General features: G+C 55.1%; 5 protein-coding genes across 5 annotated transcripts; 4 read left to right on the forward strand and 1 right to left on the reverse strand.

Annotated features, from left to right (window-relative positions):
- Window positions 1-15,230: 15,230 nt before the first annotated feature.
- On the forward strand, window positions 15,231-15,443 carry LOC131839501 (mitochondrial ribosome and complex I assembly factor AltMIEF1). The gene has a single exon (XM_059187031.1). It carries the CDS (start codon window positions 15,231-15,233, stop codon window positions 15,441-15,443), a length of 213 nt encoding a protein of 70 aa, XP_059043014.1.
- Window positions 15,444-21,115: 5,672 nt separating this feature from the next.
- On the forward strand, window positions 21,116-27,129 carry MIEF1 (mitochondrial elongation factor 1). The gene is made up of 4 exons (XM_059187027.1): window positions 21,116-21,259; window positions 22,182-22,359; window positions 22,572-22,834; window positions 23,618-27,129. Exons 1-4 carry the CDS (start codon window positions 21,116-21,118, stop codon window positions 24,422-24,424), a joined length of 1,392 nt encoding a protein of 463 aa, XP_059043010.1. The 3' UTR covers window positions 24,425-27,129.
- Window positions 27,130-30,395: 3,266 nt separating this feature from the next.
- On the forward strand, window positions 30,396-32,470 carry ATF4 (activating transcription factor 4). The gene is made up of 3 exons (XM_059187028.1): window positions 30,396-30,534; window positions 31,149-31,466; window positions 31,561-32,470. The coding sequence occupies exons 2-3, from the start codon at window positions 31,241-31,243 to the stop codon at window positions 32,388-32,390; spliced, it is 1,056 nt and encodes a 351-aa protein (XP_059043011.1). The 5' UTR covers window positions 30,396-30,534; window positions 31,149-31,240; the 3' UTR covers window positions 32,391-32,470.
- A 5,250-nt stretch (window positions 32,471-37,720) lies between these two features.
- Window positions 37,721-41,065, reverse strand: RPS19BP1 (ribosomal protein S19 binding protein 1). Its single transcript, XM_059187030.1, has 4 exons — window positions 40,914-41,065; window positions 40,619-40,747; window positions 38,568-38,665; window positions 37,721-38,200 (listed from the first exon to the last, which is right to left on the reverse strand). The coding sequence occupies exons 1-4, from the start codon at window positions 40,963-40,965 to the stop codon at window positions 38,066-38,068; spliced, it is 414 nt and encodes a 137-aa protein (XP_059043013.1). The 5' UTR covers window positions 40,966-41,065; the 3' UTR covers window positions 37,721-38,065.
- Window positions 41,066-64,785: 23,720 nt separating this feature from the next.
- On the forward strand, window positions 64,786-179,176 carry CACNA1I (calcium voltage-gated channel subunit alpha1 I). The gene is made up of 37 exons (XM_059187032.1): window positions 64,786-64,937; window positions 74,646-74,901; window positions 94,996-95,108; window positions 96,856-96,989; window positions 112,600-112,697; window positions 126,473-126,632; window positions 133,536-133,851; window positions 135,748-135,840; window positions 139,098-139,410; window positions 141,876-142,297; window positions 149,281-149,432; window positions 150,100-150,285; window positions 150,600-150,717; window positions 151,106-151,261; window positions 151,708-151,801; window positions 153,005-153,207; window positions 153,844-154,314; window positions 154,585-154,685; window positions 155,371-155,494; window positions 155,744-155,812; window positions 156,370-156,554; window positions 157,003-157,129; window positions 158,835-158,960; window positions 161,316-161,405; window positions 161,997-162,189; window positions 162,817-162,968; window positions 164,658-164,767; window positions 165,405-165,538; window positions 166,642-166,712; window positions 169,345-169,423; window positions 170,128-170,249; window positions 170,673-171,011; window positions 171,234-171,380; window positions 171,777-171,899; window positions 172,293-172,458; window positions 173,649-173,848; window positions 174,815-179,176. The coding sequence occupies exons 2-37, from the start codon at window positions 74,667-74,669 to the stop codon at window positions 175,448-175,450; spliced, it is 6,558 nt and encodes a 2,185-aa protein (XP_059043015.1). The 5' UTR covers window positions 64,786-64,937; window positions 74,646-74,666; the 3' UTR covers window positions 175,451-179,176.
- The last annotated feature ends 40,112 nt before the right edge of the window (window positions 179,177-219,288 follow it).

The raw sequence follows: 219,288 nt of genomic DNA on the forward strand, positions 1-219,288 counted from the left end.
GAGAGGCAGGCAGAGAGAGAGGAGGGAGCAGGCTCCCTGCTGAGCAGAGAACCCGATGCGGGGCCCCATCCCAGGACCCCGGGATCATGACCTGAGCTGAAGGCAGAGGCTTTAACCCACTGAGCCGCCCAGGTGCTCCAGAAAGTGCACTCCTTTAAATTGCATAATTGTTTAAGTTTTAAGTCTTCGTTTACTCTCCCAAATATTTATTGCTTCTACACAAACCATCCTGAAATCTAACAGATAAAATAGCCATTTATTTGCTGACAGTTCCATAGTTTGATTCTGGCTCCACTGAATGGCTGGGTTCTCCTGCCCAGTGGCACGTGGCTGTCCACTGCAAGGACCCACCCACCCGCTGGCGTCTGACCTGGATATCCGGATGACAAAGGAAAGGATACAGCACAAAAAGAACGAGGCTGTCAGCCAGGCAGCGATTGCACAGGAGAGGAGAGGGACAGGAACACAGACAGGCAGGTGAGACTCTAGAAAGGACCTCCCGTCACCGCTGAGGTCTCCCGCCAAAAAAACATGGCTTGAACCTAATCTCAAGGAAGAATCACATAAACTCAAGTTGAGGGACAATTCACCCCCAACCTGACTTCTCCCGTGCTCTTGATTTCCCGTAACCCCGTCCTTCTGCAGAAAAAGTCCAACCCTACGTCAGTACCACAAATCACCTTTCAAACACCTATCCTCGGGCGCCTGGGTGGCTCAGTGGGTTAAGCCGCTGCCTTCGGCTCAGGTCATGATCTCAGGGTCCTGGGATCGAGTCCCGCATCGGGCTCTCTGCTCAGCAGGGAGCCTGCTTCCTTCTCTCTCTCTCTGCCTGCCTCTCAGTGTACTTGTAATTTCTCTCTGTCAAATAAATAAATAAAATCTTTAAAAAAAAAAAAAAAAAAACACCTATCCTAGACTGCTGACAGCTTCTAGAGACAAATCATCAACAGGGGCACAAGTCATTGCCACCGTGGCCTCGGCATGTGGCCTGGTTGTTCCTATCATCCCAGCCCACCATCACGTTGTGTGAGCCCAGCCAAGACCAGGAGAGCTTCCCCGCCAAGTTCAGCCTGAACATTAATGAAGTCTCATGAGCTCAATTGCTTTGGCTGTTGGGATGGTGTGTTACACAGCCTAATTGTGACCACAAGATAACTGATAGTTTGCTTTCAATTAATGACAGGAAAGCCAACCCAAATGAATAGAGCAGAAAAGAAATTGATTGACTTACTAACAGGTTAGTTTAGTAACAGTAAAGGCTTCAGGTCCAGCTTGAGGTGGAGCTCAGTGTCGCATCGTCATCCGGCTCTCTGCTCAGCTCAGCTCAGCTCTACTTCCGGTCTCATGTTCCTGTCACAAGACAGCCATAATCCTCATGCGTACAAGATGGCTGCAGCAGCTCCAGACCTCACAGCATCTCATCTTGTGTACTTAGCACAGAAGAAACAGAGCTCCTCGGGGCACCTGGGTGGCTTAGTGGGTTAAAGCCTCTGCCTTCGGCTCAGGTCATGATCCCAGATCGAGCCCCGCATCGGGCTCTTTGCTCAGCAGGGAGCCTGCTTCCCCCTCTCTCTGCCTGCCTCTCTGCCTACTTGTGATCTCTGTCTGTCAAATAAATAAATAAAATCTTTAACAAATAAAAATTTAAAAAGAATAAAAGAAAAGAAACTTTTTCTTTTCTTTTCTCCGGAAAATCCTGGGCCTGCATCTCAGTGACTTAGATAGTCATGCAATCATCTCTGGACCAACTGGTGAGACTGTGGGGGGGGGGGGATGGGTAGAATACACTGATTAGCTTAGATCTTCCAGAGGAAGGAGGATACCCCAAGGAAACGCGGGGTGCCGAGGTCATCATCGATACCTCAAGTGCCCCCATCAGGTCTTTCCCCAGCCCTTGCTCAAGTCCTTCCCCGGAATGCTCATCTGCGAGATGAAGATCATGGGACAGGCCTCCCTAGTGGTTGTGAGTGTGCTCAGAACTTGGAGCAGAGCCCAGAGCTTCAGGAGAGCCTCAGAAGTGTGAGCCATCATCGTCATGACCAAGGCCTCACCCTCCATTCGCTCACGTGGTGCGTCTGACGCAGGGACAGGCATCCCTTCTCTGCACTCCCTCAGCCTCTCTGGCTTCCTCTTCCCCCTTTCTGATGTTCCTTCCTGGGATCCTTTAGCCCTCTGTACCCCTTTAATAAGGGGGCTCCCCAGTTCTTAATCCTGGGCCCACTGCTCTGCTCTTCATGATTCTCGCCCAGGTGCCATTGGCTCAGTCTCTCCAGGGACTCCTCCCCACTGGGCATCCAGCCCATGGATTCAAAAGCTTGTTGGATTAGTCCTCAAGGTGTCAAGGTCACCTGAAACACCATGAGACCAAATGAGTTCAGCTTTCCCCCCACCCCCACCAAGGCTGTTCTCCCTGTTCTGTAGTCTCCATCCCGCTGATGGTGTCTCATCTCTCCATGCGCCAGCCAGAAATCTGGGTGTCATCCTTGCAATTCTCCCTAATAGTAGCTACCATTTATTTAGTGCCTACGGTGTGCCAGAGACCCTGTTGGGACCCTGTTAGGTCCAAATCCCAGATCCCCACTTGCTAATCACCTGACCCTGGATATGTTCCTTAGACTTAAGCCCTCCTTTCAGCATCTGTAAAGCAGAGATGATGACTCCTACCTCCAAGCATCGAGTGGGTTAAACGGTGCATGTAGATCAAAGCACAGAGCTGGGCATGCAGTGGGCACTCAATGCTGGCTGCCGTGGACATTTGCAGGCGCTCTTCTTGGCATTTCTTCCTACCAGAATTTCTTTTCTTTCTTTCTTTTTTTTTTTTTTAAAGATTTTATTTATTTATTTGAGAGAGAGACAGGGAGAGAGAGCATGAGCGAGGAGAAGGTCAGAGGAAGAAGCAGACTCCCCATGGAGCTGGGAGCCCGATGCGGGACTCGATCCCAGGACTCTGGGATCATGACCTGAGCCGAAGGCAGTCATCCAATCAACTGAGCCACCCAGGCGTCCCCTACCAGAATTTCTTAATCATGCATTTTGGTGGGACTGACGCACGTACACAAATGTGCACACTCACAGATGCACGCATCCAGCTCCTGAGGGAGCCCTGAATGGCTACGCCTGTTGGTACAGCCACTGCCTGGTCAGGGTGATTACTTTAGGGATGGATAAGTGACCTGATCTGGGTAAGTGATACAGAAGTAAAAATGGCTGGAAGCTGCTGGGAAAGGAGTTCTTTTCTTCCAAGAATGATGGGAAAAGAGCACCCACTACCGGAAACAAGAGGGAGGAGCCTATAGCTTACAGCATTGGCTACTGGGTAGAGCCTCACCCAAAACCCACAGTTGGGACTTCTCAATTACATGAGCCCATAAATTCCCTTTGTGAGAGACACTTTGAGCTGGGTTTTCTGCTACTTAAACCAAAAGCCTTCTAACTCCTCTAAAGAAAACATTCCTGAGTTAATGCGCACTATTTTCTTGGCCCAGAACCTTCTGCCGCCATTTTGTACCTAATCCTTACCAGGAGGCCTTGCTGGGAAGGCCCCCACCTCTGCTTCCCCATGCCCAGGTTAGGTGCTGACCCTCTGGGCTCTCATGATGCCTCCAATGTCTGCAGCGCTGCCCTTACCACACGGTTTCAGGATCGTCTGTCTTTGTCTCCCACACTTGGGAGCCAACAGTTCCCAGCCCAACTCAAAAGCTATGCAATGAATGCTGCCAGTTAAGGAGAGGCACTGGGATTTGAACCCAGGACCGTCTCCTATGCTGTCTAATGGCCCCCACTTCCCAAATACCCTGCTCCCTGAATGTCCCACTCTGCCTGGCCAAACACTGGGCTGCTGTCGCATATAATCTCCCTGCCCACCTAGGGCAGTAGGGATTCTACTACCCAAACTTCATCCTCTGTAAGGCCTTGCCCACAGGATTAGCTGCCCCCCACCCCTGCCCCCAGCTCAGTTACTGGCCCAGCCCGGCCAAGACTTGCCCCTCCTGTTGAGTCTCACACTGCTGCAGTCCCCATGGCATAATGAGAACCTTTGGTGTGTCCTGCTGGGCAGCCTTTCTGAGGACCCAGCATGCCTCACACCAGGCCCGTTTGGATGCTCTGCCTTCTAGAGATTCACATGGGACAAGGCCAGGTCCTCGTCCATGTGACTGCCCATCACAAAGTCAAAAATAACTGTCTCCATCCCCTGATTTGCTCTGCCAGTTGGTCCACAGCTGTCCAGGAAGAGGACTTCTAGACGGTTTCACCATTTGGTTCTACCAAGAGTGGCCAGGGTCTAGGGAGCAGGTTGGTGGTGGAAAGAAAACACAACATTCTTGAGATTTGTAGGAGTCAGAGAATTTCCTGACTCAGCCAGTCCAGCCTATTGTGACGTCCTGAGGCAGAGGCTCCGAAGGGGGGCACTCATTCTATAAAGCTCTCAAAGGGTCCCCTTGAGCACCAGCATTTAAGATAATCTGATGAAGATGCTTAGAAGCGATTTTGGTTTTGCAAATTAAATTCATCTCTCGGGAAGCTCCCAGGCTAATGTGGTTAGGCGCGTGACCCCACTCTAGGACAATTAGTCTTTTTGGTCTGACACCCTCAGTTCCCCATCTCTCCCCCTCCATTCCTCTTGCCACTACCTACCTTTCAACTTAACCCTGTGCTCACTCACTCACTGTGCACCATGACGGGCCCCAGGGAAGATACAGAAATGAAGACACATTTTCTGCCCTCTTGGAGCTCAAAATCAATTGTGAGTAATTGATTGTGGGTTTCTTGACCTCAGCACTAGCGACAATGTGGCCAGATCATTCTGTGCTGAGGGGCTGTCCTGCGCATCGCAGGGGGTTAGAAGCGTCCTTGCCCCTACTCGCTAGATGAATCCACTCCCCCAAGTGTGACAACCAAACATTTCCCCAGATATTGTTACATGTCCCCAGGAGGATAAAAGCATTCCTGTGGTTAAGGACAACTACAGGAGGCGTATACAACCATTGAGCACCTACTGTATACATGCCAGGCACTTTACATACATTACTTCATGTAGTCTAAATGTAAATCTAAATCGAAATAACGGGTCTTCCCCCTTACCAGCCTGCAAAATTGTGGGGGTGGTGAGGCTAGGAATGGGGGAGATTAAGGGTGTAAGTAAATGGCTCAAGGGCAGACAGCTCCCAGTATTAGCTTGGACCAGGGCCTCTGCCACTCTTCTCACGGTGCCGTGCTGCCTCCTAGTGGGGGAGTTAGGAATGGCCAAAACCAGCACTGCGGATTTGAGGCAGTGTGGACAAGTACATGACCCAAAATGGAAAGATGGACATATCTAATTAGAATCACAGAAAATCGGGGTGCTGGGTGGCTCAGTGGGTTAAAGCCTCTGCCTTCGGCTCAGGTCATGATCTCACGGTCCTGGGATCGAGCCCCACATCGAGCTCTCTGCTCAGCAGGGAGTCTGCTCCTCCCCACCTCTCTCTGCCTGCCTCTCTGCCTACTTGTGACCTCTGTCTGTCAAATAAATAAATAAAATCTTTTAAAAAAAAATCACAGAAAATCACAAAGAAAAAAGAAAACCCAAACTAGGAAAAATACACAAGGGCGAAGGCAATGCTAGGGGCGTGTGCAAGTGTTGAAGGCCTGCAGAGCAAACGGGTTCCTGCTCTTCTCCCCTTTTGCGGCCAAGGAGATGAAGATTCCAGAGCTCGCACAGGAGGGGGCGGAGACTGGAGGACAAACACCTCTGGAGCATCTGCTGCCAACACTGCGTCTTCCTCACCAGTGTGTCCCCCAGCACTCTGCCCTCCGGGCAGGGCTCACCAAATCCCACTGAACTGTCCTGATGCAGTGCACCCATAACAACTCACCCCTCCTCTGGCGGCTGTCTCCCAGATCCCACTTGTGTTAATAGTAGATGCTAACACATCCCCAGTTGGGCCCCAAAGACCCCTGCACTCTAGCAGACCGGAGTCAGGGTTCCTCTGTCCCCCTCTGAGTCCCCAAGCACAGAGGCCCACCGTTCTGCATCAATGGGAGGCTTTGCCAGCCAGTGTCATCAACACCCGTGGAAGTTACTAAGCACAGACCAGGATGGTTCTGTGCTATGCCTCCCTGATCTGTTAAGAGGGGCCTCAGGCCTGCTTGTTGCTGCACGTTCTTCCAGCGGATAGACGTTACCTCCTCTGCCCATCTGATATGAGAAGGTTGTGAGAATGTCCTTCCCATTAGGGAGCCTTCTTTAGAGAGGGTCCCTCCCCTACTCAAGCCTGTCCCGGGTTGTGGGACTGCAGAGACCCCTGGGGGAGTAAAGGCTCTTTTGCCGAGCAGGAGGACATTGGGGGGTCAAGTTCTAAAACTCAAAGGACCAAGAGCATGTACAAACATTACAACTCATCTTCCAAACTGCGATCAGGGGCATCCAACGCTCTGTGCGTCATCTGGGATATATCTTAATTACTATGTTGCCATACACCCCAGACTCTAAACTGGAAATGTACATTGCTCTCCTTCTTCTCCCTCTCCCTGGCAAATCCATCCTCAAGGCAGGGCCACTGCCAGCCCATGCAGGCTTCTGTGCAAATTGGGAAAGGCATCCCTTCCCCCAAGACATTTTATTTCCACCTGTTGTTAAACTGCCGTCATGTACTGATTTCATTAGAACAAGACAATTCACTGCCTTCTTCCCAATGTCATAGGAAACCTACAACTCCACAAGGTCTATGATGTGAAAGGCGCCCCTTGGATGTGGTGCCCTTGTGCAGTGTGTAACATGAACCACCACACCCCGCAGCCTTGCCTGCACCTTGTAGATCTGACCCACTCCCAACTTTAAAATAATCTATGGCTCCCCATCACCTACAATGCCAGGTCAAAGTTCTTGATGTAGCTCCAGGGAGTCTTGCTATCTTTTTACGCTTCCTTGTCCCACCTCCTTGGACTGGGGTAGAAGCCTTACTCAAAGGCCGCCCAAGCTACCTATAGGCTCAGCAGCACTATTCATGACCTGGCTTGGTTTGAAGAGGTGAGCTTGGCCAATCAGAGGAAGCAGGTGCAGAGAGAAGCAGCCATGAGATCACCCTCCAGTAACTGGCTCTGGTCATACTTAGGACAACCCAACCAAGTTGGTCTCAGCAGAGCTCTGACCCACAACTCACAGAAGCCCCATCAGAGCTGTGACTTGGAGGAGGTCACACTGACCCAGGAGTCAGCAGATTTGAAGTGGTCATGAAAATGGGGTCCTCAAATACACACAGGAATTTAGCATACGATATAGATGACACTGGAGGAAAGAAAAATTATTTCGTAAATATCTGACAGCCATTGAGAAGGCAGACTACAATCCGTACCTCACTCCTTATCCTAGAGTCAATTCCAGGTGCATACACCAAAGATAGAAAAAAAATTTTAGAAATACAATTCGGCCAGTCTCTTCTCCCTCTAGGTGTCTGTGCAGGGGTGAGTGTGTGTATGCACCCTGGGGCCAGCAGGGAGGGGCTGAACTGGAAAAACTCTCAAGCGTCTAACAGCTGTGACCTTCATGAGGTCTAAGGCCTCTGCAGACTCAGCAGACCACAGGAGCCCAAGGAGCAACGTTATGTAAACGATAGAGCACCCGTGGATGAGACAATAGGGTTTGGTGGGGATTGGGATGAACTGGGGAGTTCAAACCCTGTCCAAAGGTGGCGGCTGCTCCTTCGCATAAGTAGGGAACCCGGTGCTGCCAGATCATCAAGTATTTGAGCAAACCTGGAAAGCTGTCTTTTCTACTTATCTGGGTCTTGCAAAGTTCTTTGTGGAGCGAGAGCAATTCTTGGTCCAGTCCAGCATGTCGGCCTCCAGTTTGCCCCTGGAGGTGGCAGAGGCTGTCATCAGCCTGAGTGCTGCCGACTCATCTGTGAAGTGGGTACACTGCTCTCCGGCCCTCTCGGGACCGTGGTAGGGCTCAGTGGGTATAAATAAAGGACGGAAAGGGACACTGACATTCACTAAGCGACTGCTCCGGGCAGGGCACTGGCTCAGCCTCGCCACCCTTCTCCTGGGTTCTCAAACTCACAGAGGGGGCACCCTGGGCAGAGGAGGAGCTGGGATCTGGGCTCCAAGCCTGTGCATCTACCAGCCCAGGCCCCCCCTCCTGCACCTGCCAGAGCGGGGGTATTTGGTGAATGAGCTTCTATTCCCCATGCCCTGTTCAGCACCCTCTGGCACAGCATGGGCAGCAAAGCTTTCACAGGCTAATGGGGGAACCTCATGCTTGTCTAGGGATATCAGATTTTAGTCTGGTGAAGACAGGATCAATGGCCTCTGATGAGAGCAAACTCCATGAGGAGGGAGTTGGCAGTCTCTGAGAGTGATTTCTAGGTCCCCAACCAGCTCACATCCTGGAGCTTCGCTGATCCGGCTACAGCCAACTCTTACACTACTCCAACCACCCAGGTGAAAGAGTCTCAGTTTTATAAGGCATCTTCCTGGGCAGAGTAAAGGGGATGAGACTGGTAAGACCCTGGTCACAGGGACTCATACTCTCTGCCTTCTGTCGGGAAGCCTGGGACTCCCCTGTGTGCCCCTTCCTTTCCCTCCCCCTGCTCCCTGGGTGAGGAGTGTAGGTGATTATACTCCCTTGAGGGCTCACTCTCTGGGCCTCCCTGCCCTCCTGCAGCTGGAATGCTGGAGCACCCGCTCCCACCCCACCCCACCCCACCCGCTTTTCCTCCCTCCAGCTGGCCTCACCTTTCACCCTTTCCTCTCCCAGCAATGTCACTGTCTTCCTTCCTACCTTCCCATTTACTCCTTGCCCCCTGTGCTCTCACTTAAGGAATATACTCTGGGACCAGCCCCTAACCGGGCAAGGCTGGTCTCAGACTGGCTGGAGTACTGGCCTCCGTGGCTGCGGCAGCATCCTCCTCTCCCCAAGCTTCTAGGACACCCCGTCCTTCTGCCGTGTTCTCTCTGCTTCCTCGGACTTAGACATCAGCATTCCCAGGTCTCCCCCTCTGCCCCCGTCATGTCCTCCTCTTCCTCCACACCTGGCCCCAGTGACTTCCTCTATCCCAGGAATTGTTCAACCCCCGGAGCAGAGCTCAGATCCTAGTCCTGCCATTTATGGCTCTTGGAGGTCCTGGCTCCTTGGACGTACCTGGGGAAGTGACAGTCTTATCCCCACACAGCTGAGCTGAGGGTCAGGCAAGAGCTGGTACACAAGCAGCTGTGCTCATTCCTACTATCTGCTGATGGCGCTCTCAAGGGGCACTGTGGTGGTCTGGGGACAGATCTCCTGCAGGTCTCAGCCCATCAATCTACTCCCTGTAAAGAGACCAGTCAGCTCTCTCCCCCAGACGAAGTCTGAGCCTAGCACGAACTTCCCCCTTGCTGTTGGCTCAGGCTTCCTGCCTGTGGCCTGCTGGGCCCTGCCCTCCTCCAGTCTCATCTTGGACTCTCCTTCCTGTGTTCTCTGGCTCTCGTTATTTGAACTCTGCAATCGGCAGAGACCCCCCCACCTTGGGACCACTCCTGCCCCCATACCATCACCTGAACTCCCTAAGGCCTCAGCCGTAGTTTTATTTCTCATTACAGATACATCCTTACTACATACCCAGATATACTCGGCTTCACTCTCCCTCCATCTTAGCATGAGTTGATTTCAAGGTCAGCTTGCTTAGGTACCTTAATTAATCCCCATTTAAACCAAGACACAGAGCAGTTGAGAACCTTGCTGAAAGTTTCCCAGCTGTCAGGTAGCAGAGTGGGGATTCAAACCCACGACTGACCTCAGACTAAGGGTGCCGGCATAACAGCCTGAAGCACACCTGGCTGGCTATTACATTCTCCCCGGGGAAACCTCAGCATGCTCGCTGTCCAGCATTTTTTTTTTTAAGATTTTATTTATTTATTTGTCAGATAGAAATCACAAATAGGCAGAGAGGCAGGCAGAGAGAAAGGGAAGCAGGCTCCCTGCTGAGCAGAGATTTCCCAATGTGGGGCTCCATCCCAGGACCCTGAGATCATGACCTGAGCCGAAGGCAGAGGCTTTAACCCACTGAGCCACCCAGGCGCCCCTCGCTGTCCAGCTTTGGGTCTCATCCCTTTACCTCCCTTCCCAGTTGGTGCCCACCCAGCCCTGCTTCTGCACTGGGTCACAGGATCTTCTGGTTCCCACAGCATCTGCGAAGGCTCCTCTCTGAGCACCTGTCTGTGCACCTGTCAGCCTCCCCTCTTGACCCTGGCCCTCTTTTTTTTTTTTTTTTTTTTTAAAGATTTTATTTATTTATTTGACAGAGAGAAATTACAAGTAGATGGAGAGGCAGGCAGAGAGAGAGAGAGAGGGAAGCAGGCTCCCTGCTGAGCAGAGAACCCGATGCGGGACTCGATCTCAGGACCCTGAGATCATGACCTGAGCCGAAGGTAGCGGCTTAACCCGCTGAGCCACCCAGGCGCCCGACCCTGGCCCTCTTGAGGACAGGAACTGCCTGTCCTGCTTTCACCCTCTGGGGCCCAGACCCTTGACCACAGAGGCTTTCTAGGACCAGAGGGCCACAGCTTGAGACTTGCCCGAGTTTCTGACCTGGAACTGATATCCTATTTTTCCAAAATCTGTTTGTGGGCCAATATTCCCTTGTCCCTATCCATGCACAAGACAGAGACAGACAGACAGACACACCTCATAATACAAGCCTCCACTTACTGTGTGCTCACCCAGTGTCAGGCTCCCGATGACCCCTTGCACACCTTCTCACATTTAATCCTCAACAGCCCAAGGAGACAGTCCTTTTATCTCCATCTCCAGGTCACAGATGAGGAAACCAAGGCACAAGAAGCTTAAATCACTTGCCCCATGCCCACCACCACCCCACTGCCTTGTTCAAATTCAACTGGAATGGACTGGCCTGAGTCAGGAAAATGGTCCCTCTCCCCTAGGCCCTGTCTTTCTGGAAAACATTCATTCATTCATTCGTTCGTTCATTCATTCCATAATGAAAAATCTGCCACTGGTGTGAGTCACTGCTCTGGTGAACGAGGACTTCCCACTCACCCTCCATCCATGACCCCGTAAGACACCACAGCCAACATCCACATGTACGACTGGGTTATGTCAAAGCTGCAGTATTCGAGAGATCCCAGAGGGCCCCTTGTCCCATCAACCTGGTGGGGCCCTGACATTTGGATCAGTGCTCCTTGCAAGCGTCTCGGGCCTACAAAGTCACCATGGATTCGTGGGGGTGCCAGATGCCTGCCTCACTGCCCTCCCCCATTGTCATGGGAGCGCTGGGAGCAGGAGTGAGTGTTGTGAGTCTGGAAGTAAAGTTTAGGGAGAGCTGACCTGAAAGGCAAGGGAGCCTCTCCCCTTCCCTCCTAAAAATAATATTCTATAGAGCGGGAGGGTCAGAAGGTCACCGGGTCTTCCAGCTGGAACTGTCACCAATTAGAATTATTTGGATCACAAACTCATTTTTTTATTGAGCAAAGTAGGGCAGCCGGAAGGGTAGAAGGAACACATGTTTTGGGGTAAGACAGACATGAGTTCTACTGTGAGCTTCTCAGTTGCCTAGCTCAGTGTCAGAGAAATGAGCAAACCCCTCTGAGTCCTGGATTTCCCATCTATAAAATGGGGATAAAGATGCCTACCAAGCAGGACCGCTGGGATTAGATATAATACAATGTTTGTAAAGCATTCATTCCCAATGTCTGGCACATAAGAGGTGTTTCACAAAGGCACTATAAGTGCCGGGGACTGCCACACTGTGAGTGTGAGGGGAGAGAATTGTTGAATTTCATCCTGGTCTCCCTATGCCAAGCTGGCTCCGGGGGATCTAGACCCTAGCCTAAGAGCCTCAACTCCACACCACCATTGCTCCTAAGTCTTAAGCCTCCCTCCTTGAGGCCCACAACTGGATCCTTCCTTTCCCAGAAAGGAGGGGTTCACCACCTCTCCAGTGCTGCCGGGTTCTCTATAACACAAGGTAGTCTCCCCTCATCTGAGTGGAGGACCTGAGGTCCCTGGAAAACAGCCGTCTGCTAGCAATTTGGAATGCTTGGAATATGCTCCTAACTAAGCTGACAGAGGGAGGCAGCCGGGTAGCTGCTCACGCGGAACCCCAAAGCCACAGTGACCCTTCTCTCTCATACACCACATGAGCAGTGGCTCTCCCTCCAAAGACTTCCCGGATCTGACCACCTCTTCCCTCCACTGCGGCCTCCCTGGTTTGAACCCCTGTCCTGTCCCCCCGGGGGGCTTCTGTCACAGCTTTCTGACCAATCTCTCTGCTTTAGCCCTTGATGCCTTTAGTCCTCCTCCAGCCAGTCTGATCCTGTGGCAATGGCACTCAGGGACTCTGCCCGAAGATGGACTTGAAAGTGAAGAAAGCGCCTGCTTCTCCTGAAGCAGAAGCCATAGCAAAGGCTGTGAAGGCCAAAAAGGCAGCACTGAATGGTGTTCACAGCCACAGGGAAATGGGAAGTTCCACATGTCACCCGTCCATGTAAGACAGCCGCCCCTGCCTGCTGGCCCACCACACTCCCTTCACCCCAGCCTCTCACACAGCGGCGGTCCTCCCAGCTGGTCTCACCTCCGGGGTCAGCCCTGGCTAGAAGACAGGACTTCATCTTTCCTTCCTGCAACACCTGTGGCAGTGCCTGGCCCATTAGAGACGCCTGACAAGGATTTGTTGCAGAAATCAATGGAAGTGGCCAGGAAACTGCTCCCTAAGTACCCACCAGCTCCTCTAGATACTTTTCAATTCTCCTGAGTCCCAGGCTGAGGTTAGGGAACTTGGCAAATGGCAGTCCTTAAGTGGTGGGGCTGGAACTGGGAGTCCCCCGGGCTGTACTCCAAACCTTCCTTGCCTGGCCGCACTGGGCACCATGGAGATGCCGTGGGGAGGGACGTAAGGATTCCGTAAGACACGGGTCCTGCCCTCGAATCTAGTGAAGAGAAGCAAATGGATAAATTAAATAACAGCCCTCGGCACAAAACTGGTGCCAATAAATACATTTTGCCCTTGAAGGGTTTCGGAACCTCCGCCCCGAACGGCCCTCGCGAGCCTGTCCTTGGTGACGTCACGCACGGAGGCGGGACGGAACCCGCCTGAGGGGGCGTGGCCCGGTGAGGCTCTAGGCCCCGCCCCGAGAGAGGTCTCGGCCGGGAAGAACGGAAGTCCTCCCGCCTCCGCCCGCCCCCACGCTCTCTTCAGTCCCTCCCCTCAACTCCGTGCGCAAGGTCGTGTCCCGGAAGTGAAGGGGCCATGTTGGTGGGTGACCCCGGGAGAGGTACCGGGCGAGAGGCGAATTCCGAGGAGTGGTAGCGCGCGCAGTCCGCGGGTGAGTGAGGGGAGGAGCGGGGCCAGGGGCCCGGGGCTCGGCGAGCCTCCGCTCGGGACCGCGGCCGGCGCCCCCCAACCTGGCCACCGGGTGTCTCGCCCCAGACCGCTCAGGTTTTCCCCTGGGAGGCCGCTCTGTGGCCCCGCCCCAGCCTCCGCAGGCCTCCCGGGGCTCGCGAGCCGGCCTGCCCTAGCCGGGGGTCTCCCCATCCCGCCTCGGCCTGGCCCCCCAGGGTAGGGGCAGGAACTGGGAACCGGCCAGGGCACAGTCGCCCAATTGCCGAGCGACCTTGTAGTAACAGCCTTCGCGTGACAGTCGCCTCAAACCTCATAAAGCACTTTTTCTAAGGATTTTCTGGATTCATGTCTCCCACTCCGGGGGGCCCTTGGGGCTGAGGGGAGCTCTTCTACAGTTGAGGCAAAAAGGACGGGGACGGTGGCTTGCTCAGGCTCGCGCAGGAAGTTAGTGAGGCCAGACACTGATGGCTGACCGACTTTGGGCCCAAAGTTCAGATCAGATACCTCCTCATTCAGTCTCATTTCTTTATATCTGAAATAGAGGTGATCATTTTTTCCACATAGGGACGTTAATTCTTTCATCCAGAGTATTTTGGGGGGGGGGCTTATATGTGCTGGGAGAGTTTGTAGAGCACCTGTGCTTTACATGGTATTGCCCGAGCAAATGGTAACTATCCTTACAGCGGCAGGCAGAGTTGGGGTCAGGAGTGCACCCTCCTTTCCAGTTGTGTGCCTGTGGGCAAGTTACTTCCCTCTGGGAGCTTCAATTTCCTCCACTTAAAATGGGGATAATGACACTGGGTTTGTTGATAGAACAAGGGTGTGACATTCTGTGGGATGTGCCTGGAACTCGGGTGGTATGTAGTGATCAGTAAGTGTTCGTTGTCATTGTTGGGAGCCCTGACCACCTCATAGGTTCCTTAATTTAAACGTGGTGATGAATGACAAGGCATTTTATAAATGACACTGTACCTGTGTGAAGATTCATTACTGAAAGGAGATGGTGGCGGTTTTTGTGTAACTAAATGTAATATTTATTGAGTACTTACAAACCAGGCTAGGCCCCACTAGAAATAAATAACACTGATCCAGTATGTGCCAAACACTATTCTAAAGATTTTTTATTTATTATTTGACACAGAGAGAGAGATCACAAGTAGGCAGAGAGAGAGAGGAAAGCAGGCTCTCTGCTGAGCAGAGAGCCCGATGCGGGGCTCGATCCCAGGACCCTGAGATCATGACCTGAGCCGAAGGCAGAGGCTTAACCCACTGAGCCACCCAGGCACTCCATGCCAAGCACTATTCTAAACACATTTACATACATAACTCACTTAATTCTCATAACAACCATCTGGGCAGAATACAGTCGTAATCCTCATTTTGCAAATTTAGAACTGAGGTGAGCACAGAGAGGTTAAGAAACTTGCCCAAGGTAATCCTTTCACGAGTGGTGGTGCCAGAATTCAAGTTTGGCTGAGATCCCTTGCCTTCAGCCACTCTGGACCACCCCTTGTGGTGAAGTTCTATTATAGAGGCTTTCCGTGCATTATCTCATGCTGTTCTCAAAATAACCCAGAGTGGAAGGTACATACTCTTTAACATAGTACCATTTCCATTTTACAACTGAGGAAGCTGGTGCTCAAAAGGGTTAAGTACTTTGTCCAAAGTCCTATGGCCGGTAAATGGCAGAACCAAAATTGAAGCCCTAGCCCTTCAGCATAACCTGTACTTTCCCAGAAGAGGGGATTGAGAGGCTGGGGTTTACTCCTCGACCTGTCACTAAGTCATAGTGGCCCAGATTAAGAAATCCTGAATTTTAGATAGTGTCTGTAACCCCTTCCATAATCAATTCTGATTCTAGGCTTCTATTTTTTCCCTTCTGCTTATAGCTTGACGCCCACCCCCTACCTGTCCCCCATGGCCCCATGGAGCCGAGAGGCGGTGCTCAGTCTCTACCGGGCCCTGCTGCGCCAGGGTCGAGAGCTTCGCTACACTGATCGAGACTTCTACCTTGCCTACATCCGCCGTGAGTTCCGGAAAAATCAGAAGCTAGAGGATCCTGAGGCCCGGGAGAGGCAGCTGGAAAAGGGCCTGGTCTTCCTCCACAGCAAATTGGGGGGGATTATTTAGGATCCCCTCCTTTTCCCTCTCATTCTAATTCTAAGGGAAAGAGGACAAAGGTGTCTTCCATAGACACTCCTGCTCTTTCCCATCCCTACCTCACAGATGCAGTAAGAAGCCTCAGGTAGGTAGACACTTACTCTTTTTTTTGTTTTGTTTAATATTTTATTTATTTGACAGAGATCACAAGTAGGCAGAGAGGCAGGCAGAGAGAGAGAAGGAAGCAGGCTCTCCACGGAGCAGAGAGCCTGATGTGGGGCTCAGTCCCAGGACTCTGGGATCATGACCTGAGCTGAAGGCAGAGGCTTTGACCCACTGAGACACCTGAGCACCTGACACTTACTCTTACAGGTTTCTTTCTTTCTTCCCCCCCTTTTTTTTTGGATGCAAAGGACCAGGAAAGTCACTTTTCAGTGACCATAGTCACTAGAAATCAGTAGAGGAAATACAGATGTTAACAGAAGTAGGTTTCTTAATTGAGAAAAAATAGGCTGTGAGTTTCAGGCCCCACCAGAACAGAATTATTACTGCCATTTTATTTCATGGAATATTTGACATATGAAAATTTTAGAAAAGATACTAGTTAAAACTATTGGAGCTCAGTTCTAGGCTGGCTCATTCTCCAGTGGGTTCAGTTACCTCGTGGGTCAGATCATACTCCCCAGACATAACTGGGTTCTGTTACAGTCTAGAAAGTAAGTATAGTGTGTCGACTTCGAAGGACCGTGTCTGGGTTTAAAACCTGGCACAGCTGCTAATAGCTGGGATTTAGGGCAAATCACTAGACTTTTCTAGGCCTCCATTTCCTCATTTGTAAAATGGAGAGAATGGTACCTTTATCCAGTTATTTTGAGAATTAAATGAGACCATGCACACAGCACTTGGAATGGTGCATAGTAGGAGGTTTGTGAGCCCTGTTTACTCCTGATAGCATGTTACCAAGAAGTCCCCCTCTAACCTAATGAGTATATTTAATTCAACAGCTTTTCCAGAGGGCCTTCTGTGGTCCTGGCATTCTGGCAGGCTCTGGGATAAAGAGAAATGATATGGTCCATCCAAGGACTCGGTCTAAGGTGGAGATCCACAGGAAGTAATCGCAGTGGGAGCAGCTGTGTACTAGAGGGTCATCTAAAGAGTTTGGAGGTGGGGTGAGGACAGGATTCTGCCTGAAGTAGGGTGGTAGGAGGACCATAGGTGGCCATAGCGAAGGGGATGTTTGAGGACTGCCTCAGATGAGAAAGAAAAGCTTGCCAGGCAGATGGGCAGGAATAAGCAGATATGCCCGTGGAAATGGCATTTGGTAGTCCTGAAACCTGAGTCTGCTGTGGCTCGAAGGGCAGACCTGTACGGCAAGTGGCCAGAGTGGAGGCTGGGCCAAGTCAGCGAGGATGCTGATTCCCCTGTTGAAGAGATGGCGACATCTGAGGAGAGGGGGACCGTCACAGCTTTGGGAAGCAGGGGACGGGCACGGAAGAGGGATTGTGGCCATGAAGACATTGGTGAGAGGTGCTAGAGGCAGTAGATCTGTCCAGATGACATGGAGTGAAGGGAGGGGGTGGGGTGGCTGCCCGTAAGTATGTGTGCACAGCAGTGGGGCTTGGTGACCAGTTGGCTGAGACTAGAGGAGGAGACAGGAAAAGGAAGACTAGCTGAGGTGGCAGGCGTGCCAGCTGGGGGAGGGTGCTGTGTTTGATCGAGAGGGAAAGTGGGCGGGCGGGGGGGGAGCGGGGAGCCTTACTTAAGGGCTTTTGGTTCGCCTCAGCCACTTGGGTTGCCAGGCAGACTGGCCTTCAGCGGTGGGGGCCGGGGGAGGGCTGATGCCCATGGGAGCCTTCCTGCACAAGGAGGGGTAGCAGATCCGGCAGGGAACTCATGAGTTACTGAATCTTTGTGTTCTTAATCTAGTTTGACTGTGAGTTGGGTTACAAATCGCCATCACCATCTCCTCAAAAAAACCAAAAATAACCCCATAGGGTTAATAGCTCAGTGGTCCAATGAACACGTACTGTGTATCAAACACTGTTGGCCCTGGGCATGTGGCAGTGAGTGTGCCAGAATGTGCCTCCAAGAAGTGTGTTGTCTCCTGGTTAGTAGAGAGGAGATGTGAGCGGGTGGGGCTACAGGCCACTTGGGACTCCTTAAACTACTTCTCCCCAAGCAGCAGGAGCTCCAGGTTCCAATCTTGGCTGCACAGCTTACTGACCCCATAAACTTGGGCCAGTTACTTCCCCTCTGCCTCGGTTTTGTCATCCATAAGTTGGCAAGAACGCTGTGACTGACCTGCTGGTATGAGGAGATGTGTAAAATGCCCGGCCTGGGGTGCATGCACACTTGGTGCATGTTCGCTGGCCTCGCGTGTACTCCTGCCGGGCAGGTTTAAGTCCTGTGACTTTCTCAAGTAAAATAAGTTGAGATTTTCATAGTTCTGGGAACGGCTGGGCCACCGTGACTCGTCCTCCCCACTACATGGGGGTGATGACTATTGCTATTCCCATTTTTGTATCTGGGTAGACAGGTTCAAAACCTGCCTGAACTGGTGGCAGTGCTGAGACTCTCCGTCCCCAGCCCTGCCTGCCATGTTGGTGTTCCTTCTCCTCTGTCATTATCCTTTTTAAAAAAATACTTTGACCCTGTTTTAGTGTACAGCTCAGCAATGTTAAGACTGTTCATAGTGTTGTGTCACAGAGCTCCGGAATTTTCCGTCTTGTAGAACTGAAACTCTGTACCCATGAAACAACAGTGCTCCTTCTTAATCGCACTGAGGAGCCGGGCTCCCCCTCCTTGCCAGGTGGATTTCTGTGTCCTAATCAGCAAGCTAGCGCAGCAGAACCTGAGTGGACGAGGTACAGTGGATAAGCAGTTGGAGCTGGAACAGGCTAGTCTTATTTATTTATTTATTCTAAAGATTTTATTTATTTATTTGACAGAGCTCACAAGCAGGCAGAGAGGCAGGCAGAGAGAGAGGGGGATGCAGGCTCCCTGTTGAGCAGAGAGCCTGACACGGGGCTTGATGCCAGGAACCTGAGGTCATGACCTGAGCTGAAGGCAGAGGCTTAACCCACGGAGCCACCCAGGCACCCCACAAGTTAGTTTTAGAACAAGAACTTCTAGGGATATCTGGGTGGGTCAGTTGGTTAAGTCTTCATCTTCAGCTCAGGTCATGATCCCAGGGTCCTGGGATTGAATCCCACATCAGGCTCCTTGCTCAGTGGGGAGTCTGCTTCTCCCTCCTCTTCTGCCAGCACCCACTTGTGCTTGTGTGCGTGTGCACGTGCTCTCTCTCTCTCTCTCTCTGACAAATAAATAAAATCTATTAAAAAAAAAACAAAAAGAACCAGAACTTTTATCTTCCTGTTGAAGCTCATGGAAGCACTCTCCTCTCCTGGGTCATGAAGTGTTGACATCACCTGGGCCTTGGATGGTGGGAGCACATTGCCCTAGAGGAGAAAAAGCCTTCTCTCAAGCCTACACAACTTCATATTTTTGGTCTCAAGCCCAGCTTAGCATCAGTGCGTTTTAGAGGTCATCTTTAGCTCCATCTCTAAAGAAAAAGTGTAACTCAGATGGTCTGGATTGCTGCCTGGCTTCTGGAAGTTGACCTTTTGTCCTGTTCATAGAAATCATAAAAGACTTAATGATAGTCAGTATCTGTGGAGTACTTTTACAGTTTATAAAGTGCTCGCATATAGTATTTTTGTAGATGTTTTTTCCTCACTACAACCTTGTGATTCAGGCCATGCAGGCATAATTATCCCCTTTTCATTTTTGAGAGAGGAAGTAACTTATGGAAGTCACCAGCTAATAAGTCAGGGCTCAAAGACAAATACTTATCCACCAGATTTCCGGCTCAAAAACTCAGGCTCTTTTCTGTTAAGCCACATCACTGCCTTGTTCTTACTGGTCATCACATGGGCCCAGGACTGCATGGCCCAGGGAGGCTGCTTCTGGCTTTTGCTTGCTGGGAGGATGTCTCCTGGTCCTGCTGCCTCACATTCAAGGAGGTGCCTGCATCCGGGGGTTCTCTCTCTGACAGATACATCAGTGAAGGTTCTTTTGTTGTTTTAAAAAAATAAAACAGTGGTCGTTTGTTACATGTGGGGAGCTGTGTAAAGTTCTACTTTGTCCTGTGGCCCCTTACTCAATGGCTACTAGGGAGGATGAGTAGCATTCTCGCCTGACCTCACCTGTAACATAGTTGAACTCTTGCCCCTGGCCTTTCTTGCTCTTTGTATATTATGAAATGGGAACCTCTTTGAGCAGGCCAAGTAGTCTCCCATTACGTCCCTAAATCAGAAACTTCTACTGACTGTAAGAGGTAGAGAACAGTGCCACTGAGGTTGTGAACTCTAGTTAGGGAAAAATATTTTTGGATTTGACAGTGACTCTCCCTTGATAACTTAATTGCTGGAATAAGGAGAGTCAGAAATCTTTCTTTCTTGGGGAGGGGAAGGATAGAGGCAAAGGGCAGGACATGTGAAGCCGGCAGTGCGCGGTTGCAGCTGTGTGGAAGGTTACTTACACTGGAAAATGCCCCCCGGTATCCTGTCTGTCTCTCCTTCCATTCTGGGTGTGCTGGGACCCAGGCTGGTGTACAGCTGGTTTTCTCTGCGTAACCCCTGGTGAGCTGGCCTTGGGAGGCAGGGGAGAGCAGCAGTGGTGGGAGCAGTACTCAGATCTGAACCACATGGCCATCCTTTATCTGCGTGCGGCCCAGGGTTCTAACTTGCTGGGAATCGGGCTTATTTGGGGGCGTGGGGAACTTCGTCAGGATGACTCCATTGTTGCTGGGGAGCATGTGCGTGCGCCCCTTGCTTGAGCGCTGGATGAGAGGCCAGCCTCTTCAGTATGGAGCCCATGAACTCCCTTTTAGGGGAATCACATCTTTAGTTCATTTTCCAAGTGCATTTGGGCAGATGGGTTTTTTTTTCCCCTGAGTTAACGGCCAGGTTAACGGCATTTATTCTCAGTGTCACAGTGCCGGCCTCACATGAGCTGCTTGTAGCCCCCTGAATACTTTCCCCAAGAAGTGGATAAATGTAATATGATGTGGTAGAAAAAGCATCGTACTGGGAGCTGGGAGGCCTGAGTTGTGGAGGTGGCTCTGCCATTCCCTGTCACTGGGACCTCTGGCACATCACCTCCCTATGTGTGGAGTGACAGCATGGGACTGGACGAGCATCTTCTGTCTTAATCTAGTAGATGAGGCCTTCTCACACCTCACCTTATAGGAGGTAGTAGCCAAAGGATCTAAACACGGTCTACATTATACTGATGGGACGGGAGAGGGTTGAATTGCATGTCGGGTACTTCACGCTAATATAAGGAAGGATTAAGGTGCCTCATTAGCGCAGTAGGTAGCACGTCAGTCTCATAATATAAGGAAGGATTAACAGTGAGCTAAGGCTTTCTAGTTCTATCCTCTCCGTAGATTGGTGGAGAGGTTTTTTGGCACAATTAGCGTGATGCTTTCTTCCCCCTTGCATGCAGCTACCTCCTGGGACATGGTATTTCTGTCTTGACCTTAGAGCCTGCAGTGCTATAGGCAGAAGGATTTGGGTTGCTGGAATTCACAGAACACGCTGTACTTGTTGGGAGCTGGCCTCATGGTGGAGACGGGGAGGGATGGCTCTCGAGGTCCCAGGCACTGATGGCTGTGTTCTGCCTTTGTCCTCAGGTGCGCAATGGCAGGCTCTGGTGAGCGCAAAGGCAAGAAGGATGACAATGGCATTGGCACGGCCATTGATTTTGTGCTTTCCAATGCCCGGCTGGTGCTGGGGGTGGGCGGAGCGGCCATGCTGGGCATTGCCACGCTGGCAGTTAAGCGGGTAAGTGCGTGCGGCCGGGGCTGGGGCAGGAGAGGGGGTGAGGCTGTCTCTGCGGACTGGAGCTGACCTGGAACGAGACTCCAGTCCTGCCCCTGGGAGTGTGAGCTGGTCAGGTGGCATTATAAGGTGAGCCTTTAGGAGAGTTCACTAGGTCCGCTTCTGGGACTCTGTCCTAGAGAAATCGCTGGCAGTACAAATAAGTCTATCCCAGTGAGGAAAAAATGGCAAATAACCAAAATGCCCTTCCTTAATTACCTTATTTAAAATGGCAGCACTCCCACCACATATACACTTCCTACTTCCCTTTCCTACTTTATCTTTCTTCATATTTATCTCTGTGTGCAACTTCACATTTAACTTGTTAATTAGGTCCTACCTGTATCCCTTCACTGGACTGGAAACTTCGTGAGGACAGGGTTGGGTCTCTTTGGTTTACTGCTTTATTCCACACTTAGAACAATGCCTGGCACACAGTAGCCACTTGGTATCTAGTAAATAAGTGAATCTGCGTTCAGCGTTATGGTAAGTTCATAAGGCACCATGTTGTATCGTCAGAAAAAGTATCATAATGTTGAACACTGATTCATTTTTAGTGGCATGGGGGAAATGATAAAAGTGATGAGTGAAAAAAATCCAGTTCCAGAAGTATATGTAGAGTCAGATCCTAATTATATAAATGTATGTTTCCAGAAAGAACTAAACCAAAATATCAACAGTTGCCTCTGTGTTGTGACATTATGGTAGATTGATTTCTTATTTGTATCATTTAGTATTTCCCAAGATTTTCCACGTGGAGCCAAGTATTCCATAATCTAGGATAAAACAGTCATTGGAAAACAGTAGTAGAACTCCCGAGGGCAGAGCTGCTGGGAAGAAGGGAAACGGGCAGGAAGCTACCTCTGCGGGTCCTCTCCTCTTTCAGATGTATGATCGGGCCATCAGTGCCCCCACTAGCCCCACCCGCCTGAGCCATTCAGGGAAAAGAAGCTGGGAAGAACCGAACTGGATGGGCTCCCCCCGGTTGCTGAATAAGGACATGAAGACAGGCCTGAGCCGGTCCCTGCAGACCCTTCCCACAGACTCCTCGGTCTTTGACACGGGTGAGGAAAAGGCTGTTACCCCTCTGGGACTTCTCTCTGGGCTCCCAGTACTACATCTGCCTTCAGCAAGTGTTTCTCGAGCACATGTGTGCCAGGCTCTGTGCTAGCACTTGCCTTTGGTGCCAGGTCCCTCCTCCTTTCCCGGGGCCGAGGCAGCTGTGGTCTAAGAAGCATGGGAAGAGCTCACATGCCTCTCTCTCTTGCCTTGGCAGATACATTCTGCCCACCCCGGCCCAAGCCATTGGCCAGGAAGGGCCAGGTAGACTTGAAGAAGTCACGACTCCGCATGTCCCTGCAGGAGAAACTTCTTACTTACTACCGGAACCGGGCAGCCATCCCTGCTGGTGAGCAGGCTCGGGCCAAGCAAGCTGCTGTGGACATATGTGCTGAGCTTCGGAGCTTCCTGCGGGCCAAGTTGCCTGACATGCCGCTTCGGGACATGTACCTGAGTGGCAGCCTCTATGATGACCTGCAGGTAACAGGGTGGTTCCCACGAAGGGCAGGGCTGGGTGCCGACCAGGATGCTTCTCTAGAGTGTCGTTGGTACTGAAGATCAGCGTCCCAGGCTTGCCAGAAAGACTAAGGTCTTCCTGCTTCTGCATTCTGCCCACTGCAGTAGCACCTGTTGGGTCTTCTTAACCCTTTCTTGTTCTTTTTTCTTGTTCTGACAGACACGTTTTTTTGTTTTGTTTAAGATATTTATTCATTTAGGGACACCTGGGTGGCTCAGTTGGTTAAGCTGCTGCCTTTGGCTCAGGTCATGATCCCAGGGTCCCGCATCAGGCTCCTTGCTCAGCGGGAAGCCTGCTTCTCTGACTGCCACTCTGTCTACTTGTGCATGCGTTCTCTCTCTCTCTCTCTCTCTCTGACAAATAAATAAAATCTTAAAAAAAAAAAAGATATTTATTCATTTAACAGAGAGAGAGAGGGCGTGCGTGCACGTGCAGGCAGAGGGAGAGGGAGAAGTAGGCTCCCTGCTGAGCAGAGCACCCGAGAGCCCTTTGAGTAGAGGGCCGGATCCCAGAACCCAAGGATCATGACCCGAGCTGAAGGCAAACACAACCGACAGAGCCACTGAGGCGCCCCTGACAGATGTGGTTTAAATCCTCACTCTGTTTGAATTGGTAATGGTGACATGAACGAATTCATAGTTTCCTTTATTGTTGGGGGCAAATTAGATGGTGGAACCCGTGTTCCGGGATGCTTGTCTCTCGAGCAGATTAAGTCCCTCAAAAGTTTTTTAATTCTGCCTGAACAGGTGGTGACAGCAGACCACATCCAGCTCATCGTGCCCCTCGTGCTGGAGCAGAACCTGTGGTCATGTATACCCGGTGAGGACACCATCATGAACGTCCCTGGCTTCTACCTGGTCCGTCGTGAGAACCCAGAGTATTTTCCTCGTGGTAGCAGTTACTGGGACCGCTGTGTCGTAGGCGGCTACCTCTCCCCAAAGACAGTGGCAGACACGTTTGAGAAGGTCGTGGCTGGCTCCATCAACTGGCCAGCCATAGGGTCCCTCTTGGACTATGTGATCCGACCAGCACCACCCCCAGAAGCCCTGACTTTGGAAGTGCAGTATGAGCGTGACAAGCATCTTGTCATTGACTTCCTGCCATCAGTGACCCTTGGCGATACTGTCTTGGTAGCCAGACCACACCGGCTGGCGCAGTACGACAACCTTTGGCGGCTGAGCCTGCGACCGGCAGAGACGGCACGCCTGCGGGCTTTGGACCAGGCCGACTCGGGCTGCCGATCTCTGTGCCTCAAGATCCTCAAGGCCATATGCAAGTCCACTCCGGCTCTGGGCCACCTCACTGCCAGCCAGCTAACCAACGTCATCCTCCACTTGGCCCAGGAGGAGGCTGACTGGTCTCCAGAGATGCTGGCCGACCGGTTCTTACAGGCCCTGAGGGGGCTTATCAGCTACTTGGAGGCGGGAGTCCTGCCCAGTGCCCTAAACCCCAAGGTGAACTTATTTGCAGAGCTCACTCCCGAAGAAATAGATGAGTTGGGATATACTCTCTACTGCTCGTTGTCTGAGCCGGAGGTGCTGCTGCAGACGTAAGGGCAGGTGAAGGCCAGAGTGGGCGTCAGGTGGTCAGACCCTGGCTTCTCCGTTAGAAACGTGGCTGCAGAGTTGGTGCCTCACAGGGTCCCTAGGTGCCTCCTATCTTGCTGGTCATCGCCCGGTCACTTCATGCTGATCAGAATGCCATCTCCTTGTCTTCTGTTTTCTCACCGGACCCTTTCTATTTTTGTTACCAAACACTGTGCTCCTACTCCTCCCCTCCCCCTGCTCCAGGCTCATTTATCTGGAATGAATTGAGAAGGCAGAGCACTGGCCTGAGCTGGTGTCTAGCATTGTGGCCCAGGTTTTCTGTCCCTGTCTGCCCTGCCCTTTGGCCTCTTTGTTTTCAGTGTCTTCTCTGTTTTCCTCTTGTTCACGCCTTCTGTTTTGCTCCTTCCCCGGGAGCCTATCTGCCTAGTCAAGATGTTGCCTTTTCGTTGAATGTCAGGGCAGAGTTCTGATGGCGCTTTCCAAGCTGAGCTCTGCAGACTGAGTGCTCAGACAGTATTTAGAATTTCTGGGGGTAAAGCTAGCGAAAGAGCTGGCCTTTGACCCAGGTTCCTGGAGACTCAGCCCGTTTCCTCCGCCTCCTGACCAGCTCCAATTCCTGAGTGCTGAAAAGGTCTCATGGGAACACAGTTACTGACCGGCACAGGAGTGAGGTCAGTCTAAATGGGGTGCAGAGGGTGTGTGTGCGCCCCGTGTCTGGTCCAGATCCGAGCTGCTGTGCGAGAAGCCGGGGGATGACAGGGAGGGAAGGGGCTGTCGGGACAGCACAGGTGCCGTGCACAGGTGCTGTTGGTTGGCCCCTTCCTTGCCTTATTGCCAATCAGAATGAGGCCTTCAAGGACATAGCCTTTGCAGTAGAGGTGGAAGAGAGGTTGACAGGCGGCAAACACCTGCTGAAAAGTCCAGTCACCAGTGGAAGTGTGGCCACCCTGTTTCTTCCCCTAGAGGCCCTGCCTTTTCAGGACGTTGCCTTAGCGCGGGAACAGGCCCACAGCCAGCCCTTCATTCCCCACTGTCTGCCATGGGAAAATGAGGGGACGTTGTCTGAACTCTCCAGGCACCGCCAGAGGCCAGAGGGCAAGCAGACATGCGCTGACCTCTTTCCCATCCTGTCTCACCCCGCACCTGGGGGACTGGTGCTACCCAGGAAGAGCGTGCGTGGATAAGACACACAGGAGAGGGAGGCGGGGCTTCCTGCGCTCCCTCTGGTTTCCGCTGCTAAAACCGCGCTGAGCAACGTCACAAGTATCCTGAGGGTGGGGAGGAGGGTCTCACCTGGTCAGTGCAGCTTCTTTTTTTGCGCTTTCTTCCTGTTCTGGCAAGAAGCCAATAATAATTCTGTTTCTGATCTGCCTATCCAGTATTTTGTTCTCCCATCAAGTTTTATTTTTCTCTCTTCTTACTACCTCTCCATCAGTGAGATTCCAGTGACGCTCTCCGCAGCTGTCTCATTCCTTCCCAATGACAGCAGCATGAACTGACTCTCTAAATAGCACTGAAACCTCAGCTACCTTTCAGATTTAGGGTAGAGATTCCTGTCCCCTTTTGTCATCAATTAGGAGGTTGTGAACTAGGGTTAACGTTAGCTACGTTTGGAAAATTTTCCTGTTTCTCTCTTAGATCTGCAGCGGTTCCTTAAAGTGGCTCAGTTGCCATTTGTATGAAGCTATTCAGAGAGAATGAAAAATACAAATCCCAGAACCTTGAGAGTGATTCTCCATCCTGGCTGTTCATCAGAATCAAGTTAGAGTTTAAAGAAAATCTCTTGTGCCTGACTGTTACCCTGGGTGACTGGCAGAGAGGGTATAGGGAAGGCCCTGGCATTGATGGCTCCTGTGTACCCGTCTGGTATCCATTAGAGGGAAGGGAGAGGGGAGGTTTCAAAAGCACGGGTGAGTCTTCACTGAAGTAAAGGATTTGGTTTTCCTAATGTATTATAGGACCCAGTTTTCCCAAGCTGACATCTCTGACCAAATTCCATATAAAATACTAGAAGGAGAGCTGAAAAAAAACGGTTTTAAAGACAAAGTCCCCAGTTATCAAAGCCAAGTGTAATTGTGATTTGGTTTTATCTCCTTTCTTAAAGAGCATCTTTCTAAAGGCATCTCTGTCTCTTAACTATGTTTCACAAAACCAAAAACTGTAACTTTCCCATTTCACAAGCAAGAACCACCCAGAAGTCCTCAGAACTAGAAGCAGTGGGAGTTCTTGGCCCTGGTCCTGGTGGGTTTGTTGACTTGAGGCTGGGCCAGCCCTGCAGCACGTGGAAGGCAGTGCCATGCTTGGAGGCTTGGATGAAAGAGGACAACATTCCGACCAACCCCCACCCCACCCCAGGCTGCTCCACTCTGTCCAGTTTTTTAATCTTTGGGGAAAGATTTTGTGCTTTTCCCTGCCATTCTGCCTTTATATTCAGTAACTCCTACCTTTGCCTGAAGTAATGGCATCTGCTCCTACTTCTCCACCTGGACATTTTTTTTTTTGCACCGTCTGGGTTAGCAAACCATGAGTTAGCCTCATGCTTAAAAAATATACTCATTGTCTTGAAAGCCTAATTAATTCTGAAGTATATGTTGGTTTTTTCTCTGTTGTCCCTTCCTAAAAAAAATGAGTTCAGGATAACCGTATTTTATATGCTTGGTTGTGACTTTTTTTCCCCTCAAATAAATAATCAAAAACTAATGTCTGGAAAAGCTGTGTTGAGGCCTATAGTCTTTCTTCCTGGGTCTCCGCCCCTGGTGGTCACCCTGTTCACACTCCAGATTAGCTGATTTTGCTCCCTTGTACTCCACTCAAGTTGAGAACTCACCTTTTTTTTTTTTTTTTCTTTAAGATTTTATTTGCAGAAGCGTGGGGGGGGCGGTGGTGACAAGGAGATTTCCCACTGAGTGGGGAGCTGGACGTGGGGCTCAATCCCAGGACCCTAAGATCATGACCAAAAGCTTTTTTGTTGTTGTTGTTTTTAAAGTAGGTTCCATGCTCCAGAATGGGGCTCAATGCTGGGCTTGAACTCAGGACCCTGAGGTTAAGAGCCAGCCATTTGACTGACTGAGCCACCCAGGTGCCCCCTGAGAACTCACATGGTTTTGATAAGGAATCAGCTTCAGGATCACAACGTCCTGGAGAGGGCCCAGGAGGAGTTATGCATATAGGCATATAGCCCCCCCCCCCCATGTGTCTTAGTACTTTGCAATGGCACACTTCCTTGATACTGTGACCCTGGCTGAAAACTGCTCACAGGGTTGGTTAACACTCTGCCCTTCCTGCTAAAAATCAAGGCCAAAGAGAATAGTAAGGACACCTAGCACTAGGACTGTCAGGCTATGGCTCTTTTACACACTGTTGATTCTGAGGCTAACTGTCCAGCATGTTTACCTTTTCATTCTGATCACCTTGGAGTCTTTAAATTCTTGGTCCCTGAGGCAGAGTCCACTACTTGCCTTCCAGTCACTTGCCTGCCCTTCAGCAGCAGTGGATGCACTCAGCTGGTAGATCTGGGATCTATCACCAGCCCTGTCCCACCTTTGCTAGGTCCACATGGAAGCAGCTTGGCCCCGAGACCTGGAGAACTGCTATCTTTTTTCTCCTTAGGGAGGAAATAAAGCTGGGGAACATGAGGACCTTGCACCGCATAGAGAGAAAAAAATAAACGTTTCCTTTCCAAGAGCTTTGACTTCTGTGTGTGGTATGAAACATTTTCTTACAGGAATAATCCTGCTTCTTCATTTTCAGCCAGGAGAACCTTTGAAGTGCTTGATCTGGGTCTCCATGATAGAACAAGCTGCCACTGGAGTCAATCATCTGTGGCTCTGAGATGTCAAAACTGGGACAATGTTACTTTCTTTAATTCTCAACCTTCCGCATGGTCGTCCATAAGGAGGCACTGGTAGGTCTCCTGATACAGGAAAAGGAGGACGTACCCCGTGGGTCCTTAGTTACACCATGGAAGACTTGTGTAATGGTTCAGAGATAAAGATCAGACAACTTTGTTATATCCTGACATTTGTGATTCTCCAAGGCAGTAGAGAGACCGTTCTTGTCCCAGGAAGCAGTGTGCTTTGCATGTACCAGTTGTTGCTGGTTTCATCCTCGTCAAGAATAGGCGGCCTCTGAGGAAGCAGGATGATGTAAGGAAGATGTGGAGTGGGGAGTCCACGATCAGAAGACCTGAGTTCTAATAATGGTAATAATAGGCAACTATTAATTGAGCGCTTACCTGCACTTTGCTCAGTGCTTTCCATATATGAGCTTCAGTCTAAGGATGAGGATACTCATTAGCCTCATTTTACAGATGAGGAAACTGGCTCAGCAAGGATAAATTGCTTAACCAAAACACCTCAGCTACTAAATAGAAGAGCCAGGGTTCTTGAGTTTGCCTCAAAAATCTTGTCTTCCAAGGCCTGCCCCATACTGCCTCCACTGGCAACGGTGTGACTCTGGGCCACACACCTAGTCCCACTGGTTCTAAGTTTGGCCACACACCTAGTCCCACTGGTTCTAAGAAATCGTTGGACTACCTAGACTAAATCAAACTAACGAATGGTTTGTAGTTATCAAAGACAGTGTTTCCCCAATTTTTTTGACCTCGCAGCCCTCACAGGTATTTCCATGGCCCGATGAAACACCACAGGGCCCGACTGTGAAGGACACGGGAGAATGATGGCGACCTTTCCTTGGCATCCTTCACAGCTTCCCACTGGAGAGCAAGTTGCAGGCCTTGACCTGAACTGCTGCTTCCAAACGTGAACTTCCGCGAGTGGGCTTGGGTTCTCAAGCTTCTCCCCCATTAGTGCTGTTACGCGGACGCGCTGGGAAGTGGTTATGATACTCCGGGCAGTTACAGAATTGGGAGAGTGACGGCTACCAGTTTAACAAAAAATGTCTTTACGGAACTGCATCTGTATAAACCAAAAGAGGTTGCCCTGTGATAGACTTTATACTCTTAATAGCAAACGTTTAGCAGGCTGGGTATGTAGAAGTACCCAAAATTGGACTAGAGATTATGTATCTTCCCGACTGGACTTGAGAGTTGGCCCCTGACCGTAGGTGCGCCCTGAGCGTTTGAGATCACGACTGAGGTCCTCAGTCCCCTTTCAGCTACTGAAGGGCTTGCATGTGGTGGAAACGCACGCGAAATGCCACTTCCTTTGCCTAGTTTCATCTCGGGCCTGAACTTGGTGCTAATTCGGAGCCTCACGAGAGTGACAGGGATCACAGGGGCCGTGGCCCGACGCCACCGTCTGGGACTACCCGGGCTGAAGGAGCCAGGGCAGTCACGGACGACCACGGATGGGCCGAGTTAAGGAGCTCAGAGAAAAAGAAATTCGCCGAGAAGAGGCTGTAAATGCCAGAGGCTCTCGGCGGGAACCGCACTGGTCGCTCCGCCCCTTCCCGCTCAGACCCGGCCTCCCTCACCGCCCACTTCGGGTCTGAGCCAGTAGAAAATCGAGATATATATGACTCACCATGACTAACCAATCAGCTCGACGCTCGCTCTCCATAAGCATCTCGCGCGATAACCAGGCGGCCTCGGACATCACAATAAAGACCTTCCTTGGGCTGAAAGACTTCTCTCCCCGCCCCCCAAGCTGACACCGGAAACGAGGTGTGTCTGAAGAATCCCTCCGCGTTCTCCGCCCTCAGAGGGAAGAGTGACTCTTTGATCTTAGTAGCCTTGCAAAGTAGTGCGCCTTTTCCCTTTCTTGAGACCTTGAAAATAACTCCTATTCTCTTCACAGCTACGCCCTGGACACAAGAGTCGTGGGTTGGACGCGGTAGGGGCATCGGATAGGATAAAACGAGTGGGTGGGGGCGCGGGTCACGTGACCTCGGCGGAAGGATGTGCAGTGTGCTACGCCCTCATAGACGCAAAGTCTATAAAGGACCCTCGGGCGGCGCGCCGCGGCCATTTCTTTTCCTCCCGCCTTGTTATGTAGATCTTTTTCGCAAGTGCGCGCCTTCCCTCCTCCAATCCCCGCAGGGTCCGCGGCCGCCATGGCGTATTAGAGGCAGCAGTGCCTGCGGCAGCATTGGCCTTTGCAGCGGCGGCAGCAGCACCAGGCTCTGCAGCGGCACCCCCAAGCGGCTTAAGTCATGGCGTGAGTACCGGGACCGGGCCGCCCCGGCCGTGCTCCCCAGGGTCGGCGAGGGCAGTCAGCTCACTTGGGCGCGGCCTGCGGCCGGGCGGCGCCGCGGAGGGGGAAGCGGTTTTACGAGCGCCCGGGACGCGTGACCCGTGTTTGGGTGTCCTTGAGACGCCGACGGTTTTGGGTGGGGAGGCCGCGGCCCGGCGCCGGGTGGGGGGCGGGGAGATGCCCCCGGCGGCCCCGGCTCCTGAACCCGGCGGCGGCTCGTCCGGCGCCCCGCGGAACGTGGCAGGGGCCAAGATGGCGGCGGGGCAGGGCGGTGGTGGCGCGGCGTGAGTCACGGGCGGGCGTGGGCGGGGCCGGGCGGCCCGGGCCGTATTTGGACAGGAGCCGAGCGCGCCTTTCTCTGGCGGCGGCGCGGGGAGGAGCGGCCCAGCCCCGCGGCCGTCCATCTTGTGCGGCCTGAGCGGGCCGCGGGGAGGGTGGACGCTATGGCTTGGGGGCCACATGTGCTGGGTTTTCTCCTAAGTGGGGTTCCAGTTCGGACCCCCTCCCTCCGGGACGGGGAGATGAACTTGTCGGAGCGGCAGAGGTCTAAGCGGACCTGGTTTCTGATTCCTTCTCAGGCTTCTCACGGCATTCAGCAGCAGCGTTGCTGTAACCGACAAAGACATCTTCGAATTAAGCACATTCCTCGATTCCAGTAAAGTCCCGCGACATGGCCGAGATGAGTTTCCTGAGCAGCGAGGTGTTGGTGGGGGACTTGATGTCCCCCTTCGACCAGTCGGGTTTGGGGGCTGAGGAAGGCCTAGGTCTCTTAGACGACTACCTGGAGGTGGCCAAGCACTTCAAACCTCATGGGTTCTCCAGCGACAAGGCTAAGGCGGGCTCCTCCGAATGGCTGGCTGTGGATGGGTTGGTCAGTGCCTCAGACAACGGCAAGGGTGAGTGAGAGGCCTTTGCCCCTGGGGTCTGGTCTGGGGCTGGCTGTGGCAGTGTACATCTGACCTCAATGGTTTTACCTTAAATCTTTTGCAGAGGATGCCTTCTCCGGGACAGATTGGATGGTGGAGAAAATGGATCTGAAGGAGTTTGATTTTGATTCTCTGTTCAGTATAGATGACCTGGAAACCATGCCAGATGAGCTTTTGGCCACGTTGGATGACACGTGTGATCTCTTCGACCCCTTAGTCCAGGAGACAAATAAGGAGCCCCCCCAGACGGTGAACCCAATTGGCCATCTTCCAGAAAGTTTACCCAAAACAGACCAGATTGCCCCCTTTACCTTCCTGCAACCACTTCCTCTCTCCCCAGGGGCGCTGTCCTCCACTCCAGATCATTCCTTTAGTTTAGAGCTGGGCAGTGAAGTGGATATTTCTGAAGGAGATAGAAAGTCAGACTCTACTGCTTACATTACCATGATCCCTCAGTGCATCAAGGAGGAGGATGCCCCCTCAGATAATGATAGCGGCATCTGTATGAGTCCTGAGTCCTATCTGGGGTCCCCACAGCATAGCCCCTCTACCTCCAGGGGCTCTCCAAATAGGAGCTTGCTGTCTCCAGGTTTCCTCTGTGGTTCTGCCCGCCCCAAACCCTATGATCCTCCTGGAGAGAAGACAGCAGCAAAAGTAAAGGTTGAGAAACTAGATAAGAAGCTGAAAAAAATGGAGCAGAACAAGACAGCAGCCACTAGGTACCGCCAGAAGAAGAGGGCAGAGCAGGAGGCCCTCACTGGCGAGTGCAAAGAGCTGGAAAAGAAGAATGAGGCTCTGAAAGAGCGGGCAGAGTCTTTAGCCAAGGAGATCCAGTATCTGAAAGATTTGATAGAAGAGGTCCGAAAGGCAAGGGAGAAGAAAAGGGTCCCCTAGTTGGGGTAGTCAGGAGTGTGTGCTTGTACATAGGCTTGCTCTGAAGCTGTGCTGTAATAAATTATTTTGTAGTGAAAGAACTCGGTGAACAACTGTGTGCCTGCTTTCTTATCTCAATCCACCTTGGCCTGGTGGTTGTGACCAAGGCAAGTGGGGTTGGTTCAAACTTGCCTGGACCATTGGTTAGGACCACTGGTGCTTTTGTAGTACTTTGCATTGGGAGGGAGTTGGGCTTAGGACCCCCACAGGCGCCTGGGTGGGATAGGGGATTTTACCCTGTGGCAGCTGGATGACCAGAAGTAACAGCTGAGGCTGTGGCCTGATGAGCGTTGTGACTGGTGTTTTGAGTACCCAGATAAGGCCCCATCTGGGCACAAGTTGATTAAATTTCACTTCTGGTTTTTATAGTTAAGTAGAGTCCTTCCCAGAACTCCCGTTTTTGCTTGAATGAACTGTAGAGAGTTGGGAGTTCAATACAACTTGAAGTTCCAGGCCAGAGCTGGCTGCAAAGGCTGGCAGGTCTGCCCACAGGGGTGATAACGGGAAGATTCGTCGAAACCCAGCACTTAAGAGAGTAATAAGCCAGTCCCGAGTCCCATCTGGGCAGTCCCCTCTTTGGCCTGTGGGGCTACATCTCCAGGGAGTCAGTGTTCATGTTCATCTGCATAGGGACATGGATGTTGCTCACTGCATGAGGGGGCTGTGTGCACCGCTGGGCAGTGCTGTAAGCCGCCTAGGTGTGCGCTTCCAGCCCCTGCGGTAATCGGTGGGGCATATGCTCAGCGGGAAATAGGTGCAGGAAGAATTCAAAGGCTCTTGACCCATTTCGCCCTGTGAGTATTTCAAAGGTTTTTGACAGATCACAAGTAGGCTGGGGGATGCTGCGGGGGAAGGAGGCTCCTTGCTGAGTAGAGAGCCTGATGTGGGGCCTGAACCCAGAACACTTGAGATCATGACCTGAGCCCAAAGGCAGAGGCTGAACCCACTGAGCCATCCTTTGAAAAATGTGGAAATGGCCTATGAGGGTCTGCAAGGGAAGCAGAGGCCAGTGATTCCGACCTTCCCAATGCCCAGCATGAAGTGACATGAAGTGACTGTGGCAGGCCTGGTTTTGGAATACAAAGCTGTGACCCAGTTCTCCTTAGGCACTGGAGGGAGTGGGGGTCCTGCCCTGAGATTGTAGAAATCCTCACAGGGCCATGGGCCTCTTCTACATCTTGCTCAGCAGAGCCCGCCCATCCAGGTACTGAAATTACTGCAGACAAGGTCCCCCACCTCTAAATGGCTTTAGAGCTGAGGATGGGGATTTACTGGTGGGGAAAACAGCACCCACTCAGCTACATGCATTAATGTTGGGGGGAACGAAGTACAATTCAATGTACTTTATTTTTGATTAAAGATTTTATGTGACCGAGATCACAAGTAGGCAGAAAGGCAGGCACAGGGAGGGGAGGAAGCAGGCTCCCCACTGAGCAGAGAGCACGATGCGGGGCTCTGTCCCAGGACCCTGAGATCATGACCTGAGCGGAAGGCAGAACCTTTACCTACTGAGCCACCCAGGTTCCCCCAAAGTACTTAAAAAAAAAAAAAAAAAAAAAAGACTTTTAATTCATCACAATGTGGGACTCAACCCTAAGATCAAGAGTCCCAACAGATGCCCCCCAAATGCTTTTTTCATAAGGATCACCTCATCCCCATTTTACAGATGGAACTACAGCTTGGAGAGGTTGGGTAACCTGCACACTGCCAGGTGGGTTCAGACCCAGGCACTCTGACTCCTGAGTGCACACTTGGTGTGGCTCCCAAATTCCTTATGGGCAGGACCGTAGGGGGACCCTAGACTGTCGGCAGAGCTGGAGGTCTGGAAAAAACACGTGTGGGTGCTAATTTGTGTTCAGCGATCAATACAAATGTGGAGGCTTCAGATCACATCAGTTCCCCATGTGGCTCATACCTGATGGTTTGGGCGAGGAGCTGGGGGAGAGGGGAGCCTACAGCCACTGTCGAAGGCCCGCACACCAGCACGACTGCCATCTGCGACTTCTGCTCCATTCCTCACTTCAGTTGTGACCTTAGTTTTTTTTTAATCTAAGATAGTAAATAAAAATTCTACAACCACAAACACTGCTTCCTTCTGTTTACCCCCAACAGTGTCTTATGCTTTGCACAATGGGCAGCTGCCAGAGCCTGGGGCATGTGGAGGACATGGAGAGTTGAGAGGAGGCTAGAGAGACTATGATCCTGGAAGTGACCCAGCCACCTTGGCACATCTGGTGCCAGCGGGACCCTCTGCCCTTGGGGCAGGCTCTTGGAGACAGTGGCCTGCTCTTCCATTTGACAGATGGGAAACCTTTCCCTGGGGTGTCCTGAAGGGCAGTGCTGGCTGGAGGCCAAGGGCCAGGATGCTGGGCTCTGCACCTTCCCAGGCCCTGGGGATAAGGACTCCCCGAACCCAAAAGGCAGGGATGGGATGGGCAGCAAAAGTCCCTGTAGAGTGTGTGGCCTCAGACCACACAGCCTTTACCCTCCTTCACTGTGCTCCAGCCACTCCAACCTTTCTGCTCTCTAAGCTCATTCCTGCCTCAGGGCCTTTGCAATTGTTCCCTCTGCCTGCAAGATTTTTCCAGGGATCCTTTCCTGTCATGTAGATAACCACAAAGGCCTTCCAAGAGGACTCCGCTAATGTCCCAGCCTCTCTGCTTTATAGTTTCTATTTTTACATACTTATCTCTAGTTGAAACTACACGCACACATGTTTATTTTCTCCTTCCCGTTCCTCAGTGACCATGTAAGCAAGCTCTTTGATGGCAAAAATCTTGCTGTCTTGTTGGTTCCCGAACTTCCGACCTAGAACAGTGCGTGGCAAGTAATAATAATCACAACTAATAAATACTTAGATTCTGAAGCACGGCTCCAAGTGCTTTCCAGTTAGTAGCTCATAATCCAAAATGGGAGTGGTCAGGAAGCTCTTATGACTGCACCTGTTAACAAGACAAGCCTGCAGCTGGATGCTGGCCCAGGGGCAGCTGGTATAGACCATGACAGAGGCCTTGCTCAGCACGTGGGCTCTCACACAGGGAATGAGACTGAGCTCCAGGCCCACTACTGTGTGGCCCGGTTAGGACTCCATCAGCCCCAGGGCTGGGTTCTACCCCTGCTGCAGGGTGGGGAAAGGGCTGCTCGTGGTTCAGCCCGGAGCCCTCTGCTGCCCTCACCTGGGGGCTGGATCCTGGAGCCGCTCGGCTCTCTGCACTGCACGCCTCTTTTAACACCCCAGGATGAGGCTGTATGTCCTTGGAGATCAGGAACAGACTTTCATGTTTCTCTGCAACTATTCACGAGCACCCGCCGCAGGCTAGACGTCGTTCTGGGTGCTGAGGGTTCAGTGGTGAGGAAAACAAGACAAAAATCTCAGCTCTCATTCTGGCAAGGGAGGCGGCCAGGAAGACATCTGACAGGACATGGCAGTGGGTGTGCTGATTGCAGGGGTGAGGGGTGGATCTGCCCATTTAAGATGGGTGTTTAGGGAGACCCTCTCTGGGAGGCAAAGCCGGCAGGAGGGGAGGGAGTGAGCCCGCAGTGCCTGTGGCCTTGTAGCTGTGATGGGACTCGAAAGCCTGTGTGTGACTTGGGGAGTCCCCGGAGCAGGCGTGCTACTTTGACTGCTATTTGAAGAGGGTTCCTGCAGGGGGGCAGGCAAAGAGGAGCGGGCTGGGCTCAGCACAGGTGAGTGAGGAGAGCTAGTCAGGGCCTGGGTAGATTCTAACAGCCAAGCAAGTCAGGCCCTGATGGGGAGTGTATAAGGGGGAACAGAATGGTGGCTGAGCGACTAGAAGGATGGAGTTTCCATTTCTTGAGATGGAGGAAATGAAGCAAGAACAGGGTTTTCATTTCAACCCTTAAGCAAATGAGCCACCCATGTGCCCCTGTCCAGGGTGACCACTGAAAATAGGCCCTCGAGTCCTACTCTGATGTACTGGGCCAGAATCTCAGGAGTGAGCACTAACTTTGGTTACTCAAGGGGAGCACGGACACCCATGCCACCAGCGCTATGCAGCACAAATGGGACGGAAGAGCTACTGGAAAGCCCAGCAGCAGAGAAGTGCCAGGACCCCAGCTCACACACCTGCAAACTCCCTACCCGGGAGCGAGGCCGGTCACTCTACATCCGGAAAGGGATACCTGTAGGTGATCAGGGCACAGTAGGCATGTCCTTGCTAGAAAGGGGCCCTGAGCTCCAGGCCTGGTCAGCCCCTTTCCAGTGAGGTGAGCAAGAGGGCGCCCGCATAGCCCAGCCAGCTTCTCACTGAGCGGCTGAGATGGAGGGTCGGAGTCTCTGAGCATATCCAAGTTTGCCTCTCTCCCCGCAAGGGTCACGAAAGCTCAGCAGGCAGGAGCAAGAATGAAAGAAATAGATTACCAGCCTTCCCTTCTTTGGAAGAAACCCATCCGAGGCAGGCAGGTGCGTACAGGTCTGGTCACAGTCCCTCCTCCCCTGCCCGGATGGCCGGCCTGCTTCCTGCTGCTGGGATGGAGCCTGCCTACAGACAGGACAGGCTCCAACTCTGCCTCAGCCAGCTTCCCTGCTGTCTGCACCTAGAACAGAAAGCTAACAGCCAGGAGCAGACCCTGGGAGCAGTGGGCGGACTGTGGCGCTCTCTCCCCTCTGGCCAGAAGGGCTCACTGTGGGGTTGGCAGAATGGGGCTCCCCAGCGGGTCCAACCAAAGGGGGGTTACCATACATGGGGAACAGAGGGTTGGATGGAGCTGCCCACAGCCATCCAGGGCCCTCTTCTCCACCGGGAAGAACAGGCTCCTGGACTTCCAGAACTCAATGTCTCCTCTACATCGAACACCCATCTGGCAACACATCCACTCGCTCACCATGCACCCGTCGCTGGCGCATGCCTGCTGTAAAGGGGCCAGCCCGCCCTCTCCTGGTGCCGCAGCCTGACCCCAGCCCCAGCTCCCAGCCCGGGCACATACCTGAGTGTGAAACCCTGTTTCCTGAGGTCACCTCCTGAGCTGCCCCCCAACAACAGCACAAGCCTTGGGCACCAGGGCAGCCGCACCCCCACTTTCTGAACCCTGAGTCGGCTGCCCTGGAACCAGCAGATATACTTCGTCTCCAGGGCTGCCTTGTTGGGTGCGGCCGCCTCCTTCAGGGCAGGAGGGCTCCTTTTAGGCCATCATCAAGAATGCCAGCTGCCCTGGGGCTGGGCAGGAGGCCTGACCCAGAGCCCTAAGAACCACGGGGGACGGTGAAAGGTCCCTTGGTGCCAGAGGAGAGGGGAGACACCCCATAAGGCAGATCACAGTATACACACTGCTCTTGGGTTTACATTTATTAGAACCCTGAAGCTGGCCTGGCGGCCTTCCCACTCCTAGCGGTGTGGCCCCAAGGGCCTAAGAACTGGCCTTTCCAGAGCGAACAGCCCAGAGGCCCTACTTGGGGCAAAGCAAACAAAGAAGTCAGAAATGTCTTCTAGCAGGTAGATGGCTCTTCCTGAGCCTGCAGATGTCAGCTCTGGTCTGAGAGCATCTCTGCCCCAGGGCTTCCAGCTCCCCAGCTCCTTGCCAGCCACCCCCCTCTGGCTCCCAGGGCTAGTAGAGGCCGCAAGGTCAGAAGAAGAGACTGGGCCTGAGTGCCTTTCTCACTGTGTCCTCCTGGGAGCCTAGCTGCCGAAGTATTCCTGCTGGAACTTCTGGAAGTCTTCCTCAGTGAACACAGTGCCCTCAGCCTTCTTCTTCTTCTTCGTCTTGGCTACAGGCCGGTCACAGGCCTTGCGGCCCCGGTTCTGCCGCACAATCTGGAGATGGGGGTGTGTGTGTATGTGTCAGGATCCCTGGTGGTGTCTTCTGGCACCTGAAGGACTGACCCTTGGAGCTGCACAGCCTAGCAGAGTTGCATGCTACCCACCACTCACCTGGCCCTCAACCGTCCCAGGAGGCAGGGCGTACTTTTTCCACTTAACAGAGGAACAAACTGAGGCCCACAAGGGTCACAGAGGAGTAAGGCCAGGCCCGGCCTCCCAATAGCCCTGCTCTGTTCTTTGCCGTCCAGAGGGGTGACCCAACCTCTGCTTTGTGCTTAGGGCAGAGACTCCCATGGGTCTCAGATACAGCCCCGGCTCCTCCCACCCGGTTTCTGCCCCGGAGCCCACCCCGCTGACAAACCTGCTGGGTGACTGACTCTGCCACGGTACTTCTTGCACTGGTCATGAACTTCAGGTTTACTCCGAGGTAGCCTCGACACTCTCGCTTCTGGAACTCAGCTGTGGATGGCAGGCACGGGGGCATCATTTCAGAGGAACTCCCTGGAAGCCACTAGGCCCCCTTCCTGACAGCCCTGCGTCAGGATAACTGGTTAACTCCAGCACCCTGCGCTCTTTTCTGTCAAATAACTTTCCCTTCGATCCTACTGAAAGCCTCCTCCACCCCGCCCTCCGCTCCCAGATGCTCAAGTGACTTAAGCAACAAACAAGTCTTACTGCATGGCAGACCCTGTGCAATGTGCGGGACAAAGAGCAGAAAACAGAGCAAAAATTCCCACCCCGTGGAGCTTACACTCCACAGCAAGGACACATGGTAAATGAGAGAAACAGTATTTTAGAGAGTGATGCATTTTATGAAGAAAAACACCACAGTAGAGAGAAATGAGGAATGCCAGGGGTGAAGGGCTGCAATTCTCATAGGAGGGTCTGAGCGGGCCTCAGTGCAGACGTTTTAGCAAACACTCATGGGAGAGAGTGTGGATGCTGGGGAAGGGCATTCTAAGTAGAGGGAACAGCCAGTGCAAAGAACCTGAAGTAGTGCAGTTAATATGTCTGGAGAACAGCAAATGGCTAGAATGGCGAGGGGAGAGCAGTAGGACGTGAAGATGGAGACGGGACAGACCACGTGGGGCTTCATGAGGTAGCAAGTCTGATGGAAGCCACTGGAGGGTGTGAGGCCGGGAGAGACCGGTCCCACTTACCGCTTCACAGGATCACTCTGGCTGCTGTGGGGCGAACAACATTACCGGGTGGGGGAGTGGAGGTGAAGAGTTTTTGAAATTATCCAAGCAAGAAATGATGAGGTTCACACCGAGGTGGCCCCAGAGTCCCCTCATCGTCCGTTAGACAGCATGATGGGATGTGGGGACAAGGGATGGGACGCAGGAGGTGACCCCTGGCCCCCCATGCTCCTGTTTCACATCTAACACCGCTGCTGCTTACACGCACCTCACTTTTCTGCCTCCTCATTCTTGCTCACGCCGTTTCCTGCCTGGAATTCATAGTTCTTTCAACAAATACCCAAACACCTTTTATGTACCAGGCTCTGGGTACATGTTCAGAGACACGCTAGGAGCTCACTGAGCCCTGCCACATGTCAAAAGACCCCGCCGTCCAGCCCACACCTGTCCCTCCTGTTACATGGCACCCTATGTCCCAAGATGCTCTCCTAGACACTGGGCTGTTCCTGTGTCTCCCTCTTCCTCCATCCCTGCAGCCAATTCACCGCTGAAGCCCAGCGACGCTCCCTCTCTTCACATCTTCCCCCTGAAGCATCATGGCTGCCCAGGCCACAGTGTCTCCCACCCGAACCGAGTAGGTGACAGCAAATCTCCACAGACACGCTGCCTGGTTTCCACCTGTGCCATCTGGACCAGTGCCTGTTTCTGTATCTGACAAATGGGGGTCATGGCAGTACCGACCTCACAGGGTCGCATGAGGAACCAAAGAGGGAACATTTATGTATGCAGGGTTTAGAACAGCACCAGGCACGCAGAACATTCACGGCTTGCTAAGCGATCCATCTCTGGTCTTGTCCACTATGTCACCTTTCCCAGTCCAGGTGCCACAGCAACGAGCTTCTACCTACCTCCGCATGAGCTATCTTCTCTAGAGCGCTCGTCCCCTGGCTCAGTCTTACACTTCCTTCAGTTATGGGCTTAAATGCCACTTCAGCAGGGCACTCTGATTTGGTTTATTTTAAGGCCGTCCCAGAGCACGCCAGTCTTACTCCACAGGCCTCATCACACTTAGCAATTACTCTCCGCATCCGAAACGCTTTGGTGCTTTTCTTCCCACTGAGGGCCGGGACCAGGAGTTTCGTCCAGCCCCGTACTCCCAGGACCCGGCTCCGCGTCCGGCGCACACCTGCTATTCCAGAAACGCCCAGCCACCCCTTCAAGCTCAGCCTCCAGCGCCCCCTCCTCCAGGGTGTCGCCCCCTTCCCGAGCTCACCGAGCGCGGACTTAGGCACCTTTCCCTTGGCCGAGTTCCGCAGTTTCTGGGCCTGGGTTGCCTTTGCCTTCCGGGTCCGCTTCGCCGGGGCCCCGGTCGGCTTGGCCGGGCCTGCCGCGGCCCGGGGGGCTGTAGGGGAAGGGAGAGAGGAACGGACCGGGTCGGAGGGCGCGCAGGGTCTCCATGCCCCCAAGGCCAAGCCCGGCTTGGATAGTCCCATAACCTCTGGAATCTTCCCCGCCGCCCCTTCCGACCCTCTGCCCGCGCTGCGCGTCCCCGGCCAGGACCTCCTCACCCTCCGGCGCCCCCAGCAACTCCAAGCCGCGCCGCAGCAGGGCGGCCGACATGACCGTGTTTGGTTCCGCCCACACACCACGCTACTTCCGCCTTGGCCGCCCTCGTCGTCTCGACAGAAACCCGAGCGGGAACAGAAGGTTCCGGGATGACCGGGCGGAAGTGCCCGCCTGCCTAAGGACGCATGCGTTTGGGGTCGCCACTTTACTACGGAGGGAAATAGGGGCGGGGACTGGAGGCGGGGCCAACCTGCAGAAGGACACACTTGCTGTCCAATCCTAAGAAGACCACGCCTTCTTCCAGAAGCTGTCCTTGACCAGCCGTGGGTGGTTGCTCGGCTTTCACGAGTCCCGAAGCTTCGTACTGGGTGAGGCGGGAGACAGAGCGGAGTGTTCAAGTACGAAGCGTTTCGGTAAAGGGAATTGTAGAATCGGGTTCTTTTTCACATACATCGACCAAAGCAACGTATAGCGCAGGTGGAGTGTGGCATGAGAATCCCGCTTTTCTTCCATTATGTCAGATATGAGAGACATTTGAAAAAAAAAAAAAAAAAAAAAAAAAAAAAAGCAAAACCGTATCAGTGTTTTCCCGCTCTTTTGTTTGTCTTGGAAAATATAGCCATTTTCATTAGAAATATTCATTCAATATAGAGCAGGCAAGCAGAGCATGTCTGACAACGTCACTGGGCCGCAGGGCCCGCCACGGCCCTTTATAACATGCAGTGGGTTTGCTATTGTTTTGAAAAATGAATCAATAAATACAATGTATTAACTTACTAAATTTTAAAAATTAAAAACTTCTCAGTTTTAGTTTCCCATAGAGTAAATACCAGGAGGTAGTTACGCACCGTAAAGCTCTTTGGGATCGTGAACTTGTTTAAGTGTGTCAAGAGTTTCTCAGACCGGGGCGCCTGGGTGGCTCTGTCGGTTAGGTGATGCCTTCGGCTCAGGTCATGATCCCAGCGTCTGGGGATGGAGCCCCGCAACCGGGCTCCCTGCTCGTTGGGAAGCCTGTTTTCCCTCTCCCACTCCCCCTGCTAGTGTTCCTGCTCTTGCTGTCAAACAAACAATTAAATAAAATCTTAAAAAAAAACCAAAAACTTTCTCAGACCAGAAAGTTTGAGAACTTCTGGGCTTGAAATTACTCTTCTTACAGTGGGGAGGAATCCTGCCCTGTTCACAGCTCCACCTGCAGCTCCTAGCCCCATACCTGGAATGCAGAAGGCACTCGACAGATGAGTGGTGAATGTCAGGAAATATGATTTGAGGGCCTTTTGTATGCCTGGCACTGTGGAGAGGGTCATGGAGATGACATTGCTGGATGAACCTCACTGTCTAACCTCCACGAGCTAGTGGGGCCTTACCTAAACAGTGGGGGAGAACACCTAAACAGAAGGCAGTAATAGAATACACCATGTTAAGGTACTGTTTGCATTTGTTAACTCATCTACCCCCCTACCATCCATAACTCTGGGGTAGGAGCAACCCCCACCCCTCCCCACCCCCGGTCCCGACCCCATTTTACAGATGAGGAAACAGTAGCACAGAGCCAAGGAGCCTGTCCAGGTCACACATGTTGGTGTTGGTACTGGGAATCAAGACACAGAGCCTGAGTGTGTGTGTGTGTGTGTGTGTGTGTGCGCTCTGCCTCGCAGGAGAATAGTGGGGCGGTGCTGGGGCGATGCTGGGGTCGGGGGGTGGCTGACAAGCCCACAGGAGCAAGAGATCTCTGGAGAAAAGGAGCCATTCTTGTGGGAGGGGAGAGTCCCAGGGAGGAGGACCCCTTAGCTAAGGCATCATATTCTCTGGGAGTGGCTCCAGAGGGGTGACCAGGGAAGGGTGGGTATTTTTTGTTGTTGTTTTTAAAGATGTTATTTATTTGAAAGAGTGAGCGAGAGCAAGTGAGAGAATGTGAGAGCAAGAGTGGGGTGAGGGACAGAGGGACAAGCAGACTCCCTGCTGAGCAGGGAGCCTAATGCGGGCTCAATCCCAGAACTCTGGGATCATGACCTGAGCAGAAGTCATCGCCTAACTGACTGAATTTGTCTTGAGGACTGTGGGGGGTCATGGAACACAGTTACATTGTCAGACATGCTCTTTTTGTCTGCTTCTAAAATAGCCAGAGTGTTTTCTTTTCTTTTCTTTCTTTTTTTTTTTTTTTAAAGATTTTATTTATTTGACAGAGAGAGATCACAAGTAGGCAGAGAGGCAGGCAGAGAGAGAAAGGGGGAAGCAGGCTCTCCGCAGAGCAGAGAGCCCGATGCGGGGCTCGATCCCAGGACTCTGGGATTATTATGACCTGAGCCGAAGGCAGAGGCTTTAACCCACTGAGCCATACAGGCGCCCCGCCAGAGTGTTTTCTTAAGATGTTTATTGTTTATTGTCTACCCCCCCACCACACCCCGCTACAAGGGTAGGAATCTTGGTTTTGTTCATGGTTATATCTCTACTTCCAGGAACATATAGTAAACACTCAATAAATGTTCAAATCGGTTGGATTTATACAAACTGAACATCAGTTGAGTTTGGGATGCCTGTGGGAGGCTAGGTAGAGATGTACAGGTGATTGTAGGATGTGTAAGTCTGTCTCTCAGGAGGGCAAAGGACCAAGCTCTATGTATTCCCTTCCTCCTCTCCATCGCGGATGGTCAGCACATGGTCCCCAGGGTGTAGGAGTTCTCTGTCTTCCAGTGTCCCAGCGAACAGGGACAAGCTGTCACGGTCGGATTCCTGTAGCGTCCTCAGGTCAACCCGCTGCTTCCTCCGCGGACTCTGGAGGGGGACTGGCGGCTCCTTTAGCCACTAGGTGGCGCCGCAGGACAGCTTTCGTGCACAGCGCGCCTCCGGGATCCTAGTTGGGATTTCGGGGTAGGAGTGTGGGGTCGGGGCACCCTTTGGCCTCAACTGGCTCTTTGCAGCCAGCACCGTGTGGCCACGACCTCTTGCCGCCTCTATCTTGGGACCTTCCAAGACCGGGCTAGACTAACCCCTCCTGGTCCTGCTGAGGTCGAGCAAACAGGCTGGGCTGGGCGGGGGCGGGGCTGGAGGGGGAGGAGGAGGAGGAGCCCCCGCCCTGAAAAGGGGTGTGAACGGCAACAGGTGGGCACTCACTGTGGGGAAGGCTCCAGGGACCCTAGCCAGTCCCTTAACAGAGCTTCATTTTCCTCATCTGCCAAATTGGGTTTAGCTCCCTAATCTGGTGAAAGTGAGGAGCTGGTAAAATTAATACTGGTAAAGCATCCAGAACAGGGACTGGACGGTAAGCCCCCAGCGACTATTTGGGATGAGGTGCACGCCCATTCTGGGCAGGAAGGATGCGCCCAGGAGACTGCCCACTTACCCCATCTCTGCCTCCTTCTTGGAACTGGCTTCACCTCACCAGGTCTCAGGGGGACCAGAGACTCAGGGCGGCACGGTGTTCTGCAAGGTCACACAGCATTTCAAGAGCAGGGGCAGGACTAGAACCCAGGTCTCCCAGTCCTGAGCAAGAGTGTGTAAGTACATATGAGTGTGGGGGGTGTGGGCTCATGCAAGTGTGCAAGTGTGTGTGTGTTGTGTCAGGGAGTGGGAAGGGGGGGCACCGGGCACCCTGTGCTTTGCTTTTGCTTCTCTCTCTCCATCTTTCTTCTGTCTCTGTGTGTCTCTGTCTCCTTGTCCTTGTCTCTGGCTCTTGTCCTTCCCTCTGTTCCTCCGTCCTCCCTTCTCTGTCCCTGAATCCTCTCTCTTTCCATCTCTCCCATGGTCACCCCCCAGCCCCCAAGCTCCTGGCCTCTCTCCACCTTCAAATTGAAAACCCAAATTGGAATTTCCAATTGCCTTTTCTGAGTGGTGATTGCTAGTCTCCGCGCGTCCAGCCCTCCCTTGTCTGTGCCCACGGCCCTGAGTTATTGCTGAGTCCCCTCGCTCTCGCCTCCGCCTCTGACTCCTGCCCTCTGTGGCTTTGAAGTGTGTTTACCTGAGAGCTCCAGAAAGAATCCATTTCTGCCCTGTTGGTTCTCAGCTGTTGTGTATGCATGGGGGGTGGCGTTGGGGGGATCCTTTCAGGCTCTGGGCTCCCCTGTCCCTCTAGGGGTCTCTTGGGCTTTCTTTTCTAAAAGGTAATGGTTTGTGTGTCATGTTTCGTTCCCTCCTGACCACGCTGTCACCAGGCAGTCACTCCTCAGTTTTCCCAGATCAAGGACAGAGCTGGGGGAGAGAGAGCATCCTCAGGGGTCCCAGGCTGACACAGACACTCTAGGTTCCACAGACTGGGCTCACATGTCTGTGTGCCCACAAGCAAGTCACCTTCCTCCTCTGGGCCTGTTTTCCTCCTCTGTGAACTGGGCTTCGAGAAGTATTGTCCGGCCTTCCTCCCAAGGATGAGGACGGGGCTGGGCCAGAGCTTCCTGATTCTCGGGTCCTGAGGTCTGGGGGCAGCTTGGATTCTGGAGCTGGGCTGTGCAGGTTCAAATTCTGGCTTTCCCCCTCACTAGCTGTGTGACCTTGGGTAAGTCACACGACCTCTCTCTGCTTCGGTTTCTTCATCTGTGAGTCAAATATAGTAATAGCCCCTCCCTCCTGCAGAGGCTTACCATAAGGATTGAGTGCAAAGAGCTTAGAAAGGAAAACTGAGCACAGAGTAATTGCCGTATGTTTGTAAACAAGTGATGGCCATAGGTGTCTGCAGTGTGCCTGGGGACCCGTGCCCGCATCCGTGTGTGTGACCTATGCAGGCATGTAGCCACAGGACCTCTGTGCTCTTGCGATCAGCGCATGGGAAGTTTGGGGCTACTGAGATAGGGCTCAGGAGCCTGGAATTGGCAGGCGTGCCTTCCGAATCAGCCTTGGGCACTTCTCAGCATGTGGCCTGGGGAGGCTATGTCACCTCTCTGAGCTTTGTGGGATTTTGGGGTATGGGTGGTGCCTCCCTCCAGGTCTGTTGGAGGGTGCAGGGAGAGGCTGGGTGGAAAGCTCAGCACGGGGCAGGACACTCGATCATGTGTTCACCCAACAAACATCTGCTGAGCCTACACCCTGGCATTGGGCAGGGAGGTGGTTCCAGGGGAAGGAGGGGCGGGGCGATGCTCTCTCCCATTACACACTTAGCACATGCCCCTTGAGGGTCTCTGTGTATGACCCCAGGGTTTTCAGGGTTCCAAGCAGTTGCCCAGATGCAGGAGCCGAGGCAGAGGTAGAGTGGATTCTTTTTGATGATTGAGAAGATGAAATTGTTGGCATGACCGATTTTGAGAACTTAGTAGGTACACAGGAAGAAGCTGCTGGAAATCCTCCATGGAGATCCAAAATCCAATGGCGAGAGTCTGGGTGGGGGTCAGAGTTCAGGTCTGTTTCATATTAGGCTTGATCCTGACCCACCAAACACAGCTCTGCCACTAAGTTGCTATGTGACCTTGGCACATCCTTCCCCACTTGGATCTCAGTCCCTCTGGGGCAAGGTAGGAAGGGGCCCCCAGCCCTGTCAGGTCCCTAAGGCCACTGAGACGTGAGGAAGTTACAGGAAGAGGAAGGGTGAGCTTGGAAGACTCAGGGGAAGACTTGAGTGGTCCTCAGAAAGCCATTGCCTCTTCCCCGGCCAGGGGGGATCTCCCTAGCAGTAGCAGGGTCCGATGGTGAGGAGGTCCCAGATGCAGAGTGGATGGATCCCAGACTCTGGGGCGTTGGCCTCACTGTGAGACCTTGAATAAGTCCCTTCTCTGCTGGGCGGAGTGGTGGAAACAGGCCCCAGGAGAGCAGAGCGTCAGGGCAGGGCTGGGCAGGGGGGTTGGTTTTGGGCTCCCAAGGAGAAGGGCAGGGTTCTGTCCCTTCAAGCCTCAGCTTTTTAATTCCAATTACAACTCCATTAAAATGCAAATTTACAACGGAAGCTGGATGGGTAGCCCTGTTGTCATGACAACTGGAGTCTGGGGGTGGGGAGAGGGGAACCGATCTCCATCGCCAGATCCTTCCTGACCGAGCTGGGGGCCCCCTGCTCACCCTGTCAACTCAGCATCTCACCCACAGCTTGGCGGTGGCGTCTGTTACCTTGAGGCTTGGTCTTCAGGGAAGAGGAGCTGGGTAACTGCACAAATCATTTTCCCTTCTTGGCCTCAGTTTCCTCATCGGTGGACTGGGTATAACATTATAGGCTTCTCTTTCTGGGCCATCCTGGGGACTCTGTAAGTTACTGTGTAGGAGGGGTGCCTGGTTGGCTTGGTGGGTCAGGCGTCTGCCTTCGGCTCAGGTCATGATCCCTGTTCGGGGGTCTGCATCAGGCTCCCTGTTCAGCGGGGAACCTGGTTCTCCTTTCTCTGCCATTCCCCCTGCTTGTGCACTCTCGTGCTGTCTCTGGCAAATAAATAAATAAATAAACTCTTTTTGAAAAAGTTAGTGTGTAGGACATCAGGGAAGAGGGAGCTGCAGAGGTCCTTGATGAAGGGACCAGACCCTTCCTGGTGTTGCTCACGATGTGTCCTACCCTGGAGTTCTAGCATCTGCCCTATCCGGGCTCAAGGAGCATAAAGATGGCCTGGGAGTGGCCTTGAAGTGCCCTGTAGGCTCGGTTCTTAGGGCTGATGCTTCCCTGATGCTAATTCTGTCATCATATGACTTGATGCTCTTCCTTTCATGCTAGAATGATATGGACACCTAAAAACCGAGGAGTGTGCGTGGATCTTTCTGTCCTGATTGATTCTGAAAATAATAGACGTTAAAGAAGGAAAGGGAAAAGAGAGTTGATAAAAGAAGTGGGAAGGGATGACTATACAGAGAAAGAAGTGATTTCTCTTTTTGCCTCTGCCGCTAAGAAGCTCGGACTGAAATGTAGGATTACTGTGTTGCTGCGATAAATGCTACCGGTTACATCATTGTCTTACATCACTATATTATTCAACGGTCATAAACGTTCGTTTTAACTTTCCAATACATTTAGCTCCCTTGTGTTCCCTAAATTATGTCTGATCTCTTATTTTACTTTTTAAGAAATCCTCTTTAGAAAGAGCTGGGAATTATAAATTATAAATGAACAATGATGACAGAAAGAATGAGCGTGGATTGTTCTGGGCGAACCTTTCAGTCCTGAAACCTCTGGGTCATTGTGGCCTTGTGCTAAGTGCCAGGAGGGGAAGAGTGGGGGCTGGAGGGCGTGGCTGTGAAGGGCTGATGATTGATTCTGAGTTCTTCACAGCAGGCTGGGGATAGCCCAATCCCAGCAAGAACAGGGGTGGGGCTGAATGGGACGGTCTTGGAGACACCTGTTATTGAACAAGATGGGAAATCAGTTTCCAGAAGAGGCCAGAGAATGTGCATTAATTCCCTCACTGCTCAAGACAGGCTCCTGCTCTGTGTTTACACCATCTCTCCTCCCTCTACCGCAACTTCCTTTGCTATTAGGTGGGGCAGAACGCAGTGTCCACTGATGGAATGTTGATGGGGGGAGGATGCCACTCTGGGCCTGGTCTGTCTCTTGAAAGCTCACCCTGTAATCTCCAGCTCCTTTTTCTTGCTACCATGACCCGGGTGCAATGTACGGCGGATGGCAGGCCACCATGCAGTTGGACGATGGCACATATAAGCGATAAACTCTTGTTCTGATGAAGCTCTGAGATGTTGGGATCTATTTGTCATGGCAGCATGGTTTATGGTACCCTGACGGAAACACCTCCCAGTTCCCCTCCTGAGAGTCCCCCAGGACATCCCAGGAGGATGGGCTGGGGCTCTGGGATGACCTGGGACATCCCTTGTTGATGTAGGAAGGATGTTGGGGTTCGGAGCCAATGACCACAAAAGAATTCCCGAGACGTCTTTGATGCAAAAAGGTGGTTTTATAAAAGCCTGGGGACAGGACCCGTGGGCGAAAAGAGCTGCACTGAGGTCATGAGGAGCGGCCCATTATATACTCTCAAGTTGGGAGGAGGTTAGAGATAGTGGACGTCTCTAAGGAATTTTGGAAGCAAGGTTTCCAGGACCTTGAGGGGCGAGCTGTTGTTAGGAAAAGGTCATTTATTACCATCTAATGAAACCTCAGTCATGAGACCCTTCAGACGTAGATTAGTGGATGTTAGGCTTGGGGGATGATTGCCGACATGTATCTTGGGGAGCAGAGACAAAGGAATTTTCCGAAGGAATTTTTACATGTTAAAGTAGACTTATAGGATCCTGGAGGTCAGGGTAGGATCGCCTTCTGCTCTTAGTAAAGTTTTAACATTGAGGCAGCTGAGTTCCTAGAGGAAGGTCACTCTGCCTGTTTCAAGGACTTATCAGTGAGTGGGATGTAATGTAGTTAGGAAATCTAATTTTTCTTTTGCCTTTTTCCCCACATCATTGTGAACCCCAGTCCCCTGAGCGTTCAGGCTTAAAGACTGCAGAGGACCATGGAGCCTGGGTCTTGGATCCTCTACTTCCCCGGCCAGGATCTTGAGGCCTATGGGTGTATTAAGTGTCCAGCCAGGCTCCTCCTCAACCAGAAAGGAGGAAACCTGAGGGTCCCAAAATGGCTTGGGGGGTGCATAGAGAGGAATGGGGGTCAGAGACTGGGGCTTTCATCACGCTCCCACATGTCCTTGCTGGCAGTCTACAGTCAGCTTCCTTTGAGCTTCCTTTGCCAACCCAGAGAAAGCATGGAAAGGTCTGGATGTGTTCACTGCACACTGGTGGAGTTGAGGGTGCAGGGGACAGGGGCTGGGCAGGTGTGGGGACTTCTATGGACCTCAGAGTCCCTAACTGGGTATGTCCTAAGAGGCCACATCTAGTTGAAGAGCCCTGGACCAAGTCAGGAGGCAGCCAGAGGGGATCCCAGGATGTCAGAGGGAGAAGTAAAGTTAGAAATTGCCCTCAAGAGGGGCCAGCTCCTTCCTTCACATCCCATAGTTCCATCCCTACTGTTAAGTAGTCTGGTGGGAAGATGGGCCAACAGTGCCTCTTGTGTTGGTGTGATGAGAGCCGGCAGGCAGGTCGGGGAGGAGGGGAGGGAGGAGGAAGTCTGTGGGAGGACTTCGGTCTCCCAGGGCAGGACTGGCTGCATATTTGTAGAGCCCGGGGTGAAATAAAAATGAGGGGCCCCTTGTTCAGAAGTTATTAAGACAGTGAAGGCTGAGCATTAAACCGAGGATGCAGCCTTTCAGGGGATGTGTATGTGGGGGGGACCCTGTGTGACTGCAGCGGTCACACCCCACTGCTGCTGTCCTGCCCCAGGGCATGGAGAGCCTTGAGTGTCTGCTTGGCTACACATCCCCACCACACCCCAGTTAATATGGCAGTGGCCAGCACAGTCTGTGGGCCCACGCGATCTGCTTCAGAGCCGGCTGGGACCAGGGGCTGGAGACTCACCCTGCTTGTGCCTCAGTTTCCTCATCTGCAAAATGGAAAGGATAATAGCAATAATAGATAATAACTCACCTTCAGGGGTTGTTGTGAGGATTCTGTGGGCTGATGCAACTGTTATCTGGTGGTGGCTATTTAAATTATTGTCCCCTCCCCTGCCCCTCCATGCTGCTTTTCTCTGCAGTGCTTAGAGAGAGAGAGCATGAGTGGGGAGTGGGGGCAGTAGAGGTAGGGGCAGACCCCTCAGCTAGCAACTGAGCCCTATGAAGGACTCAATCCCAGGATCCCAGAACCCTGGCATCATGACCAGGGCTGAAGGCAGATGCCCAGACCTACTGAGCAGGCAGGCATCCCTTACGTCTTATTCTTGTTTGCTGTCTGTCTTCTCAATCACAGTATAGGGACTGCAGACCTTCTCTATGTCTTGTTCTCACTATAGCTGCAGAACCTCCAATGGTTTCTGGCACATAGTAGATGCATGACAGATGTTTGTTGAATGAACGAATGAATGAATGAATGAATGAATGAATTTCAAGCCATTTGTCTAGACAAAAAAATTGTTGACCCCCTGTGAGGTGCCAGGGATCTTCAGGGAATTCAGCCTGAGTGAGGTTCGAGGCACAAAGCAGGGGAACAGGGGGCAGGGTGTGTGAGGGGGGTAGAGCCTGGAGGGGCACGTCGGGAAGCAGTTGCAAGGTGGCCACAGACACCAGGACCGGAAGAGGGGCAGAAAGGCTTGGTTGGGAGGTTGGTTGTGTGGCTGTAACCATCACAGGGAGCTCACTCTCTAGTGGGAAGCCTGTTCCCTGGCAGGATAGCCCTCAGATTCGGGAAGTTCTCTCTGAAGCTGAGGTGAAGGCTACCCCTGGCGCCCACAGTGTCTGCCAGCTTCCGTGCTCAAGTTCATGTCCCTGGAATTGCCCTGAGGGGAGGCACCACTTGGTCTGAGGACAGTGCACCTTGGCAGCCTTGCTCCAAGAGGGAGTCCTAGAGTGGCCCTGGCTCAACCCAGCCAGAAACTGGGGAGCCATTCTCCCCTTTTTCTTCACCCCACATGGGAGGAGTCATTTGTCCCGTAGATTGATTGATTGATTGATTGATTGATTTAAAGATATTATTTATTTATTTGACAGAGAGAGATAGCCAGAGAGGGAAACAAGCATGGGGCGGGGTGGGGGGGAGTTGGAGAGGGAGAAGCAGGCTCTGTGCTGAGCAGGAAGCCAGCCGCTGAGATCATGACCTGAGCCAAGGCAGACTCCCAAAGATTGAGCTACCCAGGCACCCTATCCTGTAGATTTGAATTTCTTTTTTTTTTTTAAAGATTTTACTTATTTATCAAAGAGAGAGAGGGGGAGAGAGTGAGCACAGGCAGACAGAATGGCAGGCAGAGGCAGAGGGAGAAGCAGGCTCTCTGCTGAGCAAGGAGCCCGATGTGGGACTCGATCCCAGGACGCTGGGATCATGACCTGAGCCGAAGGCAGCTGCTTAACCAACTGAGCCACCCAGGCGTCCCTAGATTTGAATTTCTAAATCACCCTCCAGGGGTACCTGGGTGGCTCAGTTGGTTAAGCACCTGGGATGGAGCCCCGCATTGGGTTCCCGCCTCAGACTAGAGTCTGCTTCCCTCTACCTCTCCCCCCTGGTTGTGCACACTCTCTCACTTGCTATACCTCAAGTAAATAAATAAAATCTTAAAAAAAAAATTTGCACTCCAGATTCTCCCATCTCTCCACCCCAGGACCATGCTCCCAGCTCAGATTACCAGCCCCTCCCAACACCACCTCCTCTCTGCCACCAGGCTTGCCTCCTTGAGATATCTCCTTGGGGCAGGAGTTGCTGGGAGGCGCATTTGGGGAGCAGACCCAAATAGAACAGACCCAAATAGAGGGACCAGGTGTTGGTCCACATGGCCTTTGCAGCACCTGCTGCCTCATCTGCCTGCCTTTGAGTTGGTAACACCCCTTCTGCCCCATACAAAGTAGTGGTGCTTGGAGCCCCATGGCTTCTGTACAGACAGTCCTGGAGGGGGGGTGGGCTATGCTGTGACCCCACCATAGGTCTGCTCCCAGGATCACTCCTTCTGCCTCAGACCTCCCTCTCTCCCTCTCTCTCTGACAAATAAATAAAATCTTTTAAAAAAAGGGCATGACTCTGGAGCTAGCTGCCAGGATTCAAGTCCTGGCTCCCCCACCTATGGGCTATATGACCTTGGACAAATTACTTAAACTCTCTGTGCCTTAGTTTCCTTATCATATTGTTGTACTTAATGATAACGCCAATCCTGTAGGTTATTGTGAGGGTTAAATGAACACATTCTGAGTGCTTGATGAATGTAGTTATCATGTTTTTGGTGCCCATGGCATTTACAGAGCAGTTTTCCAGTTAACATCTGGTCCTCACACTTGATCCGTGACACAGGTGTCAGACCCATTTGAGAAATGTGGAAAATGAAATACCCACCAACTCAGTGCAGTAGAGAGGCTGGGACTTGGGGGTCAGAACTGGCTGTGAGTTCAAGCCTGGTCCTTTCCTATGTGTCTTGAAGGGGAGTGCCCTCCCCTTTTTTTTTTTAAAGATTTTATTTATTTATTTGACAGAGAGAGATCACAAGTAGGCAGAGAGGCAGGCAGGGAGAGAGAGAGATGAGGAAGCAGGCTCCCTGCCGAGCAGAGAGCCCGATGTGGGACTCGATCCCAGGACCCCGAGATCATGACCCGAGCCGAAGGCAGCGGCCCAACCCACTGAGCCACCCAGGTGCCCACCTTTTTGATTTGTTTCCTGATCTTTAGAATCAGGGTTATAAGCCTTAGTTTGCAGGATTTTGAGAACCTACCACTTTCTAGCTGCGGGACCTTTAGCAGGTTACTTGCCTCTCAGTGCTTCAGTCTCCCCATCAGGAAAATGGGTCTAAAGCTTTTGGAAAAGTTAAATGAGTTAATATGTGGAAGTGCTTAGAATAGCGCCTAGCACATAATAAAGATTCTGTGTTTGCTACGATTATTATGATTATTATTCATTGAGGGAATCTGCACATGAGTACAAGATTTCCTAAGCATTTCCAGGAGGTTTATCCTGGAGTGTCAGCATCTTGGATTAGACACCCCATGGGATTCCTTGTCAGAGATGTGTGTGTGTGTGTGTGTGTGTGTGTGTGTGTGTGTGTTAGAGACCCCTGTGGGAATTGGGCTTGTAGGCAGGTACTTCAAGCCAAGAAGCTAGGAAGACCACTGTTGAGTCCTGGTTATGGCTTTTACCTACCTTGTGGCCTTGGGCAAGTTACTTCCTCTCCTTTGAGCCCTTGCTTCCTCTTTTGCAAAAAAAAAAAAAAAAAAAAAAAAAAGCAGATGGTAAAACTGTGAGGTTAAAGTTAAGTCAGATAAAGTGTCTGACAAAACCCTCAAAAAGTGATCACAGTAATTATGGTGGTCCAATGCATTGCATGGCAATCTACAACCAATTCCTTGTCTATGTGGATGAGGACTGACTTTTAAAATTCCAGGACGGGGCTTTCCCCTCTGTACCTTGGTCCCTCCTCCAGCTGCCTCCCGGACCTCTGCTTAGCACCCTGCTTGTCCCAAAGCCCAAGTCTGGTGGAGGGATTCCATGCAGGGGAAGTAGGAGGTACACTCCGTTTCAAAGGAAAATGGGACCATGGCTTCTCCTTCTTCCTTCTCCAAAACAGGAAAGGAAATCCTCTCTCCCTCTTGGGAACTACTGAGCATTTCCTCAGACTCCAGCTCAAAGCTCCTCAGAGACCCAAATGAATTAAAGATGTAATTAAATTAGGAATCGTTCATTATTCGAAGGCTGGGAGCCTCTGGCAGGTGGAGTGGTGGAGAAAGGGAGGTGGGGCCATCTTTCTGCCAGGGCCCAAAGATTCTCTCCTGAGGGATGTGTGTGGCCAAGCTGGGGCCTGGAGGCCTGGGTGAGAGAGCTAGCCTCTTCCCTGCATGTTCCCACTCAGAAGGAGCTCCCCACAGTCTCAGGCAACCTCAGGATGCCCATGATATCTTCAGACAACCTAGCACAGATCCCTCCCCACATTGTCTCATTTTGCAGCCTCAATTTTCTCATCTGTGCAATGAGGCAAATGGGAAGGGAAGATGGCATTAAATTGTCTTTAAGGTTGCCTTAGGTAGTAAGTTTCTACTTAAGAAATTGGAGACCCCTCCCTTTGAACACACTCCCTATGACACACTCCTTGCTCATAGATTAACTGAAGCATTGGAGGGCAGGTGTGTGCCAGGGAACTAGGCTCCTGAGCCCGGCATGTGATGGGGAAAGAGAGGGTTAGAGCTCTTCTACATTCCCAGAGGAAAACAAAGATTTTGAAATTGTCAGAAATGTGATGAAGCTGTGAGGAGTCCATGAAACAGCTACGTACCCTGGGAAACGAGTCACGGCTGTTTGTTCTGACAGTGTGAAAACTCACAGCCTTTTCACCAAGATGGGTCATAAAAACACAGGAAAACTAGAAGTGCTTTGGTTCAACTCTGCTGAGATGTTACTCCCAGCCTGCCCCATTTCCGCCCTCTGGCCTGGATTTGTTTGTGCGTGTCAACACTTGCCCAGCTTTGCAGACATCTCACTCCGCTTTGGTTCCTCGATTTGTCAGCCATCTTCACTCCCAGTGTTCTTGGTCACTGCGGTTATTTGAGAATGACGTCAAAGAAGAAATTGTGCGCGCTCTCTCTCTGAAAACCTCTGGCTAGGGCCACCTCTATTACAGTCCCTCTTCTTAGTCTCCTTCTTCCCTATCCTATCCCCCACCCCCTCCCCCTCCAACCCTACTGGACTGCTGGGAGAGGACTGGGTAGGAGCCTACACTCTCCAGTCTGGGGAGAGGCGATGGGAGGTTCAGCACCGCGGACAGCGACACAGGATCTGCTTAGTAGGAGGTGACTTGACTCTTCAGGCTTCAGGGCTGGGCGGCCTCTAATGCTACTGACTCAGGAGGTGGGGTGCAGGGAGCCTGGTTTGGGAGCTGATGTTGTCACAGTTGCTCTCTCCAGGGCCAGAGGTTATTTTTCCAATGGAACTCTCTCCTTTGTTCCCAAGACTCTTGACTATCCCATTCCCCATCTTCCCCCAGCACAAACACCCAGTTCCATTTCTTCCTTGCTCAGCAGGCCTTGGCTGTGTTCTGTCTCCCTCCCAGCCTCACGCTCTCATCTCCAGTCCCCTGCCTGCCCCTGGGCACTCAGCCCCACCACCCTAGGCCCTCACCCCTGGCTACTGGGGGAGTTCCTTGCCTGGCAGTCCCAGGAAGATCTGCTGTGGCTTATCTACTTATCTGCTGTGTCACCTTGGGCAAGTGTTCCCACCGATCCCACCTAACCTCCTGGCTTCAGAAAGGGGGCGTTGAGACCATGTCATTTCTGAGCTTGGAGCCAAACCCCATGGTCAGCTCTCGGCAGCCACTGCCCTGGTGGAGAGAGCTGAGGCAAGGGCAGGATGTGTGCGGAGTGCTGCAGGAGGACACAGACAGGGCCCAGTGGGCTGGACAGAGGGAGAGACAGGGTCTCCAAGGGTGTTTGTGTGTGTGCTGGGGAGGGGAGGCGAGGGTGGAGGGAGAATGCAGAGGAGCTGCTGGACTAGAACAGAAGAACCCCTTAGCCTGTATATTTAGCTCATCGAGGTATATAAACAGAAACCTGGAGCGGACTCAATGCTCCCCCCCAAGCGTGAGTCATCAGTGCTGCTGCAGCTAAACTTAGGCTCCAATCACAGGCTCCCTCCCCTCTCCCCTCTCCCCCTTCCCCTCCCCTCTCCCCCTCCCCCTCCCCCTCTTCTCTCCCCACTCCCCTCTCCCTCCCCTTCCTCACAGCATCCCCTTACTGCCTCCTTATCTCCTAGTCTCTTCTCCCCACCTCTCCCCTCCCACCTTTCTCCCTAAATCTCTGCTCCTGGATGCTTTCAACTCCATCCCTCCCTGATCTGCCCTTCCCCTTGCATGCTCTCTCTCTTTTCCTTGACCCCCCCCCCATTTTTAGTCTTCCCTTTTTCTTTTTCCTCTCTCTCATACTTCAATATGTCTTTCCCTCTTGCTGAATGCATTTGGGAAAGGGTATTTTTGCTCTTGCATTTGTCTTTGTTTGAACCGAGTAATAATAACATGCATGTGTCTGTGTGTACTTGAGAGGGGGTGTGCATGTGTCTGTGTGAATTTGTGTCTTGGTGAGAGGGTGTATTTAGCAAAAATTATATCTGTTTGGGTGTACGTGTGAGGGTGTCTGTGGTGTTTGTGAGTCTGTGTGAATGTGTCAGTGTGTGTGTGTGTTAGTGCACACATGGGAGTGTGAGAATTGTGTATCAGTGTCTCTGTGTGTTTCTTCCCTTTTGAGGGAAGGGCAGCTGTGTCCCAGAAGTAAATGCTGGGGGTTAAGCAGTGGAGAACCCCTCCCCCAGTTTCCTCTGGGGGTTTGTGGTGCTGGAGGATCTCTGGCCCTTACAGACTGAGAGCGAGGCAGCCTCAGGCTGTAAGCTATCCATGGACCCAGGCTTAGCTTTGGGGCCCTGCCACTTTCTGCTGTGTGACCTTGGGCCAGTCTCTTGGCCTCTCTGTGTCTTGCTTCTGTGTCTGCCAGAGGAATGTGATGAGCCTGCTTACCTCTCCAGGCTGGGGGCAGGTAGCAAGAGCATTCATGGGTGTAGAGGTGCAGAAGGACGATGGGGAGGACAGGCTGGTCCCTGGGATACCCAAGGCCTCTGTGGTAGGTGTATGCTTTTCTGCCTCAGAGAGGCTCATGCTGCCTCTCCAGACATTCAGGCAGAACTGGAGGCTGGATGCCCCCACTGGAAGTGTCCCCCCATTTTAATCAGTGGATGTCCACTCCCACCTTCGAGACACATCTTCAAAGCTGCTCTCTGCAGGAAACCTCCCCAGGTATCTGTCGAGGTGTGCATCTGCCTCCTCCTTGGGCCTCTCTAATACCCTCACCACGGTCCCTGTTCCTGGGTGTAGCAGGGGATTCCTGGAAAGGATTTACAAAAGGGAACAGTGCATGTACGTGAGCGTGTGTGCCATAGGGATGGTGTAGGAGAGGAAGGATGAGGGGCGGACAGCAGGGGTGCGCTAAGAGCTAAGAGCCCGGCTCTGCTCACCCAGAATGGAGAAGCGTCTGGGCCTCCAGCTGGGTTGCTTCGCTCAGACTTTGCTTTAGGGAGCAAGGAGTAGGCTGAGAAAGCTTCACTCCTTTGGCCCCAGGATGGGTGGGGACTGATGAACGTTGCCCCTCCCAGGGCAGTCTCTACCAGGCAGCCAGGGTGATCTGTCACCGCCTCAAATGACCCCATCATCCTCATTCCCCACCAACCTCCCTTGCTTTATTTTTCTCTATAGGTTGATCATCAACTGATGTCCTGTACAGTTTGTGTATTTACCTTCTGTATTTTCTGATTCACCTTCTCCTATATAAGCTCCATGCGGGCAAGGACTTCATTTTATTCACAGCTGTGCCCCCAGACACACGGTTGGGGCTCAGAAGGAACTGCTGAAGGGGCGCCTGGGTGGCTCAGTGGTCTGACTCTAGATTTTGGCTCAGGTCATGATCTCGGGGTGTGAGATGGAGCCCCGTGCCGAGCTCCTCACACTCAGAGCAGCATCTGCTTGGGATTCTCTCTCCCTCTGCCCATCCTCCAGCTCGCACACACATGCGGTCTCCACCAATAAATAAATAAATAAATAAATAAATAAATAAATAAAATATTTTTTTTAAAAAGGAGCTGTTAATAAAAAAAAAAAAGGAGCTGTTGAAAGAGATGCCCTGCCACACCCTCCTGTATGATAATCATTCATTCATTTATTCATTCGTTTGTTTGTCCTTTCCTTCACTCAGCAGACCTCTGGTACCTACACTATGCCCCCACTCTTTCCAGGGCTCCAAACTTGGCAAGGGCAGAGCAGAGAGACAGGCGATCAAGACTGGGCAGGGGCGTGGCGTGAGGGACCCCTGACTTGACCTGCTGTGATCCCAGAGGAGATGTCTCTGCTGGGCTGGAGGATGGGAGGCTTTCTAGGTGGAGACATTTGATTATGGCTCTACCCCACCTCCCCTCCCCCATCCCAAGACCACTGCCAAAGAGAGGACTGCTAAGGATTATTCTTTAAAACTCAGACTTGGCATTGGCACAGAGCAGGCCTCACGGCTGGAGAACTAGCTCCATGATTCTTAGCTCTGTGATCCTTCCTGGGGGTACGGGGTGTTTGGGAGGGAATTCCAGTTTCAACAAAGATCAAAATCTGAAAAGGACAGCAGCCCTGATGGTGGGATTTCCGGCAATCTGGGAGGCTGAGGGGCTGCTCACCTGCCTCTGGGCCCAGCCAGCGTGCTCCCTAAGATGGCCATCCTGAGCCACCAGGGGTCAGAAAGTTGCAGGGCAGGGGCCAAGGCCAACCTGGGCCAGCTTCTCCAGCCCCAGAGCCAGCTCACGCCCGCACAAACCCACACTCACCTCTCCTTGATGGTGACATTGAATGAAGGTGGCTCCCTGAGGCTGGGCTGCTGGGGTGCCAGCCTTTGTCCAGCCGAAGATAAAAGGAAGAGTTGCCTGTTCTATTATTCTTTGTCCAAGCAGCGGGAGCAGCTGAGAGAGAGGGTGTGAGCACGCGCACATGCGTGAGAGACACACACGCACAGAGCCTGAGGACAGGGATCCAGACAGACAGACAGGGAGTTGCAGAGAGGGGGAAGTGAGAGAGAGGAGTAGGATGGAGAAAGAAAGATGGAGAGAATCAGAGAAAGGAGAAGGGAGAGAAAGAGCCTGGGAGGAAGGGAGCGGCCTGGGCGAACTGAAGAAGGAGAAAGACACCACCGAGGCAGAGGGAAGAAAGCAACGGGCAGGGATGCGGACAGCTGACTGCGCTCCCTGCTTCCTGTCTCTTGCCCCTTGGGCTCCACCACCCCACTGTGCCTGAGCTCAGCTCCCTTCACTTCTCCTGTCCCCTGTTCTGTCTCACGCTTCCACACCTCCCTGATTTGCTGTCTCTGTGTGCCCAGTTCACCCCACCACAGCGCTTGCCTTTCCAAGCTGGTGAATTTTCTGGGAGCCAGGCTTGGGGAACCAGCAGATGCCACCATCCACCCGGGGCCCTTCCTCCTCCTTGGGGGTCCAAGTCCTGGTCCTCTGCCCCTCTGAAACATGCCTCAAACCCGTCTCCTCCCTCCTGTCAGCAATATGGCCCAGGCTAGTGCAGGCCTCATTTTGCAGACTGCAGTCAGCTCAACAAACCTGACCTTGCCACTCCCCGCCCACACTTCCCTCATTCGGACACTTGGCCTGGCCACATGGGACTTCCTCTGGTTCCCACAACAAGCCTTGCTCCTTCATGCCACCGGGCCTTTGCTCCTGCTGTCCCCCCTGCCTGGAATGACCTTCCTGCGATGCTTTGGCAGAAAAACTCTTACCTGCCCACCCCCACCCTCCTTCCAAGCCTTTGCACTGGTGTGTGAAGTCTTCTGCGACCCTCCCACACCAGAAACAATGGTTTCCTCTTCTACTTCACTTAACCTGGGTTGTCTAAACATGGCTGCTCCCCACTGGGCTGGGTTTTGTCATTGCTGTATATCCGACACCTTGCACATAGTACGTGGTCAGTAAAAGTCACTGAGCAATCACCCGGGGTGACTGAAGGCGTGCCGTGGCACCTCTCATGACCTCAAGTTCCTCATCAGTGGAATGGGCCTGGAAATGCCGGCTCAGAACCCGGGCACTCAAGAAATGCATTCAGCAAATATTGAGCACCTACAGGATCCCAGCTCATGCATGTGGATGTTGTGGGGCACCAAGGAGATGATGGGCCACCGGTCAAACACGAGTCAAATGTGACAGGGGCTTCTGGGGTCTCTGTCTGGGGTGGGGGCTTGGGCAGTTCCCTGCTGCAGGTCTTCTGTCTGACATTCGTGCTGGAATAAGCCCACTGCTCCGCCATCCCCACCCTGGCCGGCTGTAGACTGCTGGGGTATCAGCAGCCCTTCCCAGATGCACCCTGACTGGATGCTTCAAGCCCTATCCAGAAGTTTCTAGGGCATCAGAGGCCTTCTTTGGCTGAGAGTCAGGGACCTTTCATCCGCCAAGAACCTGAGGATCCTGCGATCTGTCCCTTTTCCCTGTCTCCAGCCTCCTTCCTGGGCAGACGGGCGAAGGATCTCGTGTCTCTGTCTCCGTCTCTCTCTCTCACACACTCGGACATGGGATCCTGCATCTGCCACTCATTAGCTGAGCGACCCTGGATAATTTACTTAATTTCTCGGGGGTTCTGTTTTTCCCATCTCTAAAATGAGCTTCGCGTTACCTCTCACCCAGAACTGTTGCCAGGGGTCAGTGGGCTAGTGGAGTAAGTAGGCACCTGTCTGTGGGGAGGGAGGCTCCCCCAGCTTCTTACCTGGGTAAGACACCATGACCTCCCCTTTCCTGCCTGGGCAGGCTTCCTAGGACCACAGCCACCCTGGGGGGAGGCTAATGTCCTTCTGGGTCTCTCTGGCTTTGACTTTGCTCTGGGCAGCTTGGTCTAGTTGGGGGATGCACTGGTTAGTCCCCAGGGCTGATCACCCACATCGGTTTGGATCTCGACATCCGCACTAGACACCCACTTGCACTAAACCTGTGTGCGTGTGTTGTTGACTTTTCAGGGGGCTGGCAGGGGGAGGGGAACCAGCCCTCCAGCCCTGCAAGCTGCTCACCCCAGAGTCTTCCAACTCTTTCTGTCTGTCCCCTCCCCCCAATGACCCCGCCTCCTCTATGTTGCAGTCCCTCCTCCTTTTTCCCTTCCCTCTCCCTTTCCCTCTGAACTTCCCTTATTCTCCCTCCCCCAATTCAGCTACCACTCCTCAGCTGGGCTCTTGGGCTCCTGGAACCCATCCTTCTGCATCCAAATTCCCTTCCTCTTTCACCCACAGTCGGTGTTTTTGGGACCTTTCAACACATAATTGTCCTCTGGTTCTGGCACAGGCCCAGCACCCAGTAGATGCTTAATAAAGGCTTTTGGAACGTTGAAGTTCATTTTCTTTCTTTCTTTCTTTCTTTTTAAAAGATTTTATTTATGTATTTGACAGACAGAGATCACAAGCAGGCAGAGAGGCAGGCAGAGAGAGAGGGGGAAGCAGGCTCCCTGCTGAGCAGAGAGCCCGATATGGGGCTCAATCCCAGGACACTGGGATCATGACCTGAGCCGAAGGCAGAGGCTTTAACCCACTGAGCCACCCAGGCGCCCCTGAAGTTCATTTTCTGCCATGGGTTTTCTCCCCACAGGGGCTGCTCCCAGGCCCGGTCCTTGGGTGTTTAGGTTGCTGCTGGGCATGGAGAGAAGTTCCTTCCCGTGGCCCAGGGGGAATGTGCTCTGAGTGGATATAAGGTGACTCACGGGAGGTTATCACCGGCTGGGTCCCTTTCTACTCTGAGAGGTTGGGCCACTCTGCCAGTGTGGAATCCTGGACACTTTCACTCTTAGAATTTTTGAAACTTAGAATTCAGAATTCAAGTTTGGAGCACAGATGCTGGAGCCAGATGCCCTCACTTCAAACCCCCATTCTGCCATTGAAAAGCTGTGTGATCCTGAGCAACTTACCCGACTTCTCTGTGCCAAACCCTCACCAATAAAAGAGGAGTGATGATTTACAAGATTGTGGAAAGGATTAAATGTGTTCATATTTGTCGAGGGCTTAAACCAGGGCCTGGCGCAGATAAATGCTTTGTGTTTGAGAAATAAATCAGTGTGGATTTCGAGGATATCGGCATCTTTGTTTCTGTGTATTTAAGATCTTTGCTCCTGGAAGGGACCTCATCTCATGTCCTGGAACAGGAATTCTTCTCCAGTTTTCTTACACCCCAGCTTGTTTATCTCCCTTCATAGATTCTTCCGACCCTTTTAGCCACTTCAATTGCTGGAAAGTTCTCCTGGAGACCGAAGGGAGCCTGAGCTGCTCTGGGAGTAGGGAGGGAGGCCCTGGTTGGTCTTTAGTCCCTGGGGGAGGGGACAGGGCACCTGGCCCAGCTGTTAGCTCAGGTGGGTGCTTGAAGGGACTCCAGGCTGTGGTCCACCTGCTGTCCTGGCAGGCTCCCGCTCCCAGGGCGAAGCAGGGGTAATGAGTGTGTGTGCTGCTGCAGTCTTCTGCAAATACCAGACACAGTATAAATAGCAATAATGAATAAATGAAGCTCCTGCCTCCAGTCGGGCCTCTGGGAGGGACTGTTGCAGCCTTGCCTCTGGCCGAGACCAGGAGTGGCAATGCGCTCCCCTCATCCCCACTTCTTCTATGACCTTTGGTCCGTCTGTAGCTTCCCTGCACCCAGCCCTATGCGTGTGGGCAAAAGAACCTAGGAATGGACAATGAAGGCGTCAAATATTGTGGGTGGACATAAAGCAGAACTTCTTGCCCGAGTGGAAGCTTAAGAGTGGCTGCAGGGTGTTGGGGGCTGTTAGTCCCTCCAGGACAGGGGAACGCACTAGAATCATGGAGGGAAGCAAATTTCTCCTTCAATTTGAAAGAGAACTCTGAATGATCGGGGTGCTCAGGGAACAAAGCGGCTGCCGGGGGAAGTGGGGAGCTCACTGTCACCCCAGGTAGGCAGGCAGGGGCTGCGTGGCCCCTTTGGAAGGTGGGAGCTGAAGAGACCCAGTCCTGGGAATTCACTGTCTGGCAGCTTCTCAAGGTCCTGCCCAGTCTTTTGCGCTTTATGAAAATGTTGCCAGAGGACAATGGAGAGAAAGTGAGCAATGTTTGTTAGCTTCTCCCTGACTTGCTGTCCAATTGCTGTCTGCTGTCACTCTCCCAGGCCTGGAGCTTTCCACTGGGCACTCAGTGGGTCAGGGCCTGGCGTGTCTGCCCCTGCCACCTTATTTCTTACCTCCGTGCCTTTGCTGTGTCCTTTCTTCCTCCTGGAAGCCATTTCTCCACCCACCACCTCTCCTCTTATCTCAGTCAAAGGAGCGTCCCAGGCTCCGTGTGAGCCTCGTGCCTTTAGGGCAGTTGTCCCTTGAAGACTCCCCATCTGAAGCCCACTCCATTCTGAAATAAGTCCGCCCCACAATGGACACCCTCTGGCCTGCTTACTCCATATTATGAGACACCTCCTAGCCTAGGTGTGCCTACAACACCTTTCGCTGTGGTCTGGTGTCAAAGGTTTGTCTCGTCTCCCTGGACAGATTAAAGGGTAGGAAGTGTTGAATATTTGCTGAGCACCTACTAGGTGCCAGGAATAGTGCCAAGCCCTTTATAGACTGTTCTCATTCTGCGAAGTGTGAACTTTTCTCTCCATTTCACAGATGAGGAAACTGAGGCTCAGACACTTGAAGGGGCTTCCTCAGTCAGGAAGCCACGAGCTGGGATCAAAGCTGAGTGCCCCTTCCTCCACAGCTCTGCCCATCTGCCAGGCCAAGTGGCCCTAGGGCAGGCCTCTGTATCGTCAGTATCAACCCCTGCCCAGCACCAGCCCCATGCAGGACCCCCTTACCCCCCAATTTTCCAAGGAGATGAGGTGGGAATGGAGAGAATGCTGAGTGTCTCTTATATGCTTCAGGCTCCTATGGCCCAGGCTGCCCAGGGGAGGTGGAGGAGCTATGGACATTTGAAGCTGGAGAAAAAAGCCTCTGTTCTACTTGGGAAACCTTTTGGAAGGCTTCCTGGAGGAGGTGACCTTTTAGCCAAGCCCTGAAGATTGGGAAGAAGCACGGATGCATATTAGGAGGAAGGAAGCTGCCTGGACAGATGAGCAGATTTGGAGTCCAGTCGCAGCCTGCTCCACCATTTACTAGCTGTGGCCTCAGCTGGGCAGCGCCTCTCTTGGGCAGTGGGGAACCCCCTTCCCCCAGTCTCACAGTACCTCAGTGAGAATCCAAAGTGCTACGTGGCCAAGGAGGGACACGAGGGTGGTCGGTCAGTAATGGGAGTGGTTCCTCTCCCTTTTTACGCATGACGCAGCCCACTCGATAGGACCCTCCCCCGGTCACGACCCTGAATGATAACGGGGTGGCCCCCAGGCTTGGGGCTTCCTGCCCTCTAGGGAGGAGTGGGGGCTCACCAGCCGCCGCCGTGAGTCTGTCTGTCGCCTCCACGCCTCCCCCCCCTCCAGCGTCCCGCGCCTGCAGCTTTCCCCGAAGACATTTGGTGTCAGTATAAGGACGGCTTTGCCTCGCACGCGGCGCGGCTCGGTCTCGCCGCCGCCGCACGTCCCCGCACCGCCGGGCGCTCCGGCTCCTCCGCAGCCCCTGCCGCGCGCAGACCCCGCGCCTCGAGCCCGCGGCCGGAGGCGCCAGCAGAGCCGAACCCGGCGAGGGACCAGCCCCAACCCCGCGCCGCCGCCGCGCAGTCCTCCCGGCCACTTGCCGGCCGCTCGGTACCCGCAGCGCCCCCGCCCCCGGCCCCAGCTCCGGCCCCGGAGCGCCGCGCTCCCGCCAGCCCGCCGCCCGCCGCCCGCCGCCCGCCGCGCGCTCCAACTCCGGCGCGGTTCGCGGCTCGTCCGCGCCGCCGGCTCCTCGCTGCCCGCCCCAGCCTTGCCGACCCTCCGGCCGCCCGCCGTCTCCTCCCGCCATGGCCCGGGCCCCGGGGCCCGCCGCCCACCGCCCGCCGCCCCGCGCGCCCCAGGGGCTCAGCTGATCCTGAATTGGCGGGGGGTGGGGGTGCGGCTGGCGGGGCCGGGGGTCCCCTCGATTTCCGGCTTCGGGGGGCACGCGGCGTCCCCGCGGCTCTGACCCGGACGACCCCCTGCTGCCCTGCCAAGTCCATGCCAAGGTAGGTGGGGGTGGGGGGGAGGAAGGGAGGGCTCCGCTCCGAGGCCAGTTTCTTAGCGCGTCGGGTGCTTTCTTTACCGAGGCGTTTATTTGTTTATTTCTGGGGACCAGTCTCCCCGCCCCCCCACACGCGTGCCCATCGGGTTGGGCCCCCATCCCGTGCTTTTGGGCAGGTGCCTTGGGGGGGGGGGGGAAGGACGGGAAACTTTGACCGGTCCCTTCTCCAAGGCCACGAAAGTTCTCTCGGTGCCAATGCTGAAGCCGGCTGAGCCAGCGCTGCAGAAATTTATTCAACAAGTCGGGCTGCCGGCTGGGGGGGCCCAGTGTGTGTCTGTCTGTCCCGCGGCCCCTCCATTGCTGCGGCTTTGTGGCCAGCTGGACCAGCGCTGGTGTCAGTGTCCAGAGGGCTGAGCCGGGAGTACTTGCCCAGGGAGAGGAGCGGTAGGGGGATAGAATGGGGGAAGCCCAGGCAGCGGGAACTTTCCTGGAGGCCGAGGTGGTAGTGGGCCCCCTCCTGGGCCAGCCCCTCCGGGGGGTACTCAAGGCTTGGCTGCATGAAGCCAGGCCAGGGGCTGGAGCTGGGACTCTGGGGGGTAAAAGGAATCCTCAGCAGGTTGGGACTGGTTATATAATGAGTGTTTATGATGATTTGGTTTTAATTGTCTCCTAGGTGGTGTGTGGGGGGGATGTGGAGGGCAAAAGGCCTTGGCAGACGGTGGGAAGGCCTGGGGGGGGGCATGGTGCTGGGGGAGGGGGGCTTTTTGGATGGGTTCAGGCGGAGGTAGCAGTCAGTCTATCTGCTTGTGTCTTTCTCCTTTCTGGGGTCCTGGGGGCTCTGAGCTGGGGATGAGACTGGCATGTGGGAAGACCCCCGAGCTACACTGTGGCCGTGCGAGTCTGTGTTCTGGGTCCAGCTGTGTGTGTGTGTGAGAGAGAGAGAGAGAGAGAAAGAGAGAGACAGAAAGCTTGCTTGCGTCTGTGCCCGTATGGTGTGATGGGGTCTGACACGCCATGTCAGGAACCCCTGAGGACGGGAGGGCTCAGGTTGGCCTGAGCCGGGAACCCGTCCATCCTTCTGTCTCACGCCCTGAGGATTCACTCAGCAGATCCCCGCACCACCCAGGAACTGGGGTGCTGGGCCCATCGGGATGTGGGTCCATGGGCTGGGCCCATGGGAAAGGGTCTGGCCGAGCAGTAGGGGCCTGCTTCCTGAGGCTGCGAACCTCAGGCCCTGCCCACACTGTCAGGTTGCCTCTTGGATCAGTATTTCCCCTCGGCCCCACCGACTGGCTTTGGAAACTCTTGTCCACCCTTCAGGGTAAACTTTTTGTTCAGACTGCAGGACCTGGGCTGGGCTGGAGACAGGGTGGGGAGTCTAGCTACCTCCCTGTCCCCTTCCCGCCTCCACCATTAGGGCTGAGCCAGAGGGAGGGGACGCCAGTGGGTGACAGGGTAGGGCGACACAGAGTGGGGACCAATTCTGAGGCTGCAGTCGGGGGAGGAAGAGGAAGAGGGAGGAGCACATCCTGGGGCTTGATGCTGAGCCTGTCTGGCACCAGATTCTCAAGCTCCAGGCACACACGCCCCAGAGGGCCTGGGCACCACACCGAGACCCTGCACTCTCTTCCTGGCCGCTCACAGCAGCCCCGCCTGCCCCCGGCACCCTGAGGGGCAGCCCTGGGGAGGGGCTACAGGCTTGGCAGAAGGCTCCTCCCCGTCCCTCCCCCAACCCCCATTCCAGGTGCTTCTGAGAGGGCATCTTCTAGGCCCACCAGAGGGCACCAAGCAGCATTTCCCGAGTCCCTGAGCCTTGACTCCCCTTGACCTTGGGTGGGGAGGTGGGGACGGAGGTGGCCATGAAAACGGCTTCTCTCTCACCCTCTGTCACCAGCTCCAGACAGACTCCTCCGGAGAGCCCACAGCCAAGCTGGGAGCAGTTTGGGCGATGGCTGGGATTCTAGCTCCTCTGTGCCCCGACCCAGAGCCACAAGGAGCACAGGGCATCGCCACCTGTGACTCTCCCAGTTCCCCTTCCTCATGCCACCCCGGCCCCACTGCCGTCTCCACCACCCACACCCCATGTGGGACTCCCCTAGGCTTCAGCCCTCCCAGGAAAGGCGGCTTCTGGACGCCTCTCGGTTCTCCCCCACCTTGGAAGAGCTCCCGCCCCCAGGCAGCTTCTGAGTTCTTTCCAAGGTAACAAAGCAGGCTCTCGTGGGGCTCCCGGATTCCTGTCTGTCTCCCTCTCCTCCAGCTTGTTCTCTGAGTTCCCCAGCTCCCAGCTCAGGGTGCTCTAACACTATGTCTAGAAAGATGGGATGCCAGGCTGGGTGGGGGGACAGGATCTGCTCTTGCCTCGTGCCCTCAACCCCTGTGCCCACAGTGGAGGGAGCTATGGGTGTACAGGTGGCCTGTCTGTGCTCCATGCTCCACGCTCTGTGGCTCTCTGGAGCTGTGCGTGTGTGGGTCTGTGGGTCTGCAGGCACATGGGGCTGAGGATCTATAGGTCTGTGGGCGTAGGTGTCTGTGGATCTGTGGACGTGTGGATATTGCGATCCATGGGCCAGTAGGTCCGTGGGCCCGTGGATCCTGATATCCAGGAAGATGTAGGCTGAGTCGCTCCCCCTCATGACTGCCAGCCTGGGGAAGGAAGAAAACACATCTGATTTCCTTTTCTCTCTTTTATATTTACTAAGCACCTACTATGTGCCAAGCTCTATTCTGGTTACTGGGGGACACAGCGGTGAACAAAAAGGAGCAGACCAGTTCTGCCCTGTTGGGGCTTCTGTGCCCCTGAGAGGGGGCCTGGGGCTCCCCCCTGCCGGGGGCTGTGTGGGCATCCGGCTACAAGGCCTTGTTTTCTCCTGTGCCCTTGCCAGGGCGAACGGAGCTCCGTTGGGTATGTGGGCAGTGCAGATTGTGGAGGGCTTAAAAGCACCAGGTGTTTGGATGTCCTTGAACAAGTGTGAGGGGTTTGGGGGCTCACTGAGCAGGAGAGGATGAGAGGGAAGTGGTTTCTTCAGGATGGAGCCACAGTCTTTCAGGGCTGGAGCTTTCAGGGCACAGACCCAGTCCTGTCTTCATCTCAGGGGCCCTGCCTCTGCCGGTTCCCCCTCTTCCTGGACTCTGGCCACGGTGGTCTCACGGATCATGCATTTTGAGAGCAGTGTCAGCCTTTTTTCTATCCTTCTTACTGACTGCTGGCCCTGATGAGCAGTGAGGGGCCCAGGCAGTTCTCTGCTGGTCCAGGGACTTACGCCTTCTCCCTGGACCACTCAGCTCTTGTCCCCAGGTGGGAAAGACATGAGCACGTTCACGGTCATGGGCATGGCCCAGGGAGGGAGGGCACTTAGCCTCACAGGGGGACTCAGCTTCTTAAAGGATTTTTGTGAGGCTTAGACGTGTCTCTGCAGTGCCCAGCACGGGGCCTGGTACAGCGAATGGAAGCTGTTTCTCTATCATGAAGGTACTTTCCTGTTCTTTCCCCCTGTCTGCTATCCCTTTGGTGAGGTAGCGAAGGGGTCCCATTCTGCATTTTATACAAGAGGACATGAAGCTTGGGGAGACTGCATGTTGCGGTGAGTACGGGCTGGGACCCGAACCTGGGCCCCGAGGCTCCCAATCCAGTGCTCTCCCTTCCGTGCACAACTTTTCTCCCTCTAGGGACCGCATCCACTCTCATTTTTTAGCTGAAGTAAGACCGAGGGCCCTCATTACTGCAGAATGAGCAAAAAATGATCACCAGCGTCGCCTGCTGGGAAATGTTCAAACACACTGATGGAGATTCAGTTACAGTCTTGCTGGCTGGCACTAGTCGTGAGGCTGAAAGCTGGCAAACAGCGACAATGTCTAGTGACAGGCATGTGGACAGGTACCGGGGCGCAGGTGGGTGGGCTGCAGTGTCCTGTCCACCGCCTGATGGCCCTTCATATGGTAGCATGGATCAAAGCCTTCCAGAGCCGACCCGTAGCTCTTTGACCAAGCAGCCCTTGACCCTGGAAAGATCCCTTAACCTCCCTGGGCCTCAGTTTCCTTACCTGTAAAGTGGAGAGAGCAAAAACACTTTTGTCGTTGGATTGTAACGAGGTGCCTGGCCCACAAGAAGCGCTCCCCTATTAATGTTGGCTGTCACTCTTGGTAGCCATCGCGGGAAGGGGTTCTGATTCCCTTCATTGAACGCTGCAAACCTGCAGGGCTGGCTGTTCGTTTGGGTGACAGAACCAAGATGCCTGCGGTGTATGCAGACCTGGCTGGGCAGACCAGAGCAAGCTTTGCCTCAGGTCATGCATCTGGGGCCATACTTGAGCCACTCATCTTTAGGTTAGGATGCAGTTTCTCTGAAGAGGATCTGAGGGCACTAGTGGACCACATGCACCCTAGATGCTGCAGTCTGACTGAGTTGCCAGCCAGGTGCTGGGGCTCCCAGGCTGCTTCAAGAGACGGCCCCACTGCAGAATTAGGCACATGACCTCCTGCTCTACTCTGGGTTATTTGGTGCCATTCGGGTCCTATCCTTGCAGGGGAACATAGGCAAACTTGAGTATGACTGGGGACAGGTCCCAAAGAGTAGATGAGCTGGAAATATCACGCTGGGAGGGGTTGAGGGATCTGGCAACAAGAGGCCTGGGGCAGACGAGGCTCTGGGGCGGGCGGGCTGTCATCATGCATCTGCAGGGCTGTCGTGCGGAAGAGGGAGCAGACAGAGGGTTCCAGGGGTTCTGGGATGCTGGCTGGAGGATTCTGGGAGGGACGTGTCCCCCAGCCTCACAAAGACTTTCCTGCAGGCTGCCAGATGCAGGCTCTGCCTTGGCATTGTGTGTTTGTGAGTGTGTGTCTATGCGAATCTGACGAGAATGTGAAGGGTGTGTTTGGGTTTGTGTGAGCAGACGCTGTGTGTGTGTGTGTGTGTGTGTGTGTGTGTGCTTGCGTATGTGCGTGTGTGTGCGTCCATGCCCGGCTGTTTACATCTGTGAGTGTGTGAGTGTGTTTGTGGAGGTGGATGTGTGCGTGAGCATGAGTATGCGTGTGAGTGCACGATCTCTGGGCTGACGAGCACATGGTGACCCACTATGCCCCTTTGGGGACCCCGTTCTTTTCAGAGACTCCCCGGGAGTCGAAAACCAGGCACTGTGTCTCTGGGTCTCCAAAGTGGTGGGATTCTGGAATTCCACAGCCAATGGCGCTCACGGGCGTGGGGGACGGTCACAGGCCCACTGTGCATTGGCCTGGTGTCTGGTGGTGCGGCGGGGGGCTGGTGGGTATCACCGCACTCCATCCTCCCGGCAGCCCTGCCACAGCGCAGTCGTCACCCTCCCTTTATAGTCAGAGTCGCCGTGGGCCACTGCTGGGCTGCGTGGGGCGCCGGGGGTAGTGGTGCAGAGCTGGGACGGCACCCCAGGGCTTGGCTTGCAGCCTGGGCTCTGAAATGCCACATTATGGAAGTCCGAGGTTATTGTAGCTAATATGTCGGGCCTCTAAAGTTCTGGGTGATTCTAAGATGCTCTGATTCTGAGATACTTAGATTCTAGTATTCTCGGAACGAATTTGTTGCTTATTCTCCTAGCTGTGACATTAGTTGATATGTGGTTGTTGGTAAAGGAGTAAGCAGGTTGTCTGCTTGTGTTTGCTGGTGAATACACAAACACACACATACGTATATGTGTACACACACACACACACACACACACACACACACACTCACGCACTCGCGCACTCACGCAGGGCCTGGGATATCAAGAGAGGCCTCGTGTCTTTCTCCACCAACCAGGTTCTGAGCTCTGCAGACACAAGGCCTCTCCACACCATACTCCAAGGGCTCTGGAAGATTCTGGGAGGCAGGTTTCCCCACAGACTCTCAGGGTCTTTGTCCACACTGGGGATCTTGTCTGCACCAGCAACTGTGTTGTCACTGGGAATCCAGCTTGGGAGGGAAGGCCCGGTTCCAGGGCACCTTTCCCGATCCCAAGCTGGTGTCTGTGAAGGTTTAGTGCTTAGGCTCGGGAATGGCAGGCCTGAACTGGGACCTTGGTTTTGTCCTATAATAGCTGAGTGACAATGGGCACTGTTGGACTTCTCTGGGCCCCTGTTTCTTTCTTCATAAAGTAGAAATAAGGATGGTTTGTACTTTAGGGGGGTGATGGTAGAAATTGACATATAAGTGCTGCCTAGAAAGCCCTTTGCTTGTTACCTGGCACAGTCAGGCTCAGTCAGAGCCTCTGATGCTGTGATGATGATGGTCATGGTGGTGGTGGTGGTGGTGGTGATGGTGGTGATGGTGGTAGCAGTGATGGTGGTGGTGGTAGTTATGGCAGAGAGAGGGCTGGGGTGCAGCCCCTGGGGATGGCACAGCTGGCCTCATGCATGCTTAGACATCTACCTTCATGAGTTTTAGAGAGCTTTCCTATCCACATGATGTGGGGCCTGCTGACACAGGCAGGAGGAGGCCTGAGCTTTACAGAGGGAAAGACTGAGGCTCCAAGAGGCCAGTGGAGTCAAGAGTGGGGGTGTGTGTTCCCAACACAGTGGGGTTCTGCTCCTGCCCCTGCACTTGCTCACAGAGGCCAGTCCAGTCACCACACCACTGCCTGATGGCCTCATCCTGAGAGTGCTTAGAGGGAGGAGGCTCCAGGATGTGGAGGCAGCTCAGAGTCTGGGGCCAGATGGACCTGAGTTTGAATCCATCCGTGCTGTCACCTAAAGCCAGACCTCTCATCTCTGTGAGCTCCATTTGGAGACAGGTTGGAGCCCAGGGGGCCCAGCTGCCAACCCCTCAAGAGCTTCTAGCCCGAGGCAGCGGGGCAGCTGGGGACAGGAGCAGGGCTTTGGGCACAGGGCAGAGGGAATTTGGACTATGGGGAGCAGGTGAGAGGGTGGCACCCTGAGTGGGCACCGGAGAGCAAGTCAGAGGGTGGAGGCTGGGTGGGCATGGGGAGTGGGTTGGGGGCAGTGGCCTTGGCAATGTGGTCTCTAGGAGTCCCATAGGGAGGCAGGAAAGCTGTGAGGACAAAGGACCACAGCCTTGTGACAGCCTTAAACGGGGCCAAGTGAGGTGAAAAGCAAGTTAGGACGGAGTGGGTAGAGCTGAGAGGGAGGAGGGCGTGGTCTCGTGTGGTTCCAGGGGCTGCGGCAGCTACAGGAAGGGTTTTGGTGGCACCTGGCTGGGCTGCCGTCGGGGCCAAGGTAGGGTCAGGCTTTTCCGCCCCGAAAACATGTCTCAAGTCCATCCCAGGCCAGGCCTGCCCATCCTTCCTACCTCCTTTCGGCCTTCCCAGCCCCACCCCTGCCTGCCCCACCACTCACTCTCCCTTTAGTCCTTAGAGGCCTGGCTTAAAAGCACAGACCAGAGCACACCACTTCCTGCCTAAAACCCTCCTGCGGATTCCTGTTGCACTCGGAATAAAAAGCACACTCCTGCCCGGGCTCTCCGTGGGGCCTGCCAAACACTCCGCTCACCCCCTCCCTGCCCTGGGCTCGGCACACTGGCCTCGTTTTCTCTTCCTTAGATGCACCGAGCTCGTTCCGGCCCCCCAGTCTCTACACATGCTGTTCCTTCTACCTGGAGAGCTCGTCCTACAGATCACGCATGGCTGGTGCCTTCTGCTTCCTATTTTTATCTTTGGTGTCTCTTTCCTTCCACTAGGTGCCTTTCCGCCTCGCTCCCTTGTTTGTTTACTTCCCAGCACATTTTATTAATTTGTCCAATGTGGATTTGTTGAGCCCCTAAAATGTTGCAGGCACGGTTCTAGGCACTGGTGGGGGCGGGGAATGCAGCGGTGAAAGAAGCGGACCACAGTCCCTGCTCTCCTACAGCCGCCTTCCAGGTTGGGCAGACAGGCGCTAAATCATAAAGATATAAATACATAAATTATACGGTGTGTGTGTTGGTGATAAGGGCTCTGGAACCCAGAGGGAGAGAAATTAATTGACTCGTGTGTCTCCCTCCCTTGCTGGAGCGTCAGCCGAAATGGGGGCTGGGGCCAAGCCTGCCTTCTTCACCGGCGGAGCGGCCGGGCTGGCCCCGTGCCTGCACATAGTAGGTGCTCAGGAAATAGTTCCTGGACAAATGAATGCATCATCAGGCCTGGGGACCAGGGCGTGCGGCTGGAGGAGAGGGTGTTCCGGGGAGAGAGGAGTGTGTGAGCACAGGTCTAGAGGAGTCAGCTGGAGCTCTAGGACTGGGGAGGTCCAGTGTGCCCGAAGCAAGGGGCTGGCAGAGGGACGGTGGGCTCAGAGGCAGGCCCTGTGGTGGGCAGGCCCGGAGCCACCCCAGGGAGGGTGTTTTTCAGCCCAGGGGTTGACACGTGGCAGGCCGAGTCGCCTACAAGCTTATGTAATGCCCATGGCTGTTTTTCTGGAACCAAGAGCGAAGCCTGGAGCTTGGGAGAAAACTCTGCCTCCCTGACCAGCAGGGTAAAGTGGCAGGAGGTGCCAACTCCCGCCTGTTGCCCCCGGGAGCCAGAGAAATGTCCAAACGCATCAGCTCTGGGCAGCTCGGCAGCCGCGGGCTGCAGTCCGCTGAGCCCCGGGAGCTCGCGTTCTGTTTCCAACTCCCATTGCCCAGCCCAGCCCTGTCGGGGTCCTAAGCCCTGGGAGACCCCAGTGCGTGGCGATTTGGGGATGGGTGGCCTCTTGGATGAGGTGGGAAGGGGGCAGGCCCTGACAAGTGGCTGTCCTTCCTCCTTCACCGTTGGCTGTCTGTGCAGAGGGGGCCAGGCAAGGTCATGGCCAGCCATCACTGAATCTGGAGGGCCAGTGCTGGGACTCTGGCATCGAAGCGTGCCCTAGCCTTGGTGCGCCACTTCCTTCCCTGGCTCTGTTTCTCCAAGCGCAGGGGAGCGCTCCTGGGGTTGTTGGAATCATTAGAGGAGACCGGAATGTGGAAGTGCCCCCTGTGCTGAAGCCAGGAGCAGCAGTGTAATTTGCAGAGCTCGCTGCCGAATGGAAACGTAGGGGCCCCAGATCTCAAATGATGAAGAATTTCAAGTCCGTGACAGCCAAGCGTTAAACCCAGAACAGGGCCCTTCTGAGCGTGGAGCCCTGGGTGGCCACGCTGGTCACACTCCCAAGAAGCCAGCCCTGGTAGCGTTCTGCCTCTGCTGTTGCTGGACTGTGTGTCTGTCCTGTCTGTTCTCTGGGCCTCAGTTTCTCTAGCTGTAAAGCAAAGAGGTTGGTGTGTAAGGTCCCTGAGTTCTCATCTTTGTGAGGTGGTCGGGGAGATCCCTGAGCTCACTGCCTCGGGGAAGCCTGCCCAGATTCCCTCCTGGCTTGCCCAGCTCCCTTGGTGTCCGGCTCCACAGCCCTCCAACCTCTCCTCTGTTAACACCTGTCGTCCTGGTGATGATGTCTGACTTGATAGTAACTTCCCTGTTTTCTTGCAAATTTTCTTGTCTTCGATGATGTAGTAAATATACAACCACGGTCTCATAAAAACAAATTAAACCCAATTAATATCACAGCTACATTCTAGATAGGTCTTATGCTCACTCTTCATCTCCCCAAACTGAGCCTGCGCGGAGTTGACCAGACTTGCCCCAGGACCCCTCCCTGGAAGTGGATTCCGACTTGGATGCATGGGGGGCCCTCAGCTTGCTCCTAACCGTTGGGGCAGAGTGAGAGCGAGGGGCTATGGGCTGTCTGGGCTGTGTCCCCTTGTGGGGGCAGGTGGGTGCCAGGCAGCCCCAGCCACATGCCACCCTTCTTCCTCCCCCAGGGCTCCTTGCTCGGCGCCGACATGGCTGAGAGCTCCCCACCGCCCTCCTCCTCTGCCGCTGCTGCCCCAGCAGCTGAGCCAGGAGTCACGGAGCAGCCTGGGCCCCAGAGCCCGCCTCCTTCCCCTCCAGGCCTGGAGGAGCACCTGGATGGAGCCGATCCTGAAGTCCCTCACCCGGACCTGGCACCTGTTGCCTTCTTCTGTCTTCGACAGACCACCAGCCCCCGGAACTGGTGCATCAAGATGGTGTGTAACCCATATCCTTTGCGTGGGGGGCAGGGGGCAAGCTGTTCCCTGACTGAGCCCTGCCTGCCACACTGTCCTCTGGTTTGGAGGCCGTGGTGGCAGTGGTCGAGCTCTGATGTGGGGTCTGGGGGAACATGGGGCATGGAGAACCGACTGATGGGGACCTGGTGTCCTGCTGATGTGAACGTCCTTGACGACTGTGGGGGTTGCCGCCTGCAGGGTCCCGTCAGATGAACAGGACATGGGCCGAGCCTGTCTCTGCTACCGGACCCCAGCCCCCCAGCACGAAGTCTGGCCATCCACGCATGCTCCCTCAGTGCTCGCTGGGCACATATTGGCCATGTCAGAGCTGAGCCTCCAGTAATGAGTGGTGTTGGGGAGGGGGTACATTAGGAGCAAAGGCCTGGGGAAGAGAGGAGCCGAGGACAGGTTGTTGTGGCTGGAGTGGAAGAGGGAGAGGGAGGCTAGCGGGGCTGCGTGAGAACCTGGCCTGTGTTCTCAGGGCAAGGCGACCAGGCGAAGTTTGCAGCTGGGATGTGATGCGCAGCCATCAGTGTTTTAGAAGGACCGACGGCTCAGTGCAGTGTGGAAATGGATCGTGGACTGGGCTGAGGGCTGGGGGCTGGTGAGGAGGTGGCTTTGGGACCCAGACATGGTGGCCTCTGGGTTTGGGGGCTTGCCCAGCAGAACAGAGTCTCTGCCAGTGCTCAAGGCTACACAGGGTAGTAACTGAGCCCAGCTCTGGACACCTGGGCTAGCCGGGATGCTGGCTGGGGTGGCGAGGTGGCCCCAGGAAGGCTGGGGGAGGCAGTCATGTGGAGCCCAGGGTGCTGGTCCCTCTGCTGGGGAGGGGACTGGGTGGTTACCTTGGAAACTGGAGGGTCTCTGCTGGAATGGGTGGAGTGTGGGTCTGGGTGCCCTTAGCTGGGTAGAGGGCCAAAAGCCAGGTGTTTCTTCTGTAGAACAGCTAGTTAGAGGGTCTGTTCAATAACTGTTCGCCCAGGTCTCCCCGGCATCAGCCCCGGAATCATGGAGGACAGAGAAGTGTAGCTAGCTGCCCCGCCCTGAGAAGCTGCCAGGAGTGGGGGGCGCAGACATCATCCATGGGAACGGTTTTAGTACAGTATATTGGGGAAACCTTAGGAGCCTGTAGCATGTGAGCTGGGAGGTGGGCAGGCCAGGAAAAGGGGGACCACAGGAGGTCTGAGGGAGAGAAAGGCTCGCCGGAAGACCAGGAACACAATGGAACCACGTCATGGGTACCTTGCCTGCGCGGGACTAGGGTGGATTCTGGCTCTGCCATCTGGGTGCTGTGTGACCTTGGCAAAGTTACTTTACCTCTCTGAGCCTCATATGTCCGGACTGACAAGATCTGGGCTAGGTTGGAGGCAGAAGCATGGCTCAGATGGCCTTGGTCTGGGAGTGTGACTCAGCTTACCCTCTGATAAGCTCTGGCATGTCTGGCTGGGGAGAAGCAGCCCTAAGCTGGTCCTGATGTCTTGGAAGCCCTTGGATAGAGAGCCATCTATCTACGGTAGAGTCCCACCTGCAATAAACTAGATGTGTGACTTTGGGCAGTTTCTTCTCTCTGAGCCTCATAGCCTCTATCTAAAAACAAGGGCCTGGATAAGATGGCCTCCTCCAGCCCTGGGAGCCAGGGGTGCCCTCACCCCTGATCTCAGGCACTCTGGGCCCTGGTCACTGAGCAGCCCATAGACACCCTTCCAGTTTGCCACATTTCTGGTGTGTTGGGGAAACTGAGTCCCTGGGATCCTCTGGCCTTAGTTCTCACCATCCCTTTGGACTCCCCCCCTGCCCCACGGCATGTGGGAGTCTGGGCTTGAGAGCAACCATGGGCCTGGCCCCTGGAGGGGAGGGAAAGGTCTGCTCCTGGACAGAGCTGGGCTTGGTCCTCCTCTGTCTCAGGGAGAGTCCTGCGTCCAAGCGTGTGGAAGCCGCCCAGGGGAGGAGGGCTGCCACATTCAGCCCCCGCCTTCGGGTGGGACTCCCCAACACTGGGAGCTGCTCAGAGCATGTCGGGCTCCCCAGGCCCCGTGACAAAGGCTGCTGAGGCTGGGGCGCAGGTCTCTGTCTGAACTGGCTGCCTCGCTTCCAAGCTCCCTTCTGGACCAGAGATTCAGTGACTCCGGAGTGGAGCGGCTTTGCAAGTCAGGTCTGGGTCTCTCAGCCTGGAAGCTTTTGGGATTGAGTCTCAGGGTTCAGAGTTTGGATATAAGGCTAACTGACAATCAAATTCCAAGCCTCTGTGATTCACAGCCTGTAAAGCTCGGTGTTTCAAAGAGGGCGTGAAGGGGCACCTGAGTGGCTCAGTGGGTTAAAACCTCTGCCTTCGGCTCAGGTCATTGTCTCGGGGTCCTGGGATGGAGCCCCGCATTGGGCTCTCTGCTCAGCGGGGACCCTGCTTCCCCCTCTCTCTCTGCCTCTGCCTGCCTCTCTGCCTACTTGTGATCTCTGTCTGTCAAATAAATAAATAATATCTTATTTTTTTAATATTTTGTTTATTTATTTGAGAGAGAGACAGTGAGAGAGAGCATGAGCGAGGAGAAGGTCAGAGAGAGAAGCAGACTCCCCATGGAGCTGGGAGCCCGATGCAGGACTCGATCCCAGGAATCCAGGATCATGACCTGAGCCGAAGGCAGTCGTCCAACCAACTGAGCCACCCAGGCGTCCCAATAAATAATATCTTAAAAAAAAAAAAAAAAGCCAAAGAGGGCGTGAATCCAGGATCTGGGGGCTGCAATGGTATGTGTTTGGAAGTCCAGGGACCCGAGATTCTAGGCTCTGTGAATAGAATGGTTCATCGTTCAGATTCCATAGTCTGAGTTGGGCTCATGGGAGAGAGGCCAAGGCAGGTTTCTGCAAATGCAGGCCCAGGTGACCTTGGCTGGTGTCAGCAGGGGCCCCTGGATCAGAGACTTGACCGTGGGTATGCTCAGGCCCAGCTTTAGAGTCTTGCTGTGTGTGTGTGTGGGGGGTGTCTTTGATCAGGTGCCGAGGGCTCTAGGATTCTTCCCTGGCCAGAAACCTCCCTTCCCCCACCTCCTTCTTGGGAGGGAGGTCCTGGAAGGAGCAGTGCTCAAGCGAGTGCTCCTCCGTGGGGACACGGCTGGCATTTTGGGCGTGACGGTATTTGTGGTTGGTCCAGACTGTGTTGCATATTACATATTTGGTGTTCTCGGTCCCTAAATCTTAGGAGGTAATGGCCCCTGATCTCTGTGGCAACCACTAATGACCTTTCTCATCTCTAGACTCTACACCATTCCACTTTCCACCAAGAACCCAAAGTTATGATGGATGTGTTGGCATCTGAGTCAGACTTGTGGGAGCAGCTCTCAGGCCCAGCAGGCCCAGGGCCAAGGCAGGGCAGGATGGCAGCGTCTGCTCAGAAGGACTGTCCTGGGTGCTTGAGTCCCTGGGGCGTGAGGAGCCCTGGCTGGGAGCCTCTTGTCCTTTGAAACCTGGTGCTCCCTGATTCGCCTCCTCACCCAGCCCGGAGCTCAACCCTGCGTCGCCACCCGACTCCCCAACTCACCAGAGAGCCAGAAGAGGCTGCCGGGACCTAGCGGGGCTGGCGTGCTGGGAGGGAGGTCCGCACCACCTCCGGCCAGGCCTGGGCCTTGAGCAACGCACCGCCAGCCAGGGCTTCAGCTGGCAAGTCTCCGGGTCTGAAATGTCAGGGGACCGGTCGTGGTTTGACTCATGGGTAGGTGGCAAGTGGAAAATGCTGGCGCCCTGAGTCAGGCAGACCCAGGGGCTCATTCTGCCTTTTATTTGCTGTGTGATCATGGGCCAAGTTTTTTTTTTTTTTTTTTTTTTTTTTAAGATTTTATTTATCTGTTTGAGAAGAAAACAGAGGGGAGAAGAAGGGTAAGAGAAGCGGGGAGGGGCAGAGGGAGAGGCAGACTCCCCGCTGAGCAGGGAGCCCGATGTGGGGCTCCATCCCAGGATCCCGAGGACGCTTCCCATCTGAGCCCCCCAGGCGCCCCCACGGGCCAGTATTTTATCTCTCGAGCCCCATTCTCTCTGCTGCCAGATGGGGGTGGTAGTACCCCCCTCTCAGGAGGGCACTGAAGACCAAGCAGCACACAGGGCGAGTGTGGACATGGGGTTCTGTAGATAGAGACCCCTGGGGTTCTCACTTACACCTGTGCTCCCGGGTGAACGGGGCCTCACGGATAACCGAGCCAACGCTCTGCTCTGGGAGATGCAGTGAGACGGTAGGCATCAGGCCTGTAGAGAGCACATAACGCCTCCGGAGGACATTGTTTCCAGGGAAAATCAGATTCGATCTCCGTTACTTAGGGAAACCTGCGCCAGTTACGCCACCGGTCGTCACGCCTCCATCCACGCGCACGTTGTTGCCAGGTGGCCGCAGCACGACCCATCGGCCGGAAACCTACCTATTTTCTCCCCTGGCTTCGATGCGGGAGCCTTTCTGGGGAGGCAGTCTGGCTGCCTGGGGGAGAAGGGCCCATGCTGGGCTGTCTGTGCCCTGGTTTTCCCGGCTCTGTAATGGACGATTACAGGTGATTGGAGATAACGACTTGCAGCCCGCAGTGTGTTGGCCCAGGGGAGGGGCTCGGGGTGATGATAAGGGCTGGCACTCCTGGCGCTCAGCTCAGCGCTCCGCTGCCTTCACACCTGTAGCCACCCCCCCTAACCCCCGGGGCTGTCCCAGCCCCATTGCACCCACAGGAAAACTGAGGCTCTGAGAGGTTGACTGACTTTTCCCCGCCGCGTCGCACAGCCAGGGTGTAGTAGAGCTGGGATGAAAGCCTCAATGCCTCGGAATCCCCAGTTTCAGCTTGTATCCAGGACACTGCGGACACCTGCTGAGTCTGGAGAAGTGCCACGCTCCATGCTCCATCCGGGGCGGGGAGATTTGCTCCAGGGTTCCAGGAGGCAGTGGGGAGGGTCTCCCTGGGTTCAGCATCTACGTAGGACAGCCACCTCTGCGGCCTGCCTGGGGCCATCCCCTGAGGGGCGTGCAGCCCCTTCCCTTTGGGCTTGCTGCTCCAGGGCTGCTGCCTCCCCCGCGCCAGCCAGTGGGGAGCCAGCACTTCTGCGGCGGGGAGAAGCAGCCACGCGTGGAGGGAAGCCAGTGGGCTGTGAAGGCGCCTCTCTGCTGGGCATGGCTGGGAGGAAGGAGACTCCAGCTGCCAGCGACCTTGGATAGGTCACCACCACCCCGCCCCCTGACCCTCGGTCTCCCCGTCTGCAGGATGGGAGAGTTGGCCGGTGAGGTTGGGAAGGGGCTCGTGGGGGACCCACTTCCGGCCTTCTCAGAAGCATGTCATTGGTGTCTTCGGGAAACCCCCCGGGTGCTGTCTTCCTTGTGGGTGGGCTCCCTTGCTCTGTGCTTGTGGCTGTGGTCCTTGCTCTCATCTGTCCCTCTGGGCCCCTTCTGTCTGCTTCTGGTCCCGTACGTGGCTCCGGCCCTCTGCTTCCTCTTGCTTCGAGGTCCAGCTGGCCAACACTCCCGCCGTGCAGACCCTCTGACCTTGTCGGTCACCAGGCCCACGGTCTCATCATAGCTCAAGCCTTGTGCTATTCAGTCTGGGGGTTCAGCATGTTTGTTGGAGGTGAATGGGCCCTCGTTTATCTCTAGCCATTCACAAGGTCATTTGGCCCAATCATTCGACAGCTATGACCATTTTGTGCAAGGGAAGGTGACTCTGACTCCCCAGGGGGGACATCAGTTGGAAGCCCCTCCAGAGAAGGCTCCTGTCGGGTAGTGATGAGAACTGATGATGGCCCCGGGGCAACTGGCGGGGCCTGGAGAAGGGGGTTCAGGTGCTGGTGTTGGTGCCTTGGGGGTGGTGTTGGGAGAGCGCTTTGGTGACCGCAGCCACTCCACTGTGGCTTGTGTGAGTGTGAACGCAGACCTGCTCCTGGCTTCTCGGCCAAGAGGCCTTTGCCGTTGCTGAACCTCTGTTTGCTCATCTGAGAGGTGGGGCTACAGCAGCGGCTGGGGGAGAATGTCAAGTGTCAAGTGACAATTCCCGGGCCAGCGCTGGCTGGGCTCCTAGGAGGGTTAAGTGGCGAACGGCAGCTGTGGGCACACTGGGGCCGATGGGGGAACTGTGGGGAGCCGCCAAGGGTCCTGAAGGTGGCGGCAGCTGGGCCCCCAGTCTTTGATGATGGTTTGAGAAGCCTGTGGGAGGGAGTGCCTGAAGGGTGGGCAGTGGGAGGAGAAGAAATCCTGGGGAGCCCCAAATGGATTGAAGGAGAAAAGGGGGTGTCGACTGCAGGAGGAAGACCCCCTCCCATCACCCTGTTATGCCTGATGTAGTCACTTGGGCCACCCCCCATCTCTAGACCTGCTTGCTCTCAGTCTTACCACTCCAGACAGGGCGTCTGGCCCCCTAGATCAAGGTCTCTAGGATCTATCCGAGGGTCTTTATCAGGAAGCCCTGTCTTAATCTAACCTCCACCCTTCCTGGGCTGAGCCCATCCCTGTGGCTGGGCTGTTTGGAACATCTGAGTCTTTCCATCTCCTTCTGTCTAAACACACGGCTCTTGGATCTCACCTCAAATGCCCACTGACGAGGTGGGGTGCCCTCCCTCCCCAGCACAATGAAGAGAGCACCCGGGAGCCTGGAGCTGTGCAACATGGGCGGCCTCCTCTGCCCTGGTCCCCGTCTCCCCCGCCTCCACCCTCCCCAGCAGGGGCTCCTGGGGCTCCCTTCGTGGAAGGAGTTTGTTACCCACAGAGCGCGGCGTGCCCAGGAGGGGCTGTTGTCTCCCCCGCCGGCCTGCCTCCTTCCGTTTGTTTACTCATTCTTCCCTCACTCAGAAACCTCCCATGGCTCCCTGTCACCCCCAGAATAGTCTCACTTGGCCTGGATTTGGGTCGTTCTATGGTTCCCGCGACTGCCCCCCCCGCCCCCCCATCCCCTGCCCTAGCTGTCCTCCAGCCACCTTCCAGCATTTTCCCTTCATGCTTTCTGTTCTGAAGCCCAAACGACTGCTGATGTTTCCGGACGTGCCCTCCTCCCCTGCCTTGGCTTCTGCTGGGTCTGCCCCTGCCCCTCGGAAGCCCTCTCCCTGCCTCCATGGCTACCAATCCCCCCGGTCCCCCAGGCCCAGCTGCCTGACCCCCACCTTCAGGGAGTGATCCTGGATCCCCAGCTTCTTCCTCTCTTGACCCTGTGGCTCTTTACCTTACAACTTCCTGCTTCAGGGGACTCGTCCGCACTTGCCTTCGTCTCCTCTCTCTGGCTGAGGCCCCAGAGGGCGCGGAGCTGGACTGTGTGGCCCAATCTGGGCCTGGCGCGGATGGGTTCCTGCCTGGCTTTCCAGTTCCTTCGGTATTTCCCCGCCTGCCTTGGCCTCTCAGGTTCTCTCAGCACCTCCTGTGAGCTGGCAGGGCCGGGACTATGGTAACCCCCATTCTACAGCTGGGGAGACTGAGGGCCAGGAAGGGGGCATGCGTTACCCAGGGGCCCACGTGGAGTCACCAGAAAGCCAGGGCAGACTGGAGCCTAGCATTCTGGACTCTGAGGGCTGTGCTGATGTCTTGCCTGTGGCTGGGGAAGGGGCTCTTTAGGGGAGAGTATCCCTCCTCCTTCGGCCTGGGGCTAATGGGAATGCCCAGATGGGTGGCCAGTGTCGCTGGAAGAAACAGCACATGTCGGAGAAATAGTCTGTTTCCCTCCATCTGGTGGAGAGGAGATTTGTTTTTCTCAGAAGTCAAAGTCAGCATTGAGCCATGCCCTAGGGAGGCTTCTTGGGGCCGGAGTGACTTTTGCACTCTCGACAGGTCAACAGGGTGGGCTTGACAGCCAGTTGGAGGAGTCCGGTTAGGCCAGAGAGGGCCTGATCCTCAGGGCAACCTTTGGTTTCATCACATGGAGATTTCTGTTTGAAGAGAGCTGTAGGTGAAGAAGCTGCCTCTGATCCAGCCTGGGAGCATTGTCGAAGCCTGCCTGGAGGAGGAGGCATTTGGCTTGGGTCTTGCTGCGTGAGTAGGAGTTTTGCAGAAGCACAGTGGCAGGATAGTGTTCCAGGCGGGGAGAATCGTATAGAGAACAGTGAGTTTAGTGTGGCTGGAACAGGGTGAGGCATGTTCCGGATAGCAGGTGTCGAATGGCAGTTGAGGGCTTGTTCTTGACCTTGGGGGCAGTGGGGAGCCATTGAACGGTGTCCAGCAGAGCTGGGATGTGAGTAAATTCCTTTGTTAGAATGATCACTCCTGGAGCAGAATGGAGGATGCTTGAGGGAGAGAGAGGCCTGGAGACCAAGCTGTAGACTTCTGAAGTAAATACTGATTGGCGATTATTGACTGATTGATGGATTGAACAAGTGTTGACTGAAGGGCAGCTTCGGAATCGTCTTGGCCACTATTCTACACTGGAATAGTGTGTCCTCTGCCGTTTAGGCGTGGTGGGTGGAGCCTTGCAATACCAGACCTGGATCCTTGGTTGTGACCCTGAGGAGGCCCTAGCCTGGTGAGCGAGGCAGGGCCAGACCCACATCACACACCTGTGAAGCAAAGTTGGGTACAGGCTGGGTGGAATGACCCTGATGGGGGGTGCTGTGGCCACCGGGAGGATGGAGTGGTCAGTCCGTCCAGACTGGGGATGCCACAGGAGCCTTCCGAATGAAGAAGGAGGCCTCCAAGCCAGGGCAGCAGAGCGTCTGATGGGTGAGAGGTGGGGGAAGGGGAATGGCATCCCCACTGAGGTAAGTGCCTTTTCAAGGGCCCTGGGGTCACCCCGGATGCTGGTAATGGCCTGGCGTGGGGGCTGGGAGAGGAGCGGGGTAGGACTTGAGCAGGGAAGGACAGTTGGGGTCTGGATTTGGAGGACAAAGCCAGAGACTGCACCGGGAGGGCACTGGTGTTCGCTAAGCACCACCTGTGTGCGGGGAGCATTCCATCTTCCCGCAGCTCAGAGCTCTAGGGAGGCCCAGAGAGGTGGAGCGCTAGTCCAGGGCCGCGGTGGCTGAGGGGGGCTTGGGCGGGAGCCCAGGGCGTGCGCAGCCCCGGGAGAGCTGACCGCAAGGCTAGTTGTAATTGATAGTGAGCCGGAGAATTAGGAAGAGGGCCGTCTGGCTAATGAAGTGTCAGCCCCCTCCTGGGGCGTTTAAAACATGATTGGATTTTTATTCGTCCATCCTGCCCAGCTTCTGCGTCTGTGTCAGAAGTCAGCTTTGACCTGCCACCTCCCTCGGACCTCCTCGCCGTCCTGTTGGGAGACAAACAGCCCCGTTTGTTTCTCTCCGAGAGAAATCGATCCGTCTTATTAATCAGCCAGAATGTCTCCCTGCTAATCTCTCTCCAGCTCTCCTGTGGGGCTGCCTTCCGCACTTCTGGCCCCGTCTGCCCTGTGGACCTGTGCTCTGGTCTCCCTCTTCTCTCCCCAAGTTCAAATCCTGATGTGGGTGCTTCCTACTGTGTGGTGCTGAGCACATAGCTCAGCCTCTCTGGACGACAGTTTCTGTCTGTCTGAGAAAGCAGCAGGGGAAGGCTTGGCTAACTGTGAGGGGCTGTAGGAATGGGAGAGTGTGGGGTGCTGGCATGGAGAGGGCCAGGGTGGAGGTGAGGAGAGCGGGTGCCCAAGGTCTGCCCCTGGATTCCCCCCCAGAGAGTGGCAAGAGAGGCTCTCCACCGCACCCCTCCGTTGAATGAGGAGGTGACTGGGGATTGACTGTCCCCCAGGACCTGGTCTGGGCTCCACTAAGTGCAAGCTCCTGAGCTCAGACAGGTCACTCCTCCTCTCTGGGTGTCAGCTGTCTCATCTATAAAATTGTGGGGTGGGGGAAGTTAGGCTATATCAGTGATTTTCACTTGGGATGATTTTGCCCCTAGATTTGGCCATGTCTGGAGGCATTCTTGGTTGTCACGACTTGGGGAGGGTGTTCTATTGGTTTCTAGTGGATAAAGCCCAAATATCCTACAATGCAGGAGACAGCATCTCGTGAAGAGACAGTGTCCCGTGAGGAGACAACGTCCTGTGACAAAGAATTATCACGTCCTAAATGTCAATAGTGCTGAGGCCCAAACCCCTGGCCTAGGTGGTTCCAGGGATCTCTAGAAGTTCTCAAAGTGTGAGCACAGCACGGAGCCCATTGGGGCGAGGAGGGTAGGGACCGAGGCAGGGGGATCTCTGGGGCAGGAAGAAGAGACAATGCTGAATCCCAACCTGAAGGTTTCCTGTGGCCAAATAAACTTGGGTTTGAACCCTTGAGCTGCCATTTATAAGAGCATCACGTTTTCAACGCCTTCCCATACACCTATGCATCCATCTCCCCATTCGCCTGTCCGTCTCTCCATCCGTCTATCCATCCATCCATCCATCCATCCATCCATCTTCCCATCTCTTCATCCATTCATCTGCCCATCAGCCCATCATCCGTCTACCTAACCTTTACATTCATGCATTCATTCCCCCTCCCAGACCATGAACCCATTCATTCATCCAGAGACCCAAGGCCCCACCCCCACGCTCCTGTCTATCCATCTATCAACCCATCCACTCACCCATCCATTCACCTGTGTGGCAGATACTGGTTGATCAGCACACCTGCCCCAGTCTCCCATCCATCCTGCCACCCACATGTTCAATGTCCACTCAAGCCCTCCTCTTATACATTGTCGACAAGGCTTTTTGTACCTGACTTGTTCTCCTCACCTTTTAGGCTGTGGGTTCCATGTTCCATTCATGCCTGTCTCTTCTTTAGGCCATGGCCCTCAGCCCTGCACATAGTAGGTGTGCAGCGAAGCTTTCAGTGACAGGCACCCTAGCAAGCGAGGTGGGAGGTGGAGGGTGTGTGGACAGAGATGAGGCTGACCGAGAGAACTTACACAAGGGGTCTTCAGTGTCAAGCCAAGGAGTTTGGAAATTCCGGAAGGCAGTGGGAGCCATGGAAGGCTTCTGGTTCTGGAGGAACCCTCTGGGTATGATTCAGATCGGGGGTGAGGGAGAACAGCCTGCCTGGGGCCGTGGAGGTACAGAATTGCATCTGGAAGGAAGAGATTTAGGTGGTGAAATGGACAGGTTTCTGAGAGGCACAAGGGGTTCAACCCCCTCTGAGGGGGAGGGAGCCTCTGGAGGGTTCTCCTCTGGACAACATCCAGCATTGGTGGTGGTTGGGGAAGATCATTCACTGGGGTTGAGAAAGCAGAAAACTTGGTGATCTGGGGAGAATAGGACCTACTCTGTTATGATGAATTTGAGGGTCCCAGAGACATCCTAGAAGGTGTCTCTGTTGCTTGACAGTGAATGGGCCCAGGGCTGGGATAGATTTTTGGACCTGGTCCGCTTGCCGACCCTCATACTGGCAGAGTTGGGGCCGTGGGAGTAGGTGTGTGGTTAAGGAGAGGAGAGGGGAGACCAGAGGGTGGGGAGCATTTGAGGGACACAGCCAAGAAGTAGGAGGAGGACCTGCCTAGGTCCTTGTGGTATCCTTGGGGCCCAAGAGGAAGAGAGTTTCTAGAATAAGGATCTTCACCTGGGGTTCTTGAACTTGGATGGGGACAGGTTGCATGTTTGTTTCCATGGGTGTCTCAGTGAAATTGAGCCTTTCTGTTGTGACGGAGGTGAGAGACTGTGGGGTGAGTATGGGCGGCTCCTGTGACTCACTAGTGGTGATCGCCTGTCCTGCTGGGGTGGTTGTGGACTTCCTCGGGGCTCTAAGCTCGCACATATCTGACCAGCTGCTGGCTCTGGCTCTTCGTGTCGATAATGGATCTCGTGTGGTGCTCCATCCCCAGTTTTTTTTTTTTTTTTTTTTTAATGTTTTGACAACTATTTTAACATAACTGGCTTCCTTCCTTTCTAATTCTAGGCATTAAAAAAATGTATGCATTGAAAATGTGATTGCGAGAAGGGGCTCGTGAACTTCCCTGGGGGTCTGGAAAAGCCTCAGAACTGCTTTTGCAGGAGAGTGGGCTGGCCGTGCCCAGGGCTGCTGGCCAGATGGACGAAGAGGAGGGTGCCCGAAGGGCTGTGGCGCTCTGTGGGAGTGTATATGTGGGGCCCCCCCTGTGTGGTCACTGGCAGGCAGGGAGACGTATGGTGGAGGACAGGCCCCCAGGAGACCGAGCAAGAATGTCTGTGTCTCCACCAAGTGTCTGCTTGTGTTTCTGGAGGGCAGGGACTGTGTCTTCTTCATGTGGGGTTCCCAGAGCCATGGTGGGCCAGACCTGGGGGGGGTCTCGGTGAAGGGGTGCAGAGTAAAGGGACAGGGAGTGATGGATGTTAAAAGAGAGAAGAGGGGGGTAGAGGGTGGGAAAAGAGGGTGCAAATCCCTCCAGCACAGAAATCCCTCCTTTGGGTCCTTGATACCTCCAGGTGATGGGGACCTCACTCCTTTCTGAGGCTGCTGGCTCATGGGCAGCTGTTCCAGGTAGAGCTCTGGGCGCAGAGAGGGATGGATACCCTCTGCCCTGAGTCAGCAGAGCCTGGGTTGGTGGTGAGAAACCAGGACCGACCACATTCAGTTTGATAGTTAATATAATGGGGAGGGTGACATCCGAGACATTGTGAGGGCTCGGGGGAGCATCTGTACCTCCTGCCCAGGACTCCAGGAGGGTTTCTGGTGGCACACCTTCTTTGCAGGTGGGCTCTTGAGGCTGGATCAGCCCCCAGCCTGTGGGATCCTGGGCCCCAGCGGGCTGCCCCGCCCTCCCCTTTTCATCAGCGGGGGCTGAAGCCTCCTTGGCTGGAGTTCCCATCCCATGGACCGTCCGCCCTGGGTTTTCTTCCAAGCTGGCAGCCCCTGTTCCCTCGCCTCCCCCACTCCGGCTGTCTGCACTGGGCACCGAGGACTGCTGGGCATCTGGGAATCAGAGACTTTGGCCAAATTCAATGCATTCTCAAATTAAGGGGCCTCTAAGAAGTGGGATTGGGGGCAGGGAATGAAGGGAGTGCTCACTCCCTCATCTGGACCCTCTAAGTGTTCTCAGCCCACCAAGACTCTAGCATAGAAGCAGAACCAGTCCAGCCCAGGCAGGGCTGTGTGTCATGTGGGGAGCTCCCCACTGCTGGAAGCATGTAAGTAGAGAGGTCTAGGACCATCTGCCCAGCAAATCTGTCCACTCTATGGAGGAGCTTTTTGTCCCAACTCAATCCCTGTGTGACCTTTGGCAAACATCTGGACCTTCATTTTTGTGTCTGTGAAGTGGGTGTAACAATGTCTGCCATGCCTAGCTCCTGAGGTTGCTATGGGCATGGGAGGAATGAATCTTTTTTTTTTTGGAGAGGGAGAGAGAGAGTCCAAAGCAGGCTCCATGCCCAATGAGGAGCCCAAGGTGGGGCTCAATCTCGAAGCTTTGAGATCATGACCTGAGCTGAAATCAAAGTTGGACACTTACCTGACCGAACTACCCAGGCGCCCCAGGAGGAACAAATCCTTAAACAAACAGGAGACAGGAGATATGATGGTGGGAGGTTCAAATCCCTCACTAGCTTGGCCTCAGCAAATCAGTCGTTCTCTCCTGTGCAGGGTTGTGATGAAGGCTGACATGGCGACGGGGGTGCGGTCTGTGGCAGTGACCACCCCAGCAGGTGCTTGTTGCCTTTTATTTTTCCTTATAGCAATTGCCCTTCCTTTTTTAAAAAAAGATTTTATTTATTTATTTGACAGGATTTTATTTATTTATTTTATTTATTTATTTGATAGAGAGGCAGGCAGAGAGAGAGAGAGGAGGAAGCAGGCTCCCTGCTGAGCAGAGAGCCCGACGTGGGGCTCGATCCCAGGACCCTGGGATCATGTCCAGAGCCGAAGGCAGAGGGTTAACCCACTGAGCCTCGAAGGTGCCGCCCCCCTCCCCTTTTTAAGTTGGCTTCACACACAGCCTGGAGCCCCACTCGGGGCTCAAACTCATGCCCCTGAGATCAAGACCTGAACTGAGATCAAGGGTTGGGAGCTTAGCTGCTGAGCCACCCAGGCGCCCCTTTGTTGCCCTTTATAATCTTTGTGTCCAGCTCAGGGCATTTTACCGTAGCAATATATTCCAGTGACCACACTCAGGCCAGCAAGAACTTCTCCAAAAGATGGAGAGCGCCCCGGAAGCTCCCTCACGCCCCACCCCAGAAGGGCGCCCCCCCCCCCCCCCCATGTCACCACTGTTCTGAGCTCCATCACTGCCGGGTTTGCTTTGCCTGATTTTCCACACGCTCTTTGCCCTTACCCAGCTTCTGCTCCCCAGCGTTAGGCCTGTGAGCTCCGTCTCTGCCTTTGTGCCTGTCGGTGGTTTGCTCTTTGTCGTGGCTTGGGGATGTTCCATGAATGGCCGTGCCACTGGCTTTCTCAGCTTCGGCATTGCTGACCCATGGGGCTGGAGAATTTTTCCTGTGCATTGTAGGATGTCTGTCAGCGTCTCTGGTCTTCACCCATTAGATGCCAGTGCCCTGCTTCCCCTACTGGGGCGATCAAAAATGTCTCTAGACATGGCCACCTGTCCCCCAGGGGTCAGAATCATTCCTGGTTGAAATTTGCTGCCCGACTCATTCTCCCGATGACGCATACTTGGGCCATTACGGATGCTGTGAGCATTTTGCCACAGGCCTTTGTGTGGACTTCTGTCAGAATTTCTCCAGGGTGCACACCTAGGAGTGGCCCTGCTGGCTCCTAACAGGGGCCTCTGCTTCACTTCAGTAGATGCCGAACAGATTTCCAGAGTGATTTTTGCTCCTAAGACAGGTTAAATGAATCAGTTCATGAATCTAGAGCATAGTTGTCATTCAGAATGGTAGCCACACACCACGGCCGGGCCCTAGGACAAGGACGTGCTCTGGGGACCTCGAGGGCGGGTGTCAGCCTGGTTCATCTCAGAGCCCTGATGCACGGGCCAGGATACAGCAGGTGCTCTGTGGAGGCCTGTGGACTTGGCCTTGGAGAAGCCGTCCTAAGAACTGGGATCTGGAACCTCAGGCCCCAGCCTTTGAGGACGGGAGGCCTGAGCTCCTATCCTGGGACACACTGAGGACCAGTAAGGGAAGGACCCCCATGTCAGGGCTGGCTCACCTTCCCTGCCTCTCTGGTCCAGGATGATGCCGCTTCCAGCCTTTCCTTCCACTTGATTTATTTAGACAACTGAGGTGCACCCTGGGAAATGGATTAGATTTCAGATTTGACAAAAATAAAAACAAATTTGGCTGCCTCAGCCAAACCCAGCGCTCATGCCCCCACCCCCCCTCCCAGAGCCCTCCGAATTACAGAAACTGTGACTGTCATCTGGGCCTACTGGATGGAGGGTGGTGGTCACCATGGTAACCGTGCTGGCCTCCGGCTCTGGCTCCTGGAGAGGACACTGCCCCGAGGGGCCTGCTGGGGCGTCAGGTACTGTCCCTCCAGCCGGTCACTCTTCTCCCCAGGAAGTGGCAGGTTTGAGGAGGCCTTTGGCCTGGTGGGCTTCCCAGGTGACCCTGTCCCTCCAGTTTTCGAGACAGCGGCTGGGACGTGGAGTGGAGTGATGACAGTGGTTCAGCCGGACTTCTCACAGACTGGGGACCTTGAGACCAGCACCCAGCACCCTCCCCCTACAGGCTTGCCCTCCCAGTAGCCCTGCCTCCTAGCCATACGTGTCGTGCTTCCTGACTCCCAGCTCCCCTGTGACCCTGGTCCAATCGAGAGGAGATGATGTGGGTGAGAATTAAAAAGCAAATATTCCACTGAGCACATGCCGGTCGAGGGCCTCTCGTGTTCCAGGCTCCATGTCTGGGGTGGAGGGGGGCAGGGCACAGGGCTGGGATTAGGAGTCAGCGCGGGGTGGGGGAGAGCAGATTCAAATCCCGCCGCTGTCACATGGCAGCTGTGTGACCTTCAACGGCTGTGGCAGGAGCCCTTGGAGCCACAGCTCCTTCTCAACTTCCTCCTCTGTAAGATGGGGATAATGGCAGCACTTGCCAGTTCTAGGGGACTTTGCTGAAGTTTCGAGGGGGCTGCTCAGTGTTGCCTGGCCTGAACTGATTGATTCTTTTTAGAAGGCTGTTAGTGAAGATTCGGCCCTTGGGCGGCAGACACGGGTCCGAGAGGCTGTGATAGCCTCTCATCTTCTTCACTCAAGGTCATGCTAGGTAGTCAGCAGGCAGGGAGAGCAGGGGATTTCAGTCCTCTGCCGGTGACTTGGCTTTCCCCCTGCCAAGCCAAAGGATGGGAAACCCTGGCCCCTGTTATGGGAGAGGCTGACAAAGAGGGCTTTCTGTGCCACCCACTGCATGACGAGCCCTGGGCCCGAGCCCATGGCTGCACAGGCTCTCTGTTTTGGGGCAAGTGCTTGTTGGAGGGTTTAAATGAGATAGTGCAAGCTGTTTGATTGGAAGGTGCTTTGGCAAACAGACATTGCAGCGCACTTGAGAAATGTTTCATCGCTACTGCTGCCCCGGGGCCAGCACACAGCAGGCGCTCAGTATGTGCTCATGGATTCGCTGTTGGGCTCAGAGGGCCATGGGAGGCACGGCCAGCAGAGCAGGGGGAAAGGGTGGGGGCTGGCTGTAGGGGGAGCTGAGGTTTCTGCCGGGGCCGGGGGTGGGGTGTGGTGCCTCTGCAGCCCCCAAGAACCCTTCGTTTCTTTTGAAGGGCTGTGAAGGATGAATAGGAGTTTGCCCCCAGCCGGGGGGTGGGGGTCCGGGAAGGTTTTGTCTGCCAAGGAAGCTTCGTTGGGTGGCCATTGATCTGTTCCCCCATCCCTGTTCCTCTGAGGTGCCCGTGGCTGCCCGTCTTGGGTCAAATCTCCTGGCTAAGCTGAGCCGGTGTGATACCTGCGAGCCTGGACCTTTGGGGAAACATGGGGTTTTGGTGTCTCTTTGAAATCCAGCCTTGGCTCAGGGACCCCCTCTGTTGTCTGAGGGTCCCTTTTGCTCCTGGCTCGCTGTGTTGCAAGGAAGGCTCTCTGTCCCTCAGTTTCCCATCTGCGCAGTGGGGGATTGGAGCAGTTCCTTCCCGCAGACTTTGGTGGGACTGTTCTCTGACGAGGAACTCTGGCAGGGGTGAGGGCCTGGCCAATGAAGCAGGGCAGGTGATGGGGTCCCCGCTGCATGGTCTCAGGCGCTATGTGGTGGCTTTGAGCCTCGCTGTGAGAGGCAGCGGGCGTCATGGAAGACTCTTGGCCCTCGTGGAGCCAGCACTCAAGTCTTGGCCTGCCCTGTTACCTAGAAATCCTGACTGCCCTCTTGGGGCCTCTGTCCTCCCTCAAACGGCCCTGGAACCTCGGAGTTGTGCCAGTGTTATGTTCCTCGCCGCTTATGACTAATGGTGGAAATATGAGGCATGGGGCCAGGCCACGGACTTCCGCAGCCTGGAGACCTTGACTCCCTCTGATAGTCCTCCGTCCCCACGCTGCGGGGTCTGGTTCGGCTGCAAGGAGGGCTGGTGCCTTTGATCCCTGAGCCAGTGGGGAGCATGTCAGGAACCGTGGGCACCAACACCAGCTCTGGCCTGACTTCTGAACCTCCCGGGCTCTTGGAAAGGGCCCAGGTTCCGCCATCTGGGATTTCCCCGAGTGCCTCAGGGCAGGGCTGGGACTGTCCACTTCTGAATGTCTGAGCTGAGCAAGCTAGAGGTGAAAGCACTCCGTCTGCCTCCTCGAGGGACTGTGTGCAGTGGGCGGCAACAGAGGCAGCACCACAGAGTGGCTCTGGGCACCACTGAGTCAGGTCCTTTGGGCCGCTTACTGGCTGTGTGACCTTGGGTAGGTCACTCCAGCTCTCCAGGCCTGTTTCCCCATCTGCCCCCAGTGAGAAGTGATGAGAGCCGGGGCCATGTCCCTAGGGACTTGGCACACAGTAGTCGTGGTTACTGCCAAGTTCATTACTGTGGTACAAGCTAGACCAAGTGGATAGGGAGCACTTCCAGAGAGGAGGCTGAGCCACCACTTTGTGAATGGGGAAAGGTGCTTCAAGGGAAGTTTCAAGAAGAAGGGACAAATGAACAGGGCTGTGAAGGATGAGTAGGAGTTTGCCTGGTAGCGACAGTAGAAGTAGAACAAGTAGACAGTAGAACATGCAAAGGGTATGTTTGGGGACAGCAAGAAGTTCAGAGCATGCCAAGGCCAACGGGTGGAAGGTAAGGCCAGAAGAATTCGCTGAGTTCAGGGTGTGGGCAGCCTTGGGTGTCAGGCTAAGGAGAGCACAAGAGCCATGGAAGGTTTTGGAACTGTGGAAGGGCATAATCAGAGCTGGGCTTCAGGCAGATTAATCTGGCAGTGGCCCAATGGCCCGGGGGCAAGCAAAGCAGGTCCTGGTTCTGAATCTCAGCTCTGTTCTTTTCCAGCGGGTGACCTGGGGCAAATCAGCTTCCCCTTTGTGTCTCAGGCTCCTCGTTTCTCAGTGGGACTCCAACAGCACTCTGAGAATTAACTGAGATGATGCTTGCAAAGTGCTCAGATCGTACTGGACACACAGCACTCGCCTGGTGACCGTGTGGGGCAGATTGGAGGGGCAGAGATCAGAGCTGGAGGCTGGGAGCTTCAGAACAGTGCCCAGGCGAGAGACACTGGGGATGGTCTGAGACCTCAGGGGAGGGAGGGGGAAATCACAGGAAGAGACAGACCATGTATCACAGAGGAGAGCCCTGGCTTGGAGTCCAGCAGGCCTGGGGTGAATCTCAGCTCTGGTACTTCCCAGCGGTGAGACCTAGGCGAGGCCCTTAGTTTCTCTGAGCCTCATTTTCCTCATCTGTACAATGGGCCTGCTGACCTCCATTACCCAGGGTCCCGGTGAGTAAGAAGTGGGGGTTCTGGGCTCCTGGGAGATACCTGCTAAGAGTCCTTTGAACTTGAACCTGTCGGGGAGGGCAGAGGGAGTGGAGGAGGCAGCTGGGAGGAGAGAAAGTGTGGCAGGCAAGGGGAAAAGCAAGGGGGAAGAGGGATGTTCACTGGTAATTAGAACGCTTGAACTTCAGAAAAGTTAATTAATGACGAGGCTGCTGTTCAGAGCAGTCTCGGGCTAGAAGGGGGCCCTGGCAGGGACTGTGCTTAATTACAGGCTATGGCAGGAGAGTGGTGGTGGGGTGGGGGGCGGGGGTAGGAAGGAGCTTGGCTGGGCCAGGAAGGTCTGAAGGAGAGGTAGGAAGGAAGGCAACATCCCAAGGTGAGCGAGGGCCTAGGGATGAGAGGGAGGCCGTTGCCAGGGAAACCAGGTCCATTCTCCGTCAGGCAAGAAGAGGTGTTCAGCCCCAGTGGGTGGGGTCTGGCTAGCGTGGCTACATCCCAGTTTAGAGCAAGGGGCCAGGGTTTTCATTTGGAGTCACACAAGAATCACAGGATATCAGAATGGTCAGGGCCTGTAGAGATTTACTTATTCATGCAACAGACGTTTACGGAGCTCCTACTAGATGCCTGTCGCTGTTAGAGGGATGAATGCAAAACCCTTGTCCCCTTGGAATGGAGGTTCTGGTTGGGGTAAAGACCACAAGCATGCCAACAAGACAACTTTAGACATAACAGTGTCTTAGAGTTCCTGCCTAAAGCTGGTGGCTGCGCGAGACTTTCTGCCTCGCCGGGCCTCTGGAGACTGAGTTTCATTCCTCTTGGTGCAAAAGCCGGTGAGGGCCTAGGCTCAGATATTCCAGAATCTAGTGATGAGTTCTAACCCCTGTCGTGGAAGAAGAGGGAAGGACGGGGGTGTCCAGCGCATCCCAGCCACACTGCACAGGCCATCTGTAGGCGCCAGCCCCAGCCCTGGGGCAGACACGGAGGAGGCATAGGTCAGGGGAGGAGAGAGGTGGTCAGAGTTAATGATGGTCAGAAGGAAGTGTTCAGAGATGGCCAGGCAGGGATAGCCCAGAGATGGCCTGCCAACTGCGCCTCTCTGGATTTCTCATTTCCTGGCCCCAAAGGGAACACTTAGGCTGGGGCAAGGAAATAGGGGAGGGGTCCTCGAGAGCAGGGGCTTGGTAGGATTTGGGTCCTCTGGTGGATCCCACACTGGCAGCCATGTCTGTTGAGAGGTGGCTAGGCTGGGCTTGTCTCCAAGGGTTTTGAAAACTTGGGCATTGACCTACTCAGGGGAGGCATCGGGAAGGCACCAGGGTATGTGCCTGTATTTGTGGTGGGCGGGGCATTATACTCCAGGGAGCATTCAGCCCTCCCTTAGTTACCGTCTTCCTGACTGTTTTGTCCTTGACTCGGTGTGTACATGGTTTGAATGTGTCAGCATGCTGGTGATCCTGCTGAACTGCGTGACACTTGGCATGTACCAGCCCTGCGACGACATGGACTGCCTGTCTGACCGCTGCAAGATCCTGCAGGTGAGGCGGCCCACTCGGCCTGGTTTGCTACGCCCCGCCCACGAGGCCCCGCCCCCACCGGCCTTGCCCCGCCCACTAGCTCGGGGCACCACCTCTCGCCCTACCTTCCATACCCCGCCCCGCCCCGTCCTGTGTGCCATACTCCGCCCCTTCTGCCGTACATTGCCTGCTTGCCCCTGCCCCGCCCTGCCTGCCGCGCTCCTGCCCACCACGTGGCCTGCTCTCGCTCAACAGGCTGGCCTCTTCATCGTTCACAAATGGTCTTACCCATTCCCCTTCTTGATCCTTTCTCCCCTTCATGCCCTCTATATTTTGGAGCCCCTACCCTAGTCTAGGCCCCCATCTTCCCAACCTAGCTCCGAGCTTCCCCAAGCCTTCTCCTGGTCTCCCCAATCCCAGACTAACCATACTGCCCCATGCCACTGGAGTGCCCGTGACCCTGACACTCCTCTGCTCAAAGCCTGCCCTTAGCTCCTGGTGCTCTTGGAATGAAGGCTAAACTCTGTAATTTGCTGTCAGTTCCTGTCAGGAGCCAGCCTCCTGTATCTCTCCTGTTCTCATCTCCCGGACGACCTGCCATGACCCCATGCAGCGCTTGTCTACCCGAGTGCAAGGTGTTAGGGTTATACCCATTTTACAGATGTGTATAAACATCCTCATCCCGTGTCCTGTCCCTGGAAAAGCCAGATTCCTCCTGGGAGGAGTTGCCTTCTGTGTCTTGTGTTTCCATGGGACTCAGCAGTTCTGAGCTGCCTTCAAGCAGCCCAGGGTCTCAGAATCACCCCCTGGGGCACTTGTTAAAGATGCAGACCTGGCCCATCTCAGATCTGCAGAATCAGAATCTCTGGGGTGGTAGTTCCTGGGTCTCAGAGGGTGACAAGCTCCTCATCCAGCCCCAGGCCCCTGAGGAGAGTTAGAACCGATTAGCCTCATTGGGTACCAGGCTGGCTTCCCAACCAGCTGGTGAATTCATCAGGGACTCCTTTCTATGTCCGTGACATCCAGCCTCCCTCCCGGCACACAGGAAGTGGGCCCGTTTGTTGAACTGACCACAGCCCTCGATGATCTGGAAAGAGGAATTCCACCCAGGCCCTGTGCTCAGGAAATACCTACTCCCTTGCGCCTATACTTAGGGATGCATTTGGGGCCTTCTTTCTAAACAGAGGAAGGCAGCCCTAACACCTGCCCACAGGGGCATCAGATCTGTTTTGAGAAAGCTCCTTCCACGTGGGCTTTGGAATCAGACAGACCTGAATGTCAGTTCTGATTCTGCCACTTGTGTTCTGCAATATGTTCTTATGTTCTGGGGCAAGTTGCTTGACCCCTCTGAGTCTGTTTCTGCCCCTAAAATGGGGCTATCCATGGGGTTGCTGTGGGAATTAGGAAAGAGAATGCAGATCGGATATCTAGCCCAGTGCTTGGCCGCTGTTATCAGGGAGAGCCCTTTGCCCTGCCCCCATTAGGGGCCCTTGTCAGTAGACCTGACTTTCAGGAACAAAAGAATGGGCTGTATGACCTTAGGCCTGGTCCTTCCCCTGTCTCTTCATTTGTGAAATGACTCCACTGGACCAGGATCTCTGAGGTTCTCTTCCTGCCCAAGAGGGGATGTCTCCAGGTCTTTTCCATGAAGGACATTTCCTTCATGTCCATGCCTTTGTCCCCACCCCACACTGTGGTTCCAACCCTGTGGTTCTGCTCCAGAGCCTCACACCGTCCCTTGCTTCCTGCCTTCCTCCCGCCCCTGCAGGTCTTTGATGACTTCATCTTCGTCTTCTTTGCCATGGAGATGGTGCTCAAGATGGTGGCCCTGGGCATTTTTGGCAAGAAGTGCTACCTTGGGGACACATGGAATCGGCTGGATTTCTTCATTGTCATGGCAGGGTAGGTAGTGTATATCACAGGTCTTAGCGTCTGGTGCACACCAGACATATGTAATTAATCTGTGGGGCTTCTTGGTGTTTATGAAGAGGCTGCATTGGGTAAGGCCTTCCTGGACTCCTGGCGTGGGAGGAATGAGGGCCCTTTGCTGAATGGCTTAGACAGACAGAACTTCCTCCCCTCTCTGGTAAGACATGTGTCCTCCTGCACTGTCTGCTGATACTGGGTCTGTTTCACACTAACTGTAGGACCTTGAGAAAGAAACGTAACCTGAGCCTCAGTTTCCTCATCTGTAAAATGAGGATAAGTATGGCTCTATCAAAATGAGTACCCAATCAATGTTAACTATTACCCTAAATCACTCAGCAGGTCAGAGACAGCCCCAACTCAGGCACTGTGTGACTCCAAACTGTGGTTATTTCTGTCAAGACACAAACTACAGTCAGAGAGAAGCCAGGTTGCAGGTTAGTCCATTTGGAGCCTCTTGGACCCTGCTTTGTGCCTTGTTCCTGCTTTCCTGGGTCAGACTGGGCTGGTGGCTACTCCTGCATTCATCTAACAGCCAAGGGTCGAATGAGCTCCTTCGAAGCACTGTCCTAGGCATGGGGTAGGAAGAACAGCCAACGCAGAACAGGCCTCGTTCTTCCCAGCTACTGTGCAGGGAGAGACATCCACCAGCTATGGAGGCGAACGTGCCACACACACACAGACAAGAGCTCTAGGAGAAGCTCTGTGGTTTTCTGAGAGCATCTCTGAGACAACATGGTGGCTTGGGGGTTTGAGGACTTTCCTGAGGAGGTGACACACAAGAGCGGGAGGATAAGCAGGTGTTCATCGTGCCCGGTAATGGGTCAACAGGGCAGAACTGAGAGGGGCAAGAGACAGAGAGGGAGAGGGAAAGGCTGGAGGCCTGCGGCTGTGTGCGCGAGTGTGCACGTGTGGGTGTCTGTGACAGTGCGAGTACTCTTGTATGTGTGTCAGTGTGTGTGCGTGTGTGTGTGCTTGCATGCAAGGTGCCCCTGGGACAGGGCAAGGAGGGAAGACAGGCACCCAGCCGAGATGGGAAATCAGTGTATGCTGAAATCCACAGGGATGTTCTGAAATGAAATGATTTGTCCACCAGCGTTTAAAAAAAAACATTACACCTCTGCTCAGCAGGCTTTCCTGAGAACAGAGTTCAACTTCACCGCCACTCTGTCAATTACTTGGACCTTGCTGGAAGCTGTGCTGGGTTCATATGGTTTCTCGTGAACTGTGCCCCTCCCGTGGTCAAGTCTTTCATTCTCCTTCTCATTTTGCTTTGGCTGGAGGCCATCCTTAAGTCGTTTGTTGTTGTTTTAAAGACAAGGTGTTTGGATAGTGTAATTTTTCAGAGTTGTCTCTCCAAACCTACATTCCTTTGATCTTCTTGTGCGAAGGACAGTTTTTGTCTGCTTCACTCTGGAATCATAATTTCTCTCCTCAGAGCCCTGCATGTGGTCCCATTGAAATCCACAAGCTCGAATTGCGGGTGAGTCCAGGACAGGTCTGAATCTTCTTCCTGGCTATTTCCCTGCCAGATCCTTGTAGGGTTTTCTCCTCACCTTCAGAATTCAGACAATTCACTAGGGCAAGTTTAGGTATAGAACTGTTCCCCATGGAGCCTTTTAGAACTGGTATTTTTCTTCACGTCAATATATATATATATATTTCTTTTATTGGCTTTTTGGGTTTTGTCCATTCTTCTCTGCTGCCTGCTGGCAGTCCCATGAAGTGGATATTTCCCTTCTGTATCTGTTCTCTGCATTTACCCTCTTTTCCCTCAAAGGTTTCATCTGTACTAGAGGAGAATTTGTTGACTTGTCTTCTGAGTCACCAACGATGTCCTTTCTTCTAGTTACTGCCCCTCCTGGAATCATTCGTCTCCCCTGTGTCTTGTTAATTCCCAAGATCATTTCTTGTTCCTGGGTTTCTCAGACCCATTCTTGTTTTATGGGTGTGATATTCATTCGACTCTCATCTTATGGATATGAAGTAGGCTTCTTAACAGTCCTTTCCTGACCTTGAAGTCAAAGTATAATCCCCAAAGAGTTAAAAAAAAAAAAATGACCTGCACACAAATCTTAAAAGGCACGTGATTTAGCAGAATTAGGAAAACAGGCACTGGAGAGATAATGTGGGGATGAGAGAGTTAGGGTGGAATCAAAACTGGTTAACGACCTATAGGGTCAAAAAACGATAACTTGGGTTATCTTTTCTGTTGTGCAGAAATCACTTACAAAACTGCAGGTTAATGTGATTTCACAGCAGCCAGACCTTTAATTAACAGTCAATAGTGAACAAAACCAAGGGATATTCCCCCTGATAGTGAAGTAATCTTTAGCTGGGTCTGTTAAGTAGTGCTCCTAAATGACACGGTGAGAAATACTGACCTCCCTGTGCCTTACTTCCAGGTTTTAGGATAATTGTTCTTGACTCCAGCTTGGGGGAAGGCATTTGCTTTGCCGGTTCCACTCAGTGCCTCCTACGAGCACCCCCATCTTGCCCTTTTGACTTGAAGAGTCTCTGTTGCTGAGTTCCCCCCTCTGCGCAATTAAAACACTGAAAGCTGAGCAGAGTGAGGACTGGCAAGGTCTCTGGTATCTTCTCTCAGTCCTTGGGTGGGGTCCATAGGCCAGCATCCCGCTGGGCAGGTGTGGGGTCGGTGGCGGGGTCGGGGGCAGGTAGAGCAAGGGCTGCACACATGCGCAGTCACGGGGGGGGGCATGCTGGGTTTAATGCTCTGCTATGTCACCGTTTTGAAATTCCTTCTAGATTTTGAAGGGGGGCCCTGCATTTACATTTAGCACTGGGTTCCACAAATTATATAGCTGGTCCTGGTTGGGGGGAGGTTCAATGGAGACTTTTTTCCTAGAGTCATGAACACATGTGGGTGACCCAGACCGGTCTTGTTCTCAAGGTCGTCCTTGTCCTTTGTGCCTAGGGATGGTGTGGGTGCGGAGGGCAGGATGGGAAGCCACAACCCGAGGCTCCACAGCCCAGCTCCCCAGTCGCAGCCCCGCTTGGTGCTATAAATGTTAGGTTTCCTGAGTAACAGGCCTGACATCCCAAGGACGTTTTCTTCCTTCCTGCTCCTCCCCTTCCCCAAATTACTGGCTCCTTTTTCAAGCTGTGGAGGAGACAGTCTCCACGCTGGAAGGTTCCTTCGAGGTCAGAGCCTTCACCTCCACATCCAGTCAGCCCCTGCTCGCAGGCTGTCGCTGTGGGGAACTCACCTAGCGGCTGATACCAAATGGGGACAGCCCGATGTGCTAGAAAATTCTTTCTTTCACTGAGCCAAATTTGTCTTCCTGTAGCTCCCATCTGCTGGGAACATTCATTCACTTGTTTGTTTAAAAAAATCAGTATTTATTGAGCACCTACTACATGCCGGGCCTCGGGTTGAACAAGACAGATGCCATTATGATCTCATGGCTTAGAAAACAGATGTAAAACAGAGAATATGATGCTAAGTAAATTCTAAATTGGGCTCAGGGCTGTTGCAAGGAAGTGCAGAGGACCATGATGTTGTGGAACGGGGACCTGATTTACACGGGGGGGTGGTGGATGCCCCCTGAAGAAGAGCGGCCCCGGCGGGGAATAAGAGCTGAACGGGCAGAGGATGAGGGCAGAGTGTCTAAAGGAGGGGGGACGGCCTGCAGAGGGCCCCCAGGGCTGTTCGGGGAAGGCGTGTGAGGGGAATTTGGGAGCCTAAGGATCCTGGGGAGGGTGGGCAGGTGCTAAAAGATGGGGACAGAGAGGGAGGCAGGGGCCTGATAGCAGAGGGGGCCCAGAACCCGCAGGGGAGGTCATCTCTGACAGACTCATGACGTCCTTCAGAATTTGGAAGGCGGTTTCTTTCCTCCTTGAGGCTCCCTCTCATTTTCCTTTTCCTTTCCTTTTTTTTTTTTTTTTTTTAAAGATTTTATTTATCTGAGAGAGAATGAGAGAAAGAGAGCACAAGTAGGGGGAGGGGGAGAGGGGGAGAGAGCGAGAGGAGCAGACCCCCTTCTGGGCAAAGAGCCCAATGCAGGGCTTGAATCCCAGGGCCCTGAGATCATGACCTGAGCTGAAGGCAGATTCTTAACTGACTGAGCCACCCAGACGCCCTCCCTGTCTTCACATGGAATGTCCCCAACACCTGCCACCATTGGTCAGAGGACAGCCGAGGCCACCTCATCTGCTGGGCTCATTTGAGGCTGTCACGGTGCCTGGCCTGGGGTAGGTCCTCAAACTCCCAATGACAGCTCACGGGGCAGAGAGAATGGGCTGTCCTTGTCCCCGTGCCATGTGGTGACCTGTTGAGTGGCTGTGCTCCCTGCCACGCCCTTTGTGTTCACGTTCCAAGCCAGGTCTCTCCTACCCTGGAACTAGACACAGTTGACCTTTTCTTAACCCAAGTACCAAACTTTGCGTGTTTTGCCATTAATCTTCTCTTACAGTGATCCCTTGGAGTCCTGATTCAATCACTCATTACACTTACTTCCTGTGCTTGATCTGCTCAGGAGAGTGAGCCTTGGGGCACCTCGCTAGAGACTCTCTTTCAGTGTTGGACAAACCTCCAGTAAATATGGGTTATGCTTGAACCCACCTCACTATCTTATCTGAACTACACTTTTCTGCTCTTGTCTATTAGGAAGTCATGAAATAGTCAATGGCGTTACTGTTGAACTTGAGATATTCTCTATCTCAAGTCTCTATGTCTCTATCTCTCTCGGTGCATTGTGCTGGTACTTCTACCTCCTCCCCCAACCAAAAACCTGAATGGCCATTGTCATCTGTGGGGAGGGGCCTGGGCACTTCTGTTAAAATCTTCCCCAGGAATTCCAGTGATGATTTTCTTAGGTGAACCAGGGCTGGGGGACTGGGCTGCAGGGACCTTTCCAGAATGAGGCTGAGGCAGAGTCTTGCCAAGGGCACGGCTGGTGAGGACCCCGTCTTGGATGAATGCAGGGAACAGGAGCTGCCTTGAGTCAGAAAGCTCTTGAAAACTTTCAACTGTGATGGCATCCCAGAGAGGGCCTCGGTGTAGGAAAGTGACGAAGCTAAGGGATGACCACAAGCAGACCAGGAATAGGCAACCAACCTCTCCACTCCTCAGACACATGCACAGCCTTGCCCCCCTTCTCAGTGCTCCTCAAAGTTCAAGGAGCAACAGGATCTCTGGGTGGGGGGGAGGTCCATGTTAAAATGCAGGTTCCCGGGCCTCCCACCCCAAGGATCCAGACCCAGGGATCTGGGTATGGAGGACCTAGGAATTTGCATTTTAACCAAACACCCGGCTGGCCCCAGTGCAGGTGCTCTCACTCATTTGACCCTCAAGATGCCCTTGACCGGGAGAGCTTCCAGTGGAGATGACGACTCCCAGTTTTGGGGAAGAAGCGCGAGGAGGGCCCCGTCTCTGGTCTGGGGCCGGGATCTGAGTATTATGACAGATCGTGACAGGCAGACGTACCTCATGAACAGAACTGTGGGGACCCCTGCTAGGAATTTCTTATCATCATTAAAAATATTAACACAGATAGCAGTAATGTCAGTAACTCAGCCCCTCAGCGGGGGAGCGAGAAGGAGGGGCTGCTCTGTGTCCATCAGACCCTGGGAACCTCTTTTCGGGCGCGAGTGAGCACACACAGGGAACAGCTTGCCCATCCTGACTTTTACAGGCTCTGGGGAAACAAAATGTCAATAAGAATTATTCCTCAACCCCAGACTGGAGCTTTCTAAAAAGAGCAGGCAGGCACGTCCCCTCTGCAGTTGCTTGCTGGGAGGTCCTTTTGTCCGAAGTGCCCGTCCGTGGTTCTTTAGAAAGCAAAGGGAATTGAATCTTCCTCGGCTCCATCTGGGGTGTGATAAAAAGTAAGAACATCTACTGTTTGCCGAGTGCGCACTGCGGGGCCAAGCTGGGCATTTGCTGGTTTCATCTTCAGACTGCCTCTGCGAGGGACGGACCGTGGTGAGTTGCATTTCACAGAGGAGGCATGGTAGCAGGGAGAGACCTGCCCACGGTCACGGGCTGGTAAGGGAAAGGGCTGGAAGGTGAACGCAGGGAGCGAGGCTCCAGAGGCTGGAGTTGAGTCCTGGTTTTGTTTAACTTGCTGGGAAGCATTTGGCTGCAAGTAACAGAAGACTCAATCAGCGGTGGCTCGAGGAAATCCTGGGGTGTTTTTTCCAACATAACATGAAGTTCTGAAGCCGATGCGTGCTGATGATGGCTCTGTGATGTGGGGGCTAACGTCTGTGATTTTCCAGGCCTTCCTTTCATGGTCACAAGGTAGCTGCTGAAGCTGTGGGCTTCGTGCCTGCCTCGAAGGAGGGAAGGATGAAAGGAAACAGGGCTGTACCAGTCGTGCCTGTACACTTGGATCAGGAAGACATTTTCTTTCCTAGATCTTTCCTCCGTGCTAGCACACTTGGCCAGAACTGGGTCTTGTGGCCACGTTTAGCTGCAGGGATAGCCAGCAAAATAGAAAACATCATTGAATTTGGCTCCATCAGCCAAGAATTGTTCCCTGGGGCCAGGCAGGATTGGAAGAAGAGAGAGTGCACATTACGTGGGCAACTCTCAGCGTGTGCCACATTCCTCTCCTAGGGCCTGAGTTTCTCTGTCTGCTCTTGGCCAAAGCTGAGGCCCTGTCATGTTACCAAGCCTCACTGGAGCCTCAGGAGCTCTGCCTGGGCTGACAGGGCAAGATGTGTGATCTGTTGAGAAGTCTAAAGTCAAATTCAAGCCATCCAGGCTGTGCAGAGGCCTGTCCCTGCTCACAGACTGGGCTGCGGTTATGGGAGTCAGAGTGTCATCATTGTGGCTGTTTCCAGGAGCCTTTGGAGCTGGCCTCCCTCCGGCATGACTCTGTATGCATCATCTGTGAGTCAGGGAAGCACTCCTTATGTCACCAAGACCTGGGCACCCTCCTGATCTTCCCGTCTTTACATCCTGATTTATCCTGGGCTCTACAGGTCTGTCTGCTCCAAGCACTGGGGCTCTGAGGGCAGGGCTGAGGCTGACTCAACATCCCAGAGTCCCCAGAGCTTGGCTCTGGGCCAGCATGGAGGGGGAGTCTCCATGACTTGTTTGCTTGGAATCTGTTGTGACCAGGTACTGTGGAGCTGCAGGAGAGGGTATCTGGAGCCATTTTCTTCCTTTCCTTTCTTCTCTTCCCTCCCTCCCTCTGTCCATCCCTCCTCCCCTCCCTTCCTTCCTTCCAAGATTTTTTTTTTTTTTTTTAATTCATTTGAGAGTGAGAGAGAGCATGGGAGCGGGACTATGAGCAGGGGGGAGGGTCAGAGGGAGAGGGAGAAGCAGACTTCCGGCTGAGCAGGGAGCCCAGCGCCGGGCTCAGTTCCAGGACCCTGGGATCATGAACTGGGCCCAAGGCAGGTGCTTAACCGACTGAGCCACCCCTGTGTGGAGCCACTTTCTTTTAAGCTGAACTGGCGTTGGGTGGGTGTGGACCTGGGAAGATTCCAGTGGGAACCTTGGGATGGATGTTTTTCTCATTTGCTGTGGAGTAGAGTGGATGAGAGCAATGATAACCACTCGGGTTTGTTTCCATGGAAACAAGATGCTACACGCTATGCGGGCTGAGGGGTAAGTCGCCGGAGATTCCAGGCCACAGGCTGACAAGCCGACACCAGTCAATCATGAATCCGGAAGGCCTCTCTCGGTTACACGGGAAAGGAACCTGCCGATTCTGGTTTAGGGGAGTTTATCATTTCCTTTCCTGAAAGCCGCGAGGTCTCTGGTTTCAGGGCCCATTTGATCCGGAATCCTGGAAGAGATCACTAGACACTGTGCCCTTCCATCTTACAGCTCTGCTCCTTGCTCTGTGCTGACATACATCCCGGCAGCTTTCCTGCCGGGGGGTGCAGGTGGCAGAGGGCAGCCCCGGGCCTCAGAGCCCTCTCTTGGACTCACTGGAAGGGGCCCTTCCCTTTCACAGTCCCTCCAAGGAGTGCGGAACGTAGCTTCCTTGACTTGGATTGGCCGGCATGGGTCATGTGCTCATTCCTGAACCAATCACTGCGGTTGGGATGAGGCTGTGCTCTGATTGGTGATCGCCAGTCCGGGCCCCACCCATGCCACGTGGCCTGAGAGTGGGAAGCGTAGACTTCGCAGAATGCCAGGACTGTTCGCCTGAGAGCTGGGAAGGGAGCTCCGGGTAGGCAGAAATCAGCAAGTTTACCAGAAGTGGTGTTTACTGACGGCGTTGCGCTCCCTTACGTCCACACGATCCCGAGAACTTGGGAGAGGGGGTGCTTAATGCCATGTTGCACATTTGGAAATGGAGGTTCAGAGAGAGCAGCAACCTGCCCCAGGTCACACAGCTTGTAGGGCCCAGATCTGGGATGTGCTCACATAGGGCTGGCCCAGAGCCCATGCTGACTCACAACACGAAGGGTTTTACCTTTTCAGAGGCCAAAATATTCCAGTCCACCTGCCCCTGAGGGCCTGGGCAACTTTACCAGCCCTCAGAGGGCTGCCGGCTGAGTCCTCCGAGGGGGACATTTACCCCCTAAAGTCTGATAGAGCCCAGAGTGTCTGTCTGGCTCCCAGCAGCTATGTCCACTGGTCGTACCCAGAGGAGGGTAGTGTAACGTGCAAAATTTCATGAAGCAGACATCGGGAGGCATATTTGGGACCTATACATAAAAATGACGTCTTATTGTTTATCTGAAATTCTGATTTACCTGGGACTCCTGTATTTGTGTGGCAGCTGTACCTAGAGATGAAGTCACTGGAGTATTGTCGTCCGAGCGGAGGCTTGTGTGGAGAAGATGCGGCTCTCCTGCTGCTGTGGTGCCCTGGGTCCCACCTGCCTGGGGTTTGTGTATGCAGCCTTTCCTTGGACTTTGAGGCCCCAGAACTTTCCCTGACTCTGAACTTGGCCCAAGTTGGTTTCATAATCCCTGTTTTCTGGTTTCATAGGATTTGTGTGAGGGTGTCTGGATGGAAGTGACCTGTAAACCAGAAAGTGCTGGCCAAGGTCAAGGGTTAATGTGATTGCTCCCTAATTCTCTCTTTCCATTATTTCCTCCCTCCTAACCTCCCTCAGTTGCACACCTACTATGCGCTAAATGCGGGGTAGCAATGTGGGCTGGTGGTCTAGTCACCCGCTGGAGCATGCCTGAGTCATCACAGGGCTGCCTCCTGACAGATGATCTGCCATTTCCAGCATCTCAGCTTCCTTTCCATTAGCTACATCTTAAATTACATTTTAAGAAAGCCCCCGTGGGCCCCTTGCAAAGATTGAGGAAACACCCTATTTTTATCAGCAACACACAGAAATCATCTCCTGGGAGGGGTATTTCCTGGAAAGATGTTAAATCTCAGTCATTTTATGTTGCTTCTTGTCAGCTCCAGGCTTTTTTTTTTTTTTTTTTTTTTTTCCTGTTCTTGTCCCTCAAGTTCTGTGTTTGACAAGTTGGCATGGAGAGTCCGTCCTGGGCTGGGACACCTGGGACCTAGCTGGGACTCTGAGCCAGGCCCTGCCCTGGGGAACTGGGACATGACAGAGCACATGTCAGAGCCAGAGGTGCCCTCCTAGAGGACAGCGGGACACAGGGCAGGCGAGCTTAGTTCAGGGGTGGGCCCCTGGGCCTTTCTGGGGCCCCCGGGTAGGTCGGGCAGGTGCAAAGGCAGGTATCCTGGAAAAAGCCCAGGGCACTGTGGGAATGTGGGGTGTGCACGCGCTCCTGGAAGGCAGGGCACGTGGCAGACGGTGCTGGGGTCACGTCAGAGCTTCCGGAGGCCCTTCCTGCTGGGCTTTCTCAGGCAGGAGGTGGGACTCAGGGAGGAGTGCAGGCAGGCACCTGCGATTCGTGGGCAGGTGTGGGCTGAGGCAGGGAATGAGGCCCCCACGAAGGAACTGTCAGCGCTTCTTTGGCTCCTCCTTGGGCCAGGCCCTGTTCTTTTTTTTTTTTTTTTTTTTTTAAGATTTATTTATTTGAGAGAGAGAGGAGAGAGAGAGTGCACACGCACACCTGTGAGAGAGAGTGTGAGAGTGAGAGTGTGTGCAAGTGGGTGGAGGGGCAGAGAGAGAGAGGGAGAGAAACTCAAGCAGACACCCCGCTGACCAGGAGCCCGATGCGGGCCTTGATCTCAGGACGCTGAGATCATGACCTGAGCTGATATCAAGAGTCTGATGCTCAACTGACTGAGCCACCCAGGCACCCCGAGGCCAGGCCCTGTTCTAAGCACTAACTCTATGTAGGAGCCCATAGCATTTTCCCCACAGCCATGGGAGGTCAGTTCAGTGACTTGCCCAGGGCCACATGGTATGCTGGGGTTGGGATCCGGGCTCCATGCTCTAACCACCGGGGAAAACTTCCCCCAGGGGTGCTTGCCTGATTCTAGGCACTGCCGTGTGTGTGTGGGGTTTCCTGGCTACCTGGCCAGCTGAGGCGGGGGTGCTTGGGAGCCAGAAGGCGGCTGGCCTGATGCCTGATGAGGAGGGGGGCGGGCTGCACAGAGCTCCCGAACCCCACGCTCCCTGGCTGTGTGATCTGGCCTCTTTCTGAGTCTCAGCTTCCAAATCTGGCAGTGGGGTCCAGAAGTCCCTCAACGGGAAGGTGTGTCAAGTGCCCGGCACATAGTGCTCAGGAAACCCTTGTGAACCAGCCAGGACCCTTGAGTCAGTGGGAGAAACCAAAGGCAAGTGCGGCCCAAGCCTCAGAGGGACTGTATTGGCTCACAACTGGAGAAAGCAGAGGGCAGATCTGGGATTTGGATGGAGGGAGTGCTCGAACCATATGGCCAGGCTCCTGCTTCTCTCCAGCTCTGGACTCAGCCTTCTTTTGAGTTGGCAGAATTCTTAGGCCACCATGGAGGCAAGATGGCTGTTAGTGCCTAAGGGTTTCCAGGCGGTAGCTTAGCCAGGGAAAGCCCTCTTCCCTGTCACCCCAGCTCAGCAGCCGGGCTGCCCCTCATGGCCCATGGGACCCATGGGGTCTCATGCCCATCCTGAACTAGTCACGGTGGCTGGGGGTTGGTGTCCGCCATGTGACCGGCCTGGGCCTCTCGGGCTCTCTTGGGAGCCAGGGGATCCAGGGGTGGGGGAGGAAGGCCTCTCAGCAGGAATAGGTAGGGCTGTGCCCTGAAGGCCCCGGGGTCTCTCTCCCAGCCCACTCCTGCACCTGAGCCCCTCTCCTCAAGGAGAGCCCTGGAACTGGGTTCAACTACTCTCCTCCTGGGGTGATGTCAGGACAGAAGTGTTCGCTTTAAAGCAAAATTACTTACCTAATTAGGTGCTTGGGAGCTGGCAGGAGGTAGTGGGGGTTTTTGTTGATTTTTTTTTTAGACTTTTAGCACCGAAAACTGTGTGATAAAGTAACTGTGTAATTAGGAATTAATTTCTCACTCCCGTAAGTGATGTCTTACTTGGGGCCCGAGGGAAGTCAGCCCAGTGGTTATTTACCCATAGAGTGACCCCTCTTCACCCTCTCTTTTTTGGAAGGGGGGGTGTCTCCCTAGCTGTCATCCAGGGTGTGGAGGGAAGTAGCTTCTTTCATCACATGTGCTATTCATGCAAAGCAGATCCCTGAGTGCCTACTGTATGCTGTGTGGGGTTGGTGTGGGGGTATGTCTCAGAGGGAGGGGTGGCTGGCCAGCCCTGACCCCCTCTGGTCCCATTCTGAGGCTCACTCCACACAGTCTCTCAGAGCATCCCGATTGTGCCCCCATTGTCCACGCCAGTGACCCGCTCACGAACAGCCCCTCATTGGCTTTTCTCTGTTTCCTTCCCTCCCTTGCCACACTCCTTGGGATCACCTCCAGAGCTCTTGGCTCAGGGTCTGCTCTGGGGGAACCCATGCTAGACAGGAAGTATGAACAGAGTGTGGAATAAGCCAGAGCAGAGAGGGGCTTAGACTTTGTTTTGAGAACAATGGGGAGCCACTGAGGGTTTAAGTCAGGGAGCAATACAGCTAGATTGGAATTTTAGGAGGTTTTAGCTGATTGAAGAAGGGATTGGGGGGAGGAAGCAAGAGACGGGAGAATAGTCAGGAGGCTGCTGTACCTGTCGGAAGAGAGGGATGGTGACCAGACTAGGGCAGGGGTCAGGGAGCTGTGAGCAGACTATCCCAAGTTGGTGCACAGAGTCACCATCAAGACATCATGGTTCCTGTGAGATAGACTTAAACCCGCATTTCCAGCCTTCTAGTTACATGTTCTGCCCATCTTTCTCCATCCTTGTCCAGTATCCCCCTTTCTGTCCTCTTCCCCTCAGAGAAGAACGAGAACTCCTGGATTCTTCACTGTTCACTTACTATGTGTTCTTTATCACTGAATGTGTTTATACCCTGTCTGGTTCCCCCAGAGGAGATGTAGGTGCAATATAACACCCCCAAGTAGAAACATAGAAGAGAGGTATAGAACCTGGCAGAGATGTTTAGGCCAGTGGATTTCCTGGAAGGATCTCTCTTGCTAAGAACTCAGTAACTCATTACCTTTCCTCCTGGACTGGATTGTCAGGAAGCTCAGAGCTAAGATTCCTAACACTACATTCTCCAAGAAATTTCTCCTGGGAGCTTTTCAGTGGACCCCCTGAGGGCTGCAAGTGATGAGGTCTCAGGGACATTTCGGTAGTAGATCGTGAAGGTGTGTTCCCACACTGAAGCCCTGGAGAGTTGGGTCAGGGGGAAGAGAAGAGGCTGGACCAGTGCCTCTCTCTGGGCCTGCCAGGCAATGTGGCTGCTTCAGTCCACCTCAGAGACGGGCACGAGTCTGATCAGCTTCCCACAAGCTGCTTGGGATCTGAGAGGTGCTCAGATCCTAAAACTTCTTGACCCTGGCGAATCATGGGTCTTGGTAACATTCATCTACACCCTGGGGCTCACTCAGAACGCAGGCGCCGGTCCCCTCCCTGTTTTAGAGAAACACAGAGGGAGAGCTTGAGCCTGATTTCTCACCCCGAGGCCAGAATAGCCCGGGTATCTGTAGATGTTTCCAGTTCTTGGTCTCGGCCTGTCCCAGGGCAGGGCTGGGGATGTGGTCTCTGTGGGCAGCCTTGCTTATTGAAGAAGCAAGAAGCAGTGTCCCACAGATTCTTCTTGGGGGGACATGGAGCCCCTGGAGCAGTGTGAGGCAGGGCCAGGGGTCAGGCAGGGTTGGCCGGAGGGCGCCTGCAGTGGGGAGCCCCCAGCGGAGCGTGGGGAATGGTGTGGTGGGTTCGGAGGAATGGGGGGGGGGCGCTCAAATGGGTTACCGCAGGTAAGGAATGAGAACTGGTGGCAGGCAGCAGGCCCTCCGACGCCGTGTGCTGTTTCTGTCTAGCCCTCAGTCTGGGAGGCATCTATTTATTTTTATTGCGCGACTTCGAGACTTGGTGGAGACGGGAACAAATCCTGGGCTGTCACCTGCCAGAGCTCAGCAGGTGTGCCCTGGCGCTCCCGAAACAAAGGATCCTCGTGGGTTCAGTCTGGCAGAGGCTGGGCACCCTCACCCCAGCACCCACAGCCTGGGGAGCCCAGCTGTGTCCAGGGCGGAGTGCTGCCCCTGCTGACAGGATGGAGGGAGCCAGGGCAGGAGGAAGAGGACAGGTGGGGGAGGGGCGTGCGGGAGGAGCGGGCCAGCGTGCTCTCCAGCCCAGGGGTGTGTGTGTGTGTGTGTGTGTGTGTCTGCCTGTGCGTGTGCCCGAATCAGTGTGAGCGCCTGTTTGTGTGCCCGTGTGTGCCGCCCCCACGGTGCCTTCATCACACACGTCTCCCTGGCTGCCTGGAGAGCTCTTTCTACAAAATATGAAAATGACAGTTGGCTCACCCACGCACGGAATCCTCAGAGAGCTCCACTCCCTCCGTGCCCGGGCACCCATCACCCTCTCTCCCCACCCACTGCCCCTGGGCCGGCCTCAGCCTGCAGCACCCTTTCTGCCTGGCCACTGCCCCTACCTCCCCTCTCTCCTCCTCCTCCCCCCTTCCTTCTCCCGCTTCTGCCTCTTCCTCCCCTCCCCCTCCCCCTTCAGCCTCCTTTTCCTCCCCCTCCTCTCCCCCCTCCTCCTCCTCTACCTCCCCTCCTTGGTCCTCCAGGTCCCCATCTCTCTGTTCTAATTCTCTGTCACTTTTTGGGTCACGCCCCCTCTTCTGAATATGGGCTCTGGTAGGAGTGTGTGTGGATGAGGGTGTCCAAGGAGTGAGTGTGTGTGCGTGTACTGACGGTTGTGTGCAGGTGTGTGGCTCTGCGTGCAAGAGAGAGCATGGGAGCCGGAGCCTGTGCCCCAGGAAGCTGGGGGATGGATGGAGGCATTTCAGGCAAAGAAGCTTTCACTCAATTATTCTTCAAGCAGCGGGAGGGGGCGGTGGCTTCCCAACAGTTGGACAGGTTTGCCTGGTGTGTGGGAAAAGCCTTCATTTCCCCGCTGATGGTAGTGACAGGTGGAGCTGGCGGCCGCGCTGGAGCCCCAGGGTGGAGGATGGGGTTGGCGGGGGAGAGGGTGGGAGGGTCTGCTGAGCCGCACCCCGGGTCAGGCTGAGGCTGTAGGCCTAGTAGGGGGAGAGCAGGGACAGGTAGGAACTGAGCAGGACAAGCAGGATCTGATGGAAGCTGGGAAACCACAGAGGGGACCCCAGAGAGCTGCCTGCAGTGGAGATCTGGGAAGACTTCCTGGAGGAGACAAAATTCCTCCAAGGTGTTTCAGGGCCAGTTGCATGTGGTGAGGGAGGGTGGACTTCTTGGTTGAAGTCCTGGAGGAGCAGTAAGGGCTCCAGTGTCATCTCTGCCTTTGGGTCTTTCCCTGGCTGGAGTGGCTACTCCTGAGCGCTGGGGCCAGCTCTGAGTCCTTCTTGGGTCTGTAGCCCCCATACTGGCTTGGTTCATTGCAGACTCTGGTGTGGAAAAACTTCCAGGACTCTAAGGGGCATCACCTCATCCTTAAAGCATGAGAAAGGTTTCAGTGGACAGATGAGATAGAGCATCCCAGGCGGAAGGGACAGAGGGTGCAGAGGCCTGGTGTGGCCGATGCACTGAGCCCATGAGGCCGGAGCCTGGGCGCCTTGCGGAGAGTGTGCCTGGGAGAGCATGGACTTTTCCTGCAAGCCAAGTACGGCGTGCCTGTCGCATCCCCGGAGGTGACACCTGGACTGCTGGGAGCCCGTGGTTGGGCTCAGAGGACTGGAGAGCAGACAGGGAGGGGCAGATGTGCTGTGACCCTGGCTGGGCGACCTGGGACATACGATGTCACCTCTGTCTGGCTCCTCTCCTCGTCTGTGACTTTGGGCATCGAAGCCAGGCTTACTGGGAACCTGGGGGCTGGGGGAGATGTAAGGACTGGGGGCCCGGCTCTAGGCCTCTGCCAGCAGCCAGGACCTGACACTGCGGCTGTGATTTTGCCTTCTGGTCACTGCCTGGGGTCAGCCGCCCCCCCCCCCCTTGGTTCTCCCCTGCTAGCCTTCCCTGCTTCAGAGGCTGCTGGGGAAGCACAAGCACGGGCAAGAGCCACTCGGCAAGTGCTGGGCCGCAGCCGGGATCCTGACCCCGTTCCTTCCTCTCTCCCCCAGGCAGCTATGGGCGCGGATGGACGAGCGTGGGTGGCTAGATGGCTGTGGCCTGGTCCGAGGCCATGTCGCTCCCGCGCCATCCCTCACTGTCCCCCTTTCTCTGCAGGATGGTGGAGTACTCCCTGGACCTCCAGAACATCAACCTGTCGGCCATCCGCACCGTGCGCGTCCTGAGGCCCCTCAAAGCCATCAACCGTGTGCCCAGTGAGTTGGCTCCCCCCGTTGCCCCCTGCCTCGGCAGCCATTCCTGCACTAAGACAAGACTGACCAGCACCTTCCAGCGCCTGGGCTGGGCATGGGGATCCCTCAGTGACTGGACAGATGTAGGTCCTGCTCCCACCAGGCTCCTGGGCCCATTTTTGGGAGGGAGGGAGGTCCTGGTAGCTCTGAGTCCCATAAGAACTGGAGTGGCAGGATTCTGGGGAGTCTGGTTTTTCAGGGACAAGGCTCCTCGTGTGGGGCGGCTCTCAAGGAGGGCACACATGTGAAAAGAAGCTGTTTAGTGTAAGGGAGAGCAGCCCCGGCTTTCGCAGGGGAGGGGAGCCTCAGAGCCCTCACAGTGCCCACTTAGAACTCAAGCTCTGTCCCCCAACCAGGTGCCCGCGCACCCACCCACATCAGGACCCAGCCATCCGTCTGTCTGTCCACCCGCCCAGTGTTGAGAGGTTATGTTATGAGAAGCCCTGGCATCTGTCCATATTCATAATCGTCAGAGCTTTTCCATCTCCGTGATTTTCGTGAGCTTATGATCCCTCCATGACGGAGGCGAGCTGTTCTCATGGAGAACCGAGGTGAAAAAACCGAGACTCAGAGACACCAAGTAACTTGCTCAAGAGGCCTCCTGACTTTCCGGGCAGTGTTCTTTCTAGGACCCTGAGTTTGGAGTACGATGGGGGATGGGGAGGGAGAGAAGGAGGGAGTGCCCAGCTGGCTCCTGACTGGGATTTAGCCCTGTCAGCAAAGGGCAGGAAGTTTCGTGAGCACCTACTACCTCCGGTGTGGCATTTGATGTACTGACGGCTGACTGAATCCTCTGACAACCCTGGTGAGGCTCAGGTCGGTGGCGAGTTGCCCGTGGGGCTGGCCTGACTCTGGGCCGGTGGGGTAGGGCAGCAGAGGCCACACTTAAGGAAGGGTATTTGTGGAGGAGGCTGGGTGGCCCAACCGTAACTTCATTCTGAGATGGGCAGACCGGGCCAAGTACGGAGGGGGTCCCCGGGGCGCACGTACAGGGTCACGTCCCCACCTGTGAATGTTGACATGGCAGGAACCCCCAGGGAGCCCCGAGTGCTACTCTGAAGGTCCTGAGGGAAGGATGGGGAGGCTGGGGTGGGGTAGGGGTGAGTGATGAGGAGCAAAGCTGTGAGGGGAGTGGGGAGAAGCAGCTCAGCACTGTGCCCTTGGTCCCCTCCCACTGCTCTGGGGAGACTTCACTGGGGGCAGGGCGGGGGGGCGGGTTCCCCAGCTTCTCTCTGTGCTTCCCACCCCCACCAATCCTACAAGACTCCTTCTAGATCACCTAGTTCAAAACTGTCTTTAGCCCATAGAAGGGCCACACAGCCGGCACCCTGGCGCCTGGGCGTCTAACCAGTACACTCGCCACAGTGTGTGTCCCCTCCATGACGCCCCCCCACCCTTTCCTGGGGAGCCGGCCACAGGATGGGCTTGCTTCATGGAGCGCCCACAGCTACCCTAGTACATGGAAGCCGCGCGAGAACTACGCGTCAGGGACACACTGAGCAAGGGTGTTGAGCAGCTGTCCTGTGCCAGGGCCACGGGGCTGTCGGTGCTCAGACACAGAGGTGTCCCGGCATCGTGGAGCACGTGGGGCACAACGTGGGGAAGGCGGGGGCCTGGTGGTCCAAGATGGTGTCTGAACAGAGACCCTGTGCAGTCCAGGGACTAACCAGGCCATAGAGTGTTTCAGAAATGCCTGGCAGGAGTGAGGAGCTTGGGTGGGGCAGGCAAGCCAGCCTCAGGGTGGCTCCGGGACTGCAGGTCAGTGATGGCCATGACCGTGACCGGGTGGGGCGGGACTGAGGGAGCAGATGCCCAGAAGGTCCAGGTCTCACCTTGGGGAGTGAGGGGGGAAGCCCAGCGTCTTGTCTGAGCCACCTCAGAGGGAGGGCATGGGAGGGGCCCCGTTTCTCCTGCCTACCCCACCCCCTGGCCCTGGCCTTCCCCATTGTTGTCCCAGAGCAAGCAGGGACAGCTCTCAGGAGGCAGCCCCCCATGGCCACTGAGTCCATGGGCCGGGACCCCTTTCCAGCGGTGTGTGTGCCTGTGCTGGGGGTCACACGCAGGTGTTTGTACATTGTCCTGCATTCTGAACCTCCAGGTCTTGGGAACAGTGACATAAGGGGACATTTGAGAAGAGAAGGTCTGGGGGGGTTTCTGTACATCTCTGTGTGGATGCATGTGAGTCTGAGGGTCTGCATGACCACAGGAGACCACGTGTGTGTACATGCGTGTGCATGTGGCATGTGTGGTGCCTGTGTCTCTCCCTGCCACCCTCCCCCTCCCCAGGACTGAGTGAGGAGCTCATTAGGCGGCTCCTGGCTGTGCAGGTCACTTCCCAGTCCCCAGTACCAGCCTGCCTGGTTCTCCAGAGAATGGCAGCGATGGGCCCTGCGCTCCCGAAGCTTCCAATTTTGGAGGCTGTGTGGCCCGGAGCCCCCCGGGGAGGAGGAGTCCAGGTCCTTCCTCAGGGGCATCCCGCCTGCTAATAGGTGTGACTGGGAGGCTCAGACAGCCAGAGCTGGGGGATGGTTTCCTGCTTGGAGCTGACTGTCCCTCTCAGCTGACAGGAAGAATCTCGCTGCCTCAGAACCTGGCTTGGGGGGTTGTTGGGAGCACAGACCCTCTGGGAGCCAAAATAGACCCAGGACTCCTAGAGCAGGTTGGTTGGTCCATCCCCACCTTTGTGGCAGGGGCCGCTTTGGTCCCTGATGCCACCTCCTCTGCCCAGAGTCACTGAGGAATGGTGGCATGGCGGGGGGCGGGGCACAAGCTCTTACAAGTGTATCCTAGAGAGATTTGGTTGGTTCCCTCCTTTTTTTTCTAGATGTTTCCCTAAAACATTCCAAGTCCTCCTGTTCATTTTCGGAGTTCCTTCTGTCCTGGGACTCCCCCTCTTTTCAACAATATCCTGTAGCTCTCGGTGTTGCCACTAGATGGCAGGCTAGAGACCCAGGCATGGTGAAAGGATGGGCTATTATTAATTGCAAAACCTTGGAGAGTGGGCAGCTCCTTGCAATTGGAAAAATATAGCAATGGCTACAAAGCCTTAGCACGATCAGCCCAGAAGATTTAGTTGGGTTCGCAGGGGATGCAAGATCTGGTTGTTGGCTCTGCCAGGACCCCGCTCTGTGATCCGGGAAGTCCCGTGGTGTCACGGGACCTCACTTTCTCTACTTGCACAAATCAAGAGGAGGACTGGATTCGATGTGTAGTTCTCAACTTTGTGCATAATGGATGGGGCACCCGGGGGTCACAATGTTGTTTACAAACCCTGTAAAATATGTCCCTCCGTGCTACCACGCCGGGCTCTATCCTGGCCATTCAGCCTTTGATGGATAAAGGGAGCACAGCGTGGAGGAGAAGGTGGGGGAGGGAGAGAGGAAGGCACCAGATTGTGAGTCAGGAGGCGGGGTTCTGGCTCCTTGCTGTGGCTTTCATAAGTCACTGTCCGTTTCTGGGCCTTGTTAAGATGGGGCCGATTATCTCTAAAAGTGCCCCATCCTGGCACCGGGCAACTCCAGGCCTGCACCCCCAGTAAGCCCGTGGCATTGCGTTCCAAAGCCCACTGGCCACACTATTTAAATATTAAAGTGCCCTTTGTTTCTCCAGTAAGAAACTAGGGAAGTCACCGCTAGGCTGTGAGCCAGCTGAGTCTGACCTGTGGGCCCACATCTGTAGCTCAGTGACCATCACGCCCCTCAGCCCAGGCTGTGGAGGGGGGTGGGAGGGAGGTCTGGGGAGCTCAGGGGCAGCTGCTGGGGATGCTGGGTCTGGCCCGGGTCACTGCCCGCCCACAGAGTCCCGTCCAGCTCACGGTCCCCGGTGCAGCGATCACCCGCTGCTGTGCAGGGGTGTTTGGGCTGGGCCTGGGATGGTAGGCCCATCCCAGGCCCAGCCCGAGGCAGAGAGGTGGAGGACAAGCTCCCAGGGCAGGGAGGCAAAGCCAACAGAGCTGTGGAAGAAGCCACTGACAGGTCCCAGCTGTGGGACCCGGCCGAACTGAAGCTTTGCTCTACACAGACAGGCCCAGGTTTGAGTCCCAGGGCTCTACTTGCCCGCTGTGGGACCTTGGGCCTCCATGCTCTTCTCCCAGCCCCCATTTCCCCAACAATAAGATGGGGCTGATAAGACCAATTTCTTTACAGTTTTGTAAGAACAAAATGCTGTAACATGCATGAAGGGCTTAGCACGGAGGTGGATGTGCTGTAGATGGTCGGTAGGTGTTAACTGTTGTGAGGAAGGTGCTGGAACATTGAGGACAGAGGGCAGGGGCCTCAGGGCATCCTGGCAGAGGCTGAGTGGGGAGACAGTCCCCAAGCTGGGGACTGGGCAGGGGGGCTGCACAGCAGAGTGGGGTGGGAGCTGAACTCTGAGCATGCTCTGTGGACTGACCAAGAGTGATAAATGGGAGAAATCCATCTAGGGCTTTACGTGGCTGCTTTCTTTGGTTTCCTAACAGCCGTAGGATGGTGGAGCCGCTATGATGCTCACTTTACAGATGGGGAAACTGAGGCACAGAGTGGTTGAATAAATTGCCCCAGGCCACCCAGTTGGCTGGGGGCAGAGGTAGGATTTGAACCTATGCTCCCAAGACCCCAGGGCTTTTGGCTCCTTTCCACCACCCCTTCCTCTCCCTGGAACTTGTAGGCATCCCAGCCAGCCACCCCGTCTGCAGGGCATCAGGAAAGCCCCTGCCCACATCCAGGGTCAAAGCAGAAGTGATGTCGTCAGGACCCTTCCCAAACACCTTTCACTGGCAAAGCATAGAGCTCCTGGGGTACCAGGCGCTGTGTGACCTGACAGGACCAAGTCACGGTGGGAGGCAGGGAGGCACAGTCCTTCTGCACAGAGCATTGCTGCCAGGATTCAAAGCTCGGTCCTATGTTGATTAGCTTTGCAACCCCAGGAATGGTTCCTGTCTTGCTCGGTCCCCTGGGCCTGCACAGTGAGGATGGCACGTAGCATCTCCCATGGGTTTGTCTGCACTGCAGGCACAGAACAGGTGCCCAGCGACCAGCCCCCACCCTGCGTCTCTCATAGAGGGAGGGTCCCAATGTTGGGGCCTCAGAGGGTGGTGTTTAGAGCAGCAGACTGGGGTTTGGACCTGGGATCTTGGCCAGTGGCTCCACCTCTCAGGCCTCAGTTTTCCCATCCCTAAAACGGGCCTCTAGCCCTCCCTTGCTAGACTGTGGGGCTGCAGAGGTCCACACAGCATCCTCTCCTGACAGGTGCCAATACCATACGTTGACTGCATGGGATGCTTATACTCTTGGGATATTGGAATTAGCCTTGGGGAAAGTCACAGAGAATCTTAGACTCATCGAGCCTCAGAATCCCAGATTTTTGTTTTCAGGGGTTCTCAGGGTTCTGGTCTCAGAAGAAGAAGTCTTTGAATGACCTGGTTTTGCAGGCACGTCTTTGATTGCCCATCAGGCCGAGGGGCTCTGGGCTCATGGCTGGCACCTTGTCCCTTATCCCAGGCCTGCTCTGGCCCTTTCTGCCCAAGTTCATGCCCATCTGGGTCGTGGTTAGACCAGTCATGCTGAGGATAGATGAAGAAGGCCCCAGGATTCCTTGTTGGATCCTGCCTTGTGAGGCATCTGTTGGACAGGAAGCTGGGAGTCTCACTTTCAAACGGAGGCAAGTTTACTTGGGCTTTGGGGGCCGCGGTAGCAGGGTCCCACCCCAGGCCATAACTTGGACCTTGGGGCTGACAGTCTTTGGCACCCACAGGGCCTCCCAGAGAAAGGACTGGCAGCCCCCATGGGGAAGGTAGGCAGGGGAGGAGTGTGGGGGCGGAGAGAGGAGGGGCCCAATTTCCCCGGGGCTGCTGCCTCCTCAGAAGAGATGGAGGTAGGTGGGAAAACATCTGGGCCAGACATCTAGTGAGAACCTGACTTGGGAACAAGAGAAGCCAAGTGTGTGGAAGGAAAAGTGCCCGGGGGGTGGGGCGGGGTGAAGGCGTTCTTCCCCTCCCCCACCATCAAGCTCAAGGTCTCTCCCGCTCTACAAATTCCAAAGGAGCAATTCCTGGATGGGATACCAGGTCAAGGGAGGGCACTATGCATTCATTCATTCATTCATTCATTCGTCCACAGTAGCGTCCACTAAGGGGCCATGGAGATTTGGATGCAGCCCCTTCTCAGGCAGATCCTCAAGCCAGGATCTGTGGGCCGGTGGGACCTGTGCTCTAATGGAGGCAGCAGGGGGCTGCGGGGAAGGGCCACTCACATGTCCTTTGAGGAGGTTTTACAAAGAAGGGGTGCCAAGAATGAGTGGGAGTTCTTGGGGCACCAGTGGGTTCAGGGACCTTCCACTGGACTGGAGCTAGGACTGCCCTCTCGTGCGTGAACTCTCCTGGGATGGAGGGTATCGGGGTGCACACTCGTTGTATTGGGGTGCACACTCGTTGGCTGGCATTCATTTCCCCCGAGGCCCCCTCATCAGCCCGCAGGCCCCTCCCCTGCTGGGCTGCAGCCAGCAGCTGTGTCCTCGGCAGCACGGCCGTATGCTGCTTGGCCCGGCGTCCCCGGCGCCCACTGTGCCCCTGATTAGCTGGCGTTGGCAGCAGCAGGCATGGCAGACGGCCTCTCCCGCTCGCTCAGCACCCTCTGCTGACCTAGCCAGACCACGGAGAGGAGGGGAGCCCCTGGGCCGGCCACAGCCTCAGCCCCTCCTGTCCTCAGCCCCGCACCCTTTCTCCCGGCTGCGGGCTGTGCCCCTGGCAGGGGCTGGCGATGGTCCGACTACTTCTGCCTGAGTTAGTCCGGCGGGGTGGCTGCCTAATTGGGGCTGACAGCTGCTGTCTGTAGACAGCACCCCAGACCTCCAAGGGAGATGCCCATCAGGAAGCGTGGCCCTGTCCCTCCCGCTTCAGCTCCCCCACTGCCACCAAGGGCCTCTGGTCCCACTGCCGCCCAGCACAGTGGGGGCTGGTCGAGGGGTCCCCTGTGAAAGCAGGTGAATGGGTTGAACAGCTCCGACAGTTTGCCCCTCTGCCTTCTGTCTCCTGCTGGCATCCGAGTTTAAGTGCCATCTAGAGACTCTCTGTACCCTGAGGACACCCACCTGACACTTCTAGGCCCCACTCCTCTCCCTTAACTCCAGACCCCGCGAGCTTATGAAATGCCTTCACGTCGACATCCACCAGCACTCCAAACGCCACGTGTCCAAACCGAGTCCTGTATCCCTATGACGGTAGCTCCATGGCTCTGGCCTTAGGCTTCTGACCTGGGAGATCCCCCGACTCCTCCTTCCTCCGCCCCCCACCCCTCCATCCCATCAATTGCTTGACCTTCAGAAAGCTCCAGAATTTAGCCATGTCCCCAGCCTCCACTGTCACTGTCATCGGGACCCAGCCAGATGTGGATTATCATCCTGGCAGGTGAGCGATGGCCGGGTGGGGTGGGCTGGGGAGGAACCGATAGACGGGAAGCTCCGGCCCCCGAGAGTCCCGCAGAAGCCCGGCGTCTGGCAGGGAGGACATGGGGAGGGCAAGCGCAGGGCCACATCCCTCGTGGGCTCCCCTCAGTGCTCCCTGTATCCGTCCCAGGGGAAGGCAGGGCTGTCCTCAGGAGGCAGCAACCATAGGGCCGCTGTCACGCCCCTGGCCTTGGAGCCTGCAGGCTAGGGCCCCCGTCCCAAGATGTGTACGAGTGCCGGGGGCGACACCCAGGCGATTGTACCCCGTCCCGCAGGCTGAACGCTTCCAGCTTGGCCCCCCAGAGTCCACGCTGCCCCCACAGCTGGGGTGAACTTTCCAACCATCGTAGGACTGCATCTCCCTTCTGCCCATGACCGTTGGGGGAACAGAGGCCAGAGTCCTCGCCCCTGTGGGGCTATCCAGTGTCCATATCCCCTCCTCCCCTCTCTTCCCTGCAGCCACACTGGCCTCCTGGCTGTTCCCTGAGCGTGCCTGCCTCACCCCCACCGCGGGTCCCGCTCTGGCTGCTCCATCTGCCGGGAGAAATCTTCCCCAGATGTGCGCGCCGCGGATGCCCTCAGCTCCCGTGAGCCTGTGACCTGCATCATCTCGCTGGAGAGGCCTTTCCTGGCCCCTGTTCGTACCTTCATATCGACCATGTCCCTGGCCCAGCCTGGCGTTTCCCATCCCTTTCTCCTTCTGAAAGCTTATGAAAGTTTTCCTAACACTTACCACCCAACAAATAAGGAAAGGGATTATTTATTATGTTTGTGGTTTTCTGTCTCCCCTTACCCCATCTAGAATGTCCCACCTCCGGAGGGCAGGGGACTTGGTCTGCTTATCCATTTGTTTGTTTTAACTGATGCACCCCCTAGAGCCTGGAACAGTGCCCGGCACATAGTAGGTCCTCACTAAATGTTAGTCGAATGGCTCCATCCACCCGTTCATCACTCCTTCTTGGCTGTCCTTTGTGGGGGCCACTTTGTGCCAGACCCTGGGCTGGGTTGGAGGATGCAGAACACCCATGGGGGGGGGAGTCTCATGCTCAGGACACTGTCCATTTTGGGGGGCATGGGTGGAGCCAGGAGTGGATGAAGGCCAAGAGCGTGCAAAGTGCTGTGACGGAGGGGGGGGCAGTGGTGCTCCCATCGGGGGACCAGGCTGGCCGGGGGACCAGAAGAGACACTCACCCAACCACGGTCTAAGAAAGGAAGAAAGACGGCCTTGTGAGTGTGCGTGACGGCTTTCCAGGGGCCGGCAGGGGACCGGCCTGGCTGTGTCCCAACAGCCTGGAGCCCTGCGGCTCTGCGGCCCTGGGGAGGGGACCCAGCACTGACTGCCCGTGGCAGAGGAGGGCCACAGAGGTGGGGCAGAGTGTGCGCAAATGTAAGGAGTAGGGATGATGGGGGAGGGGGGCATCTCCATTCTGGCTGGAACAGCAGGTGTAGGTGTGGCCTGGGGGACACAGGGAGGTGTGGCTGAGCTGGTGGTACTTTTCCTGTGGGGGTGGATGGACTGCTAGCAGCTTCTGCTTTTGTCCCCCTCAGAGGTATCTTGACCCTATGTTTTTCTTGAGTAGCTGGCGGGACTGTCTCCTGTAGACGAGGCCGCCGGGGCCCAGAGGGCAAGCTCTGTGTCAAGGCTGCCCGACCAGAACTGGCACCCGCATATCCTGTCCTGGGTTGGCGCTCTAGGCAAAGTAGAGACAGCACTGGCTGTCCCGGGGACTCTGGGATCCTCTTTCCCTTCTTGGCTGGGGAAACAGGGCCTTCAGCCACACTCAAGGGTTGCTTGGAGCCTATTTCTGGACTCGACCCCAGGCTGAAGGCCTGAGAAGTCACACTAGAAGGCAAAACCCGATAAGCTCACCCTGAGAGATGGCGAGTGAGAGCCTGCAGAAGTGGAGGCAGGATGGCTTCATGACTAACTGGTGGTGGAAACCAGAGAAGACTGCCTGGAGGAGGAGGGCTGGGTGGGGGATAGGTGTGGAGGAACATGGTCTGAGGCAGATGTCTCTGTCTCCTTGTCCCTTGCTCTCCATCTCTGTCCTCTGTCTCCATTTCTTGTTCTCCCTCTCCTCCTTGCTTCCGCCTCCCTTGGCCAGTGCCAGGGGAACCGAGGGCAGAGAGGAACCGGCTGACTTGCCTTAGCTAATTACTTGACTGCGGGCATAAAAGGAGGATTAGCCGGGGTCTCTCGGGGTCCTCCCTGACTCCCTAATCCTGTGGCCCCTTTTCCCTGGCACGGAAACGAGGGATTCATTCTGAGTCCCTAATTAGCTAATTATGCCTTGGCTCAGTGGCCCTGGGACTCCCTAGGCCCAAGGGAGGGCTGTGGAGTGAGCTGGGGCCTGGCTCGGCAGAGGGAGGAGAGGAGGGGGGAATGGGCTGCCATTCAGGGAAGCCAGTCGAGCAGGTTTTGAGGAGCCTTTCAGAATTTCAATATCCTGGAGAACAAGGAAATGTAATTAATTGAGCAACAAAGGCCGGGCCCCAGGGAACAGCCAGGCTGGAACTGAGCGGAGCCACCTGCCTCCTCGCCCTCTTTCTGACCCAGCCTCTTCTCCCGTGGCCGCTGGCCGCCAGCGCTTGCATCCTGCCTCTGTCCCTGCCCCGTCCAAGGGCTCAGCCTGCTCAGAATCTGCCCATGGGCCTTCCAGACCTGTCACCTAGCATAAAGCCTCACGCTCCTTGGACTCCGCTTTGCAGCTGCCCCCAAGCTTGGCCTCTCTGAATGGTCACATACCTTTGTGCCTTTGCCGTGGCTTTGCCAGGCTCAAGTCAGTCCCTCCAGGAAGGTTCCCAGAGCTGCTACCACTCCCCAGGCTTGGTTGTGTTTCCCAACACTGTGTCCTCCCCAACCCCCACTAGACTGCAAGCTCTGAAGGGCTGAGATGTGGAATGTTCGCCTTTGGCTTCCTCCGTACCCAGCACTGTGCTGGGCAGACAACAGCATCTGGAAGTGTTTGATAGGCGAATGAATGATGGGGCCCCAGAAAGGCCTGCAACTGGCTAAGGTCACATTTGTGTGGATTTGGATGGATGGCATGGGTGCTTGACCTGTTTCCTTGCTTCCCTCCCCTGCACACCCTTGGCTACCCCCTTGGGGGTGGGGGTGGGGTATTGAGTCCTCATTCGCCTGTCCTGCTCTCAGCTGGTGGTCGCAGCCTACTAGGTAGCCCCCTGCCTTTCCCCGGAGGAGGCTGACCTAGTTTTGTGGGGAGGGAGGGTGGGGTAGGCATTAATTATTGATTGGAAATCACACCACACAGAGCTTGTGATGCAAATCCCAAATTACCCTCGTTAACAACCACCTTAGCCTCACCCCTGGAATAAGCAAAAATCTGGATAAGGCCCCTGCTTTTCTTGTCACCAGCTTTTCATCCTCCCCTATCCAATCTTCCATTCTTTCCTCATGACCTGTCACATCATTCAGCAAATGTTGGCCAAGTCTTTGTTCTTGGCTAGGGCCCGCTGGGTTCTGAGAGTGCTGACACAGACACAGGCCCTGCTCCCAGGAGCTAACAGCCCAATGGAAGAGGCAGGAGGGCAAACCTAATTATACAGTAGGGCTAGAAGATTGCCTAGTGAATGGGGTCTCCAAGATTGTGCAGTATGCAACCTATACAACTGTCCAAGGCAGCTTAGGCTAGGTCAGAGGTGCTGAGATTGCTCAGAGCAGAAGAGAGGGATGAACTCCACCTGGGAAGGAGTGAGAAAGAACAGGGGAAAGCTTTACAGACAGAAAGTAGAGCTTCAACTGGCCGGTGGTGGCTGAATAGGGATTTGCCAGGCATAAGAGAGAGACATGGAAGGCTGTTCCAGGAGGAATAGCATGAGTAAAAGCATGGAGGTGTGAAATCCTATAGTATATTTAGGAAACTTCAAATAACTTGGTATTGAGAGAGAAATAGGCAAAGGTGAAGGAGAGAGAGAGAGAGAGAAAGCTAGAGAGGTAGGTAGAGTCAGACCTCACAGAATCTTGGAATGTATGCACTCAAGAATGATCTACCAGCTCCTGACCCATGTTGGGGCCACAGATATTCATGTGGACCTTCCCCCAAGAAAAATTCATGTTGTCATACTCACACATTTTGTAGCAATTTCATAAGGTTCATGGACCTCCTGTGGCCCTTCCAGGCTATTGTCAGGAATTACTCCTGTTCTGTCCTGGGCTCTGTTTTCCCTTGGCTGGCTTCAATCACAGGCAGGCGCTTCTTCTTGCTAAGGCAAGAAGGTCCCAGCAGCGGTCCCAGTAGTTCCAGGTGTAACTCTTCCCAGCTTCCAAGCTCTGCAGAAAACGAGCATTTCCCTCCCTGGGTAGTTCCAGCGCAAGTCTCAGGGCTGGCACTCATTGGTCCTGAACGGGGTCACATGCCCATCCTAGACCAACCCCTGGGGCTAGGGGAACAGAATGTGCCAATCTGCCCCTGATTGGTCAGGCCCAGGTCATGTAATCTCCATGGGAGCCCAGCCAAACCACAGGGACTGGAGTGGGGGAGTGGGGCTGTTTTGTTGTTGTTGTTGTTTTGTTTTGTTTGTTTTTTAAAGATTTATGTATTTATTTGAGAGAGCAAGATAGATAGAGAGAATGTGTGCACCAAGCAGCAGGGAGAAGAGGGAGAGGGAGAAAAGCAGACTGCCCACTGAGCAGGGAGCCTGATGTGGGACTCGATCCCAGGACCCAGAGATCATGACCTGAGCCAAAGATAGGTGCTTAATGGATTGAGCCACCCCAGTGCCCCATGGGGCTGGGTCACAGGGCTGGGAATGGATCTGGGTCAAACCGAAGGCAGAGGTGACCCATCTGCCTGGGGTTTGTACTCCTGTGAATTCCTGAGAATCCTGTGGATTCTCCAGTTACTGGGGTGGCTGGATCTTCCTCCATAGAGTCAAGGAGGAGTGGGTGGCATACAGATGGGTAATGAGGTCGTGGTGATGGATGACATCATCCAGACTTGGGAGAGCAGGTCAGTTTCACAGGCGGGGGCTGGGGGTGGGACTGAGCCTGTGGAAGGGAGGAGGGCACGGAGGGTGTGGACAGTGGTGTGGATCAGCCCAGGGCAGGAGGGCAGAAGGGAAGGACAGGGGCGTAGATGTGCAGTGTGGTAAGTGTGTGTGGGGGGGGTGGGGCTGCAGGCTGTGGGGTGGGAGCTCCAGGGTTTGCTGTGATAGGGGTGTGGCCCTGGAGCTGGGGAACCTTTGCAGGGTGGCTGCTGTCTTCTTGGCCTCCTTTGCTGAAAGGCCTCATCTTCCAAGAGAGGAAGTGACTGGCCCAAGTTCACATAGGAAATAGGGCAGTATTTGAACCCGGATCTCTCTAAATCAGAGGTGGCATGCTTTCCACAGGCTTTCTTTTCCTACCTGCCGGGTTTCTGGATATCAGGCCCCTCCAGAATGTAACCAAAACCTTCTGCTCCCTTCCCATACTTGCCTGAAACCCCCCTCATTCACCCTGATTCCCACCCTACCTCCAACACTCACACAAAGCACTCCAGTACTCACACTCTCCACTCCTCTTTCCTCTGGGTTGGCTGGTTCTTTGTAGCTATTCCTCGGGAAGGGAAGTCCTCTTCTGCTCTCTGGCCAGATCTGAGTCCACTGCTGCTGGAATGGCTCTTCTGTATGTTGTCTGGGAGCTATGCCTGGTTCTACCATGAAGTGGGATGGGTCAGTGGAGTGGTTCTGGCTGGAACCAGTGGCTGCCCCAGCGATGAAGGACATTTGGGACACATTCATTAGACACCTACTGTGTTCATCTGGGTGGGTTCTGCACAGAGTGAGATGAGCCAGCCTCAGTCTCAGGCTGCCAGGTAATGGGGGGTTGTGGAGGGAAGGCCAGACTTGGTATCAGGACCCCTGGTTTAAATCCAGACCCTGCTGCTTCCCAGCTGTGTGACTTCAGGCAAGTAGCTTTAGTTCTATGGACCTCTAGTCGCCCCTTCTATAAAATAAGGATAATATCACCAGCCTCACAGATTTGTCATAAAGACTGAAGGAGATCATATTTGTGCATTGCCCAGAAGAGAGTTTGGCACATAAATTGTACTCCATAACTAAATAGCTGCTTATTCATCAGGAATCTGGTGTAAGTGCGGTGGGGCCCAGAGCCATTTCCGTGGCCTCTGGGTGGAAGGGCCGACACCAAAGGGAACGTCTGTTTAATGGCCACTGAGCAGGCTGGGAGCGGTTAGGAGCCCCTGCCCATGTGTCCCCACCTCTCCTCCCTGGGCCCCTCTCACTGTTTCTCTGAGCCTGCTCTTCCTTTCTCCTCTGGGGCCCTCTGCTCCCAAGTCTGACAGTCTCTTCACCCACAGGTATGCGGATCCTGGTGAACCTGCTCCTGGACACGCTGCCCATGCTGGGAAATGTCCTCCTGCTCTGCTTCTTTGTCTTCTTCATCTTCGGCATCATTGGCGTACAGCTCTGGGCGGGCCTGCTGCGTAACCGCTGCTTCCTAGAGGAGAACTTCACCATGTGAGTCTGGCCCCTGCCACCATGGTGGCCGCCAGCCATCTTTGCCTGGGGCGGCAGTGGTTCTGATGTTTGAGGGGTTGGTCTCCTCACTGAGCCCCTGGTCCCAATCCTTATTCCCAGTGGGGCAGAGAAGTCAAAAAATGTGCTCAGGTGTGTCGGTGGTGGGTCTCCTGTGAATGGCTGGGTGCTAAAAGGGGCACAAAAGGCCAGTGAGGCCTCAAAATGGGCATCATAAAGTCCTAGACTAAAATAGGTCCTTCGATGCTAATTCAGCTCCCAGTGACTCTTACTTAGCACACAGTTTGAACTTACTCGGTAACTGGGAATGGGGCCCAGTTGGGGCCCCATGGAAGAATGGACAGAGTGGAAGCTGCCTACCAGGAGGTCAAATAAGAGGGGAATGGACAGTCAAGACCCAAGCAGACATGATGTCGACAGGGAAAAGGGAGACAGAAAACCTCAAAAGCAGACACAGAACTTGGCCCAATGACAGACATTCCTCTCCATGACTGAGTCATCAGGGAAAGGTCATCTCTCAGTCAGCCAATGCCCTGATGAGCAGGTGGGCAGGCTACCCCTCAGGGAGGCGATTGTCAAAGCCATCCAAACAGAAGTCAAACTTCGGCTCTTGGAGCAGCTGTGTTGAGTTGTCCAAGAGATCTGACATCTATGGAATGCCCATGGTGAGGCGTGAGCCATGTCTTGGAGTGTGTGTACCTACACAGATGTGTTTGGACAGGAGTCTACTACCACTTTACTGTGTGTTAGTGTGCTCCTGCCTGGTGCCAGGCCCTGGGGAGACAGAAATAGGGGAGTGTGTTCATTCAGCCTCTCACTCAACAAAAGCACTCAAGTGGCTGCTCTTACCAAGCCCGTGCTTAGTGCAGAGGACCCAGCAGAAGATGGACTTCCTGCCCTGGGGGAGCCGGTCACAGATATGTCCACTGAGTGACTCTTGTGGACTGAGGACGCTGCAGGAGGCATGGGGACACTGCTTGGAGTGGGCTGAGCTTTCTCCCTCCCAGCCTGTCAGTCATGGAGATGAAGTTAAACCAGAGAGCCGGGTGAGGACTGGGGAGGGGCCTGGCTCACCTGCCCATTGCTGGGGGGACTCGTGGGACACCTGGTAGACCAGAGAAGGGGCATCCTTGTGGGAAGGGCCCTGTGGGAGGGTTAATCACTCAGAAGTGTGTCAATCACTCAGGAGAGGTGGGCCCTGAGGCAGCAGGAGAGGGGGGCACCTGCTTCTACTGGTCTGGGCTTCAAAGATGGAGATGTACAGGCATGAGCTCTCAGCTTTGGGAGTTCAGGACATGTCCAGACCCCTCTGTCCCACGTGGATCTTCCCCTAGGTCATTCTGCGGCCACCCCGTTCTCATTATCCCACGGCAGCCCCAGTGTCACACCTGCTGGAGGCTTTCCCTCACCACCCCTCACCGCCCCCACTCCCAGACACCCTATTGCATTATCTGGTTTGATTTCCTCTTGGCACCATCTCTGTGTGAAATCACACTTGTGAGTTTATTTAACTTGGTCATCAAGTGTCTCTAGATTGGTTTATTTAATAGGCTAACGGTGATGAAGTGCCCCAGTGTAACAGGTGTGCCTGAGGTGACGCTGAAATCTGACCCCATGTGGAGACCTGGCAGCTGAGGCCGAGCGTGGGGTACTAAGCTCTAGGGCAAGCCTGACAAAGCCAGAGCTGGAATTCGAACTCAGGTGCCCCCGCCTGCAGAGACCGCTGTGACTGCCCCCGGCGAGTGTGCTCCCAGCGCGCAGAAGCCCCTGCGGAGACCCTAAATGGTCGGTCTGGGGGTTCTTGAGCACAGAATCAAGACAGTATCACCCAGCTAAGAAGTGGCAGAGGCCAGAATGTGGACTGGTGTCCTCTGCAAAGCATCTGGTCCCTTCTTCCAGATTCTGTCTAAGCATTAACATGCACACACACGCCTGTTCCCATTCCAGGCAGGTTTTCAAACAGGGTAGCTGGACGGTGTTTTCACACCAGTGTTTCTTACTCCGCAGAGAAACGATGGTTCATCCAGCCAGTCCCTATTGATGGACCTTGCATGGTTTCCAAGGTGTTGCTCTTGCACACAAGAGTGCATCGGGTACACACGTGATCCGTGTGGACACAGTGATCAATGGCTAGGCTCATAATTACTAACAAAATGTATGTCTGTTTTTTAGATTTTTACTTATTTATTTATTTGACAGACAGAGATCACAAGTGGCAGAGAGGCAGGTAGAGAGAGAGAGAGAAGAGGAAGCAGGCTCCTCGCCGAGCAGAGAGCCTGATGCGGGGCTCGATCCCAGGACCCTGGGATCATGACGTGAGCCAAAGGCAGAGGCTTTAACCCACTGAGCCACCCAGGTGCCCCAATGTGTATCTGTTTTTATACTTTATTGGTTAAGATATAACGCTTTCAGTTGTGGGCACAACTACTAAGTATACAGCTTTATGAAGTTTTCCCTGTAAGGAGGCTCCCTCCTGCCCCTGGCCGGCTCCTATCCCTGTCACCCCAAAGTAGCCACTATTCTGACCTCTATCGCCATAGATTTGTGTTGCCTGTTTTTGACTGACAGTGGAATCATACAGGAAGCCACCTTTTGTGTCTGCCTCTTCGGCGTAGGGTAATGTGTCTTTGAGAGTCACCCACATGCTTGCGGGCGGTAGTTGCTTTGTTTCTCGTTGCTGTGGGTAGATATTGAGCAAATATACAAGTATTTATCTTTTTCATGCCACTGTTGATTTGGGCTGTTTTTTTTTTTGTTTTTTGTTTTTTTTTGGCTCTTATGACTCATGTATATTCTTGGATTTATCTTTGGTGGATAGAGCCATCCTTTTTTTGGGGTAGATACCCAGGAGTGGAATCGTGAAGGGTGCACGTGTGTTCAGCTTGGGTAGATTTTGTTGCATGGGTTTCTGGATTGATTGCACTAAATGTCTGCTGGCAAAGTCGGAGAGTTCCAGGGGCCCGGCATCCTTAGCAACATTTGGTATTGCCCATCCTTTTAATTTTAACTATTCCAGTGAGAGGGCGATGGTATCTTATTGTGGTTTTAATTTGTACTGTCCGTATGTCTAGTGATTAGCACTTTTCATGTACTTATGGGCCATTCGTGCATCTTCTTACATGGTGTCTGTTATGGTCTGTAGCTATTTTTAGATTGGGTTGTCCTTTTATTATATATTTGTAGTGGCTGTATATATATATATATATATATATATATATATATACAATCATATATATAATTGCAGATATTTTATGTGTATATATGATATATTTATAGAAATTATATATTTGGTATATATATACATATTATGTATCTATCTATATATGTATGTATAATATGTGTATTTATATATATATTGCACATATTTTATTCTAGCCTGTTCCATTTTTACTCTCTTAATGGTGTTATTTGGTTTGAAAAGAAGCTCTTAGTTGTAATGATCTGGATTACCAAATTTTTAAAAAGATTTTATTTATTTATTTGAAAGACAGAGATCACAAATAGGCAGAGAGGCAGGCAGGGTAGGGGGGGGAGCAGGCCCCCCGCTGAGCAGAAAGCCTGATGCGGGACTCAATTCCAGGACCCTGAGATCATGACTTGAGCGGAAGGCAGAGGCTTAACCCACTGAGCCACCCAGGTGCCCCCCAGTCATTTTTTTAGTATTGCTTTTTGTGTCCAGTTTAATCTTTTCTTAAGCCAAGGTGATGAAAATATTCTCCGATGTCTTTTCTTAGAAGCTTCGCATTTTATCTTTCACATTTAGGTCTGTATTCCCCCTCAGATAATTTTCAGTAAGCTGTATGGTTGGGGTCAAGATTTCCCCTCTGTAGGCTATTCAGTCGTCCCAGCACCATTGACTAAGAAGTCCGTCCCTGCTCTGCGGAGTCGCAGTGCTGGCTCTCTGACTGTCAGGTGGCCATTTGATGTGGGGTGGGTGTGTACATGTTCATTGTTGATGGATGTTGCCAAATTGCCTTCTAAAAAGTTTGTATCAGCACACACTCCCACCAGCGTGTGCGCATGTCTGTTTATACTCACTCTTTTCCACACTTAGTACTGTTAACACCGATACATTTCCATTTGGATGGGTATAAAGTGATCTCGATGTTATTTTTGTTTGCATTTTCCTATTATTAGCCAAGTGAGCAACTCTTCCTATATAATGATATATTGGTTCCCCCCATTTTTTTTCAAGTACATTGCCATTTTTATTTCTTCTGTGAATTTTTTTTAAAAGATTTTATTTATTTATTTGACATAGAGAGAGAGAGATCACAAGTAGGCAGAGAGAGAGAGGGGGAAGCAGGCTCCCTGCCGAGCAGAAAGCCTGATGCGGGGCTCTATCCCAGGACCCTGGGATCACGACCTGAGCTGAAGGCAGAGGTCTAACCCACTGAGCCACCCAAGCGTCCCTCTTCTGTGAATTTTTTTCTTTGCATTTTTATGTCCTTTCTCCCCTAGTGGTTATTTTTCTTTTTTTTACTGAGTTATAGGTGATTTTAACATGCTGCAGTTATCTTTTTTTTCAAGTTTATTTACCTATTATTATTATTATTATTATTATTATTTTTAGTAATTTCTACACCCAGTGTAGGGCTTGAACTCAAAATCCCAGAATCAAGACTCACCTACTCTTCCAACTGAGCCAGCCAGATGCCCCTTTTGTTTGTGTTATATGTTGCCAGGATTCATCCCAGGGGAATGGCAATCACTGGTTTGTTTTTGTAAATAAAGTTTTATTGGAACGCAGTCATGCCACTTGTTTACCTATTTCCTATGACTTTTTCTCATTACAATGGTGCAGCTGAGTAATTGGCCAGAGACTATCCGATCTGCAAAAAATATTCTCTATCTGGCCCTTTACACAAAAAGCTTGTCTACCTCTGCTTTATCCCAGTTTGTTCCTTTTTTCTTAGTGTGCTCCCTCTTTGTCTCATAGAAATTTTACATTTTGGGATGCCTGGGTGGCTTAGTCACTTAAATGTCTGACACTTGCTTTAGGCTCAGATTATGATTTCAGGGTTGTGAGATCAAGCCCTGTCTCGGATTCCATGTTGTGCATGGAGCCTGCTGAAGATTCTCTCTCTCCCCTACCGCCTCCTCTCCCTCTCTCTAAAAAAAAAAAAAGGAAGAAGAAGAAAGACATTTTGCATTTGTATATAGGACCTTTTGACTTTTTCCTTTGTAGCATTTGGATTTTGTGTATTTTATCCAGAAGGCCTCATATATCTTGAGTTAACAAAAATGTTCCCTGTTCTCTTGTAATACTTCTGCGGTTATGTTTGTTGCATTTATGATTTTTAATCCACCAGAAGTTTATTATTTTAAATTCTGTAATATATTTTACTTAACATAATATATCCAAAAGATTATTATTATTATTTTAAGATTGATTTACTTATTTTAAAGATTTTATTGTATTTATTTATTTGACAGAGAGAGAGAGATCACAAGCAGGTGGAGAGGCAGGCAGAGAGAGAGGAGGAAGCAGGCTCCCTGCTGAACAGAGAGCCTGATGTGGGGCTCGATCCCAGGACCCTGGTATCATGACCTGAGCTGAAGGCAGAGGCTTTAACCCACTGAGCCACCCAGGCACCCCTTGATGTACTTATTTTAAACAGAGAGAGCAGGAGGTGCAAAGGAAGGACAGAGAATCTCAAGCGGACTCCACCCTCAGTAGAGTCTAACATGGGGCTCGATCCCAGGACCCCGAGATCATGGCCTAAGCGAAAATCAACAAAAAGATGTTTAACTGACTGCACCACCCAGGCACCCAAAAGATGATTATTTTCAATGTGCAATCAAGATAAATAATTAATGAGATAATTTACATTCTTTTTTTCTTTTGATACCAAGTCTTCAAGAAGTCTGTTTTTGTATATGGAGTGAGGTAGGGATCTAGCTTTATTATTTTCCAAACAGACAACAATTATCTCAACACCATTTATTGTTTAGTTCTTCCATCCCCCATGGATCTGAAAAGGTGTTTCTGTAATAGATTAAGTTCTGCCTTATGTATGGGTTTGTCCCTGTGCTCTGTGGTGTTCCATGAATCTTTCTGTTCCTGCTGCAGTATCACGCTCCAGTAATAACTGTAGTTGTATTTTGCTCTCTTGTCGGGTCGGACTCCTCTCCTTCTCCTCCTTTTAAAAAAGTGTCTTGGGGCACCTGGGTGGCTCAGTGGGGGGTTAAAAAAGTGTCTTGACTCCTCTCCTGTCCAGATAAATCCTAGAATCACAGGGCCAGGTTCCACAGGAAAAAACAAGTTGGGATTTTGATTGGATTACAGTGGATCATCATTTTGCCCCACAGGATAGGCAGGGCAGTGATTGTTCTCTCTGCCTTACAGATGGGGAAACTGAGGTCTAGGGAGAGAGGAAGTTAACAGTCCAAGGCCACATAGATGGGAAAGGGTGGGGCAAGCAGAGGATCAGCTCCTCATCTCTTGGATCAGTAAAAGTCGGCATCTGTGGATTAAACATGTCCCCTGGGCTGACCAAACAGTGTGTGGGGACTGGGGAGGCTGAAACCCCGTCCTTGCCCAGCAGAGCTACAGCCCCCCAGAGAAGTTGGGTGCTTATGGCCCAGGAGCAATATGCGGGTATATGCAGGGCACAGTCTGGCCACAGAGGACCAAGGACTAGCCCTTAGGGAAGGCTCCCAAGGGGAGGGACCCTGGTGCTGACCACAGTGGGTCAGTGGGAGATTTTTCGACCCGGGGAAAGGAAGGGTGTCCCAGGTGGGGGAACAATGTGGGCAAAGCCTGAAGGTAACGATCGGACCCGTTGGGACAGATCTGACACACTGCATTGCCTCTCCCCTTTCTGCTCCTCCTGGCGGTGACCCCTCCCCTTCTCTCTATTCCCCACCATCCCCTGTGCACAGACAAGGGGATGTGGCCCTGCCCCCCTACTACCAGCCGGAGGAGGATGATGAGATGCCTTTCATCTGCTCCCTTTCGGGGGACAATGGCATCATGGGCTGCCACGAGATCCCCCCGCTCAAGGAGCAGGGCCGCGAGTGCTGCCTGTCCAAGGATGATGTCTATGACTTCGGGGGAGGGCGCCAGGACCTCAACGCCAGCGGGCTCTGTGTCAACTGGAACCGCTACTACAACGTGTGCCGCACGGGCAGCGCCAACCCCCACAAGGGCGCCATCAATTTTGACAACATCGGCTACGCCTGGATCGTCATCTTCCAGGTGAGGCCGCTCAGGCCCGGCGCCCGCACCCCTGCTGGGGGCCCAGGAGACCAGAGTGGGACTGAGGGGTGGAGCGAACAGCTTCCTCAGGCAGGTGGGGCTTCGTGCTGGGGTTTTGTTGAAATCTGCCCCGCTTGCTGGCACAGGGAGCATTAACAAGCCCCGATCACAGACAGAGCAGCTGAGGTTGGAAGGAAAGGAAGCGAGCTATGTGAGGGTCACATGCTCTTTTGTGGAGACTCGGGATTTTAGTCCAGGTCTGGGTGACCCCAAAGCCTGTGTTCTTTGTGGAATCCCAGGTGGCCCAGGGGCAGATGGATCCCAGCAGGGAGGTCTGTTCAGAGAGGGGAGAGGCCAGACTCGCGCCTTGCTCAAGGGGCTGACCAGGCAAGGCCACACGTAGGACGTGGGGGCAGACACATTCCTGGTGGAGGTGAGCGCTGGAGCGAAGGCCGGGGTACAGGGAAGCCCCGGGGTTGTATAGAGAGCCCCAAGGAGCTGTTTGTGGGGCTGGGCAAGGTCTCTTGGACGGTTCTCTTGATCAGTCACTAAGAAATACATTTTACTCAATGCATGCATATACACACATATACACACACAAAGCAGCCTTTTTATTTTCTTTGCTTAAGAATTTATTTATCAGGGAGAGGGAGAGAGTACAAGCAGGGGGACTGGCAGGCAGAGGGAGAAGCAGGCTCCCCGCTGAGCAAGGAGGCCGATGTGGGACTGGATCCCAGAACCCTGGGATCATGACCTGAGCCAAAGACAGATGCTTAACGACTGAGCTACCCAGGCGCCCCTGCACGAAGCAGTGTTAATATTACTGTGCGCAAAGGCTTGATGGCCTTGCATGGCCCCCGTGCGTTGCTGAGGACAGGGATGGGGTATGTTGAGGGGACTAGGGCTGTGGGGCCTTGGGTGTAGTTCTTGATGTCTCTGAGCCTCAAATTTCCCCCCCAATGTCGGGGTAATAATAGCTCTCTTACCATGTGTGGCTGGGAAGGAGAAACCAGACGATGTGAGCAGAGCCATCAGCCCAGCGAGGGCTGGATCAAGGTCACCTGCGTGCTGCTGTCAGAGGGAAGAACAGGGCTAGAGCAGAGAGAGGGCGGTGGCTGAGAGGCCCCGAGAAGATGGGAGGGCCCTACTGAGGTGGCTGCTTTGTGGCTTTGGTCTGGGGAGCAGTAGATCACGGGATTCAGAGCTGCAAGCTGTGATGTGATCTGATCACAGCCCAGCAGCTGCGTTTGGAGACCCTTGGCCCCGGGAGGGTGAGTGGGCTGCCAAGGGGCTCCTGCTCCAGAAGCGGACAAAAAGGCGGCGCTGGGGAGGGCCCAGCATTTGTTGTGCCCAAGGCTGCTCTGCCTCACTCTCTGGGAAGGAGAATGGGGACAACAGTCACACCAGCCTCATCACGGCCATGCTTCTGGGTTCAGCCGAACCGCACCCTAGCCCTGCCGACTAGGTGGCCTGCTAGCCTGTGTCCTAGAAGCAGCAGCAGCAGCTGAGGTTCAGAGAATGGCCCAGCTGGTGAGCTGGGGCCAGAGCCCAGGGCCCCCAGCTTCCAGCCCTTCTGCCTTCATGTGGGAGACTGGAGGGGGCGCTCTGGAGCAAGAGGCACCAGGTTTAAGTCTGGCTTCTCCCTCCTACTGGGCTGTGTGACAGTGGGCGAATACCTAACCTCTCTGAGCTTCTGGTTCCTCACGTGTGTGCCAGGAGTGAGAATGGCTGGCCTGTTAATAAGCCTTGTGAGGAGTCCGAGGGAGAATGTGTATAAAGCGGTCGGGTGCACGGTAGGGCCTCTGCCTGGGACGCTGCGTTTGCTGCGTGCCTTGCCCGGGGGTCCTGCCTGCCCGGTCTCGGGCTCACCCCCGCCCCACTCTGTTTCGGCTGCAGGTGATCACTCTGGAAGGCTGGGTGGAGATCATGTACTACGTCATGGACGCTCATTCCTTCTACAACTTCATCTATTTTATCCTGCTCATCATAGTAAGTGTCAGGGAAGCTGGGGCTTTCTGGGCCAGCTTAAGGACCCCTGGACGAGGGATGGGGTTGGGGGGGGTCCCAAGGAACCCCGCAGAGCCAGGGGGCCTGAGTGGGAGGGAGCAGGAGGGGCAATTTTTTAAGATGTCATTGTTGAGTGATCTCTACACCCAGTGTGGGGCTCTTGCTCACAACCCGGAGATCAGGAGTCTCTCGGGCTCGGCTGCCTGAGCCAGCCGGGCTCCCCAGGAGGGGCGATTTTTAAATGCCTCCAGGCCGCGGGTGATGGAAGGGACTCGTCAAGACGGCGGCGGGAAGCATTCATCATTTTCTATTGCTTTCATTTCTCATTTCTGAGCATTTAAGTCCATCTAGTTGCTTCTGCTCATGTTTCTCTGCCTCGTGGTCACGGGGAATGCGTTCTTCTCCTGACCTTAACCAGGGGCAGCCCCTGGACAGACGCTTCTCTAGGGCTCTGGCTTACTCCTCTCTTCCCGGGGTGGGAAAAGGAGATGCCCTGAGATGGAAGCCCCCCCCCCCCACTGCTTCTCCACTGGTCTCCCTGAAATCTCAGAGGGATCCCCACCTCTCAGGTGGCTCTGCCTTGTGGGGGTTGCTTCGGGGTGGAGGCGGGGCTCTGCCTCACAGAGCAGGGTCCTTCCCCAGCCGGCAGCCCCTCCTGCCTTCCCCCACAGCCTGCCCAATGTGAGCTCATCCACCTTGTCATGCCTGACTGCAGCCCCAGCCCCCATACGATCCCCCAAATGTCAAGGTGATTCACTCCCGGAGAGTCAGCGCTGGCTGGCTCCCTGCTGCTTTGAGGCTGAGTTCTCTGGCGTCCTGGTGGTGGGAGAGAGCACGCTTGGCTCTCTGGGGCAGCACCCCATTCTGAGCTGGGGGGGACCTTGACCTAGGGGTTCAGGACAAACTGGCAATGACCTGAGACATCCCCGCTGTCAGCTTTGCTCTGATGCCTTCCTGGGGAGGCCTTTAGCTGGCTAAAGGGGGTCCGGGCTTTGATCAGCATTGTGGTTCACCCACTGGTCTGCCCACTTTCCCAGCACAGCCAGGGAAGACTGTGCTGCTCGGGGACCTGAGCCTGAGCACTGGGAACTGAGCCCTGAGGGGGCCCGGCTCTGCTCTCCAGGAGCTTGGTCTGGGGGCTGGGGGCGGTGGGGGTGGGGGATGGGCATAGGTGACAGCAACCGGGCAGCATGTTAGGAGCCGCCATGACAGAAGGAAGCCTGAGAGGCTGAGGGAGCCCAGACGATCTTTCGAATCTAGCTTGGAGGAGGGATGGGGGAGTGGGAAGCTTCCTGGAGGAGGTGATCTCAGAATTGAGCCTTAAAGGCTCAGGGCCGGCAGCTGTGGGGAGAGCCTTCAGGGCAGGGGGCTGCGCACAGAGACCTTGAAATGGGCAGAGTCCTGAGGGCGGGGCCTCAAACACTGGGGTTGCTTAGAGGAGCCTTGAATTTCAGGGAGGGGCTGGAGAATGTGGTCTGTCCCTCTGGATGGAGTCAGGGGTGGGAATGTGGGGTCGGTGACACCCAGTGTGTCACCCAAGGCAGGCCCCTCAGCTCCCCCGACCCGCAGTAAAGTAGGGGACAGTGACAGCACCCAGGCTTCTGGGCTGGCATACAGGAAACACCCCGTCAGTGTGCCCGCTGCTGTTACTGGGGCACTGGCAGGGGCGGACGGTGCTGAGTTTTTCCAGGCGCTGGGAAGGGCCCAGAGAGCAGAGTCTGAGTGACCTTGCTGTCATTTTGCCCTGACAACCCTGGCCCTGCTGGGCCTCCTGGCCACTCTGTTCCTCAGGTGAGGACCCGGAGCCCCAGTAAGGCGAGAGGTCTGCAGGGTTCCCCATGACTGGAAAAGTCTTAAGCTTGTCTCTCCTGAGCCTTCAGCTTTACAGATGGGAAAACAGAGGTCCAAAAGGGATGGGGTAGGGGGGCCCCGCGGCCACAGGGCTGCAGCTGTGGAGGTAGGCTGGATAGAAGCCTGGCAGGTGTGAGCTCCCAGAGGGAAGGGGCTGTGCCTTCTTCTTCCCGGTGACCCCTCCCATGGGCCTGGTGCAGGGCAGGGCCCTAGGAGATGCTTCTGGAAGACATGACCAAGAAAGCCAATGAAGGGCATCTTCTTACTGGGGAATTTTTCCAGAATCTTCCAGCCAAGAAGTCCTCCCTCTACCTGCCCCCCCATAACCCCAGAAGCTCAGGTCCCTATTTTTGTCCTGGGGAACAGGAGGGAAGGGTGAATCAGTGGCTGGGTCTGGGGTCTATAGGAAGGCAGCCTGGAGGAGGAGGCAAAGCCACGCCCCTTGCTGACGGGCCTGCGGATCCCCTTCAAAGGCTTAGCTAAGACCAGGGTCGTGGCCTGCCCTCTGGAAACCGGGGCAGGAAGGGCTCTGCTCCCTGTGGTGGCTGCTGGAACTGGGCCCTGAGTCAGGAGGTGGCATGATTCCTCGGACTCACCGGGCAGCCTCTCCCTGCCTCCTCCACCCAAGCAGGGGTACAGCCACACAAGTAAACGCTTTCTGAAGGAAGTTTCTCTTTTGTCTGGGTGCCCAACCGAGGCCAAAGTCAAGCTAGAGAGAGGGAAGGGCTGGAATGGGGCTCAGGGCCTGGATGGCCTGAGCAGGGCTGGGCCGCCCTCCCCGGCCGACCTCCCCGGCCTCTGTGCTGGTGTCCCAGGTGGGAGGCAGCCGTGGCCCTGGGCTGAGGGCCTGTGGGAGCGGGTTTGGAAGGTCCCAGTGGGGCCTAGGGAGCTGCCCGGGCCACCGCTGTCCTGGGGCCCTGGCCTCCTGTCGGAACAAGGCCTCAGCAATCTTTTCCTGTCCCTATCTGTGCCCGTGCCTCTCCGTCTCTCTGGGCCCTCCACCCTCTGCCCCCCTCTCTCCCTACCTCCCCGTGCCCTGTCGCTGTGTCTGCTGTGCCCTCTGCCCTGTACTCTCTGAGCCTGTGTCACTCTCTCTCGGTGTTTCTCCTGTCGCCTCTCTGTCCTCCTGGCCATCTCTGGCTGTCTGCCTCCTGGCTCTGTCCCATCCCCGTCTGGTGCCTCCGATCTGTCCCTTCTCCCCTTCCTGTCTTCCTTACTGCCTCTGGGTCCCTCTGCTTCTCCCCTGCCACTGTCACTCCGGCTCCATCTCTGCCCCCCACCCCCGCCTCCGTTTCTCTTTCTCTTCGTTTTCCTCTCCCCCATCTCTGCCCCCCCCCCAATCTGTCCCCTCTGTTCCTGTCCCTGTCCTCTCCTCCCGTTGGTCACAGGTGGGCTCCTTCTTCATGATCAACCTGTGCCTCGTTGTCATAGCGACCCAGTTCTCGGAGACCAAGCAGCGGGAGCACCGGCTGATGCTGGAGCAGCGGCAGCGCTACCTGTCCTCCAGCACGGTGGCCAGCTACGCGGAGCCCGGCGACTGCTACGAGGAGATCTTTCAGTACGTCTGTCACATCCTGCGCAAGGCCAGGCGCCGGGCCCTGGGCCTCTACCAGGCCCTGCAGAGCCGGCGCCAGGGCCCGGCCCCGGGCGCGCCCACCAGCATCAAGCCCGGGCCCCACGCCAAGGAGCCCAGGCACTATAGTAAGTGGCCTGCCCCCGCAGCCTCAGCGGGTGCCGCAGGGCCCCCTCCCACCCCTGCGGCCTCCGGGGCACCCCATAGCCCCCAGCTCCTCAGTGCTGGCAGAGCTGTCCGGCAGGGGGAGCCCAGGTGGAGCTCCAGTCTGTGCCCCTTGTTCCCCCCACCCCTTTCCTTTTTCTGACCTCCTGCTGGGGCCTGGCCGGGGCTGGCCTTGGGCTAGGGTGGTGGGTGCAGCACCCTGCCCCCTGGAGGGGTTCCCTTGGGGTCCCAGTGTGTGGTCTTGTGCACTCAGACTCCACCCTGGGCTTCACACTTGAGAGAAATGAACACTTGTCCATCCTGTCTGGTAAAACCCTGAAACTCCTGTCCACTCAGCCTGCCTCACCCCCCGGCATGGGTTCCTGCTGCCCCCACATGCTTGCTAGCACACCAGAGCAGTGACGACCGGCCACCTGGAATAAAGGGGGTGTGCCCCCCCCTGCAAAGGCATGGTGTGTAAGGGACACCTGTGCCATTTTGTGATCTCCTGTTTCTTGGCTGTTAGGCTCAGAAAGGGCTTTCCATTCATTTTCTCTTCTGTTCTAGAAAATAGTCCTAAGAAGGGGGCCCAGTGAGTGACATGATCCCATTTTTGGATGGGAAAACTAAGGTCCAGATAGATGAAGGGGGTCACTTAAGGTCACACGATGTGTCAGGGACAAAAACAGCATCAGAGACATCTGTATAAGTACCGCGCGCTAACCGATTGCGCCACTGGAGCTCCTACATCAGGGACATCTGAGTTGGGTTTGCTGAGCCCGCCTCCAGGGGGTCATGAAAAATGAACGCTCCTGTTCCCATAGAAGGCAAATGCACCCTGGCAGATGGCCCCCCCCCCGCCAAGTCCAACACCCCCCACCCCCCTCACCAGCCGCTGGTGTTACGGAAGTCTGCAGGGACTGGACCCCAGAGCAGGTGCACAGTGTGTGACCTTGGAGAGCCTGGGCCCCTCAGTAGGTCTCAGGCTCCTGCTCTGTAAATTGGGGTGGGGGAGGCTCAAGGAGCCGTGGGAGTCAGCCACCCCCACACCCTGCTCCCGCGGCTCTGACGTCCTGGGAATCTGAGATTCTTGGGAGGCAAGCTGGAGAGCTGCCGCCCACCCATCCCTGGGTGCCAGCCGTCCAGGCATGGTCTTGGAGGAGGCTCCAGGTGGCCCGTGGGCTGGCCCAGCACGTGGACGGGGGAGCTGGGGTCTGGCGAGGCCAGGAGATGTGGGGAGGGCTTCCTGCTGCTGTCCCGCCCCGCCAGGAACCTGTGTGGAGGGAAGTTCAGGGGGCCGTCTGGAGGGAGAACGTGCCCCCGGTCCTGGGGCTTCCATGCCTTCCCCCTTCCCTTCCCCCTCCCCTGGAAAGCAAGTTTCAGGGGCCCAGCCCCACGCACAAGTGGGGCCGAGCAGGGCTTGGCTGAGATGGGACCGACCCCTGGGATTCTGGCTGTCCCTGTCCGGCTCCAGGGGATGAATGTGTCCGAGGGCCTCGTCCAGGCCGTTGGGAGATATTTGGAGGCAAAGTCTGGAAAGGAAGGGTAGGCATTACATGTTTTTCTTTCCCTTTAATGTTATTTATTTATTTATTTATGGCTCACATAAGCAAAACACGTTTATTCTAGGAAAATACAGGCAAACATGAAGAAACCAAACCCGGAAAGAACCTCCTTGACACCCGTTTGAAAGGGTTGACGGGTTGCAGAACTCTGGCCCACGACTGGCCCAGGCTTCTGAAACTCTCCCTGGGACGGCAAAGGGAATGGAAGCTTCCACGCCCCACTCCCTGCTGTGCTTTCGCCCCCAGGAGCCAGCCCGACTCTCAGCTTGTGAGGAGGGAAGTGTCAGGCAGTTTCTAGAGCGAGGGCCTGCCCTGGGCTCCGGCCTCCTTCCCTCCCCGGGACACAAGCCCCTCATAAGGGTGGGACAATGGACAATGGACAGGCCATCTGGGCTCCCCCTGAGGGGCGTCCATCTTCCATACCAGCTTGACTCTTCTAGAAGCTGTTCCTCAGCCATTTCCCCAGCTCCGATGTCAGCAAGCAGGACGGTGGGAGGGCTGGGCCTCGGGCCAGAGAATGATGGAACAAGGCTGGGTAACAGGCACGTGTGCCCCAGGCGCGGTTCCAGACACACCACACGCAGCACTGTTGAACCCTCCCCATAGCCCTGCAAGGAGGCGCTCCGAGTCCTGGCTTTACACAGGGGCAGACAGATCCCAGAGAGCTGAAGCTGATTCCCCAGGAGCCACAGGCCCCTTGGTCTCCTGCTGGGCCCCGCGGGGTCCCAGGCACAGCCTGGAGCCCGGGAGCCTGAGGCACACACACAGGGGACTGTGTCCCAGGGTCAGGCTGGGGCCTGGTGTGGGCAGGGCCTGTGCCTCTGAGACCTTCCAACCTGCATGACCCGAGGCAACAACACCCCTGCCTTGTGTTTGCCTTGCAGAGCTGTGCCCTCAACACAGTCCGCTGGACCCGACGCCCCACGCGCTGGTGCAGCCCATCTCCGCCATGCTGGCCTCCGACCCCGCCAGCTGCCCCCGCTGCCAGCACGAGGCGAGCCGCCGGCCCTCGGGCCTGGGCAGCACCGACTCGGGCCAGGAGGGCTCGGGCTCTGGTGGCTCTGGTGGTGGCTCGGAGGAGGCCGATGGGGACGGAGCCCGGAGCAGCGAGGATGGGGCCTCCTCAGGGCTGGGGAAGGAGGACGAGGAGGAGCGGGCGGCCGGGGCCACCCGGCTGTGCGGGGATGTGTGGCGGGAGACTCGAGCCAAGCTCCGAGGCATCGTGGACAGCAAGTACTTCAACCGGGGCATCATGATGGCCATCCTGGTCAACACCGTCAGCATGGGCATCGAGCACCATGAGCAGGCTAGTGGGCGTGGGCGCCGGGTGCAGGGCTGGGCGCGGGTGGGGGGGTGCCTGCGCCCAAGCGGGGCCCATGCAGCCCGGGGTGTTGAACGCCCCCTGTGTGTCTGTCTCCCACCGAACAGGGACTAGGTCCAGGTCCTCCCTGTGGCCTCAGTGCGGAGCCCCGGGCCCAGCCTAGAGGGAGGGAGAAGCTCTGGGGGTCTGCGCAGTGGGTGAGCGAGTGATCGAGGGGAGCCACGCGAGTCCGAGTCCCGGGATTGCGGGGCTCAGATCCAGCTCCTTTCTCCTGAGCAGCTCAGCCTGGGCACCAGGCACCCACAGCCCTTCCTGTCAGTCCCTGCCAAACCTGACTTCCGGTCGTCAGTTTCCCCATGAGCCCTCCTGTCCATTCTCCCCCAGACAGGTGGAGTGATCTTTCCCGAGGCCGGGCCCTTCCGTGCCCTCATCTGCCATAGCTCCCCATTGCCCTTGGCACAAAATCCAGACTTTTCCTGTGTCAGCCACGGCTCCTCTGTGGGCAGTGTCTTCATCATACTGTCCCCGATGTCCCCCACTTAGTCCGCTGTCCACACCACCCCAAGGCACTGAGCGTGGCCCCGATGTTGCCCTGCAAAGACTGTCCTGTCTCCCTCCTCTGCCAGCTCCGTGGTTTCTTCTGTCTTCAGCGCTGGGTGCAGAGAGGGCAGAGCGAGTGTTGGCAGAGTCGAATGGTGTGTCCCAGGCCCCTTGGGCCCTCAGGGATACTTCTGGGGCTTTGGGGGTGAAAGGAATTTGGAGACAGGGTCCTAAGGGGGTAAAACACATGGAAGAGGTGGCAGGAGCTCAGGGAGGGTACGCTAAGAGATAAGAGGCACTTGTAGGGACACAGGATGGAAGGCTTAGCACAGGACATAGGTCACACCCTGGAGTGACAGCCTTCATGACAAGTCCAGTCCTGGCCCTATTTGAAAAAAAACAAAAACAAAAAACCAACACCATTTTCTGGTTCCCCCTAGCCCCTGGGTGGGTACCCTCCCTTGACCTGTGTGCCAGGCCTGTGAGTGCACCCCATTTGTCAGCTAGTGACCCTGAGGCCTAGGGAGGGGATGTCACTGACCTGAGGTCCCACAGCCAGTGAGGGGTCATATCTGTACCCACATCTTACTGTGGCTTAGAATGAAGTCCCCCTTGGCTTCCGTGCCGCCCTCTTTCCGTGGCAGCCCTCCGCCCGCCCTCCATGCCCCGTGGTGGGCCACACTCTCATTTCCCTCTTCATTAGCTCGACAAGCCTTGGCTCCATTCAATTTACTGAAATGCGGCCCCTGGGGCTGCAGCGACACTCTGTTCGGAGCTGCCGGCTTGCCAGCAGTTCCGGCTTAATTAAAAAGGTCTCTGGGGGGGAACTGGGTGGGGACGACTCTCTGCAGGATGAAGCTGGGTAGACAGGCCGCCCAGAGCCCCTTCGCCTCCGGCTCAGACTTCTGGCCTTTCCTGGCCTTGGCCTGCCAGGAGGGGCAGGAGCCTGGCTGGGCCAGTGGTCCTAGAGCGGGGCCCCACGGGGGACCAGGTGATGTTGGGGCGCTGGCTCTCTTTTCTGAGCCGGTGGCACCGAGAGGGCTTGTCACGGCGCTGCTGCCGCAGTGGAGCCTGGGCCCCGTTCCCGCTGGGGCTTGGGAGAAGCAGCTTGCCAGAGCCAATTTTCTAACACTTAGGAATGTCGGAAGCTTGTTTTTAAACAGTTGGTAGCTTAAACTTGGCTGTGGTGAGAGTATTTACACCATAGAGATCGGCATGCGCTGCGGCTCAGGGCACTTTGTCAGAGGCCCGTTGTCGGGTTCTCTGGGTCACAGCCTCGCCCCCTACCCAGAGGCCTGGCTTCTACCCCACACACCTCCCCTGCCACCTGCCCCTGCTCCCCACCGGGCTCCTTCCCTGGTTCTGGGACTGGCCAGCTGGAGCTCTCGAGCAAGTCCCTTGGCCTCCCCCAGCCGGCGGCTCCATCTGGAAGTGGGCACACCGACCCTGGTCACAGAGGGGCCGGGCGGGTTGACTAGGAAGCGTGGCACACAGTAGGTTCTCACTGATTTGCAACCATTTAGGAATCTTCTGTCTGAGCCTCCCATCACCGCCCTTGGGGTGAGGTTACCTTCTGCTGTCTGGAGCCTGGAAAAAATAATTAATTAAATAAAAAGTGAGGGGGAGGGAGAATTTTTAAAAACGTTCTTTTTAAAGCTGCCCTGAGTGGCAGGCATTGTTTCCCCCAGCTCCGCGCGGGGCCTGCTGTGGGCCGCTGGCGGGTTCGCCTCGCTCCCCTCCGCTCCCCGCTTGGCGGGAAATGGTCCGCCCCCGTGTTTATTCTGGGCAACCCTGTCTGAGGTGGTGTCTGCATAGAGAGGTGGCCCAGGGCCGCTGGAAGGCGGGGAGAGCGGGCAGGAGCTGGAGAAGGCGGGCAAAGGCGCACAGCCCCTTTCCTGCAGGGGTGGTGACTGCGGCGGGGAGGCATCGTGGGGGCCTGGCAGGGAGACTGGGAGGGTCGTGAGGGTGCTAGGGAGTGCGAATGGGGCCAAGCCTGTGCACTGCTCTCCTGCTCCGTCTGCCACCCCTGCCTCTCTAGTCACAGGTGCTCCCACGAGAGGTAAGATTGTGGGGGCCCCTGGCCTTTAGGTAGCCATGTCTGCCCCAATCACAAGGGACGCCGACATGCCCAGGTTCCTCATGGGCAAAGATGCTGTTCTTTGCAGGGACTGGCTTGGGAGGAGGTGACAGGTAAAAGGGAGTCATCCAGGGAGGGGCTTGCTTGTGACCCATGAGGTGGTCAGATAGAACTCAAGTCTGCTCTCCCGAGTAGCCCAAGGGAAGAGAGGGGATGTCCCGAGGGGTCTATGACGGAGGCTACACGACAGGCAGGTGGGTGGGGTTAGCTGAGGGGCCCAGATCCCTCCATCATCACCCGCTGTCCTGTGTTGTCACATTCCTTGTGATCCTCATGGCAGCCCTATGGGGCAGGCAAGGCCGGTGTCTTAGATCCACTGGGCAGGTGGCAAAACTGAGGCTTGCCCGGTGACATGGTAAGCAGCTGTCAGAGCAAGGCTCCAGGGTGCTCAGGCAGAAGCAGAGGCCCCATGAAGAGGACAGGAGGCACTGGGGAGGCCTGGGTGGGGAGGCCGGGCTCTGGTGGCAGTTTCTCCCTCTCCTGGCACTCACCTGTCCCGGTGCACGACTCTTCCCAAGCTGGGCAAGGCTGCTGTCAGCCCCATCTTGTCTGGGAACTGAAGGATGATCATCGAGTTGGACAAGAAGAAACAGAGGGTTACGCTGACCAGGCAGCAGGGCCGGGGTGCATGCAACCTCCCGGGGCAGGCTAGGGTAGGTCCACTGACCCCTGCTCCCAGGGGACGGCATTCAAGGCCTCCAGATCAGTGGATGGCTCAAAGCAATCTTTATTTTCCCTGCGGCAGCCAGTCTGGCATGGCTCTGGGAAGAGGAGGACAGGCTGGCTTGGTGCCTAATATTCCAGCTCTGTGGGGATTTAAGGGAGAGAGTCTACATGGGCTGCAGTCAGGGAAGGCTTCCCAGAGGCAGTGGCCCTGGAGATGGATCCTGAAGGTTGATGAGGAGTTCATCAGTGAGACAGAGGAGGGACAGGTACAGGGACCAGGAGCACAGGCATTTCCCCAAAGGGCCCTGAGCCCTCAAGGAGGATGTGCATGAAGGGCAGGAGACAGCCCAGGAGGCTGCGGGTTCTGTCCATTCATCAAGTGTCTTCAGGCAGGGTTTGTCCTCAAGGCAGTGGGGAGCCCCAGAAGGCTTGTGAGGAGGGCAGTGACATGTCTGTATACTGAGCTGGAGCCTCAAGTCAGAAAAGTGGGGCAGTTGAAGCTGTCAGGGCCATGGGAGGGGACAGGCCAGAGGGAGAATTCCTCTGATTCAGGTTAAGATCTGATTCCACCACTTCCTGGCCCTGGCCCTGAGTCGTCACTTCCCTCTGAGCCTCAGTGTTCCCGTCTATGAGATGGGGATACTGTGGGGTAATGTTTGAGATCTAGATGAGATAATTTGAGGGAAGTGCTCGGCGCCAGCTGGGGGGAGGGGAGACCCTTAATACCAGCCGCCATCATTACCATGGGGCGGCACCGGGCTCCACGGCTGCCGGCAGACATCGGAGGGGCCCCTGCCCAGCAGGACCTTATTTACCCCTGCAGGAACGGCCAGAGGCTGGGTGGCCTCTTGCCTCCATGGCGTTGGGCCAGGAGGAGTGAGACCCTGTCCCTCTCCCGCCACTTGGGGCCTCCAGTTTGCAGCTCCTCCTACCCTGCCCTCCACCCTCCTGCCTCCTGCCTAACACGGTTTTCCGCCCTTTCCTGCCTCCCTCTTCCACTGGGTGGGTCTCTGCCGCCCCTGCCCCGCGGTCTGTCTGCCTGCTGTGGCTCATGTTTCTGGCCCCCTCACCCACTCCCGCAAGGTCCTGATCTTGGGCCTTCGTTATGTCTTCCCATGGGTTTTTCTTCCTGTCTCCACACCCCACCTTGGCCTCTCACTCCCTGTGTCCCGTTTGTCTGTCTGTCCATCTCCCTCACAGTTGCCCCCGTCCCCGTCCACACACCCTCCCCGCGCATCTCACCATACCGAAGAGTCTGTGTTCATCCATCTGTCTTCGCTCCCTGTCTCTCTCCCAGAAAAATGCTTGCGGGAGTGATGGATGGTCCATTAGAGAAAGATTAACAGGTGTGCGCTGGACTAGAGAAACAGCTGCTGCGGTTGGGGGGGCGGGGGGCGAGCAGGTGACCTTTCCCCGAGAGCATCGGTCCCGTGTCAGCTATGGGGCGGGAGTGTGTGTGGGGGGCATTGTGGGGCCCAGAGCGGGCTGACCCTCATTATGGACTGTCGGACTGTCAGCGGCCTCGTTTTCCATCTCTGCGGCCACCGTCGTTCTGGCAGGCTGGGAAATTGGTGTCTCCGAGCAGCATCTGGGCCCAGCCCCTCCCCACCCGGGGCCCCTCTCTGGGCCCCACTCCTCTTTTGGGGCCGTTTTGTGAGTCAAATGTAATTACAGTTGGAAGTGAGCCTTTGCCTTTTCTTTGGGCTTGAGAGGACTTGGCAGTTTTATTAGTTTTCCCAAGCACTGGTTGCCAGGGGGCGGTTGGGTGCGTTCCCCCCGCCCCTTCTCCTTTTAACCCAAATGGAATCAGAGTCAGGCTAGAGAAGCACCCTGTCACCCTGTCCCCGGTGGAGGGACTGGGCTGGGGGATGGGGTTGCCAGTGGATGGTGCTCTCTCTCACCTCCCACTCTCGCTCTGGCTGTTCTCTCGGCCTGGAGCCTGTCTCTTCTCCTCCCTGTCACTGGGCCCCCTCCCCCTCAGCTTTGGGGTCCCTTCCTCCAGGAAGCTGCCCCTGACTGCAGGATCGCCACTGCCTCAAGGCACCCTCAGCTTTTCTCAGTTTGTCAGCTTGGGTGTTGGGCTTTGCTTCCTGGGGACAGGGACAATGTCCCGATGCATTCACCCCTAGCCATCCCGGAGAGCGCATGCGCCCGGCCCGTTAGTGACCGCTCAGCGGACCTGTGGAGGGTGTGAACCATGGGGGCGTGTGAAGGCGCAGCTGGATGGGTTCTGGGGGGCTCTGTGTGTGTGTCCGGGGAGAACAGTTTGGGGTGTGATTCCGTGGCTCTGGTGCGCCTTGGCTGGGGGGCTCAGAGCAAGTCAGTGCACTCCTTGGAGCGTCCATGTCCTTCTCTGTAAAACGGAGATGCAAGCAGCGGCCTTGCACGTTGTCGGAGGCGATAGTAATTGTGTTGGGTGTCGGGCTCAGTGTGGGCACGTGGTCAGGCCTATGTGGTGGCCCTTCTCTTCTTTGTGGTTCAGGCGGGAGCATCGTGGCTTGGTGGTGAGAAGAAACCAGACTCTTCATGGTGCTAGAGGGCTCGTGGAAGAGGGGCCGGAGCCCTGTGTGGCACTTAGTGGAGAGGGCCAGAGTGAAATGTCATCTTATTTCATGCCGTTGCTTTATGGATGAAGAAACTGAGGTGGGGAGGGGTGGCGGAAGCCCCTGAGACCCTGCCTCCTAGTCATGGCCCAGAAGGTGGCCTGTTTTATACACCAGTGTTGCTCGCACTGTTCCATTTGTCGGGTGTCACCTGCTGCTAAAAACCAGGAGGTGATCACGTCTGGGCTCAGAGGGTGGCTGTCGGACCAGGGGTTGCTAGTGACTCTAACCCCTGACCTCCCCGGGTTCTAGTGTTTTCCACTGAGAAGTGCATGAAGTACAGGAAAGAAACGTCGTGGGACCCAGTAGGTGCCCAGTCTCTGTCTCTTCTTTGCAGGGGCCACAGTGCTCTCCAGCCACCCACAATCCTGAGCATTTCCGGGGAAGGGAAGCATGGGGAGGGCTCGGGAGGGAGGTCTGCGCAGGCAGGGGTGAAGGGTGGGAGCCTTGGAGCCAGGCTGCCCGAGTTCGCATCTTGGTTCCCCTCCTTACCTGCTCCATAGTCCAAGGCAGGGGCTTGGCCTTCTCTGAACCTGCTTCCTCCTCTGAGAAATGGGCTCTTGTGTGGGATTAAGTGACATGAGGCCTGTAAAGTTCAAAGGACAGGTCCTGCACATGGTAAGTGCTTCCTAAGTGGGGTCATGGGAAGACAGGGACTCTCTAGCAATGACTGGCCTGTCGTCTTGCCTTGCTCTGCATCAAGCCATGTGACCTTGAGTCAGCTTCTGGTCCTGTTTCCTGATCTGTAAAATGGGTGTCACGATAGCTCCCTCAGTGCACACGGTACCAGCGTCATTTCTGAATGTGTGGAAGGTCAGCCCGGCGGTGTCCCACCCTCTTGGTGGGCTCTCAGGGTGGCAGCAGAGGACCAGCCCCCCTGTAAGATTCTCAAGGCCATGTGCTCCAGCGAGGATTCTGCCCTGCTTCCCTGGGGGTCCTGGAGCTGCCGGGCATCCAGAGAGGATCCGTGGCTGTGCTCTGGCCTCACGGGGTCCCTGTCCTCTGTCTCAACGCCTCCACAGCCCGAGGAGCTGACCAACATCCTGGAGATCTGCAATGTGGTCTTTACCAGCATGTTTGCCCTGGAGATGCTCCTGAAGCTGGCAGCCTTCGGGCTCTTCGACTACCTGCGCAACCCTTACAACATTTTTGACAGCATCATTGTGATCATCAGGTGCCGCCCCCGCTCCCCGCAGGTTGCAGGCCCACAGGCCCAGAGTGGGGAGGAGGGGGATCTAAGGCACCCACCCCCGGCTGGGAAACAAAGCGCGTAAGAACACAAAGGAAATCAATTACACCCAAACACAGTTATCAAATATTTAAACATCTGTCATTCAGTAATCTACGCGCTTCTAGATTAATGCATGAAATAGTAAGATCTAGCGGTGGATCTCGTGACTACCGTTGTTCCCAAGAAAGGATGAGAGTCAGTAATATTTGGAGATATGTACATTAATGGTTATGAGATAGAAAATTATCTGTGATTTTGACCAGCCAGAAAATCAAAGGGACAGCTGGTTCTCTGTGGCTTGTTTACATTCATAACCAAAAGAATGTTAAATCTCAAAAAGAGGTCGGTGGGTAGACCTCCTGACTTCTAGCCCCAGACTTCTCATGGCGGGTGTCCACGGACTCCAAGTCGAGAACCCCTGACTTAGCGTATACCCCGCAGCAGCAGTGACCCGTGAAACGTGTTATTTGTGGGATGGACGGATGAATGAATGGAAGCTCTCCGTCTCTCCGTCCTCCCTCTGCCTTCCTCCCCACCCCCACTCGCCCTCTGCTGAACCCTCCTGCCTCTCTCCCTCACCCCCCCCCCCACCCCACTCACCCCCTCCCAGCATCTGGGAGATCGTGGGGCAGGCGGATGGCGGGCTGTCAGTGCTGCGAACCTTCCGGCTGCTGCGGGTGTTGAAGCTGGTGCGCTTCATGCCGGCGCTGCGGCGCCAGCTGGTGGTACTCATGAAGACCATGGACAACGTGGCCACCTTCTGCATGCTGCTCATGCTTTTCATCTTCATCTTCAGGTAAGCCCCGCCCACTTGCGCAGGTGCAGGAGGCTGGGGGAGCACTTTCAGGTGAGCCCCGCCCACCCGCAGGAGGCTGCGGGAGCACGGCTGGCCGAGCTTCTCTGGGCAGCACCCTGGACCTGGGTGTGAATCCTGACCCCATCACTTCATCTCTGATGGCTCGGGGAGAGTCCTTGCCCTCTGAGGCTCAGTGTTCGCCTCTGTAAAATGGAGCCAGTGCTGCCCTCCCCGCCCCCACCATCTTATCCTGGGGGTTCTGAGAATTAAACAAGGTGGGTGGATCCCTTGAGCCACCTCCGCTCCTCTCCCAGTATCCTCGGGATGCACATTTTTGGCTGCAAATTCAGCCTCCGCACAGACACGGGAGACACCGTCCCCGACAGGAAGAACTTTGACTCCCTGCTCTGGGCCATCGTCACGGTGTTCCAGGTGAGCGACCGCATGTCTTCCTGTGTGTGTTGAAGGAAGGGGTTTCTCCCAGGACCGCTGCTTCGGTGGTTTTTTCAGAGGTGGCCCCTCGGAGAATCCAGAGAAGAAGGGTGACCCACCAGGGAGGCCCCTCAGTTCTGGCCTCCAGCAGACAGGTCCGGGTACCAGGTCGGGGGGTACTGCACGGGCTCTGGGAGCTGGAGTGACCACCTAGGGTCTGTCCCTGCCCCTCCACTCCTGCCCAAGATTTGGACACCTTGGGATTCTCCCCAGAGATGGTTTCTTCACCCATGCAGCCTGCCACCTGCTGGATTCCATCTGCTCCCCTGGGCTGGGCTGGGGTTTGGGGGTGCCCCTGGACTGAGGTGTCTTCCCACTTCCCCCACAGATCCTCACCCAGGAGGACTGGAACGTTGTCCTCTACAATGGCATGGCCTCCACCTCCCCCTGGGCTTCCCTCTACTTTGTCGCCCTCATGACCTTTGGCAACTATGTGCTCTTCAACCTCCTGGTGGCCATCCTGGTGGAGGGCTTCCAGGCAGAGGTGACTGCAGCCCTGGCAGAGGCAGCACCCCCTGGGGCCCGCACTGGGTGTGTGGGGGGGTCTGGATGGGGGAGGGCTGCAACTCAAACATCCAGCAGGTAACAAGGTCCCAAGGAGGGGGTTGCCAATTAGGTGGTGAGCTTCCTATCGCAGGAACATGCAAATGGAGGCTGCCTCCCAGATCCCTGCCTTTTCCCTAGGGGTATAGGACTAGGTCTCTCCATTTCTGAAATTCGAAAGCCCCTAAGGTCTGGATCCTGCCTCCTCCCTTCTCTGAGGCTCAGGGGATACCTGCAGTCAGGCAGATGTGCGTTTATGGCCTCGTGAGCTTCTTGCTTTCCTTTTCTGGGCCTCAGTTTCCCCATCTGTAAAATGGGGGTGAAAATTTCAGGAGGGAGGGACGGGCTGAGCCAGCTTGCATTCCAACAAGAGGGATGGTCTCCCAGGGTGACGCCAATCGCTCCTACTCGGACGAGGACCAGAGCTCATCCAACATGGAGGAGTTTGACAAGCTTCAGGAAGGCCTGGACGGCGGCACAGGTAAGCAGGTCTCCACTGGCACCTAGGGGACCAGGACCCTTCCCCAGTGATACAGATGGGTGAAGGGCACAGCATCGGGTTTCCCCTCAAGCCCAGGCTCCTGGACTCTAATTCTCTGTGGTTTATTCACATGCACAATGGAAAGAAACACACAAAGGCCCCAAAAGAGGTCAGTGACATTCACAGCCCTCCTGAATTCTAGCCACGGAGGGAGCTACAGTTCACCCAAACCCATCCACAGCATGCCTCTTAGGAAGAGACTCGGACAGACCTCAGAACACCTGCTTTCTGGTCCTGTTGGTACCACTGGGCAGCTTGGAAGGAAGCCTCCCCCACCCTGAGCCAGTGTCCTCTGTGGTAATTGGGCTGGACCGTCTTTGCCTTGCTTCCTGAAGTGGGCCCAGGAGTGAGGTTCCCAGGCTGGGTGAAGCTTGGGGCTGGTGCTGAACACAGGAGACAAACGATCCGCTCATCCAGAAAGAAAGCTGACATGGGGCACCTGGGTGGCTCAATGGTTGTGTCTGCCTTCAGCTCAGGTCATGATCCCAGGGTCCTGAGGTTGAGTCCCCCATCGGGCTCTCTGCTCAGCAGGAGGCCTGCTTCTCCCTCTCCCACTCCCCCTTCTGTTCCCTCTCTTGCTATGTCTTTCTCTGTCAAATAAATAAATAAAATCTTGAAAAAAGAAAATACAACTTAATAGAAAACAGGACTTAGAGTCCATTCCTTAAAAAAAAAAAAAAAAAAAAAAAAGCAAGCTAGGGGTGCCCGGTGGTTCAGTGGGTTAAACCCTCTGCCTTCAGCTCAGCTCATGATCCTAGGGTCCCGGGATCGAGCCCCTCATCGGGCCCTCTGCCCACGAGGGAGCCTGCTTCCTGCTCTCTCTCTGCCTGCCTCTCTGCCTACTTGTGATCTCTGTCTGTCAAATAAATAAATAAAATCTTAAAAAAAAAAAAGCTGACATGACAAGCTCTGAGGAGCATGTATAGAATTGTTGAGTCACTTGTATTACACACCTCAAACTAAGAAACACTGTATGTTAACTATACTTAGTTAAAGAAAAAAAAGTAAGCTGACCGCTCTCCAGGAAGGGTGGAAGAGAGGCACATGACTTATGGTCCACGCAGAAGGTGGAGGTGTCCCCAGGAAGACTGTTTGCTCTTGTTCTTTCTTTGTCCCCCCTCTGTCTCCATCTCATCCCTCCAGATCCCAAGCTCTGCCCGATCCCCATGACCCCCAATGGGCACTTGGACCCCAGTCTCCCGCTGGGTGGACATCTGGGCCCCGCTGGAGCTGCAGCACCTGCCCCCCGCCTCTCGCTGCAGCCAGACCCTGTCCTGGTGGCCCTGGGCTCCCGCAAGAGCAGTGTCATGTCACTGGGCAGAATGAGCTATGACCAGCGCTCCCTGGTGAGTCCTTGTGGGGTGCTCTGGATGGGTGCTCCCTGCTGGGGCATGTGGTGAGGGACCCTGGGGAGAAGTGCCCGTCCGTCCAGCCTCAGGCTGGTACCCAGGTTTAGGGGACCAGACTCTCCAGCTAGAACCAGGCAGGGACCATGTCTGTTGCATTCCTGGGTGCCCAGTGCCAGAGTAGGATTTGGCAACAAAGGATGAATGAATGAATGAATGAGTAGTGCCAGTAGGTCCCTTAGGAGAATTTTCATCTTGGCTGCAATGTGTAGGGTAAAGAGCTGGGCTTTGGGGTCAGACACATCAGAATTCAAATCTGACCTCTGCCATTTTCAAGCTCTGTGACCACGAGCAAGTTACAGCCCTCTCTGAACCTTTTTCCTTACCTGTGCAATTAGAAGACCACCCTGAGGTGCTGTAGCTTCCTGGGGGGAAATGAGGGGGCAGGAGGAGATGTAGCCACATCGTAGAGGTGCCCACATGTCCAAGAGTGAGAGCCAGGCAGGAGAGGACCCCTGGGGCCTAGCCTGTTCTGTCACGCGCTAACCAGGCTGGTAGCCCTCTTAGGGCCTCAGTGGGTGTGCGGGCTGCCCTCAGTCACCGCAGTGGCTTGTGTGGGTGGTGTCTTCCTTCCAGTCCAGCTCCCGGAGCTCCTACTACGGGCCGTGGGGCCGCAGCGGGGCCTGGGCCAGCCGCCGCTCCAGCTGGAACAGCCTCAAGCACAAGCCGCTGTCGGCCGAACACGAGTCGCTGCTTTCGGCCGAGCGCGGTGGCGGCCCCCGGTCCTGCGAGGGTGCCAGGGACGAGGGGCCACCGCGCGCCGCTCCGCCGCATGCCCCGCATGCCCACCACGCGCACCACGGCCCCCACCCGGCGCACCGGCACCGCCACCACCGCCGGACGCTGTCCCTCGACACCAGAGACTCGATGGACCTGGCCGAGCTGGTGCCTACCATGGGGGCCCACCCCCGGGCGGCCTGGCGGGCGGTGGGCCCGGCTCCCGGGCACGAAGACTGCAATGGCAGGATGCCCAGCATCGCCAAGGACGTCTTTACCAAGATGGACGACCGCCGGGATCGCGGGGAGGACGAGGAGGAGATCGACTATGTGAGTGGGGGCGGGGCAGGGGCGGGGCCGGAGCCGGGGGGCGGGGCTGGGGCGGGGCTAGCGGGGGACTGTAGGAGAGCGCGCAGTGGGCGGGCCAGCAATGCTCCCCGCTGCCCGCCTGGGGCTGGTAGAGAAGCCCCCCTTGCCTGGTCTGGGATAGTTCGCAGGTCATCGAGGGGTCCCAGTCTAGTTTATGGCTGGGCTGGGCGGCGATGGGCAGCTCTGCGCAGCGCTGGCTGACCCGTCTGCGCTCCGTCCTCGCCTTACCAGACCCTGTGTTTCCGCGTCCGCAAGATGATAGACGTCTATAAGCCGAACTGGTGCGAGGTCCGCGAGGACTGGTCTGTCTACCTCTTCTCTCCCGAGAACAGGTGCGCAAGGCCAGGCTTGCTGTGAGGTTAGAGTAGGGGTTGGCGTGTCTGGGAGGGAGAGATTTCTGCCAGGCCAGGCGAAGTTAGTGGTGAAGGGTCTTCCACGTTGTGGTCCGGCGATGCTGGGTCTGCAGGGAAGGGGGAGGATCCAGGTGTCCTAGGTCCCTAGTCTAGGCCACTCCTGTGCTGGCACCAGGTTGGACAAATCCTCAAGTCACCTGGGGTGCTCCCCAGGCAAGGGCATCCGTAGGCCTCCTGGAGGAGGAGGCCCATGTGCTGGGTGTTGGAGGCTGCTAGTATTCCAGTAGGTGAAGCAGGGGTTGTGAAGACGTGAAGACTGGTCCAGGGAAAGGGAGCAGCCCGAGGGAACACCTGGGGGCAGAAGGGGAGGGTATCAGGCTACGTGTGTCCAAGTGGCTGGGAGTTTGGGCTCAGAGATTTGCACCCGTGTTTGGAGGGCCCGAGTGCCAGGGCAAGGGGGATGTCCTTTGTCCTGTGGTGCCGGTGTGCTCGAGGGAGGCAGCTTCAGGTGGGCACCCTGAGCATACACGAAGACCAGAGAAGAGAGACGTCCGCTTCTCTAGGCTGTCCTAGTCCTCGTGTGTGCCTGGGCCCGCTGCCTTTTTTCCTGGCTGGGGCGTGGGGCAAACTGACTCTCACGTGATGCCCTGCCCACCCTACCCAGGTTCCGGGTCCTGTGTCAGACCATCATCGCCCACAAGCTCTTCGACTATGTCGTGCTGGCTTTCATCTTTCTCAACTGCATCACCATCGCCCTGGAGAGGCCCCAGATCGAGGCTGGCAGCACCGTGAGTGGCTACAGCCTTCGGGCAGGGCAAGGTTACAAGGGAGAGGGGCAGGCCACCAGGGCCTGCCCTGGGACATTGTGCCGGGCTCAGGGGGCTAGGAGAGCTCAGCCAGGCCCAACACCAAGCCCCGTGGAGGGACATGTGGTAGGAGCTCGCCTAAGACTGTGGCCCTTGGCTGAAGGGAAGAGGCTGACCAGGTGGCGGGCGGTTCTGGGAGCCCCTGGGCCCACGAGAGCTCTCTTCTTTCAGGAACGTATCTTCCTCACTGTGTCGAACTATATCTTCACGGCCATCTTTGTAGGCGAGATGACACTGAAGGTAGCTCCGGGCTTCACCTGGGACCCTCTCCCACCGCCGGCTGGGGACCCCTGGCTCTGGGCCAGCCTCTCCGAAAGCTTCTCACTCACCTGCCTCTCAGCCACATTCCACGCAAGGCCCTGGAGGCCTGTCCCTGCTAGGTGCCAGCCCCTAGGTTGGGCTCCAGGGACTCAGAGGGGGTCAGCCTCGTCCTTAGCTCTCCAGGAGCTCACATGCCACGTGAAAAGCTAATGTAGGGAAATGTTGAAGGTGTAATACGTACTTGCTGCAGGCGTGGGGCAGGGGGGAAGGGTTCCCTCCCAGCTACTTCCCAGAGCGCTGGGCTTTGAGTTGGGTTAGCCAGATGTGTGGGGAATAGGGAACGGGGTGGCCCTCTGGGTCTGTTTCAGGGGGCGGTGGGGCACGTGTCCCCTGTCAGACCATCCACCCTGCCCTCTGCGGGACTGGTCCCCACATGTCCCACCTGACCTCGTCCCGCCCCCTCCCAGAGGCTGGCCGCACCCTGCCCTGGTCCCCAGTCGCCATCCGGCTGACTCCGCCCATTGCCCCGCCCCCAGGTGGTCTCCCTGGGCCTGTACTTTGGTGAGCAGGCGTACCTGCGCAGTAGCTGGAACGTGCTGGACGGCTTTCTCGTCTTCGTGTCCATCATTGACATTGTGGTTTCCGTGGCCTCAGCGGGGGGAGCCAAGATCCTAGGGGTCCTTCGGGTTCTGCGGCTGCTGCGCACCCTACGCCCCCTGCGGTGAGGACTCCTCCTCTGCGGATGGGGGAATCCCTAGTGAGCTCCTGGGGTCTAAGTGGACCCCTCCCTCTGGCCCTCCTTACCCACTCAGCCCTCTGATAGCCAGATTAGTGCAGACAGGGACCAGGCTGTTGATGCTGCTTCTGGGGGAAGAGCCTGGAGACCCTGGCGGGAGGAGGGTGCTGGAAAGGCGGGGCTGAAGGTGGCAGCCAGGACTGCTACCCACTTTCTGTCTGTCCCTGGGTGGCTCGCTGCCATCTCTGGCCTTCAGTTTCCAGATGATGGTGTGGTGTGGACCCCAAGGGGACGGGCTTAGGGCATAGCACACTGCTGTGCATATAGATCTGGGGTTTGGGGTTCTCTCCCCTGGTGACTCTGGGAAAAAGTGGGTGCTTTCCGCAGACATGGCTGTGGGCTTATGGTGCCCCCGGCCCCTGTCTGCCTCCAGGGTCATCAGCCGAGCGCCTGGTCTGAAGCTGGTAGTAGAGACGCTTATCTCTTCCCTCAAGCCCATTGGCAACATCGTCCTCATCTGCTGTGCCTTCTTCATCATTTTCGGCATCCTGGGTGTGCAGGTGAGGGGTGCTCAGGCTGGGGAGGCACTGCGGTGAGCTTTGGGGTCGGGGAAGGGGCTCCGCATTCCTGTTCAACTCTCCCGACCTGTGTTGACCAACCTGGGGGCTCAGGTGGCCCTGCCAGAGCACCCATGTCCCTGCCAGCTGCAAACTCCCAGTCCAGGGAGAGGGACGGACACAGACCTAAGTGTCTGAGCGCAAAGAAGTCTGGGTAAATGGGATCACAGAAGTCCAAGCTACACAGAAACAGAGGGCTGGGCTGGAGGCAAGAGGAAAAGCATCCTGGAGGAAGTGGCCTGGGCACTGGGCCTTGAAAGGGAAGTGATTCCACGGGTCATAGCTGGTGGAAGGTATTTCAGGAGAGGGTAGGCATGTGTGTGGAGGTGAGCTCAGGAGCTAGGGCTGGCACAGAGCCAGGAGCCAGTCGGTGGGCTGGGCCAAGGTGGGAGAAACTTGGAATGGCAGCTAAGAAGTTGGGGCCAGTTGGGGTGCATCGGTGGCTCAGTCAGTTAAGCGACTGCCTTTTGCTCAGGTCATGATCCCAGGGTCCTGGGATCGAGCCCCACATTGGGCTCCCTGCTCAGCAGAGAGCCTGCTTCTCCCTCTCCCTCTGCCTGCTGCTCTGCCTGCTTGTGCTCTCTTTCTCTATCTTTCTAATAAATAAATAAAATCTTAAAAGAAAATAAAAGAAGGTGGGGCCAGTTTCTGTGGAGGTAGAGACCATGGAGAGGCTCTGACACAGGAGGGACTTGAGCTAACTCGAAGTTTGGTTTGGAGCCCAGGAAGAGGATGGGACCTTAGGGCTGGACAGGGAGAAGGAATGAGGCACATCATAAAAGTGTGCGGCAGGGTGATGGCTAGAATGACCTGAGCCCTCTGGGGTCTGAGCTGCAGCTGGGGACTTCCCCTTTCTTGTCTGAGTTCTGAGCTGAGACCTCCAAGCTCCTCACCTGGTCCCGGGTTTGGGGCTGGAGCTGCAGAGAGGAAGGGCTTGATGCGACCTCCATGTGGACAGTGGACCTGCCCCTTCCAGGCAGGGTGCTTGGGTCCCTAGAGAGGGTCCCTTTACCTCTCTCTTCCCCTTGGGGATATGCAGGCAACTTTCTCCTGTGGAGTCCCTGCCCATAGGATCTGCTTCTTCATTTTTTTTTTTTAAGATTTTATAGTCTTAGGACTGAGGTCTGTGGAAGAGCCCAGAAATCAGACAGACATTGGATCTGCTTCTTCATTTTTTTTTTTTTAAGATTTTATTTATTTGACAGAGAGAGAGAGAGAGAGAGAGAGAGAGACAGTGAGAGAGGGAACACAAGCCGGGGAAGTGGGAGAGGGAGAAGCAGGCTTCCTGCCAAGCAAGGAGCCCGATGCGGGGCTTGATCCCAAGACCCCAGGATCATGACCTGAGCTGAAGGCAGACACTTAACCAATTGAGCCACCCAGGCGCCCTGACTCTGTCCCTTCCTAAACCTCATATGACTTTGGGAAAATTACCTAACACCACTGCACCTCAGCCTCCTCATCGGTGAGATGGGCTGAACCCCATGTTGGGGGACTTGGTGAGATGCTGTGCTGAGTGCTTTGTCCAGGTTGTGCACAGAGGAAGTGCCCCCCTGGGGCAGGTCCCTTTCCTGATTTGCATCCCCCCCACCCCCAGCCTGGGTAGACTGGTCCGCTAACCCTGTGGTCCTTACTCCCCTCCACCCCCCAGCTCTTCAAGGGCAAGTTCTACCACTGTCTGGGCGTGGACACCCGCAACATCACCAACCGCTCTGACTGCGTGGCCGCCAATTACCGCTGGGTCCACCACAAGTACAACTTCGACAACCTGGGCCAGGTGAGCCCTGCCCGTGTACCCCTGTCCTGACCCCCTGCTCCCCAGTGGATGGGGGTACGAGCTCTTTGGTGCCAACATTTGGTGCCAACATTTCCAGGCTCTGGTCCAGCTCTGCAGGGACTGACCCTGTGACTTCTTTCTAGGGCTCGGTTTTTCCCTCCTGCAAAATGGGTAGGGGGAGCTCACGTCACAGGCAGTGCGAGGCTTAGAGATCCCAAGTGCTGCGCGTCTTGGGAGTGCAAGGTGCTTGGAGGGGCTTCAGTGAACACTGGTTCCTGGCCTCCAACTCTCTACCCCGGGCACCTGGACAGGAGTTTTAGAGACAGCCAGACCTGGGTGTGAATCCCGGCTCTGTGCCAGTTACTGTGGGCGCTCTGAGCCTCTGTTTTCTCATCTGTAAATTGGGAATGTGACGGCCTAGCAGGCAGGCAATGGTAACAGAAAGTAGCAAGCCCCTGGTCCAGAGTGGGTTTCCTCTCCCAGCACCCATCTACTCTGCTCTCCACCTCAGTGGGCAGCCAGGCCCCCTGCCCAGTTTCTGCCTTGCCTGTGGTCCCCTGTCCTGGGGGCCTGCCGGGCGTGGCCCATCTGGTCATGCCCCAGACGAGAAGAGCTTGAGGGCAGTTACGGGTGATCAGATGGGGAGTGCCTTCCCCAGGTCCCACGAGGAGGGAACGAGGTCTGGGTCTGTGGGACCCTGGGCCTGTGCCCCGCTCCTCTGCCAAGGACACTCTGGCTGGATGCCACTGAAGCTGTCCCTCACGTGACCAGGGACCCCACTTGCCATGCCCCCGGGAGCAGAGCCATGGGCCCTAGGGCAGCATCCAGTGGGCAGGGAAAGGGAGTCAGGAACTGGGACACAGGAGCTCCCCCAGCCCCTCCAGATTTTCTAGAAGCAGTGCCTTTCAAGTTGTTAATGACTCAGTGGTTGATAAAACAAGAGGTTTGAAAAAAAAAAAAAAACAACTGTTCCTGGAAGCTGAGGGAAAGCCTGCGGAGGCCTTCTATGAACTTGTTCCCGACTCCCTGAGCTCAGCGCCAGGCCCAGGGCCCCATTCCCAGGAAGCATCCCCAGCTGGGCCTCTTGATGCCAGGCTAATACCCCAGTAAGGTGTTCTCGAAGTAAGGTGTTCTCAGTGCCCATATGGGGGAGTTAGAGCGCGGCCCAGAGCCTTTGGCTGCTTGCCAGGCCACTCAGGAAGGTTCTAGTGTCTGTGCTTCGGTGCCTTCCCGGGTAAAAGGGGAAGTGACAACAGCTGTGTGTTTCCCGGGGCCCAGGCTCTGCACTTCATGCCTCTGTGACCCCAGGGCCCCCCAGGAACATTTGCCTCTTGGCATGTGAGGGCTTCGTGCCCTTGCCTGGCCACGAGGACTCCCTCTGTGTCTCTTGCTCTGTCGTCCTGCTGGGTCTGAGCCCTTTCCAGGCAGCCCTCAGCACCATTCTCAGCTGGAGGGGAGGAGGTGGAGTCTGTGCCCTGGGAGTTGGGAAGAAGGGGTCTGCACCTGCAGGGCAGGAGACCCATCCCAGAACACCATTTCCTTGCCCAGGGTCCCTGGGCCACAACAAAGGAGCCAGTGTGAGCTTGAACCGGGGAGCTTCTGGAGTGGGTGTGTGACCTCTGGTCAGCCACTGGGGATTGGGGCTCTGCAAGGACGGCACTGCTGCTGCTGTCCACTTCTGAAAACCTTTATTGAGTACCTACTGTGTGCAGGGCACTGTGCTAGTGCTGCAGGACCAGCCCGTCGACCTGTTGAGGAGACATGTGTGTGTTTGGCCCGCCCGCTGTGTAGGAGCCTTGGCTCGTGTCTCCTGGGCATTCCTTCCATTTAAAAAGTCTCACACTAGTGAAGGCAATTATTGCCATTCACAGACAAGGAAGCTGGGGCCCAGAGAAGTTGAGGAAATTGCCCGGAGTCACATAGCCAGTGAGTGGCAGAGTTTGGGCAGAGCCCAGGGCTCCTGACTTCTCTCATAAGCTCCTGCTTTCAGGTACTAAAGGCAAGCTTGTGTGATGGTGGCAGAGCCTCTCATGCTTGTCAGGAACTTTCCAGTTTAAAGTCTCAGCAGACCCAGCTGGCAGGCACTTAAGCTTTAGCTCCATTCTGTGGGCGAGGGGACAAGAGCTCATGAATCTTATCAAATTAATTTTCAGAGCCAAGCCCAGTACTCCTGGTTTAGTGCTCATTCACCTGCAAGAGTGTCTGTAGGGTTTGTGGCAGGCACTTAGTAGGTTCTCAGGAACGGTTTGTTGTCATCCTCAGGGAAGGCCTCTGTCTCTCTGCCTCCTGAGGGCAGAAAAACGGAGAGCTGTCTACACCTACCACCCCAGGCCCTCTCCCTCCTGTGTCTTCCAGGCCCTGATGTCCCTCTTTGTCCTGGCCTCTAAGGACGGCTGGGTGAACATCATGTACAATGGACTGGACGCTGTCGCTGTGGACCAACAGGTGGGGGTGGGCTGGGACCGGTGCAGAGGACAGTGAGGGAGGGACAAGGTATCTCTGGGGCCCAGTTGTCTAAAACTGGCATCAGCAGGATCCCCAGCCCGGGTGTCTCCCCCTGTCAGCCATGGCCCACCCCTCACCGTCCTGGCCTGAATCTTCCACCATTAAGCTGCTCTGAGGTAGCATAAGTCACTGTGCCATTTGCTTCACAAACCCCCTGCTATGCAGGAAGAAGATGCTAGACTGGCTTCTGCATGGAGGGTCAGAGCCTTGTGCCTCTAGAACCAAGTGCAGGCAGGGGAGAGAGGGTGAGCCAGTTGGCAGAGGGACAGCAGGGGCAGGACGAGGGGAGAGAGCACCGTGTTCGGGGAGTCGTGAGTGGGGGTAGGTGGTAGGAGGTGGTGGAGGGGCTGGGCAGGGCTGAAAGGTCAGGAGGCCCCTGTGTGTGCCAGGGCATAGGGCTGGAGTTGAGCTGAGGGCAGTGGGAATCAGGGAGGGTATTACGGCCCGGTCCGCTTGTGGAAGCTTCCGGAGGCTCATTATCGCGGGGCCCAGTGGTCGGCCTGCCTCAGCCCCGTCTGCTGCTTCCCGCAGCCTGTGCCCAACCACAACCCCTGGATGCTGCTCTACTTCATCTCCTTCCTGCTCATCGTCAGCTTCTTTGTGCTCAACATGTTTGTGGGCGTCGTGGTGGAGAACTTCCACAAGTGCCGGCAGCACCAGGAGGCCGAGGAGGCTCGGCGGCGCGAGGAGAAGCGGCTGCGGCGCCTGGAGAAGAAGCGCCGGAGTGAGTGGGTGGCTGCGGAGGGTGGGGCCTCCCTGGCCTGGGCTGCCCCGCCTGTGTGCGCCCCATCCTGTGTGCGCCCTGCCTGCGTGTGCCCCATCTCTTCCTGGTGCAACAACTGGTTTTCCTCGTGCATCTTCTGGGCCTCAGGGGCTGGAAGGGAACAGAGGGTCGACTCTGGACTGCTGGCCCTGCCCACCCCTTCAGAATCTCCCTGTCCAGGTGACCCAATCCCCTGTTGCTGTCCACTGACTCCACTGGTGGCCCCCTGCTGGCTCAGTTCCTGAGGGCAAAGGCCTGGACGCCTAGCCATGAGCTGCGGGACTCCTTCCTTACCCCCAGCAGATCCAGAGCCCCTGCCATGATGGGCGTATTTGGAGGAGATGGGGACAGTCATTGTCCTGCCATCCACCACCTCCTACCCCTTTTCTTTGTGTCCACACCATCAACTGGGCAGAAGAGACCTAACTCTTACTCTTGGGGCCTGGGATGTTCTGACGTCTCTCCCCTTGCTTCCTCCCTCCCCTGTGCTGTTCCCTCCATGTGCTCTGTTCCCTACCTGGGCCCCAACCCTCTGTGGTTTGTGCCATTCCCCCACCCCCCACCCCCATCCCCCACACCCCCCTGCAGAGGCCCAGCGGCTGCCCTACTATGCCACCTATTGTCCCACCCGGCTGCTCATCCACTCCATGTGTACCAGCCACTACCTGGACATCTTCATCACCTTCATCATCTGCCTCAATGTGGTTACCATGTCCCTGGAGCACTATAATCAGCCCACGGTGAGCCCTGGCCCCAGCCCCAGCCTGAGGTCACATGGTAGGGTTGGGTTCTCAGCAGGACCCAGGGACAGGATGAGGTAGAAGGGTCTGAGCAGCACCCCCATTTGGGGCCCTGGGCTCAGGAAGCTCATGGCCTGGTAGGACAAATGAAAGAAAGGGAAATGTCACTTGCTCTTGGTGAGTGGGGAGGTGACATTTGGGCCCAGCCTTGAACATGGGTGCCAGTGGCAGTGGTGTGTGCGTGACTCTGCAAGAGAGGCTACAGATATTAACTCTAATGCTCACAGCAATCAAAGGTGGGGGAGGAGCCTTTCTACAGATTTTGTAGAGGAAGAAACTGAGGCTCAGAGGACATATGCTACCCAGATTACTTAGCCTATAAGTAGCAGAGCCAGAACTGGAACTCAAATTTGCATTCAAGGCCTACCATGTGGCCTCCACTACTCCCCAGGCATATGGAGCCTGGGGGAGGGGCATTCCTGTGGCAGGATCATTGGAGACAAACACGGGCCTGGAGGGAAATGACCAGTTCCCAGCTAGTTGCCAGCAGTACTGGTGCGGGCATGCAAGGAGCATGTAGGGAAAAGTGCATTCTAAAAGCCTCAACATTTTGGAGCTAGGGGGACGAAGGGTGAGGCTGAGCCTCCAGGTGAGGTTTTGTTATCTTGTTTTAAATGACAGGAGAGGTATATTATAAATGCAGGGAAAAGGAAGGCAACCATTAACAGAATGAGCAATAATTGTAGAACTTCCAAATTAACATGAAGAAGTAGGGTAACAATGCTGACTATTTCTTGTGTGCCCAGCACTGGACTATTACCTCACTTAATTTGTATTACCTCGCTTAATTTGAGGTAGGTACTCTTATCATCCCCCATGCACAGATTTGGGAACTAAATCCCAAAGAGGTCAAGTGACTTGCCTAAGGTCACATAGTGAATAGGGAGTGTGTGCTGGGCCAGGATTGCTATCTAAGCAGTCTTGTTCCTTTTTTTTTTTTTTTTTTAAGATTTTATTTATTAATTTGACAGACAGAGATCACAAGTAGGCAGAGAAACAGGCAGAGAGAGAGGAGGAAGCAGTCTCCCCACTGAGCAGAGAGCCCAATGTGGGGCTCGATCCCAGGACCCTGGGATCATGACCTGAGCTGAAGGCAGAGGCTTTAACCTGTTGAGCCACCCAGGCACCCCTAAGCAGGCTTGTTCTTAATCATGATCTTCATACTGCCTCATATTGCCTCCAGATGGGTAACTAGACCAAACCAGCAGAAATAAGGAAGAAGAAACAGCAATGTAAAACAAATAGTGCACGTTAAATAAAATGGAGGGGATAAAAGCTGATATAGAAACCATTGCACTAAATGTAAATGGACTAAATTCTCCCCTTAAAAGGCAGAGACTTTCAGGGTGCCTGGGTGGTTCAGTGGGTTAGGCCTCTGCCTTCAGCTCGGGTCATGGTCTTGGGGTCCTGGGTTCAAGCCCTGCATCAGGCTCTCTGCTCAGTGGGGAGCCTGCTTACCACCCCCCCTGCCGCCCTGCCGCCTGCCTCTCTGCCTACTTGTGATCTCTGTCTGTCAAATAAATAGGTGAAATCTTAAAAAAAAAAAAAAAAAAAAAAAGACTTTCTGAATGGAGGAAGGTAGGGGGCAGCCCCTGGGGTCTGGATCATGCTTCTCTCTGCCCTTCATAGTCTCTGGAGACAGCTCTCAAGTACTGCAACTACATGTTCACCACTGTGTTTGTGCTGGAGGCTGTGCTAAAGCTGGTGGCGTTTGGGCTGAGGCGCTTCTTCAAGGATCGGTGAGCAGCTTGGCTGGGCTGGGGCAGCATGGAGTGGGCTGCTGGATGGGGAAGGGGTCCTGACCCCTGGGGAAGCCTGGAACAGCCAGAGTAGGGAAACCAGTAAGTGGGCACTGACGGCCAGGGTCCCCCAGGTGCTGCCTGCAGCTCTGAACAGGGAGTGATTATGGTCCCACCTGACAGATACAGGACAGTCTCTTATGTCTCTTCAGTTCATCTTTCATGGGTCCTCCATAACTCACAGGCAGAATGGGGCATACCTCACGTCAGTCCTTCTTTTCAGAGGGAATAAGTGAGGTTCAGAAAAGTTGATGGACTAGCCCAAGGTCACATGGAGGAAGCAGGCTCAGGATTCCAATCTAGAAGTCATAGCTCATTCCTCCTCCTCTTCAGGAGGCCAGAGATGTTTATTTAACACGGTCAGCCTCTCGCTTGGGGGATTGGAGGCTGTGGGGGTCAAAGAGGGAGCCAGACTCAGTGGGGTCTGGTGGGGCTGGTAGGGAGGGTGACCACACATAGCCGTGGGCCTCATCAGGAGGGTGGAGATCTGTGACGCTCCTCCCAACCTAGGCATTTCTAAGCTAGAGCGCTTCTCGCCCTGCCTCCCACTCTTGCCCTCTCCTGCCCGGCTGAGCAGGTGGAACCAGCTGGACCTGGCCATTGTGCTGCTGTCGGTCATGGGCATCACGCTGGAGGAGATTGAGATCAACGCAGCTTTGCCCATCAACCCCACCATCATCCGCATCATGCGGGTTTTGCGCATCGCCCGGGGTGAGGGGCACAGGGCGATGGGGTGGGGTTGGGCAGGGGCTGGATGGGACTCCCAGGAGTGGGGTGGGAAGAGGCATGTGGGCATAATGGGCTTTTTACTGAGCAGTGAGAACAGCAGCCAGGAGACGCACACACCAGACATACACACTTGCCCCCTGTCTGTACACACTCATGTGCCCTTGTCCACAGACTGCTCTGTATGGCACACTGTACCTCCACCTCCTTATTTTTTTTTAAGATTTTATTTATTTATCTGGGGGAGGGAGACAAGCCAGAGGAGAGGCAGAGAGAGAGGGAGAAGCAGACACCCTACTGAACAAGGAGCTCGATGTGGGACTTGATCCCAGGACCCTGGGATCATGACCTGAGCCAAAGGCAGAAATTTAACCGACAGAGCCACCCAGGCATCCCATCTCATCTCCCTATGACACCATGACCCACGTGGACCAGCCTCAGGTTGGGATGAAAGGAACTCAGGGAAGCTGGGAAGGCACCCGGAACTCTAGTTCCTTGTGGGCGTGAGTCCAACACTGGCTAAGCCATGCAGTCCTCGATGCTTCCTATAACATTTGCTTCCCCCAGAAGCTCCTCTCTCACCCTGAGGCTGGGCCTACACTCCCTTCACAAACCTCCCGCCTCTGGCCTGGTACCTCCCGGTCTTTTGCTTCTCCACCTGCAACAGCTTGTCGCCTCCGGGCTCCCAGGTGGGGAAGGTGCGGAGAAATTCAGCATAGAAGTCTGGAGCTTTCTTTAGCCTGAGGGAAGGGAGAGATGTGGGTACTCAGGCATGTTGGCCTCATCTCGGTGAACTGTGCTCATGGACACACTTTGGTCCCATTGTGTGTGGGCCCGCCTTCTCTTGGACACATTCCCACTGACACCTGCACCTCGTGAATGCACCGTTGTGCACAGCCTTGTTCAGGGACACCCATGTACTTACTGTGTGGCATCCCGGAGCTGTCCCCTTTGCTCACATACTCCTCTGGCTTCTCCCTTCTCCACCTCACTTTTGCACACACACACACACACACACACACACCCGCCCCTCACACACACTCTGCCTTCCCCTGGGCTGAGTGGGCCGGGCTGGATCTCGCCTGCAGTGCTGAAGCTGTTGAAGATGGCTACCGGGATGCGGGCCCTGCTGGACACGGTGGTGCAGGCTCTGCCCCAGGTAAGAGCGCCCCCTTCTGGCGGCCTGCGTGGCTGTCACTGGCATCTCACAGGTCCTGGGTTCCCTTCTCCAGCCTGCCCAGAGCCAGGGCAGAATCCTGTCTCCAGAGACAAGGTTTGAGCCTGGGGCTGTGACAGAGACAAACGTCAAGTGCTCACAGTGCCTGCTGCATTCCAGGTCCTGAGCTGGGTTCTGACAACCCTTATGGGGCCCTCAGGAGTGTCCAGGCTGGTGTGAAGACAGATGGTTCCAGTCAATGTGGGGAGGAGAAAGAGGGGGTCCTGACACTCCCTGGGGAAATCAGGGCGGACCTCAGGGGACTGTGAACTTGACCTTGTGGGGTGGCTTGGCAGAAGGAGGTGGTGATGTGGATGGGAGGTTCCGATAGGACCTGTTTGGTGGGGACAGCATGAGACGCTGACCTGGGTGGAAACCCTAGCAAGTAGGAAAGCGCACATCGCCTCATCCCATTGGCCAGTGGAAGGGAGAGAGGATCAGGGCCACACAGGATGTGACTTTCATCTTCCTGGGAAATCCGAAATCCCAGTCCTCCCCTCCCCCACTGTCCTGACTCCTTAGGACCCCCCTTCGCCCTCACCTCAGGGTGGCCTCTGCTCTGGGGAGAGCCTCATACACATTCGTTTATTCATGATGACTCATCTAGTCTTTAGGAATTTCAGGCATCTTAAAATAAAGGGCACGATCCAGCATGATAAAAATGAGGATAAAAAATTAACAGCCCTGGGAAGGTGGAAGCAGAGCTAATTCTCTCAGGCACATGGGCCAAGGATGCTCGCAAGTTTGCTGTGAGTGTCCCAGCAGCCTCCTTACAAAGGGAAAGCGACAGAGTTCTCATCAGGTCTGGAGGGAAAGCAAGCAGGGATGTTCATTCAAACGGATGTGGTTTTTCCTAACACGCAGTCCCTTCGGAGGAATTTTTCACATGGAGATGCCCGGGATGTCCCAGCTTCAAGTAGGAAACATGATAGTAATGACAGTCACATCAGCACTTTTAAGAGACGTACACATCCAGTACCACATAGGATGAGGGACTTACTCTCAAAATCTTTTAGCTGTCATATGGACATCGGACATTTTCTCCGTTCTGTGTAAAGTGCTATGAAAATGACACTCCCACCAGTCTCTGCCCCCCTGCAGAGAGAGGAGGCAGCAAGGAAGGCTTCTCAGAGGAGGTGACTCTTGACCTGGGCTTTGAGGGGTTGGGCAGAGGCACTTACTAGGCAAAGACAGGGAAAGGGTCTTCCCTGCATGGGGAACAGAATGTGCGAATGGAGTCTGGTTTCTGTGCGGCTGGAGTCTGCGGTGGGAAGATCAGGCTGGGGTGGGGGCTAGTCCACGGGGCTAGGTTGCAAAGGGCTTTGAAGCCAGGACAGCAAACTCGGGCTTTATCCTGTGGGCAGTGGGCATCATAAGAGGTTCTGGACAGGAGAGGCCTCAAGCAGGATGGCCTTTAAGGAGTGGGTTACAGGAGAGGCTGGAGGCAGGAGGCCAACGAGGAGGCTGCTGGGGCTGTGCAGTCTCTAGGAGATGCCGTGGGTGGAAGGAGGGACGGACCGGGAAGGTGAGGTCCACCCTGGTTCAGAAGCGCCGCTCACCTGGGCCTGCAGAGGGCGTGAAGCTGACCAGAGGTCCAGGGCCACGCTCACTCCCTGGCTTCGGAGTTGCGCAGTAAGTGCCTGACCGTTAGCGAGCAGAGTGTCTTCTAATGAGTCAGACGCTACTGGTGTGGTTGTACAACAGCTTGGAGGAAATCCTCCTGCGGAGCAGAGAAACATTAGGGGGCTGTGGTTAACATGGTTTACTTTTCAACAATTAATGCAAACCTTCTTCTGATTCTGTTCATGCAGGACTTCTGAGGGTTCCGGGAGGTAGTCTGTTTCTAGGGCAGGAATATTCTCGAGCCTTATCTCATCCATAGCATTCGTTAGAGGCTGTCTCCGGTGTATGGCTGGATTTGAAATAGCTTTATAATCGGGGACATTTTGTTCCCACAGGAGCCGTGGGACTGGGGTGGCTGGGTTTGCGGGAAGTTTCTGGGGCTCACAACCCTGCGTGATTCCTCTGTCCGCTTCCTTCCACGGCCAGGCCCTGTGCGGGCTGAAGGAGGCAGACCCAACCTAACCCAGCCCCGTCCCGACTCTCAAGGATTTCTCGGCCCTGCAGAGGCCGGTGTTGGGGACACGGGCAGCAGTGCTGTTGCTGAGACACGACCCCCCCAACCTCACTCTCTGCATTCGTTCGTGGGATGTGGCCTAGCACACGCGTGTGTGGAGGAGTGATTGTGCCTGCCGGGTTTGAATCCTAGTCCTCCCTCTTACTAGCTGTGTGACCTCGGCAAGCCGCTTCCCCACTCAGTGCGTGTCTTTGTCATCTCCAGGATGGGGTAACGTGTAGTTCATAGATGTCTGTGCGGGATAAGCGAGCTTACGAATCGGAGGTGTTTGAAACCGGCAGCTCAGGGGAAGGGCTCTGCCCGCATTTTGTTATTCTGTGTCCTTGGGGGACCTGGCCTCCCCCCTGCGTTGGGGGGGGGTTGCGGCTGCGGGGTGCCGGCCTGGGGCACAGAACCTGACCCTCAGCCTGGCCCCGCCCCACCTGCTCTCCCCGACAGGTGGGCAACCTGGGCCTTCTCTTCATGCTGCTTTTCTTCATCTATGCCGCCCTGGGCGTGGAGCTGTTTGGGAAGCTGGGTGAGTGCCTCCCGAAGCAGGCCCCGGCTGGTGAGGGGGCAGAACAGGCCTAGAGGAGGGCGTTAGCAGGGTGGGGAGGCCGCAGATGTGGCCGAGTGTCCCATCAGGGTCTTTGTAGTGGGGGATGTCCCCACAGCTGGCCCGTGTGGGGACAGAGGGGTGACCCTCAGCCATCGATGCCCACCCTCCGGGGTGGGTGGTACTTTTGAGAGCGGCCAGCCTGGATGCAGCGGCATATGTGAGGCCTGTGCCAGCAGAGCCCTGACTGGGAGCCCCCCGCCCCGCTGTCTGAGCTCCCAAGGATGATCCTTCTGGCCACGTGCGCCAGTGCTCATCCTGAGCCAGCACGGCCCCAGGGAGCGCAGGGGGGGGGGGGGTGCAGGCCCAGGGCAACACAGCCCCTGCCGAGCCAGCCCTGCATGGGGTTTCAGAAAGCGGGGCTCCCTTGGGGGCTGGCCCTCACCCCTCTTCCCTTCTCTCAGGACCTGATACATCAGTGAGGGGAGGAGCCAGGCTCGCCAGAGTCTGAGTGCCAGCTGGTGTGCCCCTCCCTGAGCCTCAGTTTCTCCATCTGTGGGCTGAGCATAGTCCATACACACCTTCAAGGATTGGGGACCCTGAGATGAGGCTGGGAGGCCCTGGTGCAGGGCGGGCCAGGCAGGGACTGTGCAGTGGGACAGGGCTGACCTCTTCTCGCCTTTCAGTCTGCAATGATGAGAACCCCTGTGAGGGCATGAGCCGGCATGCCACCTTCGAGAACTTCGGCATGGCCTTCCTCACGCTCTTCCAGGTCTCCACCGGCGACAACTGGAATGGGATCATGAAGGTACCGGGGGCGGGCTGGGGAGGCAGCCAGCGGCTTGGGGGCTAGGCAAGGGTTCTGACAGCTAGGGCTCCCGCCCGGCGCTCCACCGCACACACGGGAGGGGAGAGCAGGGCAGTGGGAAGCAGAGGGACCTGCTTGGGGCTCTGAAGCCCAGCAAGGTGGAGATGAGCCCAGAAATCGTTCTCTGGGTACCTCTGCCTGCTGCTCTGGGATCAGGGCTCCGCCCAGGGCCAGAGGGGACTTGGGGCCCACAGTCCAGGGTCAGGGGCTGCAGACACCGCTCCTCCTCACCTGTCCACCCCGGGGAGGCTCCCTGGCTGCGGTCCACGGCCCGGCCTGGGCGGGACGGGGCTCAGGGAACGCAGAGCGGAGGCGCCCGGGCCCTCGCCGGGCCCTCACAGAGCCTCGCCGCCCCCGGGGCAGGACACGCTGCGCGACTGCACCCACGACGAGCGCAGCTGCCTGAGCAGCCTGCAGTTCGTGTCGCCGCTGTACTTCGTCAGCTTCGTGCTCACGGCCCAGTTCGTGCTCATCAACGTGGTGGTGGCCGTGCTCATGAAGCACCTGGACGACAGCAACAAGGAGGCCCAGGAGGACGCCGAGATGGACGCCGAGTTGGAGCTCGAGATGGCCCACGGCCTGGGTCCCAGCCCGCGGCCGCCCGCCAGCTCCCCGGGGGGCCCTGGCCGGGGCCCGGGCGGGGCGGGCGGCGGGGGCGACTCCGAGGGCCGCCTGTGCCGGCGCTGCTACTCTCCGGCCCAGGTGGGCAGGGGTGCAGAGGGCGGCACCGCGGGGCTGGAGGGGGCAGTCGGGCGTCCGAGACCTCAGGCAGAGACCTGGGTCGTTTTGAGCCCCACCCTGCCCGGCTCCATTTTAGGGGTTACCCTGTGACAAGGGGGTTGGGTCCCGCCCGCCCCGCAGTCCCTCCCCCCCCAGAGCTGGCCGATAATCCCGCCTGTCCCCACCCCGTCCCCGTCCGCCTAGGAGAACCTGTGGCTGGACAGCGTCTCTTTAATCATCAAGGACTCCTTGGAGGGGGAGCTGACCATCATCGACAACCTGTCCGGCTCCATCTTCCACCACTACTCCTCGCCGGCCGGCTGCGAGAAGTGTCACCACGACAAGCAAGAGGTAATGGCAGCCTCAGTGGGGAGCTGGTGCCTCGTGGTGGGGACAATGTGAAGTCTGGCAGAGGACAGCCCAAGGGAAGAGCGTGGGTCCCCCCGACCAGTGCTGTTCAGCTTACAGGGGTGCTGAGTCTGGGGGCAAGTGGACCAGCATTGGCATTCACAGTCTGGGACGATGAGGCTGCCCGAGGGCGCGGCCCCGGCCTAGCACTGGACTGACTGTCACGCCATCCTGTGTCCCCCACCCCCTGCTCAGACTGGGTCCCCGGTGCGTGGTGGCATAACTTCCATGCTCAGCAAATCTCTGCCTCTGTAACTACCTGCTTGTGTCTTTCTGGAAGACCAGGCCTGCCCCTTCCCAACCCCCAGGGTGACCTGAGGCGGCCACCTCTCCCTGCAGGTGCAGCTGGCCGAGACGGAGGCCTTCTCCCTGAACTCAGACAAGTCCTCCTCCATCCTGCTGGGTGATGACCTGAGTCTCGAGGATCCCACAGCCTGCCCGCTCGGCCCCAAGGACAGCAGGGTGAGAGGTCCCAGCGGGCTTCGTGGGGCTGTCCCTGCAGGCTGGCCTCCATCCGGCCAGCCAGAACACTGCTTCTTCCTCGTGCATGGGCCTAAGTCTTTACCAGGCACTTGGCTACAGTGACAAGGAAGACCCTTGGGATCTTAGGGCCAAGCCTGGAGTGAGCAGGAAACAGCAACCTGCCTGGGACACCAGAGAGGGCTTCCTGGAGGTGGGGCCCTTTCACCTGGGTTTTGGAAGATGACCATTGTTGGCCAGGTGGAAGAGCGAGAAGGCCATCTCGGGCGATGAGAGTGGCCCAAGCAAAGGCTGTGGAGCAGGGGCATAAAGGCAGCTGGGGCAGGGTCTTCCCTGTCCCCCCTCACCACCCTAACCCGCCTCCCTTTCCTGCAGGGTGAGCCGGACACACCTGAGCCCGTGCACGCAGGAGAGGTGGGCGAGTGCTTCTTCCCCTTGCCCAACACAGCTGTCTCATCAGATCCGGAGAACTTCCTGTGGGAGAGGGAGGTGGTCCCATCCAATCCCGTCCGGTCCTGGCTGAAGCAGGAGAGCAGCCGAGGTGAGGAGGGGGAGCCCTCACCAGCTCCCCACGGCCCCGATCTCTGGCAGCTGCTGCAGAGGGGCTGGCCAAATGCTTTTCTTAGTGTCTCTGCCCAGACAATTCTATTGAGTCCAGAAAGAACCAGATACTTAACAGACAATAAAAGATGGGATTCTCTGGTCTGATGTAACAATGATAAAAATATCAAGATAATACAGGGAGGTGAGATAGTAATGATCTGGCAACCTGATCTAATGGGAGGTTCATGCTGAGCTCCTAGAAGCTGTGGTGAAAAGGGAAACGGGTTACATAGAGTTCTCATTAGGCAGAAGGAAAGCTGCCAAATTATTGTGGTATTTTTCTAGAGCTGAATGTGAGACGTGTTTATCCACATCTTCACATGAGGTGATTTTGAACAACAGAAAGCCCATTGTAAAATGTTGGGACATTTATCTTTCGGCCCCACACTCAGCCTCCTGCGTCTGTGCGCTGGGCTTGTGGACAGAGGGTCTAGTTCCCTTGTTCGTCACTTGGGCTCTCCTTCACCTCAAGTCTTCTTGGAGGGTGATGGGAATCTGGTTCCACAGCACTAGCTCACGGAGATGAGCTCATCAGCAAAGAGACCTCTCCAGACCCTGAGCCCACCCCAGGTACTTTCTGGAAGGCCAGGCATCGAGCTCCTTCCAGGAGCTGGGGGTGGAGTGACTTTTCTAAGGACTCTCCCTAAAGCTAGTGGCCTTGGTGGCTAAGGTGCCAAGACCCCAGGCTTCCTGGACCAGAATGAGGGTGCAGGACCCAAGAGCCACTCTGATTGAGTAAAAGCCTGTCCCCTTTGGTTAACTTTTCATTTGTATAGTCCTTAAACAATAAGACGACACAGAACAGGAACCTCCCCCCACCCCCATTGGAGACATTCAAGTTATCCAGCCCGAGGTCCCTCTTTCGAAGAGGAAGGAGCTCAAGGGTCCTTGAGCCTGGGTCTACTGGCTCCAAAAGCTTGTCTTTGCCCAGTGGCCAGGAATCAGAGCGGCTGGCTCAGTATTTCTTTCTGGCTTTTGCAACGGAGACATCAGCTCTCAGAGGGGGAGATTTACCCAGAGTCCCACAGCCAGTTTGGTAGGAAGCCTCCTGCCTGCGGGTCTAGAAGGCATCCTCCAGGGGCCTACCAGCCCGAGCCCGCTCCCTAGCCCCCTCTCCTCCTTCCCCAGCTGCACCCCCGAGGCCCTTCTCCCCGGATGCCTCCAGCCCTCTCCTGCCCATGCCCGCCGAGTTCTTTCACCCTGCTGTGTCTGCCAGCCAGAAAGGGCAGGAGAAGGGCCCTGGCACTGGGACCCTCCCCAAGATCGCCCTGCAGGGCTCCTGGGCATCCCTACGGTCGCCGAGTGTCAATTGCAGCCTCCTCCGGCAGGTATGGACACCTCCTCGTCTCCACGAGCTTTCCTGCTTGGGGGCGGGGGGGCATCTGAGTGGGGCCTTGATGTACAGGTGGAGAAGGAGGGGCAGGTCTGGGGGAAGAGAGGTCTGGCCTACACGCCCACCAGTACTGCACTGGCTGGAGCTGCCTACTGGGCATGCAGAGGGCACGAAGCACAGAGCAGAAAGGTTACTCAGAGCCTGCAGCCCCAGAGCTCGGAGAAGCAGGAGCTGCCCCAGCTCCCATGTATATGGTGGAAGCAGAGCTGGTCCAGTGCTAGCCCAGCTGCTGGTCCCAGCTAGGTGCCTGGCTGTGTGTGAGGCTCGGGGGCAACAGATACAAAATCCCTGCCCCATGGCTTATGCTGTACTGTCCAGTGCATGTGTTGCAGGGGTGTGAGAGGAGAGGGTAAGCCAAAGTAAGTGCGTGAAAATCATCTATTTGAGAGTGATACCTGGCCGGGAGAAGATTGCCCCAGGAAGGGACTATGGGGGGGGGGCAGTTCTTGGCGCTGGGAAGGCAGTGAGGGGTGAGGTACATGGATGCCCGGGGAAGAGATTTCCAAGCAGCCTGGGGCCAGGGCTGAGGGGTCCTGGGGGGAGGGGGAGAGCGAGGGGAGGATGGTGAGAAGAAAGGTCCCAGAGGGCTGGGATGGGGTTCTTGGGCCACCACGTGAGTGTGTTTAAGTAAGGGGGGGGGGGCGGCGGTGCAGGGATCACAGCAGGAGGCTACTGCCAGTGACCACCGACAAAGGCCACCCCTAAGCTGGGATGGGTGGTGATGTAGCGGAAGGGCCCTGGGGTCCTGGGTGCATTCTGAGGGGAGCTCCCGAGGCATCGGAGGGGCTGCTGTGCCTGTGTCTCTGGGAGGGACAGCCTGCCCCAGGGGCAGAATGGGGACACCTGCTGCGGACCCTCAGCCGCCCCAGCCTTGCCGACCCCTCCCCCCACCGCCCCCCAGGCCACAGGGAGCGACACGTCGTTGGAGGCCAGCCGCAGCAGCTCGGCGGGCAGCCTGCAGACCACGCTGGAGGACAGCCTGACCCTGAGCGACAGTCCCCGGCGCGCCCTGGGGCCCCCGGCCCGCACCCCGGGCCCCCGAGCCGGCCTGTCGCCCGCCGCCCGCCGCCGGCTCAGCCTGCGGGGCCGGGGCCTGTTCAGCCTGCGCGGGCTGCGGGCGCACCAGCGCAGCCACAGCAGCGGCGGCTCCACCAGCCCGGGCTGCACCCACCACGACTCCATGGACCCCTCGGACGAGGAGGGCGCGGGCGGGCGCGGCGGCGCGGGCGGCGGGGGCGCGGGCAGCGAGCACTCGGAGACGCTCAGCAGCCTGTCGCTCACGTCGCTGTTCGGGCCGCCGCCGCCGCCGCCGGGACTCCCGCCGGCCCGCAGGTTCAGCAGCACCAGCAGCCTGGCCGCCGGCCCCGGCCCCGGCCGCCCGCGCAACCCCGCCCGGCCCCGCGGCCTGGCCCGGAGCCCCTCCTGGGCGGCGGACCGCAGCAAGGACGCGGGCGGGGCCCCCTCGGCGCCCCCCGAGCCGCAGCCGGGCCCGGCGGAGCTGCAGCCAGCCGACGCGGCCAGCAAGCGGAAGAGATGAGGGCCGCAGGGGCCCAGCCGGGCGCCCCGTCCCACCGTCTTTTACCTCAGGAGCCAGGGGGCAGGCAGCAATACTTTGGCCACAACCTGGGCGTCGCGCAGGGGCCAGCCAACCAGCGCCGGGCCGCCGACAGGGTGGCCTTGAGCAGGGTCTGGGCTCTCCGAGGCCCGGCCGTGGCCCTGGCTGTGGCCCTGGCTGTGGACCCCAGCCGTGGTCCTTCCCGTGCATATACATATACATATATATATGCATATATATAGAGAGAGACAGACATATATATTTATTTATTTTTTTTACTGAGAGCTTATGATTTCCAGAAAGTGCTACAGTTGGAGGTGGGGGGGTTGCGGGCTGGTGCCCAGATATAGGGCTTTTGCCGGATGCTTCGGACCCAGGCCAGACCTACCCCAGGGCGGATGGTCCAGCTGGGGCGTTAGCAGCCGAGCTCTTTGGTATCTCCCCCCGCCCGGGGCTGGGAGTAGCTTGGGAGAAGCTCTAAGGCCTCTGAAGTTACTGTGGCCGGGGAGACAGGCTCAGAAGAAGAGGTGAAATTCAGGGTGCGTTTTTTTTTTCCTTTAAAGAAGAAACGCCGCTAAGATCCTCCCCCCACGTATTGGGGTGTCTGTCTTGTTCCTGACTGTCTAGTTGTCGTGAACAGTCTTTTGTAGATGCCCCAGAGCACACTCTTAGTCAACCAGTTAGATGTCTTTATTTAGGAAAACCAGGGGTGAATAGTCGTACTTTCTTAGGGCAGGGGTGGGGGGTGGAGGGTAGCTCCAAGGCTGGGCAGGGTCTTCAGCCAGTGGGCAGGGCACTTCCAGGGGTGGGGGGGGGTAGTCTGCCATGGCTTTGCCCCCCAGGGAGGCCAAGGGCAGGCATGGAGGCAGCAGGAGAGAGGAAGGGTAAAGGGTATTGAGCAGGGCATGCGGAAGCTTGGAAGTCAAGGGTACCAGCCTGGTCTGTGCCCGCTAGGCTCCACTGCGGGTACCCTGGGCTAATGCAGTCAGTGGTGGCCATTACACGCCACCTTTTATCTATCTGCCAGGTGGGCTCTGAGCCATGGTCATTCCTGGCGGTCATGCTGCCCCGGGCCCCTGGACAGGTCTGCCCCTCTCCAGTGGAGTTCAGGGGAAAGCAGATTCAACAGGATTCTAAGCCCAGATGGGGGCACCTGCCTCGTCCTGGGACCAGCCTCGCTCTCCCCCCGCCACCACTTTCCCAGGCTGCAGATCAGGTTTTACTCTAGCTGTGCTTCCCAAATGGGTTCACAGATGGGTATTTTTTTTGTTGAATAGTTACGCATTTATTTCAGTATTTATTAAGAAATAAACCGTACACCGAACCCATGATTCCACAGATATTGCTTAGGTCAAGGGGAAGTCTTCGGAAGTGAGTGGGTTTAAGGTCACTTTAAAGAAGCCGGTTGGGAAGGTGAAGGTCGAGGCCGTTGGTCTGCACACCCATGGGGTCCTGGGGTGGGAAAGGCTGCCAGTTCAGGAAATGCTACACTTCGAGCAATAACCCGGGTCCTTTGCCTTGGTGAGTTTCCCTCGGATGGCTTCAGTGGGGCCCTGTGAGGGGGCCCTTGTCTTCGTTCCCAAACCCTGACCTTAAAGAAACTTGCCTTCAGGCCGGGCTGGTGAGTGGTACTGAAGGGCTGACAGCTTGCATGGGCTCCGGGGACCTTCTGAGCGCTTGGGGCCTGGGCATGAGGCAGCGAGTGACTCAGCCTTTGTGGTCTGCAGGGCCCTTCAGAGCTGGTGTGGGGAGTGGGGAAAGGTGGGTAGGCCCACTTCCCGCATGAGGAAACTGAGTCCTGGAGTGGATGAAGTGGCCAGCTGGGGATACCTCAATGCCCTGGAATTCTGTAGGGAGCCAGCACCTGGGTGTTTGGGGTATGAAAAAGTGTGCCCTGTGGTCAGAAGGAGTGGGTTCAGAAGGCAAAACCTGCATGTGGGTCTCCGCTGGCCCCATGGAGTTGGGCCAGCATGGAGGTCAGACCTACATCAGCCCTTCAGCCTCCGGAGTTTGGCTCTCCTCCCCTGGAAGTGTGGAGGGTGGACTGCTGTGCAGACAGCGAGGAGATGCCCGAGCGCTGAACCCCCTCCCAGGATGGCAGCCTCCAGTGGGAGGACTGCCTGAGCCCTCCCTCTCAGGGAGCAGCCGCACCTGGGGTCCTGTCCTCTTCAGCTCCTGGCAGCTCCTCAGCAGGGTTGGGGGAGGCTGGGCCCAAATCCTAAGCTTCCTGCTCCCGCGAGCCTTGTGCAGCATACCTTGCCCTGCTGTTTTGGGACGGGGGGAGCTCCTCCGGGGAAGAAGAGGCCCCGGCTAGCTCGGCCTCACCCTCCCTCCCAGCCAGGCACTGGGCCCAAGCCATCGTGGCTGGAGGGGCGGAGGGCACACGCACATTAGGTGTGCAAGTCAGCACGTTCCCGGAGGGACGTGTGTGCTGGAACCAGAAGAGGGACACGGGACCTAGAAAGTCTGAGTAGAGGACCGATTGGGGTTCAAGGGTTTGGTCTGTGACACTCTCAACAGCGTCCATTTTCCGGGCCTGGGTGTTGTCTTTCTTCATCTGAGGGGCAGCCTCTAGCAGTGTGCACGGCTGTGGCTAGGCACAGTCCAGAGAAGTGACGTTCCCAGCGTCACCAGGTGATGGGTGCCTGGGCAGGGAATATGCCCTGGTGTGCGCGACATGAAGCCATCCTTTTACTCTCAGCCTTGTGGTCACAGAATGAGCAGACACGTGGTGAGGATGGTCTAAGCAAAGGGACTGGCCCTAGCGAAGCTGGGCCGGACAGAGTGGGGTGAGCCTAGAAGTGGGATCGGCTGAAGGTAGAGAGAAGCTTGCTCTGGGGTGGGAGGGGCTGTGGTTGTGGGAGAAGAGGCTTATTCCCCAGGGTTGGGAGGGGCGTTCCAGGTACTGTTCCCAGGCACTGGGCTTTGTTTCTGGGAGCTACAGGAGTTAGGGGGTCCGGGAAGCCGTGATCGGCTGGCTAGGACAAGCCAGAATGAATGGGGGTTGGCTGAATGGCTCCTCTGCCCTCCTGACCCTGTGACCTCTTCATCACAAAAGCACAAAAGTACCCTAAATCCCACAGATCTGGCCCCAGGGAGAGAAGGGAACTTGGTGTTGGATACCCCAAGCTATCTGCTTGCAGGGCTGTGCCGAGTGGTGGCTAGCAGGCATCTGCACAGATGGACGCGAGACCCGATAGGGCCGTGGCCCACCCTGGCCAAACGCTCTTCCTGTCCCCTGCCCAACCGTCTTTTCCCCTGGTAGCTCCCCAAAGGATGAAGCGTGCACAGTACCAGCCCACTGGCCTGTCTCCCCCCAGACCCTTCCCTTCCAGCCTTCTGTTTTCTAGGGCCAACTCTGGCCCTCTTTGCTGCGCTGTGTAAGGGCTTGGGGTCTTAGAAGCCGCTCTTTAGCCCAGATACACATACTCTTTTTGTCTTTGTGCAATAATCAGTGTTCCTGGTGGAGCCTGGCTTGGCTAGGGCCTGGGGAGGAGGCAGAGGCCGCCACCTCCAAGAAGCCCTCAGCCCGGGCCCGCCACCGTGACTATCACACTCTGAGTGGCTGTACAGTTTCTACGGTGTGAATGAACTTCCCTCCTAGTTGCTGACGGCACTGGTCCCTGCTGGCCCAGATGGCCCAGGCATAGAGAAACCAAGTGGCAGCTGCCACCATGTTGTTTTGAATAAAAATACAGAAGCCTATTTCAGAAACTTTCCGTGTGCCTGTGCTCTTCTTTCTTTCGTGGGGTGGGTGCTGAGCTGGGGGTTTCCTGGGGTGGGGTGGTGAGAGGTTCTCCATCAGGCTCCAGCTGCCGGGCTTAGGGTGTCTAGGACCTAGAAAGGGTCCTCTCATGGCTGGGGTCTGCTGCGCTGGGGAGGAGGCGGAGCCTAGCTCTGAGCGTAGCCTAGCATGAGCTCTGGTCCTGTGGCTAAGATGCTGGGCTTGTGTGGGAGGGTCACACGGGAGTAATTCATAGTTGACTCACTCTTGGCACTGTTAATGAAATTCATATTCTAGGTATTATTAGGATTCTCTTGGCTGAAAAGACAAAAGCCCAACTTGAATGAGCTTAACAATAAAAGAAAAAAGCCAGAGAGAGTGAGATAAGGAAAAGAGAGAAGAAAGAAAAAAAGAAAAAGAAGAAAACAACTTAGTGGTTTGAGAGAAGTTGGCTTCCGGTATAGTCAGATCAAGCGCTCCAACTATGTCACTAGGACACAGTCTCTCTTCGCCTCTTGGATCTGCTTCCCTTTACATTTACTGCTCTCCTCTTCTAGTGGCCACTGGCAACCCACGCTTAGGGCCTGTCTATCCATCCCTCAATGGATGAAAGCTTCCCTCCCTGACAGTCCAGCCAAGTCCATGGGCTCTCATCGGTTTGCCTGGGTATGTGCCACGGAGTTGGCCAGGCCTGAGCACTGGGATCCAGGGATGGGGGTGACACACCTGCCTAAGAGCAGGAAAGGGACAAAGTGCCCGAGGAAGGTTGCTGTGCACTTGCTGGGAGGAGGGAATACACCGGGGCTGGAGTTTTGTCCCTGGAAAGGGCTGTTGTCATTGCTGCCCTCCTAGGTGAGGCAAGAGGCCCAGAGAGGTCTGGAGAGTGGGCATCAAAGGGCTGTGAGAGTAGAACATCTGAGCTGGTGGCCAGAGGGCCTACCCGTCCCCACCACCTCATCTGGGCCTCTTGACCCCCATTCCCCCTTATGTGTCCTTTCTCTCCTTGGTGGCATGGCTGGGCAGGGACACAGGGACCTCAGGTTGGGGTATACCTCCAGTGCCACACCTCCATCTCTGGGGCCCCGCCCACTCTGGAGAATGGGGGGAGCTAAGGCTACCCTTTGACCTCTCGCCCCTGCTGTTGCTCTTGGAGCTAATTGAGAAATCACCGTCCAGGTTCCAGAGGGACCCAGATGCTCCGCTCCAGGTGACTGCCAGCCTGCTCAGAGCCTTGGGCTTTCCTGCCCCGGGCGTCTCAGGGGGAGGCCGAAGAGGCCTTTCTAGTGGGATAAGGGGGCATCTGCCTCCCTGGAGACAAAGCGGCGGGACGCCGGGAGGGAGGCGGAGCGGGAACTCCTGAGTGTGGGATCACCTGTTGGGATGCCTGGGTCTGCGACAGCAGGCCTGGCCCGAGCTGCTGGGCTGCCTGCCCTTACCCAGACAGGGATCGTACCCCCATTTTCCCAGGAGGAAGCTGGACAGGGCAGGCCCTCTACAGAGCAGGCCAGGGCCCGAGTCCGAGTGTGGCCCAGGCCTGTCTGAACGACACGGCCCTGGGCAGCCTGCGGCCCACCCCGCACCTCATTCCTCAGCTGTGAGGCCTGGTTTCACTACCCAGCTGGCGATCTCGGGCCTAGAGGTCCCCGGGGAGCCCTGGCTCCTGGGGGAGCCCCCTGGTTCCAGACCCTCCTCTCCCAGACCCTTGAGACAGAGCTGCTGGCCTCCCCCGCCTGGTGCCTCAGACTCCATGTATCCCAAACGCCGCCTGGCAGCCAGACCTGTCCTCGGCTGCCCTTCCCCGGGTCTTCGCCTCCCTCTGAGGGCCCCCTGTGTGCCGCCCAGCCCGCAGCTCTTCCCCAGCCCACGCCTCTCTCTCTGCCTGTCACCGCGCCCGGCTGCGAGCCACGGGGAGGGCCCAGGTCCGGGTCAGGAGAGGCAGGTGTGCGGGGTCCCGCTCAGCTGACGGACCAGAGGCCTCAGGCTCCCCCCTGCTTTGTCCCCTCCACCAGTCCCTGTGAGGACGACGAAGTGACTAGTGGCAGCTTGCGGGTCCTGAGCCAGCCGGGGGCTGGGACCACAGAGGAGATTCCGGTGTGGCCCTGCCTGCGGTTCCATCCACATGGGCCCCACTCACGGGGCCCGGGCTCCGCTGCTGGTGGGACCAGTACTGGGGGACACAGGTGGTCACCCTTTGGCTGAGTGGGCACCCATTTACTTTCTCTCTCCCAGCTCTGCCTAAACTCTGCCATAGCCCTTTAACACCTTAGCCTGTACCCGGGGTTCTGTAGGACCAGGCCACCGGCTATCCTCCCCCGTTCCCTTTCTCCCCTGGCCCTGGCTAACTCTTAATATCCCTTCGGGCCTCATCTCAAATGTCACTTCTTCCAGGAAGCCTCCCCTGCGGCTCCATGGCTTTCTCTGCCTCCTGACTGAGTCCCAGCCGCTCGGCAGCCCCCACAGCCCCTCCTCCCAGCCCAGAACTTGGTGCCAGGCCGAGACTCAGCAAATGTCAGCTGCGTGCTTGTGTTTTGAGAGCAGAAGAGACTTTGAAAACCATCTAAACCCGTCCCTCATTTCTCTACCTGAGGCAACTGAGGTGCGGAGAGACAGAATGGTGTGCTCTGGGTCACACGGGGAGGCGGTGCAGGGGTGACCGTCACCTATAGGGCCCCCGGGGGGCAGAGCGCTGCTTTGCTTTCCTCTCCCTTACCCATTAATAATGGGATTAAAAGCAAGTTGCTGCCAAGGAGAGAGAACAACCTAAAAAAACAACGACCCAAGAACTCTTGAAGGGAAGGACAAACTTCAGCCATCAGCACTTTTTACTTTGACCTGAATTCATGAATTTTAACCAAATAAGCACCGGCACGTTAGGCAGTAATGCACGTACCATTATGCAAAGCAACTATTATGGCTGTAATGAGAATCAGATTCTGACTCGGTGGTGGCCTTCCAGGAGGGAGGCCTCCTCCAGTTGCCTGCGCTGTGACCTCGGATTGCCGTTGCCATGGGAACGCGGCTGCCTCGGGACTGCATGGACAGGAGGCTGGTCCTGTGGGGAAGGGCGCAGCCGACAAGGCTGTTTCCTGGACAGAGGCAGCCCGAGGCGCAGAGGATGGTGGACAAGCCGCCAACCGGAGGCGGCAGGGTGGGCAGACTCGGCAAAGCCACAGTGCCCGCAGGCCCCCACATCCTCCGCTTCCCCTCCTGGACTGCCCCTCCAGGAGACATCCCTTCCAGAAGGCCTTGGTTGAGCGTCTACGTGCAAGGCTACGTGGGAGGCCTGTGTCAGGTGCTGGGATGTAGTGACAGGTCCCGGCCCCCCGTGAGCCGGCATCTCAGCATGGGGGGACGTTTAATAAAGAGCGAACAGACACAGGAGCGATTTCGCAGCCTGGGAGGGACTGGGGGAGGGGCAGGGTCCTTCTTCTCGGGAGGTCAGGGGTAGCCAAGGCCTGAAGGAGGAGACGGACACAGCCGTGCGGAGGCGTCAGCGAACCTTCAGACGGTAGAGAGGACAGAGAACGTAGGACTCACCGTTAAATTTGAATTTCAAAGTTAAATTTTATTTTATTTTATTTTATCACTTTAAGAAAGATTTTTACTTATTTATTTGACAGACAGAGATCACAAGTAGGCAGAGAAGCAGGCAGAGAGAAAAAGGAGGAAGCAGGCTCCTTGCTGAGCAGAGAGCCCGATTCAGGGCTCTATCCCAGGACCCTGAGACCATGACCTGAGCCGAAGGCAGAGGATTAACCCATTGAGCCACCCAGGTGCCCCTTCACAGTTAAATTTTAAACGGCAAATAATTTTTTAATGGAAGTGTGCGGTACTGGGGACACATGGACACCGAAAAGTAATCTGTTGTTTATCTGAAATTTGAATTTTTGTTGGCTGAAGCTGGCAAGCCCATCCGAGAGGGGAAGGGACCTGCCAGGGCTGCGGGTGCTAGAGGTGAGCTGCACCCCACCTACACGTCCGCCCTCATTGCCCTGGGAGGCTGCTCATGGTCTCCCTGCCAGTTTTGACCTTAGGTCCCCTTTGACTCTGTGCCTGGAAACGCCCTCTGACCCTGTCCCTGCCTGCCTAACCCAGGCGAGGCTCCCTCGTGGATGCTCTGGGCCTCCTCGCGCCCCCAACCATCAGTGCGGCTTCCTCTCCGTCCCCCTGACTCCTGCCTCCTTCACCGGGCTCTGTGGTCCTCAGCCTGCAAGCCCCACCTTTGCCGCGTCGGGAAACATCCTGCCCCTCCAGGCTGTCCCCACGCTCTACTGACTCTCGCTCAGCTCCTCACTGTGTTTTTGAATGAGCCCTGTATATTTTTGTATTGGGGTAAAATACACCTCAAACTTACCATCGTAACCATTTTTGAGTTCACACTCCAGAGGCATTTGTGCTCACACCCCTGTGCAACGGGCATCAACATCCATCTCCAAAATTGTTCATTTCTTCCAGCAACTCCCCGTCCCGTCCCCCACCCCATCCCGCTTTCTGTCTCCTTGACCTTGACTCCTAGAAGTGAAATCACCTGGGATTCGTCCTTTTGCCACTGGCTTACTTCACTGAGCATCAGGTCCTCAAGGTTCACGCGCGTCGGACCGCGGACTGCACGTCGGTTTCCTTCCGTCTTTTGGCTGCATGATCACTGGCCGGCGGCCGGGCCAGGTTCTGATTCTTTGTTGAGGGAAACATCTGGGGAGTTTCCACCTTCAGCTGCGAGGAGTCAGGCTGTCACGCTCACGGTGCGCAGATGTGGGCTTGAGTCCCCGTGGGCAGGGTTTTGTGTGCGCGGCCGTGAGTTGGATCGCTGTGCCACACAGTCAGTCCCTGTCCAGTCTCCGTCCAGTCCCTGGCGGAGCTGCCCTGCTCTTTCTGCAGCTGCTGCACCATCTTCGAGCCCGTGCAGCCCCTCCCTTGGATGTGATGGTGGGCAAATACTAGGCAAGCTCGTGGGGAGCTCATCGATGGGATTTTTGGCCTCCTCCTCTTTCCATTCCCCTCCCTGGGTTTTTGACACTCTTGTGCCTCAGGGGCGGTGTGTGGCTTTCCCTGACGGTGCTCAACACCTCCTGGCTTTTATTTCCAAAAGCCCAAAGCGGAGCTTGCTGAGTTTCCGGGGAGGGAGGAAGGGTGAGGCATGCCCAGCCCCTCCAGCAGATGAGCCCAGAGCTCCATGCGGGTAGGGGACTGGGTTGTGGTCTGACCCCGCGGGGAGCATCCTCCTGGCCGAGAACCAGCAGTCTAGAAGGATTGAGCCATGGAGTTCCACAGGCTCAAGGGGCCAATGATCCGCCCAAGGCAAACCCTGGGTGGTGGGAACAGCCCCAGGAGTGACGGCCTTGATTCTGGGAGAATAGAGAAGTGGTTCTTTATGTTCTGAGCTCCTGGGCTAAGACGCCTCCCTCCACACCTGTTGCGCGCACGCGGCCATCCTGAGGTGATCAGGTCTCCTTTCCCTCTGCACAGCTGCCGGGGGCCCCAAGCCAGCTCCTGCTGCCTGGGGCAGGGCAGGGGGCCAGCTGGCGGCTTCTGGGGTCTCCTTATCTTCGGCCAAGGTGTAACCCCTGGAGGATGTGGCAGCAGGAGTCCGGTGCTGGAGGGGGGGGTCCCCCCAGGTGCGGCTGATGACGTTCTCTGTTGGCTCCGTTTCAGTCTCTTCCTTCCCTTGTCCTTCGGGCTCTCTTATGCTCACTCCTCCCTTCCTGTCTGGGTGTCTCTGTCCATCTGTCTCTCCGTCTGGTCCTCTGGTCCCCTCTGCTGCCTTCTGTGGCCATTTCCCTCCTATTTACAATAACAGAAAGCACAGCTCGGACCGAACCCCCAGTCCAGGCTCTCCGAGCTCGCAGTCCCCGGGAGGGAGCCTGCTCTCCTGCCCAGCGAGGCCGGGGGCAGGTCACAGACTGGATCTGGTTCTGTTCTCTGTTCTCACATGGTGATTTGTGTCCTGCCTCCTGTGTCTCTTGTGAAGGTACAGGCAGTCAGGACAAGAGTCATCAGCCCGTCAGCCCACTGCCATCAGGCCACTGAGTGAACAGGGCCCAGGCCCGGAGTCACCCTCTTGGGGCCAGTGAGGGGACAGCCCGCTGTGCTGGTGCTGACAATGACAAGCAGTCTCCTGGATGAACAGAGCCACCAGGACTTTCCAGCTAATAGCAGGAGGAGGTGAGCGCCTCACCCCTGCCCCAGGGCACCCCACTGGGGTGTTCCCCATAAGCACTTCTTCCTGAGGAAGGCAGAGGCAAAGGTCAGTACATCAAGGCTCTGGTCAGCTCTGGGCGAGGGAGGAGCAACTTCCTGCACGGCCGGTGAGGGACACAGACCCAGGTCGGGCACTGTGGTCTTTTCCCAGAGCTGGATGTACGTTTAGAGAGAGCTGCCACCAGGGCTAATCTGGCTGGTGATGGGCAGGCCTCGGTGTCCCACCTGAGAGTGCTGTAGGCAGCTTCTCGGCCAGTTCACAGCTACCGTGTCTCCTGGTCCCCAGGCCCCAGTGTCGTGCCCTCCCGTTGCGTGTGGGCTGGACCTGGTGACTTCTTCCCAACCAATAGCAAATGCAACGGGGGTCACTTCTTCCACCAAATGAAGGTCACTTCTCCCACCTGAGCTAGTTCAGCTCTGGGGATGTCATTCTGAGAATAGGCCACAAAAAGCTTCTGGCTTTCACTAGACCGGTCCTCTATTGTCCGATGTCACTTTCTCTAATGAGAGCTGGCTGCCGTGTTGTGAGCAGCCTTATGGAGAGGCGACCTGCCCAGAGCCTACCAGGCCAACAGCCTGGGGGGAGAAGGCCCCCAACAAGCCTCCATAAACTGAGCTTGCCAACAGCCACTAGAATGAGCTTGGAAGCGGGTCTCCCCCATCGAACCCGGAAGCCACCCTGTGGCCCCAGCCACGAGCCGAGTACAGCTGTAGGAACCCAAAGAGGACCAAGTCAAGCCTTCAGAAACAGTGAAATCAGAAATGTGTTGTTTTAAGCAGCTGAACTTTGCAGTGATTTGTCTTGTAGCCATTGGTAACAGATCTAGGTACACACTGTACTGTGTTACGGGGTCACGTCTTCAAGTATGTGAAATGCTACCGCAGACAAATTAATGTGGGAAAAAATCAGAACAGTGGTGGCCTCCTGGGAGTAGAGGTGCGACTGATTGACAAGGGTCATGAGGAATCTTTCCGGGATGATGGTAACATCTTCTGTTCTGACGGGGGCTTCTGTGACACGGGTATATGCCTTTGTCAAAATTCAAATGACTTTCAAGATTTGTGCATTTCATTGTCTGTAAATTTCACATCCAAAACAGCAAATGCTAAAGGATTTAGGGGAAACTGGACTGATGTCTTCAGTTTGTTTTGAAGGGCATCAAAAAAAATAAGATGGCACAATGGGTAGATATTGATAAGGCAAGTTCACTAAAAATCCTTCCGACATTGCTGTGTGTGTGAAATTTTCATCGTAAAATGTTGGGAGAAAATAATTTATTTAACAAATACAGAGTGCTTCGTAGGAGAAAATTCAAATAGTAGCATTGTGGCTGGATAGGAATTGTAATCAAGGTCGGTTTTGTGCGAGACACCCAGTGGGGCTCTTTCATGGGCCTGACATCATTCTTACAGCTGGTGCACAGGAAAGCAATGATGCGTCTGAACTTACAGATGGGGAAACTGAGGCACTCCATCAGGGTCATGCAGTAAGCCAAGTGGCAGAGCTGGGATTTCCCCGGGTCTGAGTCCTCAGAAAGGTTGAGTTGTGTCAGCCTGGGGGTGTCCTTTCTCTCTGTGCCTCAGTTTCCCAGTCTCTGATACAGAGATACAAATGGCCGGGAGGCACTGTTTGGCTCCACCTGCCCTCCCTGAGAGGCTCAGACACCTGCCCAGAACTCCTGGGTGCCTCGCTCCCATGCAGTGGGGTCCCGCACGTGGAGGTGAAGTTGCCTCACCACCCACTGGGGTCCACAGGGCCTCTCCTCCGTCTTCCCTTTCGCAAGGACGAGGCTGCTCAGGCCATTCGCAGCCCCGACTTCAGAGGAAACCCTTGGGGCGCCTCCTCCTGAAAGTATCAGGGAGGCCCTGGCAACACTTCCCGGCATGCACCAGTCCCCACAAATATGCATTTTCAGCCCATGTTTCCTCCAGTTCAGAGAAGCAGGAGAGGATAATAGCAGGACCCATGACTCTGATGTTTCCCTCCACCCCACCACGCCCCCAGAATAACATTTATTGTTATGTGTCCCATGTCCTCACAAGCATCTCCAGGCAGGGACAGAGGGACAAGAGGCCCACCTGCAGGGCTGACCCAGGGACCGGAAGCTGGTCATGCACTTCCCGTGTACCTTGGGCTTCTCGGCCCTTGACCCTCACGTCAGTCTGGAGAAGTGGGTGTCACTGTTCCCTCTTCTGTGGTCAAGGCAGGGGAAATGCAGAGAAGCAGAGCGACCTGCCCAGAGCCTACCGCCAGGACTCCAGCCCTGATGAGCCAGTGCGGAGGGCTGGGTTCCTTCTGGCTGGCTCTGCGGATCGTAAGTAGACTACGGGGGAAAATAAACTATCCTTCCCAGGTGTCTGTGGCCTTCTGAGTATTCTTAACAGTCAGTTCGTGGGCTAACCTGTGTTCACAGCTTTCCCACTGCTCTTTAATCCTGAAAGCCCAGAGGCTCTACTCCAAACCTGGGTAACCGGAGGGGGAGGAGAAGTTTCCTTCTGGAATGTAGGGTGGTGACCAGAGTAGGTCCCCACGAGGTCAGAGGCTGGTCCAGGCTGTAGGGAACTGGGAAATGGCAAGGACTCTGGGCGCTGATGGGCTGATGGGATCTCCACACCCTGCGCCCCAGGGCTCCATCGGCGGCCATGGATGGAGCTGGGTCCCTGATTCCCTCCCTCAGCTCAGGCTCCCTCCCCGCTCCGGGATTTACATCCTGCAGAGCGTGGGTCGTGGGTCGAGGAGAGGAGAGGCGGGGAGGAGAAGATGATGGGTTTTGAAGTGGCCCTTTGTTTCCCCAGAACCTGGCCTCCCGGGTGGGTAGCCTTGGAGTGAATGTGAAGTGGGGACAACCGCCCAGTGTCCTGAGGTCATGCACCACCTCTCCGCCCCTCTCAGTGGGGCTCTTCCCGGAGGGAGGTCGGGTGGGCTGCCTCTGCCTTCCATTACCTTTTATTCCTGCCATTCCCAGGGTTGCAGGGCCTGCTCGGATGTTTAATTTGGGGTTGGTGGGAGTCAAGCTGGGGGGCGGGGTGCGACATTCCAGAACAATTCTCAGCCTCTTTCCTCAGCTCCACCCTCCCTTGCCCCCAACGCTGCCTGGCGGTCCTGTCCACTCTGCACGCAGGCTCACTGGGGACTGTCCCAGCTCCCCGCTGTCCTCCCCACCTGAGCAGGGTCTCCCTCCCTTCCTTTCTGTCCTCAAGGGTGCAAACTCCCGGACCCAGCCCGCACATCACCTGCCCTGAACCTGTCCGTGGGATCAGACACACCCCCGGTCTGGCTCCCACGGCTTTCCTCCTGTTCCTCTTCTTTGGGATGCTCCGAGTTGCCATCTTATAGGTGAGTGACAATGAGCTGAAGGCCAGGGACAGCCCCTGCAATTCTTGAGACCGTGGTCTGGTCGAGGAGGACGGGCAGCAAGTGAGAGAGGACAGTGTGCCTGCCAGCTCCCAGCAGGGACCCTTCCTTGTCCCTGTGGGTTGTACCTCACAGAGGGTAGGGGTCCCGATGCCTGTCCTTTGGCCCGCCATGTCACTGTAGACTCTGACCTGGGAATGTCACCTGCTGCCACGCAAAGACTCCAGAAGCTGCTGTGCAAGGTGCCGTGTGTGGAGATGAGGTTTTCCAGCATAGGGCAGGCCTCGATGCACTGCCAGCTGGGGTCTCCCTGACAGGTGGGCTGTGCTGCCCCGAGAGTCCTCCCTTGTTCTTTGCCCCCAGTTTGCTTGTCGGTATCGCTGGTCCAGCTGGACAGGCTCTAGAAGCTCAGCCTGAATGGGCTGCTGCCTGAGTGGCCACAGCCCCTGACCTCAGCCCCACTGTACCTGTCATCCCCTTGTCCTGGGATTCCCTGTGTCTGCCTCTGTGTCCTCAATACCTAGGGCTTCCTTGAAAGCCAGGCCACATCTAAGCGGTCTGGGGGCTCGGGGGCCAGACCCAGGGCCAGACCCCACGTGCTGACAAGACAGGGAAGGGAAGAAGGACCAGGCCATTATCCCTCCGACGATGCCGGTGAGCCCCCCTGCCTCTGTGACAGGCAGTCCTGCCTCCTGGGAGCCGGGCCAGATTAAACCCTCAAGTCCCGAAGCTCTGAGAAGATTATGTGTATAATGGCGAACTACGGAACAATTGTTAAGTGGGACTTGAATTCTGAGAACGTGGTGGCCTGGGGTGTTAGTGATTCCTGCTGACAGCTACAGTGCCTAAAGCCCCCAGTCCCGCTCATGTATTGTCTGCAATGGTGGACGGTCCCTTCCGCAGGGACTCGGGATGCGGACGCATCTGTTGTGGGGCTCTGCTGTCCTCACCCTGAGCATCGTGTGGGCGGTTTTCCGGGGCTTGCCCTGATATGGCCACACTGGCCAGAACACAGTCATGTGACCAAGCGTAGCTGCAAGGTGGGGACCGGGGATAGGGTCTAGCTGTGAGCCCCAAAGGAAGAAGAAAGGGTCTGGTGAAGAGCTCTGCTCCAGTCAGACCTACTGGGGGCAAGGGGATGGGGAGACAGGACACTCTCTGGCTGGAAAACACTGAAAATGCAAGAATAGGTAACATAAACCTTATTCAATGCGCAGCTAAGTTTGGAAGGAAGGAAGGAAGGGAAGTTCCTGAGAACCAGAAAGGACTGGGGAGCCGACCCCAGAATAGGAAGCAAATGCTGACCTCTGGGGACACCCCCCGACGCATTTGCCCTGAACAGGAGCCTAGAACCTTGGATTTTTACTGCAACGTAGGGAACCGAAGACCTTATTTGGTCTTGAGTTCATAAATGACTGATAGTAGGAAGTGAGCCCCTCCCCTCCAACTGAAGCTTAAAGTGATTTGCACAATGTAAGGGACACCTCTAAAAACCAAACTATCAGCAAAGAAAGACAAGGACACTCATTTGTCCTGTTCTGCAGTAAATAAAGATACATTCCTTCCTAAGAGTGTGTCAACGCAGGTTGACCTTCCCTGGGGACAGGGGTTTCAAACTCATCCACTGAGTGGTCCAGAAAACCCCAAGCCAATGAATGACTCTAAAGTGATGTTGGGTTGGCAGATTCCCCTGCACACGGCTGGGCCACCCTCTCCTCTTCTGGGTCCCCCGGGGTCCCCGAAGTGCAGCATCAGTCTTGCCGTCTCCAATTACGAAAACCCAGAGGCCAACCATCCGCGATGACTCATGGTCAGCGCACACCACACCTGCAAAACTAGATCAAAGACTAGATCATCGGAATGATCCGAACTAGAATAAAAATCAGTGGGTTAAAAATGTTTAAAGAGGGACGCCTGGGTGGCTCAGTTGGTTAAGCAGCTGCCTTCGGCTCAGGTCATGATCCCAGCGTCCTGGGATCGAGTCCCACATCGGGCTCCTTGCTCAGCAGGGAGCCTGCTTCTCCCTCTGCCTCTGCCTGCCGTTCTGTCTGCCTGTGCTCGCTCTCTTCCCTCTCTCTCTCTGATAAATAAGTAAAATCTTAAAAAAAAAAATGTTTAAAGAAAGAAGGATTGAGACCACAGACAAGGGGGGATCAAAAGGATGTAAACGTTATCAGAGAGAGATGAGAAAGAGCCAAGTCGAAGTTCTAGAAAGAAAAATGGAAAAATGGAATAACTGAGACATAAAACCCACTGGATGGCTAGGTTGAATGGCAGCAAATAGACTCCGCTCAGGAGGGAATGAGGGACAAGATGGGGCGGAAGCGGTGACCAGAATGTGTAAAGCAGAACAGAAGAAAACAATACGGAAAAGAGGAATCGCAGGTCAGGAGGTGGGAAGTTCGAGCAAAAAGAAATGGGACCCTGGGGCACCTGGGTGGCTCAGTGGGTTAAAGCCTCTGCCTTCGGCTCAGGTCATGATTCCAGAGTCCTGGGATCGAGCCCCGCATTGGGCTCTCTGCTCAGCAGAGAAGAGCCTGCTTCCTCCTCTCTCTCTCTCTGCCTGCTTCTCTGCCTACTTATGGTTTCTGTCTGTCAAATAAATAAATAAAATCTTAAAAAAAAAAAAAAAAAAAGAAATGGGGCTCATCCACCTGGAGTTCAGGAAGGAGAAGACAATGGACCAGAGTCACGATTCAAAGGGATCATAGCGGTGAATGTTCCAGGATTGATAAAAGATGTGAATTTCAAGCCAGGAAGCATAATAAATCCCAAGCGAGGGATGAAGAAAAAATTCTGCACTAGGAGCCAGGACAGCAGGACAGCAGAAGACTCATCAAGAAGCCGGAGGGAACAGACAAAATGAACCACACCTGAATGGCAGACAGAGGCCGGAACGTCATATCACCGAAGACGAAAACAGAACAGTTTCGAGTAAAACGGGAGGAAGACACCTTCAGACAAAGGCGAGTGAGTGCAGTTCTTCAGGGCCCTTGCCAAGATCCCCATCTAAAGCCCAGCGGCTCCTGGAGGAAGGGGGGGGCGCGTGTCCCAGAGGCAAGAACAGGAGCAAAGGGGCAGTGATTTTACAGAATAAGGTCCAAGCAAGGGGGATAGAATGGATAAAATGTCAGCGAGATTCTGGTATTTCCCATGATGATGATTTTTTTTTTTTAAAGATTTTATTTATTTGACAGACAGAGATCACAAGTAGGCAGAGAGGCAGGCAGAGAGAGAGAGAGAGAGAGAGGAGGAAGCAGGCTCTCCGCGGAGCAGACAGCCCGATGCGGGGCTCGATCCCAGGACCCTGGGATCATGACCTGAGCCGAAGGCAGAGGCTTTAACCCACTGAGCCACCCAGATGCCCACCATGATGATTATTTTGATGCTTTTTGAAGAAACACGAAATATCGAATTCGTTCACAAATGTTTGGGCTTCTCCTGCCCAATCTGTAGGATGACAGGGCACCTGGACAGTGGCCAAAGGAGAGAATTTCCAGGACATTGGCTCCCTCGGTGTGGGAATGTCCCCACACTGGGTGGTTCTCACCGAATCACCTGGAGGGCTTGTCACCGGCTCACGTGGCCAAGGCCCCACCCCCCGAGTGACTGATGTATTCTGAGAACCTCCATTTCCAAAAGATTCCAGGTACTGCTTGTCTCAGACCAAAGTTTGAGGAACTGCCCAAGCCTAACGGTATCCAAGTCTCTCCAGTCTGTCGCAGGGTTAACATGCCTCCTCCGGGAAGCCTTCCGGCATGCATGCCTCATCAAGCAAGGACTGTGTTTTCATTGCTACCTGCTCAGAACAGAGCAGATGCTAAGTCAATTTTAGTTGAATACCTAAATGACTTTATGAACCTTAGAGTAATCCACTCAGGACGTCAGTCACACACACACCCCCCCCACCAATTTTCTCTTCACCAGAGTTACTGGATCTCTATGTCTTAGTAGGCCTTCCCAAGGGCTGCCTGTGGAGGGTGCCAGGCCTGGCACTGGACTCCTATTGGTTCTGCTGCCTCTTGCGCCGGTTACATAGGGCTCCCCAGGGACTCCTGCCTAAGCGCTGTCTCTAAACATGGGGTTTCTGGTCCTGGGAGGCTTTTAACCACCCCACCCTGCTCCTGCCCCTGATGCACCTGTTCCAGTCTCCACGCTGAAGGCTATGCCCCGTGGGGGTTGGTCTACGGTCCTGCGTCAGTTCTTCTCGCCCCTCCTCTCCACTAAGGCTGTCAGTTGCCTGGAGTGAGCAGAACGCCACGGGCAATTGGTCCCAACGAGCTTAAGACATCCCCGTTCCAGGAGAAGGCCCTGCTGACAGGAGCAGCAGCTGACAGGTCCCGGCTGGCTGGGCTCCGGAGGAGCAGCTGGGAGCCCCTTGTCCCCCAAGGTGGAGGGAAGATGGTGCAGGGCACACGGGGTGGGGGGGGAGCGACCGCCCCCGCCCCACCCCTGGGAAGGGCTGGAGTTTCTGACCCTGCCCGGAGAAGCACCCAGAGGATTCAGGGGTTAGGGGGCAGGGTGGGGAGCCTGCGGGTGCCCAGGGGCTGATTTATGAGGCCAGATGAAGAAGACCCGTGGTCTGTCCTTCTTCGCCAAGAGATGAGTCCCTTTGCAGGCCTCTGAAGGGCACAACCGTGGAGGGGGAGCTCTGCGGAGTGTGGTTCAGGGGAGTCATGGGTTGAAGCAGCTGAGTTTCAGGAACGAAACCTTGGCTAGGAAATCTGTCGAGGCTGGAAGCCAGTTCTGGCAGGAAGCGATGGGCCTGCCTTCTTGGATGCAGGTGATTCGACCTGGTGTGGGAGGTGCACGTGGGAGAGGCGCTTGGCCCCGGGTGGGGGGTGTCCTCATCAGAGTCAGCCCCAGACCGTCTCCCTGAAGTCTGAACCGGCGGTGTGATTGCCCGCCTCTCTCTGGGCCCCCCAATCCCCACCGGAGCCCGGAGGGCTGCCAGGGCTCCCACGAGGGACACTGGTCTGAGGCCGAATGGCAGTGCAGCGTGGGGCCCCTCTCCCCTGAAGGCAGGTGTTTGTTCTCCTGATGCCCTTGGCCCATGGGCAGGCACTAGGGCAGGCATTCAAAAATGGGGCAAGTTGACTCCAGAGCCCAGCTGTTTGGGGTCCCTGATGGACTGACCCATCGGGTAAGCCCTGGGAGGTCGACCTTGCCAGATTTCCAGGAATCTCTGTGACGCGCCCTGGAGCCCGGGGAGGCATGCTGCCCCTTTGGACTCCTAGGTCTCCTGGGTGAGCCGTGTGAGCTTCCCCAAACTATTCTCCGCCTTCACAGTCCCTCCCTCGGCTCCCTAGGCGGCAGCTGCTGTCACCACGCAGGGTCACTTGCTGAGTAACTGGACTGCGTGTGCCAAGGAGCGCTTCCTCGCTGGAGGAAACAGCCCGTGACTCAGGCTCTGACTCAGTGCCCAGCCTGGGTGGGCACAGGCTGTGCTTGCTGGGGACGCCCAGGAGGTGGTGCGGGGGCCTGGGGAGCACGGGCTGCAGGGCCCCGCGCAGGGCCTGCTCCCACCTGCCAGCTCCCTCGGCAGCTTCCGGGCTTTTGCCATTTCCCTTGGTCTTCATGAAGCCCTGGGAGGCAGGGACCCGTTCTCCGCATTTTGCAGTGAGATCGCCTAGTGTCCAGGGAGCTAAGGTTATGTAAAACCCTGGTCCTGTTTAGTTCTTGGTAGGTGCCATATATGCCTTGCGCCTTCCAAGCCCCAGCACGGGCTCTCTGGGTAAAAAACACAAATTTCCCCCTGCAGGGGCTCTCCAGGGAAGGTCTCCACCGGCCCCTAGCACAGCTTGCTTTGATCGTCCTCTCCCTGAACAGTCTGATCCGGCCTCCGGTCCTGACCACCTCCAGGCTCCTCCCAGACCAGCCACCAGGGCCTGTGTCCCCTCCCCCTCGTGCCCTCCCCCTCCACCCCCTGCCCTCCGCCTCTCCCCCCATGCCCCACCCTCCCCTCGCTAAACAACCTTTGCAACTTTCTTGCCCGCTGACAGCAGCATTTGGAATGTGAACTCTTCATTGGTGGGAGTTTTATTCGCCCGTGAAAGTGAGTGGGGACAGGGAATGGGCGAGAAGTACAAGCATGGACGCTGCCCCGGTTCCTGGGGTGAGCTTGAGCTCCCCGCAGTTCTAAGCGATCTGGGGTAAAGCACCCCGCAGCTGGGCTCCTAAGCGGCCCCACCCCCCGCAGATTTGTACTCAGACAAGGCTTTGGGGTAAAGTAATGAAAGATGGTGGGGGGGGTGCGGGGGAAGCCCAACACGTCCACGCAAGATTTCTCATTAGTTTGAAAGATGGACAAGAACCTCGGTCTGTAATGAAGAGAACGGATTGTGTCCTGATTAAGTTGTCTGGAACGTGGAAATAGCTCTGCAACTCCTGTCCTGACCTTCACAGAGGTCCCCAAATACGCCTAGCTCACACCCCAAGTGACTGTGCCCAGTTTGGGGTGACTCTAAGATGCCCCATTAGCCTCACCCAGTCAAGATCGGGCGCCTGGCCCTCCTGGCAGAGGGGGCGCCTGGTGGAGGGATCCAGTCTGCCAATGGGGCTATAGCCAGGACTGGGCCCGGCTTTCCTCCTGAACTCAGGGAGCCCAGGGACCCCGCTGTTGGACAGCAACCATCATCAGATTGTTGCCCTGCCCTGGAGTGAGGCTCCTGCACTCAGCCAGTGCCCTTTCCCCTCCTGCCCTCCCCTTCCCTCCCGGGGAGCTGCTGGCTGCGAGCTGAGCCCCTGAGCGAGTTGGGGGGCCCAGCGCCATCACCCCAGCCAGGCCCAGGGCCCCAGTGCTCAGACTTGCCCTGACGTTTGGATCGGAGCGGAGAGCATCTCTGCCTGGGTCCCGTGGGATCGGACCACGTTAAACAAGGAGTCATTTCTCAGACCAGTTTCATCTTCTTCCTGGAGAAAGGTCTTGAAGTGCCTAATAAACAGGACAGAGGCGGCTCTGGTGGTTCCAAGTGCGGCTTTGTCGGTGACACCAGCTCCATAAAAATGATAAGGGCCATTTATCTTCTGTCTTTGGAACATGAAAGCAGATTCTGAGGACAGCGGCTCTGTGTTAATGGCATTTCTGTTACCTGGAGCTCACTGGCGGCACCCAGAAGCAAGGCCTCTGGGGACAGCCTGTGGCCATCATTAGAGAAGTTTCTACATGCTCTGCAATCAGTAACCAGGTTTAATAGCTGTGGGGGCCGCTCCCTCCCCCGGACTCTGAGCCCAGTGGCCTGCCTGGCTGCCTGCTTTCCCCAGGCCTCCTGCCCTTCGCTTTCAGTGCGGCTCTGCCGGCAGGCTGAAGCCTTCGTCTGCTCTGGGACTTGCCCTGGCCTCTACTTCTCTGCGCTCAGACCCTGAGCTCAAGGGAACTGAGCGTCAAGTCCTGAGAATTTCATCTCCTGCCCCCTGATGGTCTCTGATGTCCTTCCTCCCTGACATCAGTTGCCTTCTGCCCGTTCTTCCGTCCTACTCTCTTATCCCTGTTTCAAAACCTCATGCTAGCCACCGTACCGTACCCCACACGACTCACGTGATTCCTCCTCCCACCTTTGCTTATGCTGGGCCCTCTGCCTGGATGCCTTCCCCTCCCCAGCTCCTTGGGCTTTCCTGGATGAGTGCCAACTAGTTTTACAAAAGTGTCTGCAGAGTTTCCTCCTCCAGGAAGCCCTCCCGAAGCTACAAAATCTACCGCTGTCAGCACACTACGTTTTGTAATTGCTTGTTCTGTAATTGCTTGTTCTGTAATTGCTTGTTCTGTAATTGCTTGTTTTGTGATTGCCGGTCCCCCGTGTCGCATCTCTCCAAGAATGCTGGCTTTACCCAAATACCAGCCCATGAAGCTCCCTGACCCTGACCCTGCCACTCCCGGGGGTCCTGCTGCTGGATAGACCCTGATCTCCATCCAGATGGAGCCTCCAACCCAGCATGAGAGGTTTGTCCAGCACTAGCTGGGACCCTGAAGGAAGGTGGCCAGCACACAGGGTTCCCAGGAACCTGCTCTGCTGGCTTCCTTCCTTGGAGACCAGCTGTCCCGAGGGAATGAAGGGGTGGTGCTGGGCACTGCGGTCAAGGGAAAGGAGACTGAAGCCCACGCTGGCTAGCAGCCCTTCCTCCCAGAGCCCACTTGGATATGCTGCTCTCAGCCGGCATCTTCTGACCCACTGGAGAGGACCATTCAGCTCCGAGAGTCCCTGTCCCCCAGCGCCTGAGTCACACCATCTTAGTTTTCATCACATGTTCCCAGCAGGGGGCCTGGGAGAAGCCCCCGGGGGTACCAGGATACAGGTCCATCTGGAACTCCCCCCCCCCACACACACACATACACCGGGCAAGTAGCCCCAGATTCTGAGCCCATGAGCGGTAAAGATATGCATCCAGATTGGGTCTCTGAGCACAAGGGTCACATATGGACCTTGAATGCTCCCGTCTTCCCTCGAGGTATCTCTGCTCTTGTCGTGGTGATGGGCGGGGATGAGGCTGCAAAATACCTCTGGAGAAAACCTATTTCTTTTCTAACTGAGGTAAGCCTCAGCCACAGTGTGCCCCTCTAAGACACACTGTTCCCTGTTCCCACCCTGCAGAGCCGAGAAAGGATAATAACCCACCGGCACTTCCCAGGGCAACTGGGCAGCCGCCCCTTCTTCACTACCCCATGGCCTCCAGGTCCCAGCAGGGGACAGCAGCGTGGTCCTGCCTGTGTTCCTCCCACTTCTCGGAAATGCTTCTGGTGCCTCCCCTAACCCCCGCCACTGCTCGGACCCAGAGGGACCCAGGGTGCACACCTTACCCGAGGGCTTGGCCTGGGGCTTCGAGGCAGCCGGATATAAGTGGAGGGGACGTGGGAATGAGTCAGTAACATTGGCCACAATGGACTCTGAGTCAACACCCAAGGTGAAACCCCATCCTGTCATTCTTGGCCAACACTGGACCCTCTTGGCCTCAGTGTCCTGATTTCCAGGGGACAATGGGCTTGGCGCTTCCTCACAGGGTCCAGGTGACAGCTGTGTGGGCAGGTGTCAGCACTAGAGGGGGGAGCAGAGGGGGACAGCCCCGTCTCTGCCCCAGGAGCCCACAGCTGGGCGAGGGAAGCGTCAGGGTCAAGGTGTTAGATCAGAAGGATCAAACCTCTCTTGGCCCAGGTTAAATACACAGAGTTTGTTGTCTGGGGCCTGTCAGAGGTGGATATCCCGGGAATTAATTGCAAGGAGAGAGGGCGTCTTTCCTGGCCTTTCTCTGGGACATCTGCCCTCAGTCCCTGACCCTCTCTGCATGCCAGGCCCAGGCCCACGTGACAGACAACGCTGTTTCTGCTCTCCTGTGACTTTGCCTTGCATGTGGCTCTGATTCTCAGCTCCCCCGCGAGACCCCCAGGCTGGCACCATCTGCCTGCCATCTCACTGTCTCCAGATTCCCGGGACTCAAGTCCCTGTAGCCCCGGTGTGATCGGGGTGGACAGGGCCTCGTCTCTTGCAATGGAGGGAGGACCCCCTTTGCCACAAGGGACAAAACAAGATCTGTTTGAAGGGTGTGTACATGTGTCTCCGGTACAAAGAGACTCGCAGACAGTTCATCGTCCACAGCGGGCACCCAGGAGCGGCAGAGGCCCTGTGAGTGAGTGAGTGTGTGTGTGTGTGTGTGTGTGTGTGTGTCCCAGGGGATTTCACAGAAGACGTTTTAACTGAAGACTGCAACTCCTGAAGGCTTCTATGAATCCCTAGCACCGACATGGAGGAGGAGGTCACAAATGAATGAATGAATGAATGACCATCAGCTCATGGGTGGGCTTGGTGGTGAGGCCCCCTCAGGGGAATTTCTGGGGACAAGAGAGTGGACAGGCCGGGCGGGGTGACTCTGTGGAGAGCCCATATGACCTCTGACAGAGTAATTCCCCTTCTGGGACTTTATTCCAAGGAATTCCTTGCGCAAAGGCACAGAGCCATTTACTACAGTGTGGAAGTCACCTAAATTTCAATCACAATGGGACTGAAACACCACGCACTGGGGCGCCTCCCACAATGGAGCGGGAGCGGGCACCGTTGGAGAGGACGGAGTGGGTGCCTGGGCGGGAGAGGGCCGCCAGCTGCTTTGGGAAATGACAAACAGCTTGTGTAGGGGAAAGCGGGGGCGGGTGGAGCGGGGGTGACCTCACTCGGGTGCAGAGAGGTTTGTGGGGAAGAGGCTGGGAAGCTGGAAGGAATTCTTGTGACCGCAAACCCTCTTGCTTTTCCTCTTTTTATTTCTGCCTCTGTTAAACAGCAGTTATTAAAAATGGACCAGAACAACAAACACCACTTGTCGGGTACCTTTCTGGAGGGAAGGAGCAGGCTCCTGCCAGCGAACACACAGGCACAGGGACCTGCAGGGCCACGGAAATAATCACATGACCGACCTGCATGCCTCGTGGCCCTGATGCACCTGTCAGGTCGCTGACGCCCCATAAGGTGGTAGGTCGCGGGCACTGCTAGGAACCCCGTGGCACAGACGAGGTTGCTGAGGCTTGAGGGAGTGAAACCTGGGGTCTATGTGACACGATGGGCGGCAGCAGAAGAGAGGACTTGGAACCTGAGACTGTCTGATCCCAGTCTGTGCTAGTTTTTAGAGATACTGAGCCTTGGCCCCCGCCCCGCCCCCACCAGGGCCAGCAGGTGCCGGCTGTGTCTCATCTCCGGTCACCACCTCCCCATGGGGGCCGGATCCCATTGCTGCCTGAACTGTGGCTAGCCCTGGTTCTGGGCCTGGGTGGTGCAGGGCCCTGAGCGGGTCGCACGGGGCCTGGGGGCGGCTGGGACCCAGAGCCTTTATTTGCTTCACTAGTGGAGGCCTCAGCCTACCCTGCCCTCCGGGACTCAGTGGCACAGAGCACGCTGAAGGTAGACGCTGGCTGTGCTTAGGGACGGTCATGGTGACTCCTTGCCAAGACCTGCCTGGTGGCATCTCTTTCTGGAGTACTAAGCCCTAAGGAAATATCCTGACCACGAGTGTGGGCTGGGAGGTGGTGGCTCTGCAGAAAAGATTTGTTGTTTCCTCTAAATGTGTCTTTGCCACACAGAAGCAAGGGGCTTTATGAACTTGACTGCTAGCTGCCCCTGAGAAAGGAGGGGTCCAAAGGAAGCAAGGGAGGGGCCTTGGGGGAAGGCCTGGGAGTTCTCTCTTTGGGAAACTCTTACCTCCACCCAACCCCGGGCCACGGGCTGGCCATTTGCCCGCATGTCCTGCAGACACGATCGCAGGGGTGGGCTTGGGAAGTAAACCCCTGAGCGGGACATTTGCTATGGGATGGGGTCAGAGCATGAGCCGGCAGGACCAGGTTTATTTAGAAGAATCTGGTGAATTCATGATTTTTAATAAAGGTAACTGCAAAGCAGGATAAACATGAGTACATTCTGATCTTCAGGGCTTCAGCAAATCACCTGTGCAAACATGCGGCACCATCCCTCCCCCACCCCCGCCCTTTGCCACCCCCACAGCCTGGGGACTCTTGGGCACAGTTAAACAGGAAGGTGTAGTCCTTATTTATTTTTGCTGGGTGGACTTTGTTGGATTTACCACATTCAACTAATATTTCTTAAGTATCTACTGTGTATTCATACATCTTGAAACTCTGCCTTTCATACACATCGCTTCGTGTAACCCGAAGAGGAAGCTTATGAGGTCATTATTCCCATTTTACAGATTCCTCCCAGGGCTGGACCACCTTCTCTCGGTGAGTCCCAGGAGCTGAGCCAGACGTCACCGCTGCCTGGGGGGGTCCTGTGGTTGGGGTCCTGCCACACCAGCCTCTCTATGCTCCTCCTGTTCTCCCCCAACACCCAGAGCCCACCTAGACCTCCACTGCACACACCCGGCCCACTCACCCCAAAACATCCAGCTCTGGGATGGAAGAAAAACATTCAGATCCTGAGCCTGGGACTTCCTAGTGAGGTGAACCCCCCAGCCTCAGTTTCCTCATCTATGGAACATGGATAAGAAGAGCCAATCACTGGGTGACATCCCGGCCTTACAGCGCCCGGCAGCCTGGAAGCCATCAGCGAACATGGAGCCCTTGTTACTGTTACAACCGATGCGTGCGGAACAGGGCAAGCCATGGGCCAAGGCTCCCAGAGGCAGGCAGGACAACGTGACGGTGGCAACTGAAGACAGATGCTTCACCGACTAAGCCACCCAGGCGCCCCACAGTCTGCACTTGAGCCTTGACAGGGTAGAGGGTGAGAAGACCATTATCTCTTCTAAAGGAGCTGGAAGAACTTGAAATTCACTTTTCCTGCTTCGCTTGCAGCGGGATGCAGAGCATACTTGGACTTGGGGACCCTTCTCCTCTCTCTCTGCTGAGTTGTCTCTGCCGCAGAAAATGGCCATGGTAGGACCTCAGGGACTCGGGATCACTGAGTACAAGCTCCTTGTGGGACCAGCCCAAGGGCACGGTGTGGGGCAGAGTAGTGCTTCTGGAAGCGCCAGCCCTCCTAACTGTGCCCTTTCAACATGACTGTTTTGGCTTACGGACGCAGAGGCAGCCTCTGCGCTTACGGCTAAGAGCCCCTGCTGGCACTGGCTCCGTCTATGCTCCGTCCCTACCTATCCTTGTCCCAACCCGGCAGGGGGCCTAGCACCCCTCAGTCCTTGACAAATGCGTGGGCTGGCTTGCTTGGTTGGTTGGTTTTTAACAGACTTTTATTGGGCACCTTCCAAGGACCACGGAGTCTGTTGCCACACAGGGTCCCATTCGCCCCTCGCATTTTAGTAGCGCAGCCGATTAGCCCTGCGAAGCCTTCCCTGTGCATCCTGTGCCCACACGTGGTTGTTCCCTTTGCGTTGATGGTGACATGCTGCGGAGCTCTGGGCAGTGAAGTCATCCATTTGGGTAAAGGGAAGGGAGAGCCCACGTCCCCAGGATGGAGATGGTGTCTCTAAAGGCAAATGATCTAGAGCAGTGGATAACCTCAGAAAACTGGAACTCAGCGGGCAGACTTTCTCAAGTCTGTGCTTTTAAGAAAGCATGAGCTCCTGGGAGGTGGGCTAAAGGCACAGGAAGCTAGGAGGGCAGAAAGAACTTCCTAGCACGCACACACACACACGCATGTAGACAATCTTTACCTTTTAATTGAAGCAAGTAATATATACAGTAAGGGGTGTGAAGTGTAAAGTGTACACGTCTGAAACACGCAGCTCGATGTGTGGGTACGTATGTGTACACCCATGTAACCACCGCCTACGTCAACACATGGAACAGCTCCCCCAAGGGCTGCCCATGCTCTTCCCGGCCAATCCCAGCCGCCAATGCCAAGGGCACTGCTCTTCTGATCTCAAGTTTGCCCATTCTTGAACTTCCTGTAAATGGAGTCATACGATGTAGTCTTTGTCGGATTTCTTTCACTCTATCTAACGTCTGTGAGACTCAGTCATGATGCCATGTGCCATCTGCTGGTTCTTCGAACTCTGAGGTATATTTGGTGGTCCGGGTAGAGCACGGCTTACCCTTTCTCCTGTCACTGGATGTTGGCCCATTTCTACTCTTTGTCCGTTACGGATATGGCTGCTATGGTGGGTATATGGACACTTTCCTTGTAGGTATATATCCAGGAGAGGGGTCACCAGGTCCCAGGGTAAGCATGTGACAGTAACCTGTGAAGTGCTCGTAAATGTTTAACCACCAGCTCTTGGGGGAAGAGAAAAAAATCACTATTTGTAATGTTGGGCAATTTCCATGGTGCAAATAACTTTATGGCTGATTTTCAGCTGCCACATGAAGTCGTTACACCCAGAACTGGAAAGAGGGGCAGGCCACCAGATTTGGGGGTCCATGCAAATTGGCTCAAGAATGCCACTGAGCCTCTTCTCCTTAGGAACTCGGTCAGATAGAACAGGGTCTCTGACCCAGAGATGAGTCTGCATGGCATGACCTGGCCCATGCCAGGCAAGTCACACGAGATATATTCATTATTTTCCAGTTTTCACACCTGCTCAGGCTTGTAAGTGTCTGCCTCTCCCTGGAGCATTAAGGGGGCAGGTACTGAGGTTGGCTCATGGTGGTAGGATCAGGTGAAATGTGGTAAAGAGGTGCCCCTCTGCCCCAGAAGGGTCCCTTTGATGCTAACCTTGGAAGATCTAGGTCTGATCATTATGAAGGAAAATGACAAATTCCTTATAAAAACCGAGGCTCTGAGGGCTTAAGGAGGCCAAGTTGAATGCCACCTCTAGCGCTTGGTGCTTGGGAAGGCAATACCTAACGTCAGAGGAAGGAGTCTCGCATGATGACATTTCAGGCTCCCCAGAACGGCTCCGCACCCCTCAAATGACACCCCGGAGCCCTCCTGCAAGGCTGGGCCTGGCCGGCCATGACTTTCCGCTTCATTCGAAAGCCTCCTGGTTCCCCCCACTGTGCAGCCCCGGCTGGTGTTTTACGGGCCATAAAAAGCCAGTCCTCAATCAGCTGGTGTGCGCCGAGCCTTTGCAGCCCCGGCACGCCAGGGCTGTTCACAAACACGATGCGCCAAGGGTCTGAAGCCGCCACCGAGACACATCTGTTCCCCAGAAGCACTTGGTGACAATCTTCCATCTCCTCGCCCGCCCTCTCCGTCTCGGTGGGGGTGGGGTGGGGGTGGGACTTGATTGAGTGTACCCAAGCCTTCGTGTCTTCGTGCCTTTGCAGTCGCTGTCCCTAACATCACCTCCTTCTCTACTCCACTGTGCCTGCCCAGCAGGTGCCCACATGCCCCTTGACTCCCCCTCATTCCAGACCTGTCCTGGCTCCCTAGTGCCTGCAAGAGGGAGTCCAAACTTCTGTGTCTGTTGCCTTAAAGGGTCTTGCAGATGGTGCACGTGTCTGCTTTCCAAAACATCTCCTGTCACTCACCAGCTGGTCCCCTCCTGCAGATGCTCATCGATGCACCCCCAGGGCCCTCTGTCCTGGGCTGGCCCCACGTCTCACCTGGTGGAGTCCAGCCTGGAGGACTCGGCTCATCCAACGGCTCTGCTGTGACGTCTTCTGGGACTTGCGCTTCATCTCCCCGTCCCTGGCAGATTAGTTAACCCCCTCCCGCACAGCATGGCTGCTGATAAGAAGGAACTGGCTTCGGGCTATGCCTCAAGATCACAGGCAGGTCACCTTCTTGTGACCTAGCAGAAGCACTCAGGAAATATCCCTGGTGTATTTCAACTCAGTGAAGACCTATCACTGTGCTGGGGGTGACCACCAGTCCGTTCCTGCCTGAACGTAGCCCAGGGGAGAGCACGGGATGAGATGCCATTCAGCTTCTTGTCCCCAAGGAGGGGTCTCCAGGTTCACCCGTGAGGCAGCCGTAAGGAGATTTGTCAGTTTCCAGCTGCACTTGACCCCACCCCAAAGTAGGACTTCTAGAATGGTCTCGTGTTGAGGTGGGAAAATGGGAACTTCACGGCCATACTCATCCGTGTGGCCCCAGCCGAGGTGCTGGGCCACCAGAGGCTGCTGTCACTTTGCTGGCTCTCTCTACTCTGGGAATCATTACCCTGACCTGGTCTGCACCACTGCGGGAGTACAGGCGGGGAATGAAATAAAAGGGGACGTGGACATCAGCCTGAACAGAATAACTAGTCCTGCCTTCAGCACTGGGGACCAGGGTGTCACGGGGTGGGAGCAGGAGGAGCCCAGGGCTCTGGGGGGCTCGAGTCCTCCTCCTCCACCTGGGAGTGTGGCCCAGGACAGGCCCATGGGCCACTCGGGGTGTTTGTGTTGCTGTCCCAACGTTGTTGGAGGATCAAATGAAATAACGTGTAGAAAAAACACTTTCTAAACTGAAAAACAGCACATAACTACTAAACATCGAGGGTCTTTTACTGTATAAAAATGAGTAAGATGGCTATCTTGTTAGCATATTATTAGCACATTATTACATTATTAGCATAACATTAGCATATTATTCAGCCTTAAAAAGAAGGAAACTCTGACGTGAGCTACAACATGGATGAAACTTGAGGACATGATACTGAGTGAAATAAGCGCAACAGAAAAACACAAAGACGCATCATCACTCTTACAGGAGGTCCCTGGGCTGACCAACATCACAGAGACAGGAAGAATGGTGGTTGCCAGCGGCTGGAGGAGGGGGCGGGGAGTTCTTGTTTACCAAACCTGACTTTCAATTTGGGAAGATGGAAACGCTCTGTAGGCGGCTGGTGGCCGCACCACAATATGGAGACAGGGAAACGGAGGGGACCCCAGGAAATACTGCGTTTTTTCCTGTGCTGCCTCTTCTTGCTGGGACCCGCACCTCCGTCTCACACACGCCTTATAGAACAGATCGTGTATGTCCTCCTCGCCAAGGTCAAAGATTTAATGATTTCCTCGAAGTCTTCCAGCACAATATATAACATCCAAGCAATGACCAGGCGGGGTCGTCATGGGCGTTTTAGAACATCACCTACTCACCAAGACCCCTGGCTCCAGGTCTAAGTGAATTATGGGGGACAGAACCTAGACACGTGGCTTTGTTCCTGGATGCCTGAGAAGACAGGTCACTGAACCACCATCCCCAGTACAAACCCCAGGCCCTGTGGAGAGACAAGACTCACTTTCCTTTCTGAGACTCCCAGACCCTCTGTAGATGCGCACTCTCTGTTTTCAGTAAACTCTGCTTTCACTTTCTCTCGGTACCCATTTAATTTCTACCCTGTGCGAAGCAAAGACTCCCTTGGCTGGTCCTGGGGGACCCCCCTCTTGTTCCTTGGACCCTGCCAGTCTACCTCAATATGAATATACTCAATGTCACTGAATTATACACTTAAAAATGGCTAAAACGGTCAATTTGATGTTATGTATATTTCATCACAATAAAAAAGAAAGTGTGACAGCTACTTTGGGAGTAAAAAAGAAGGGAGAGAAACATACACTTTATTTCCAGAAGGAAAAAAAAGGGTGTGTGTGTCTGTGGGTTTCTTTTAAACAGACGACAAGTAAAATAAAGGGAAACGAGAAAACTTTGAAAGGAACGTTGCCAGCTTACGAGGTTATGGTTTTTATAGCCTCTGGGTCAGTGTCCTTCAGTTTGGAGAAAAGTTGATATTGCTTGTAACATTTTTAAAGGTCAAAACCAAGCGGAACGTCAGCCCACTGCCTAAATGCATGATAATAGCAAATTTAAAAATTAATTACAGGGTCTCTCCCGCTGACACCTGGCGCTGGCTCAGTCGGTGCGGAGCCGAGAGGGGCCACTCCGAGGTGCCTCGCGCCCGGGAAGCCTTTCACTGTGGGCTTCTATTCTCAGGAGCAGCCGAGCTCTGCTTCGTGACATTGTCCCCAGACAACAATACGTTTTGAAATGAAAAATGTTCTAATTGGACACAAAGGAGACACCTTCCAGATTCTGAGGCCAGACGGGAATAAAAACTCTACTTAGCTGAGGGCAGAAGGCAGAGCAATTCAGGGAGGGCGTCTGGGGAACTCTGAATCATCTTCCAACTTCCCCAAGCTCCACAGGCATTTCTGAAACACAGTGTTGGGGAAGCAGGTAGCGCGCAGGGCTGGGGAAAATGCACCGTGAGGCACTGAGGACAGCCACGTGCCTTCCAAGGTCACCAACTTAAATTCTCCCTGTGGGCTGTGGGTTACCATGTTTGTTTTCTGGACAAGCAGCACCATGCTTAGAGGGGCTCACAGAACCTGCCCAAGGCCATCAGTGATAACCAACAAGTCCTGATGGGAAGGGGCAGAAAGACCTAGGTTTCGCTTGGGAGGGCCTTGGGTAGGTGTGTGTCTTCGTCCGCTCTTTATGTAAATGGGGGTAATTTCTATCTCAGTCGGTTCCACCGGGCTCTGTTGCAGGGACATCATCAGCGCATGCCAGCCAACACCCGCCCATGTTCTACGTATTTTACCGGCCAGCCCGAGACTCTGCTCGGCATCTCCTTCCTCTGGGACCGGGGCCAGTCCACGGCAGGGAACATGGGACTTGTAACAGACAGGCTTCAGCCATGTTTTGTTTTTGTTTTTTTTTTAAAGATTTTATTTATTTATTTGACAGACAGAGATCACAAGTAGGCAGAGAGGCAGGCAGAGAGAGAGGAAAGGAAGCAGGCTCCCTGCTGAGCAGAGAGCCCGATTCGGGGCTCAATCCCAGGACACTGGGATCATGACCTGAGCTGAAGGCAGAGGCTTTAACCCACTGAGCCACCCAGGTGCCCCTCAGCCATGTTTTAAGTGACTTGCCCACACCCCACCTCTGGGGATAGGGAATAGGAAATGCAGTTTTTCCTCCTGCTGGGGAGGTGGGGAACTAGACACACTTGCTTACCATGCTTACCACAACCTTGCTTCACGAGGTTGTTGTTGGGACGACAAGAGGGAATCATATATGATGCACTTTGAAAAATGTCAAGTTCTCTACAGATGTGAATTGCACACGTAAAATACAAATGTAAATAACAAATGTGTAGTTATGGTTGCTGTTACTGATCTTAAAATCCTTCCCGTCTTTCACACCATCCAAGAATCAGTCTTGACTGCCAGCCGCAAGTCGTGGGGGCTGTTCTCCCCCATCAGGAGCGCTGAGCAGCCCCGGGGGCTGGGACCAGGCTCACTGTATTTGGCTTCTGCTGTGCTGTCATTAGTTTTTTTCCTTCCTCTGCCGAAGTTTCTATCATTATCCAATCCCACAGCCACAGAAGCATCAGAATTTTAATAGACTTGGGCCCCAGAGCCTGAGAGCTAAACGTTTATGATGCACAGCTCCAGACGAAAGTGCTGGGTCTGTGCACGGTGACATGAACGCTGGGCATTGACACCACTCCACGGGGCTCAGGGCCCCACCCGGTGATGGAGAAGTTTCTGGGAAAGCACCCGGTGGTGGGGTGGCTCTGTTTTTCTGTCCCTGTCCCTGTCCCAAAGTTATGCCGTAGGCTGGATACCAGAGCTTCGGAAAAAACCATCAAGAAAGACTTTGACTGCCTCTAACAGTTTCCAAACGTCGTCTGAGAGGTTTGCATTTGCAATTATGGCGATTCTCTCCCTCCACACAATCCCCTTCCCGTGCAGATCTTTCTCTACCTCTCCAGCTGACGTCTTCTTATCCTTCTCATTGCTCTCCCTTACCCCCCTCCCAAGGGTCTTCGTCTTTGCACCCCCAGTCTGAAAGGATGTGTAGTGTAACGCAGTTGGAGGCCCGCTCCCTTGGCTTCCGGCCAACCCACGTGTAATGCCCGCCTCGGACTCTTACTGCCCTGCTTTCTGCCTTTGGGCCATACTTTAATCTCTCTGAGCTGATTCCCTCACCACCGCAGGTGGGAACCAGCCCTCAGCTCACGGAGCTTCGTGTCACTGCGAGGAGCCTTGGCCTCGGCCCTCCCTCTCCCTCCCCCTCTTGCGCTGGCTGCCCTAGCTCATGGCCCACGAGGCCCACACCACTGTCCTCTGTCCTGGCAGCTCACCCTGCGGGCTCTGCTCAGCCCAGTGCTGGGAGCGCCCCACTCCCCAGAATCTCCCTCTTCAGTGTCCCCCAGCAGTGACTTTCTCCATCCAGCCCCAAGAGCGGGGGAAGAAGGAATGCGCTAGAACCTGGGGTTGGAGCGTGGAGAGTCAGCGGGGGTGGGGCGTTGCTGGGACCTCGGCAGACGACAGGCCCAGGAGCAGTACCTGCAGGACCAGGGAGAGAGGAGGACAGGAGATCCGAAGCGTCCAGCTCGGGATCCATGCCGCATCGGCTTTGAGAATACAAAGGGAAAGGAGAATTCTTTTTATTACTTTGGCTCTTCGGATTGGGCTTCTTGCCTGTGACTCTATTCAGAAGCCTGACTGGTGGCCCTCAAATGGGTGTTTAGTCCACTGTGTGCAGCCCTGTCCCTGACACGGGGTCCTCTGTGGGCCCTGCCTATGGGGACGGAGGGTGCTCTCCCCGGGTCCCTCTCTGCTGGATTCTCGGTCACTCTTGCGGCTTGGACACAGCGCCACGTGGCCATTGCTCAGAAGCGTCGTGGGTTTACCTGTTCATCTTCACTCCAGACTTCTGCCTCCTGGGCCCAATTCCCTCCCAGCTTTCTCTGAATCATCAGGAAATCTGGACTTGGGGTGCAGGCCTGCCTCTCCGCCACCTCCTCCAGCCTGTTCCCAATACCCCCGTGTCTGGAGACCTTGGGCAAGGCAGGCCATGCTCCATCTCTACCCTGTTCCCCACCCAGGACCCCCAGGACAGCCTCCCTGAGACTCAGGTCCTGGCTTGTAACAGGGGCTGCCCCAGGCGTCCTTGGTGGCACTGAGTGCTGTTTCTCTCCAGCGGCCAGGCATCTTTGGCCCCCACCCCACCCTGATCTTAAACACTAGGATCTTGCAGATCACTGGAAAAAAAGGTGACAAGCCACGAGAGGTACCAGGACCCTGAGGAAACCTCTGAGTCTTGTCTTCTACTGCAGCTCATCCTGAAGCCCAAGTTCACTGTGTTACTTACATGACTCTTTCTCTCTTCTGCAAGCAGGTGTGGGCGAAAGACACTTATTGCATTCGATGTGCGTGTACTATGTGATCCCACTGTCTGTGGGCAAGGAGATCCAGGTCCTCAAAGTGAAAGTCACCCTGGAACCCAGGCCAAGGTCAGTGGCTGCCGTGGTTTGGAGGCTGAGTGGACAGCAATCAGCGTACAGTGGGTGGGATTAGCTTTAACCTGTCCCAGACTGTGATTTGGGGAGAGTTTATTTACAGAATGAAGTACGTCTCTAGGTCATCAGAAAATAGACGCCGTGAAATGTAATAAATCAGCAGTGATTTTGGAAATGGTAACAGGTCACGGAGGGATACTGCACTGTGAGAAGTTTCTAGGGGCCAATGAGGAATCAAGGAGGAGACTCAGAAAGAAGCAATGGGCAGAGCTTCGGCAGCCCCTCCAGGGGAAGGGGAGTTCTCTCTCCAGAGTGGCTGTTATCCCATCCTGATGACTACTCTTTCTTTCTTGAGGTTTCCTGACCCCTCCTGTGCCCCAGGCACTGGGCTAGTTTCCGGGGCCCCTGCCTCTTCTCCAGCCTCCTTCCGTGCAGGTGCATACTGTGTTCAGGACACCCTAGCCCAACGGGCCTTCCTGTTCCTTAAGCAGTCCAACTCATCCGTGCCTCAGGACCTTTGTACATGCTATCCTCTTTCTGTCCAGAATGCTGATTCCTCTCATCTTTTCACCACTGGCTCCTTATCATATAGATCTCCAGCCAAGTTACTTTGCTCTTGGTGGATCTTACTCACTCTGTATCCTGTTCTTATTTATTCTGCTTTATTTTCTTTACAGCTCCCTGACCATTCTCTGAAATTTTTATTTAGTTGTTTATTGTCTGTGCCTCATGAACTGGAACGCAGTTCCAGATCCATGAGAACAGGGATTTTCCTTGTCTTTTTCTCCACTAGATCCTAAAAGCTATCCTAGAGTAATGGTTCCTGGCTCACGGTAGGTGATCAGTAACTACTCATGGGTGAATCCAGGGCCACCAGTTATCTCTTGAGCACTTGGTCTATGCTGGGCACAGTGTGAGGCACTGCAGAACTGTGAGGAAATTGACAGTTTACTGTGTTGGATTTCATTTCATCTTTACAAGTGCCTCATTAAGAGGGAACTGGTAGCATCTCCATATTGTAAACCAGAGAATGAAGTCCATACAGGTAGACGTCTCCGCCATAGTCAATGATATTGTTGCTGCCAATTATTTGCTGCCTCAACATGAAAGTGTTCCTACTTCCCTGCCCCAGTCCCAGCAGGCTTGGCTAGGTGGCTTCCATGAGAAGGAATTCTCACCAGAAGTTTCAAAAGTCATCGTGTTTCCACCATTGTTCTTTCCGCCTGCCATGAGAGCATGTCTTGCTCCTTCAGCCTGGATCTCAGAGAGGGGATGGCTTGAATCAGCCTCAGCCGACTGGCAGCTGCTATCTAACCCGAGTGAGAAATAACCTGGGAACTGGGGTTGTGTTACCACCGCGAAACTTTGTGAGCCCCGGTCGATATGCTGGCTGTGAAGGTTGAGAAGGGAAAGTTTTCTGGGGCCGGGCACATCTCCGGTTAGCTAGAGAGGGTCTAAAGACGAGATCGGAGGAGTTTATAAGACCAAGATGCTGGTGTCCTGCTTTCCTGTGCCCACCGCCAAAGCAGGCAGCGGGGAAAGTCACTCCATCTCGCCAAGCCTTGATTTCCCCGCCTGTAAGACGGAGGGCAAGGGGACCACAGGGATTATTTTAAGGCTCAAATGAGCTTACGTGGGAGACTGCCCAGTCCTCCCTAGAGGTCTGTTGGCCGAGTGAAAAAATGTACAAATGAATAAATAAACACTTGCAGTCTGGTGCCCAGGAATGATCTGGCTTATAAAGCCGTCTCTTTTGATTTGGGTTATTACAAAGCTGTCGCCTCAGGGTTGAGCATCTTTGTGAAAGCTGGTCAAGGGAGCATTTCTGAACCCGTGAGATTGAGGCGGCGGCGACCCCGGCAAGGGGAAACCCTCCCACAAGTGTCATTCTGCAGCAGGCTCTGGCCTCTCCCACCCAAGGCAGGGGTGCAGGAGTGGGTGGCAGCCAGAGCCCCCGAAAAGAGAGAGGCAGGCTCCAGAGCCCCTGTTCCTCCTGAATGCTACTCCTCGGGGTGCAGGCTCCCAGGAACAGAGCAATTGATTTCTGTGTGGCAGACACAGAGGCCCACGTGACATGGGAGCTGGAGAGACACTGTGACGGTCCATCAATGCCGGGCATGGTGTTCGACCTGCATCCTTGTCAAAGAAGACAGCCCACCAGTCAGCTTGATACCCCTTGGTGAATTCTGAAAACCCAGGCACTGAGAAATACCTCTTCTTATCAATTAATTGAACCACAGATTCAGCTCAAGGAGCACATATTTGCTGCCACATTGCCTGTATCACAGGACTTTGTGAGATCCAGGGAAAGGTGGAGATGGACTGATATTTACTAAGCATCTACTATGTGCAAGGATCTTGTAGACGTATTTCCACTTACAGTAACTGAGCGAGGTGGGAGCTATCATGACACAGGGAAGAAACAGAGGCTTGGGAGTCTGAGTAGCAGGCCTAGGGCTGCAAAGCCCAGAAGGGGCAGAGCTGGCAGTCAGGTCAGCATGGTCTGATGCCGGGAGCTGCATGTCCTACGCTCCTGCTCCCCACCACCCTGCACGGCTGCCCAGGGGTTAAACGGTCCTACAAGGGGGCTGGCTGCATGTTCTGCTGGGTCATTGTCCTGGGACAGGACAGGATTGAGCCAGGCCGTTGTCCGGGGAAGGGGCTGCTTTTATTGAGATGTTTGTTCACAGGTGGGTAGATGAGAAGTTGAATATAGAAGTAGATAGAAGTTGAATAGGCTGAATTATATTCCCTAAAAATATACGCACAGACCTGGGGATAAAAATATATGTATATAAAAAATATATGTTTATAAAAAATAAAAAATAAAAAAAAAAAAAATATATACGTTGGGAGTCTTTGCTCCCAGGAACTCCCAATGTGACTTTATTTGGAAATAGGGTCTCTGAAGGGATAAGCCTGTGAAAATGAGGTCATTACAGTGGGCCCTAACCTAATAGGACACGTGTCTTTGTACAAAGGGGAAATCTGGACGAAGACATATAAGAGGGGAAACACGTGAAGAGACACGGGGAGGTGGAGGGGGAGGACCAGAGGGAGGCTCCAGGCTAAGGAATGCCAAGGACTGCCAGGACCACTAGAAGCTGGGAGAGGGGCCTGGAAGGAACAGCTTCAGAAGGGACCAGCCCTGCCGACACCCTGAGCTCAGACTTTGGCTTCTGGAACGGTGAGAGGATGCATTTCTGCTATTTTAAGCCATCAAGTTCATGGTACTTTGTTCTGGCGACTCGAGGACACTAATATAGGGACCCAGGGGAGGGTTCAGCTTCCCCTATCTTGTTGGGGCAGTCCGCTTAGACAGGCCACTTCCTCAGCAAAACCAAAACCCTACCGTTTGAACATCTTGACCTTCGTCATCGGGCGTTGGTGACAACCAGTGACACTGCTATTCCCCCTGGAATTTGCGCCCACCCTGAGGGAGCTGTGCTGCCCGGGGGCTGGACAGGCTACCTGTAGGGACAGAAGAGAGAAACCACAGAAAGGCACATGCTCATTCCTAACCCTGTCCCGTTTCCTAGATAATTATTAAAATCTCAAAATTAGGAATTTTAATTAATGAATCAATTGCTTACTAACATTCAAGCATCTCCATTTACTAAAGGTTTCCATGTGGTGAAGCGATGGGCTGAGCAGCTGGCAGATCTCACTTATGTTCTAATGCCAGACAGTGGAGGAGGGCCGCCATGGACCTCGGCACGTCAGTCAATGAACTTTGCCCTTGTCATGACTGTCATGTAGGTGTCCAGACAAAATCAGAGTGAGAGCCCCCCTCTCCTCCTTCAGCTCGATTCAGAAATGTGAGGTGTTCTGGTCTCTATGTACTATTGTTTCCAACAACTTTGGCTTTTGCGGGGAAGAAGTGGAGATTAATGACTCACATGAAAACACCCGTTTCCATTTTTAGAGACAGTGAAATACCTTAATGGCTTAAATGAAGCTAATCTATAAGATTAAGAATATAGAAGACAACTTCAAGGGCAGAGACTCCATACTGAGTTTCTGACTGCTGCTTAGAATCCTGACCCTTCCCTGTGTTTTAGGAAAGGGGCTGAGGGCAGTGTAGCTGGTGGGAGAGGCTGCGTTTGGCGCCAGAAACCTGGGGGAGGTGTCCCAGCCCAGCGGCTCAGCGCTGTGTGACCTTGACCGCTGACTCAGCCTCTCTGAGGCCCCCATTTCTCCTCTGCCTCACTCTCTGAAGCACCGTGAACAGAGACGCGTTCAAGGGCTCACCAACTGGGAAGGGCTCCACAAATGGTAGGAAACACAAGGCCAAGGGGATCTGAACAGACTGAGCCGTGGAAACCCTCTGAGGTAAGCACAGAAGCACAGCTTCCTACCACCCTTACAGGCCTCAGGGTGAGCTCGCCAGGCAACGCCCGCCCACGAGGCAGGGAAGAGAAACTTCGGACCTACTGTTCCTAAGCTGCCTGCCCTTGCTGTCCCCAGTGGGACCCACGCTGGTTAGGGCCGTTCATGCAGCTGTCCCCTTCACGAGAGCAGAACCACCGAGAGGCCACAGGCAGGGCCACGCTCAGCAGCGCTTCTCAGCAGACACGTCAGCAGGTGCGGATTCGGGATGCCTGTGCTCAGGAAAGCAGCAGAGCTCTGGAGGGCCACCTTCAGCCCTGTCCTGTCCCTCTGCGGGCTCCTGTTTCTGGGCGGGCGCACATGTGGAACTTGATGGGGGTAGGCGAGGCTTGTGCATCGTCTGCGAGGGCCCCTTGCCACCTGAATGTAGGATGTTTGGGTTTCAGCCTTCCTGACAGCCCCTCTTCCGGAGCCACGGCCTCTGTCATGGCCACCCGGACCGGATGGGACCCTGTGCCGACCGGTTCCCACCTGCAGCCCCACAGGGTTCCACCGAGACGGGCAGCCCGGCCTCCCTGCCTTCCTGGCAGAACTCCCGCTCCTCCTCCTGCCTCAGCTTCTCTGTTACGTCCCATCCCGCCGGTCACCACGAGCTCTCAAACTGCCAGCGGACACTGTCGACGGTGGGCCTGTCACAGACTCACCCTTTTACCCTCAGGACAGGGACAGACTGGGAAAAGAAGTCGCTCAGCTCGCTGGTCTCAGGTCAGGTGCCCCTTTGCTGGTTCCCTTAATCTCTGGAGTTTGTGCTTTTCAAGCCGCGTGTTATTCTCACATTTGGCTTAATCTAGTGTGTTACTGTTTCTAGTTCCCTCCTTTCTGTTTGTTGTTGTTGTTGGTGGTGGTGGTTTTTGGAGAAATGGGGGTGGGGGGTATGGGTGGAACAGGACCCATTTAGGGTTAATTAAAATCAGCTCTTCCGGGGCGGTGGGGTGGCTGCTGTCTGGGATCCTTACACAGGGATGTGGAAGCAAAGCAAATATCCCATCTTTAGTGCCGGGCATAATGAGACTAATTACTAAGTTACATGACTAAGTGCCCCAGGCACATTTTTTTTCAAAGAAGTATGAACATATTACTGTTAGATGTAACCAAATTCAAAACAAACTTTTTCCTTCAGTTCTTGTTGCTGTTTCTGGGTCGCTCTGCGTGGCTTTCAAGTGCACGTTGTCTAGTCCGGAGGCAGCGATCCGCAAGAGTAAGCGGAAGTTCACAGCTGCTAGGGAAACGGCCTCCGCTGAAATCGGCGTGTGTGGCTCCATGACATTTCCCAGCTTTTATCAAGTAAGAAAAAGAGAAATCGGGACAATCTTTCACCTCCAAACAGGCCCTTGACTCATTCTAGCTCTGCCCCAGCCTCCAAGGGCCAGCTGGGGAGTGTGGGTCCCAGGGGGCGGGGGAGGGGGGTTGACCAGCTGCAGAGCAGGATGTGAAGGGGGAGGGCCAGTGTGGAAGGCAGGGCCTCCAGCTGCCCCCAAAGCTGGGGACACACAGCCTGAACCTGCCATCTTCCTATCCCAGTCAGTGGTGACTCCGCCCAGCTGGCCGCCTTCACCTTGGATTGCGAGGCCGAGGCCGTGAGGCCCCATGGTGACACACGCAGACTCAACACTAAGACAGCCCAAGGCTCAAGGTGTGGCTGGGACCCTTGCTGTTTCCTGGGCAAGTTCCTTGCTGTGACCATGGGCAAGCTCTTTAGCTCTCCTTAGCCTTTGTTTTCTTACATGCATCGTGACAATACTAGAACCTTCCAGGTAGGGTTGTTGGGAGAATTAAAACTGCTTAGACCATTGTTAGCACTCAATAAATGTCAACGATTATTAGTGTTATTAAGTTACTATTAATAATGATAACAAACTAGAATTCCGGAGCTCATCCTTGATGCACTGCTCTCTCACACCCTATTTTTAATTAATCAGCAAGCCCTAGAATGTCTACTTTCTGCATTTTGTTCCTGGTGTTCTATAAGAATGGTGCAGGACACAGTATAAGGGACAAGTTTTCAACTGTGGCGCAACAGAACACACAGACCACGGTATTTTCATAATGGAGTTTCACTGTTTGAATGGCTGCGAACGCCTGAAGCCGTAATTCTGCAGTAATTACCATATCTTTGAGAACTTTCTGCACCATCAGTGAGAAAACAGAATTTGAAATTACCAAACAAAATCATCTTGAAAAACCGAGTTTCTTCTGAGCCAATTTACTCTTTTCTAAGCCTGCTTGCTGATAAGAGGTGGCACATATATTGGGGCATAACAATAATATGCTTGGCCTCCTCAAATTACTTGTTCTGCAAGAAAGAAAAATCTCTCAATTCCACATATCTAAATCCTTTTATCACATCTCAGAATCCATTCTATTAAAAATGCAGTGAGACCTAGAAAAACAGTCGCCCGTAGGCGAGCACACGTTACTGACTCACCAGGCTGCTCTCAGGACTCACCTTCTCTTCAGAAGGAAGGCACACAAAGACGACATTCCTCACACAGCCAGAGCAAACACTGTCACAACCACCCGATTTGCGGGGAAGATGAGTTGCCAAGGTCTCCAAAACAAAACAAAACAAAACAAAACAAAAAAACCCCCCTAAAACCAAAAAACCCCTATCAAGTCTATTTTTATCAGTCTGTGAATGGATTTTGGTAACCCCCAAATTTCTAGGATGCTTCATTTCCAATATGATCCATTTCCTTGTCATCCAGTCCTTTTCTGTTACTCAGTCAGTTAATACTACGTAATACTTCGTAACCATCATGGTGTCTCTGCGTGAAGGGAAACCAAGGTGCTCAAATCTCTGACCCAACAGCTTTGTCTGATCCTCAGGCTCACCTAGCTCCCTCCTGTTCCCAGCTTTTGTACATGCTGTTCTCTCTGCCTAGAAGATTATCTCTCTACTCTCTCTTTGCTTGACGAACTCCTGCTTATCCTTCAGGATTCATTTTGGAAGTCATTTTCTCCAGGAAGCATTCCCCGACCCTCCCCTAAATCAGAGCTGGCTATCCCTCTTTACCAGGCCCTCTCCACACTATCCGCTGCTTCCTAAACTCATAGCATTTACATATCACACTCTGTCCATGAAATGGCAGCTCTGAGGATGGGACTGCTCCCATCTTGTTCACCATTGTGTCCCCAATGTCTAGCAAATTGCCTACTTGTAATGAGTGCTTAATAAATCTAAAGGATGAACACATCAGTAACTTGACAATAGGTAAACTGTGATATTTTCATAACTGCCTTATAATAAGATCCTCATGTTTCAAATAATAAAATACTTAATAGCATTTAATGACGTATTTTTAATCTGAGATAATTACAAAGTCAATCAGAATATACCCGTTCTTAATTTAAGCCGAGTTTGTTCTATTCACTTAATGGAGTTGGCTAAATAGAAACTCAAATAAGTGCTTGTTAATTATACTAATTAAAAAATGGTTGAATTAAAATATAGGAGCTACGTAAAACTTAGTTAAAATCTGAAGTTACTATGGGCATGTAAAGTAGCTTCTCAAAGGGATAGCTTTTGTTGCCTTAGTTATTTGTAGGGTTTCTCTGAGTGAATTTCAAGATATCTGATGCAACACCTTTTGGTAATGGGGGAAGGGGAGGGAGGAGTGCTGTATCTCTGGAGCTTTGTTTCTTCTCAACTCTTAGCAACATACAACTAAGAAATTTTACAGCCAGTGAAAAAAGGAGCTACTGTATCCTGCTATCCCTTAAGAATCCATTTCTAGGTCTCCCAGATGTATGAAGAAAGCTAACAGAAGATGTCTTAAGATTTCATCCTTATTGTATGCTCTATGTTATTTCACAGAGAGGTTGACTTGCCCCATATGTTATTAGCGGCATCTATTTCAATAATCCTAGAACTTGTATTTCAGCTCAAGTGACTTCCTTAAATAAGCTTTCCCTGAACCCCTCACCAGGTCAAATCCTTTCCCAGAACCATCAGACTTTTACAGTTTGAAAAACAAAACAAAACAATTTGATTAATCTATCAAATTCCTCCAGAACTCTAGAACTCAGTTCTCTGTGAGGGCAGGAATATCTTGGTTTTGCTTACCACCGAATCCCCAGGGCCCAGGAGAGTCTTGTGTGAAATAGGTACTTGAAACCAAACCAAACCAACAAACAAAAAAGACAAAAATAACAAAAACAAACCCAGAGACCTGATAAGTAAATGATCACAAATACCACTTTTCCCTAAGGGTATTAGCTGAGTTCAACAAACTCCAACTTTCCTTTTGGTGGTGATAGGAACAGAAATCACCTCACACAGGTGGGAAGTCTAAAAAGACATGCTCCTTACAACAAAGTGGAACCCACCGGCTATGCAATGAAAGTAAATTAGAAATGAACTATCCTTTATAAGAGGAGTTTAAGTCTGGGGTTTACCTGGGTATTCTAGAAAACTTCAAGCTATGGCCTTCATTTATCTAACCAGTATGGTGGTGCAATAGCACCAGGCACTTGGCAGAAGCAAAGACAAATTCTTGTATTAATCACACAAATGAATTTTCAAGTGTCACGACCAGCACCTAGCCAAAGATAACCAGGCACACAAGGAAATTAACATCATGGGCAAAAATCAGCAGGGTAATAATAGAGAACAGAAACAGACACATAAAAACTTTAGATGTTAGAGTTATTACAGTACAAATGCTGAGAAGTTAAGAAATATACTTCTATACTTCTTCATGGTAGGAATTAGAATATTTTTTGAGCCAAAGGACCATGAAAATATTACATACCAATACCTGTGGTAAAATGGTAAAAACTACTTCAGAAAATAGCTTGGCAACTCCTCAAGAAGTTAAACATAAGAGTTACCATATGACCCAGAAATTCTACTCCTAGATATATACCCAAGAGAGTGGAAAACATATGTTCACACAAATATTCATAGCAGCATTATTCATAGTACCCAGAAGTGCAAACAATCCAAATGTCTCTCAGCTGATGAATAGATAAACAAAATGTGGTATATCTATACAATGCAATATTATTCAGGCTTAAAAAGGAAGGAAGAACTCATACATGCTACAACGTGACTGAACCCCCCTCCCCCAGAATTATGCTAAGTGAAAGAAACCAGGCACAAAAAGCCACATCTGGTTCCATTTATATGAAATATCCAGAATAGACAAATTCATGGAAAGTGAAAGTAGATTTTGAGGTATCCAGGGGCATGAAGGGGGGGAAAATGGGGAGTATCTAATGCTAATGAGTACGGGGTATCTTTTTGAGGTGATGAAACTATTCTAGAATTAGATAGTAGTGATGGTCATGCAACTCTATGAATATACTAAAACCACTCAATTAGATGCCTTAAAAGGTAAACTTTATGGTCTGTGAATTATATCTCAATTTTTTATTTTTGTGGGTTGCAGTAAAGGGAAATTTATAGCCTTAAATGCATATATTCTCAATGGTTTGCTGGTAAGAATTCTCTCTAATTTACTTATTATTCTTACTAGTAAGAATTCTATACTAGTTTGCTTAATATTCTTACTAGTAAAGTTATGCTTAAAAATACATGCAAGAAACATGGACCTATGAAAAGTTTTTTAAAGGAAACTTTTAGAAGAT

The sequence above is a fragment of the Mustela lutreola genome, chromosome 8 (genome assembly GCF_030435805.1).
Source record: "Mustela lutreola isolate mMusLut2 chromosome 8, mMusLut2.pri, whole genome shotgun sequence".
In the NCBI taxonomy this organism is placed as follows: Eukaryota; Metazoa; Chordata; class Mammalia; order Carnivora; family Mustelidae; genus Mustela; species Mustela lutreola.

What these genes read in the sequence shown, in the direction of transcription:
- ATF4 (XM_059187028.1), top strand. Translation starts at nt 31,241, where the DNA reads ATGGCCGAGATGAGTTTCCTGAGCAGCGAGGTGTTGGTGGGGGACTTG. An exon ending in TGCCTCAGACAACGGCAAGG is followed by an intron (nt 31,467 to 31,560) that starts GTGAGTGAGAGG and finishes AATCTTTTGCAG; the next exon opens with AGGATGCCTTCTCCGGGACA.
- LOC131839501 (XM_059187031.1), top strand. Translation starts at nt 15,231, where the DNA reads ATGGCCCCATGGAGCCGAGAGGCGGTGCTCAGTCTCTACCGGGCCCTG.
- MIEF1 (XM_059187027.1), top strand. Translation starts at nt 21,116, where the DNA reads ATGGCAGGCTCTGGTGAGCGCAAAGGCAAGAAGGATGACAATGGCATT. An exon ending in CCACGCTGGCAGTTAAGCGG is followed by an intron (nt 21,260 to 22,181) that starts GTAAGTGCGTGC and finishes CTCCTCTTTCAG; the next exon opens with ATGTATGATCGGGCCATCAG. An exon ending in CTCCTCGGTCTTTGACACGG is followed by an intron (nt 22,360 to 22,571) that starts GTGAGGAAAAGG and finishes TTGCCTTGGCAG; the next exon opens with ATACATTCTGCCCACCCCGG.
- RPS19BP1 (XM_059187030.1), bottom strand. Translation starts at nt 40,965, where the DNA reads ATGTCGGCCGCCCTGCTGCGGCGCGGCTTGGAGTTGCTGGGGGCGCCG. An exon ending in GGTGCCTAAGTCCGCGCTCG is followed by an intron (nt 38,666 to 40,618) that starts GTGAGCTCGGGA and finishes TGCCATCCACAG; the next exon opens with CTGAGTTCCAGAAGCGAGAG. An exon ending in CAGAGTCAGTCACCCAGCAG is followed by an intron (nt 38,201 to 38,567) that starts GTTTGTCAGCGG and finishes CCCCATCTCCAG; the next exon opens with ATTGTGCGGCAGAACCGGGG.
- CACNA1I (XM_059187032.1), top strand. Translation starts at nt 74,667, where the DNA reads ATGGCTGAGAGCTCCCCACCGCCCTCCTCCTCTGCCGCTGCTGCCCCA. An exon ending in TCGGCATCCTGGGTGTGCAG is followed by an intron (nt 157,130 to 158,834) that starts GTGAGGGGTGCT and finishes TCCACCCCCCAG; the next exon opens with CTCTTCAAGGGCAAGTTCTA. An exon ending in GTCACCACGACAAGCAAGAG is followed by an intron (nt 171,381 to 171,776) that starts GTAATGGCAGCC and finishes CTCTCCCTGCAG; the next exon opens with GTGCAGCTGGCCGAGACGGA.